The sequence below is a fragment of the Larus michahellis genome, chromosome W, assembly GCF_964199755.1.
Source record: "Larus michahellis chromosome W, bLarMic1.1, whole genome shotgun sequence".
Lineage (NCBI taxonomy): Eukaryota > Metazoa > Chordata > Aves > Charadriiformes > Laridae > Larus > Larus michahellis.
The window spans coordinates 23,669,215-23,957,572 of record NC_133929.1 but is presented as its reverse complement, the minus strand read 5'-3'; the positions used below and the strand labels follow the sequence as shown (position 1 = coordinate 23,957,572).

Here is a 288,358-nt window from a genome sequence, read left to right as displayed (position 1 = left end):
TATCCTTGAAGAGGAACTGAAAGGCTAATAACGAACAACTAAAGACTGATAAAAAAAGAACATCCTACCCCAGGAGGCGCTGAAAGCCGAAAAATTGCAAAAAAAAAAAAAGCATGAAGGCAGCAAAAGTCAGTTGTAACTAAGGAAAAGGTAAAGGCAGCAGAGAGAGATCGCGATCGCCGACTCCATTAGAAACCGAGCAGGCTTACCCCCTCCCTTGGAGCATGCGCACATCAATTAAGGGGCACTGCAACTTTAAATGAAAGCGAGGAATAATACAACCAATAGAAATTGTTAAGATAAGGTACTAACCAATAATCATAACTAAAGGCGTGTACTTCTGTGTTTTGAATCATATGAATGTACCGAAGATTTTGTGAACTGCTGTGCTAGCTTTGTGAATTACCACCTAGCACCCATCTCTGTGCAGAAATTATTTAAATAAATACCTTTGTTCTGTGTGTACATTGGCATCTTGCATACTGGGTAAACGACCCCGCTTTTGTGACAACAATAGGTTATTGTGCCCAAGTCATGTTTGCAGCCACAGTTCCCCCACAGTGAAGATCTTCCATTGCATCTCTAGCCAGTCTGTGAAAATCCAGTTCCTGGCACCAACCTGTTAATTAGTTTCATAGAATCTGATGCGGGAACTGGATGCCACAAAGCAACCCCATCCAGTCTATACATGATTCATGCATGCAACATTTAATGTTAATTTGAAGTAAGAAATCTCTGCCATACATAGGCTGGAACAATTTTAATTTCAGAGAGTAATTATTCAGCCAGCATAAAAATGCATGAGTCAGATGTAGAAAGAGACGGCTCAAGTAAGCAGGCCCAGCAGGGCAGCAGCACTCTGCACTGCCACCTGAAACAGCTGAGTGCTGGTGGGAGCACCCTCAAAACAGGCAGGTGCTGATTATGACATGCACGACAGAGGTGGAAGATGCATTTTTACAATAGTAATAGCAGTCATGCATTGGTATCTTTGAAATGCTTTTTGAACATTAAAGATTAATTCAGGCCTTTCTGCTCCCTTCCTCTGTGACCTCTGAAAATGGGCAAAGCAAAATGCAAATAGGGCAACAAAATCAAAGCATGAGGCAGAGACAGGGAGTTACTGCAGTGTAACCCTCCTCATCACCACAGAAAGTGCCTCTGGGGTTACCTTTGTGCATTCAGGGACAGCAGGATATATAGAGGTCTTTTGAGCAAAGGGAGCAGTCACATACATAACTTTGGCATACTTCCTTGTAGCCCTGGAGAGGTCTATGGTTCCAGCAGCATTTCCTCTCACCCTAGGGGGACAGGAAACCTATTTACTGGCTTCAGAATTAAATGCTAAAAAACTATAAATGGTACATCCATGGGAATCAGCCTCACCTCAAGCACTCAATTGTTTTGCATCCCACAGAACTCTAGCTGGGAGATCCTAGTGATCTCCTATAGTCTAAATTGCACACAAAGCCCGATACAACTCTGCTGGTGTCTCTAAAATTCTGCAAGGTGCAGAGCAAGAGTTTTTTTAGGGCAAGTGGAAATACAAGACAATGGTGGACTGACACGACCACCTCCACTTGGAGCCAGCAGAGTAATTGCTGTGGCAAAGGGTAGGGATGTCCATAGGAAAAAAGTGCTGTAAGGGTGATATCCAAACTATCCTTTAGGAATCATTATCAGCTGGGTGGAGCTGTCCCTCATTCAGGCCCAGAAACAAGAAGTCCCAGAAGCAGAGTAAAAGCGGCCCCCATCTATGTGGTTCAGTGGAAGGTTAGACAGCAGGGAGGTGGTAATGTTAATGGTTGGAAATGTGGGGAGCAGCAATGGCTTGGGAACAAAGATAAAGAGGTTTGGGTGAGAGCATATGAACATTTAATTTCATAAAAGAGCAAGGAGAGAAATGAGCGGATGAAAGGAGGGTGGATCAGGACTCAGGTTGGTTTGTGACCTATCAATACAAAGATAGAATCCAAAGATATACCATCATCTGAGATCACCAAAAAGTGAAGTGGTGGAGATAAGAGCATCCTGTTAATTAAGAGTTTAGAATATTGCAAACATAAAGCACCAAGTTCATCTAGAGTCTAGCTCATTTCCAACCTCTATTGATTTTAGTGGGATTACAGTATATATTCTGCCCTGAGAGATGTTTAATCAGCTCTTATGTTCAAATAATGATTTAAGCACTGTTCTGTCCCTACTCGTCAACCTCTACACAGGATTGATCCTGTAGGCTGCTTCACATGGATGAGAATCTTGGGGATGGAAACTACATGGACAATCATCTTGGGGGTCTGGCTTTCTTATTAGAGAATATGAACATCAAAACTAAAATCCATGGTGGACCTGGTATGAATCTGTAGTTATTCCTGCGCAGCTCTATGCCTAGCTTTTCAGTTATATGTCTGACATCCTAGAAAGATCCTTCCCCTAGACTTTGTGCAGGAAAATGGAATTAATATTTTGCATAGAGATCAATGTTACAGTAACATCATCCCTGTGGACAAAGGCAAACCAGTTTTTGCACACCGGGTGAGCTGCAGGAAACAACTGTTTGAGTGCTCTGGGTGCACAGCAATTGTAAGCCTAACTTTCCCTGCAGGCTGAGCTTATACAGGCGTTATTATTACCGTAAAATCCAGTTAAAGGGAAACCCTCTAAGACTTGTTTTGAGTTTTAGAAGGTAGGCATTCTTTATTGCAGTGCTGGATGCATGGGGGATCGTTCCTCCTAGTGTGCATACCCTATGTCAAACAAAACACAGTTTTTATTAGGCTATCACATACATATGCATTTTGATTTCCCGGAATGGTTACACATATTCACTTAAATTCTCAGAACTCATTTACATAGCCCCCTCCTATAAAATGCATGCATGGTCAAGTCATGGTGGTCCCTCTGGTGGTCCTAGACCCCAAAACTTGCAGTGACCACTTGGTGAACTCAGTAGATCTAGCCATATATGGTTCTTCTTTGGCTTGCAATATGTTTCGGTGGTCAGTTTCTTCAGCCTGTTCCCGTTCCTAGGTACCTGCCTTATTCTTAACCAACCAGCTGTGAAACTCATAACTTCTCCTATTATTCATGCTGTCTTATACTGATGGCACTACTGATTTATAAGTTATAAGAACTTTGCTGAACTACCAGGTTACCTTTATTCATTGGCTTTAGTCTGATATCAATATAAAGCTCATATATTGGAAATGCAAGGTTTATGAGGTTCACAAATAACACAACCTGAACTATCATAAAAGAGGACTGCAAAACCCCTGCTACTACAAAGACATACCCATAGAGCCAAAGGTCTCTCATCACATTACACAACAGAATAGTGTCTCCTTGAAGTGACTAAGAGAAGATTCTGCCTCTTGCAATCCTGATTCAATACAACAGAGAATAAGGTGTTTGGCAGCAGTTAGAAATGGCAAAGATGAAATTTATTTTACAGAAATCAGCAAAATCCAGAATAACTACAGCTTCTCTGTATAGGTCACTGTACACTGTTTCTTCTAAAACAAAGCCTTTTTAGGGGATCAAGAATTGCATTATTGATTTCACAATAGACACTACAAAAAGCACTTTTGCTTTGCAGTCTAAAAAAAGCATGTAAAACCCCTTAGATATACAATGTGCTCTTTCTCCATATTTCTTTCCAACTCCTCATAACCTTCCCAGGTAAAATACACCAAAGATAAGTCTGTGGAAGTAGGAGGAATACTATAGAGAGGCTGGTTCCCAATGGGCAGGGACAGCTATTTGTGAAATGTTTGAGCGCAATGTTGTCTAACACAATGTGTTCCAGATTAATAACTGGGAGTTTTAGCTTCTCCACTAGGGATAACAACTACCTGAAAGGAGACTGTAGAGAGGTGGGGGTTGGTCTTTTCTCCCAAGTAACAGGTGATAGGACAAAAGAAAACGGCCTCAAGTTGCACCAGGGGAGGTTTAGACTGGATATTAGGAGAAATTTTTACACTGAAAGGGTTATTAAGCATTGGAACAGGCTGCCCAGGGAAGTGGTTGAGTCACCATCCCTGGAGGTTTTTAAAAGACAGGTAGACATAGTGTTTAGAGATATAGTTTAGTGATGGTTCTTGTCAGAGTTAGGTTGACGGCTGGACTAGATGAACTGAAAGGTCCCTTCCAACCTAGGCGATTCTATGATTCTATGATAAATAATGGTCATGCAAAATACCCAGAAAAAAGATGTGTGTACAAGTTACAGTACAATCGAAAAGCCATTTGTACTGCCTAGTCAGATTGAGCCTACATGTGTGCTTTAGATCAGACAAAAATGATTCATACATGTCATGTCTCATTCCTTCTGCTGTTGTATCATTCTGTTCTAACTCAACTCCGGGAACTTTAGCCCCACAGAGTAAAGGCTGCTTTTTGCTGATCCTTTTCCCAGTATGTCTTGTATTGCATAGGAGATGGTCCACTGTGGTTGGGGTCCTCTTTATTTCTGGGAGGAAGCTCAGAGCACTGAGCATGCATGGTTCATACACAGTAAGGAGGAGAAATGGGTAAACATCACTCCCAGTGTGTGCCACTCACTGCATCAGTGGTGTCTTTTGTGGAAAAGCCTAAATGGTTCTTTCCTTGTGCATCTGCTGAAAAAAATAGATGCACTTCCATGGTGCCAAAATGTGGTAGTTAGACTGAATGTCAGTAGATAAAGCTCTCCTTACCCAAATCCAATGCAAGCACCACACAAAAAACAAGAGCACAGGAAAATCAGCAATGCAGATCTACTTGTTTTATTGGTCTTTCCAGTCAAAAGGTCCTGCCACTTATCACAGATCACTATAACTACGGTCCCTCTGCACACAGGCAAGACTAATCTCATGCTGTGGTAAATTCTGGGACACTTGGGCTGAAACAAGATACAGGGTAATGTGTTCATTCTACAGGGGTCAGGAGGCCAGCTGGCATTAGGAGCTTTTTAGGAACTGCTGTGTCTCAGGCTAGAGTTGCATCAGGCTCCATTGCTCTGCAGTTAGTGAAGCTTTGAGCGTTCAGCAAGCTCATTAAAAATAAGGAAATGTGGGGGGAGGAGAGAGGAGAGACAAGAGGGCAAGTGAGAAGAACATAGCCAATTGTGGTACAATGGAAATTTCCTGCTGGCTTTAAGCTTAATGGCAGCCATGGTCCTAGTGTTCAGGAGAGGAAACAGTGGACAGAGGTAGCAGGAGACAAATTAAGAAAAAGGAATGGCTGCCACTGAAAGAATTGTTTATTTTGGTCTACTTTTTGCAGTTATTACTTCAAATAAATCATCTTTATTTGCACTTTTTGTGTAATGATGTTACTCAGTTGTTGGGCTTTTTCAAGTAAGATTTTAAATGCCTCCTGCTTGTAAGGTGCTGTACGGTCAAGGACAGATCTTCAGATTTGGTCCAAATTAATCCAACAATCTTAAAATAGTCTTCCAAAAAGCTTAGCTTTATGGCAAATACTAGGATTTTTTTTTTCCCAGTTACATCTGATGCAACACTGCTGGGTTCCTCTGCCTACCTCAGATATACTCTGGAACTACATCTATCAGTATAACAGAAACAGGTAGAAAGCAATTACTTTGCAAGACTGAAGCAATTACAAAGAATGTAAGCAAACTTGCCTTTCTCTCTCCCAAAAATGTATGGCAACTTGATGGCTATTTCCATTATCTTCAGAGTTTCAACCTTTAAAGACATCACTGGAAGTACTCTAGAAAGCACAATGACCTCTACTGACTTTGCATGTTACAGTCCCTGAGGCTGTGCACTGCAAAGGGGAGCTGTGAGCCAGCCAGAAGCCCTGAACTGGTGCTCATGTTCTCTGCCAGTGCTTGGAAGCATTTGGTTCCTCCACCTACCATGAGGCTCCCCAACACCAACCTCACTGCAAAGATTTCTGGTGACTGAACTGGTGTCTAAAGTGACCCAAGAGGAGGGCAAATCCCAAAAATATCACTTAGATCCACTCTTCTCCAGCCTCCCAATCTGATCACAGGCACAAGCATCCTGTGAGCTCCACTCTGTTTTCTTTAATTTAAAAGTCAAAATGGAAATATCTTTTCATAGATGCCAATGAAAGAGAAAAATCACTTAAAAAGCCTCAAAATAATGCTTTTTGTTACAGCACACTTTACCACATTTTAAAGAAATGAGAAATAATCCAATGAGATTTCTGCTAGATGACACATTCATTTTCATTTCATATTTAGGAAAAACAAACTAGCTTGCTGAGTTCTGTACACAATATCTGAAGTATGCACAGAACGATAGTGGCATCTTTTTGATCAGAGATAAGATCAATGTCAGCTTTGTTTGGCTGCTTTGATGGCTTCACTTTCATTCCCAGGTGGAATTTTTTTGGAATGAAGGCAATGTTTTCTTTAAGACATGAGAAGTATTTTAAACTACCAATTCATACCACTAGAGGGCAATGTAATAAGGTTTTTTACAAGGTACGTTATGAAGAAACAGTGGGTTCTAAATTAAACTCTCTTGCATATTAAAAACCCTTTTACAAAACTCAATATATATTATCTCATTTATTCAACATTTTTCTCATTCTAATTTTCATAGAAAATAAGAAACTATATTACACATCAATATACCAAAGAAAAAAAACCAAGGAGTGACCAGAATACACAAAAGAAGGCATTCTGGAGAATATGACAAAAAAAAAGACAGAGCATCAGTGACAATTCCTGTTGTTCCGATTCACTGAATTTGTGCTCTGAGGTGGTGTGGGATGCTGGGGGTCTAGAAAGAACTATGATTTTTCAGTACATTTTGAGGCAAAGTGTTTAACTAACTGTAACTAAGGGCAAACCTCAGTTATCTTTGAACATCTGTTGTTCTGCAACAATCAGGTATAACAGCACATGATGCTTTTACAACCACTGGCAAGAAACTTAAATACAGAATCTCTTCCAATTGTGTATAGCCAAATGCTGCCTTGCAGAACAAACCTGAAACTGTGTTTATTATAGAGCTGACTACTCAGTTAAACCTAAGGAAGCTGACGTGTACCTGATCAAATTAATGATCGAAATGGGGGAGGGAGAACTACAGGGAAAAAGATAGCTAAAAAAGAGTAGAGAATTTGGAGGATGTTGTTTATTTTTACAAATTGAGACTAGACTCTTCATTTCATGTCATTTGCTTGTAGAGTAATTGACTTTCTGTGGTGGGTTGACCCTGGCTGGACATCAGGTGCCCACCAAAATTGCTCTGTCACTCCCCCTCCTCAACTGGACAGGGGAGAGAAAAATATAACAAAAGGCTCATGGGTTGAGATAAGGACAGGGAGATCATTCACCAATTACCATCACGGGCAAAACAGACTCAACTTTGGGAAATTAGTTCAATTTATTACCAATCAGATCAGAGTAGGGTAATGAGAAATAAAAATTAAACCTTCCCCCCACCTCTCCCCTTTTCCCAGTCTTAACTTTACTCTCAAATTCTCTACCTCCTCCCACTGAGCAGCACAGGGGGGACAGGGAACAGGGGCTGTGGTCAGTTCATCACACGTTGGTTTTGCCACTCCTTCCTCCTCAGGGGGAGGACTCCTCACACTCTTCCCCTGCTCCAGGGTGGGGTCCCTCCCATGGGAGACAGTCCTCCACGAACTTCTCCAACCTGGGTCCTTCCCACAGGCTGCAGTTCTTCACAAACTGCTCCAGTGTGGATCCTTTCCAAGGGGTGCAGTCCTTCAGGAACAGACTGCTCCACTGTGGGTCCCCCACAGGGTCACAAGTCCTGCCAGCAAACCTGCTCCAGCATGGGCTCCTCTCTCCATGGGGCCATAGGTCCTGCCAGGAGTCTGCTCTAGCACAGGCTTCCCATGGGGTCACAGCCTCCTTTGGGCACATCAACCTGCTGTGGTGTAGGGTCCCCCATGGGCTGCAGGTTGATATCTGCTCCACTGTTAACCTCCATGGTCTGCAGGGGAACAGCCTGCCTCACCCTGGTCTTCACCATGGGCTGCAGGGAAGTCTCTGCTCTGGCACCTGGAGCACCTCATCCTCCTCCTCCTTCTTCACTGACCTTGGTGTCTTCGGAGTTGTTTCTCTCACATATTCTCACTCCTCTCTTCTGGCTGCCCTTGCACAGCAGGTTTTCCCCCCCGCTTCTTAAAAATGTTATTACAGAGGCACTACCACCATCACTGATTGGCTCAGCCTTGGCCAGCAGTGAATCCGTCTTGGAGTCGTCTGGCATTGGCTCTATCGGACACAGGGGAAGCTTCTGGCAGCTTCTCACAGAAGCCACCCCTGTATCCCTCCCACTACCAAAATCTTGCCATGCAAACCCGATACACTTTCCAATTTTGGTTTTAAATAAAACTCAGACTTGAGTTACAAAGAAATGCCATTTGGAGGCATGCTTGTATGAGGAGAAATAACTGGACTCCAGACGATCCAATGTGAATCAACAGAAGCCGTTTATTAAGCACAGATCATCATCTTTTATACCCTGTGTTGTAGCCGTACACGCGACTCGCTTATTTCTGATTAGCTAGTTACACTGTCCACACACTGTCCATGCAGTTCATTCACACATCAGATTGGTTACAAGAATTCACATAGTAAATTGCTTAGTCATTAGCACAACATGTTTTCTGCCTTCTCAGTTCCCGTTTTTCCCATGTACTAATTCCGTCTCCTACCACCTGTTTTGCCCTTAATCTAATCTCTCATAGTAGGGAGGCTGGCTCACATGGCCATTTTCTCTCAGACACATTCCTACAATACCCCCTTTTTCTTCTTGAGCCAGCCAGACCTTATGCATGGCATTTTCTATCATGTCAGTCACTTTGTGGAGAACACACGAGGCTACCATAATCAATAATAATATAACCAACAATAGCATGAGCCCTTGCTTTAGTAAATCTGATAACCATCCCGTTATACCCCATGAGCTTAACCAATCATTGAAACCGTTTTTGACCACTTTTAATTTGGACATGTTATCCTTCAGATCCCGTAACTGCTTATGAATGGATGATGAGTGGTCAGAAAGGTTCATACAACACATACCTTCAAAATCTTCACATCCATGACCCTGAGCTAACAGCAAAAAATCAATAGCCGCTCGATTTTGCAACGTAGCATGCCGAATGCTATCAGCATCAGTAAGCAAGCTAGATATGATTTCAGTTGTAAGGTTTATCTGTTTACTTGCCCAACACCCTATCTTATTCAACATATTTAATGCCGTTGCTGTTCCTAGCGAAGGAAGAATACTTAGCCCTATTCTTTGTCCGAGATTCGAAAACGTTATATTCTACAACTCTCTATTCCCATAAGTGGAACTAAGCCAATTTACACTAATTGAGGATTTGTTCTGATATGTCTGTTATAAAGCTAGCAAAGAAAAAATGAAGTTTTGATTAGCTAGATCCAGATTATCTTCCCTGATCACTATGGAAGAAAAGAGTATACGTTTCTGTTGTCTTTGTAACTGCATTGTCAAACAATCTGTAGAAGATGCTAATGATGCCATAATCCTTGCATTTTGGTAAAATAACCTCACTCTAGCTACGATGAAAGAGACAACACTGGTAGGAAAACCTAGCAATAAATTGTTGTCTCCAGTCAAGTTTGAGAGTGTTTAGTTTGCACTGCGGCACAATGTGGCAAGGGTGTGTATTATTAGAAATTGCTCATGTGGTCTGTATTCCCACCTGTGAACATCTGGTGGGACTTCTTAGATTGTCTTAGTTTAGGATGAGGTCTTCAGCACCAACAATTCAGTGTTGTTTTCAGTAAATAATCATCAGAACCTAAGCTTCCTCCTACTCTTTGCATCTTTCTGTTTTCCCTAAGGGTGTAAGATCTCTAATGCACCAGACATCTCCACTCCTAGTACTGAAACAAGCTTGTAATACTAGCAGGCATGGCAGCTTCTCAGTTCATTGTTGATGAGGTTGTTATCCTAAGTGTTGGGAATGAGTCACTTCACAATTAAATAAAATGTTTACATATCTCTTTAACCATATTGTTTTCATTTATGTTATACCTGCTGCTTTGTTTTGGTCCTTGTAGCTCTATTCTATAGAAGTAAAAACCACCAAAAAGACACTCTCCTCAGACCTCAACTCAGAAATTAAAAACACATGGTAGAAGCAGACGAATCAATTTATTTTCTACTACAGGTCAAGGTAATTTATTTGCATTCATTTTTTCAGTATTACTAAAGCTTTGCCCACTTCTCTTTTCAGAGCTTTCTTTGTTTCCTTTGAAATTCAGTGACTGCTCTCATATTGCTTCAATGCTTGGAAAAATCTCCCTTCCCACGTGGAAGGCTTCTCCCCATCTCAAAATACACCTTAAATCTTACCTCTTTTCCCTGGAGTGATAGGAAAAAGAGCCAATAATATTCTGGTTTGCAAAAAGCAACTAGCTTTTAGGAGAGAAGAGACTGACATTTACACACAAACCTTACTCCTCAGAATTGTATTGTTCTTAGTTTCACACCTTGCAGTTGGAAGGAGTCAGTCATAGTAAGGATGTTGTCCCAAAGCAGGGTCATTTACCCAGTGTGCAAGACGCCAATGTACAGACAAAGCAGAGGTATTTATTCAAATTACACACCCTTAATTATAATTATTGGTTAGTACCTTATCTTAACAATTGCTATTGGTTGGTACAGTCTCTTGCTTTCATTTAAAGTTACAGTGTCCTTTAACTGATATGCGCATGCTCCAATACAGGGGGGGTAGGGGGGAGGTCTCTTCAGTCTCTAATTGAGTGGGCAGTCCCAATCTCACACTGCTGCCTTTACCTTTTCCGCAGTTACTGCAGATCTTTGTTGACTTTATGCTTCTTTTTAGCAGTTTTCTGGTTTTCGTCTGGTTTTGGCGCCTCCTGTGGAGGGATGTTCCCTTTTTGTCAGCCTTCTGTTCCTCTTCAAGGGTATTCATTAACAAGGCATGATTTTACACAAAGTTTGATGTTTATACAAAGTGTCCTGTTTTGAAATATCTTTTTAACCATTTTATAGCTCTTTTGTTCTTGCTCAGTGAAAGATTCCAATTTCTAAGGTACATCAAGGATATTAGTATTGGTTAAGGTATTTCTTTTCTGCCCTATATATTTCTCAATAATGTGTAAGACTTTCGCTGCACAGCCTGTGTAAATGCAGGGTAGCTGCAATCATAAAGATAAATATACACACTGTGATGCCTTTTTGAAGCTCTGCAGTTTCTGTCATTATTGTTGTTCTCTTCATCCAGGTTTGTTCCAAGTCTGCAAGAAACATAACACAACCTTGTAGAAGGATTCTGTATTACATGTGTTTCAAAGTGGAAGGCTATAGTGGCTCTTAAGTTTCAGGTCCCACAGACAGTTTCCCTCTGGCAGGCTGACAGCATTCTTTCCATCTGAAAGCTTCAGAGCTTAATAATTTCTAAATCTCACATTCAATTCCAATATGTCTATCCATATCCCAATATATTTTTGCTTTTACTCCTTCTGTTTACAATAAAAATGCACATAAAGCTTCAGTAAATATATTAACAACATGGTATGTGGAGCACATCGTACAATAAAATCACAGCAATCAGATCAGAAAATAAAGTAAGGAGTAGAGAGTAGAAGAAAAGAGGAAAAGGAGGAGAAAATGCTTCAGTTATGAATGCAAGACAAAAGCAGTAACATCTATAATTAAATTATTCTTCCATTAACTTGTCATCTATACAGTGTTTTCTCATACAATGTAGTTTCACTTAATGTTGTGATCTCTTCTTCAAGGCTTTTTTCTGATTTCACAGAATCACAGAATGGTAGGGGTTGGAAGGGACCTTCAGAGATCAGCTAGTCCAACCCCCTTGACAGAGCAGGGTCACCTAGAACAGACTGGACAGGAATGTATCCAGGCGGGTTTTGAATGTCTCCAGAGAAGGAGACTCCACAACCTCTCTGGGCAGCCTGTTCTAGTGCTCTGTCACCCTCAAAGGAAAGAAGGTCCTCCTCATGTTCAGATGGAACTTCCTGTGTTCCAGCTTGTGTCCGTTGCCCCTTGTCCTGTCACCGGGCACCACTGAAAAGAGCCCGACCCCATCCGCTTGACACCCGCCCTTTCATCAGCATTGATGAGATCCCCTCTCAGTCTTCTCTTCTCCAGGCTAAACAGACCCAGGTCTCTCAGCCTTTCCTCATGAGAGAGGTGCTCCATTCCCTTGATCATCTTTGTAGCCCTCTGCTGGACTCTCTCCAGTAGCTCCCTGTTGTTCTTAAACTGGGAGGCCCAGAACTGGACATAGTACTCCAGATGCGGCCTCACCAGGGCAGAGTAGAGGGGGAGGATAACCTCCCTCGACCTGCTGGCCACACATTTTTTTTAATGCACCCCAGGATGCCATTGGCCTTCTTGGCCACAAGGGCACATTGCTGGCTCATGGTCAACTTGTTGTCCACCAGGACTCCCAGGTCTCTTTCCACAGAGCTGCTCTCCAGCAGGTCAGCACCCAACCTGTACTGGTGCATGGGGTTATTCCTCCCCAGGTGCAGCACCCTACACTTGCCCTTGTTGAACTTCATTAGGTTCCTCACCCCCCAGCTCTCTAGCCTGTCCAGGTCTCGCTGAATGGCAGCACAGCCTTCCAGTGTGTCAGCCACCCCCCCCCAGCTTTGTATCATCAGCAAACTTGCTGAGGGTACACTCTGTCCCCTCATCCAGGTCGTTGATGAATATATTGAACAAGACTGGACCCAGTACTGACCCCTGGGGAACACCGCTAGCTACAGGCCTCCAAAATGGACTCTGAGCTGCTGATCACAACATTCTGAGCTCTGCCATTCAGCCAGTTCTCAATCCACCTCACTGTCCACTCATCTGATCCACACTTCCTAAGCTTACCTATGAGGATGCTATGGGAGACAGTGTCAAAAGCCTTGCTGAAGTCAAGGTAGACAACATCCACTGCTCTCCCCTTACCCATCCAGCCAGTCATGCCACCGTAGAAGGCTATCAGATTGGTCAAGCATGATTTCCCCATGGTGAATCCATGCTGACTACTCCCAATGACCTTCTTTTCTTCTAGATGCTTGGAGATGACATCCAGGATGAGCTATTCCATCACCTTTCCAGGGATGGAGGTGAGGCTGACTGGTCCGCAGTTTCCCGGGTCCTCCTTCTTGCCCTTTGTCCTGGTTTGAGGTAAAACAGAACCAATTTTCTGATTTGTAATTTTACTTTTTAGCTGGGCCTCTTCTAACTGACTAAACTCTGAAATTAACAGCATATTGTTCAGAAACTGTTCACTCTCAGAGTGATAAGACCTGATTATACCAAGGAATGGTATGCACAGAGGCTCTTGCTTAGACTTATTGCTATAACAACCAAGGTCAGCTCACTTCGCTATTTGCCCCGTTAGAGGGTCGGAAGCGGAGAAGCGTAGAGGGGTCCCACCCGCAGGGAGGAGCAGACGGGACAGGTGACCCAAAACTGACCAACAGGCTATTCCATCCCATATGCATCACGCTCAGTATAAAAGCTGAGGGATCAAAGGGGCAAGGGGGCTCTGGCTCGTTTTTTCTTCGATGGCCGACGTCTGAGGAGGACCCTGTCTGTTCGTCTGCCTTTGATCCCGATCCGAGCACTCCTGACTCTAGTTCCAGAATTCAGCTCCTGTCCGTTGCTGACTCCAGTCTGGGCCTTTCCCTGTGTCTGCTGGTGACGCGATCGTCATCCTGGGAGCTGGGTACGGTTTTGTATATATTGTATACTTTTTTTTTCCTTTAATTTTTATTATTCTATTATTATTTACTCTTTTCTTATTTATTATTATTTTCATTAAAGTAGTTTAGTTCTTTTTCTAAACTCGTAAATCTTATGGGAGGGAAGGGCCATCTGTTGTTCTGCTTGGCCAATCCGGCCAAAACCACGACACCCTTTTTGAAGACTAGAGTGCCATTAGCTTTCCTCCAGTCCTCAGGCATCTCTCCTGTTCTCCATGACTTTTCAAAGATGATGGAGAGCGGCTTTGCAATAACAGCTGCCAGTTCCCTCAGCACTCATGGGTGCATCCCATCAGGGCCCATGGATTTGTGGATGTCAAGTTTGCTTAAATGATCTCTAACCCGATCCTCCTCAATTGAGGGAGAATCTTCCTTACTCCAGGCTCTCTCTCCTACCTCCAGAGTCTGGGATTCCTGAGGGCCGGCCTTAGCAGTAAAGGCTGAAACAAAGAAGGCATTCAGTAACTCCACCTTCTCTGCATCCTCCATCACCAGGGCACCTACCTCATTCAGCAGCAGGACCACATTTTCCTTAGTCTTCCTTTTGCTACTGATGTACTTGAAGAAGCCCTTCTTATTTTCCTTTATATCCCTTGACAGGTTAAATTCCAAGCGGGCCTTAGCCTTCCTCGTTGCATCCCTGCATACTCTGACAGCGTTCCTGTATTCCTCCCAAGCGGCCAGTCCCTTTTTCCACATTCTATAGAATCATAGAATCTTCATGGTTGGAAAGGACCTTTGAGATCATCGAGTCCAACCATACACACACACAAAAAAAACCCCAAAAAACCAAAAACAAACAACAAAAAAACCAACAATCTACAATCTCTGCCCTTCAGAGCATGCCCTGAAGTGCCACATCTAGACGTTTCTTAAATACCTCTAGGGATGGTGACTCAACCACCTCCCTGGGCAGGCTGTTCCAGTGCCTGACCACTCTTTCAGTAAAGTAATTCCTCCTAATATCTAATCTAAACCTCCCCTGCTGCAACTTCAGACCATTTCCTCTGGTCCTGTCATCATTCACCTGGGAGAAGAGGCCAACGCCCACCTCTCTCCAACCTCCTTTCAGGTAGTTGTAGAGGGCAATGAGGTCTCCCCTCAGCCTCCTCTTCTCCAAGCTAAACATGCCCAGCTTCCTCAGCCTCTCCTCATATGACTTGGTCTCCAGACCCCTCACCAGCCTGGTAGCTCTCCTCTGGACACGCTCCAGCACTTCTATGTCCCTTTTGTACAGAGGGGCCTAGAACTGAACACAGTACTCGAGGTGAGGCCTCACCAGTGCCGAGTACAGAGGCACGATCACTTCCCTACTCCTGCTGGCCACACTATTCCTGATACAAGCCAGAATGCTGTTGGCCTTCTTGGCCACCTGGGCACACTGCTGGCTCATGTTAAGCTGGCCATCCACCAGCACCCCCAGGTCCTTTTCTGCTGGGCAGCTTTCCAGCCACTCTTCCCCAAGCCTGTAGCATTGCTTGGGGTTGTTGTGACCGAAATGCAGGACCCGGCACTTGGCCTTATTAAACCTCATACAGTTGGCCTTGGCCCATCGATCCAGCCTGTCCAGGTCCCTCTGTAGAGCCTTCCTACCCTCAAGCAGATCAACTCTCCCTCCTAGCTTGGTGTCCTCTGCAAACTTACTGAGGGTGCACTCAATCCCCTCATCCAGATCATCGATAGAGATGTTAAACAAAACTGGCCCCAAAACTGAGCCCTGAGGGACACCACTGGTGACCGGCTGCCAAGAGGATTTCACCCCATTAATCACAACTCTCTGGGCACGGCCATCCAGCCAGTTTTTAACCCAGCAAAAAGTACACTTGTCTATGCCATGATTCGCCAGCTTAAACGTCCTTCTTCCATCTGAGTTTATCCAGAAGCTCCCTGTTCATCCATGCAGGTTTCCTGCCTCCTTTGCCTAATTTCTTGCTCCTAGGGATATATTGATCTTGAGCTTGGAGGAAGTGGTGCTAGTGGAAACTAGTCGTGAAGGTATGCCATGTAGATGCCCATGTACCCATGAGTTGGGCCACTGAGGAACATCAAAACAATCAGCAAGTGGATCAGGCTGCTAAGATTTTCCAGACGGATTTGGACTGGGAACATAAAGGTGAAGTATTCTTAGCTCGGTGGGCCCATGACACTTCAGGTCATCAAGGAAGGGATGCAACATATAAATGGGCTCGTGACCGAGGGGTGGATTTAACCATGGATGCTATTGTGCAGGTTATCCACAACTGTGAAACATGTGCCAAAATCAAACAAGCTAGAAGTTTAAAATCTTTGTGGTATGGGGGACGATGGCTGAAATATAAGTATGGAGAGTGAAGTAGGGTTTGATATATTAAAGCTGTACACTAATTGAAGTAGGGGTTTAATATATTAGAACTGTAAATTAGAGTAGGAGCTTAATTTAGGAGACTAGGCGCCTTAAGGCTGTACAAAGAGCAGATGCAACAGCTGTAGTACTAAATGTCAGAACTTATCTCCTATTTTTTAAGACAGAATGCTGTAGGACAATATAACCTTGTAGTAGAAGGTTATCTCTCAAAACAAGGGGCCCAGGATTACTGAGGAATGCAGAGACAAGTCAAAGGTAACACTTTTGATGCGCCAGCAAGAATAAAGAAGTAGAGTAGAGGCCTGCAGTTCACCAGAAGGTCACAACGATGAAGAGGAGTGGAGGAAGTAAACGACCACCGAGAGACTCTAGTGCGCATGCGGGAGTGGGCAGTAACCTGTATTATTATGAGTTAATGAATAGGTAATCATTTCTTGGAAAACTAGTGAATATGCATACATAGTATGTATTTAAACTGTACATCTGAATCAGTCGGCGCGCACATTAGGTGGACCAATCCCCTGTGCGCCTGGCGCTGCAATAAAGAATACCTGCTTAATAGTCACTGAGACTATTGAGTCTTAACTTCGGCATTTCACTGCATCATAGGTGTCCCTGCCCATGGCAGGGGGGTTGGTACCAGATGATCTTTAAGGTCCCTTCCAACCCAAACCATTCTACAATTCTATGAATTCATGAAAATATTACTTTATAGCCAGCTATGGTATGTGGGATTCAAGGTCTCAGTGTTTTTGAGCCTTGCCAGGTGCAGGGATGAGGAGGAGCGAGACCTGGGCACTTGACCCAAGCTGGCCAACAGGATTATTTCATACCATGAACTTCACATTCAATATAAATTAGAAAGTTTGCTGTGTAGTGCTCTCTCTCCCTTGATGGCGGCGGTCCAGAGAACTTCTTGCCCCGGTGCCAGACCCCTGAGGCCTTCCCTTCTCAAAGCTGTAGCGCTTGCAGTGTCCAACATTTGCTGTCCACTGCTGGGAGTGCACAGCTTCCTACTGATAGAATTGTCTGAGTATAATCCTTGTATATTTTATATTGGTATCGGGATCAATACTGATTCTTTAGTATTATTAATGTTAATTATTTAGTCTTATCCTATTAAATCTATTTATATTTCAACCCTTGTGTTTCCTTGTTTTTCCCTGGTTCCCCTTTCTGGATGGGGAGGAGTCACTGGGTGATAGAATAATTGTCTAAATGACAATATTTTTTTGTGGGTTTCTCAAACCATAACAGTATGACAGAACAGTAAGAAGTTGTCTTTGATCTAGGGTCAAAGAAATGTGAAACAAAACAAAAATGTTTTAGTCATATAATTTTCTGATGCTCTGCATTAAACAAGTATGATGACTCTCTTTCAAGGTTCAGTGTACTACTTGTAATTTCTAGGCAGAGGAAAAATATCGGTGCGGGTTACAATAGTACTAAACCAAAATGGCAGAAGAGTAACCTGGTATCAGTCTTAGCCATGAAAAGGATACTGTAACTTCTCAATATTGGTTATTCTCTTGAAACAGAATTGGGATGATGAAGTATTGTGGGTTTGGGAGGGAACATTGTTCTTTGGGGGATCAGCTGAAACTTTTTGTTGTAGAGGAGAGACACCAGTTCATTTAATCTGAGCAGTTTCACAAATTGGTAGGCAAGCTGTATGAGAAAATGAAAACATACTTTATGTTTCTTTGCTAAAGAACGATACATTTACCATAGTAGCTTTTGTATTTAATAAGTAAGTTGATTCACCATGTAGAAGCAGATACAACATAAAATCTGCTAAGTGCCATTTTTTAAACTGAAGCAGCAGAAATACAGGGAACTTCTGTGTGTGTTTACAACACAAATCTTACAGATAGATATGCAGTCAAGCAAAAGGAGACCCCAAATTAATCAGATATACTTTTCTGTTACTGCTACCCAACATGCCTTATTTATGCAAGCATATTTGCAAAGTGAATATAATTTATTTATTTATTTAAAATTTATTCTGGCCACAGAACAACATCCTTTCTGTATTCTTCTCTTCATTATAATCACATCATTACCTATTATAGTCCCAAGCTAAATCCTACTAATTTGAACAACAGCAGACTACTTTTTTAAGCTCTCTTCTGTGGGTGCAGAACACCTATTCTCCTTTCCACTCCTCCTGAGACATCAGCTCTTTCATCTTCATTCATAAAGAGGCAAATATTGGACATTTCATAAACAGCAGAAAGCCTATACCAGCAGTGTGAAATAGGTTGCAACAATTAGATGTGATGAAAATTATGCTGATCTCATTCTCCCCTGACTCTGAAAAAAATTCACCTTGAGCTTCATTGCATAATTTTGATGGCCTACAGTTGGAATGATAATCAACTTCTGTGGTAATATATTTCTGTGGTAATATACTTCTGTGGTTTGCTTGCTTAGATTTGTTTGTTTATTTGTTTCTGCAGGATCTGCTGGGCTATATGACAGGTTATACTTAAGAGTGAGACCATTTGACACTTTGAAGAGAGGCAGACTGTTAAACTCAAGAGCCTTTGAGAGGTTCAATTTGCTTATTTTAATCACATTAGGGTAACTGGGCTGTGTATCCTAAAGTGTGATACTTATATGGAATGATGTTAGTGATTTACACCACATAAGGGAATGTTAGTTTAGTTTACATTTGTGTTTGAGGTCTATATGTGATAAAGAGGTGTTAATTACTAGGATTATAACAATAAACTGTGAGAATAAGATTTGCATTTTGCATCTCTTCCTGAGAATTACATCAAATATCTGACTATTGTACATCTTGGTGTGGCTTATAGCTATTATAGTGAATCATCCTTTCATTTGGGAGAAACAAAATTAAAATGGAAAGTCTGTAATTAACAGTCACCTCCCATTTTTAAAATATTTACCATTTGTATTTGCTGTTTGTCAGATACAACCCTTTGGAGCAGCAGTTGTTGCACAGAAATCAATACAGGCCTTTTATTCCATAGCTACTGAAAAGTTCCAAATAAACTTGTTTCCTCCAAAACAGCAAAGCAAAATGTTTGAGGGGACCACAAACTGCTGCTGAAGAACCCTCTCTGCATGTAGAGTATTTTGAAACTGTCGTTTTGGGTTTTCTGTCCATAACTCTTCTCATCCCCAGTTCTTACATGGTATTATATTAGCTTTTTCTTTTCTCTGCTCTGTTTTTCCCCTCTCCCGTAGCTACTACTGCAGACAGTGTTTGCATGTGTCATTCACTGGTGTGTGATTATGTCTCAGCTGAGCAGGGTTGAGAATTGATACATGTCTGTCCCATGTCAGCAATCGGGATGTGGCTGTGTAAAGCCAGTGTGTGTGTAATTGTGTTTTCAGAGAGGTGAATCAGAGCTTGTGGTTTGCACTGGAAAGGTGATAGATGTATTCTGGTATGATGCCCCCTCCCTGGAAGTGTTCAAGGCCAGGTTGGATGGGGCTTTGAGCAGGGGCATTGGAACTAGATGATCTTTAAGGTCCCTTCTAACCCAAACCATTCTATGATGAAATATGGTTACATATGAGAACAGTGCTTGTCAAGCTTCTAGAGCCTGGACCATTTACTTTGAAGATTCAAGATACAGTTCTCATAAACTATTATTAATTGCTATTCAATCTACATGTACATACACACATAAAGCATCCAACATATGTGTACACATGCATTCAGTCTTGTGAGAACTAATGCTAGGGTTTTGCCAGATCTCTTTTTACATCTGCAAAATCTCTTGCGTGATATCTCTAAGCCAGTTTGTAAGAAAATTACTGACTTGCATGAGGAGGTATTAATCTTTTGTAGGAACCTCTTATAATCTCTTTTGTTGTGATTGAAAATAAATATTTTGGGTGTTCTAAGAGAAAAAATATTCTAGTTGGAAACTGAGGTTTTGCTTAGCGTAAATAGCTAGATTGGTGAAGATCGGTGAAGCCTTAGGTCACAAGTTGTAACCTAGCAACATAGGGAACTTAGGCTGCACTCCTCCTTAGTCCAAGAATGGCTAGTAGTTTTGTATGACTTTGATACATTGTAACTTAACTAACATAATGAAATTGTACAAGTAATACTAATGAAGATTGTATGCTTAAGCAATATGAATTAGAGCGACCGTTATGATCAAAGGAAAGGGAACTAGAATTCTTGGAAATGAAGGAAGGGACCATTCTACCCGGAGTCAGCAGAAGACGGATGAGATCCAGGTGCAAATGGGACAAAGAGATTATGAAACTGTGTAAGAAGGTAAAGGCACCTGCACCAAAACTCCAGTCATTGAAGAAGACATGTAACCGTTGAACAATTTGATTGGACAAAAGACACATGCTTGTCACATGAACAAATGCATGAATAGCTTATGTAATAGATTGTGAGACTTTAAAAAGCACAGGAAAATAACTGAGGGGGTCCCTATTTGGAGGCACCCAGCTCAAGCTGTATTAAACCAACTCTGTGACAGAACCCAGGGTCTGAACTTTTTTTCTACAGTCAGAGGCGAAGATTGGATCCAGCTGCACCTAGACTCCTCTCTGAGAAGGAGTTTAGAAAGCAAGGGGGTCCAGTCTCAACCTCGCAACTCGGTGGGAAGGTATTCCCGAACTCTTCTTCAATGATTCTTTAGTAACATTTTCAAGCTATGGGTATAAACATTAACCTCAGAAAATAATATTTAATAATATTTGTAGGACATGCTCAATTCCAAAGATCAAGGGAAAATGTGTCTAAATGCACTCAGTGATATTTGGGATGACATGGGACATCCTCGCCTACTCATTTGAAAAACAGAGGGCCTGTGCAATAAAATTTATGGGAGCCTCTGAGCAGAGCATCTAAATTGAAGGTGTTTGTACATTCTTCAGCTACTAATTTCTAAATCAGTTCCCTCTCAGATTTCTCACAGCACTTCTTTAATTCTTCTAAAAAGGTTTCCAGGAAAAAAATACCTGGTATGTAACATTGAGTAAAAAACCTGTAATAAACTTTAATTATTATAAAATTGATGTGTAGGTGATAAAGTTGTGAGGAAGATCCACCTTCCTGTATCTTGAAAAGAGCTTTGCATTCGTTAAAAGTACTTTATCTTCCACCATTCTAAAAAATGACTAATATTTCCTTCTTATGTTTCTGTGCATGGTGTTTTTAAATGCAGTCAGTCAGTTTGATTTGGCTCTGTAGTTTAACTGCACTTTGCTGTTTATTGCTCTATAGTACTCACATATTTCAGACTTCAGGAATTTGTTCAACATCACTTCTGTTTTTATGAAGTCTGTTGATCCTTGTAGATTTCTTGTCATCAGACAAGGCGGCACATCTTGTCATCAGAGGCAGCAAATACTCTAAACTTGATAGATATCTTACATGTTTTTAAGACATTTAAAAAATTATAGCAAATATTTCCAGAATTAATTACCTGGACAAAGGCACTTTTTTTTCACAAAGAAGATAAATAAAATGGGATAGCTTTAGTAATTCTAGATGACTTGCTGAAGTAAGGCTTTAGGAGAAGTGAAAAACCTTTCACTTTTTACATTTTTCTTTTTGTCAAATCCCTGATCAATTCATCTCATATGATATGCTCATCTTCAGCATATCATGTTGCTCAGAAATGAGAAGATGTCAGCAGTGACTTTGAAATACAATATAAAGTTAACGCTAAAATAACTACACTACCACCATGGTATATGGGGACTAAAGAATATTGTTTGGGGCTGTCATGGTTTTGGCCAAATTGGCCAATAGCCAGTGACAGATGCTCCCCCCCAGCCTCTTGTGCACAGAGAGGAGGGGGAGAGATTTACGAGTTCAGAAGAAACTAAACTACTTTAATGAAATATTAATAATAAAATAAAAAGGAAAATAATGAAATAGATAAAGTATATACAAAACCATATTAAGCTCCCAGAATGATGTCACCGGCAGGCACTGGGGAAGTCCCAGGCTGGACTCAGTGATGGGTGGGAACTGGATTCCACAGATGGAGTCAGGAACCCACGGATTGGGATCAAAGGCAGATGAACAGACAGGGTCCTCCTTGGAAATCGGCCATTGAAGAAAGAGAACTGACCCTTTGATCCCTCAGCTTTTATACTGAGCATGGGGCAGATGGAATGGAATACCCCTGTTGGTCAGTTTTGGGTCACCTGTCTTGTCTGCTCCTCCCCACAGGTGGGACCCCTCTACACTTTTCCGCTTCCAACCCGCCAACAGGGCAAATAACAAATTTAGCTGACCTTGGTTGTTATAGCAATAAGTATAAGCAAGAGCCTCTCTGCGTACCATTCCTTGGCACAAACTGTCTTATCACTCTGAATGAACTGCTTTAGACACAACATGCTGTTAATTTCAGAGAGTTAGAAGAGGCCTAGCTAAGAAATAAAATTACTGAACAGAAAGTTGGTTCTGTTTTACCTCAAACCAGGGCAACCACAAGACTTGCTTTTCAAGGCCCAGGATGGTATTCTGGGCAGTGGCATGGGGTACAGCATAGGTTTCCAACCATCCGGTGCTTGCTTCCACCATTGTAAGCACGTAACGCTTACCCTGGCATGTTTGAGGGAGTGTGATGCAGTCAATTTGCCAGGCCTCCCCATACTTATATTTCAGCCATCGTCCCCCATACCACAAAGATTTTAACCTTCTAGCTTGTTTGATTTTGGCACATGTTTCACAGTTGTGGATAACCTGCACAATAGCATCCATGGTTAAATCCACCCCTCGGTCACGAGCCCATTTATATGTTGCATCCCTTCCTTGATGACCTGAAGTGTCATGGGCCCACCGAGCTAAGAATACTTCACCTTTATGTTCCCAGTCCAAATCCGTCTGGAAAATCTTAGCAGCCTGATCCACTTGCTGATTGTTTTGATGTTCCTCAGTGGCCCAACTCATGGGTACATGGGCATCTACATGGCATACCTTCACGACTAGTTTCCCTAGCAGGTCAGCAATATCTTGCCACAATTCAGCAGCCCAGATGGGTTTACCTTTGCCTTGCCAGTTGCTCTGCTTCCACTGCTTTAACCATCCCCACAGAGCATTGGCCACCATCCATGAGTCGGTATAGAGATACAGTATTGGCCACTTTTCTCATTCAGCAATGTCTAGGGCCAGCTGGATTGCTTTTACCTCTGCAAATTGACTCAATTCACCTTGTCCTTCAGTTGCTTCTGCAACTCGTCATATAGGACTCCATACAGCAGCTTTCCACTTTCTATGTTTCCCTACAATACGACAAGATCCATCAGTGAACAGAGCATACTGTTTCTCATTATCTGAGAGTTCATTATATGGTGAGGCCTCCTCAGCACGTGTTACCACCTCCTCAGGTGGCATTGTGAAGTCTTTGCCTTCGGGCCAGTTTGTGATCACTTCTACGATTCCTGGACGATTTGGGTTTCCTATTCGAGCTCGCTGAGTGATTAAGGCAACCCACTTCCTCCAGGTAGCATCGGTGGCATGATGAGTAGAAGGAACTTTACCCTTGAACATCCAGCCCAGCACTGATAATGGGGGCACCAGGAGGAGCTGTGCTTCAGTACCATTTACCTCTGAAGCAGCTCTGACTCCTTCATATGCTGCCAATATTTCTTTCTCAGTTGGAGTACAGTTGGCTTCAGATCCTCTGTATCCCTGACTCCAAAATCCCAGGGGTCGACCTCGAGTCTCCCCTGGTGCTTTCTGCCAGAGGCTCCAGGTAGGGTCATTGTCCCCAGCTGCAATGTAGAGCACATTTTTAATGTCCCATCCTGTTCAGACTGGTCCAAGTGCTACTGCATGCACAATCTCTTCTTTAATTTGCTCAAAGGCCTGTCGTTGCTCAGGACCCCACGTAAAATCATTTTTCTTTCGAGTCACTTCATAGAGAGGTTTCACAATCTGACTGTAACCTGGAATGTGCATTCTCCAGAAACCCACAGCACCTAAGAAGGCCTAACCTTTTTGTTAGTAGGTGGGGACATAGATGTTATTTTGTTAATCACACCCATTGGGATCTGGCGACGCCTGCCCATCTTGCCATTTAATTCCTAAGAACTGGATGTCTCGTGCAGGTCCCTTGACCTTACCTCTTTTTATGGCAAAACCTGCTTTCAGAAGAATCTTGATTATTGTCTTACCTTTCTTGAAAACTTCTGCTGCTGTATTACCCCACACAATGATGTCATCAATGTACTGCAGGTGTTCTGGAGCTCCACCCTTCTCCAGTGCAGCCTGGATCAGTCCATGGCAAATAGTAGGGCTGTGTTTCCACCCCTGGGGCAGTCGATTCCAGGTGTACTGGACACCCCTCCAGGTGAAAGCAAACTGTGGCCTGCACTCTGCTGCTAAAGGAATAGAGAAGAATGCATTAGCAATGTCAATTGTAGCACACCACTTGGCTGCCTTGGACTCCAGTTCATACTGCAGTTCTAGCATGTCTGGCACAGCAGCACTCAGTGGTGGTGTGACTTCATTCAGGCCACAATAGTCTACAGTTAGCTGCCAGTCTCCATCAGACTCACACTGGCCATATAGGGCTGTTAAAGGGCGAGCGAGTCTTGCTGATCACTCCTTGGGTCTCCAGCCAACGAATCAGGTTCTGGATGGGAATCAGGGAGTCTCGGTTCGGGCGATACTGTCGTCGATGCTCCGTGGCAGCAGCAATTGGCACCTGCTTTTCCCTCAGCAGTCCCACCACAGAAGGGTCATCTGAAAGGCCAGGTAAGGTAGACAGCTGTGTAATGTCCTCAGTCTCTACAGCTGCTATACCAAAAGCCCACTGATACCCTTTCAGGTTTTTGAAATATCGTCTTTTGAGGAAGTCTATGCCAAGGATGCACGGAGCATCTGGGCCAGTGATAATGGGGTGCTTCTCCCATTTATTCCCAGTTAGGCTCACTTCAGCCTCCAGTACAGTCAGTTCTTCAGACCCTCCTGTCACTCCAGAAATAGTGACAGATTCTGCCCCTTTATGATTCGATGGCAATAGGGTGCACTGTGCACCAGTGTCCACAAGGGCTTTATACTTTTGTGGCTCTAATGTGCCAGGCCATCGAATCCACACAGTCCAATAAACTCGGTTATCCCTCTCCTCCTGGCTGAAGGCAGGGCACCTATGTCTATAATTAGTAGATGAGTTTCTACCTGGAGTGGAGAACCACCCCCTGCGGACTGGAGCAGCAGTCCTCCCGGAATAATTTGTTCTTCGATCTGTGTTACCTTGCAACTCACTCACTCGTGCCTGTAGGGCTGAGGTAGGTTTTTTTATCCCACTTACTCATGTCCTCTCCATAGTCACAGAGGCAAAACCACAGGATATTTCGTAGTGTGTTCTGTTTCCTCTGAGTCGGTCTCGTAGGAGGGGGTCTTCTCCTAATGGCTGCAACACGGGTCCACGCAGGGGAAGAATAGGATCTCTCCTCCATCCTAGATAGTTTATCAAACAGTTTCTCATTTTTCTCAATCATTTTCTCGGTTTTATCAGTTAATCTTTCCACAGCTGCTACAGTGAAGGGACGAGAAAGACTGTCTTCATACTGTCACATTCTGCTAGCCACTTCATTTACAGATGGTGAATCATCATAAACTCCCCCCCCAGATCAGTACTGACAAGGTATGGGAATACACTGGTGGTGCACTCTGTACAAACTTTCGCAACATAGGTCGTCTACATGGCATTTCATCAGGATCTACGTTCACTTCCCAGTCACCATAAATCACCTCTTACACAGCCATTTCTCTCAGGTACCTAATACCTTTCTCTATGCTGGTCCATTTAATCGGGTGGCATTCCATATCATCCTTAAAAGGATATCTGCCTTTTACGGCTGATATGATTTTGAACTCCACCATTTCATGATCGCTGCAGCTGAGGCTACCCTTGAGCTTGACATTCCCCACCAGTCCCTCCTCCTTGGTAAGGCCAAGGTCCAGCATGGCTCCTCTCCTCATTGGCTCCTCTACCATTTGAAGAAGAAAGTTGTCATTGACACATTCCAAGAACTTCCTGGATTTCTGGTGCCCTGCTGTGTTGTCCCTCCAACAGATATTAGGGTTGTTGTACTCTCCCATGAGGACCAGGGTCTGTGAACGCGATGTTGCTCCTATCTGTCTTTCAGACACTAGAGTCTTCTAAAAGTGCAGTTTTCCCAAGCATTAGGAGAGAAATTAGTCTTGGGTTGCTCAAACCAGGACATACTTCCTGTAAGTTTCATGATTATTAGTTTTCTTATTCAGGAATAATTTTTGCTTTTCTCAGCCCCTAACTGAAAGTGTTTCTCACGTGCATTATTCTTAATTACCTGTCTCCTTAGTTACCCTGCTGTAACTGCTGTAAGAATGGGGATCATTGTTTTGTTATGGTTGTATACAGCATTTCCTAGTGTGGGAGTGTAGGAAGGAATGGGACTGACCTGCAGCAAAACCAGTAAGCAGTAACTCTGCAGGAAACTTCAAACTGTTATGTTTAGGTGAAGTCTTGTAGGTAATGTTACTCCACCATTACTTTTGGGACTTTTCACAAATAAGTTATTAACAGAAGAAAGGGATTCTGCTTTTAGCTTATATTTGAAAAATCATACTTTATTGAATAAAATGTTGTTGTCTTTAAGAATAAAAAAGCCATTTATCTTTTCAGAAGGTGGACCTGAAGAAATTCATTTCTCAGAAAATCATGGTAGAAAACAATTAATCCTTTCAAACAACAAAGTTATTTCAAAATTCCTTTGCAGTAATCTCCTTATAAATTATAATAACTACAGTAAAATTGAATTATTGATAAAGAAAAACACACAAGAAAATGGAAATATCAGAGCTTCATTAGCCAAGGCATTTGCATCAGACATTATCAGTGCTGGTAGTGGTTGTCCAATAAAAAAAAATCTGATTCTTTGAACAGATAATGTAATCTTTCCATGTGTCCAAGCAGTGAATTTCACTTTGTAATATAATATAGTCTTCACCCACTCCTTGCTGTTTTGTAATATTCATAATATGTATAATATTATGAAACAATAAGGAAAGGCCAAAGACAAATAGACAGCTCTAAAGTGAGATCCAAAGATTTAGTTTCCTGGGGGATAAAGCACTGTCACTAGTGACACCTCCTCTTGACACCTTAACTAAAACACAGGAGATACTGAAATGTGTTATTTGAAATAGAATCCACCCAACTGTCACATCCCACTCTCAGTAAAGAAGGGGGGTAAGTGACTTCAGATTCGTAAATCCCCAACGGCGCGGACTAAGGTGAGATAAATCTCAAGGTCCGTATACAAACATTTATTAGCTTCCCAAAATTATTAGTATAGGTCTTAACAAGTCCATGATAATCGGTTAGGCATATAACAAATTATTGCAAATGGTGAGGTATGCATTGTGTTACTTAACAACAGGTATAGGACAACTTATGGCAAATGGTACTTAAGGTCATACTTAAGGTCATTACTTAACAACTCTAAGAGAAAAGAGAAACCGAGGTATAGAGAAAGGAAAAGACAGAGATAAAGAGATCACCGGTCCTGGTTCCAGCGTCTTTTTCAGGGAATCTTCCCAGGCATAATCTTCTTCTTTCTTGGGAAAAAATCTTCCCAGGCATGATGATCTTTTGTTTCTTCTTTGTTCCCCTCTCTAGGGGCACTAATTTTCCCCTTTTATGTTTGCTGAATTAGCATGGTCCACCCCCCTTGCCAAGGACAGCCTCATCTCAGGTTTCTCCCTTCTCCCAGGTGATGTGTAGCATGATTTGGGTGGAGAGATGAGTGCCATAGTCATATATGTTTAGCATGATCTCTATAATCTTCATTAGCATATGCAGGGGTGTGCGCTTTCATATGCATTTCGCGGATAATGAAGTAAAGGTCACTCATCGAACACAATGGCCTCAAGAACTGAGAACTAGCAAGCTCACCACACGAGTGGCAGAACTACCTTGTCTTCACAAAGCAGTTCTCCCACACTTTCAGGCGCGCCAGAAGTGTGAGCCTTATCAGTTCTTTGAAAGCCAGGCCTGCATTATTTATTTCCTCATGAGTGTTTGAGGCATTCCATTGAAGGCTTGGAGGGCCTTCTGCCCCCCTCATCAGGGAATTTACAGTCCATCTCTTACACCAACACACGCAAGAAAAGAAAGCAGACTAACAAGTGGGAGCTACTTCCAATGCTTACACAGGAAAGTCATCATCACCACAACTGGATTTAAAATCTACAACCCATGATTACCTTGGACAATTCCAGGTTTGCTTACATCCTTAAACCATCACAGATACCACACCACTCTTATAACATCTGAAATGTAGCTCATTAATGATAAAGTAAATATAATAATAAAGAAGAAAGTATCAAAAGCAAATCAATAAATCAAAGGCAATTTTTATAGTAAACTCCTTACTGTTTTCAACTTGAGAAGGACTTGTATCATCTGTGAGTTGCTGTAGTCTGCGGAAAAAAAGTTAAGAGGCAATAAAATTTATTATTCACTGATGTGCATAGTGTTAATGGCCAAAGAGCTTCTTGACTGCAGATACATACTTTAAATTTCATTTAATATAGTTTGATATTTTAAATGCAGTACCACAGTCAAGACCAGTCTCAAGACAGATGCTGCAGTGGCCAGGGAATCAGATTTACAAGTGATGCTCTGCAGCTGTTACCTAATGCAGATTCATTAGAAAGAAATAATTTCAAGATAGGTATAATCTGAAGGGTTTAAAATCAAAAGACTACATCAAATCAGTCCTCCTTGAGAAAGAATTCTGGCTTTACCTTCCTTATATGACTGTGGATCTACAGGTTACTTGGAGGAAATACATTCATATAGGCCACAAAAAGCATGTTCATCATCAATGTCTCATTAGGGAGATGAAATTTGTTTATATTCTTTCTTGCAAACTTACAATCCGGCTGGAACCTAAAAATGCAGGTCTTCTGCTTTTAAAATCACAATGCAAATCTTTATCTGCATTAATAGAGGACAATCATTCAGATAGAAACTATGTTTATTTACCTTGCCACTATTCTGTACCTTCTTCTCACAGCTGACTTCATCGTGTAAAGCAGATATAAAATCTAAGAATCATAAAGAACTGAAAGGAAACTCATTTAGTCCTCTCTAGCCCAAAGAGAAGATCTAAACTAGTCACAGCACCTGTCCTTAAACCTTCAGTGACAGAGATTCTACAATCTGACCAGGCCATCTACTCCAATATTTAACTACCTCAGTGTGAAAATGTTGGATTTTTTTCTCTAATGCTTAATTTAAGTCTTCCTTCCAGCAAACTGAGCTGTTATTTCTTGTCCCATCCAGAGTAAACATTGGTGTTCCCCTTGCCATTTTCAGATACACTTTGCATATTTGAACACAGTTCTGAAAGCTTCCTGAAGCCATCTTTCTTTTGGCTGAACAGCCTGAATTCAAAGTTGTTAGGTGGGACGTGTTTTCCAGCAGATTATTCTCATTGATCCTTTGTAGGTTTTCTCCAGTTGTCCACAACTTTCCTGAAATACAGTGATCAAAACTGAACAAAATAATCTAGTTTAGGCTTTATCAATTTCAAATACAGTGGACATATTACTTCATATATCTTACTGAGGATATTTTTATTTAAGCATCTAAATATTGTGCTTGGTTATTGGCCAGTAGCATGACAGTGCTGACATATTCAGGATAGCTACTAGTACTCCCTGATCTTTCTTTACAGACTTGTCATTCTCCACCCTGCATTTTGCATCTGATTATTCCGACCTCCTTCATTTTGCAATATTCCTCATTTATGCCCTTAATAATTTTTTTCTAAGTTTCTGCTGGCATTCCCGAGCTCTTTTTTTCCATTAGAATCATTTCCTATGGGATATTGTTTACTAATGGCATTTTTTTCTCTTCCTAGGAATCATGAATTGTAGAATTTCATGACCACAACCACCAATGTTGCTTTTAATGTTGCTTTAAGGCTATAATCAAGATATTAAAGAGAAAATAAATCCTCTTTTTTTCTATTAGAGAATTTACGTAGCAAGAGAGAAGCAAATATATTTAGCAAGCTATTATTTTGATTTTGGAGGACTATAATCTATTGATGTTAGTACCCCAGATGATTAGTACCACAGACAAATCTTATTTCATAGAATCATAGAATGGTTCGGGTTGGAAGGGACCTATTTGATTTTAACTATATATTCTAATTACATGTCTGACTGATGCATTCAACTATCTAAGTACATATTCTCCTGTTCAGACTTCAACTGAATCATGAAATCTTTATTATGCTACTAAAGAATCACAGAATCAGAAATGGTTCAGGTTGGAAGGGACCTTAAAGATCATCTAGTTCCAACACCCCCTGCCATGGGCAGGGACACCTCCCACTAGACCAGGCTGCTCAAAGCCTCATCCAGCCTGGCCTTGAACACTTCCAGGGATGAGGCATCCACAACCTCCCTGGGCAACCTGTTCCACCACTTCACCACCCTCACAGTAAAGAATTCCTTCCTAATATCCAATCTAAATCTACCCTCTTTCAGTTTGAAACTGTTACCCCGTGTCCTATCATTACACTCCCTGATAAAGAGTCCCTCCCCATCCTTCCTGTAGGCCCCCTTTAGGTACTGGAAGGCTGCTATAAGGTCTCCCCTGAGCCTTCTCTTCTCCAGGCTGAACAACCCCAACTCTCTCAGCCTGTCCTCATAGGAGAGGTGCTCCAGCCCTCTGATCATCTTCATGGCCCTCCTCTGGACCCGCTCCAACAGGTCCATGTCCTTCTTGTGCTGAGGGCTCCAGAGCTGGACACAGTACTCCAGGTGGGGTCTCACCAGAGCAGAGTAGAGGGGGAGAATCACCTCTCTCAATCTGCTGGCCACGGTTCTTTTGATGCAGCCCAGGATGTGATTGGCCTTCTGGGTTGCATGTGCACATTGTTGGCTCATGTCCAGCTTTTCATCCACCAGTACCCCCAAGTCCTTTTCCGCAGGGCTGCTCTCTATCACATCATGCCCCAGCCTGTATTGATAATGAGGATTGTCCCAACCCAAGTGCAGGACCTTGCACTTGGCCTGGTTGAACTTCATGAGGTTTGCTCGGGCCCACCTCTCCAGCTCGTCCAGGTCCCTCTGGATGACATCCCGTCCCTCTGGCCTGTCAACCGCACCACTCAGCTTGGTGTCATTTGCAAACTTGCTGAGGGTGCACTTGATCCCACTGTCTAAATCATTGATGAAGATGTTGAACAGCACTCGTCCCAGTACGGATCCCTGAGGGACACCACTTGTCACCCCTTTCTGTCTGGACATCGAGCCACTGACCACCACCCTCTGGATGCAACTGACCATCCAGCCAGTTCCTTATCCAACAAACAGTCCACCCATCACATCCCTAGCTCTCCAACTTAGAGAGAAGGATGTTGTGAGGGACAGTGTCAAAGGACTTGCAGAAGTCCAGGTAGATGATATCCGTTGCTCTTCCCTTGTTCACTGATGCAGTCACTCCATTGTATAAAGCCACCAGGTTGGTCAGGCAGGACTTGCCCCTGGTGAAGCCATGCTGGCTGTCTTGAAACACCTCCCTGTCCTCCATGTGCCTTAGCATAGCTTCTAGGAGGATCTCTTCCATGATCTTCCCAGGCACAGAGGTGAGGCTGACAGGGCGGTAGTTCCCGGGGTCCTCCTTTCTACCCTTTTTAAAAATGGGTGCAATGTGTCCCTTTTTCCAGTCACCAGGGACTTCACCTGACTGCCATGACTTTTCAAATATCATGGAGAGTGGCTTGGCAACTACATCAGCCAAGTCCCTCAGGACCCTGGGGTGCATCTCATCAGGTCCCATAGACTTGTATATGTTCAGGTTCCTCAGGTGGTCACAAACCTTGTCTTCACTTATAGTGGGAGGGACTTTGTCCTGCAGGTCCCAGTCTTGCAGTCCTTCAAACCGGGAGGCATGAGGAGAGAGGTTAGTAGTGAAGACCGAGGCAAAAAAATTGTTCAGAACCTCAGCCTTCTCCTCATCTGTTGTTACCCGTTTGCCATTCTTCGTCATCAGGGAGGGTACGCTTTCTTTAACCTTCCTTTTTTGGTTGACATACCTGTAGAAGCCCTACTTGTTATTCTTAGCATCCCTTGCCAAGTTCAGCTCCAGCCGTGCCTTGGCCTTCCTAACCTCATCCCTACATAACAGGGCAGCATCATAGAATCATAGAATCATAGAATCATAGGGTTGGAAGGGACCTCTGGAGATCATCTAGTCCAACCCCCCTGCCAGAGCAGGGTCACCTAGAGCAGGTTACACAGGAACATGTCCAGGCGGGTTTTGAATGTCTCCAGAGTTGGAGACTCCACCACCTCTCTGGGCAGCCTGTTCCAGTGCTCTGTCACCCTCAGGGTAAAGAAGTTCCTCCTCATGTTTAGGTGGAACTTCCTATGTTCAAGTTTGTGCCCATTGCCTCTTGTCCTGTCCCCGGGCACCACTGAGAAGAGCCTGGCCCCATCCTCCTGACACCCACCCTTTAAGTATTTATAAGCGTTGATAAGGTCACCCCTCAGCCGTCTTTTTTCCAGACTGAAGAGACCCAAATCCCTCAGCCTTTCCTCATAAGAGAGGTGTTCCAGTCCCCCAATCATCTTGGTAGCCCTCTGCTGCACCCTTTCCAGCAGTTCCCTGTCCCTCTTGAACCGGGGAGCCCAGAACTGGACACAGTACTCCAGGTGCAGCCTCACCAAGGCAGAGTAGAGGGGGAGGATGACCTCCCTCGACCTGCTGGCCACGCTCTTCTTGATGCATCCCAGGATGCCATTGGCCTTCTTGGCCACAAGGGCACATTGCTGACTCATGGTCATCCTGTTGTCCACCAGGACTCCCAGGTCTCTTTCCACAGAGCTGCTCTCCAGCAGGTCAGCACCCAACCTGTACTGGTGCATGGGGTTGTTCCTTCCCAGGTGCAGCACCCTACACTTGCCCTTGTTGAACTTCATAAGGTTCCTCTCTGCCCAACTCTCCAACCTGTCCAGGTCTCTCTGTATGGCGGCACAGCCTTCCGGTGTGTCAGCCACCCCACCCAGCTTGGTGTCATCAGCAAACTTGCTGAGGGCGCACTCTATCCCCTCATCCAGGTCATTGATGAATATGTTGAAGAGGACTGGACCCAGTACTGACCCCTGGGGAACACCACTCGTCACTGGTCTCCAACTAGACTCTGTGCCCCTAATCACAACCCTCTGAGCTCTATCTTTCAACCAGTTTTCTATCCACCCCACTGTCCATTCATCTAACCCACACTTCCTAAGCTTCCCTATGAGGATGCTGTGGGAGACCGTGTCAAACGCCTTGCTTAAGTCAAGGTAGGCCACATCTACCACCCTCCCCTCATCTATCCATCCAGTCACGCCATCATAGAAGGCTATCAGATTAGTCAGACATGATTTCCCCTTGGTGAATCCATGCTGAGTACTTCTGATAGCTTTCCTTTCCTCCACGTGCCTTGAGATGACACCCAGAACGAGCTGTTCCATCATCTTTCCAGGGATGGAGGTGAGGCTGACCGGCCTGTAGTTCCCCGGCTCCTCCTTCTTGCCTTTCTTGAAGACTGGAGTGACATTGGCTTTCCTCCAGTCCCCAGGCACCTCGCCTGTTCTCCAGGACTTTTCAAAGATGATGGAGAGCGGCCCAGCAATGACTTCTGCCAGCTCCCTCAGCACTCTCGGGTGCATCCCATCAGGGCCCATGGACTTGTGAATATCTAGATGATCTAATTGGTCCCTCACTCGTTCCTCCTCAACCCAAGGGAAGTCTTCTTCTTTCCCTGTTACTTTATTCAATGCCTGGGACTCCTGAGGGCTGGGCCGAGCAGAAAAGACCGAAGCAAAGAAGGCATTCAGTAACTCTGCCTTCTCCACATCCTCCGTCACCATGACTCCTGCCTCATTCAGCAGTGGGCCTACAACTTCTCTGGTCTTCCTTTTGCTTCCAATATACTTGTAGAAGCTCTTTTTGTTGTGCTTGATGTCCCTAGCCAGGTCTAATTCCAAGGCGGCCTTGGCTTTCCTTGTTTCATCCCTGCACGCTCTGGCGGCATTCTTGTAATCCTCCCAAGGGGTCAGTCCCTTCTTCCACTTATTATAAACTTCCTTCTTCCACTTGAGCTTTTTCTGAAGCTCCCTGCTCAACCATGCAGGTCTCCTGCATCCCTTGGCCGATTTCTTTCTCTTAGGGATGCACCGATCCTGAGCTTGGAGGAAGTGGTCTTTGAATATCAACCAGCTTTCTTGAGCCCCTTTGCCTTCCAGAGCCCTAGCCCACGGGATCTCTCCAAGCAGTTTCTTGAAGAGGTCGAAGTTAGCCCTCCTGAAATCCAAGGTTGTAATTTTACTTCTTGTTGTTGTTTTGTGCGTAGTACCCATGATCCTGAACTCAATCATTTCATGATCACTACAACCTAGGGTGCCCCCAACCTTAATGTCCTCCACCAATCCCTCTGTGTTTGTCAGTACCAGGTCCAGGAGTGCTCCTCTCCTTGTTGGCTCCTGTACCACCTGTGTCAAAAAGTTGTCATCAATGCACTGGAGGAGCCTCCTGGACTGTGCATGCCTGGCTGTGTGGTCTTCCCAGCAGATATCGGGGTGATTGAAGTCCCCCATGAGAACCAGGGCCTGCGCTTGCGAGGCTACCTTCAGTTGTCTGTAGAAAGCCTCATCAGTCTCCCCATCCTGATCAGGTGGCCTGTAATAAACACCCACAACAGTGTCCCTCATATTTGCCTGTCCCTTAATCCTCACCCATAAGCTCTCAACCCTCTCTTCATCCACCCCTAGCGAGAGCTCGATGCATTCCAAATGCTCTCTCACATAGAGTGCAATTCCACCACCACGCCTTGCTGGTCTGTCTTTCCTGAAAAGGACATAGCCATCCATGACAGCATTCCAGTCATGCGAGTTGTCCCACCACGTCTCAGTAATTGCAATGAGATCATGGCCCCGCAACCGCACACAGACCTCCAGCTCTTCCTGCTTATTCCCCATGCTGCGTGCATTGGTGTATAAGCATTTCAGAGAGGGAGTTGTGTGTGTAGTTTTGACCCTTGAGATGTGGTGTGCCTTCTGGCTTTCAGAAATACTGGCACACTGGCCCACGAGCGCTGAGCAACTACACACTGGCACCTCACCAGCAAGCCCAGTACCATCCCCACCCCCCTTCAGATCTAGTTTAAAGCCCTCTCAATGAGCCCCGATAACTCTTGTCCTAGAACCCTTTTTCCCCTGGAGGTCAAGGTATTCCTGCCTGTTACCAGCAGGCCAGGAGTTTTGTAGATCAGGCCATGATCAAAGAACCCAAAGTCCTGCCGGCAGCACCAAGCTCGAAGCCAGGCATTGATCTGCTGGGTCCTTCTATTTAGCCCCTCATCATACCCCGCAACTGGGGGAATAGACGAGAACACAACTTGTGCTCCCGATCCCTTGACCAGCCGTCCCAGGGTCTTGAAATCTTTCTTCATTGCCCTTGGACTTCTTCTTGTTACCTCGTCGCTGCCTACCTGAAAGAGCAAAAGTGGATAGTAGTCTGAGGGCCGTACCAGGGAAGGAAGCATCCTCTTCACATCCTTGACCCGGGCCCCAGGGAGGCAGCAGACCTCCCTATGTACCGGGTCCGGCCTGCATATTGGGCCTTCTGTTCCTTTCAGTAATGAGTCACCTATGACAAGGACCCGTCTTTTCTTCTTTACCGCAGAGGTTTTGATGCAGGGGGAGGTCTGACTAGACCTTGCTGGCGGCTCCAGGGTAGGAGAAATAGGAGAAATATCGTGCTCGTCATCATCCAGGTTCCTCTGTAGAGCACTGTACCTGTTAAGTAATGGCACCTGGGAAGATGGGGTAGTCATCGGGCAGTCTCGAGTGCAGCGCCTGTTGCGCCGCGCAGGAACTTCCTGCCATTGCCCCCTGTCCTCCAGGTTACCGCCTTCAGTTGAGGTGAGAGAGGACAGGGAGTTCTCTGTTGCAGGGGTTTTATCTGCCTGCTGGGTTTCAGTCATGGGATGCAGGATTCTGCTCCAGGAATCTATCTCCCTCTCGCATTCCCTGATGCTCCTCAACCTACTTACCTCCTCCCTGAGCTCCATGACTAATTGGAGAAGATCCTCTACCTGAGCACATCTCCTACAGGTATGCCCATCATTGCCATCCGACACTGGCGTAAGAGCAGGGCATACCCTACAGCCCGATGTCTGTGTGGTAGCATGTTCCCACAAGAGCTCCGTCTGAGAGGCGGCATCAGACCTGGTGGTTGTGGAGCTCATGGACGCCACAGTCATCTTGCGAGTAGTTACCATCACTACCTAGCCGGGTTAGCAGTCTTTCAGCTCTGTCCTGCACGAACTGCTGTGCAGACCGCTGTGATTGGACTGGTGTGTCACACCCTCCTTGGCCACCCCCTTCTCCAGCCCAGGAAGTACACTCTCGTTGTGGTGCACCTGGGTGATACCTCGGGTCACACCCAGGGAACGCCCACTTGCAGCTCGCTTGCTCAGTGTGCAGCGACCAGGTCGCTGCGCTCCCAAAGGGTTTCTTTTATGAGGGGGGAGAGTGGTCGCACCCTCTGCTCGTTAACGCCTGCCGCCGGGGGTGGTGACTCCTCCCTCGGCTCCTCAGCTGTCCCCGCCCCCCAGAAGGGCCGGGTACCGGCTCGGGCTGGCCCCTCTTCCTGGCTTTAAAAGCCTCAAAAACGAGCCCCTGGCCGTTTCTTTGCCGCGATTTCCTTCCCCAGCACAGACTTACCTGCACTGGAGCTGATCTCCTCGGCAAATCCCTACACTCTTCCCAGGACACCTGATGCTGCTTGAACTGCCTGCACAGTTCCTTCTTGCCTTTTAGTTTGACCAGCAGGTCCCAGCTCAGCCATGCTGGTCTCTTCCCTTTCTTGCTTGATTTCTTACACCTGGGGATCGAGAGCTCTTGTGCTCTATGGAAAGCATCCTTGAAGATCTGCCAGCTGTGTTCTGCCCCCTTGTCCCTGAGGACCCTTTCCCAGGGGGTCCTATTGACTAACTCCTTGAAGAGCCAGAGGTTTGCTTTTCTAAAATTCAGGGTCCTGACTACGCTCCTTGTCTGGCACGTATCCCTCAGGACTGTGAACTCCACCAGTGCGTGATTGATGAAGCTCAGGCTGCCTCCAATCTTGACATCCCCAATGAGCTCCAGTATGGCATCCCCTCAGGTAGGGCTGTCTATTTCCTGTCTTAGAAAGTTATCGTCGAGACACTCCAGGAGTCTCCTGCATTGCCTACAGCTCACCGTGTTACTTTACCAGCAGATGTCAGGGTGGTTGAAATCCCCCAGCAGGATGAAAGCCTTCGAGCGCAATGCCTCCTGTAGCTGGAAGAAGTGAGTGAAGCTTTGAATTGTTACCAGTTACTTTCCATATGTACCATTACTTTCCCACAGCTCTGTAACATCCAGTTGCCTAATGTTTATACTATGTGCCTTTTGTTATAAATACCTGTCTTTCTAAATATATTCATAGCTCCAGTTTCTGCTGCTGTCTTTACATAGCTAAGTCCCTGTATGACAAGCAGTTCCACACACTGCTCTCTCTGATATAACTAAGGCCCTTCGACGCAATCATTCATGCCACATGGATTGATAGATTGCTATATGCTGAATTAAGCCATTCTTTTTTAGTTAGGCAAAAGATTATGACTTATGTCATTTAGAATGTCAAATCTCTAAAATATATCTTCCTCCAAAGTCTCATAATAAGTTTTGCACATTTGTATTATCACCACACATATTTATACATTATTTTATTAGACTCAAATACCTCCTCTCTCTTGAGTAAGTTCATTCTTCTTTATAATCTTATCATAGACTGCACTTTCTACAAAACAGGAAAGAGTTTTGTTTGAACGTACTTTTAATTGTTCACTTACATCTAAGAGACTATGCGTGAGTGAGAATGTATTGCTTTTGCTAGCCCACAGGAGATTAACTTGCTGTCCTCCAAATAGGGAAACCGGAGCTTTTCCTCTATCACCATCTAGTGGGGAAGAAACAGGAAGTGTTGGAAGACTGTGCAGTGGCCGTGGACTGGCAGTCAGAGTGATTACTTTCTTTCGACTCTGCTCCTGTGAACAGTGCTTGGGAATACGCTCAGGACATGCACATAACGTATCTGAACTTCATGAGTATGAAAGCAGGTTCTTGACTCAATGCCCTAACTGATGGATTTCACATTACTTGCTTTATCCGAATCTTTATATCCTGACATCAGATAACTCTCAGATAGGAGACTGAGCTGAACATTAGAGCAGAGATGTTAAAAAAACCCCAGCCCAACGGCTCTGGGTACATCACCTTTTTTAACCTTTTACCATTTTGGACAGAAACAATCAGAGTATTTTTGAATGCCATAAATGCATGGAGGTTAAAAATTAGAAACTGTTCCCTAGCTATTATTGGGAGTAAACATTTGCTACAAATAACGTGTTTCTCATAAATTAACAATCCACAAAACTGGCACGATTAATTTAGGGAAATAAAACAACTGGACATACTTTGCTCAATCCCTAAAACAAGGGCAAAACACTATGGAAAAACATGTCTTTGGGGTAAAAATTCAAAGAATAGAGAAAGACTTGTAACAATTATTTCCGTTTTTGCAACTTTAAAGCAATGACTCTAACATAACAAAGTGGTAAAGGAAAAATGGATTTCAGGACAAATTTTATATCAAATAGGGCTAAAATTTAAAAGATTCATTGATATTTTCAGAGACATTAGAGGGACATGGTAATTATTCAGAAAATTTTACTGAGGCTAGAGTATTTTAGTGTACAGGTTTCCAAACTAGTTTTAAACTATTAAAGGGTGCAATTTCTCTCTTCACATGCCTATATAGAGTTTAAAGTTCTTTTTCTGACATAACTATGCATTTCCATACCTAAATTTCTTGTGAATATAACCCTAATAGTAAATTTCTTGATGTGAGAACTAGACAGAAGCTAACAGATGCCATGAGGGACATTCAGTTTAAAGCACTGCAAAAAAGCATTGATATGGACAATCTTAAATATCAGCTAAGGCACCTTTTACAAGGAAAGGTTTATAGGTGTTCTGAAAGACCGAACCCAGAGTAGAAACAAAGATTTTATATTATCTCCTTGTTTATTTCTGAAGGAATAAAAACAAGCTGTGAATTTTAACCACCCCCAAAGGATCATAGCAACCTGCAAGGCTGTAGCGTGAGTCTCGTGGTTTGGGACGGATTGACTAATGACAAGACAACAGATGCTCTCCCCCACCTCTCACTCCAAGAAGAGGAAGAAGAAAGATAAAGAGAGTTATGAGCTTAAAAAAAACTAAAATACTTTAATGAAATATTAATAATAAAATAGATACAATATATACAAAACCATATCAAGATCCCAGGGAGATGTCACCAGCAGGCACTAGGGAAGTTCCAAACTAGACTCAGTGATGAATGGGAACTGGATTCCAGAACACATGGAGAGGGATCAAAGGTAGACAAACTGACAGGGTCCTCCCTCAGATATCAGTCATTAATGAAAGAGAAGCACTGAAAACACAGCCAAACCACAAAGAAGAGTCCAGACCCTTTGCTCCCTCAGCTTTTATACTGAGCATGGCAGATGGGATGGAATACCCCATTGGTCAGTTTTGGGTCACCTGACCTGTCCACTCCTCCCCACAGGTTCAACCCCTCCACAGGGTAAACAACCAAGTCAGCTGACCCTGGTTGCCACAGCAACAAGTAAGAGCAAGAGCCTCTCTTACTGAGCAGAAAGTTGGTTCTGCTCCACCCTAAATCAGGACAGAGAGAAAAGAAGTCCTTTCTGGAGTCTAACTGGAGAAGAGATTGGGAGGTCAACAGAATCAACCAGAACTTCAAAAGTTCCCAGTGCTCCCAATGCTTCCTTGTATGAAAAAGAAAGCTCTACGCTTGACTGAAGAGAACCAAACAACAAAATTCACTGAGTGAATACAGTAATACAGTACCTGTGTTTACCTTTTTTTTAAACTTGCACAAGTTCTCTTAGAAAAAGCAGACATTTCTTATATGCATTGTATTAAAATCTTGCAACTTATTGTTATTTTGCAAAATGGTTTCCTTCTCTTTTTACTTTTAAGGGTTGTGGTTGCAGTTGTACACCATGTGTGCTTTCTAGATTAGAAACCTAGGCCTAATGTTGAAATATAAACCAAATGTGCAAAACACTTTTCAGATAAGAAGTTATACAGCTGTATCATAGAATCATAGAATCATAGGGTTGGAAGGGACCTCTGGAGATCATCTAGTCCAACCCCCCTGCCAGAGCAGGGTCACCTAGAGCAGGTTACACAGGAACATGTCCAGGCGGGTTTTGAATGTCTCCAGAGTTGGAGACTCCACCACCTCTCTGGGCAGCCTGTTCCAGTGCTCTGTCACCCTCAGGGTAAAGAAGTTCCTCCTCATGTTTAGGTGGAACTTCCTATGTTCAAGTTTGTGCCCATTGCCTCTTGTCCTGTCCCCGGGCACCACTGAGAAGAGCCTGGCCCCATCCTCCTGACACCCACCCTTTAAGTATTTATAAGCGTTGATAAGGTCACCCCTCAGCCGTCTTTTTTCCAGACTGAAGAGACCCAAATCCCTCAGCCTTTCCTCATAAGAGAGGTGTTCCAGTCCCCCAATCATCTTGGTAGCCCTCTGCTGCACCCTTTCCAGCAGTTCCCTGTCCCTCTTGAACCGGGGAGCCCAGAACTGGACACAGTACTCCAGGTGCAGCCTCACCAAGGCAGAGTAGAGGGGGAGGATGACCTCCCTCGACCTGCTGGCCACGCTCTTCTTGATGCATCCCAGGATGCCATTGGCCTTCTTGGCCACAAGGGCACATTGCTGACTCATGGTCATCCTGTTGTCCACCAGGACTCCCAGGTCTCTTTCCACAGAGCTGCTCTCCAGCAGGTCAGCACCCAACCTGTACTGGTGCATGGGGTTGTTCCTTCCCAGGTGCAGCACCCTACACTTGCCCTTGTTGAACTTCATAAGGTTCCTCTCTGCCCAACTCTCCAACCTGTCCAGGTCTCTCTGGATGGTGGCACAGCCTTCTGGTGTGTCAGCCACCCCACCCAGCTTGGTGTCATCAGCAAACTTGCTGAGGGTGCACTCTATCCCCTCATCCAGGTCATTGATGAATATGTTGAACAGGACTGGACCCAGTACTGACCCCTGGGGAACACCACTCGTCACTGGTCTCCAACTAGACTCTGTGCCCCTAATCACAACCCTCTGAGCTCTATCTTTCAACCAGTTTTCTATCCACCCCACTGTCCATTCATCTAACCCACACTTCCTAAGCTTCCCTATGAGGATGCTGTGGGAGACAGTGTCAAATGCCTTGCTGAAGTCAAGGTAGACCACATCTACCGCCCTCCCCTCATCTATCCATCCAGTCATGCCATCGTAGAAGGCTATCAGATTAGTCAGACATGATTTCCCCTTGGTGAATCCATGCTGAGTACTTCTGACAGCTTTCCTTTCCTCCACGTGCCTTGAGATGACACCCAGAACGAGCTGTTCCATCATCTTTCCAGGGATGGAGGTGAGGCTGACCGGCCTGTAGTTCCCCGGCTCCTCCTTCTTGCCCTTTTTGAAGACTGGAGCGACATTGGCTTTCCCCCAGTCCTCAGGCACCTCGCCTGTTCTCCAGGACTTTTCAAAGATGATGGAGAGCGGCCCAGCAATGACTTCTGCCAGCTCCCTCAGCACTCTCGGGTGCATCCCATCAGGGCCCATGGACTTGTGAATATCTAGATGATCTAATTGGTCCCTCACTCGTTCCTCCTCAACCCAAGGGAAGTCGTCTTCTTTCCCTGTTACTTTATTCAATGCCTGGGACTCCTGAGGGCTGGGCCGAGCAGAAAAGACCGAAGCAAAGAAGGCATTCAGTAACTCTGCCTTCTCCACATCCTCCGTCACCATGACTCCTGCCTCATTCAGCAGTGGGCCTACAACTTCTCTGGTCTTCCTTTTGCTTCCAATATACTTGTAGAAGCTCTTTTTGTTGTGCTTGATGTCCCTAGCCAGGTCTAATTCCAAGGCGGCCTTGGCTTTCCTTGTTTCATCCCTGCACGCTCTGGCGGCATTCTTGTAATCCTCCCAAGGGGTCAGTCCCTTCTTCCACTTATTATAAACTTCCTTCTTCCACTTGAGCTTTTTCTGAAGCTCCCTGCTCAACCATGCAGGTCTCCTGCATCCCTTGGCCGATTTCTTTCTCTTAGGGATGCACCGATCCTGAGCTTGGAGGAAGTGGTCTTTGAATATCAACCAGCTTTCTTGAGCCCCTTTGCCTTCCAGAGCCCTAGCCCACGGGATCTCTCCAAGCAGTTTCTTGAAGAGGTCGAAGTTAGCCCTCCTGAAATCCAAGGTTGTAATTTTACTTCTTGTTGTTGTTTTGTGCGTAGTACCCATGATCCTGAACTCAATCATTTCATGATCACTACAACCTAGGGTGCCCCCAACCTTAATGTCCTCCACCAATCCCTCTGTGTTTGTCAGTACCAGGTCCAGGAGTGCTCCTCTCCTTGTTGGCTCCTGTACCACCTGTGTCAAAAAGTTATCATCAATGCACTGGAGGAGCCTCCTGGACTGTGCATGCCTGGCTGTGTGGTCTTCCCAGCAGATATCGGGGTGATTGAAGTCCCCCATGAGAACCAGGGCCTGCGCTTGCGAGGCTACCTTCAGTTGTCTGTAGAAAGCCTCATCAGTCTCCCCATCCTGATCAGGTGGCCTGTAATAAACACCCACAACAGTGTCCCTCATATTTGCCTGTCCCTTAATCCTCACCCATAAGCTCTCGACCCGCTCTTCATCCACCCCTAGCGAGAGCTCGATGCATTCCAAATGCTCTCTCACATAGAGTGCAATTCCACCACCACGCCTTGCTGGTCTGTCTTTCCTGAAAAGGACATAGCCATCCATGACAGCATTCCAGTCATGCGAGTTGTCCCACCACATCTCAGTAATTGCAATGAGATCATGGCCCCGCAACCGCACACAGACCTCCAGCTCTTCCTGCTTATTCCCCATGCTGCGTGCATTGGTGTATAAGCATTTCAGAGAGGGAGTTGTGTGTGTAGTTTTGACCCTTGAGATGTGGTGTGCCTTCTGGCTTTCAGAAATACTGGCACACTGGCCCACGAGCGCTGAGCAACTACACCCTGGCACCTCACCAGCAAGCCCAGTACCATCCCCACCCCCCTTCAGATCTAGTTTAAAGCCCTCTCAATGAGCCCCGATAACTCTTGTCCTAGAACCCTTTTTCCCCTGGAGGTCAAGGTATTCCTGCCTGTTACCAGCAGGCCAGGCGTTTTGTAGATCAGGCCATGGTCAAAGAACCCAAAGTCCTGCCGGCAGCACCAAGCTCGAAGCCAGGCATTGATCTGCTGGCTCCTCCTATTTACCCCCTCGTCATTCCCTGCAACTGGGGGGATAGACAAGAACACAACTTGTGCTCCCGATCCCTTGACCAGCCGTCCCAGGGTCTTGAAATCTTTCTTCATTGCCCTTGGACTTCTTCTTGTTACCTCATCGCTGCCTACCTGAAAGAGCAAAAGTGGATAGTAGTCTGAGGGCCGTACCAGGGAAGGAAGCATCCTCTTCACGTCCTTGACCCGGGCCCCAGGGAGGCAGCAGACCTCCCTATGTACCGGGTCCGGCCTGCATATTGGGCCTTCTGTTCCCTTCAGTAATGAGTCACCTATGACAAGGACCCGTCTTTTCTTCTTTACCGCAGAGGTTTTGATGCAGGGGGAGGTCTGACTAGACCTTGCTGACGGCTCCAGGGTAGGAGAAATAGGAGAAATATTGTGCTCGTCATCATCCAGGTTCCTCTGTAGAGCACTGTACCTGTTAAGTAATGGCACCTGGGAAGATGGGGTAGTCATCGGGCAGTCTCGAGTGCAGCGCCTGTTGCGCCGCGCAGGAACTTCCTGCCATTGCCCCCTGTCCTCCAGGTTACCGCCTTCAGTTGAGGTGAGAGAGGATATGGAGCTCCCTGTTGCAGGGGTTTTATCTGCCTGCTGGGTTTCTGTCATGGGATGCAGGATTCTGCTCCAGGAATCTATCTCCCTCTCGCATTCCCTGATGCTCCTCAACCTACTTACCTCCTCCCTGAGCTCCATGACTAATTGGAGAAGATCCTCTACCTGAGCACATCTCCTACAGGTATGCCCATCATTGCCATCCGACACTGGCGTAAGAGTAGGGCATACCCTACAGCCCGATGTCTGTGTGGTAGCATGTTCCCACAAGAGCTCCGTCTGAGAGGCGGCATCAGACCTGGTGGTTGTGGAGCTCATGGACGCCACAGTCATCTTGCGAGTAGTTACCATCACTACCTAGCCGGGTTAGCAGTCTTTCAGCTCTGTCCTGCACGAACTGCTGTGCAGACCGCTGTGATTGGACTGGTGTGTCACACCCTGCTTGGCCACCCCCTTCTCCAGCCCAGGAAGTACACTCTCGTTGTGGTGCACCTGGGTGATACCTCGGGTCACACCCAGGGAACGCCCACTTGCAGCTCGCTTGCTCAGTGTTTGCTCAGTGCACAGCAACCAGGTCGCTGTGCTCCCAAAGGGTTTCTTTTATGAGGGGGGAGAGTGGTCGCACCCTCTGCTCGTTAACACCTGCCGCCGGGGGTGGTGGCTCCGCCCTCGGCTCCTCAGCTGTCCCCGCCCCCAGAAGGGCCGGGTACCGGCTCGGGCTGGCCCCTTTTCCTGGCTTTAAAAGCCTCAAAAACGAGCCCCTGGCCGTTTCTTTGCCGTGATTTCCTTCCCCAGCACAGACTTACCTGCACTGGAGCTGATCTCCTCGGCAAATAATAAATTTAAATAAATAATAACTTTAAATATTCTAATGCCTAGTTTGTTATAGGAAATATAATACCAGTATTCATGAATTGTCAGACACCAGTACAAGTAACTCACCTTGCGTGGCCTTAAGCAGTCTAGGAGCTGCAATTCAGGCATTCATTCATAGAACTTATGAGGCTTCTGGAAAAAGCTCTCCTGCACCAGTGCAGATGACATAAACTTCTTGCAGAAATTCTTCTACCAGAACTCTTTCCACATGTTCCCTGTTACTAAGACATGCTTAATAACTTGTAGTAAAAGTAACAATTTTCTTCTGCGTTTACTTTAAGCTATATGCCTCCCTTTCTTGCATTTAATTGTAGCCATTAAGGTCAGGGAAAATTCCAGAGAGATCCAGTGCTGTGAATCCAGGAGACAACCTGAAGAAGGGAAATGGGGTTTCTAGAGTTCAGCACAGCCAAGAGACTGAAGAGGCTGAGAACTGAGAAGTCGATAGTTTTTTTAATATGCTTTATTTAGGATAATTGAAGCTTTTTGAGGGATTGAATTGCCGCTTGAAGTTGAGGGGAAGCAGGAATAGAGAAATGGAGGAATAGTTGAAGAAACAGAAATTTTATCTAAATGACCTCTCAACATTACATTATTTTAAAAAGTATGTACATTTACTACAATTTTCTTTAATTCCTCTGCAATTCTAATTGGGAAAGACTATATATCAAAATCTGTAACATCTTACCATACACTTAAGTGCTTAAATTAAGAAATGCAGGTTAGGACCTCCATGTCCCCGGTTATTGCTCAAGAGAAAAAAAGTTGTTTCTGAAAGGTAACTTAACCCACCTGAGAGGAGCAACCACTCTCTACTGACTGAGGGCAAAGTATGTCCTCAAGGGATGAGGAGATTGCTGACCTGGGGCATCGGGTATGCCCCAGGGTGTACAAAGTTTTCCACTGCAAAGCTTAAAAAAAGAAAGAAAAAAAAAATCAGTTTACCCAATCCATACTTAAGCATTGATGCATATCTCCACAACACTTAGTAAGAAGAAAACATGATGGATGACTTTACCTGATGGCATTTAAGTCCGTCTTGAGAGTCGGTAGTCGTTTCCCCCATTTCACACTGCCTATGTGAGACAGTTCTTACAACTCGACCTGTGGTGTTTAAGTGTGACAGAGCTTGAGGCATGATCCAAGTCCCTGAAAGAAATAACCTTCTACAGGGGGAGGCTGTGATTTGGCAGAAAAGGAGTTAAAAGTTGAGTGTTGGCGCCGAGGAACCCAGCGGACTATTCCATTACCCGGGGAGGGGGAAATCTACTTCCACACTATTAATTATTTGCTATAAAGCTAATGACAAAAATTCAAAAGGAGAGCGATAAACAGTCATTATAAAGCACGAGGAGGAGATCTATGAATTAAAAGAGGTAAATCTGAGGTAAAATCCTGAGGGCTCCTTTCTCCTGCATGGGTAAGTTCCACTCAGCAGCCGGGTTGGTGTCGAAGCCTCATTTGAGGGAGGAGGCCTCGGGGAGGCAACACTCCGGTAGTGTATTTGGAGCTGGCTGGGCGTTTTAGGAGCTTTTAGATCCACTTTTATTTTTCCGTCCAGCATCACCAGAGTTTCCCTCCTCACTGGTGCTGTGGCTACTCATAACAGGCCTCATTTACCTGAACGGGACTGGGAGGAAAGAAGAAAGGGAGGGCATGGGAGCAGTGATGGAAGATAGGGTTTGGAGTAACAAAAGCGCGGGCAGTGGCCACCGCGGGGGCAGCCCGGGGTGCCGCTCAAGTCAGGAGTCCCGCGGCTTTCTTTAATGCAAATAATAATATAATCTGACGTACTGAGCCAAAATTCGCTCAGTAGAAGAGGCGTAACAAATAGGCTTGGCTAACAGGAGTCCTGAGCATAAATGCAAGTAACTTGACCAGATTTCATACAAAGTGTTTAAGAACTGGGGGCTGAGTGGCTGAGACCCACCACGGGCAGTTCTCAGGAACACGTCCGGGTATTGAGTGCTTCTCCAGACATCTGACTATGTTACCTGAGATAAAAGCTCTCGAAACCAAAAGTAGTTTAGAGAGGAGATATTGCTTTATTCGACATCGGGTGCTAGGGGGGAAACCCACAAATCTAGCACACCTTACCGGGAATATTCACCCATTATTTATACACAAAATATTCTCATAATTCTGCCTACCTAATACATAACTCCACCTAGACTCGCATATTCATTAGGATGACCAAATAGCCTTTTTGCACATGCATATCAAATTTTGCTGCATCAGCAAAACACTTCTGCGCAGGCGTGAGCGTCTCAGTAGTCATTTGGGTAAGGAGACCCTTCCTCACATTATCCTTTTAAGGTATTGAGTCATCTCAGGACAGTATAAGTTTACTGTAAGTTTGCCAACTTCTTGAGGATGATAAGGATGTTCCTTGAAGTAGCCACAGCTCTATCCTAATTGGTATAGGAGTACATACTTGATGCATAGAAGAACCTTGAAGTGATTTACTACTTCTTGTTATCCCATCCTCGGTGATTAGCTACTTCTGGCTGTCTCCTCATTATCACTATCTGTAAGATCACCTCAGTGACTATTTTCTCACACAGTAAGAAGGTCAGTAGGAAACAAACAACATTTTAGTTAGCATATGGTTATAAACAAAGCAGAGGCCTGTCTTTGGTAACAATTACACTATTGTTTTGGAGTATTTCAGATATATTGATTGTGTTCTTTAAGATTGATTTAAATTATCAGTGTATACAAAAAATACTTTTTGCTATTAAGTGATTGTACTGTGGTGTCTTTGATTTAGAGGCCCATAATAAAAATTTATCGAAGTGAGGAACTGAGTTCTTTGATCTGCACCTAGACGGAAGAAAACTGAGGACACTTAAAATGTTCATGAAGTAGCTGGTGTAAGAGCAGCTATTATTGATAAACATGAGAGCTTTCCATCATACTAAAAATATTTCTGTAGAATCATAAGCATGTGCAGTGCTTCCCAGGCAACTATAAAATGCCAAGCCCACTTCTTCTGAGAAACTCTGAAACTTAAAAGCAAATCAAAACCACACAGAATAAACAAATTAGGAGCATAAAATGAGGTGAATAGGAGTGGTATCATCTTTGGGAAGCCAAATTAATTTTTTTAATGTGATATTTTCTTCTGTATGATTAATAAGAACATTTCTTGTCTGCCCAATTACTCCTAAGTACCAGCTGAGTAGTATAAGCAGTAATAATACTGTGATAACATGATATATATGGAGAATTCACATACTAAAGAGAAAGAAGTAAGAGATTGAACTACATTATAACAATGGTGGTCCCTCTGGGGCACACCAGTGAAACAGCACCAGGAAGTTTGCATTAATAATTGTTCCTGCACTATTTTGGGGGGGTGTGTGAATAAATAAGAACTTCAGTGCACTAAGCTAGCAATCCAGAACCTTTCTTGAGCTCTACATTAACACAACCAAAAATAGCATTTAATTAAGAAAAAGTTGCAGTATGTTTTTGCAGTCAAAGGGAAGTGTGTATGCTGGAGGAAACCTATTAGATTAATAGTACTGTAACTTTTTGCTTGGCACATACACAGTTGTAAGAATTTGTCCTTTAAATTTTTGCAGATTAAAAGAAAACATTCCTAAAGGCAATAATTAGCTATTATTCTACAGCTACCGAAACATGTAGTTGTATTTCTATAGCCTGATTATTACTGTTCTATAACTTACCTGAAATTACATGTGAAATTTTCTATTTATTTAGGCATTTTGGCATCAGTATATAGCATTTTGAATTAAAGTTTGGGGAACTGGACAAATTTTATTTATTACACGTGAAGAGCACCAGCCATAAAGAAGTCTCATATAGACATCTCTGAACTGCTTTTATAAGAGGGTAAAGCTGTTACGAGGCCTGGTATGAAAAACCTTCATTTGAATATACGCATTTGTTTTTATTGTTGGGAGGGAAGATTATTAAAGGAGTGAGAAGGAGAAAAAAAAATGTAAGTAACTGCTAAGGATAATCAGTTTGATAGATTGTGAATGTTCAATAGTTATGCAGTTTTATACTAACTTCATAACACTATGAAGGTCATCAGAGTACAATGTTCATGATAATGAAACAAAGCCTCACAGGCTATATGTATGTGACAGTCCTTCCCTCATAGGCCATGTTATATATTTGAGTTAATCATCAACAATATAGGAATATTAAGCATTTTCCTCTTTTCAAGCTCTAGCTGGTATTAACGAGAAGATTTAGAAAATAAGGGGACCATAAGAATATCACGTGACTAACTAAAATAAAACCTGATGCTTTGCGTTCAAAATTCAAGAAAAAGCTGCATTTACCTTTATTAATCTAGATTCTAAAAAACAAACAAAATCCCCAAACTTGTATTAGTACTTGTTTAGATGATCAATTTTTCATGAAACTACATTCTTAAGGAAAACTCAGATGAGGTTAACATCAAAACACATACCCTGTACAACTCTACTTGCCCTAGACTACATGCCCCTTGACTGGACAATCAGCTTCAGTACTTCTGAAGATTACGTGGAAACATCCAAGTTTTCATAGTATAAGTAATATGCTAAGCTCTTCACAGATAATCATAAACACAGCACATTTGCATTTTAAATAAAAAAGAAATAAAACATTTGCGCTCTATAGTCTAGGTGTGAAAAAAAATGAAAATGTACAGATCATATTTTCAAGTCTGCACATATATATATTTTTCTGAAACAGTATTTTCATATAAGTACTTTTAATGCTATACTATACTTTAAATATAAATTTTATAGCATGGGTTTTACAATTAATCTCTTTACCAACAGATTATCCCTTATTTAACTGACTTTTTTATCCAAATGTTACTCAACACAAATACCTTTTCTATAGTATTGAAATGGCATACCCACCAAACCAAATTCTACATTCACCTTCTACTCAAAGACATAGTAAATTCTTCTTTTGCCTCTATGGGCATTTGACTAGTCTGTAAACACGATTATGAGAAAAAATAAAACCAGTAAGATCATTGCTTATAGAGAGATCCTCTTTTAAGCCAGTGGATATTTAAGAGAAACAGGTAGAGATTCACATTTTGGATTATTTTTGCCAATGAAGAAGAGTCAAAATAGGAAAAGAAAGCAAGTAAGGACTTCTATATGCTGTCTCTATCTTTGGGAGCAAGCGAGAAGGAAACAATCCAAAACATTAGGGAAAACACGGTCTAATGGCAGAGGAAAGATAAATATTGCCCAAGGAAATGCAGGAGAAACAAGCACTTTGACCAAAAGAGAATGATCACTAGTGTAGCCTGGAGTAAACACAAGACTGACTTAACTCTGGAAAATGAGGGGAAACAGCAATGGAACCATGGAAGGTATGAAAGTAATGAGTAACTTTAGGAAAATATCTAGTGGATGAAAGTTTTTTATGGGGCATGCATCTATATTTTCCCATCAGGAAAATTCATATTTTGAATGCTGCCAGGTTACTGTAATTTATGGATCTATTTAGAAGGCAAATGTTTTTACAATTGGAAATGTATTTTTACCTGCTTTGACTTGAATGGTGTCATGGTTTAGCCTCAGATGGCAACAAAGAACCATGTGCCGCTCACTCGGGCCTTCCCAATACGGGAAGAATCAGAAGAAAAAGGCACAACTCTTGGGTTGGGCATGGCTCACGTGGCATGGAATACCTGTGTCCTGGGGAGAATTAACCCTATCCCCACCGGAACCAGGACATTATCCATCCCTTATTCCATATATATATATACACATATATATTCATGCAGATATAATGCCCTTAGTTTATGGGCCATCCCATAAAGTGTCCGTTGAATTCATTTAATCCATGGCTTTGGGCTCCATCTGTTAGAACAGTCTCTCAGGGCAGGTGAGATGCTGTGTGGTGCTTGCTGGCCTGCTGCATGCTGTATTTTTCAGAGCTTGTGACTGGTGTACCCGGTGTGGCTCATGCCCACAGTCCATGGGCTGAATATGTAGATCTCGAGGAAGTTGCTGGGCACCAGCTGCTGAGGTCAGTTCTGATCCCACCACCACTGTGCTTTACTCAATTTTTTCATCAAAGTCCTTAATTTGGGTGATTCTTACTGTAGTACACCTGATAGCAATTATAGTAACGAGGACATACAGTGACAGGGTTACTTAGCAATTAACATCATACCATTTGATTCATTGGCTATTCTCACCCAAAATCAGATCCCCATGAGGTACACATCGGACCTCCCCATCCTTCTGCGTCACCCACCAAGTGCACCCAGGTCCTTGGGCAAAAGCATTCCCACGGATGGGTTGGCCTTTGCCTGAGGCAGGACTAACCCAGACTGTCTTCCCTAACATATTCTTCATGTGCACTAGGGGGACTTTATCCCCTCCTATGGTATGTGGAAGTTTTGATTGGGCAGGGCCAGCCCGATTGGTAGATCCCCTGGTGTTAACTAGCCAGGTAGCCTTTGCTAAATGTGCATCCCAATGTTTTAAAGTCCCACCACCCATTGCTCTCAGTGTAGTTTTTAACAGTCCATTGTATCGTTCTGTCTTCCCAGAGGTTGGTGCATGATAGGGGATGTGATATACCCACTCAATGCCATGCTCTTTGGCCCAGGTGTCTATGAGGCTGTTTTCGGAAATGAGTCCCGTTGTCCGACTCAATTCTCTCTGGGGTACCATGTCGCCACAGGACTTGCTTTTCAAGGCCCAGGATAGTGTTCCGGTTTAAATTCTAGTGTTCTAGGTTTAAATTCTGAGTGATGCCCAATTCAGCACTATCAGTCCAATCGCGTTTAATATGTATTAAACTATTACGATTTGGATACACTAATAGTGGACTGCACCTTCAGTCTAGTCGAGCTCCTGAACTAGCACGGCCTCTCTCAAGTTTTGGTCGCGTTCAGTGAGAAAGCTAAATGACTAGCTACTTAAACAGTGCAGTTTATTTAAACAACAGATATACAGGTTCTTTAGGATTGCCGGTGATAAATACACTGTCTGCAAAGCACGTGCAAATAAAGATATTGTTAAGTATACAAACGTGCGACAAAATTATAAATGATACAGCCTGGCTATAAATGTAGGGTAGAGATTCTCTAGAGAAATTTCTAAGTCCCCGAGGAAGCACTCGGTGTAATCGAAGTCTTACCCAAAGGCATCCCTATGGAGGGGGGAAGAAAGGCTCAGCCCATCGACTGATCCCGGAAATCAGCGGTGGAATTCTTCGCGATGGTGTCTTCCCTGACATCCCCTCTCTCTTGGGCTATTTTTATATTATTTTTTTATCTTCAAAGTGGAGTTTGAGTGACTTTAGTCATACGTACTTTTATTATGATTAATGTATTCAAGGAGGAGTGTTCACACCTCGGGGGCGGATAGCCTCCGGGATGGAGGTGTGTTTTGGTACATTGTGGTGAGCAAAGTTCGCACAAAGGACAGCATTTCATCAACATTTGACGAAATGTTGGCTCGGGTAGTGTGTAGGCCGCTTATCAGTTCGTAGTACCATCTCGTCCCCATATCTGCTATTCGTCACAAGGGAAGGCCACGGAACAAGCGCGTTCCGTTCCATCCCTCGTGTAGTTTCGCAAACAACCTTGTACAGGGAATCACAGATGTTGCATTCTTCGTGTGCTAGCTGCGCCTGTATTCTACCTCAGAAGCCTCTTGATTTTATGACTTTCCTTAATGTGTGAACAATGCTGTATTTTTGTATTCTTGGCCAATTTAGTAATTATTCCACATGGGTTTGTGGCAGTGTGATACAATCAATCTGCCAGGCCTCCCCATATTTATATTTCAGCCATCGTCCTCCATACCAAAGAGGCTTCTAACGCTTGGCTTGCTTGATTGCAGCGCATGTCTTGCATTCATGGATGACCTGTGCAATAGTGTCCATGGTCAAGTCCACCCCTCGGTCACGAGCCCATCTATATGTTGCATCTCTCCCTTGATGGCCTGAGGTGTCATGGGCCCACCGAGCTATGAATAGTTCACCCCTATGTTGCCAGTCCAGATCCACCTGAGCCACTTCAATCCTAGCAGCCCAATCCACCTGCTGGTTGTTCTGATGTTCCTCTGTGGCCGGATTCTTCAGTACATGGGCATCTACATGATGTACTTGGACAACCAGATTCTCTATCCGGGCAGCAATATCTTGCCACAGTTCAGCAGCCCAGATGGGTTTGCCTCTGCGCTGCCAGTTGCCCTGCTTCCATTCCTGTAACCACCCCCACAGAGCATTTGCCACCATCCATGAGTCAGTGTAGAGATAAAGTACTGGCCATTTTTCTCGCTCGGCAACATCCAAAGCCAGCTGAATGGCTTTCACCTCTGCAAACTGGCTCGATTCACCTTGTCCTTCACTGGCTTCTGCAACTTGTCGTGTAGGACTCCACACAGCAGCCTTCCACTTTCGATGCTTTCCCACAATCCAGCAGGACCCATCAGTGAACAGGGCATATTTCTTCTCATTTTCTGGCAGTTTATTATACAGTGGGGCCTCTTCCGCACGCGTCACCTCCTCCTCTGGTGACATTCCGAAATCCTTGCCTTCTGGCCAGTCCATGATCACTTCCAGAATTCCTGGGCGACTGGGGTTTCCCATTCGAGTTCGCTGTGTGATCAGTGCAATCCACTTATTCCATGTAGCATCAGTTGCATGATGTGTGGTGGGGACCCTTTCTTTGAACATCCAGCCCAGCACCAGCAGTCGAGGTGCTAAGAGGAGCTGTGCTCCTGTACCAACCACTTCCGAAGCAGCTCGAACCCCTTCATATGCTGCCAATATCTCTTTTTCTGTTGGAGTGTAGCGGGCTTTGGATCCTCTGTATCCCCGACTCCAAAACCCTAGGGGTTGACCTCGAGTCTCCCCTGGTGCTTTCTGCCAGAGGCTCCAGGTAGGGCCGTTCTCCCCGGCTGCGGTGTAGAGCACATTTTTAACATCTTGTCCTGCCCGGACTGGCCCCAGGGCGACTGCATGGACTATTTCCTGTTTAATTTGTTCAAAAGCTTGTTGTTGCTCAGGACCCCATTTAAAATCATTCTTCTTCCGGGTTACTTGATACAGAGGGCTTACAATTTGACTGTAATCTGGGATATGCATTCTCCAAAAACCCCACAATGCCCAAGAAAGCCTGTGTTTCCTTTTTACTAGTTGGTGGAGACATAGCTGCTATTTTGTTGATCACATCCATTGGAATCTGACGGCGTCCATCTTGCCATTTTATTCCTAAAAACTGGATCTCCTGCGCAGGTCCCTTGACCTTACTTCGCTTTATAGCAAAACCAGCTTTCAGAAAGATTTGGACTATTTTACTCCCTTTCTCAAAAACTTCTTCTGCTGTGTTTCCCCATACGATGATGTCATCAATGTACTGCAGATGTTCTGGAGCTTCACCCTGTTCCGGTGCGGTCTGGATCAGTCCATGGCCAATGGTGGGGCTGTGTTTCCACCCCTGGGGCAGTCGATTCCAGGTAGTACTGGATGACCCTCCAAGTGAAAGCAAACTGTGGCCTGCACTCTGTCGCCAAAGGGATTGAGAAGAAAGCATTCGCTATATCAATCGTGGCATACCACTTGGCTGCCTTGGACTCCAGTTCGTACTGGAGTTCTAGCATGTCCGGCACGGCAGCACTCAGCGGTGGCGTGACTTCATTCAGACCACGATAGTCTACAGTTAGCCTCCACTCTCCATTAGATTTTTGCACCACCCATATGGGACAGTTAAAGGGTGAGTGAGTCTTGCTGATCACTCCTTGAACCTCTAGTTGACGAATCAGGTTCTGGATGGGAATCAGAGAGTCTCGGTTCGTGCGATATTGCCACCAATGCACAATTGTGGTAGCAATCGGCACCTGTTGTTCTTCGACCTTCAACAACCCCACAACAGAAGAGTCCTCTGAGAGACCAGGCAAGGGAGACAACTGTTTAACTTCCTCCGTCTCCAAGGCAGCTATGCCAAAGGCCCAGCGGTACCCTTTTGGGTCCTTAAAATACCCTCTCCTGAGGTAATCTATACCAAGGATGCATGGAGCCTCTGGGCCAGTCACAATGGGATGCTTTTGCCACTCATTCCCAGTTAGGCTCACTTCTGCCTCCAGTACAGTCAACTCTTGGGGTCCCCCTGTCACCCCAGAAATACAAATGGGTTCTGCCCCTCTATAGCTTGATGGTATTAGGGTGCACTGTGCACCCGTGTCCACTAGAGCCTTATACTCCTGTGGGTCTGATGTGCCAGGCCATCAAATCCACACTGCCCAAGAAACCCAGTTGTCCCTTTCCTCCACCTGGCTAGAGGCAGGGCCCCTCTAATCCTGATCATAGTATCCGTTACTCACTTCTTGCAGAAATGACTTGGAAGTTCCTTCAAGAGGATCAGAAGCAAGATCAGGCCTTCTGCTTTGTCTGGGGAACGGCCCACTGGAAACTGGGGCGGCACTTTTCCTGGAGGGATCCCCTTTTGTGGTTGTCCTTCCTTGCAACTCCTGTACCCGTGTCCGCAGGATCCAAGTAGGTTGTCCATCCCACTTCCTCATGTCCTCCCCGTGGTCACGCAGGTAGAACCACAGGGTGCCTCGTGGTGTGTACCCTCTGTACTCTCTCTCTTGAGTGGGGAAATGCCTGCTTCTAATAGCTGAGATGCTGGCCCATACACGTGGGGAGTAGGACATATTCTCTTCAAGTTGCTGGACCTTCTGGGACAGTTTCTCCACAGCTGAGACAAGGGGGGAAGAGAGACTTTCTTTGTATCGTGGGAGCCGGCCAGCCACCTCATCCACCGTTGGTCCCTCTTCACCTTTCCATTCCATTACTGCCAGTGAGTTGGCATATGATGATGGTGCGCTCCGTACAAACTTCCGCCACATGGGCCTTGTGCATTGGACCTCATCAGGGTCTGTGGGTAAGTCTGCATTGTCCAAGTCATAATAAATCATCTCCCGCACGGCTAATTCCCTCAGGTACTGGATACCTCTTTCCATGGTAGTCCACTTGCTTGGCTGACATACAACATCCTCACTGAAGGGGTACCTCTCCCTCATGCCTGACAGGAGTCGCCTCCAGAGGCTGAGGGCTTGGGTCTTCTTCCCAATTGCCTTGTCAATGTCGCCTTCCCTCGACAGGGATCCCAGCTGCCTGGCTTCCCTACCCTCTAATTCCAGGCTACTGGCCCCATTATCCCAGCACCGGAGCAGCCAGGTGACAATGTGCTCGCCTGAAAGTCAGCTAAAATCTATTCGCATATCCCGCAGCTCACTCAGGGATAGGGATCAGGTGATTATCTCTGGTTCTGCCTCTTCCTCCTGCTCTCGTGATGACCCTGGTTCATCATCATCCCTTACTAAGTGAACTGATTTCTTCGTGTACTTCTTCTGTACAGGGGCAACTGATACTGGCACGGGTTGGTTCCCTGGTTCAGCGGCAGTGGCTGCCACCGGGGCTGGAGTAGCTGCAGTGTGTGTTGCAGGGGTTGCAGTAGCCAGAATGTCTGTCACAGGGGTTGGAGTAGCCGCAGTGCCTGTCGCAGGGGTTGCAGTAGCCGCAGTGTCTGCAGGTCTAGTCTCCATCTCTTCCCCTTGAGGGTGCTGCGTAATACTGAGCAGTGCCTGGTAGATACTGGCCAGGGCCCAGCACAGTGCAGTGAGTTGTGCCTCTCTGGAATAGCCACAGCATTTTCCCTTCAAATATTCTACCACTTTATCAGGGTCCTGTAATTGTTCAGGGGTGAAGTCCCAGACCACTGGAGGTGAGAAGTTCTCTAGGTACCTGCCCATGTTCTCCCACATGCCATGCCACCCCTGACTATCCAGCCTCGGGGCAGATCTCTGGGTGGTAGTCTTAAATAGTCGTTTAACCCTAAACAGGACCTGGAACACATTCAGGAGACATAACAATAGGACCAGGCTGGTTTGAGCATCCCAAGGATATTCAAAATTCTCAAAAGCTGTCATACCTGGCCCGAAGGAGAAAAGGGAGGTGAAAGAGCTGGGGAAAGTGTCCCTCCCTGTTTCCCCCACAGACTGGGTGTAATTATTAATAAATTCTGAGAGACGGTGCCCAATGTATGGACAGGACAGCAATACTACATAAAAACCTCAAAATAGCTGTCTAACAAGTGATGTTATCATATCATAAGTCAATATCGCACAGGACAGCAGAATGATAATCCTGATCCCTTTTCCAGAGATGATAAACAGCATTGCAGGAAGTACATAAACCATATAGGAATTTACATAACACAGCCATGAGAACAAACTAAGCAACACGGTGATCAGTGACTATTTACCTAATACAATAAATGCATACAAGAAATTCATTTTTACAAGCTCTAGTTGTGATTCTGTCGTTATCTCGACCCTTTGAGCCCCACGTGTGGTGCCAAAAAGGACTGTCGTGGTTTAGCCTCAGATGGCAACAAAGAACCACGTGCCGCTCGCTTGGGCCTTCCCAATACAGGAAGAATCAGAAGAAAAAGGCAAAACTCTTGGGTTGAGACAAAGGCAGTTTAACAGAACAGCAAAGGGAAGAAGAAAAAACAACAACAGTGACATGGACAGAGGAATATACAAAGACGATTACGCCGCTCACAGACCGGGACCGGACACCCCAGCCTGCTCCAAGCACGACTTCCTGCCCCCTCCCCCGGCAGCTCAGGGTGGGCATGGCTCCCATGGCATGGAATACCTGTGTCCTGGGGAGAATTAACCCTATCCCTGCTGGAACCAGGACAAATGGCTAGTGGATTGTCTCTGTCAGAAAAAATATATGATGGCGTCAGATATTTTGATGCACTCTATTTATAAAGATTGAGCATATGTTCTTTTCCTCTGAAACCATGGGAAAATTTCACTCAAAGTCTCAAGTCCTCCATTTTTCTTAGAGCTATGTCCCAGTGATTGCTCAGGACTGTGTATGGGTTTCTGTGTCTTCTCTGTATCTGTTTCTATGGCATTTTATATCTTTTTTCTCACACATGCCTATCCTCAAAATATCCAAGAAAACGTGCTGCCCACATGTGCATTTTTTTTGTCATAGAATCATCTAGGTTGGAAGGGACCTTTGAGATCATCGAGTCCAACCATTGACCTAACACTGCCAAAACCACCACTAAACCATGTCCCTAAGCACCACATCTACCCATCTTTTAAATACCTCCAGGGATGGCGATTCCATCACTTCCCTGGGCAGCCTGTTCCAATGTGAAGAATTTTTTTCCAATACCCAGACTAAACTTCCCCTGGTGCAACTTGAGGCCATTTCCTCTTGTCCTATCGCTTGTTACTAGGGAGAGGAGACTGACCCCCACCTTGCTACAACCTCCTTCCAGGTAGTTGTAGAGAGCGATAGTCTCCCCTCAGCCTCCTTTTCTCCAACCCCGGTTTCCTCAGCTGCTCCCTAGTCCTACTCACCACACTGTTCCTGATACAGGCCAGGATGCTGTAGGCCGCCTTGGCCACCTGGGCACACTGCTGGCTCATATTCAGCCAGCTGTTGACCAACGCCCCCAAGTCCTTTTCTGCCAGGCAGCTTTCCAGCCACTTCTCCCCAATCCTGTAGCGCTGCATGGGGTTGTTGTGACCCAATTGCAGGACCCAGCACTTGGCCTTGTTGAACCTCATACCATTGGCCTCAGCCCATCAATCCAGCCTGTCCAGATCCCTCTGTAGAGCCTTTCTACCTTGTTATGGTTTGAGAAAACCCATAACAATTTATTGTCATTTAGACAATTATTCTATCACCCGATGACCCCTCCCCATCCAGAAAAGGGAATTGGGGAAAGCAAGGAAACACAAGGGTTGAAATATAAATAGATTTAATAGGATAAGACTAAATAATAAACATTAATAATACTAAAGAACCAGTATTAATCCCGATACTAATATACAAGAATTATACTCAGCCAATTCTATCAGTAGGAAGCTCTGCACTCCCAGCAGTGGACAATAAATGTCGGACACTGCAAGCACAATGGCTTCGGGAGGAAGGGAAGGCCTCAGGAGTCTGGCACCAGGGCAAGAAGTTTCTCTGGACTGCCACCATCAAGGGAGAGAGAAACTATGCAGCAAACTTTCTCATTTATATAGAATGTGACGTTTATGGTATGAAATAATCCTGTTGGCCAGCTTGGGTCAAGTGCCCAGGTCTCGCTCCTCCTCATCCCTGCACCTGGCAAGGCTTGAAAACACCGAGACCTTGAATCCCACATAGCCTAGCTGGCTATAAAGTAAATATTGTCAGGAATTCAGACACTAGAGTCTTCCAAAAGTGGAGTTTTCCCCAGCATTAGAAGATAAATTAGTCCTGTGTCGCTCAACCCAGGACATACCCTCAGGCAGGTCGACACTCCCACCTAACCTGGTGTCGTCTGCAAACTTATTGAGGGTGCACTCAATGCCCTCATCCAGGTCATTGATAAAGATAGTAAACAGAACCAGCTCCAGTACTGAGCCCTGGGGAACACCAGTTGTGACTGGCCACCAAATGCATTTAGCTCCATTCACCACCACTCTCTGGGCCCAGCTGGCCAACCAGTTTTTTACCCAGCAAAGCGTACGCCCATCCAAGCCATGAGTAGCCAGTTTTTCTGGGAGAATACTGTGGGAAACCATGTCAAAGGCCTTACTAAAGTCCAGGTACACAACATCCACAGCCTTTCCCTCATCCACCAAGCGGGTCACCTTGTCATAGAAGGAGATCAGGTTAGTCAGTCAGGACCTGCCTTTCATGAACCCATGCTGACTGGGCCTGATCGCCTGGCTGTTCTTCACGTGCCGCATAATGGCACTCAGGATGATCTGTTCCATAACCTTCCCAGGCACCGAGGTCAGACTGACAGGCCTGTAGTTCCCCAGATCCTCCTTCCGGTCCTTCTTGTGGATGGGCATCACATTTGCTAACCTCCAGTCAACGGGGACCTCCCTGGTTTGCCAGGACTGATGGTAAATGATGGAAAGTGGCTTGGTGAGCACTTCCGCCAGCTCCCTCAGTACCCTTGGGTGGATCCCATCCGGACCCATAGACTTGTGTATGTCTAGGTGCTGTAGCAGGTCCCTCACCATTTCCCCTTGGATTACGGGGGCTTCATTCTGCTCCCCATCCCTGTCTTCTAGCTCAGGGGGCTGGATACTCAGGGAACAACTGGTCCTTCTACTAAAGACTGAGGCAAAGAAGGCATTAAGTACCTCATCCTTTTCCTCATCCCTTGTCACCATGTGACCGTCCCCATCTAATAAAGGATGGAGATTCTCCTTAGTCCTCCTTTTATTACTAATGTATCTATAGAAACTTTTTTTATTGTCCTTAACATTGGAAGTCAGGTTAAGTTCTAGTTGGGCTTTGGCCTTTCTAATTTTCTCCCTACATAGCTGTCGTGCTTTTGGGTGGATTGGCCAATCAGAATGACAGGTGGCCCTCCCCCACCTCTCTCCAAAGAGAGGAAAGGAAGAGATAAGGAGATTTACAAGTTTAGAAAAAGAACTAAACTACTTTAATGAAAATAATAATAAATAATGAAATAATAAATAATAATAAAAAATAATATTAAAAATGTATACAATATATACAAAACCGTATCCAGCTCCCAGGATGACGATCACATCACTGGCAGGCACAGGGAAAGTCCCAGACTGGAGTCAGCGACAGACAGGAGCAGGATTCCGGATCTGGAGTCAGGAATGCTCGGATCAGGATCAAAAGCAGGTGAACAGACAGGGTCCTCCTCAGACGTCAGCCATCGAAGAAAGAGAGTTGACCTTTTGATCCCTTAGCTTTTATACTGAGCGTGATGCATATGGGATGGAATAGCCTGTTGGTCAGTTTTGGGTCACCTGTCCCGTCCGCTCCTCCCTGCAGATGGGACCCCTCTACGCTTCTCCGCTTCCGACCCTCTAACGGGGCAAATAGCGAAGTGAGCTGACCTTGGTTGTTATAGCAATAAGTCTAAGCAAGAGCCTCTGTGCATATCATTCCTTGGTATAATCAGGTCTTATCACTCTGAGAGTGAACAGTTTCTGAACAATATGCTGTTAATTTCAGACTTTAGTCAGTTAGAAGAGGCCCAGCTAAAAAGTAAAATTACAAATCAGAAAATTGGTTCTGTTTTACCTCAAACCAGGACAATAGCCTCACAACATCTTTGTAGTCTTCATGAATGGACTTCCCCTTCTTCCAAAGGCCATAAACTCTCCTTTTTTCCCCGAATTGCAACCATATCTCTCTGTTCAGCCAGGCCAGCCTTTTTCCCCAACGGCTCGTTTTTTGGCACATGGGGATGGCCTGCTCCTGCACCTTTAAGACTTCCTTCTTGAAAAACATTCCTGGATTCCTTTACCCTTCAGGACTGCCTCCCAAGTGACTCTGTCAAGCAGGCTCCTGAAAAAACAAAAGTCCACCCTCCAGAAGTCCATGGTGGCAGTTCTGCTGACCCCCCTCCTTGCTTCTCTGAGAATAGAAAACTCTATCATTTCATGATCACTATGCCCAAGACGGCCTCCAATTGTCACATCCCCAAGTCTTTCTCTGGTTACAAACAACAGGTCCAGCAGGGCTCCTTCCCTAGTTGGTTCCCTCACCAGCTGTGTCAGGAAGTTATCCCCAACACACTCCAGGAACCTCCTAGACTGTTCCCTCTCAGCTGCATTTTATTTCCAGCAGCTATCTGGTAAGTTGAAGTCCCCCACCAGGACAAGGGCTAGCGATCGTGAGACTTCCCCCAGCTGCTTGTAGAATATTTAATCCGTCTCTCCATCCTGGTTGGGCGGTCTATAACAGACTCCCACCATGATATCTGCCTTGTTGGCCTTTCCTCTGATTCTTACCCATAAACACTCAACTCTATTGTCACCATCATTAAGTTCTTGACATTCAGAACACTCCCTAACATACAGGGCCACACCACCTCCTCTCCTTCCTTGCCTGTCCCTTCTGAAGAGTTTATAGCCATCCAATGCAGCACTCCAGTTGTGCGAGCCATCCCACCACGTTTCCATGATGGCGACTACATCATAGTTTTCCTGCTGCACAATGGCTTCCAGCTCCTCCTGTTTGATGCCCATGCTGCCTGCATTAGTGTAGAAGCACTTCAGTTGGGTTATTGATCCCATCACCTTTTTGCTGGGAGAAGCCCTAATTCCTACCTGACCATTCCCAGGCACGGCTGTAGTTTCTAACCCATCAATGTCCCTCACATCTCTGCTGCTGCATGAATCTCCATCCCCTGCCTTCACTGAGTCAGCAGACCAAGGGACCTCACTAGCACCCTGTCCCACAGACATTGGCACACCACCCCCAGGCTTACCTCTGAAGACCCTGGTTTCATCCCCTTCCCCCTTCAAATCTAGTTTAAAGCCCTTTTAAATGTAATTTAAAGCCGTTTTGATGAGCCCTGTCAACTCCTGTGCCAATAACATGTACGCATGTTCTCATGGAGGCTGTTCTTGTTCCAGAAAGTTTAACTACTTACAGTGATTTTAAAGAGCACTGTCTATGATAACTAGCTATAATATGTTCTATCTAACAACCATATTATGGATAAGAGGCCATCTTAATAGAATCATAGAATCATAGAGTGGTTCGTGTTGGAAGGGACCTTAAAGATCATCTAGTTGGTTACCATGGGTTGAACTCTGCATGAATGAATGAATACATTGAACTCTGCATGGAAAACATACTAGCAAAAGCATGGGTATACATATTACATCCCCTTTAGGAGAGTCACTATATCATCTTTCATGAGAGTACTTGCACTGTCAAGATTTTCTATGCTGTTCTCTTCAAAGATGAATTACGTTTAGGGAACCTGAGGGAAGTCATGTAGGTATTTTAAAACAGTGGGAGAACAAATAGAGAAATTTAAACATCAAAAACTAGAATTTAAATACATCATGATACAGAAAATGACATTTTTCATAAATAGATCATTTTTACTTGATTTTTAAGTTATGGTGTTACGAGCGAAAAGTAGGTGCACATTCTCCAAGGATGAGGCACCACATTCAGCTACTGAAAGCTTTGGCTTTAATGAAAGCATAGCATTACCACAGTGGGAGCCCCGGGACACTGTCGCTAATCAAATAGGGACCTGACACACTGGAGTCCTACTAGGAAGTGAAGCTTAAAGGAAAGCACTGCAGGGGTGGATAATAAAACTTATGCTGATTAACATATCGTACATATGCAGTGCCTTTTATTTTGCTCATTATCGAACTAGCTGATGATGATGGTGATGCAGGTGGTGATTGAATTCCGAGATCTGCAGCTGGCCACCCTCGTTGGCACCTGTGCAGATGTGGAGGGGTGGAAAGTGAACGATCCTGGGTTACCATGACAACAAGATAAGATGTGCTTGGGACTCTACATAATCAGATGGGGGAGATGAACTATCCTGGGTTACCGTAACAAAATCTTCTTGTGCCCTGCATATGGCTATTTGAAAATTCCATGCTAACCATTCCTAAAAGGTATATTCTTATCTCAGTCTTTTTTTTTTTTCTACTGTAACTGAGTTGCACCACCTAGGCTGTCCTGGTTTGACGACATAGGCGGAGACATTTATCTGTATTTAATTGCATTGATTGCATTGTAAAAGCCAAGGCAGCTTCTCCAAGTCAACAATTCAATTTTATGGACCACTTATTGTCCCCATCAAAAGTTAAAATAATAAAAAAAAGCTTTGTGCATCAGAATGCATGGTATTGCAAGTCTGTGAGAAATTAAATCTGTGACAAGTTAATACTGGTTTCTGGCTCACTAATGGAGTACCCACACATCTTCTGAAGTGCTGACAAAGCAGATGGACTGATGTTTGTCCCTATGACCACACTGAGAAGCAAGTTGCCAATATGTGTCCAGCTACAAAATGGAAATTTTTTTTAAAAGAAGTTATAAGAGGAATACTCAGCATTCAGAAAATACCCAATGATGGTTTATTTATCCTTATTCCTTTTCCATTTTTATCTTAAAATCAATACATTACATTTTAGAAGTTATTTTCATTACAAATTGATGTTAACAGACATAATTTAAAGGAGTGCAAAAGTTACTTGTGTTTATTTCATTTTATTGCACAATGTGTGTTTTCTGTTCCTGTTCTCACTGTAACATCCTTTCATAAGGGCCACAGGATGTCTAAAAAAAAAGAGGGGCATCTGCTGCAGGTTAGAAGGCTGTTTTAGCCACCATATAGGACTTTCTAAAATGTCTTCACATGAACAAATATCTAACTTGATAGACAAATTCCAATCAACTTTCTTTTGTCAGATTTCTGGATTAAAAAAAAAAAAGGTGATTAATTGCTTCAATAAAGAATTAATTGGAAGTATGAACATGATTTATCTCTTGGTGGGGGACCACATTTCCCTCTTACTTTCCTTCCTTTTGGCTCCAATGAGACTGCATTAGGTATTTCCATAAAATACAATGTAAATGAAACCACCACAAAACATTCAGAGGCACTGGAAATAATTTGTCTAAAAATTGTGTATTAAATGTTTGAACAGACCTTGGCACCGGCTAAAAGCATGCCAGCTAGTACTTTCCCAAACAATTCCTGGGCACAGTTTGGGAGTTAGTGTGAGTCAGGAACCATTCTCAATGGGCAGTAGATGTATGTGCCTATCCTGTCATTGTATGGCTACCAGCCTCAATGCCAGAGAACAGTCCCAGGCATGTTTAACCTATTAGTTTATATGTAGCCATTTGTGACAGTGTGCTCCCCCACTCCCCCAACCTGACCTTTATCTCCCATAACCCTGCCCAAGCGATAACCACCTGTGGTGGTCATAATGGGTGGTTTTGGGGAGACAGATAACACCACAATAGCCAAGGACTAACTTGAGCAATGCACCCACTTAACCACAATACTGGTACTGTGGTCAATATGCAAATATGACTGTAAGTCAATCATCTTACCCCTATAAATAGTGAACAGCCCAAGAGCCTTTGGAGCTCTCCTGAATGGCAACAGGCTGCACGCCAGGATCTCCCCTTGAGTAGGGACACCTCTCAAGATTAATCCTCAAGGTTGAGAGATTCCTTGCCACAACAGATTCTCGGTAAGTGGTTTATAGCATGCTAAACTTTGAAATTCTTAGCTAAGTGATATAAAGGATTGATTGCACATATATAATCCTTTAGACATAAACTGTTGACCAAGTCTGGGACTAGGGTTGGATCCAGCCGCACCTAGACTCCTCTCTGAGGAGTTTAGAAAGCACGGGGGCCCTTTCTGAGCCTCGTGACTCAAGGGGAGGGTCTCCCTGACAGCTCTGTCTGACCCCGTCCTCTATGCAGTAAATAACCAAGTGTGCCTTGCCATCGAATCTTGTTAAATCACTGTCGCATTTACTATCAAACTTTGTCAAATCGTTGGTTTGTATCAATAAATATATTGCTGCTTCTCTCTTACGACTGAAGTGCATCACTCCTTCCGCGACAAATTCAGCATAGTCGGCAGGATGGCAAGTAGTATCACCGATTATTTATGGAGGCATGGAGTGAACCCAAAACATGGAGTCCCAAATTCTCAGAGAAATGGACTCATGACAATTGGCACAATTGGGAAGTCATTGAAGTGCACTTAAAAGCAATTAGGCCACACAAAGGATGGAAAAAGGAAAGGAGTTATCTGCAAGATGCTAGGTACCTGTTTAGAAGCTGTGTATCAAGAAAGAGAGAACAGAAATAGGAAGGAGCAGGACCTAGAGAAGAAAATAGAGTAGGAAGGCAACTGAGTTACTGCTGTCTTTAAAAATTGAACAGCTACCAAAAAAAATTACAGGAAGAAAAGGAAAAAAGACAAAAGTTGGGAGAAAAGGTCGAAATGATGCTTATACAGGCTCCCCGCCCCCCTGACATTGTACAGATCAGGAAACGTAATTGTATGCTCTGAAGACTGGGACGGAGACATTTGGGGTGATCCCAATGATAGCGAAACAGAAGATGATGATCCTTTGTTCCCCACAAATCCTCCTGAATGTGAAGCCAGACCTATTGTTAGAACAGAAATAACTGCGGGACCTCAGGGTGGTAATCCACAGCACACTACGCGAACTAGCCCCTGGGATCCGTTGCAACTGACAAATTTGCAAGAGAGATATAGCAGAAACCCTGGTGAAACTGAAACTGAATACTTGTGGCGAGTATGCTTAAATGGCGGCAACCGAATAATGTTAAGTCAGGATGAAGCCAGTGGCTATTGGGGTCCGGGAGTTTTCTTAAATTTAGGACCCAACCCAACAGATACACCCCATTCTATCACCATCTTATTGGGCTGGAGGAATTGACACCATGGAGCGGGGTTAGCCCTCCATAATCCCCATTAAATCTCTAAGTGAGTTACCTACAGCTGTCACATAGCTGCTTGCATACAAGCCATGCATGAATGAGGACACCACGACGTCCCACTATCTGCTACAGCAGATTTCTCAATGTTAAAACCATTGATTAGAGGAGCCATGGCAATTCTTAAATCCCATCTAGTTGCAAAATGGGATGAGATTAAAAGAGATACTGAATATAATAAAAACCAGGGCAATGATGCTCCCAAGCAACTCCCTACATGGGCAGAATTAATGCACAGCATTGTTAACTACAGCCGTGAAATGGGCTGGGATGATGCATGAGCTGAAAAACAAAACCAGAAATCCTGGGGAGGAGATCACAAAGTAAGACTCATGAAACAGGGAACAGAAATTAAATCAAAGGGAAACAAATTTAAAAACTTGCAAATAGAGTCTCGAGAACGGAGGAGTGAATTATGGAGGAATGCATTAGCCCTAGAACTGTGATTCAAGGTCAGCCTACTGGCATTATCTTGAGTCTGATTGAAGCATTCCAGAAACAAGATAACAGTGAAAGCAATGAGCATATTTCAACTTCTTCAGAGGGAGATAATCCCTTTCTCCCACTTAGGGAGGAATTGCAGGACAACGAAGTCAAAAAACGAGTGATGTCCAGAAGGGAATTGGGCCTGCCTGTCTGGAAAATGGAGGCTTATCAGTGGATAAGTGATAATGGCCCATACATCTTAATTCCAGTTGGTCCTGGAGGACACTTGGTGAAGTTTTTAATAAATACGGGAGCACAAATTTCAATACTAACACAAAAAGATGCTGAGAAACTGGGTGTGCGGTCCGGATGGCAAAGAGTTAAAATTACTGGTGTGAACGGAGAGACTATTGTGTGCCAAACTGCAAAGGTCATTTTATGGCTCCCCAGCAAGAAGTGCATGTCAACTACTCACTTTGCAATTAAAGATCATCATGAAAATATTTTAGGTTTTGATGTTTTAAACAGACGAACCTGGTGCCTGCCGAATGGCAGCGTGTGGTCCTTTGGCTCAAACACTGACTCCAACCCTGGCAGAAATTGTGGGGCCACAGTGCATGTGCTTCGTGCAGTCCCTGCACTCCCTGATTCAAAGATCACTAATGTACCGCAATATCTGATTTCTGCTGAGGCACGAAAGGGCGTTTATGAAGTCATAGCTGTTTTGTAGAAATGACAAATTATCTCCAGAACCCACTCCCCGTATAACTCGCCTGTCTGGCCGGTTCAGAATTCACCCCCATTAATAGCTGCTGTACCAAACATTGCAAACTTAACAGCTACTTTGCAAGCAGCTGCACACCCATGGATGGCGGCACTAGATATGTTCTTTATGGTTCCCTTGAAGGAGGAGGATAAAGAGAAGTTTGCTTTCACTTGGGAGGGAATACAATATACCTTTAACAGACTCCCACAGGGGTATAAACATTCACCCACAATCGCTCATGCCGCTCTTGCTGAACTTTTACAGTCAGTCTCGCTCCCCCGAGGTGTGAAACTGTACCAATATATAGATGATATTCTGATTAGAGGAACTTCCCCTGAGACAGTGGGGAAAGCGTCAGCAGCAGTATGGCAAGCACTAAATAAAGCAGAAATTGAGATTCCACATGGAAAATGGGACCAAGTAAAGAAGTAAAATTTTTAGGTACTTATTGGACAGAGGGCAGTGCTGTGATTCCTCCAGATACCTTAAGGAAAATCGAAGAGCTGCAAATGCCCCAATCAAGGAAGGCATTACAACAATTAATGGGAACTTCAGGATATTGGAGGAAGCATGTGCCTGGATTTTTTATCATTTCCCATCCATTATAATCTTACGGAAAGGCAAATCCTGGGAGTGGAAATTAGAACATAACAAGACGGTAAAAACTCTAATCGAAGAATTAAAAACATACCAGTCGCTGGGACCAGTACACACCTGCGACCCTATTATAGCTGAATGGGGTTTCTCGCTGAACATGCTACGGTCAGTCTCACCTCTGTGCCCGGCAAGATCATGGAGTAGATCCTCCTGGAATCTCTGCTAAGGCACATGGAAAATAAGGAGGTGATCAGTGACAGACAACATGGCTTCACCGAGGGCAAGTCATGCCTGACAAATTTGGTGGCCTTCTACGATGAGGTTACAGTGTTGGTGGATAAGGGGAGAGCAAACAACATCATCTACCTGGATTTGTACAAAGCATTTGACATCGTCCCACATGACATCTTTGTCTCTAAATTGGAGAGATATGGATTTGATGGATGGACCACTTGGTGGATAAGGAACTGGCTAGATGGCCACACTCAAAGGGTTGCAGTCAATGACTTGATGTCCAGGTGGTCAGCAGTGACGAGTGGTGTTCCTCAGGGTCAGTACTGGGGCCAGTGCTATTTAACATCTTTGTTGGTGACATGGACAGTGGGACTGAGTGCACCCTCAGCAAGTTTGCCAACGACAGCAAGCTGTGTGGCGCGGTCAACACGCTGGAGGGAAGGGATGCCATCCAGAGGGACCTGGACAGGCTTGAGAAGTGGGCCTGTGGGAACCTCATGAAGTTCAACCAGGCCAAGTGCAAGGTCCTGCACCTGGGTCAGGGCAATCCCAGGCACAAATACAGGTTGGGCAGAGAATGGCTTGAGAGCAGCCCTGAGGAGAAGGACTTGGTGGTGCTGGTGGACGAGAGAAGCTCAACATGAGCAGGCAATGTGCACTTGCAGCCCAGAAGGCCAACTGCATCCTGGGCTGCATCAAAAGAAGTGTGGCCAGCAGGTCGAGGGAGGTGATTCTGCCCCTCTACTCTGCTCTGGTGAGACCCCACCTGGAATACTGCATCCAGCTTTGGGGCCCCCAACATAAGAATGACATGGACCTGTTGGAGTTGGTCCAGAGGAGGGCCACGAAGATGATCAGAGGATTGGAGCACCTATGCTATGAGGACAGGCTGAGAGAGTTGGGGTTGTTCAGCCTGGAGAAGAGAAGGCTCTGGGGAGACCTTACAGCAGCCTTCCAATGCTTAAAGGGCCTACAGGAAAGATGGAGAGGGACTTTTTACAAGGGCATGTAGTGATAGGATGAGGGGTAATGGCTTCAAACTGGAAGAGTGTAGATTTAGATTGTATATTAGGAAGAAATTTTTCACTATGAGGGTGGTAAGTTACTGGAACAGGTTTCCCAGAGAGGTGGTGAAGGCCCCATCCCTGGAAGTGTTCAAGGCTAGGCTGGATGGGGCTTTGAGCAGCCTGGTCTAGTGGGACGTGTCCCTGCCCATGGCAGGGGGGTTGGTTCTAGATGATCTTTAAGGTCCCTTCCAACCTAAACCATTCTATGATTCTGCTGTAACCTGATCCAAACTGGCCTCAAGGAGCCAAAAAGACCTTTACTGTTTAGTTCAACTGCATTTAAAGAAACAGAACAACGGTACTCTGAATGGGAAAAGGGACTTTTGTCTTTAGTCCGAGCAGTTAAACAAGTTGAGAAAATACATCAGGGACAACCTGTGCAAACTAGAGGACAGGACCATTTAATTTACTAGAAACAATCCTAAAGGGGACTGCTCCCCCAGAAGGAGTTGCACAGAAACCCACTATCAGAAAATGGTATACCTACCTAACAGGAAATGCAGAAAATATGCAATTAACTGAAGGATACACTAAGGTCTACGAATTACAGATGCCCATAAATGCAGACCCTTTAGCGTTACAACAACCTTTTAAACCTTCACCCATTCTGGATGCACCACCCCTCACTGAGGGTACACCAACAGAAAACATTTGGTTTACGGATGCTTCAGCAAAAATCGTTTAAATTTAAAATAGACATCACTGAGCCTAATAAAGCAACATCTGCACTGTTTGTAAAGAATAAGAAAACTCTATCCCCACAAATTTCTGAAATTGGACCATATGTGATCAAAAATACAGGCCAACGAGTGTTATTTAATCCATCATGGTCTCTTAAAGAAGTAGAACTATTGATGCAAATTAATATCTCTACCATCAAACCAACCTGTTCATCATTCCTGAGTACATCCTATGCAGAATGGTTACCATGGTTACATGGGCGAACCCTCACTTCTCCATGACGAACAAGGAGGAATGCGACTGGTATCATAGGGACAGGACTGGGAGTCTTAAATAGTACGTACGCTGAGGTACTTGCAAATAAACTGAGCACAACAATAAGTGATTTAAACAAATTGGAACACCCATTGCTATCTTCTTCATTAGCACTGGGAACTAACCAATGGCTCTTATCTGGTATATTGCCTCAGTGGGAAAGAATAAGAGGGATCACCTGAGGGATCACTTGGTGCAGCCCAAACCAATGTTTCTCTAGCTCTTAGTTGTATCCAAGCTCAGCTGTGGATGCAATCTACGGTAGCAGCAATTATACGAGAAGGTGAAGAGGGCTCCTTACCCACTGAAATTTGAAAAGTAATCTGGGATAATGCAACTGAATTTGAAAGGGAATTCCAATCCTGGTGATATTTAGTCAATTTTACTTATGACCTCATAAACAACAAGGCCACAGCTTTTGTCCTAACAATATGCAATGCTTTGGTATACACCATATACCCAATCATTGCACTAGGATTAAATCACAATGGAACTATACTCTATCCATTAGAACACAGAGCGTGGGCCCAATGGAATGGGAACAAATGGCAGACTGTTGATGTTAATGCATGCATTATATGGTAACAACAAGGATTGATTTGTGAGAGTAACACCATCAAAGCCCAAGACATTTGTCTTGACACTGAACAAAATGTTTGTCATTTTGAAATACACCCCAATGAAAATCCTGAAACTGCACTTGTATATATTGGAAAAGGCTGTGTTTGTATGAAAACCCTTTTTGATTTTATATTAGTAGATAACGTTACTGTAGATACAAGTAATCACTCAAATATTTGTGTTTGTAACTTTACTAAAGTTATGGGAAGTGACTTTAATTATTCAGCTCCTTTTACATCTTATTAATTGTTACAATCTAATTATACATTGAGTCAAGATTTATTGCCTACCCCCATTTGAATGAATCTTACATTGGTGAAGAAACTACTATGATATGATGACCTGTGTCAGCTGCTAGAATGCATATGAAACAATGGACACAAAACTCTAATCACTGTTCAGCATGATACAGAACAGATACACTGTGTCTTGGAAAGAGTGAAAAAGGATGGAGAACACCATTGGTAGGAAACTCTTCTTGGATGGTCACCAACAGCAATGGGAGTTTTTATTTGCATGCTTCACCCAGTTGTGATTTTACTAACCCTAACATTAACGTGTCTATTGCTTATAATCTTATTGTATATAAAGGTTTGGTACATGATAAAACAAATAACCCAACTGTCCTGGTTTGAGGTAAAACAGAACCAATTTTCTGATTTGTAATTTTACTTTTTAGCTGGGCCTCTTCTAACTGACTAAACTCTGAAATTAACAGCATATTGTTCGGAAACTGTTCACTCTCAGAGTGATAAAACCTGATTATACCAAGGAATGGTATGCACAGAGGCTCTTGCTTAGACTTATTGCTATAACAACCAAGGTCAGCTCACTTCGCTATTTGCCCCGTTAGAGGGTCGGAAGCGCAGAAGCATAGAGGGGTCCCACCCGCAGGGAGGAGCAGACGGGACAGGTGACCCAAAACTGACCAACAGGCTATTCCATCCCATATGCATCACGCTCAGTATAAAAGCTGAGGGATCAAAGGGGCAAGGGGGCTCTGGCTCGTTTTTTCTTCGATGGCTGACGTCTGAGGAGGACCCTGTCTGTTCACCTGCTTTTGATCCCGATCCGAGCATTTCTGACTCTAGTTCCAGAATTCAGCTCCTGTCTGTCACTGACTCCAGTCTGGGACTTTCCCTGTGTCTGCTGGTGACGCGACTGTCATCCTGGGAGCTGGATACGGTTTTGTATATATTGTATACATTTTTAATATTATTTTTATTATTATTTATAATTATATATAATAATATTATATATTATAATATATTATATATTGTAATGTATATAATATTTATTATTTATTATTATTTTCATTAGTTTAGTTCTTTTTCTAAACTCGTAAATTTCCTTATCTCTTCCTCTCCTCTCTGAGGGGGGGGGGGGGGGAGGGCCATCTGTCGTTCTGATTGGCCAATCCGGCCAAAACCACGACACCAACTCCAACCACCCAAAACATACAAGCTAATACATAGCCAATAGCAATACTTCATTATCTGTGCATAAATTATCAATATACTATTTATGGCACAGAGGCAAGAGGTGACCATACCACCACTCTGTGAGAAAAAGATGAATTGACTATAGTCACAGTGTGGAGTGTGATGGTGTGCTTCCCCCCAACCCCCAACCTGACCTTTATCTCCCATAACCCTGCCCAAGCGATAACCACCTGTGGTGGTCATAACGGGTGCATCTAGTCATGATGGCTGCATTTGGCTCAAAGGTGGTTTCGGGGGACAGATAACACAATAGCCAAGGGCTATTGCATTAAATAAAGAAGTGTACCAAGTGTATGGGAGGGTCTCCCTGACAATTCTGTCTGATCCTGTCCTCTGTGCAGTAAATAACCAAGTATACCTTGCCACTGAATCTTGTTAAAACACTGTCACATTTACTATCAAACTTTGTTAAATCGTTGGTTAGTATCAATAAATATATTGCTGCTTCTCTTTTATGAGTGAAGTGCATCGGCTCCTTCCACGATACCATTGAATCTTTTGGCTGAGATGGTTAACGCTTCAGTATCTGAAGAACGGAAAAGTTCTGCTTTCTTTCAAAGAAGCAGTTTTTAAAGGCGTAAGCCCAAGAAGCTCTTTTGGCATACCTGACTTAGATAACCATCTCTCTGTCTTAAATCTTCTTTTTACTGGCAAGTTCAATAAAAAGGGAGTGGCAAGGAATTTTAAGCATGATACGATGTTCTCAGATTTCTTTAAATCATACAAGTGTGGCTTTCAGCTTGTGCTGAATACAACAGTCCATTAGGCCAATGCCGAGGTTTAGCCTCAGACAGCAACAAAGAACCACGTGCCGCTCGCTCGGGCCTTCCCAATACAGGAAGAATCAGAAGAAAAAGGCAAAACTCTTGGGTTGAGACAAAGGCAGTTTAACAGAACAGCAAAGGGAACAAGAAAACAACAACAATAACACGGATAGAGGAATATACAAACACGATTACGCCGCTCACCGACCGGATCCGGGACGCCCCAGCCTGCTCCAAGCGGCGACTTCCTGCCCCCTCCCCCGGCAGCTCAGGGTGGGCATGGCTCCCATGGCATGAAATACCTGTGTCCTGGGGAGAATTAACCCTATCCCCGCCGGAACCAGAACAGCCAATTTTTAAATTCTGTCCTTTGACAGAAGTTGAATGTCCACATTAACTTGCTGGCCCATGAAGCTGTATCGATTTACCTTTACAACTTAAAAAGTGGAAAAAAAAATAATTGCCCAAATATTTTTATCTTAATCTCTCAAAATAATCCATAGTGTCCCTTACAGCTCTTGTATGAAATTGCACAGGATTTATTATGTAACTGACATGCAGTTGTATATCTCTATTAGAAAACATGACAGTAAGTTGCTTTCCCAGTGCCTGTCCAAAACAAGACTTTTGAGAGGATAAAGACATATGAGGCTCAGATTAAAGAAAAAAAAATAAATTGTGGAAAGTTCAGGAAGTTATAGCAGCAGTGGTATCTGCTTCCTTTCTGAAGTTCACCAAGAGTGAATCTGCATAAAAGAGCCTAAAGAGCATCTTTAGGCCAGATTTCAGATTTCTTTCAATGATAATGTATAACTGATCATTTATCTTCCCTACAAAACAACTGTTATTAGGTCTGTTCTTACAGCCCTAATTTAACAATACTGGGACAGTTTACTTGTCCATCAGAGTAATCTATCACTGACTTCTTTTTCTGTTATATAATGTGTTTTATTGTTATATATATTTTATAGTCTAAATTACATATTTTACATGATCTATATTTTAACTTTATTCAGAATCCCTTTTGCCTTGCTGAAACTTGCATATTCAAAAACTGACTATAACAGTCAAATGAAAATACTAGAGCTTTTTCTTCTATAATTTTTTCTCCGTAGAGAGCTGTTTTTTACAAGTATACATTTTAAAAGATATATCTGCCATAGAATTCATATCCCTTCATCATACAAACAGAAACTCATTCTTAACATGGTAGAGATAGTGCAAGTTTGTCACTTAGAAAAAAATAAAAAATTAAATAGTATTATTTCATTCCATATGTTGGTAAATTATGCTAAATAATTAGAATAAGGAAAAAAACCCCAAACCTCCATCTGGCTTACCAAAGAAAAAAAAAATCAGTAGTCACTATCAAGTTGTAAACTTAGAGCAAGTACCTATTTTACTCCTCAATCCACAGGTTTCCTCAACTTTCTATTTTACCTGTACCACTGAAGGCCTCATCTGATATTTTGGTTGCTTGCTTCTCATGATAAATATTCCCCAGTGAATTAATTACATGATGCTATTATTTGCTCCTTCGAACTAAAGTCAATGAAAAGAACATAACTTTATCTTACTTGTCATACAGCATTCATCATTACATTCTTCCTATTCGCTGTTGTAGTCCAGCCTTAACACCAGATTCCTAACCATTTGAATACTTAAATTTAGGATGATAACTATATGACTGCATTACTATATTACAGTCAGATAATGAGCTGAGTTCCTTTCAGTTATTTTAAAAAAATATGTATATATACCATCATAATGTTAATTTTTTATATATTTTACTGACATCACATTTATTTAAAAATTCTTCTCAGAAATACATACTACCTATAAATTACTAACAGGTAAATATAACAATGTTTGTGCATCCCATTAACAACTTAAAATGACATGTACCTGTATGTTATACCAGCCTTTAAAGAAACAAAAATGGAAAAGCACAATACATTTTTCATTCATTCTATAGAAAAAATCAAATGACAACAAGCAACCTCTAAGAAAACATTGGTGTCAGGTGTGTTTTTACTATACTATTACATGCTGTCCATAATTTATGAAGCTGAATAACAACATGTAGCTGTCAGGGAAGTTAACATCAGAATGAAAAGGGCAAAGAGGTCTCTTCACTATTTCCAACAGCGTACACATGCATACTGTCTTTATAACTAGAGAGCTTTTTATCTCAGTACAGAGTTGTAAACAGCAGCAAGAGAGGTACCTACAACTTAACATTTTTTTTTTGTGAAAATTGCTTGAGAAATATATTTTAAAAACAGTAGTCTGCATGAAGATCATTAATTCCTGCCTTTTAAAGTTACACTAAAAATACTGAATTATTGGTTCTCTTTGAAGAACAATAAATTAGTCTCAGAATAACTGACTACAAATATGTGAACCCAGTCATTCGTTTAGAGCAAAAGACACATTCTCCCTTGACATCTAAGGGAGCAGGATTAGGTTCTAAATCTTTACCCTGAAACTTGCAGTTTATTTTCAGGACTATATAGGTGTGGATTTGTCAGGGGAATTCAGAGAGCCTTGCCTTCCTTTGCACTACCACCAGTTTTGTTTAGTGCAGTGTAAACTGTGCCACAGTCATGGTTGTATGACTGCATAGCTCCTCCCATACAGATTAGGACCACCTCCACCCCATGACTAAGGTCTGGAACAGAAATAAGGTTTAAAGTATCTTTTGATATGCTTTCCAGAAATATTCTGAAATACTTGTTTTCATCCCTTTTTCTGGGCATTTCAGGCATAATGAGATGAACCCCATGCCTACTAAAATATTTTTTAGGAACATAGTGAGCCTTCATTCTGCAATAAATTGTTGTGAGTGGACCTTTGAAGACAAAAGGAATACAAGGAACCACTTGTCTGAATGCAATTGAAGAATTTGCACTTTCCTTTTAAAAAGTGGATTACAGTAATATCTAATGGAATAAAACATATTTAAGTATTTAATTTTCCTTAATGAAAAAAATTATCCCGATTTGCTCATGTGTGTTACAACATCACCTTCTAAAACAACTAATGACTTAAATTAGTTGTTTTCTTGTGCAGGTAATAACATCATAGTTCTCAGTCAAAATAGCCATTTCTACAAATTCTTTTAGTTGAATGGGATTTTAAAAGCATAAAATGGTCCAGTGACATTCTCAATGAAAAATTCCAACAGAAACAAAGTAGTAAAATAGGTGTTGTGTTTTACTATGATGTTTGTACTGGCTAAACCATATTTGATACGGAAGACACCTGGCATTTGAAAAGCAAAATTTCAGTATTTACATTTTATTTACACACTAAATCACCAATTAAGAAAAAAAATCGTTACATAAATAAGTTACTAAAATCACATAAAGACTCCATCAACATGAATTGGTAACAATCAGTTAGAAGTAGATTGAAGTAGAATTCCTGGTCCAACTTTGTCATTTTAGAATCACATTTTTCTTTGAATTCATAGGTGTATATGTCCACATACATATGTATATGTGAACTCTAAATAGGTAGTTTATTAAACTTTAGTTTGTTACCAAAAGAGGAGGATAAATATTTTCCCCCTTGACTTACAGAGTTGCACTGTATTAAATTAAGCACAAAGACTTATGAACATACTTCATTTACTACACCAATTATTTATCTTTATTTCAAATGGATAACTTGAAGTTGTGAATGAATAAACAATTATAGGATTGGAACAAAGGTATATAATACATTTCTTTCAGAGCCCAGTTTACCTCCATTAAACTTACATGAGCATGTACCCATTATATATCAATATTTCCAGTACTGAATCACCTTATCTTAATTTCTGTACTTTCAAACAAAAACACATAGACTTGTAAAACAAACTTTGATTCATACAATACAACATTACAAATGTAATAGTTCTTTAGAAGCTAATCTATTAGTTCTGTAATAGCTTGAGAGAGGTATTTTAAATCTGTATTAAAGTCAGAGCATTATTCAGGAAATCCTAAGACTTGGAAAGATTCAAGTGCATTGGTGTAAGATATTATCCCTTTGTATCCATTTTGTATATCCATCCAGAGCTGAAAGGGTGTATTTTTATGTCACAGGGTATTTAAAGCTAGCTGTGTCCAACTGTATGGTTGAATCCTGAAGTCCACAGACAAGGAAGGCTTCCTCTAAAAATCAAAGGATTTTTGACCAAGTACTGAGGAGCAAAATGAAATGAGTAGGAAAAGACATAGTTGATTCTTCAGATATAAATGCTATTATCCTGTTCTATGATTATTCATTTTTTTACCTGTACAGAGGAAAACCAGAAAATCAGACTAGTGCATTCTCTTTCACCAAACACTCCTTCACAACCCACAATTAAAATATTTCCAGTAAATCTGGTGGTGGTGGTGAGCATCAGCCTCCAGCAAAGGGCCCTTCACCTGAACATCAGCATTTTCCCTGGGCTGGTCCAAAAAGGTTGTTTTTAAAAGCCACTCCAGTTCAGTACGTCCACCTGAAAATTCCTCGCTCCGGCAATGCTTTCAGCATCAGGTGTTTCAGTTCCTGCAATGCAACCTATTTACACCCACAGCGACGGACATGAACAATAACAGTAACTCCAGCAAGTGTCCCAGGTCTGACACATCTCATTCGCTGGGGCAAGGGGGGAGACAGGACTGCCACCTTTGTGGGTTCATTTTAAGATGCCTTTTTAAGTCTGCCTCCTGCGAGGTGGCATTTTGCAGTCCTCCTCCCCACCATCCTTAAGGAAGGCAAAAATAAAAACCCAAAACGTGTGGTTTTTTTTCAATGGTCACTTCATCACAAATCGTCTGCCTTCCTCTCAGCGCAGGCCTAAGCGTGAACTCCGGTCTTGTTCCGCACACCAGAAGGGGAGAGAAAAGAAAGAGAAATTCAGACAGCAGCTGAAGGGGTGGAGAAGGGGAGAGACTCAGTTGTACCCGCCGCTGCCAGGCGAGGCAAGTCGAAGGGAGCCACTCCAGCTGCAGTGGAGCTGGGAGGAGATCGGCATGGAACAGCGCAGTAGCGGTGGCGGAAGCGACGCTGGTTGAGTGAGTGAGAAGGCGGCTGCAGAGGGAAGGAGAGGCTGTTGGTGTTTGGCGCCGGTGGAGGGAGTCATTCCTACAGCTGCACTTCCGGTCGGCATTTTGTTCTGAGGGAGCGAGAGACACACACAGGATCCGATCTTTTCCTTTCTTTTCCTTTCTTCTCCTCCTCCTCCCCCTCTTCTTTCCCCCTTACCCCCCGCTCGGTACCGATTCACTGTGCCCAGGCTGCCACCTCCTCCACTCGCATATGCGGAGGGAGCGGCAGCACCCCTTGCGGTTCGGCGTGTGTCTCAGAACCGGCTCGGCTCGGCTCGGCTCGGCTCGGCTCGGCTCGATGCTGTGAAGCAGGCTCAGGGGGAAGGGATTTGTCTCGGCCGCTCACCCCCCGGCTCTACATGTTCGCTGCATTGAGGAGGAGACGGAAGAGGAGTCAGCCCCCCTCCCGGCCCGGATTATTGTTGTTATATTATTTCCCCTCCTGCTCCGCGGCGGCGGCGGCCTAGCAGCGGCGGCAGCAGCTCCTCTGAGGAGGGAGGGGGCGGATTTCTCTCCCCCTCTCTCGGATTCTCGTTGGATTCAGACGCCGATTTGCTCAGGTAATCCCCCCCCCTCCTTGTCTCCCCTTCCCTTCCCCTCCCTGCCCTCTCCAGCATTGGGCCGAGCCTCCCAGTCCAGGCGGCCTAGCGCTGCTTGGAGCAGAGGGGATTAGCTGTTATCCGGGGTAGAGGGGAATAAGTGGCAACCAGAAGCGTTTATTTCGCAGCCCTCCTTCCTGCTCGCTTGGGTTTGGCGAAGGAGATTGGTTCCTCCCAGAACGCCGGGAGGCCTAGGCCTGGTGGAGAGCAGAGGCCCGCCGGCCAGCGCCTTTACTCTAGCTCGGGGATTAGAAAGGCGAAACGGCTTCTCAGTGACAGGCCTCAACTCGGAGAGGAGCAGGAGGAGAAAATAATACAATTAGCCGCAGATGTGCACTGATCCTTTGCCATATTTACAACTTCACCAGGGCAAGGAAGGAAGGAAGGAAGGTCCCAGCACAGACAGCCCTCTGAAGTCGGGAAGGAATAAGTGGGGAATAGGGGAAAAGAGACAATGTAAATACCCAGAAACAAAAATACCATCCTCTCTTCGCTATTACCTTCTCCTTCTAACCAACTCTGTTCCGAACATTCAAAAGTTCGAATTCACGTGGTTTTATAATGTGTAGAGGTTTAATCTCTAAATAATATAGCATTATATTAGTGTGTTAATCACTTATTTATAGCATAAAACTAGTGCTTGTGGGATGATTGACACAACACGGACACCTGCAAACCCAGGAAATACAGATAGACAAGCATATTGTTTCAGGTACTCCACATAATCTCAATGTTCATGTGTTGTGTATGTTACAGGAACATGTACTAAATTCAGATGGAATACTATTTTATTCTCTTAACAAACAGAAAACGGGGGAGAGGTCGTGCATAAAGTGCTACGTTTATGACATTTCAGGGGCCAAGGTGAACATGAGATCTTACCCTAAGTACTTGAGAATCAAGAGTAAATTTAATTAAGTGAAAAGTGAGGAACGCTTAAAAAGTGTCATCCTTTCTTGTCGGGCCATATAATTTTAAGATCCTGAGGTTGTTATCGGCTGTTTGTGTCCATGATGTTTGAATATGTAATTAGGTGTCATTTTAACAGGTCAAATGTGCTTTGTAAATGACAGTTAAGTGTCAGGTCTTTATTTATAAATGGTAGCTAATTACAGTAAAGTAAATCTTGGATTCATTGTGTGGTAGAGTTGAGAGTGTTATTAAAAACTGAGATAGATTTAAAACAAACACCCTGTCAACTAATAAAAATACTATAGAAATTACATAATTGAGGGAAATTTTAAGATGCCAATTTTCATCTTTCATATAGAAAGGAAATTTGTAAATGGCAAACAAGTATCAGCATTACATAATTTGTCTTTTTCAGTAGGTTTTTTAGTAGTTCAGGCAGATCTGTTGTAATAATAAGGGGTTAATGTATCTAATAAAGTAACTTTCTGGTATATTGTGTTTAGAGTCTTACAAACTGTGCTATCATGTCTCTGAGTGCCTGATACATGTTTAAAAGGGTGAAGTTAATATAGCTGTCGTGTAGAAGGTGTGTTTTTAATGCTGTAAATCCGTGTAGTAGTCAGTAGTGTGTCCGTGATTTGTATTGGTCAGGGAGCAGTTTGAATTTTAAAAAGCCTGAAGATCCTGCTGAGCCCCAATCCCAGCCTCCCTCCCTCCCACTAATCTCTCATTCCTGTCTTTGTGCTGCCTGGTCCTGTTAGACGCTGTTTGCAACAGGGCCTCAGGCCTACGTACGTGGAGAAGAATCATTTACACTTCGAAAAAGCAACTTTTTATTTTTAAACGCTGTGAATTGCAGAGGGAGCCACTAGTTGTCTCTAACTCTCCCCGTCTCTATGTGTAGCTGAATTGCTGTTTTCCTTTGGTCCGTAGCATGCATAGAGGCCGAGTGTAACTCTGCTTTACAAGAAAGAAAGGACCGTGCAGAAGTAGTTGTAGCTCTTAGGTAGTTTTCATCGTCAGGAAGCGACGTGAGCTCGAGCGTTTCTCTTGTCGGCCGTTTCAAACGGCTCTTATTTTAACAAAAATGAGTTTGTTAAGCTAATAGTAGTGAACTTCTCTGACTTATTTTTTTACTTCAGGAGATTTACTTTAAATATATCAGAAAAGAGCAGGAAATGAGCTACTGTGGTTATGTAGTTGTTAAACTTGCCAGTATTGTGTTTTTACGGCACCTTTTTTTTTCCCCCCTCTTTTTTTCTTTAATCAGAAAGCATGCACTTTTCTGGCCTGAAAAATAGAAGTATTTATAGAGGGAAACTTAAGATGCTGCCTATTTGTAGCTTGTAATGAGGGTTTTTTTTTGGTTTTGTTCTTCTGAGGCATATGTGGTTAATCCTGAATTCGTTGTATTATCACAGTTTATGTAGTTGTAAATTTCTTTATCTCAGAAAAATATATTTAGCATATAGAAATATTTAATGTGGAAATGTTTATAAGATGACGTATTTCTGATTTAGATTGTATTTTTAGCACATCTAAGAGAGTGTGTGTGTGTGAAGCAGGACTGTCACTTTCATACTCCTTTTTCCCTAGTGTTAGGAGATTATACTGGTCCGCTGTTTATCACAAGAGCTAGCTGCTTAAGGAGGATGTAGTTATTTTATTCATGTTATAGAAATACAAAATTAATTACTCTTGAGGTGTTGTAACAATTATTTTAACTGAAAGAAGAAAATATTTTCTTCTTATTATCTTTTATTTTGTGCTTTTGACTACCTTGTACATTTTGAATGTTTCCTGTGTACAGGTTTTATTTCTTCCTTTTTTTTTTTTTTTAGCCTTTGCTATCTTTTTAAAGCTGTTTTGTCCTTTGTCCTTTTTTTTTTTTTTAAACATTTTTTTTATACTTTGATTTAGGAGAAACAGCACGGGATCAGAGAAGCAAAATTATACCACTAAAACCATTTGCAGATTCCTGTTCTACATAAGAGTACATGTACCCTGGTGCAACCTCATTGCATGTTTGAGACTCCATGTAGATGAATGTTCATGACTCTTCTTGTAGAATCAAGGCAATAGATGGTTCTAACCCAAGGAAATGACTGTGTTTTTTGTTGTGTTTATATGATGATTAAGGTAATACAGCCTTAATCCTAAATGTTTCATGTATATATTCTTCTGTAATATAAATAAATTATATTTTGAAGGATACTAGATGGAAAAATAGTCAAGGTGTGAATTGATTTGAGACAGGATTTGGTATAACAAGTTTCCTATGGAAATTTTCTGTGTGTTCAGTGGCAAGTGTGGTACTTTTTATGCATGTATTATATTACAAAGTGTTAAGGTCATGATATTAAATTTATATTAACATTTACTTCATAACTATTGCACAAGAAATGCAAAGTTAGTGGACAATTGCTAGTAACTAGAAGGAAAGAATATACTTCTATTCTGAATAGACGTAGGAAAGAAATTAAGTCTTCAAATTCAGAAATTTATGCTTTCTAGAAATTATTCTAGAGGAGTATATAATATTCATCAATGTGTAGACATTTTGACAGCAATTATGGGCATACTTAATTGGAAAAATATGAGTCATGATAACTTTAGAGTTTGGTACGTGTGTGGTGGATCATCCAGTGTTAGAACAGCTATTTAGTGTTGCAAAATATATCACTAGAAATATTTAACACTTGAGAAAACCGTCCATTTCAATGTGATACTGCTTATTTTCAACCTTGCCTTTCATATGCCTTTATTAGAAGTAGTACAGGTTGGGTTAGCTTCTGATTTTGAATTATCAGCATTAATGAGCACTCAGTTGCACAGAGATACCTACAAGGAAACGCTTGAAATTGGTGATATGTGTGTATTATTGCTAATAACTGTGTACAATAATGATCCTTTTTAATAATCAAAAAAAGTCTTTTTGAAATGACAGTTGTTAAAGGCTTGTGTTCTAATAATCTTTAATGTAATTCATCTATATTTGTGTTTTTATTTTATTAGTGTTACATGCATACTTCTTCGTAGCTGATCCTGACCTCCAAAGTATGTGGGAGAGAAGTGCTTTATATTGATATCTGCTGTGCCTCAGGAGTGAGGAAATTGTGTTTGAGGAGATTGTGCGGGACTTATGTGTCTCACTTCCTGTACCTGCTTTTCACTGTGGAAAATCTCACTAGCAAAAGGCAGGGAATAAAGGATTTTGTCCTAACTGTATGTAGAAACTAAAAGAAATTCCAGTCAAATTGAACACAGTTGATACTGTACTTGAAGGTGACTACTTGATCCACGCAAATGACTAAAAAAAATAAACATTAAAGAACATTTTTCATGTTAAATTCTTTAAGTCAGGAAAAAATTCTAGGAAAGTTTATTTTTGTTGCTTTTAGTATGTGTGTCAGTTCATTCTAAGTGGTTTTCCAATCAGAGATCTCAAAATTCTTTATATGGGTAGTTATTCCCATTTTTCAGATTATTTCTGTGGCTTGATTTGAAGCACTTTGTTTCTTGCAGGAGTGTGTATGTGTAGACATGCAATGCATTTTACAGGAACAGTGTTAAAAAACACTAGGCTGCAAGGTCAGGGACTCAGATAAGGAAACAGCAGACTAAGATTGCAGAAACAAATGTAATCCAGCCCCCTTCTCCATGTGTTGGACCTTTAACTACATTACTGTATTTCTCCCTTACCCTTGTGGTCCCAATTCAATGCCTCATACAGTGCATGGGAAATCGTAGCTGACTGGTATGCTGTTATAACCTAGTTAATATATTTGTTTTTCCTTGTCATTTAGTGTGCAGCCTGTTTTATTACCTGCTGTATACCATCCAAATAATTTATGAATGCTGAAGTGTTTTCATCTATTAATTTGTAAGGATTATCTCAAAATACATATTTGCAAAATGTTAATTTCCATTCAGACTGAAACTGAGTAAAATAGTGAGTTTGAAAATTGCTTATAAGTCTTGTGTAATTTGACATGCTTTATTCTTGATATTTTTAGAGTTACTTTACAGCACTTGGGAAGTTCATAACATTGTTTTCATTGACTTTATTTGTGGTTGTGAGTGCCCTGCATTTCAACATATCAGGATCATTGTTTCTCATGGTGGATTCCTAAGAAGTATAGAATGGGTTTTTGCTGATGGCCTTAAACATCTATTCAGTTTCAGCTGTCTTGATAATGCCAGCTGGACAAGAATAGATTCATTTCCTGTCCTGAAAAATTAAAAAGAATCATCCTCCATATTGTGAAGAAACAAAAATCTCTTAAAGTTTATCAGGAAGAACAGAGACAACAACTAGATAACAACCCAAATCCCACAAGTAATTAAATGGCTTGCCTGCAAGTTTGGAGACAGAGATTCAAAATATTACTCTGTTAACTTCCATCAGGAACTAGCAACGCTGGAGAATATCCTAAGCATTGGTTATTGGCTGTTAGGAATGAAACTGCCTCTTAAACTGATAATTGTTGCAGTTGATGTAAACTGGTTGAATGGAAACCTCTGCAGCCTAGTGGTCAGACCATTTCATTGTGATGTCAGTCTGTTGTCCAGCTGCTGTACAGCTCGGTTAGGAAAGCAAGATTGTTCAGGAGTGTAGTAAGCTTGTTCCTAGCCAGAACATTGCTTTTGGGAAATAGGAAGTCCAGGTTCAAATGCCTGATACAGATCAGGCAGAGAAGTCCTTGAGCTTTTCTTCCCCCATATAGCTTTTTATGTTCTAATCATATGCTCTAGGCATGACCCAGAGGCTGTAGGTATATTATGGAACAGGTAGACTATATTATTTTCTTTTTAAGAGTTGTTTTTTACAAACTGGAAGTTTCCAGCAAAAGATCTCTTGGATGGGAAACTTTTTTTAATTGATTGAATTTATTAACTACATTTTATTCAAATTCCTTAGTAAAAAAAAGTGTAAAGTTCCGAAGAAGGCATCTCCTTTTACTGTGTAACTTTGATTTGTTTCATGACATGTATGTCATGTGCCATATATGAGGCAGGGATCCTGTGAATAACAAAAACAATATATGATCATTTAATTAACGACTATTATGATTTATAAGGGACCGAATTGTAGGTGTAAGCAACCATAATTCTGACACTTCTTAATACTTTAATGCTTGGTTTTATAGTTCTAACCTTTTTTCTCTCTCTTTTTTTTTTTAATAATGTAATTTATCAAGTTCCTTGAATGTAAACATGTGTCTGTGATAGTGCAACCCCTGTCTCTCATGTTTGAACTAACAGTCTCTCTTCTGTGTTGACCAGGCACTCGGAAAGGATGAGGTTACAAATACTTTGTCTCTGAAACTTTGTTTTCAGGTCTTAAGTTTTAATACAGACTGTCACACTGTCTTGTATGTTATTTTCCATTCAGATATGTTGCTGCTTCTTCAGATATGCTTTCTGGATATTAATGATGGGGGGAAAATTTAGAGCGCCCTCATCGGACGCTGCATACAGCAACTACCTTATCATCTGTAGAGAAAATAAGCTGGAACATGTTTTCTGCCGTTTAAAAACTGGGAAAATTTTGATAAGACTCTTAAGACTGGTGAGAACTCATGGGCAGTGCTTTGTGGGGATCTAAAATCAGTTTAACTTCGGTTTCATTTTCTGAAGGGAAAACTGAAAATCTGCCTGATAGTTTGTCTGTTAAATTCCTAGTTCAAACTAAGGAGAAATGATTGCTTTTTATTACAGTGGATGCTAGTTTTTGGTTGTTTTTTTTTTTTAATAATGGGAAATGAATTTTCTTCTACTAGTATTATCAGTGATGATTGGTTCTTCCTGGCAGGTTCCTATGCCTCTTGTTGAGGCATAACCTGTAACACAGAAAAACTTTAGTGTATCCTATTAAAATTTGGTGGTTATAAGCAATTGAAACATTGCTTAACAGAGTTGCTAGTCAACTTCAAGAATGCATGTTTCTCCCTGCTTGTTTTGTATAGGTGAGACTGGTAGCGACTCCTCTCAGTTTCTTGACGCTTACTATTTAAAGGCACTGATTTTACTTCTGACTTTGCTAAACTTCAGTCAGTTGGGCTGAAATCTTCCATGCTGGGTGACTGCCCTTTATTGACTGACTCTTTAAAAGCTTAAAGCCAAAATGGTTCACTGGCTCCTAGAGGTCATGCTAGAGAAAAAGAAAATGTTTAAAAAAATAATTTCTGACCTTTTCTTCAAGTCATTTGAACACCCCCATTCTTTGGGAGAGGAACTTAAAATTTGAGTGAGGTGACTTTTTGCATTAGGGGTGTGCGTTTTGTTGCCATTCAAAAATCTGTCCAAAAATTGGGCAAGTTATTAGTGTCTGAAAAATTACCTGACTTCTCTAATTGTAGGCATTAAAGTTGAAAAACTCTGTATGTGCAACAGGACTTTCCTAATAAGTATGGCTCTAAGCAGTGAGATGTGGTACAGACTCTTAGTTTTCTGGTGTCCGTTCCCTGCTTATCCACAGTGCTGATTTGTTTGAATGCGGAAAAGACGAGAACTGAGGTTTCAGGTGGCTGGAAGGGTGAACTCATAGAGAAGAGTGGTGGACTGGAACCAGACTTACACAGATGGGGAGAGAATGTGTGTGGCCAGCAGGTCGAGGGAGGTCATTCTCCTCCCCCTCTACTCTGCCTTGGTGAGGCCACATCTGGAGTGCTGTGTCCCGTTCTGGGCTCCCTGGTTCAAGAAGGACAGGGAACTGCTGGAGAGGGTACAGCAAAGGGCTACCAAGATGATTAGGGGACTAGAACATCTCTTATGAGGAAAGGCTGGAGGACTTGGGTCTTTTTAGTCTGGAAAAAAGACGACTGAGGGGGGATCTTATCAATGCTTATAAATAAAGAGTGGGTGTCAGGAGGATGGGGCCAGTCTTTCAGTGGTGCCCAGTGACAGGACAAGAGGTAATGGGCACAAACCTGAGCATAGGAAGTTCCACCTAAACATGAGGAGGACCTTCTTTCCTTTGAGGGTGGCAGAGCACTGGAACAGGCTGCCCAGAGAGGTGGTGGAGTCTCCATCTCTGGAGACATTCAAAACTCACCTGGATGTGTTCCTGTGCAACCTGCTCTAGGTGACCCTGCTCTGGCAGGGGGGTTGGACTAGATGATCTCCAGAGGTCCCTTCCAACCCCTATCATTCTGTGATTCTGTGAATGGGAGTTTGAAGGGCAGGAATTGGGAGGAGAGCAGGAGCTTGGAGTTCCTAAGGAAGTAATGACTGAACTGAGAGGGCTGGATAAAAGAGCTGGTGGTGCAGATACAAGCGTCCTCAGTGAAGATACAGGAAGAGCTGTGAAACAGCCTTAGTAAGAAACTGAGGCAGAAGGGTACTCTGGAATCAGGTGTACAGTCAAGGGAAACAGTTTAGGGATGGTAATGGGTGGGAAGTATGTACTGAGAGAGACCAGAGAGGGGAAGAAGAACAAATTGCCTGAGAAGCCAGAAGAACAAAATGAGGATTGGCTGGGCAAAGAAGCATTATTTCACACACAGGAATTTGTTGTTTGATTATTTTTGTTTTGTTTTGCTTTTTCTGAGGAAGTCGTGTAGTAAAAAAAAAAAAAGCTCAGAAATGTGGAATAGCTCTTGTAAGAGCAAATGATAGGGAATTCTGTAGTTCAGATTACCTGTGTGGTCTGCATTTGACATCTGTGTGAATGCATTGTGGTAGTCTTTAAGTCTGTCATCACTTTTTTTTTTTTTCCCCCTACAATACTGACTGTGTGGAATGAATGTAGTCTCCTTAAAAAAACAAAACCAAACACCACCCCCACCCCAATAAAAAAAACCAACCCAGGTTATGTTAATGTCTCTTAGAATGGGCTTTAGATATTGTTGATCCTGCCTTGGGGAAAGGGATAGACTTTTGAGATTGCTTCCAGTCCTGTCTTCTATGATTAAATATTTTGATTTCTCTTTGGTATTCGGTGTGTACCGTAATCACTTCACATCATTAAACCCTGTTCCAGAGACAGAATTCTTAATTTCCTCACAGGCTTTTCTGTGAGGTGTATTGTAATACTGGAATGCTTCACAAATACTTATTTGCTCAATATTTTTGAGGACAGTATGTAATCATACAGGTTGGGAACTGAGATGCAGAAGTTGGTCTTTATAACTTTGGAAGTCCAACTGGAGCAACTGTAGGACCTGAATTTTAAATTAACTTGACTTTTTTTGTACCATAATGTGTGTGATAATATTAGAACAGGTTTTGTTAATTTTGGTTATAAATATGGCTTCAGAGCATGCAGGAAGAAAGGAATGCAGAAATATTTATCGTTACTAAAAGAAATAGAATCAGATTCCCAAGAGCAGAATTTTTTCTGTTTCCTGCTATCTGATCTGCAGCCTCTTTCACTTCATACTTCTCTCTCATTTTTACTCAAAGTTGGAGAGTCATGTATACAACAGACTTTACAGCCTTATGAATAGCCTCTCATTCATTTCCAGAGCAGATCCTTCCTGTAAAATGAATGAAGATTGGGCTCCGGGGGTGGGAGGGGAATGTTACGCAATTATATAATCCAAAGACTGTGTCAGTTGTTGAATGCAAGGAGCTTTTAACTTTTGATTGACTTTGCAAATGTGATCTTTCAGCTGAGGGGCGTGGGATTTCCTGGTAGAAGTCTAGAAAGCTTTGAGTTGATACACAGAAATAGTAATGTTTGAGTATTTGTTGATATAAACTTTTCTGTGTTGAATGTTCTGTTTTTAAAAAGTCGGATCTTCAACATAATTTTTAATTATATGAATTTTAATATATGGAAATGCATTTAATATATCTTTTTAAGCATTGCCTTGTAAACCAGCTGTCATAGTGCAGTAAGTAAAAATTGTAATCTTGATTTCTGTATCATAAAAAGGAATTGGAGTGAGATCAAAAAGGGACTTCATTGTTGTGATACTGCTGTTGAACAGGTCAGCTCCTGAATGTCAGTCACAAGTTTAAGATGTGTGAGTATGCAAAATGGAATTCACAACTCCTGTGGTGCTGAACAAAGGATCCATATTGGTTAGTCAATAGAAAACATTGAAGATAATTTTACCTCCTGAAAGAGAGTTTAAAGCAATTTAATTGATAATCATATTCTCTTTTTCAGGCTTTTCCCCTATTCTAATTAATTATCTTTGTACTGTGATGTAGTACTCCTTCAACAAGAGGAGAAGGGAATGCTTGCTACCCTATAAAATCTTAGAGCCAATCAAAGACTCTAATGGATAGTAACAAATGCATGTTTGAACCTCCTGCTACTGAGGAGGATGTTAGAATGTGGGTGTCTGATATCCTGAATAAGTGCCCTTCTTCTGTCCTGCCAAGATTTTGAGTGAAGGGATGGAGGCGGTGGCTAGTATGCAGTGAAAAGTACTGAGTTTTGTGTGTTAGGCATGCTCAAAGCATGTGTGTATGACTGGACTTTCCTACTCTGAGGGTCTTGCCCAGGTTTAGGTGTAAAACAGATGTTGAGCTGCTTGGTTCTGCAAAAATAGTGGCAGTTCTGGCATACACTGAAGCAAAGCTGTAAGTGAACTTTCCTGGTGATAATTTAGGCGACTAATGGCTTAGAGAGTTGTAGGAACGCACTGTGCACTCTGAGGTCACTATTATAAAATATTATTTAGAGTTATGGCTCTGCATATTTACTCACTGTAGTAATTCCCTCTGGTTCTATCTAGCATGATGTAAAATTTAGTCATGTTATTTACAGAAATAGATCAATTATTTTTACTGTGGAAAATATAATTAAAATATTTTAGGAATTGCAATAAAAATGGTATAGTTTAAAAGACTGTTTTGTCTGTAATTCTCTAAATATCATTACATGAAGAAGCCATCATAGTGCTGCAAGGTAAACATTCTCAGTTTTCATTTCACACTCTAATCTTAGCCTGCAACCTGGAGGAAGAATAATGAAAGCTACTTATTTAATTTAGTGACATGTTAAATAATTATATTGAATTAGTAGACTTCAGAATAGGAATTCTCTCTTTTTTTTCTGTAAATGTTTGTGTGAGCCTAGAAAAATCCTTTTTCTAGGCTCAAAGTAGACATATGATGTCATGGGATTAAGCAAATTCTTAGTCCCATCTTGATAAATAATTAGCCAATGAAGTCTTATAAAAAGTTCTGTAGATGGACTTCTGAAGATTCAACATAACTTGTTAAGTCCTGGCAATTTGAAGTTATCGCATGCTCAGCTACAGTGAATGTTCAGTTGTATATATTTAGCCTGTGGCAATTGCACATAACTTGATTTAATTTAACCCTGTTTCATTGCTGGCTAAGGAAGGTTGAATTAGTTTGCATTTTTCATGGACTAAGTGTATATGTGAAATTACTGAAACTCAGATGATGCACAGTAACTTGAGAATCTGGGCTAATCAACCTGCCTAAATGTGGCTGGGACTCTGTGTAACCCTATGTGAATTTTGGGACAGACTGATATTTGTCTGAATCAAAAAAAAGCTGTTGAAGGTATCTTACCTGCATCTAATTACTGATATAGGTGTAAATTTGAACAAATGTTTTGGGAAGGACAGTAAAAATGGACGAAATATCTCATTGTAAAATACACTAATTTTGAAATGCTGTTAGAAGATATCATAAAGTTTGTTAGAGAGATATGCGGAGAAATATTTTAAGCAAAACCAAAAAAACCCCTCATCTGTTTTATGATCATGAAGTTTATATGCTTATGTTATTTTGTAATGAAAACCAAAGAAAAATTAGAAGATAGATGTAACTTGGCTTTCAAAGTGACCCTATAGAAATAGCATCAGTTATCAGACATTAAATTTGCTGTAAAGAATTTAGAGGTTTTATTAGTAAAATGACATTCACCTTGATAGAAAGAATTCAGTTTAGTTTCACATGCATGGTTATGACAAATAAATATTCTGTAAATCAAGTTGCATACAGCTTCATTAGTGGAGTTGTGCGTCAAATAATGCTTTGAAATTATACTTCTGTAAATGCACTGCCTTCAGTGGGTTTACATAGGTATAATTACTTGAAACTAATATATATCAACATATTTGCTTCCTGAAATGTTAAAATTTAAGTTGGACTTTAAATAGGCTAATCCTTAAATCTTAGGGTATTCAAATATAGTAAAATGTTTATTCACTGAACTCCATGATTATAAATTGGTGCACACAAGACTATTTAATTTTGTAGATTAGATTTACCCCATTAAGACCAACAGTAGCTTTATAATGATTCTGTCTTAGCATTGTTCTTCTGGTTGATTATGACAAACCCCAAATTATTGTTAAGCATTTTATGAATCTTTGTGTGTGTCCTGGTTTGAGGTAAAACAGAACCAATTTTCTTTTTAGTAATTTTACTTTTCAGCTAAGCCTCTTCTAACTAACTGCACTCTCTCAAATTAACAGTATAGTTTGCAGACAGTGGCTGCTTCTAGCAGATAAGGTCTGATGTTTATAGTTAATACCAAGGAATGGTATGCAGAGAGGCTCCTGCTTATACTTATTGCTATAACAACCAAGGTCAGCTAACTTTATGTGCCATGTTGGAGGGTCGGAAGTGGAAAAGCATAAAGGGGTCGGGTCGCACCTGTGGGGAGGAGCAGACAGGACAGGTAACCCAAAACTGACCAACAGGGTATTCCATCCCATCTGCATCATGCTCAGTATAAAAGCTGAGGGATCAAAGGGGTCAGCTCTCTTTCTTCAGTGGCCGACGTCTGAGGAGGACTCTGTTTGTCTGCCTTTGATCCCAGTCTGTGCGTTCCTGAATCCATTTCCTGAGTTCAGCTCCCGTCCGTCACTGAGTCCAGTCTGGGACTTTCCCAGTGCCTGTTGGTGATGTGATTGTCATCCTGGGAGCTTGATACTGGTTTTGTATATATTGTATATATTTCATTATTTTCTTATTAATAATATTTTTTATTTTTATTATTTTATTATTAATATTTCATTAAAGTAGTTTGGTTTCTTTTTCGACCCAGAAGTTCTCTCTTCCTCTCATTCTCTCTCCTCTCCTCTGAAGGGAGATGCTCTTCTTTCTCTGAAGGGGAGAGAGGTTAAAGAGAGCATCTGTTGTTCATTTTAGTGGCCAGCCCAGCCCAAATGACTACAGTGAGTTAAAGATGTTTGTATTTTCTGGGGTGGGGTGGGTTGTGGCCTGGAGTGCTAATTGTTAAGACGTAGTGGTAGGCTCCCACTTGTGATTTCTTTGCAATAACTTTCTGAATTCTGAACATAGTTTAATAAATTCAGTGCTGTATGTTAATGTGAATGTTAATTAGCTTCAGATAACTTGAGAGAATTTTTATAATCACCTGTGTAAAAGGCTTATATATATGATTGGGTAATAACCCAGATACTTTTCCACTGAAAAGGACAGTCATGTTTGAAAACTTGCCTTAAAATCTTTTAGAAATAAGAAACACCTACTTGACAGCCAATGTCTTAGAAGATCTAGAAAAGGATGTTTGCTATGAGTAAACATTTGTAATAATTAACTGTGGGGGGAGCTCAAGTTCTTTGTAATACGAACATGGAAAACAAATATAAATGAATATTAGATAATGTGAAATAGCAGTTTAGTACTATATAGAATACTACTGTCAGTATAAATTTGTGTCTCGGATATAAATATTATCATGTGTGCCAAAGCATGCAGACATTCATGTCAAATGTGTGGACTGGGAAGGCCACTTGTGGTTCTACAAGCTTTAATTTATGGTCTCCCATGGCAACTGTTAAAGAGAGGAAAAAAGGATTATGAATTGAGACTTGTCCCTGGATCGTCCTGTGAGTTTAATGTGAAGAATTTTAAATTTTTTTTTTTTTTTTTTTTGAGGAGGTAAACAGCCTTTTGTCACAGGAACAGATCTTTTCCTTGTTGCTGCTTCTTATCTGCTCTCTTTTCAGTTGTATGTTTTGTCACAGAGGTTGGTGGTAAGTTAGATATTACGCTACTGGAAAACGAGAAAGGAACTCAGTAGTTTGAAACCTTGGGTGAATAGCTAGTAAAAGATAGTATCCCTACCCATATAGGTGCCTCTGTGTCACTTGAGTGTATATGTTAATTTTGATCATAGAATACAAGTGATACAAGTTTAAGGTAGTTGAAGCCTGATCTATTTCAGTTGCTTCTGGTCTCTGTTTAAATGGCATGTGAATGAAACTAGAAGGGTATCATGCTTCATTTTTAATGCTTTTGTATTGCTAGAATATTCCCATAAAGATGTGTATGTAGTCTCTGGGTCTCCTTTGTGCTAAAGTAATTTCCAATCTGGAAAAAAAGCAAATTTATTCTATTCCTTCTACAATAGCAAAGCTGTAGAGAAACTCTCCAAAATGAGCCTGTGACTTGTGAAATAATGTTAATGTTTCACGCTAAAAAGATTGAGCTACCTCTCTAAAAGGTGGGTGTATATCACCTGCATCCCAGGGAAGACTGCAAAGATCAGCTTTAGTTTTCCCTCGCAGGTACTGCCATACATACATACGTATATATATATATCAGTGCTGTGCTTCACATCTTACTTTGTACATACTTGTTTTCATTTGTCAGTGAATGATGGTAGGCAAACAGCTATAACTGTATTTTTCTCATAGCAGGATGACCTGAAATATATAACACTTATTTTAGGATATTTTTAAATGTTTAATTTCTTTAAGTAATTAAAAGATATAGTGATGATAATCCCATTTCAGTGGGATTTCTGTTTGTTTGGGTTGTTTTTTCAACATATGTAAAACTCTCTATGACACTTCAAATATAACTTATCTGCATTTTAGAATCTATCCCCTTGCTAGAAAAAAGGGATACTTCATTGCAAATTGTTGCAGGTGAACAAAATATGAAAATAAAGTACTCAGCATGTAATTGTGTAAATTCTATTAAAACTAAAAAATTAAACATGACTGAGTAATCTAGTCTTGCAGTTTATTGATTTGATTTATCTGCATGGGGGCCATACACAGACACACACATGTTCGGCCACTAGACCAGGCTGCTCAAAGCCTCATCCAGCCTGGCCTTGAACACTTACAGGGAGGGGGCATCAACAACCTCCCTGGGCAACCTGTTCCAGTGCCTCACCACCCTTACAGTAAAGAATTTCTTCCTGATATCTAATCTAAATCTACCCTCTTTCAGTTTGAGGCCATTACCCCGTGTCCTATCATTACACTCCCTGATAAAGAGTCCCTCCCCATCCTTCCTGTAGGCCCCCTTTAGGTACTGGAAGGCTGCTATAAGGTCTCCCTGGAGCCTCCTCTTCTCCAGGCTGAACAACCCCAACTCTCTCACCTTTGCCTTAGCAACAGCCTACAGATCAGACTGATCTACCTTCATGGAGCAGTTCTTGGGCCTTCTACATATGTCCATACCATAGTCAGCTTGGCAGTTCAGTCAGTAACTTGGAACTGTGTTCCTGGTCTAAGGCTGACTTCTGTTTTATTTTAGCGTATCAATTTAGAATTTAGAGATGTATTTATAGGATGTGTGTGGATTTTTATTTAATCAATAAAATGATATCTGCAACTCATACAAAAAAAATATCACAAATGGGAAAATGCATTTTTTGCTGTTTCAGTCATTAGTTGATGACCACCTTTCTCATATTGGAAGGTGTGACTTACTCTTATAAATCATGAAAAAATATTTGTAATATATTAATGAATAGCGAAGTAGTAGCAGTGCATTTATCCTTTCTGAGATTTTTACCAGTCACTTCTTTGAAGAAGTAATTTTAAGAGCACTTTTTTCTCTTACTATGTAGTTTTTTGCCATAATTTTTATTTGTCAACCTTGTTATCTCCTTGCTTTTGTAAGTGAGAGCTTGTATATGTGATATAATTTGAATATGCTTTCTGGAAAGGCCATATGAATACTTCAGTAACTGAAATTGGAAACAGATTTAACTAAACCAAAATAAGCCACTCTTACACTGAGACTTAGATTTATGCATTTCTTTGTTATTTTTAATATTCTACTTAGGATAAAAACTTTTTTTTTCATTACTAAACGCTTACTCATCTCTCCCCCTTCCCACCCAATTTTGAAATTGTATGTTTAATCACTAGCTCTCATAAGGCAGTGAAGAAGCCACATCATGAAAGACCTCTCTGGGGGGTGGAAATTCTTGTCCTGTCTTACTTTGGAGCATTGACAGAAAAGGTTGTTTGGGTGGAGCACAAATGAAGCTGCCTTTCTCTGGTTTGTGTGTTATAACAGATTAGCAAAGGAGAGCTTTGCAAGTGTGTGAGGTGAACAAGATGGAAAGACTTTAGTCTCTTTTTCACCTTGCAAAATATGAACAGACATTTCAGCTTGAGTGAGTTGAGTAAGTTTGTGGGAGTGTCGTGGTGGGAGAAAACTTGATTTCTGAGGAGGTGTGTTTGCTGATTTGCAATATTTTCATTGTTTATTTTACAGTATTGCAGTGTTTGATTAAAAATATTTATAAATGACTTAGGAATACTGACTTTCAAAGTGTGTTACTAAAATAGGTCCTGGGAAATGTTTTGGCTGATTGGAAGATGTTAACAGCTTACAAATTTTGGTATAATAAAACAGATAGCTCTGCATGGATCTTCTTGTTTCAATACACCTCTTATTTCCTTGGTTTTTGGGGAAGTATGGATTAGCATATGTGAATATGTTATCTTGTTCGTTTACTTGTATTTAGTTTTAGCAATAATGTGAACTAGTGAGAACCTTCTCTCTGTACGGTATGTTGTACAGTTTTCAATTATATTCTACTCCAAAGCAAAATAAAAACAATGTATAGCATCTCTGATCAAATTTCTAGAAAAGTTATATCAGTAAAAATATTTAGATGGACATTTGAAAACAACGTAGTAATATTTGTGGAAGAAAATCAAATCAAAGTATGCTAGACCTTAAATTAGAATGTAACTGAAGTGTTTTGTTTTAGAAATATTTTAATGGTATAAAGCTGAAATACTGTAGTTCTGTTATTTTTAAAATAGTCTGTTTAAATGGAAGCATTTTCTCAACTATGTCCACTTTGACAAATGACACTTTTCAGTTGAACTTTCTAATTCAAAAAATTCTCATTCAGTTTAACGGACAGCTATCTGGCAGCAAGGATTCACGTAAGTCCTTTCTCTCTAGTCATTAACGGTGAGGGAAGTGGGATTTTCACCAGTATCCTCTCCCCTATACTTTATTTATAGGGGCCTTATATGCTGTAATGTAATCTGAATAATGTTCTTAAACTTCTGGCTATCAAATAATTTTTCTTTTGTACATGTATAAGATAGTAGCTGTTAGATCTCTTACAGATCTTGCATGTGCTTCTTGCTTTTCCTGTTATTTTCTAGATCTTATCACAGTCCACTTCAGAGAGCCTTAGACAGGTTTGATCTTGTGCACCCCCAACCTACTTGCTGGTGGGGCGGTGTGAGGAGCAGAAAAGGCCTTGACTCTGTGTAAGCACTGCTCAGCAGTAACTAAAACATCCCTGTGTTATCAACACTATCTTCAGCACAAATCCAAAACATAGCCCCATACAAGCTACTATGAAAAAATTTAACTCTATCCTAGCCAAAACCAGTATAACGTAAAATTAAGTTAGTATCTGTTTTCAGAGTATAGGGGTTTATTAGGAGTGACCATGCTTAGTCCACACCCTACCCTAAATTATTGAATAGTTACTTTGTTTAGTCAGTTTGTTTATGTGAACAGTAATGCTTTCTCCACGATAGGTAGAGCAGGAGTTTTGAAAGTTATTAAAATTGTATAAATCTAGTTTATTCAAAACTGTTGAATTGTAGTAAGAAATGGTTGATATACAGGGCCGTGATTTTCTGACTCTCTAGAACTGGAAAAGTAAGGAAAAATGCTTTTATTTAAAAATGATTAATAAAACCTCTCTGTTGAGTTTTATTTATTTTTTGTGGCAAGAACTCTCCTTAACACTGCAGTTTAATTTATATCTGTGAAAAGGACAGTCTTTAAAAAGTAGATTAAAAATCTGTGATAGTGCTGCTGCATGCAATTGTTACATATTGACTGAAGCGTCCATTCTGGATTATATATTTCTCCCTTCCCTTATTTTGTGTTTGAGGTGGAAAATGTAGGGTTTTATTTTGTTTGTGTTTGTTTGTTTGTTTTTAAGTCGTGTTACCAAATAGGTTGTCATATGCAAGAGTATAACTGAGAAAAACACTTATGGAATCTGAAATCCTCTAATGATTTTCTAGTTTTAAAATGTTTCTTCTCTTAAACCTCATTTTGATACTGCTCTTCCAGCCACACCTGTAATTTACAGCTTTAATTCGCCTAAACTAAAATAGTTAATTTAGCTGTTGTTACCTGGGAGGTGTTACTGGCCAGAGATTTTCTTGATGGACTTGATAGCATTAATCCTGCTTGTGTTATCTGAGCGTGTGTCTATATGTATAATACAAAAAGAACTGGCAACTGTATAATTTGAAAAACAATTTGAGTATCAGGCAGAAAAAAAAAAAAGAACTGGCAGACTGTGAGCTGTGACTCTAACAAAAAATGTCCCTTCTGATTCCTAAAAAATAGTCTTTCAAAATATTTTATTATTTTTAGTATGATGTCAGTCTGTTTTCTAAAACTATGGAGCACGTCTCGATGTGTTGAAAATTACTTTTTTCCCCCTCATAAAGATTTGTCTGTTTGACTGAATGTATTAAACCACTGAGATAGATAGTACAAGACCAAACCTTAATATTAACAGTAATCACATAACTCTTCTCTGTACTTCAAGTTACCTGTGCAGTATAATTTCTTAGTTTTTCAAGTTCCTAGCCTGAAGAGCAAGTGGCTAAAATGTGGTAAGATGATGTAGAAGATGGTGGTATTATAAAAGAAAAAACCCAAAGCCTTGCAACTTTAAAAGTTTCCAGTACCTTATCATCGGAGAGCATTTCTGCACCCTTTGTCAGGTATCATACACAGCTTGTGCCTTATGATTCTTGAAATTGGATGACTGATATTAAATTGTAAAGAAATGCCTTTTTCCCACCTACTGGTCAAGAGATCTCAGTCATGTTGTGTCAGAAATCCTGACAATTGGATAGCAATTTAAAGAACCCCCCAAAACCCTAGTGAATTGCAATACACTGTTTTGGGGGAAACAGCATACAAACTGATAAGCTTTGCCTTAATTTTGGATTTAACTTTGAATTTGTCATTTGCTTAGTAGGTCTCATTGAATTCCCGTGTAAGGTTATACCTTAGACAAGTTATACCTTGATTTTGGCAATTTCAAAGATTCTCTCAGTTTCTACAACCAAAGACTGACTGATAATGCTTGCTTGTAATTTCTCAGAAGCACCAGGTGCTGGAGCATGCAGGCTGAAACTGGTAAAAGTGAGGGAAATCTTAATCTTTCTTAGCTGGCCTAGGCAATGAAAGTGCTTTTCAGAGGGATTAAAACCACAAACAAGTATTATAAGAATTAACTGGGGGGGGGGGAGAGAAAAAAGAAAAGCTTTTGGATAAGAGCATTTTCCTTTGTATTGTGCATTACATAACATATAGGATCTATTCTTAATTGAACTCTGTTGCTAGTGGGGCTGTATCTCATTGTGAGTAGTATAAAAACTGACACAGCCTATGATTAAATTATTTGAAGACTAATGCAGTTTTTTAAAGCAGTCATCATTCTGAAACTAAGTGCCATATGCGCCTGGATAGGTTTGGGGTATCTTTGGTCCTACTCAAGGAAAAGCCTCCGTTTCTTATTACTGCTCATGCAGACTGAAAGATAATTATTGTTTTGAATATATCATGCTACAAACAGCAATGCAGAAAATATAAACAATTGCATGTATTAATCTTTCTTTTAATAAGTTACTTAACAGGCAGGTCCTTTAAGTAATCGAGTTTTGCTCTGTTATGTTCATGACTTCTATTTTTAAGTATTTGATACAGTTGTTTTTCCTTACATGACCTATGTTAAATAAATGTAAGAAGATGAGAATTATGCATTTTATAAATGTGCTTGTCAGTCTTGTGCTGAAGTGCTTTTGCTATTCAGAATGGGAACCTATTTTGAGCGGTGACTGATAGTGATGTTTAATTATATGGTAATTTTTAGTTTAGTGGTGTGGACAGGCTGCTATCTTTCAAGTTAGGGTGCGATCACTCAATTTGGATTGCTCTATCATTTGTTAAAAGTGGGATCACTTAACTATTTAGGTGGAGTGGCAAACCTAGGAATAAATTATTTACTTGGAACAGGTTATTCTTACCTCTGACACTAGTGTGGCTTACAGCTTTGGCAATTTTAGACTGAGAATATGAGGAAAATTCTGTTAAGAAAAAAAAAGTACAAACGTAAACAGATAACCAACCCCAAACCTTGATACACTAAATTTTCTTTTATGAATGTATCTCTATGAATGTATTATATGCAATTCTTTGGCATATTTCCCTGGCTTTTCCTGTTATTGTTATGTTTAAATTTGCGTATATTTTTTTCCCCTCTCTTACTATCCTGATTGAGATGGTGATGTCATTTCTTCTAAGGTTTCCCCTTATTGGCTTGGGAGAACCTTGCTGTAAGAATTGCTTCCAGTATTTTGCTGTTACTGAATGCACTTTGAATTTTAACACCATGACATTTTCATGTGCAATATTTTTTTCTCTACTATTTTTTCTTTCCCGAACGGTAAGATTCAGAGAAGGCTTTTTTTCATATTTTAATATTACAACTTTCAGATTGCATATGTTGTGTTCAAAATTATCCCTTTGTAATCGAGGGGAAGAAAAGCAACAAAATGAAACCATATTAGAAGTTATGGAATTTGAAAATGCTTGTTCTTAGTAAATTTGATCATATGTTTAATTTTGTGTTGGTAATTTCCAAAAAGATGGAAAGGAGAGAGGTTTAAGGATGCTGTCATTGTATGAGCCTTATTCCTTGTTCACAGAATTCAAGCATAAGAATTTTTTGCTAAAAGCTGGAAAGAACTACCTGTGGTTTAATGGACAAGTGTCTCTCCCTGTCTACCACATCTTATATTGATCAAGCATCTTTGCCTACTACCTTCTAAAAGCCAGACAACTTTCTGCTCCTTGGCAGGCCAGTGAACAAGTCTGCAAGATCCATAAATATTTCTGAGAAATACTGCTACTCAAGCCCGGGCCTCTTCATAAAAGTGCTACTTATTTTCTAGTATTTACTAGTGCTGTTATTTGTGAATCATAAATCATCTTGGGTCCTTAAGCTTTTTGAAGAGGATTACCTGACAGTGTTGGAGGCATTGTCAAAGTATTCCTGAAGTTTCACTCAGAAGCTGTTACTGCTTTGAAGGCATGTATGCATAATTTGGAGTTGGAGGTCAGGCTGTCCACTGAATAGAATTCAAGTTATAGAACAGCTTACCCTTAATATCTGAAATAGGAACCTGTACAAAATGAGCCATTTTCAGTGGAACAGTGAGGATTAAATTTGAAGTATGCTATATGTTCATGAGTGCTCTCTGTACAGTGTTACATAATGGGTTAACTACATATATACAGATGTTTTAAAAGTCAGCTGTGAGTTGTTTTCAGTCAGTCTTTTCAGTAGACCAAAGCTTCCAATTAACTGCTATGGGTTTGTTGCCAAATGAAACATCAGCTGGAGTTTGAGTTTGTTAGTTTGGTTCTCCAGAGACTACCAGGGGTAATTCTTGTACAGTATAAAAATAGTAGTAACTTGGTTAAGTCTTAGATGTGTTTTCTCTACGGTAGTACCAGTGAAAATGGCCAGAGCTTGCCAGTGTTATGCTGCTGTATTGCAGAAGGTGTAAGGTAAGATTTCATGGTTTCTGTAGAAAAGCATGTTAGAAATGCTTCAATGACCTAAGTCAATTTGAATAGTGGATCTTATAGTGATTGTATGTCTTTATTTTGATGTGGATATAGTATATGGTGTTATTTTAAATCCAGCTTATTTTACATCATTCTTCCACATGATTTTTGATATATTGATGCTTGTTGTTATATAATTATCCTGTTAGAGGTACAGGTAATCCTAGGATTGGGCTAGAATAGCTGAAGGCTTTTGTCTGGTACGTGGGACCAGTAGGGTGTTTAACACTGGACCGAACATTTGGATGTGAGTGTTTGAAGTGACCAGTTTCCCCGTGTAGACCAACTCTTGATAAGATGGTAGCAACAGGTGAAACAAAAAAAATCTACTTTAGGTCACCAGATAGTCTCTGTAGTACTGGGAGATAAGAGATCTTTCATTAGAGAGTCATTTTCATCACTGATGATCAAGTTCTCATGACCTTTCTCCGTTCTCTTCCCCCCCCCCCCCTTTTTTTTTTTCTTTGTAGTTTTTTGCCCATATATATCTGGGGTCAGGTACACATCTCAAGTTCAAATTATTACTGTATAATATTAAAGAATTTGGAAATATTGTCAGACTGAACAGAAGAATTCAGCACATCTGTACTCTCAAAGATTACATTACTTTCTCACCACTGTTTCTACTGATACTTCCATTGAGTACACTACAGTGTTGCCCTCCTGTCCTGAGGGAGCAAAGAGAGCAGGATTAATCCTAGTTTTTCCTTGGTGTTTCAGTAATAATAGTTTTTCTTGATCTTTGCATGAAGCAGTGGGGACAGCGTGGAAGGAAACCTGGCTAATGAATAGAACTGGGAGAAAAGGAAAGCAGTAAGACATAGAATACTTGAATTTGAAGAAAGATTTTTGCGAAATAGTATTTTCAAAGAGTTGCCAGTAGCAACAGTAGTAGGAAAAGGGGGCATGTTTGTTTTTGCTTTAGCGGTTGAAAATGCACAGAAGGAGACAAAGGGAGATAAACGATAAGTGCTTTTCTCCTGTTTCTCAGTCCAACTCTTGATTGCATTAGAAATTTAAAATATAGATTTCTTCTTGGGTACCCTTCAGGATAAGATTACCTTACCTTTCAGGATAAGATTAGGTCATCTCGTTCTTGCTCTCCTATTTGTTTACTATATTGTCCTTTCTCATTGAAATAAATAACGAATCAGAGGGTGTGCTGTGAGAGCAATAGCTTTCAGTGACAGTAGGCCACTGAGACAGTTCAGCTGTTACATGGAACTTTATCCTGTGCTTTATGTCAGTGCCTTTAGTGCTGTTACTTTCACTCAGCATCTCTGATTCTCAGGTTGTCCTGCATTTGTTTCTTATATCAATTTCTGTTTACTCTTCCTGTTTCCTGATGCGTTAATTTAGAGAAAGTCATGGGACTAACTTTTGTCAACTGATCATGTAAATTTTTGCTCCAGTTTTTGTGTTCATGTATACAATATGTTAAGCAATTTCAATTAATTTATATTGTGAATGGTCTAAATTAAAAACAGTGGGGTGATTCAGATTCCTGTGTCTCTTCTTTAAACCAGACTTATAATATGAAATACATATTTTAGAGACAGTGCTTTGTAATGTTTTTATAAATGATCTGGATGCAGGAGTCGAATGTACATTAAGTAAGTTTGCCAACGATACTAAATTAGGAGGAGCTATGGACTCCCTCAAGGGTAGAGAGGCCTTACAAAGAGATCTGGATAGACTAGATTGCTGGGCAATCACCAACCATATGAAATTTAACAAGAGCAAGTGCCAGATTCTCCACCTGGGACAGGGTAATCCTGGTTATATGTACAAATTGGGGGACAAGAGGCTGGGCAGCAGCTGTGCGGAAAGAGATCTGGGGGTTTGGGTTGATGGCAAGTTGAATATGAGGCAACAGTGTGCCCTGGCAGCCAAAAGGGCCAACCGTGCTCTGGGGTGCATTGAGCACAGCATAGCTAGCTGGTCGAGGGAGGTGATTGTCCCACTCTACACTGCAGTGGTGTGGCCCCACCTCAAGTACTGTGTGTAGTTTTGGATGCCTCAATATAAGAAGGACAACAAACTACTAGAGTGTGTCCAGAGGAGGGCGACTAAGATGGTGAAAGGTCTTGAGGGCAAGATTTACGAGGTGTGTCTGAGGTTACTTGGTTTGTTCAACTTAGAGAAGGCTGAGGGGTGACCTCATTGCAGTCTACAACTTCCTCAAGGCGGGCAGCAGAGGGGGAGGTGCTGATCTCCTCTCTCTGGTGTCCTAATGGAATGAAGCTGTGTCAGAGAAAGTTCAGATTGGACATTAGGAAAAGGTTCTTCACTGAGAGGGTGGTCAGTCACTGGAACAGGCTCCCCAAGGAAGTGGTCACGGCACCAAGCCTGTCAGAGTTCAAAGAGTGTCTGGATGATGCTCTTATCATATGATGTAGTTCTAGGTAGTTGTTACAGTTTGAAAAACCCATGACAATTTGTTGTCATTTAGACAATTATTCTATCAGCTGATGACCTCTCCCCACCCGGGAAGGGGAATTGGGGGGAAGAAAACAAGGAAACCCGAGAGTTGAAATATAAACAGAATAATTAATAATAATAATTAATAGAATAATACTAAATAATTAACATTAATAACACTAAAGAACCAATATTGATCCTGATATCAGTATAAGCTATATGAGGATTATGCTCAGCCAATTCTATCAGTAGGAAGCTGTGTGCTCCTAGCAGTGGACAGCAAGTGTCAGACACTGTAAGCGCTACAGCTTGGGGAGGAAGGGAAGGCCTCAGGGGTCTGGCGCTGGGGCAAGAAGTTCTCAGGATCGCAGCCATCATAGAAGAGAAAAAACTCCTCGTCAAACTTTCTAATTTAAATTGACTGTGATGTTCATGGTATGAAATAATCCTGTTGGCCAGCTTGGGTCAAGTGCCTGGGTCTCATTCCTCCTCATCCCCGTACCTGGCTAGCTTGAAAATACTGAGACCTTGAAACTTGCATACCATAGCTGGGCTATAAAGTAAATATTTTCATGAATTCAGACACTAGAGTCTTCTAAAAGTGCAGTTTTCCCTAGCATTAGAAGAGACCTTACTGAAAAGTAAAATTACTGAAAGATAAATTAATCTTGTGCTGTTCAAACCAGGACGGTAGTCCTGTGAGGAGCAGGATTTGGACTTTGATGATCCTTATGGGTCCCTTCCAACTTGAGATATTCTATGATATTTTGATAAATTTACCATACTAATGCAAAAGTAAATGAAACTAAAAGCTTCCTGATGTATAAAGCAGATGTTTTCCAGGGCTAAACTTCCATTGTCAAAGTATGATAGCATAATGTTTTTGTATATTGACAGAGGCATGTTTGCACTTTTACTGTATATCATAGAATTGTCTAGGTTGGAAGGGACCTTTCAGATCATCTAGTCCAACCATCAACCTAATACTGACAAAACCATCACTAAAACATGTCACTAAGCACCACGTCTACCTGTCTTTTAAATATCTCCAGGGATGGTGATTCCACCACTCCCCTGGGCAGCCTGTTCCAATGTTTGATAACCCTTTTGGTGTAGAAATTTTTCCTGATATCCAATCTAAGCCTTCCCCAAGGTTGCAAAGCTGCAGGAAGTCACATGTGGTTACCATAGCTCAGCTGATGCACAGTAGCCTGAAGAGCAGTCCTAGGCCAGAATACTAACAATATATGGATAGAGAAAATCTTGATGATCACAGTTTTTGTACTGAACTAAATTAAAACTCATCAAGAAATTCACAAGGAAAATAATCAGTTTTCAGAAATGGTGAGAGAGTAGCTCATTACTCAGTTGTGTAACTGCCTTCTAAACTAAAAGTTACACTAACCTTTTCTCCTGGTTCCGGTGGGGATAGGGTTAATTTTCACAGGGAGCTGGGGGGAGGCTGACCCAAACTAGCCAATCAGGTGTCCTATACATTGTGACACCATGCCCAGTATATAGCCGGGGAGCTGTCTGGGGGAGGGGTCAGGAAACCAGAGCGGGCTGGGCTTCTGGTTCCGGGTTGGTGAGCAGTGGTACATTAATCATGTTTTGTATATTCCACTATCAGTATTATTGCTGTTGTTTTTCCTTACCTTCGCTGTTCTATTTAACTACCTTTATCTCAACCCATGAGTTTTGCCTTTTTCTTCTGATTCTACCACTATCCCGTTGCAGGGGTGGGAGTGAGTGAAAAGACCAGGTGGTTCTTTGTTGCTGGTTGGGGATAAACCATGACTGACCTTTTCGGCACCCAACGTGGGGCATGAAGGGTTGAGATAACGACAGATTCGACAAGAGTGTGTTAAAGCGAATTTGTTAGATGCATTTATTATATTAGTTAAATAGTCGCTGGTCATCATGTTGCTTGGTTTGTTCGCATGGCTGTGTTATATAAATTCTTATATGCTCTATGTACTCTCCATGATGCTGTTTATCACTGCTGGGTGAAGGATCAGGATTATCATTTTGCTGTGCTGTGTAATATCAATTTATGATATGATAACATCGCTGCTCAGGTGGTTATGTTGGGGTGTTTATGCAGCATTCCTGTCCTGCTTGTACCTTGGGTGCCGTATCTTGGAATTTATTAATAATCACACCCAATCTATGGGGGGAAACAGGGGGGAGATACATTCCCTCCCTTTTCTCCTTTGGGCCAGGTATGACAGCTTTTGAGAATTTTGAATATCCTTGGGATGCTCAAACCAGCCTGGCCATATTGTTGTGTCTCCTGAATGTGTTCCAGGTCCTGTTTAGGGTTAAGTGACTATTTAAGACTACCACCCAGAGATCTGCTCTGAGGCTGGATAGTCATGGGTAGCATGGCATATGGGCAGGTATCTAGAGAACTTCTCACCTCCAGTGGTCTGGGACTTCACCCCTGAACAATTACAGGACCCTGATAGAGTGGTAGAATATTTGAAGGGAAAATGCTGTGGCTATTCCAGAGAGGCACAACTCACTGCACTGTGCTGGGCCCTGGCCAGTATCTACCAGGCACTGCTCAGTATTATGCAGCACCCTCAGGGGGAAAGAGAGGAAAACCAGACCAACAGGTACTGAAGCTACTCCAACCCCTGCAGCAGGCACTGTGGCTACTCAAACTGCGGTAGCAGGCACTGCAGCTGAACAAGTAAACAACCCATGCTGGTATCAGTTGCCCCTATACAGAAGAAGTACACCAAGAAATCAGTTCACTTAGTAAGGGATGAGGATGAACCAGGGCCATCACAAGAACAGGAGGAAGAGGCAGAACCAGAGATAATCACCCGATCCCTATCCTTGAGTGAGCTGCGGGATATGCAGAAAGATTTCAGCCGACTTCTGGGTGAGCACATTGTCACCTGGTTGCTCTGATGCTGGGATAACCAGGGCCAGTAGCTTGGAATTAGAGGGTAGGGAAGCCAGGCAGCTGGGATCCCTGTCTAGGGAAGGGGGCATTGGCAAGGCGATTGGAAGGAGGGCACAAGCCCTCAGCCTCTGGAGGCGACGCCTATCAGGCATGAGAGAAAGGTATCCCTTCAGTGAAGATGTTGTATGTCATCCAGGCAAGTGGACCACCATGGAAAGCGGTATCCAGTACCTGAGGAGATTAGCTATGCGGGAGATGATTTATTAAGAACTGGACGATGCACAGTTACCCACAGATCCAGATGAGTTCAAATGCAGATGGCCCATGCGACAGAAGTTTGTACGAAGTGCACCATTGTCATATGCCAGCTCATTGGCAGTGATGGACTGCAAAGGCAGAGAGGGACCAATGGTGGATGAGGTGGTTGGCAGACTATGGCGATATGAAGAAAGTCTCTCTTCCTCCCTCGTTTTGGCTGTGGAGAAACTGTCCTAGAAGGTCCAGCAACTTGAAGAGAATATGTCCTACTCCCCACCTGTATGGGCCAGCATCTCAGCTAATAGGAGTAGGCGTTTCTGTACGAGAGAGGGAGAATATAGAGGGTACACACCATGAGGCACCCTGTGGTTCAACCTGCGTGACCACGGGGAGGACAGGAGGAAGTGGGATGGACAACCTACTTCGATCCTGCGGGCATGGGTATAGGAGTTGCAAGGAAGGACAACCGCTAAAGGGGATCCCTCCAGGAAAATTGCTGTCCCGGTTTCCAGCGGGCAGTTCCCCAGACAAAGCAGAAGGCCTGATCTTGCTTCTGATCCTCTTGAAGGGACTTCCAAGTCATTTCTGCAAGAAGTGAGTAATGGGTACTATGACTAGGATTAGAGGGGCCCTGCCTCCGGCCAGGTGGAAGAAAGGGACGACCAGGTTTATTGGACTGTATGGATTCAATGGCCTGGCACATGAGACCTACAGGTGCATAAGGTTCTAGTGGACTCCGGTGCACAGTGTATCCTGATACCATCAAGCTATGGGCATTTGTATTTCTGGAGTGACAGGGGGATCCCAAGAGTTACCTATATTGGAAGCTGAAGTGAGCCTAACTGGGAATGAGTGGCAAAAGCGCACCCCATTGTGTCTGGCCCAGAGGAGCCTTCTGTTGTGGGGTTGTTGAGGGTCGAAGAACAACAGGTGCCAATCGCTACCACAACAATGCATCAGCAGCAATATTGCGCCAACCGAGACTCTCTGATTCCCATCCATAAGCTGATCCATCAACTAGAGGTTCAAGGAGTGATCAGCAAGACTCGCTCACCCTTTAACAGTCCCATATGGCCAGTGCAAAAAATCTAATGGAGAGTGGAGGCTAACAGCGAACTGTTGTAGCCTGAATGAAGTCACACCACCACTGAGTGCTGCCGTGCAGGACATGCTAGAACTTCAATACAAACTGGAGTCCAAGGCAGCCAAGTGGCACGCAACAATTGATATCACTAACACATTCTTCTCATTCCCTTTGGCAGCAGAGTGCAGGCCACAGGTTGCTTTCACTGGGAGGAGTATCCAGTATACCAACAATCAATTGCCACTGGGGTGGAAACGTGGCCCTACTTAGGTGTTGTGGGTTTTTGGTAGGATGCATGTTCCAAATTACAGTCTGATTGTAAGCCTTCTCTATCAAGTGACCTGGAAGAAGAATGATTTTAAATGGGGCCCTGAGTAACAACAAGCCTTTGACCAAATTAAACAGGAAAATACTTCATGCGGTAGCCCTTGGTCCAGTCTGGGCAGGGCAAGATATTAAAAATGTGCTCTACACCGCAGCCGGGGAGAACGGCCCTACCTGGAGCCTCTGGCAGAAAGCACCAGGGGAGACTCGAGGTCGACCCCTGGGGTTTTGGAGTTGGGGATACAGAGGATCCGAAGCCCGCTACACTCCAACAGAAAAAGAGATATTGGCAGCATATGAAGGGGTTCGAGCTGCTTTGGAAAGTGGTTGGTACAGGAGCACAGCTCCTCTTAGCACCTCGACTGCCGGTGCTGGGCTGGATGGTCAGAAAAAGGGTCCCTACCACACATCATGCAACCGATGCTACATGGAGTAAGTGGGTCACACTGATTGCACAGTGGGCTCGAATGGGAAACCCCAGTCGCCCAGGAATTCTTGAAGTGGTCATGGGCTGGCCAGAAGGCAAACATATTGGAGTATCTCCAGAGGAGGAGGTGATGCGTGCAGAAGAGGCCCCACCATATAATAAACTGCCAGAAAATGAGAAGAAATATGCCCTCTTCACTGATGGGTCCTGCCGTATTGTGGGAAAGCATCGAAAGTGGAAGGCTGCTGTGTGGAGTCCTACACGACAAGTTGCAGAAGCCAGTGAGGGACAGGGTGAATCGAGCCAGTTTGCAGAGGTGAAAGCCATTCAGCTGGCTTTGGATGTTGCCGAGCGAGAAAAATGGCCAGTCCTTTATCTCTACACTGACTCATGGATGGTGGCAAATGCTCTCTGGGGGTGGTTACAGCAGTGGAAGCAGGGCAACTGGCAGCACAGGGGCAAACCCATCTGGGCTGTCCCATTGTGACAAGATATTGCTGCCCGGATAGAGAATCTGGTTGTGAAAGTGTATCATGTAGATGCCCATGTACCCAAGAATCGGGCCACGGAGGAACATCAGAACAACCAGCAGGTGGATTGGGCTGCTAGGATTGAAGTGGCTCAGGTGGATCTGGACTGGCAACGTAAAGGTGAACTATTCATAGCTCGATGGACCCATGACACCTCAGGCCATCAAGGGAGAGATGCGACATATAGATGGGCTCGTGACCGAGGGGTGGACTTGGCCATGGACGCTATTGCACAGGTCATCCATGAATGTGAGACATGTGCTGCAATCAAGCAAGCCAAGCGTTTGAAGCCTCTTTGGTATGGAGGACGATGGCTGAAATACAAATATGGGGAGGCCTGGCAGATTGATTGTATCACACTGCCACAAACCCGTCAAGGCAAGCGCCATGTGCTCACAATGGTGGAAGCAACCACTGGATGGCTGGATAGCTCTTCTCTAAGAGCGCTGCCCTTGCTGCTACTTTGCTGCTGAATTGTGTGTTACACAGGTATGAAAGGTCCTGGCTGGTGGTTAGTGGTTCCAGTAGCTATACCAAAACTGTTTTGTGGACCAGTAAATCTGTTCCTATTGTAGCTGATTGTTCAAGAGATGTTTTCTTTACTAATTTTCAGGGGGGTTGAAGTTTCTATTTTGGGTGTGGAATATTTCAGTATGTATTTGTCCTTCAAGTTTTAAAAATCTATTGCGGTACATTGCTGTACCCTAGCAATCATTTAATAATGAATTTATGATCTGGTAATTCTTGAAATTGAATTATGTGAAATAACACTAAAAAAATCACAGATTTAAATGCTAACTATATGACATTTTCATTCTTAGCTCCTTTACTTCAGTGATGTGTAACATTTGCTTTTCTAGCTTAATAATGAATTAAAGCAGCGCTATTAGCTTTTAACTCTTTTAATTAGTCATCTTTCTTGTCATGGAATAAGTATATTGCAATTCCCAGCTGCATTTCACTTTTTACTCAAGTAGTTATTTCTAGAAAGGCTTATCTAGAGACACACTCTGTATATACTACGTAATCTTCTCCTCATGGTTATAACTTTGTTTATTTTGGCCTTTTTCTTTCTTTGCTTTGTAAAATTAGATTTCAGAATGGAAAGCAGTATTCCAGATAAGGAGACAATATTAATTTGTCATGTGGAGTATGTACTAAAACTTTTGCAGACATTTGTTATGAATTTATATATGTGATGTTTTCTTGGTCCTAGTAAAGGTGCAGATTTTGCTGATGGGTAATTTCTGTCAGTGAATTGATATAAAATATATAAAAAATGTGCTCTTAACAGAAGTCGTTGAACTAGGGAATTGTGCATTTATAGATAAAAGCTTAAATGCTGACTGAAGCAGTAATCAGGGAAACTGATTAATTTCTGACTGCCTACTTTTTTTGAGCATTTTGTAATGATGTATCTCTTACCTAGTTTGTATTTATTTGTACTAGTTAAAGACAGACTGGGAAGTTCTGCGCTCTTCGGTAGTGGACTGTGAAAGAGGGAAATATCAGTGAAGGATAGGCCATTTCCTCCTCACTTTAACCCCCTAATCATTAGTTTATAGAAATAACTTAGAGTCCTTCTGGTTATTATTATTGTTCTTTTGTATTGATCTCCATTTCTCATTCTGCTAGTTTTCTAGTTTTGGAAAGACATTTAATATTGAATGATGTAGTTAAAGTAAGATAAGGAAGCAATGTGTGGCAGATCTTGATGATGCCTTTAAAAGTATTGCTGACTTCCTGATAAGTGTCTGTGCTAAGCTCTGATCATTTACTCTTAATCAGTTTTTAAATTTATTTGTCTCCCTCTGCTTGGTCACCAGTTTCTATTACAAAGTCTCTTACAGGTTGTTCTAGAAACCATTTGAAATCAGTTGTATGTAAATTATATATTCACAAGCACCATCTGTAGTCATACTTCTCATGCTTATATAATTCTTGCAGTTAAAATGCTATGACTTGGAATCTTCATGAGTTGTGGAGTTTGGTTTCTTAGTATCATAGTTGCATGTTTATTAGTTTTATGTTTTAATGGACATTTAAACTACTTTTTCAGATACTGAAAGTAGGACTTGGTAGTGTAAAAATCAGGTTATTTAAGTGCCTTTTTGAAAGAGTTATGCAGTTTTGACCACTACACGTCCCTTGAGAGACCTGTTCTTGATCATTTGCATTTTTCAGTTTGTTCTTTGATCTTCAGTCCTTTCAAAACTGTCAGATGAATGCCACCAAATCCTTGTCATTAATCACACTGCTTGAAGCAGCTCCTGTATTTTACAATAAAATGTTTTGAAGAAGTGGGAAACTGTTTTACAGTTCTTGTCGACTCTAATGATGGTGTGAAATTCAGATAGTAATCTAAATTCTTCTGTGCCTGGAGCTGGTTTTGATTTCCTGATATTTCTGTACAGGACTCATCAGTGCTGCTGTTATCTAAAGGCTATAAACGTACTTAGATGTTCATAGAATAGAGGATTTAATTTAATTGCCTCCCTCTTCTTCATCACCAGTTTCTATTATAAAGTCTCTTACAGGTCATTCTAGATACAATTTGAAATCTGTTGTATGTAAGTTATACACTCAAAAGCATAATCTGTAGTAATACTTTTCATATTTACATAATTCTTGTATTTAAAAAGTCAGAAAGACGTACTAGTTGAGGCCTTCTTTAGACAACTAGAAGAATCCTCACATTCCCAGGCCCTGGTCCTCATGGAGGACTTTACCACCCTGGTGTCTGCTGAAGGGACACCATAGTAGGGCACAAGTAATTCAGGAGGTTTCTAGAGTTTATTGACAACTTCCTGACACAGATGACTGGCTGATGAGTGAGATGCTGTGCTGAACCTTGTCCTTACAAACAAGGAAGAACTGGTTGGGGATATAGGTTAGGGCAGCCTTGGCTGCAGCAATATGAGATGGTGGAGTTCAGGATCCTGAGAGGAGGGAGCAAGGCAAATAGCAGGATCATAACCATGGACTTAAGGAGAGCAGGCTTTGGCATATTCAGGGGTCTGCTTGGAAGAATCTCTTGAGATGCAGCCTTGGAGAGAAGAGAGATCCAGGAAAGGTGGTGGATTTTTCAAGGATCACCTTCTCCCAGCTCAAAAATGGTCCCCCTGACATGCAAGAAGTCAAGGAAAGGTAGCAGGAGGTCTGCATGGAGACCTGACAAAACTCAAATGTAAAAAGGAAATATAGAAGTGAAAGCAGGATTGGGTGACCCAAGAGCATGCAGGGATGAGGTTAGAGAAGCCACATTCTATCTGGAGCTGTGTTGTGAAAATGTGAAGTGCAACAAGAAAGAAGGGTTTCTACAGGTACATCAGCAGCAAAAGGAAGACTAAGGAAAATAAGGACCCACTGCTGATAGGGACCTGGTGACAGAGGGCGTGAAAAAGGATGTAGTACTCAATGTTTTGTTCACCTTGGTCTTAACTGGTAAGGCTGGCCTGCAGGAATCCCAGGTGCTGAGGCCAGTGGGAAAGTCTGAAGCAATGAAGACTTACCCTTGGTGGAGGAGGATCATGCTAGGGTACATTTAAACAAACTGGATGTGCACAAGTCCGTGGGACCTGGTGAGATGCATCTGTGAGTGCTGAGGGAGCTGGCCAATGTCATTGTGAGACTACTCTCAATAATCTTTGAAAGATCAAGGTGATTGGGGGAGGCACCAGAGAACTGAAAGAAAGCAAATGTCAACCATGTTTCAAGAAGGGCAAGAGGGAGGATCTGGAAAATTAAAGGCCAGTCAACCTCACCTCGATCCCTGGGAAGTTGATGCAACAACTATTTCTGCAAACTACTTCCAAACACACAAAGCACAGGAAGGTGATCGGGAGTAGTCAGTATAGATTTATGGAGGGGAGATCACGCTTAATAAGCCTGATATAGAATAAGCCTGATATAGAAGAATAAGCTTCTACGACTAGCAGCGTGGGTGAGGGCGTGTTCATTTTTTACTTTAATAAGGCTTTCAACACTATGTTCCATAACATCCTCATAGACAAATCAATGAAGTACAGACTAGATAAGTGGACAATGAGGTGGATCAAAAACTGGCTGAACTGCTGGGCTTGAAGCATTGTGAACAGTGGCATAAAGTGCAGCTGGAAGCCAGTCATCAGTGGTGTACCTCAGCCAGTACTGTTTAGCATCTTCGTTAATGACCTGGATGATGGGACAAAGTGCGCTCTCAGCAAGTTTGCAGACAAAATGGGGAGGAGTGGTTGATAGACCAAACAGTGATTTGGTTGATACACTAAAACAGTGTACTGCTATTCAGAGGGTCCTCAACATGTTGTGATTAATGGGGTGAAATCCTCTTGGCGGCCGGTCACCAGTGGTGTCCCTCAGGGCTCGGTGCTGGGGCCAGTTTTGTTTAACATCTCTATCGATGATCTGGATGAGGGGATTGAGTGCACCCTCAGTAAGTTTGCAGAGGACACCAAACTAGGTGGGAGAGTTGATCTGCTTGAGGGTAGGGAGGCTCTACAGAGGGACCTGGACAGGCTGGATCGATGGGCCAAGGCCAACTGTATGAGGTTTAATAAGGCCAAGCGCCAGGTCCTGCATTTTGGTCATAACAACCCCAAGCAACGCTACAGGCTTGGGGAAGAGTGGCTGGAAAGCTGCCCAGCAGAAAAGGACCTGGGGGTGCTGGTGGATGGCCAGCTTAACATGAGCCAGCAGTGTGCCCAGGTGGCCAAGAAGGCCAACAGCATTCTGGCTTGTATCAGGAATAGTGTGGCCAGCAGGAGTAGGGAAGTGATTGTGCCTCTGTACTCGGCACTGGTGAGGCCTCACCTCGAGTACTGTGTCCAGTTCTGGGCCCCTCTGTACAAAAGGGACATGGAAGGGCTGGAGCGTGTCCAGAGGAGAGCTACCAGGCTGGTGAGGGGTCTGGAGACCAGGTCATATGAGGAGAGGCTGAGGGAGCTGGGCATGTTTAGCTTGGAGAAGAGGAGGCTGAGGGGAGACCTCATTGCCCTCTACAACTACCTGAAAGGAGGTTGGAGAGAGGTGGGTGTTGGCCTCTTCTCCCAGGTGAATAATGACAGGACCAGAGGAAATGGTCTGAAGTTGCAGCAGGGGAGGTTTAGATTGGATATTAGGAGGAATTCCTTTACTGAAAGAGTGGTCAGGCCCTGGAACAGCCTGCCCAGGGAGGTGGTTGAGTCACCATCCCTAGAGGTGTTTAAGAAACGTCTAGATGTGGCACTTCAGGGCATGCTCTAGTGGCAGAGACTGTAGGGGTGTGGTTTTGTTTTGGTGTTTTTTGGTTGGTTTTTTCTGTGTGTATGGTTGGACTCGATGATCTCAAAGGTCCTTTCCAACCATGAAGATTCTATGCTGGAGAACTGGGCAGACTGAAACATCAGAGGAAGATGCCAGGTTCTGCATCTGGGGGGTAGATAACCCCATGCAACAGTACAGGCTGGGGGACAACCAGCTGAGAAGCAGGTTGGCAGAAAAGGACCTGGGGGTCCTGGTGGATACAGGGTTGAACATGAGCCAGCAATGTTCCCTGTGGTAAAGAAGGGCAAACAGCATTCTGTGCTTCATTAAAAGTGTTGCCAGGAGGTCAAGGGAGGTGATTCTTCCGCTCATGAGTGGCGAGGCACATCTGGAGTGCTGGGTTCAGTTCTGGGCTCCCCAGCACAAGACAAACATGGACATACTGAAGTGAGTCCAGCAAAGGGCCATGAAGATTGTTAAGGGATTGGAGCATCTGGTATTTGAGGAGAGGCTGAGAGAGCTGGGACTGTTCAGCCTGGGACAGAGAGGGTTCAGGGGGATGTTATCAATGTGTTGATAAGATACCTGATGGGAAAGCAGTAAAGAAGATGGAGCCGGACTCTTCTTGATGGTGTCCAGTGGCAGGGCAAGAGACACTAGGCACAAACTGAAATACAAGAAATTCCATTTAGATGAGAAACTGTTTGGCTCTAAGGGTGGTCAAACACTTGGAATATGGGGGGTTGCGGAGTCTCCATCCTTGGAGTTATTGAAAATCTGACAGGACACAGCCCTGCTGTAGCTGACCCTGCTCTGAGTGGGGGGATTGGACTAGACGGCCTCCAGAGGTCCCTTCCAACCTTATCCATTCTATGATTTTATTATTTTTTTTTCCTGTACACGACTCCCTTAAGACAGAAAAACATACTCATGTTGTGCATATCGTCACAGCTGGTAAGTGCCAGCTATCTATTACAGAATTCTTTTATAGCATTACTTACTGATTTCAGTAACTTGTCTTTCATATATATTTTACTGCCAGGAAATGCAAAATCTGCTTCTTGTCCCACATATATTTCAGAAATGGCAACTTATTGCCTAGATACTTTATCACCCCTTTACTTTTAAGGTTCTTGCATTAACGTATATAGGAAACTTTATGGGATGTGGTGTTTTTTAAAAATGTCCTTTCACATGTGCTAATTTTACTAATTAAAAATATGTTTTTCACTCCTCTTATTTTTCCTTGGAAAGCCATTATTAAGAATTCAATAAGTTACTGAGAGCTTGGTTTTGTCTGTGTTTCTGCTTTAGAGCTGCTTGTGCAGTGTGAGCATATAAACCACTTTATTACAAAGAATATTCTTACCTTCATAACTAAATTGCTGCTGACCATCTATTTCTATTGGATCCTTCTGAGTCAATAGCATCTATCACAAGTTTCTTTAATGGGATTTTGATTTAAAGCATCAGCTTTAAAGTTTTTAGGTGTGTTAGTGGAAATTGTGATGACTGCTTTCTGCCACAGAGGAAAACCAGTGCTTTGAGCCCCTTAAGGGCCACATCCTACCATCCTTACATATGCAGTCTGCATTGATACTTCATTATAAGTAATAAACGTGATAGCAAGAAACTGGATTTTGATTTATGTCTGATTTCACTGTAGCAGAAGATGTATTAATTCTAAAAGGAAAACACACAGTTATAAAAGATGGTACTGATAATTCATGAAAACTGAGAAAAGTTGCAAAGTGTATCATGAACAATGCTGGAAAAAAAAACCATTGCTATTGACCTGTTGAAACTTATCTTGGATTTTATTATATTTCATTGGAGCTTAACATTTGATGAAAATTCTGCTTTATAAGTGGCTATACTTTCTAATTTTTGTACTTACTGATATAGTAAGTATAGTCATTCTTGATTTGTGGAAAAAATAAGATAAGCTAGGTCTCCTAAATGCTTTTCAAAGTAGAGCTGTGCCCTAAACGACTATAGAGGGAATTGTTGCTTTGGAGACTCATAGTGTGAACCTTTCCAGTTTCCTCAAATCTCAAATTGATTTCTAGCTAGAGTTTATTCTTGTATGATATGCAATGGAATTCAACTTTCCTTTAATATTAGAAACCCTTTTTGTCCATTAGGTATTAATAAGCGGTGAGGTCTTTCTTACTAAATTTACTTCAAAAGAAGTAGAAAAAACATAATGGAAACTTTATGGGAGTGATTGACTGCTTACAGCTTTCCAAGATTGCCTGTCTCACATAATATCCTGGACCCTGAAATAGCACTTGTATAAGAGGTTTTCCATGCTTTGTGAAGGCTAGATACCAAAATTGCCTTCTGAACTAAGAACTTGAAATCAGCTCAAGAGCTATAGCAAGTCCCAGTCCTTTTTTCCATCAAAATCTGTGATGAGGAGTAATTCTAAAGGACTTTCTTCCAAGAGGAACTGAGGTCTAGTAAAGGCATTTCTAAGAACCAATATCTTAAGAAGTTGTTTTTGTGTATGTGGGGTTTTTTTTATTGTTTGTTGTTTGTTTTATTTTTTTAAACCTAGGATACATTTTTCATCATCATTCAAGCTTTGGATGATGTACTGTCAAGTTTTGCGTGACAGATAACATTAATTTCCCTTGGGAGAAGGTACACACTCACATAGTCCTGCTGGAAGACTGAATTGAGTTGAGGGGAGTCAGTAAAAGGAAGTCAGATGATCATTACAAGCAGCCATATAAATTTCTAAAATGGTTGCAAAAGCTGTGACCATTGCTTTGAAGCCAGCAAAGAAGTTTCAGGTATATCACATGCAGTAAAAGGTACTTTGGAAGAACTGAGTAATTGGCCTAAACATTTTGTTCCTTCAAGGCTTGGGAATTTGTATGCTGAATGTTAATAATGGTTACTTCAGTAGTTCAAAGGCATTGTATTTTATGATCTTAGAGAAGGTTTACCAGAAGAGGAGAAATATTAGGAACAGGTAGATTTTCATCTTTATCCAGCAGTGCACCTTATTGGAAATGGTTCGGTCTTATTGGAGATCTTAATTTCTCTTACCATTCATAACAGAGTTGCAGGCATTGTAGTTAAGACTTTACCCTTTTTATTATAATTTCATGTTTGCAAACTGTACTGCATATTCTCCAAAAGAAGAAAAACAGGAGGAAAGTACAACAGATATAGCAGATGAAGTAGTTAGCTTTGATTAGATAGTGATTGATAACATCTTGTAATGGTAATGTCATGTTATGTTTAAGTTTAAGGCTCAACTTTGTCGTACTATTCAGGGTAGTTTATCATCAGTAAAACTCTGCAGGTATATTAAATGAAAGTTTAATGAAATAGAAGTTTTATATTTAAACTGTTGTAATGCAGACTGACAACTTAGTATAGTACACAACTATTTTACTACTCTCTTTTTCTCCAGTTAGAAAGGGCATGGCTTTGCTGGTTGGAGATGTATTCTTTGGGAGTTAACATACCTGTTTTTCATCCCGATTGAATAACTGTAGTAGTTGTTCTAAACTATAGCTACAGTCTAATTGGGGAAGTAGAAAAGTTGGATCATTGGATCCAGTGTTTCCAGTTCATCTACTTCATCTGTGTCCTGGTTTGAGGTAAGACAGAACCAATTTTCTGATTTGTAATTTTACTTTTTAGCTGGGCCTCTTCTAACTGACTAAACTCTGAAATTAACAGCATATTGTTCAGAAACTGTTCACTCTCAGAGTGATAAGACCTGATTATACCAAGGAATGGTATGCACAGAGGCTCTTGCTTAGACTTATTGCTATAACAACCAAGGTCAGCTCACTTCGCTATTTGCCCCGTTAGAGGGTCGGAAGCGGAGAAGCATAGAGGGGTCCCACCCGCAGGGAGGAGCAGACGGGACAGGTGACCCAAAACTGACCAACAGGCTATTCCATCCCATATGCATCATGCTCAGTATAAAAGCTGAGGGATCAAAGGGGCAAGGGGGCTCTGGCTCATTTTTTCTTCGATGGCTGACGTCTGAGGAGGACCCTGTCTGTTCGTCTGCCTTTGATCCCGATCCGAGCATTCCTGACTCTAGTTCCAGAATTCAGCTCCTGTCCGTTGCTGACTCCAGTCTGGGCCTTTCCCTGTGTCTGCTGGTGACGCGATCGTCATCCTGGGAGCTGGGTACGGTTTTGTATATATTGTATACTTTTTTTCCTTTAATTTTTATTATTCTATTATTATTTACTCTTTTCTTATTTATTATTATTTTCATTAAAGTAGTTTAGTTCTTTTTTCTAAACTCGTAAATCTCCTTATCTCTTCCTCTCTTCTCTGAGGAGAGAGGGAGGGAAGGGCCATCTGTTGTTCTGATTGGCCAGTCCGGCCAAAACCACGACAATCTGGTTGCAGAGAGCTTATTTAACCAAAGGTCTGTATATTTGTCAAAGCAAGAATAGGAAGCCCATGGCTCATATTGAGTACTGGCACTTAAAGCTGGAAGCTGAATCTTTTCCAGTTCCGTGAATCTGTGAATAGAATATTGATGACTTTGTTTCTTCCACTGGCCACATAGGAAGAAATATCTCTGTCATTATGGATACTTCTAATTTTATTTAAAAAGACCATTCCAGTTGGAGATGTTGAGTTATCCATTTCTTTTTGCAAGATGAATTTTAAAAGCCTCTAGTGGTTTGTGTTGTTTTTTGTTTGTTTTTGTTATTGTTCTTTCTTACAGTAAAGGGATTTTTTTTTTTTTTTTTTTTTTGAAATACAACTATTCTGTGTATGTCAACTCTCTTCAAGCAAGTAACTTTGATGGAAGGCAGAAACTAATATAGGAATAGGAATAAAAGCCAAAAGTAAAAACTACAACATGGAATAGCTTTGAGAAATGGGTAAACTTAAGTGTACGTTTAATTCTTTGTAGAATTTAGTACAATTTCTGGATTACTGTTGCTCTTTTACTTTGTGATGACTTTTATAGCTGTATGTACTCTTGGCATGTTGTTATGTGTTAATTGTAACTTACTCAGTCTAAAGAGGTTAGTGTGGTGAACTTCAGGGCAAGTTTTTGCTTTGTCACTGTCAAGCTTAAAAATGTTCGATGCAGCTTTCCTTGGGGCCTTTGTAATCTAAAAATCTCACTATTTTTCTTTAAAACTAAAATGGAGAAAATGCCTACTTTCAGAGGAGGAGTCAAAAAGTATTCTGCAATTTTTGAAAATATTAATTTTGTTAATATAATGTTGCTCAGTGGTTTGTTTACGCTTTTATCTGTGGAATAGGGAGCCTCAGATTTTGGGAAATACTTTCTTCCTCAGTTTCATAAAATATGTTGTCTAAATGGCTGAATTGTCTTTGTATTAATTTTGTTATAGAGCAAGTCAGGTAGTTTTATGGGATTAATACATAAATCATGGACATGAGGAAAATGATAAGTAGTTGAGCAGGAGAAAGGCAGGTCAGGAAAAAGTAAGATTGTGTGTTGTGCCTTCAGTCACCTAAAAGCTGTGTTTGTAAAAGTTTTGGGAAGTGTAACTGTCTTCCTTTTTACTCATTTGTCTTTGTGCTGTCCACTGAGTCAGCAGAAGCACTCTTCCGTAAGAGGATAGGAATCCCAGTTGTAGTTACTGATTGTGTGTATTTAAACTCATTCTTCCATCTTCTTCCCCAGTCTCTATACATGTACATGCATGTATGCATGCATACCTGTCTAAGGAACTGAGCTGCTGCTTTCTGACTCTGTGATTCAGCCTCATAATTGGGAGTTGTGAAAGATAGCTGGCAAAACATAGACCTAAAGGAGCAGAACAAAACCAGACTAGAATAAAAAGACATGAAATTAAAAAAAAATAATCTTGGATGGGAAAAAGGGCGGTGAAGGATAACTTGTTTGGTTGGTAATCACAGTAAGTTTTGTAGACTGTTCTGTAATCTCTTTGGCCTTCCTTGTCTCCTCTAGCCTTGTGTCTTCTGGAATTGCCGTGAAAGGAGGAGGTAGGCATTATAGAAGTGCTGTGTTCTGTGTTTTTCAAAATAGTCTGCAGATAAAGTGAAAACTTTTAGCACAGTTTCTCAGTGGGAAAGTTTCTCAGCTTTTTGTCATGGATTATGGTCTTGCTTTATTTACTCTTTCAGTGAAAATAAAATCCGGTATTGATCGCCCACAGTCTAATATCTTTATGTGACCTGCAGTGTTTTTACTTGGTCTCCAGTGATATGCCTTGGTTTTGACATTGTTCTCCTTATAGATTGGCAATGGATCAGTCTTGAAATGTCATAACGAATCTTCTGTTTTCTTTTATTTGTTCTACCCACTTTTATTCTGATTGATAAGTTATACCAGAAGTTATGATAGAAACTTCCAATGTGATATTTTGAATTTTCCCTATTTCTTGGAAAACCAAAATTGAAGATAGATCGCAGACATATTATTTGTGTTCAGCTGAACTATTTCAAGATGTGTGACTGATTTTTGTCCAAGTAATTAGAAATAAAGGGATTACTCAGTCCTTGTCTACATAAAGGCACTTAAGGCTTTTAATGTAAATTAACAGGAGAAATTAAAGTGGTTTAGTTGAGCTACATTAAACATTTGAGTTGATATTCTCGTTCAGAATTAGTAACTTGAATTCAGTTAGTTTTATTTTACTGTAAAATTAAGTTGTGTTGAATGAACTCTCTTTAATTTGAAGAAAATTTCCACATGGTTTGAAGTGGTTAAATCTGTTAAAGAAAAAAAATCAGATTAGCGTTTTTGGGAATTTCTATGCATAAGGATATTTTCTTCATTGTACTTGCTTTCCACTAACTGGTTTTGTGGTAGTCCTTTCTGCACAAATATTTAGCTGTTGTTTTGCTCCAAATTATTACTTCTACAAGAATGCTTTCACTGTTAACAGCTATTCCATATTCCTTTGTATTGCTGCTGGGCTTGATGCCTTATAGAATTATTCCTGCAGTACCTGGTGGAGGTGAGCTGAGAGTGTTTAACATGGACAGGTCAAACATTAAAAATCCCCAAGCCTTTTTGTGCATGGTCATCATAATTTTGAGATTCCACCTGATTGTTATTGATGGAACATTTGTTTATGCTATGACATTGGTAATTTTGGAAAACTTGAAAATTGGGAAGTTTAAGCTTGACTGAAGTGATCACAGCCTGTGAGCAGCTTTGCAAACCAATTCCTGCAATTACCAGGTAGCTTTGGTTTAGATTTGTGATATCTGCAGCTTATCAAGAGTAGGATATGGAATATGATCAGTAAGGTGAAACAGACGCTGCTTTAGAGAAATGTTTTTCTTGGAACTGCATCCCTATTTTCAGCATTGTTTGTGAGCTTAAGAAACTTTTATTGTGTTTGTGCTGCAGACATAGGAGAACCAGCAATAGCAGCAGCAGTTCAGGATGACATAGGACACTTTCCTAGGTAACTGTATGAATACTTCCCCAGACCTACAAAGGCCATACCCCAATATAATAATTTTCCTAGCTATTGAGAGATACCTGATTGTTACAATCTAGTCCCAGTTGCTCATGGTGAGCTGGTCATCATTTGAAATTAGTTGATTAACAGTAATTCCAGCACAGTACCTCTAGATATTGTGTGCTGTATGCTTCAGGTCTTATTAATAACTTTGAATATGTGTGCTTTCCCAGCTGTAGTCTCCATTTGTTTCCTACGCTATGTCTTTGAGTTCATTGTGCTCCAAAAGTTTAGCTGACTATAATAATGTTCATATGAAGAAAAGCCTTTAGTCACCAGACTGTGTGTGCAGTTGGGAAAAAGGAATATCTTGGTTGACTAGTGATATTGTTTTACATACTTGTTGATAATCTTGTTACTTATAATGTTAGTAGGAATGACTACCTGGAAGATGATTTTACTTTATGGAATTATTTTTTTTTAGAGTCAGGGACTCCTGACACTAATACTTTTGTAGTCACAAAATCATGGATTTTGTGATCCATGTGGATCTGTGCTCTCCATTTGACAGAGCTGACCTACCTTTTACTTGCTCTTACTCTTCTATACATTTCTTGGCTATTTTCTTTCAATAAAATGAACTGTATCTATTATCAGCTGCTGCTTGTGTGCCTGAGCAAGCAAAAGGGCTGTGCTCACCAAAAAGAGCACAATTGCAGATGTACTTTCTTTGTTGCAATAGAAGTTGCATGTTGAATATGTAGTGCAGATGGGAAATAAATCTATGAACTACTGAAGTAGCTTGGGGTTTTCCCTTTATGTTTGAATTTCTCAGCTATGCTCAATATCATGACTGCTTCCAAGCAAAGTTAGGTTTTTACAGTTTAATTCTGTGTTTGCTTCTGCAGAACAAAAAGAATTCAGTAGTGTCAGAATCTTTGACGTGGAGAGACTTATAAAGAGGATATTTATTGTTTAAAAAGATGTAAAAGGAGCAGTAATAATTTCACTGAATAACTGGATTCTCCCTGACAGAAGTTTTAGCTGCTTTATTTTATAGAACTGATGAACATAACTACGCTACCAAGGTATTTCATGTCTAATAGCTATTAATGTTATTGTGCCTGAAAAAATAATGTGTATAACTTTTTGAAACATACGAGTTCTTTGGTTTAGGTTTTGCTACCTCATCAGTAGGTATCTTGTGTCACTTTTCTAATGAGAAGGAGCCAGTAGTATCTTATTTTGGAACCAGGTGCAAGATTTCTGTTCCATTCACTTAAATTTAATCCCCATGTTTTAAGAAGACAACTGAGCTGCCTAACAGTAAGACTCTTTAAACAGATTCTGTTTTGCATTACTTCTCTAATGAAATAGCAGGAAATACACTTTCCTGTGGAACAATATTCTTGGTTATTTGCATAGCTCCATCGATGCATTGGTCATTTTCTTTGAAAATCAAGAATTATGAGATTTGCATTTTCCTCTTTGGCTGAAATAATCTACACTTGTTGATGATCACAACACTTTGCAAATATAATTTGGTTTTCTGCAAATTTTTGGGACAGGTTGTGTTGCCCTAATGAATAGGCTTTTACTTGATGCTTAAATATCTTATGTGTGCATGAAGGATTTGATATGGGCTCATTTTAAAGAGTTCTTAGTGCACCTGAATTAAATATTTGAGATGTTATTTTTAAGTGGAGAACACTGTTTATAAGTGCTTTTTATTTTTTATATACAATAAAATGAATAAAAAGGAAAAGCTTCCTATGCTTATGAGAAGGAAATGGCTTTAACAGAAAAATATACTAATGCTGTTGGGAACCTATTCCTTCCTTTCAGGAAACTGTGTTCTAATGAATTTTCACCCTTTGCAATTGCAAGGTAGCAAGAAAGGCAAACATTTCCCGCTAGACTGTAGATCAGTAGTGTAGATCACGGAAGCTGCATACTACCCATAGGTATCTGCTCTCTGCACATGGCTTAGTCTGTGTTTTGGGTGGGTTTTTTGGGGGGGGTGGTGGTGTGGTGTGTGTTTGTTTTATGTTTTGTGTTTGTGGTTGCTTTTTGGGTGTGGGGTTGGTTTTGGGTTGTGTGTGTGGGTTTTTTTTGTGTGGGTTTGGTTTTTGTTTGTTTGTGTGTTTTTTTTTTTTTTTTTTTTTTTTTTTGTGATGGTCTGATTGTGTCAATTCCTCTCCTCCCCAGGAGGAGATTTTATAGGTGCAGAGCACAATTATGCTTTGTGTTAGTTTACCCTGGTAGAAACTGTGCATGTGCCTCTACATTACGGGTCATCTTTCCTTGAATCCACAGACCTCTCATGCTATGTATGCTTCTGTCACCTTTACTGGGGTTTCTCTTACCGTTTACCGTGGTGTCACTGCCACTACTGGCACATGGGCAGCAGAATCATCAGTGTTGTTATCGAGTAGCAGAGACCAAAGGAATGTGGCAGTAGTCACAGAGGAAAAAGCTGGTTGCTCTAAATTTTTTTTCTAAAGGTTGCTTTATATTCAGAAGCAACTTATACTTGGCCCAGTACAATGCTTTTCACTAAGATTTCTTTTCTTGCAGTAGTTGTAGTTTGTAGTGATTTGAGCAGCTACTATTGGAATAGTTTTAGGAAAACACATTATGCTAATACTGATTTAAAAATTGTACTAAATAATTTTTATTTCAAACTTTTTAATTTTTCACTTGCTTTGTCAGTATCAATCAGATTCTGCTGGCTCATAAAGAGCTAGAATCATAAAGATTCACTTTATGAACCAAACATGGATTTCACTAGTATACTGAATTTTATCTGGCTTTGCGCTCCTGGGACTTTCCCTGTGTCTGCTGGTGACGTGATCGTCATCCTGGGAGCTGGATATGGTTTTGTATATATTGTAGACTTTTTTCTTTAATTTTTATTATTCTATTATTATTTACTCTTTTCTTACTTATTATTATTTTCATTAAAGTAGATTAGTTCTTTTTCTAAACTTGTAAATCTCCTTATCTCTTCCTCTCCTCTCTGAGGAGAGAGGGAGGGAAGGGCCATCTGTTGTTCTGCTTGGCCAATCCAGCCAAAACCATGGCATGCGTATACTTCTTTTTTCCATGTAACTTAAGTGTCACACTATGTTTTGGCAACCATATCTCCTTCCTTAGTATTTTTTAAAGTATTTTTAGAAGCATTTCGTTCTGGAAACTTGTAACGGAAGTCCTGTCATTGTATCAAACTGTAGCTTTGGTATGGAAACCAGAAATCTGCCCTCTTGTGGGTAAATCTGTATGATATACTCAGTCACGGGATCTTATTTGAATATTTGAATGAGAACTAGAGGATATTAATTCATTCTCTTTCTGCCTCTCTCCCTTATTCTTTAAGTGACTTCTATTTTATTTTATATATATTTTTAGGACAGTTTATGGACTGATAATTAGCAGAGCTTCATGTAGTGTCCAACAAGAAAAGTAGTTTATTGCAAAATGTGGAAGCTTAAAACTGGCTATGAGGCAAGGCTTCTTAGATTTATAATAGCGTGTTTGCTGTTTTAAAAGAGAAGTCCACTGCTCATCTAAATTATAAAGTAGCTAATAAATGAGTTGTACTGGTTTACTTTGTGCAGCTGCAGAAATCAACTTTGATCATGGTGCTGTGGTTACATTGATACAATGCTACTCAACATATAAGAAATGAAAACCGCTTTAAAAAGTATTTTCATTCTAACTAAAGATTTCATAATCTAAACTAAATAAAACATAACTGTATTGAAAGTATTCTATTTAATAGAATGCTTTTAAAAAAGAAAACTATAGAGACTTAATACCCTAGCCCTTCTTTAAAATTGTAATCCACCTAATTTTATCTCTGATCATCTTCTCAGAAATATATTGGGTTAGTCGTATATAAGTTATTCTTTAAATCTAAAGATATAATAAGTTAAAGAATACCCTGGAGTATGGGGAATGAAGCACTTCAACATACATACTAAATTTCTGAATCCTGAGGCGTGTTACATATCTTTGCATTACTACTGAGTCTGTGCATTACTGCAGATAAACAGTTTTTTCGCTTTATTTTGTTTTCCACCATTCTCATGCATGTACATAGCTAAGCCATGGAAGAACTGGTATTTTTGTTGAGGAAATAAGAATGTATTTCAACCAAGAGGAATGTTTTATAAATGCAGAGCTTGAATCTTCATATGGTAACTAGTAGTCAGAGTCCTCTGGTCATTTCATTGGTAGTCAGATGCTGCAATATCTGGAAAAAAAAAAAAAATATTGAAGTTTGTTTCTTTTTTTCTTGGCTTTTTTGTGGATTTTTTTTGTTTGGTTTTTTTTGTTTGTTTGTTTGGTGTGGGGTGGTTTTGGTTGTGTGTTGGCATGTGTGGTGTGGGATTTTGTTTTTTCTTTTTTTTTTTTTTGTTTGTTTTTTTTTTGTTGTTGTTGTTGGGTTTTTTTGTTTGTTTGCTTGTTTTTCTTCCCTGGTTGTAGTCTGTCTTTTCACTGAGCGATCACTAATTCTTTACCTAAATTGTTCACAACTTTCATCCTCTCTTCCTTCCTTAATTTTACCCATGCCTGTCCATTCTCTCTAAAGAGATTTTCTTTTTCTTGTTAGTTTCTACTCTGCTGTTAACCCAGTACTATGGTGAGAAATACAGTATATAGAGAGAGATGAGGTGTTGAGAAGATCCGCATGACACGGCCCAAACCTTGCACTGCTGAAGGCAGTCAGTATTTTCTACATCCATGTTATGGACTGTTTTACCAACCACATATTTACTTTCTACTTCAAAAAACCAGCAAACAAAATAAAACAAACAAAAAAAACCCCTAACAAATCCCCCCCACAAAACAACCCACAACATTTTAAATTTAACGTTTTGATAGGAATTTTCTTTGGAATGTTAATTTGCGGTAAAGGAGAATATACATAATTGATTAAAAAAAAAAAGGGAAGAACATAACATACAGAAATAGCACTTTAAATGTGTAGTTATTATCCATAGCATATTTTTTTTTAATATTACTTTCCTTGCTCTCTTGGCTTGGCTTCACTTTTTTATTGTGTATTATGATGCTAGTTTTTCATATATTATTCTCAATATATGCTACCCTATCACTTTTTTCCTTTCACTAAGGGATTCTTTGTATCACTTCCTTTGTATGCTTGTAGTTTCTTCCTCCCTGGAATGTCTTTTACAATATTCATTGTTTCTTATAAAGCAGCAAGAGTATAAATATGTATATGCTGAATATGCAAGACCTACTTTACGTATATGTAAATTAGGTTTCTACTTCTCTGAACTGCTACACTCCGATGCTTTGTTTAAAAGCTTTCCAATGCAGTAGTTCTTTGATTTCTTTAATTCAGTTAATATTTAACTAACAGTTTCAATTTTTTTCAATCTAGGGGTAGAAATGCTATACTACTGGTAATAGCTATTATACACAGCTGATAATGTAAAATTTTCTAAATACTGATAAATGTTGATTCTTCTTGACTAATTGTGAGCTGCTACAACGTGTTACTTTAAACTCTTGTTACAGCTGGGGAGTGAAAAAACAGTCAGTCAAGCCATTAATTGTTGCATGCTGTTCTGATATTTTGTATGAAAGAACATGTCTTGAGCTGTCACTTTTTTTTTTCCCTAAATGAGTGGGTTTAGTGATGTTCTCAGCGACGTCAAATTTGAGTTCTAGTTTCACTGGACCTCAGTCTCTAGTTCTGGAATTGAATCCCACCTTGTTTGCCAGTTTTGCAGATGCAGTTTTGCTCTCAACACAACAGATGTAACGTTTGGACCCAGATATTATTATGTGTTTTCTTCATATTGTGTTTGTTGTATAAACTAATCCCATCACTTAATCCCATTAGTCTCTCTTTTGTTTACTCTCATCTGTTTACCCACATCATCATACTTACAAAACCTTTGTAGTGTTTTAAGAGACAGACTTCTTGAATCACAGTGCTTAGTTCCCAGGTGGTGCAGGCAACCACATCCTGCCCCTTCTGTAACATCTGTATGATCCATCTTTAAAGTAATGGTGTTGCTTATCTATGCTACTACTCCTAATGGAAGGCTGTTCCAGAAAGTGGCAGCTCTGATGTCAAGAAGCTCTGTTCTGATTTTCTTCTTGCTTGCATTCATGGCCCCCACTTATTGTTGTGTTAGCATTGCCCTGTAGTATTCTTCCTTTGTAACCTTCTTTGACTGCCTTAGAGAGAGCAACCACATCCCCTCTTGACCCTTGTTTTGTTAGCTAAACAAACCAACCCCTTCTACTCTCCTCTTAGAAAGCTTACTCTTCCCCTGACCATCCTAGCTCTCTGTTCAACTCTCAGCTCTGGATCTTGCCAGTTTGCATCTCTAATTATGTATCTGTGGAGAAGGTTTCTAATTTAAGCATCTAGTTTTGGAGGATTTTTTTCCCATTGAATATCTGTGTAATTTAATTATTGTGGCAGTAATACCAGGAAAGAACTTGCATTTGTAGTGACTGCTGCTGATGTTTACAGCTTTCCTAGGCAATCAGGAAGGGAAAGTGAACTGATTCACACACACACCCCCCACCCCCCTTCCCCCTTGTTTCGGGGTTGCATACAGATTTCCAATAATACTGACTAGTGACATGGCCTTAGTCAGTTTTGATGCAGTTTCCGTCAGGAGAGGAGAGATCATCAGACTATGACCTTTTCCTTGTATATACAACTTATGCGTGAAAGGTGTTCTTTAAGTACTTATCTTTCAATGAAAACTTAAATTCTAAAAGAGGTGTTAGCTCTTGTGGGTTTGCTGTTGCAGACTCATTGTGGGAAAAGTTAGATCCTTTTTTTTTTCCTCCTTTTTAAATTTTTTTTCTTTAAGAATTGCTTGTTTATGGAACTAAGAAACCACTGAAATTGTGTGTATATTGGTATTCATTTTGGGTAAAGAAACTCCAGTATCGAGTAGTATTTGAGACTGCTCTGCGTGTCTGAAGGCTGTTTTCTCCTGGATTAAAAAAAGCCAAACACAGCAACCCACACAGCACATCTATCAGCAGCAGCTTTCTTAACTAGATTTCTGCACCTGTAATGTACTATAATTTTAATAAACAAATGTAATTTAGTGGTGGGAATGAGCCTGTGGCAGATGCAGCAGAGGAAGTCAACTTCTTGTCAGTTCTGTTTAACCTCAGCGTTGGGTGTTTTTTTTTTTCTCTGTGTTGGTTGTGTCACCCCATCACCCTGTCACCCCCTACCCCTGCGAAGAATGAAGAATTCAATTGTGTGTAGATAGGGAAACTTTGAAAAGTTAACTTCAGTAGTTCAGGAAAACTTTGAGTAAGAAAAAGACACAACATTCAGTTTCCTTGTCTTGCTTGGAATCTGTACATATGTAATGGCAGGGGTGTCCTATAATATTGTCATTGGTGTGGCATAAGAAAGAATGAGATAAAAATTACTAAGGAAAATTACTAAGGAAATAACAGTGATCTTTTGATTTATATGTATTGTATATGTAATTTGCGAAAATGTTGGCTTGTAAAGTAAGTGTAAGCAAATCACGATTTCAGGATCTTCAGTAGACAACATAAATGCTGACAGAAGTCTTTTTACTATTTCACAAGCTGTTAACACAGGAGCCCATCTATAATAGGTAAATGTGTATATATATCAAGTTCCTTTCCTTTATTTTGTTTGTCTTCAGAAAATATCATGCTCAATTTTTGTCATTTTGTTAGTATAATAATAGTGGATTGTAATGTGTGATCTTTGTAAATTGCTGTTTTGGAACTGCAGTTGAAATCATTGCGATGATCTTTTTTGGGGGAGGAGGTTGGTGTGTGCAGTTGGTTGATTGGTTTGTTTTAATATAGTGGACTTCCTTACAATTGGGATCTTTATAGTTAGTGAAAACTGGATGAACAAATTCCTTTTCAGTAGTTGAATATAAACTATGCTGTTTTACAGGAAATAAGCGAGCTAGTTCAGTGGTGACTAAACCTTTTCTTTCTGTGGAGTGGGTGAAACAGTTCCTGTTAGTACTTTGATCAGAGAATATTTAACGTTGAAGAGACATTTTCAGATTAATGTTGAAATAGCTACTACTTTTAAAATATACTAAGATTTTGTATTTGTCACTTTATTTACTACTTGACTTTTGCATCTGTAAATTATTCCTTTTGTTTTTGATAGCTTCTTATATGAAAATATCTCCTTTTCCAAAACTGGGAAGTGAATGTAGCAACTAATTACTTAAACTGGATTGTGTTGACCACTGCAATATGAACCAACAGAAGTTTTGTTACTAATTTTTGAGTTGGTATTGTATAACCTGAGCAAATTTTCTTTTGATTGCCTTATCTTGCATCTTTTTTGGTGAAGGGCTCTGCTTCTGAGACCAAAAGCTTGCCTTTTGATTGCTTAATTCCATTTGATATTCCATTTGATTATTTAAATTCTACATTGTTCTACCCACTGTTGACAAAATTTACTTAGTATGCAGCTGAGGTTATGGTCTGCGTTTGGTTTATGTTATTGAATTTAAAATTCTTTTAAGTAAACCAAGAATTTTAATTTGGGTTTGTGTTTTGTTTTTTCTTTTTTTGTGTGTGTTTTGTTTCGTTTTGTTTTTTTTTGTTGTTGTTTTTTTTAGTGCTTGGGAGATGGGAAGTAATGATAGCTGGCACCTGAACTAAAATATCTGTGTAGGCGCTACCATCCCAGAACTTCAGGATGAATGGGGATATGCCTCATGTTCCCATCACTACTCTTGCAGGGATTGCTAGTCTTACAGACCGTAAGTACTCTTCTTGTTTTTTTGTCTTTGCTATGTTCTCTTCTACCTCTTCAGTAAATACATGCATTTTCAAAATACTAAAAATAGTTTTATTTTTAAAGTTCTTAAAAGTAAAACTGTTCAAAATCAGATTTGGTATTAAAAATGTTAATTTTGTCATTGCTTGAATTTAAAAAAAAAATATTCAAACAAAAAATGCTAATTTAAACATGAAATCAAATGTAGATTAAAAAAAAAAATCCCACCCTTAAGTAAACCCAAAACATAAAATATAGGAATTAATTGTTTGTTTGGAATATCATTCAGTAACATATCTGGGTACCCCCCAAATAAAGAAAAACACATAAATGATAAAATACTTCTCTAAAACATACATCTCATCATCTTCACTGAAGAGAGACAGAGAGAAGATTAGACTGATCTTCAGCTAGAGAGAGTTGTGGAATATGCTGAATATACTTGAAACCTAGTTCCTTAGTTTTTCACAAAGTACAAAAAAATTGCTCTAATTAACTGGTACAAAGAATGGATGCTAGAATGGAAACAATCAGCTGAACTTATGAGGCTTCTTTCTTGGCTGTTCTGCCTACAAAAGAAGCAGATGAGGTGTGTGTGCTGTCTTTAAATACGTCAGGAAGACAAAATGTGAGGAAAGGAAAAGAACTATTTCCATTAAAAGCTGATACTGGTGCCAAACCAAATAGTTATAATCTGACCAAACATAAATTTCTAGTGGAAAGTAAGACAATATTTATGATTACTGTAATGAGGTCCTAGAACAACCATTTCAATACGACAAGTCGTGACAAAGATGCATCTTGTTTATAAAGTGTAAGCAAAAGTTTATAACTCTGTTGTCTGTCTGAGGATAATAGGACTCAGTGATTCCAGTGCTGCTTCTGAGCTCTTGTTTTTATTATTATACTGTTGAAATTTGGAGACTTTCCAGGAGATACTGAAAGTATATACCTAGCAATTGAATTTAATTGTCTACAGTAAAAAAAGCAGATATATATGAGGTGAAAAAACCCACTTCTTGATGTCTTTCTGATATTCTGAAATATCAAATTGGAAGATGCTGCTTATGTATTTATATGTGTGTATATATATCGTTATGTGTATCTAATAATGGGCCATCAGGATGCAAATCATAAGTTTCTGGGCTATGGGCAGTTTTCCAGCACTAAGTATTTGCAGGTAAGGTTCTGAAGAAGTCAAAATATGTAACTGGTAGAAGTCACTGGTCAGACTCCTGGTGCAAGAGTTTCTTGAAACACTGAACAACCTTTGGTGGGATTAGCCCTTGTGTTAGGTGCTCCTTTATCCATCGTATTTATCTGATGTTTAGAAACTCAAGAGTAGGTAAAAGTGAAAGGCTCGTCACTGCTTCACCTTATTTCTCTCTATGTGAAAAGAAGGTACTGGAATGGACAAGTCCTGTTGCCCTAAAAACATGGAGGACATGATGACTAGAGGCAGTAGAGTAGGCTCAGTTAACTAGCTGAATTTATACTGTTTCAATATGTTTTGCTGATCTTGCTAATTTTTCCAAGTTTGAAGGTACATTCAAGGTAATCTAATGCAAGTAATAAAAGCTAGCTATTTTAATATATTATACATTTTTTTTGAATTGCAGTTTATTTCTAAATACAGTAATGATATACATTGGGGGAAAAAAAAATATTCTGCCCCCCCACGTTTGTGGTTGGTTGTTTGTTGGGTTTTTTTTTGTTTTTTTGGTTTGGTTTTGTTTTTTTTTTTTTAAGAATTTCAAAATATAAAAGAGCCAAAAGAATAATATTTTATAGTTATTTTTTTCTGAAGCTATTTCAGAAAAGCCTGGGAACTTGAAGTCAGAGTCAGCTTGTTTTCATGGACTTTCCTATCAAAAAAAAGGAAAGTGACTTTCCTATGTAGTAGGCTTTTTGGCCTCTTCTAGTTTACTATTGTCTCTGTAGCCCTGCTAAATCATCTAGTCAAGGCTTCTTATTTGGTCCACTTCCTTTTTACCAAGATTTGGTATATTGACTGAATTGACATTTTAGTGATCATTCCAACCAACAATACTAGCCTTTTCTTGAGAAGATTACTTACATAAAAATGAATACAACAGAAGAATAAACTGAGAATTTAATTAGTGGCTTAAATTGGTTGTTGGGTTGTTTAGATTTGGTGGTAGGTTTTTTTTGATTGTGGTTTTTAGTGTTGTGTTTTTTTTTTTTTTTAAATCTACCCTGACCATACAAAGTAGGAACACTAATTAAATATAAACGTCAGAGTAGAAAACTTAAAGTATATGATCAATGCGCTTATAGTACTGCATGCAGCTACAATGATTTTGCATTTCCTTCCTTCCCTTTTATCCATGCTTTCAGCTCCAAGAGAAAACTGCCATAACATTAAATAACTTAATATTCTGGAATGTTTAAAAGTATATTTTTATTCATAATACTTGCCTTAGCACAGTTAAATATTCACAATAATATAGTAATATAACTTATGGACTTGACTGCATTACTTTGTTTAAAACAGAGTCCAGCCTTTGTGCGTGTGTGTGTGTGTGTGTGTGTGTTCATGATTAAAAGAAATCCAGAAGTCTTCCCTGTATTTCAAATGTAGTTTTCAGGTTTTCTTTCTTAATCACATGAGGGAGTAATAAGGTGTCCATCTTTGTATGCTCATGTTTCATGAAATGATTCTGAACTCCTGTTTTCTGATAACAGTTTTGAACCAGCTGCCTCTTCCATCACCTTTACCTGCTACAACAACAAAAAGCTTGCTTTTCAATGGACGGATAGCTGAAGAGGTGAACTGCCTTCTGGCCTGCAGGGATGAAAATCTTGTTTCACAGCTTGTCCATAGTCTCAATCAGGTGTCAACAGATCACATGTATGTATTTTGGACTTCAACTATATCGGATCACCATCCTTATTCCTTGAAATTAAAATGAACTGAATTGAGAAGGGTGTTTGTGAGAATCTGAAAATTGGAACATGCAGGTTTTTTTTGTTAGGCTAATTTAGCAGATTACATCTGTATGAGTCAATTGTTTCAGTCAATCAGAACATTAGTACTTGTCCAACAGCCCTTGGCAGAAGTGATCGATTTTATTTTTTTTTTTTTTTTTTATAGATCTGCTGCTTGTTTCGTTCTTGCTAGTTAGGAGTGCAAACTTTGTGATATTGATTGTGCAATAGTCATTTGTGTTCCACTTTGGTTAATAATGCACATAGACAAATTATATACCCAGTATTATACAAAAAGATACTTTTTTGAGACGCCCATGTAAGACCTGTGTCAGTTCTGATTAGATATTGAACTTAAATATTTTAAGAATTGAACCAGCAAGTATGCTAACATATTCCCTTTTTGTTAATTTTTTTTTTTATTTTTCCCTCATGTCCTTTGAATTGTCTTATGTTGATAGCCCTGTCTTTTTCCTACATGTTTCAATCAATTGTTTTGATCAAATGGAAGTAGCTTTTAAAAGTTCTCAAAGCAAACAATAAGTGAAAGCAAGGATGCATTTATAGAAAATCCATTACATTTTTGATGGTTCAAAGGGAATCCTGTGATGTGAAAGATATGCCAATTTTCCTTTTTAAAAGAAAAGATTCTCAAAGTGTTGGGCTGCAACCTGAATGTTATACACTCACACATATCTTATTTTCACTCCTACAATAATATTTAATGTTATGCCAAAGCGTTTTTTTATGGAGATGATCATGATACAAAAGTGGGCATAAGAAACTTTTATAATAGTCTGAAACTGACAGCCACGTATATATAAGTGCTTATTAACAGAAAATAATTTTGAAGGATAGTAGGAATACCTCTTCTTCCATTCCTTAAACAAGAGAGGGGAAAAAAAAACATAGAGGCAGGGAACAGTGCTTTGCAGACTTGGTTTTTTTTCCTATAATTTAACAGTAAATTGTCGTCTTTTGTTTTGGTTGGAGGGGGTGGGGTTTTTTTTTTGGTTGTGGGTTTTGTTTGTTTTGTTTGTGTGGTGTTTTTTTTTACTTATGTTTTTTTATAATTTGAAAATGCATTTGCCTCTATTTGCTTACTTCCACAATTCCAGAGAATTGAAAGATAACCTTGGCAGTGATGATCCAGAGGGAGATATACCAGTCTTGCTGCAGGCTATCCTGGCAAGGAATCCTAATGTTTTCAGGGAGAAAAGCATGCAAAACAGATACGGGGTACAAAGTGGTAAGGATTTTTTATTATTAATGATTGTATTTTATGTTGTTCTGTAAGTTTAGGGGTCTGATACTAACCACAAATATATATGGAGCACAACTGTGATATTTATGCCTTACCTTGTATTTGATGCTGATAGAAGATGTCAAGATACATAGCTTTATAAGAGCAATTGTATTAGAGTAAGCAAGGAAATAAACTCTATCGGGTATTTTTGTAAAAACTAATGTTTAATTTCACTACAAAGTTTAATTTCTAGGATGAGTGATTGGATTTTATTTTAAAGTAATTTCATTTTAATTTCTTTATGGCTAGGTTCATATATTTGTCTTAGTAAATAATTGAAGTTGAGAAAATATGCCTTGATCTTAGTGAAAAACTATACGATTATAGCGTATCATTGTAGTGGTAGTTCTTAATAGTTCTGGGGTAAGGAATAATGTTGAATGAATCATACTTAACAGGTCCTCCCCGCCATTCTTGTTCTCAGCAATTTATGATGCCCTACAGATTTTACTGTTTTGGCAGCTAATTCTTTTCTGAGGTTTAGTGAAATATACTGCTGGATAGCAAAGATGGAAAAGGGGAGAGACCAAGCAAAGGATTAATCAGACAGATTCTACTTGTAGATCTGGAGACTTCTTCATTTGCACCTGAAATCTTTTCTTTAAACTATGAAATAAGTAGGAGAATTTCCAGAGTTTTCACAGCGTGAGGATAAAGCTTTGCTAGCATTGTAGAGATATAAATAGAAGTGTTACTGGAGTCCACAGAGGAGAAAGTGTAGGGTGTTTTTTGGAGGGTAAAAATAATAAAATGAGACTATTATGTTCGATCACCTAGGCTAGGGATTAAAAAGCCATACAATATTTGAAAAGAACTTGCTAAAGACAGAACATGTACTGTTCCTTGAAAGAATGCAGAAATCTCCTGGAATGAAAACGTGAAAGGCAGTGCTAAATATTTAGTAGCTCATTGATACATATATCCTGAAATTTAAGCTCTGAAAACAGTCTCCAGGTTCTGGGTTCGGTGGTAGTCGTGGCAGAGTATGATTTTTTCCAGTTGTGGGAAGAGTTGTGACTGTCCTGCTAGTTTTTGTGGTGTGGTTCCACAAAGAATACACACTTGAATCAGAATTTTCCACCAGTTTTGTAGAGTAGAATAATTTTTTGCCAGGGAGACATTGTTTTTTAAATTACTTATTCCATCAGGGGCTTTTGAAAGAAAGAAGATAAAGAGAATTAATTTCTTCTTAATTTTTGCTAATTCTGTGCTTCAGAGGGGGGAAACACTTTTGCAGCTTAATTCAAGAGGATAAGAATAATCCTTAATGAAATAAAAGTACCTCTATCTTTAGTAAATGTGCTTTGGCCTATGCTTGAAGGAAGGTACAGAATTAAAAACAATTCAACATGAGACTGAAAAGAATAGTTGATGTTATTTTAATAAAGTTAAAGTAGTTTCAGAGAACTAGAAGAAACCAGACTTTCAAACTTCCTTGAATGTTTATTTTACATAGTTCTGAATACTTGTACTATTGCAAACATTGCAATGTTAAGTGTGAAATCAGAAAAATTGAAAGAAAGGCGGAAGAGGGGAAAAGCATAGCTGTAGACTAAGTATTTTGAGAGGAAGAAGGCCCTGGAATGAACGTTTGGAAAAGCTAGGCAAAGGGAATTTATTTTCTATGGAACAAGGACACACTCTTACCTGGAAATAGGAGGATCTTTAAGCTAGATGCTGGCAAATTGTGATAGCCTTATTAGCTGTTAATACATCCCATTCAGATCTCCAAGGCCAAAGGAGGATATACTGATGTGTTCTGGCTGCAAAGGTTGGGTTTTCTTCTGCTTTCTGAACAGATTTTGTAATCTCTGTAGGGTCATGATTTGTAGAACAATTGGGGGTTTGGTAGAGATCTTATGCAATGCATTTTGCCAGCTGGAAGAATGAAATTTAGGCTCATTTCTAGTATTTCAAATTCATCTCTTCTGCTTTCCTTACTGTCTTCCTTCTGAATATCGTCCTTCTGCCTTCTGTTGAGTCCAGCATGCTGTGAAGTCAGCACTGAGACAGTATTTGTAATGCCAAGAATTGAGAAGGAACGAAGGCAATGGGACCCCCTGTCTATTTACTCAGCCTGGGGTGGGCCTCTGCACCGTGATCCCTTGAGTGTCAGTTCCAGTGTTAATATGGACAAACTGAACTCAAATTAATTTCTCCCAGCCTTATTTTCTAACACAAGAACAGAAAGACCACCTGGCTAAAGAATTACATTAAACGTGGAATAAAATTATTAGTTCAGTACAATTTGTCAGGAAATAAAGGCATCTTCAGAAAGCTAAATATTATGTTTTGTGTACTTGTGAATATAAGGTAAAGCACAAGCAGAATTCTGTGCTGATGTTTTTTTTTCCAAGGTCATATTGATTTGTAGCTCAACACTAAGTTTAGAGTGAGGATTTTTTTTAGTTATGATGAACAAATAGTGCAAGAAAGATGTATTATGTGGACACTTCTTTTGCTTTGTGTCCTGGGTGCACACCCCCTCTCTCCCCCGCCACCTCCACCCCCCAAAATTGCTGACATATTTCATTTTAGGTAATGTAGCAGCAGTGTTCAAACTCTTTTTTGATGTTTTTTGATAATAGTCTCATTGTTTGAAACAGTCTTCATGCAGATTAGATTTTTAGTTAGATTTTTCAGATTGTTTTCTATTACTAGGTTGTCTGAACAGACTGAGTCGCACCATGTGGCATCAGGCCTGACTTTGTACAAGGGCAGCATGTTAATTTTATTTTAGATCTTTTTCATCAGATGACAGAGAACGTTCTGGGTGGCATCTTTCAACTACATCTGTCTTGTATCTTATAGTGTATGAGTGAAGTGGATTTCTTTATTTAAAATTAAGAAATTATTTAGTATCAGTTTTCATAATAATTTTTTCTCTTTTCCCTCTCAACACTTTGGCTTTGTCTTTCAGCAGATATGTGTTGAAAGACAGCTAAAATAATGTATTGCAATAGGTTAGTATTCATAGCATAGCTTAGGGTGCAAAAAGGACTTAAAATTCACTTTAAACTATTTACCACAACTTGTGCATTTTTGAGGATTAAAATCTTATGTATCATTCCATAAATGTCAGTTACTTAGATAATTTGTTTTTCATTTATACAAGAATTCAAGTGCATGTGTACCTGTAAAAGGGAAAAACTTTGTAGACCTATATTTTCAATAAAAGTGTATATTTAACTGAAAAATCACCTGTTGGTGAGCAGCCCTAGCTTAAGCATGCATGATGTTGTAATACGGTTTAATCATACAAGACTTTTTTTCTGTGATCTTGAGCTGTGTTTTTAGGTAGTGTGTTCTTTGGCATTTAGTAGGAATGCTAAAATGGATTTATGCGTATCACTTTTCTCCAAGCAAAAAAATTTATAGTCTAGACTGGGAGTATGTGTTCAGGAAACTCATTCTAGGAATATTATTACTAGGATGATGTTTTCTCAAAACTGAATGTTACCAACAACCAAAATTAAATTTGCATTTAAAAGAAATTCTTAAGTATTTTAAGGTATGGAAATGCACAGTGGAGCCATAAATCTGCTGCTTAGTGATATGACAACAACGTAAAAAATGTACAAGAAGATATTTTAGTGTTAATGGCCATAGGCTAGTTTCAACTCATTTTTAGACTAAATGTTTGGGACTTATTTTTACTCCTTCCTCATTACATCATTACTAGGCAAACTTGTTAACTGTCTGGAAACTTTGGAGACACTGTTATGGTGGGGGTTTTTTGTTTTGGTGTGGTTTTTTTGTTGTTGGGTGGGGTTTTTGTTTGTGGTTTGTTTTGGGTTTTTTTTTACAGTTATCTAGATTGTGTCCCCCGTGTTTCCCCCCCCCCCCCCCCCCAACAGAGAGAGGTGAGAACTGTTTGTCACAGAATAAGTTTTAAGGTTTTTTAAATGGCATTAAAAATTGATTCATTTGTATATTTTCCGTCATTCTTTTAAACCAAAACCTACTACATCTGTGGTTCAAAATGTGTTTTAAATTTAGAGAAAACAAATAGATATGTTTTTAAAGTATTTTAAAAGTGCAGTCTTTGCTTTAAGCATAAAGCGAAGCAGAATGGGCATGTTCTGTCAGCTTTCTGTACGTGAATGTTAAGGGTTAGTAGTTTGACTACTACCTAGCTGTGGTGAGAGTGGCAGTGAGGTGTGTGGGCAGTGGGCATGCTGGGTGCTGCCTCCAACACAAAATCCCTGGAGTTTCTTCCTCACTTGCCTCTGTGTGAGGCAACCAGTGTCCATTTAAACAAATTTTGCAGGAGTTGAGGAGTCCCCTTCTGTTACTCGGGATAATGAAATGTCCTCTGTACTTGAAGTATGGAGGTCTCTGATTTTTTTTTTTTTTTTTTTTTTTTTTCCCCCCCCCCTTCCCCCCCAGCACAACATGGGACTTTCACTCCTGCTCTGGGCTAGTTTGCCTGTGCTAATGTACTTGGAATGCAGCACTTCATACCTACTGGGAGGCTGCATTCCTGGGTGATCTCTTCTCTGCTGGGGAGAGGGGAAGAGAAAAGAGGATGACAGGGAGGATATCTGAAACTAGCTTTGCTTGTGTGAATATTGCAGTGATTGAAATAAGTAATTGTAATTCAAGGATTGATGGCTCCCAAACACTCTGGATTGAGGACTACTGTCAGCCTTCTATCTAACCTTTGGTTTAAAATATTTGTGTTACTGATGTGCTTTTACCCACGGCTGTGGATCACTTGCTGTGGCTTCCCAAGCTGCAGTGTGCACATGAATTCTGATGCTGTTTTAGCTGCAAGACATTAAATTCTGTCATTAAAATCACCTGGCTAAAAAAAAAAAAAAAATCATATAAGTGTTTGTGTACCTGCACCACTTCAAATTCCAGTGTCACGTGGTGGTTAGGAAATTCTTTATACCTGTATCAAAGAGAGGAAAAAAAAAAAATAATTCCTTTAAATTCTCCCTAATAAAGATGCGAGTTAGTTTCAAGCCCATCGGTACTTCTTGTGGCTTGCCATCTAGTAGAACTCCTGAATTTCCAAAGCATGACTCTGGGAATCTACAGGCTGTGGAATTCTACAGGTGGGATATTGGTGGTTCTTTGCAATTGAAAATATTTCAGCACCTTCTTTGATAACATTCCTTATAAGAATGGTGGAGGTGGAAGAGAAAGCTTTTGTCCCTGGGTAGAAAGGAACCACTAAGGTACATTGGGAGCAGGGAGAATATCTTGCACTGCTCAGCCTGAGATGATTGTTTGCTATACTTGTTCTAAAACTGGGAGATAAGTTTTCTGTGTTCTTCTGACTTGTGAAGTTTCCAAATCTTTTACTTATTGGCACAATGAGTACTGTACACACCAGTCTGAGGTGTGAAGTATAGGTCTTGTTATAAAATGTTTCTATTTACTAGCAGGTTTTTGGCTAAGGAACAGAAGAAGGAACTACCATTGATATTTACAATTGAATTAATACCGCTTTAGGGAACACTCTTCTTATGTCATAGCGTAAAATGGACATTTTACATGGAATCAATCTTTTTTTAATGTTTTCTAACAGTTGTAGGTAGAAGATGTTAATGTCTGTAAAGTTTATAATCTCTTTGTATATAATAATTTCTGAAATGAGAGACTTAATTGATTAAAAAGGAAATGCACGTAAAGTAACGCTGCTATCTTCTTCTTAATAGGGATGATGATGTCGCAGTTTAATATTTCTCAGAATTCCATGCGAGGTAGTCCTGCATCTTCCAATTATCAACAAACCACTATCTCACATAGCCCTTCCAGGTAACGCTTTCTTTTAAAGGGGGTGGGATGGGCAGCAAACTGCAAATTCTTCCTACAGTGACATTCAATTCTTGTTGTAAGCATGTGAATGGAAGATGATCAGTGTCAAGACAAATTTTGCATTTGTCTGACAGCAGGGTGAGTTTCTTCAGCTGGCAAAGAAACATCTTTTTGTTAGTGAGTTAATCTTTGTATTCTGACTGCTCGTGATTTCCTGCTTTCTCCCCCTCCCTATAATTTTGGCAAACTTTCTTTCCTGCTTAAGAAATCCCCCTGCTCCTGCCACCCCTCCAGCTGTTCTCTACCTGTGGCAGAGGCTGGAGACTGGTGGCAGGAGGATAGGAGAGAAGAGGTTATGTGTTCCAGCATGTATAACAGTACCAATGTGACAGGAGGGTGGGAAAGAAGGCTTGTAAAAAGCATGGAATACTGCAGTAATAGTTATACAAAAGGCCACTCAGAGGAGATAGGCTCAATAGTTTTGCTAGTCTTCCAGCAGCTTCCTCATCAGCTTTCTGGTTCTCTTTCAAACTTTGAGTGTTGGCAAGTAGCATGTACCTATAATCCAGGCCTTTGTTTGTATAATAAAGTACTCTGGACTAGAGGAAAGAGTTCTGCATGTAGTTTCAACCCAGTTACTGAGCTTTAACAGATTTCATCTCCAGTTATTAGACATCGGTATTAAAATAAACTTATTTTACTTCAAGTTAGTTTAATTGTTTTGGCAAATGAAATGCTTTGTATCTGCAGAAAAAAACAGTATGCTTTTTTACTTTTATATCTAAAAGTGATATTGAAGAAAGTTTTTTGAATTGTGAATATTACAGTGTGCTAAGTCTTCTCGAAATCCTTGCAAAATCCTTGTGTTATATACTTTGCTATTTCTTTCTATGGAAGCTTACCTTCATAGAGTTCCTATCTAGAACCGAGGGTTGTGAAAGCATGTATTGTACTTTCTGAAGTATTTATTTGGTTTATTTTTATTTTGAAAAGCTCATATAAGAATGTAAGTTATAATGTACATGTCTTATTGTCGCAAGCCTATTTTCTTTTTGTGGATTGCTATCTTTAGGATGGGTCTAAGATAAAGCCAGTGAAAGAATAAGTTGTATTCAGTGGACTTTGGGTCAGGTCCTACCTAACTGCCGATCACATTCCTATATCTTGTCAGTATAGTTCTGTTAGATGAAGTTCTTGGAAATCTTGCTGGAAAAATCATATTTAGAGTAGATGGCTTCTGTTAATCCTAGCGAGCTAGTTGTTATATGCTATTAAACCTTAGCTGTCACTTTCATTCAAACTTCTAGGAGTAACTTCTGGAAATTGCGTATCTTGTTTTAGTAATCTGCAGATCTTATTTTAATAAATATTTGTGTCATGATTTCTTTTCCCTAGGTGGAGGTCTTATGAATGCTTTTTATCCTGTTCTTTACTTCTACTAATGCAGTGCCCTAGCTGTGGCTCTTAGAATCATAGAATGGTTTGGGTTGGAAGGGACCTTAAGGATCATCTAGTTGCAACCCCCCTGCCATGGGCGGGGACACCTCCCACTAGACCAGGCTGCTCAAAGCCCCATCCAACCTGGCCTTGAACACTTCCAGGGATGGGGCCTCCACAATTTCTCTGGGCAACCTGTTCCAGTGTCTCACCACCCTCATTGTAAAGAACTTCTTCCTAATATCCAATCTAAACCTACACTTTCCAGTTTAAAACCATTACCCCTTGTCCTATCGCTACACTCCCTCATAAAGAGTCCCTCCCCATCTTTCCTGTAGGCCCCCTTTAGGTACTGGAAGGCTGCTACAAGGTCTCCTCAGAGCCATCTCTTCTCCAGGCTGAACAACCCCCAACTCTCTCAGCCTGTCCTCGTAGGAGAGGTGCTCCAGCCCTCTGATCATCTTTGTGGCCCTCCTCTGGACCCATTGCAACAGGTCCATGTCCTTCTTATGTTGGGGACTCCAGAGCTGGACACAGTACTCCAGGTGGGGTCTCACCAGAGCAGAGTAGAGGGGCAGAATCACCTCCCTCGACCTGCTGGCCATGCTGCTTCTGATGCAGCCCAGGACGCGGTTGGCCTTCTGGGCTGCAAGTGCGCATTGCCTGCTCATGTTGAGCTTCTCGTCCACCAGCACCACCAAGTCCTTCTCAGGGCTGCTCTCAAGCCATTCTGCTACCAGCCTGTATTTCTGCTTGGGATTGCCCTGACCCAGGTGCAGGACCTTGCACTTGGCCTGGTTGAACTTCATGAGGTTTGCACAGGCCTACCTCTCAAGCCTGTCCAGGTCCCTCTGGATGGCATCCCTTCCCTCCAGCGTGTTGACCGTGACACACAGCCTGGTGTCGTCAGCAAACTCTCTGAGGGTGCACTCAATCCCGCTGTCCATGTCTCTGACAAAGATGTTAAATAACACTGGTTCCAGTACAGACCCCTGAGGAACGCCACTCGTCACTGGTCTCCACTTGGACATCGAGCCATTGACTGCAGCCATTTGAGTGCAGCCATCTAGCCAGTTCCTTATCCACCAAGTGGTCCATCCCTCAAATCCACGCCTTTCCAATTTAGAGACCAGGATGTCATACGGGACAGTGTCAAATGCTTTGCACAAGTCCAGGTAGATGATGTTGTTTGCTCTCCCCTTATCTACCAAAGCTGTAACACCATCGTAGAAGGCCACCAGATTTGTCAGGCATGACTTGCCCTTTGGTGAAGCCATGCTAGCTGTCACCAATCCCCTCCTTATTTTGCACGTGCCTTAGCAGAGATTCCAGGAGGATCTGCTCCATGATCTTGCCAGGCACAGAGGTGAGAATGACCGGCCTGTAATTCCCTGGGTCTTCCTTTTTTCCCTTTTTGAAAATGGGCTTATGTTTCCCCTTTTCCAATCAGCGGGAACTTCACCAGACTGCCACGACTTCTCAAATATAATGGAAAGCGCCTTGACGACTTCATCTGCCAGCTCCCTCAGAACCCGTGGATGGATTTCATCAAGTCCCGTGGACTTGTGTACCTTCAGGTTCCTCAGATGGTCCCGAACCTGATCTTCTCCTACAGTGGGTGGTTCTTCATTCTCATAGCCCCTTTTTTGCCTTCTGCAACTTGGGTGGTGTGGTTAGAGCCCTTGCCAGTGAAGACCGAGGTGAAAAAGTCATTCAGCACCTCAGCCTTCTCCATATCCTGGGCGACCAGGTCTCCTTTTTCCTTACGGAGATGGCCCACATCTTCCCTAGACTTCTCTTTATCTCTGACATGCTTATAGAGGTTTCTCTTGTTCTCCCTGATGCCCCTAGCCAGATTTAATTCTATCTGGGCTTTAGGTTGCCTAATCTGGTTCCTGGTCATTTGGACAGTTTCTCTGTATTCCACCCAGTCAACCCGTCCCTGCTTCCACCCTCTGTAGGCCTCCTTTTTGCTTTTGAGCATGTCCAGGAGCTCCTTATTCATCCATGCAGGCCTCCTGGCATTTTTTGCCTGACTTCCTCTTTCTTGGGATGCACCACTTCTGAGTTTGGAGCAGGTGATCCTTGAATACTAACCAGCTCTCTTGGGCCCCTCTTCCCTCCAGTACTTTTTCCCATGTTACCCTGCCAAGCAGGTCCCCCAGGAGGCCAACATCTGTTCTCCTGAAGTCCAGGGTAGTGAGCTTGCTGCGTGCCCTCCTTGCTGCCCGAAGGATCTTGAATTCCAACATTTCATGGTAGCAGCCAAGGCTGCCCTTGAGCTTGACATTCCCCACCAGCCCCTCCTTGTTGGTAATGACAAGGTCCAGCGTGGCTCCTCTACCATTTGAAGAAGAAAGTTCTTGTCAACACATTCCAAGAACTTCCTGGATTTCTTGTGCCCCGCTGTGTTGTCCTTCCAATAGATATCGGGGTGGCTGAAGTCCCCCATGAGGACCAGGGTCTGTGAACGCGATGCTGCTCCTGTCTATGGAGGGCCTCATCCGCTCTGTCGTCCTGGTGAGGTGGCCTGTAGCAGACGCCTACTGTAATGTCACCTGCCCCTGTGTTCCCTTTAGTCTTGACCCATAAGCTCTCCGTTGGGTCTTCATCCATCCCCAGGTGGAGCTCCATGGACTCCAGCTGTTCATTGACATAGAGGGCAACGCCCCCTCCTCATCTTCCCATCCTGTCCTTCCTGAAGAGTCTGTATTCCTCTATTCCAACACTCCAATCATAGGGGTTGTCCCACCACATCTCTGTGATGCCAATAAGATGCACATCTCTAACTCCTCTTGTTTGTTTTCCATGCTACCTGTGTTTGCATAGAGACACTTCAGCTGGGCGCCTGGTGAGGCTGACTTACAAGCTGGAATGGCTGCATTTCCTTTGTGCTGTTCTTCAGCACATAAAACATCTTTTGAGATGTTTTATCTGTGACTCCCCGGTTCCCATTGCCTCGAGCCCCTGGCTCATCTTCATAAGACTTTGAGTGTGCTGCAGCATACCCAGCACATCTTGGAGCAACAAGTTGAGGGCCTTCGCTGGTGACCCACCCCTCAGACCTTGGAGCATCATCCCTTGGCTTGTCATGAGGAAGTCTGATAACATCCCCCTCCTCCAACAAGTCTAGTTTAAAGCTCAGTCAGTAAGCCCCGCTAGCTCATGAGCAAACACCCTCTTCCCCCTTGCAGAAAGATGAACCCCATCCGATGCCAGCAAGCCTGATGCCGTGTAGGCCATCCCATTGTCAAAAAACCCAAAGTTTTTGTGGTGACACCATCCATAGAGACATGTGTTGACAGACTGAGCACGTCTGTTTCTTTCAGAGTCCCTGCCTGTAACTGGGAGAACAGAAGAAAAGATAACCTGCACCCCAGACTCCCTTATTAATCTTCCCAAGGCCCTGAAATCTCTTTTGATTGTTCTTGGGCTATGTGTTGCCACCTCATCACCAGCTACATGGAAGAGCAACAGTGGGTAGTAGTCTGAGGGCTGAACCAGGCTGGGAAGTTTCTTGGCAATGTCCCTGACCTAGGCCCCAGGGAGGCAGCAGACTTCCCTAAGAGGGTCTCTCCAGCATATTGGGCCCTCTGTTCCCCTCAGAATGGAGTAGCCTACTACTATAACCCTCCTCTTTTTCCTTGTAGAGGTGGATTTTAAACAGGGGGTAGGCCTTACGGGTCCTGGCAACTCTTATGGTATGGACGGACTGTTTTCTATGGGCTGGCCTACCTCCTCGAGAGCCTCATACCTGTTGTACAGAGGCACCTGGTTAGGGGAGGTGGGCAAGGAGGGGGTTCACTTGCCACCCCTAGAAAGGACTTGCCTCCGTTCACAGCTCTCGTTATGTCCACTGTCTTCAGTCTGGCAGGGGGAGGGTACCGAATCTCCTTTAGCTTGGGGTTTTTTTGATGGCTGTTCTGATTTCTCTTTCAGGGAGGTCAAAGTATGATTCCACCAATCTATTTCTTTCTCACACTCCCTGATGCTCCATAGTTAGATGCTCTTAAGTAATAATTGAAATTGGGAAGGTATCAATAGCTTAAAATACTGCTTTTGAAGGGGTTTCCTGATTGCATTGGAATTTTGTCTCTTACAGAAGGTATAATGTTCCAAAGGTATATTATTCCAAAAGAAATAATAAATTTGTCTAAATTTCCTTTTCCAAGGTTTTAAAACTTTATTTTCTTTTATTTTTAGCCGATTTGTGCCACCACAGACAAGCTCTGGTAACAGATTTTTGGCACAACAGAACAGTCCAGTGCCTAGTCCATATGCTCCTCAAAGTCCTGCAGGATACATGCCATATTCACATCCTCCAAGTTATACACCACATCCTCAGATGCAGCAAGGTAAGTCTGTGATGTTTCTTTTATTCTCCCGTCTCATGTCAGCTTTACTTTGATGTGCATGTTTCATGGTGCTCCAATTTCTTTGAAGGAGTCACATGCTTAATGTAAATCTTTGAGTTGATTGGGATTTTTTTTTTTCTATGTTTAAGCTTTGCTTTCCTGACTGTACAGAGTGGTAGTATATACTTTATTTAAAAGAAAAAAAAAAAAGGAAGAAGAAGAAATAGTAAAACACATGTTCATGTTACACTGCTCCTCCCCTATGTACACCCATTTTGCATAGCAGTCATGTATACATGACAATAGAAAAATTGAAACAAAACAAAAACTTTTATTTGTTAGCTATGGTAATTGTTTATCCACACTGACGAAAACCTAATTTTTGCCAGTGTAACATAAGTTTTGCTGACAGCTTATTTAGCCTTACCAAACCTTTGTAGTGTAAACTAGACCAAGTTGGCTAGAATTATGCTCAAGGTATGCAGTAAATGGCAAAGGTGACTTTCAGAATGAATGGATTTCTTTGTTCTTCCCTCTTCTAAAAACAGTCTTGAAAAACATGAACACTGTTAAGTATCTAGGCATTTTGTTGTTTTGTAAGTAGAATTCTCATTGGATTCTTTTAAATCCTCTCTTTTTAAAGTTTAGCAACGTGCTTAGAATTTATATAGCTGTTCTGTATGTTATGTGTCTCATGAATACTTTGGAAGTTACTAAAGGTAGTGAATACAAATTATATAGAGGAAAATAAAGTTTTCTATAACCTATAAGAATGTGATACTGACTGTAATTAGGATAGATGTGGAGAGAAGCTTGGCTAATCTGTACGTGGAATTTAGGTTTTAAATCCTCTTGAAAATTGGAATCTTAGATATCTAATTTTATTCAAGGTATTTGTGGCAAAAGGATTCAATCCAGAAAGCTGAATTCTTGTTCAGATTCCAGACCTCTTGCATCCAACTGATTAATATCCACTATTATGGTGTTTTCTGTGAAATTTTTTGGAGTTAACGACTGTGTGAACATATCAGTATAGTTATTTATATTTTTTTTGTATTTCAGCTTCAGTATCCAGTCCCATTGTCACAGCTGGGATGAGGAATCTCCATGAAAATAAAGTTTCAAGTCAATTGTCTGGAAGTTCAGCTAATCATCACACTGATAATTCTAGACATAGCTCAAATGAAGACTACCTACAGATGGTGCACAGGCTAAGTAGTGATGTATGTTACCTAGATCAGTGTATTATAATAAAGCAAGTATGTGTTTAGCTGCCTTAGAAGTCAGATATTTTTACTATGTTGTTATTGATGAATAAAACCACTGAAAATATATTTCAGTTTCAGATGTGTACGCTCAACCATGCAAATTTAATGTGTGAGTTTTAATTTTTTTTCTAGATCTCTCTTTCCTTTGGAACAGTTTGTAACATTGATTCTGATGAAATTATGATAAGTAAAAAAATCTTACTCGTGAATTTATTTAAAAAAAATGGTAGAATGTATCTGCAATTATTGTAGCAATACGTTAATGCAAACAATACTAGATTCTAAATAGGTGTATAGTTAACTTGTCTTTCTGAAGATTCCCATAATTGTCAATTAGACTTGACATATTTGAATAACCTATTGGGTAATATAGTAGTGTTGTCAAAGGCAAAAATTCCTTTTGACACTTTTTCTTACTGGTCTGTTATGCCCTTTTATGGCCTGATTTCTTTATAAGACATTTTTCCATAGTGACTTTAGTTCATGTAGGAGAAAATCTTGCTGAAATCTTGAATCTAAAGGAAAAAACCCCAGCAACTTTCTACCACAGTATTTTGAACTTCTTAATTTTCTTTTTAATGAGCATCTCATCCTGTGGATGAAGCATGTTGGGATTCTTCTTTACAAATTTGGCACGCAGTCAGTCTCTTAACAGCTCTTAAGGGGGAGAGCACTTAAGTTTCATTTTTATTTGTTGACTTTAGCTCTTTGAACAGTGTGGGCAAAAACTGTGGGCAACTCTAGTCTTCCTAAATTAGCTTGTGGAAGCAAAAAAAGTGTTGTATTCAACAAGTGTTCTATTAACATTAGGCTCCCTAAATCCCTTACCAGGATTAATACACTAGAACTCCAAGAGAGTTCTAGTGAAGAGTCCATCATTTATCAACAATCTTGGTCAACAGGGGAGGTACCAGATGACTGGGGGATGCCCATCTACAAGAAGGGTCGGAAGGGGGATCCGGGGAACTCCAGGCCTGTCAGCCTGACCTCGGTACCAGGAAAGATCATGGAGAGGATCATCTTGAGTGAGCTCTCAGGGCAAGTGCAGGGCAGCCAAGGGATCAGGGCCAGCCAGCATGGGTTTAGGAAAGGGAGGTCCTGCTTAACCAACCTGATCTCTTTCTATGACCATGTGACCCGCCTTCTGGATGCGGGGAAGGCGGTGGACGTTGTCTATCTGGACTTTGGTAAGGCCTTTGACACCATCCCCCACAGCATTCTCCTGGAGAAGCTGGAGAATCACAGCATAGACAAGTGTACTCTTCGCTGGGTTAAAAACTGGCTGGATGGCCGTGCCCAGAGAGTTGTGATTAATGGGGTGAAATCCTCTTGGCGGCTGGTCACCAGTGGTGTCCCTCAGGGCTCAGTTTTGGGGCCAGTTTTGTTTAATATCTTTATCGATGATCTGGATGAGGGGATTGAGTGCACCCTCAGTAAGTTTGCAGAGGACACCAAGCTAGGAGGGAGAGTTGATCTGCTTGAGGGTAGGAAGGCTCTACAGAGGGACCTGGACAGGCTGGATCGATGGGCCAAGGCCAACTGTATGAGGCTTAATAAGGCCAAGTGCCGGGTCCTGCACTTGGGCCACAACAACCCCAAGCAACGCTACAGGCTTGGGGAAGAGTGGCTGGAAAGCTGCCCAGCAGAAAAGGACCTGGGGGTGCTGGTGGATGGCCAGCTTAACATGAGCCAGCAGTGTGCCCAGGTGGCCAAGAAGGCCAACAGCATTCTGGCTTGTATCAGGAATAGTGTGGCCAGCAGGAGTAGGGAAGTGATCGTGCCTCTGTACTCGGCACTGGTGAGGCCTCACCTCGAGTACTGTGTCCAGTTCTGGGCCCCTCTGTACAAAAGGGACATGGAAGGGCTGGAGCGTGTCCAGAGGAGAGCTACCAGGCTGGTGAGGGGTCTGGAGACCAGGTCATATGAGGAGAGGCTGAGGGAGCTGGGCATGTTTAGCTTGGAGAAGAGGAGGCTGAGGGGAGACCTCATTGCCCTCTACAACTACCTGAAAGGAGGTTGGAGAGAGGTGGGTGTTGGCCTCTTCTCCCAGGTGAATGATGACAGGACCAGAGGAAATGGTCTGAAGTTGCAGCAGGGGAGGTTTAGATTGGATATTAGGAGGAATTCCTTTACTGAAAGAGTGGTCAGGCCCTGGAACAGCCTGCCCAGGGAGGTGGTTGAGTCACCATCCCTAGAGGTATTTAAGAAACGTCTAGATGTGGCGCTTCAGGGCATGCTCTAGTGGCAGAGATTGTAGGTTGTTTTTTGTGTGTGTGTGTGGTTGGACTTGATGATCTCAAAGGTCCTTTCCAACCATGAACGTTCTATGATTCTATGATTAGTTTTATTAATCTTATGTTTTTTTAAATGCTATAATTATGCTGATTAAAAATGTTAGCTAAGAAGTAGTATCGTAAACAGGAGAGTTTTGTAATGAAGGAATCTATCATAATACACAATCATCGGATGTTTTTCTCAGTCTCTGCTTCAGCAATGCAAATTCTTCAAAATAAGAAGCTGTTCTTGGCATTAAGTGTGTGTATGTCCCCCAACTATGTTAAAGGTACACTTTCAAGAGAATCTTGGTTTTGTTAAGAACGGATTTTTGGAAAACTTTAATGTTACGATAATTTATTTACAATGTTTAAAGAGGAAGTATTTAAAAATATTTACCCCTAATTTTGTGATCTAAGTAATGCCATCACATCCTAGTTCATGAGAACATAGAAATGAAACTCATTCAAAACTGACATACTATGAAAACATAAAACATACCATCATTGTTCGGTTTAATTGGAGAAATACTAAAGGTGAAAAGTAATTATACCTTTAAAAGCTGATTTTAGTAGCTGTCATGCAGAAAACAGTTTAAGTTTTGCATCTATGAATGAATAATAAGCTTAATCATAATGTTGCAGCCTCTTCAGAAGCAGTGTGTGACCGTTTGTACAGATAGTTATGAATGAGGATTATTAAATCATAAAACTTAAAAACTTTAGTTATTGTTAAGTCTTTTTCTTAGTTTTAGGATTTTGTTGCTTTAAAAATGATGAATAGTTACAAGATATTGTGTATTTGCAATATATGATTTTATAAAATCAGCAAGTATACCCTTGAAGCCTCATTGCACATATACACAATTTAAGGACCATTTTTTTTATAAACTTGAGAACATTCCTAGAATATAAGTTCGTGCTTACATTTCACCATTTGATGAAGTTCTGAACTAGGAAACAGTAAATGAGCACTTCTGAAAACTTGTCAGGTATGGTAGGAATGGCATGTGTACCTGAAAAGTCATCTACCTAGTTAGTCTGTTTAGTTAATTTAATAAAAGGCACCTTTGCCTGTGTCCTTGGCAATCACGGGTAGAGAACCTCTCCTGTCCCAGTAAAACATATATGTTAAAAAGTTACTAAGCTTTTTTTTTTTTTCTTCCCCCAATATTTGGGTTTTTTTGAGATTTATTACAATTCAAAGATAAGTCAGGTTTGAAAAAAATCAGCTCCATAATTTTGATGTATTAAATAAATGAGTAACTCATACATCAGGAAACTTGTTCATTTTAACTTGCAATAAAACACATGTAATTTTAAGGTATAGTTCTTTTTATTGCATTGAATCTGAATATTAGATTGTTTTGCACATGAGGCTTTCATCACGTGAGGCAACAAGTCTTTTTGCAAGCACTGTTGCAAAAATAAGTGTAATTATGCTGGGGGGGGGGAATTCTAATAGAATTGTTTTGTAAGTGCCCATAGATGGTGAAACTGATGAAATCTTGTTTCTTATGGATTTATATTCTTTGCCTTGTATGCACCTTCAGTCTATAAATATCAAACTTTTTTCCCTAAGCAGTGTGAACTACACCTTCACAAGGTGTAACACATACAGTGGCTAGTTACTGCTATGCATGTGGAAATTGGCTGTTTGGCCATTGTCAGAGGGAGTGTGTATCTATCTCAGCTGCTGTAATGGGAGTGCTACAGATTTTGTTCAGTCCTGATGTGTGTATGCTGGAGCGTATAAATATAAAGCGTTAGTTTGCCTAACTGTAAAAGTAAGATGGCATTCTAATAAACTTTAAGGGTAGGTTAAGTGAAAAAATGGTGAGTTTGTTTTAAAAAAAAAAAATAAATCTACTTTTTATACTCAGTTTCTTTAGGTCGGTATTGTATAGAGTTCATCTTTCTGCTTTTTGGCTCTTTACTATGAGTGCATGTAACAAAAAACTTCGAAGTGGAATCTTAATGGCAACCAAAAGTGCTTATTTAGCTAGAAGACAGATTTATTTTTGTGTGCATGTTCTAGTTCTAGGTTCTAAAGGCTGACTGCTCTGGAATGTTGCCTATATAGTAATCTAAATTACAAAAAAATTTATATAAATAAATATTTTTCTAATATTTGTTGTATGCCTTTTTTATCCAATACATTTTATCAGTATATGTAATAATTTCAGTCTTTATCTTATCAAGTGTTCATGTTCATAATGTTAATTTTTTATCATTGTTACTTTAGGATGGTGATCCTTCAATAAGGAATGCTGCATCTTTTTCCTTGAGGTCACCCCAGTCAGTCTGCTCTCCAGCTGGAAGTGATGGAACCCTTAAAGGTAGTCTAGCAGTCATATATATCAATATATTTTTTCCTAATTTAAAAAAACAGAGAGTTTAAAAGAGGTATTTAGTTAGATCTCCCGACTTCTGTATTCCAGTAGTACTAAAGAGTATGTCATTAAGTTTTGGATACAAAATTATTTTGAGCCCTGATCCAGAAGAAATTTCTGAAGGTCCAAAAATTGACTAATCATCCTTCAAAACAAAGCTCAAATTCATAGAGGACAGAAGAATTTTAAATCCTTTCCAATATGAGGATTAAATTCTGTATAAAAATGGTTTCAGTTGCTCTATATTTGAAATGGTTTAAAGGCAGCATTATGAGTATTGAACTCTTAACCAGCTCAAAAGTGTTTTAACATGCAATGCTTGTCTTGATTGCAATCATCAAATTTTAAGAACATGAAATTAGAAGTAGTTCAATGAACACAATATATTTAGCATAAAACAATATGCATAGCATAAACGAAGCCTGAAAAACCTTAGCTGTAGAGAAGGAATAGGGTGAACTCTGTCAGCTGAGAAAATAATTCTTTATGCTAAAACCTGCAATGCATACTGCTGTTTTTAATATTATCCCTAAGAAGCAATGACTGAGATATATGAGACTTAGCAAGGTAGGGGTTTGGGCATATTCTTGCTAATTTAGGGTTTCAGTGCTTATATATTTACATGGCAATAGTAAAAAGATGCAACAGTGCTTTCTTCTTTTTAGCCCTGAAACAAAATTAAGTCTCTCTGGATGGTCAGGTTAGGTGGAGAAGGGAGAACAGATGGGGAGATTCTAGAGAAGCTGAGGGAATTGGGCTTGTGCAGCCTGGATAAGAAAAGTCTTTGTGGGGGTACAGATAGGGGGACAAACGGGATGACACACAATGGATGGATGTGACCTTAGAGCAGTCTTCTCATACCTATGAGGAGATTATCAGGAAAACTTGAGTTGGGCTTTTCACAGTGTCGTGGAGGAAGGATGAGAGATAATGGACTTAAATTGAAATGGGAGGTTCTGATTAGGTATAAGGAAAAACTTTTTCACTGTCAGGACAGTCAAGCATTGGAAAAGCCCAGAGAACCTGTGCATTTTCCATCCTTGGAGATTTTCAAGACCAGGCTGGATAAAGCCCTACATAATGTGACCTCACTCACCCTGCTTTGAGCACGAGGATGGACTAAAGACCTCCTGAGGTCCCTTCTTAACTGAATTATCTTATGATCCTGTGACTGCTAAATTATCTCTGTGGTTCATCTTCTGTAGGCATGTACTGTGTTAAACAGTGATAGAAGAAATGTGTCTCAAATGCAAGTGAGAAGTACTTGTATAGCACGCCAGCAGCATCAGTATTTTAGGAGGCCTTGTGCTAAAGGACTTGTTTTAAGACTTGTGTAAGTGGCAAAGACTAAATGTGGTTGTTTTTCTTTAACTCAGTACACAAAATCCATGTTTGTTGAGCTTATCAGTTTAACAACATTGTGAATCTAAGCTACTTCCACTCAAATAGAGGATTACCACTCAGCCAGAAGAATATTGGAATTATTTCTTTAGTTAAAGTTGCTGCTGTTTCAGTTGGTTGTCTCAGAACCTGTTTTGAAGGGATACTTTTTCAGATTATTTCTGAAAACAATATAATTGTACAATTCAGATTGTAATGTTTCAGCATTAGAGGGGCTGAAAAAGTGCAAGGGGAGCTTTTTGATTTATTTACCTGTATGTTAGCTTAACTTCTTGTTGATAAAGCACACAACTGAAATACTGTTACTAATGGTGCTAGCATTTTGCTGCCTTAAAGAGATTCATGAACCTGAGAGAACCAGTTCTTGATGCTGCAAGAATCTTGCCAGACATTTACTTCCTCTAATCTTGCATTTTAGAAATGTATTGAAGAGGTGTGGGTACTTACAGTGTTACTTCGAATATGTGATCCCTGACAGTGAGTTTTTGGCTTATGATTTGTAGTGAAAGTGATTGGTTATGCTGATAAATTTTCCAGTGATGAACAAACAGCAAGTATCTACGCTGAGCTTTTTGTTACTACTCTCATTAGTCCTTGAAAGTTTGATTGACTTCACAAACTTTGATAAAGAAAATTAGCAAAATATTTAATTGCTTGTTTGGGAAGACTAAAAGAATGGCACTAGACATCATCAGTCCAGAGAAAGATCACAGGAAGGATGTTATAATATCTAAGCTTTCTTATATAGCCTAGAAATGTGAGGCAATTACCAAAGGTATGGGTACAGACTGCATTTCTGTACTTCTGACATGGAAGTAGCAAGGACTTCTGGAGACTTGGAGAATGTGATTGTACAGCCTTGAATTACTTTAAGACTGAACAATAGCTGTCTGATTGACAGAATCTGAACGAGGAAGAAGTTTTGTTTGCAAATCAGGAAAATATTTGAGAGATGGCAGAAGTTACATTTGTTCTTTTGGTTGGTTATTCACTTACTCAGTGGAGTAAAATTTCTCTCTTACAGAAATTTTTGCCTCACTTCTGCTCCAGTAAAGGTACCAGAGCAGCTGAAGTTTTATCCAGAAGTTCTAGGGCAGTCTTTATCCTTTCTTTTTTATGTAAATTTTATATCTTTAGCTATGCAAACAGAATAGTGGCTCTCCTTTCATAGAAAATTCATTTCTGTGAATTCATCTATAAAGAATTAACATGAAATATTTTCCTTCTGTTGAGCTCATAAAATATTACGTGGCATCCATTACTCATCAAAATCCTTTATCCATTTGTTCTCCTTTCGCACTACTCTGGAATCTCAGGAAAGATTTTTATTTTTTTTTAATTATTTTTTTTTTTTATTTTACTTAAGACAACTTCTAAAGATCTGTATAAAGGAAAGCCTTACACAATGTTTTCAGTCCATTGCTTTCTAAAGAGAAGAGTTCATATATTTACAGTCCTGTTTCCATACAGCTTCCTAAACTCCTGGGAAAACACCTCTAAGGAATAGTAACAACCCTTATGAAACTGTATAATTTTGCAGTGTCTTTTTTGGTGCTCAAAGTAAGGCACGAAGGGTTAAGATATAATGACAGATCTGACCAAAAGATGCATTGTTAGATGCATTTATTATATTAGTTAAATAGTGGCTGGTCACAATGTTGCTTGGTTTGTTCGCATGGCTGTGTTATGTAAATTCTTATATGCTCTATGTACTCCCCATGATGCTGTTTATCACTGCTGGGTGAAGGATCAGGATTATCATTTTGCTGTGCTGTGTAATATCAACTTAGGGTAACGTTACTGTTCATGCGGTTATGTTGGTGCGGTTATGTTGGTATGTTTATGCAGAATTGCTTTCCTGACCATACATGCTGTCTATCGGAATTTATTAATAATCACACCCAATCTATGGGGGGAAACAGGGGGGGATACTTTCCCCAGCTCTTTTGCATCCCTTTTGTCTTCCAGGCCAGGTATGATAGCCTTTAAGAATTTTGAATATCCTTGGGATGCTCAAACCAGCCTGGTCCTATTGCTGTGTCTCCTGAATGTGTTCCAGGTCCTGTTTAGGGTTAAACAACTACCACCCATAGATCTGCTTTAAGGCTGGATAGTCAGGGGTGGCATCCATCTCTCAGGTGGGAGAATATGGGCAGGTATCTAGAGAACTTCTCACCTCCAGTGGTCTGGGACTTCACCCCTGAACAATTACAGGACCCTGATAGAGTGGTAGAATATTTGAAGGGAAAATGCTGTGGCTATTCCAGAGAGGCACAACTCACTGCACTGTGCTGGGCCCTGGCCAGTATCTACCAGGCACTGCTCAGTATTATGCAGCACCCTCAGGGGGAAAGAGAGGAAAACCAGACCAACAGGTACTGAAGCTACTCCAACCCCTGCAGCAGGCACTGTGGCTACTCAAACTGCGGTAGCAGGCACTGCAGCTGAACAAGTAAACAACCCATGCTGGTATCAGTTGCCCCTATACAGAAGAAGTACACCAAGAAATCAGTTCACTTAGTAAGGGATGAGGATGAACCAGGGCCATCACAAGAACAGGAGGAAGAGGCAGAACCAGAGATAATCACCCGATCCCTATCCTTGAGTGAGCTGCGGGATATGCAGAAAGATTTCAGCCGACTTCTGGGTGAGCACATTGTCACCTGGTTGCTCTGATGCTGGGATAACCAGGGCCAGTAGCTTGGAATTAGAGGGTAGGGAAGCCAGGCAGCTGGGATCCCTGTCTAGGGAAGGGGGCATTGGCAAGGCGATTGGAAGGAGGGCACAAGCCCTCAGCCTCTGGAGGCGACGCCTATCAGGCATGAGAGAAAGGTATCCCTTCAGTGAAGATGTTGTATGTCATCCAGGCAAGTGGACCACCATGGAAAGCGGTATCCAGTACCTGAGGAGATTAGCTATGCGGGAGATGATTTATTAAGAACTGGACGATGCACAGTTACCCACAGATCCAGATGAGTTCAAATGCAGATGGCCCATGCGACAGAAGTTTGTACGAAGTGCACCATTGTCATATGCCAGCTCATTGGCAGCGATGGACTGCAAAGGCAGAGAGGGACCAATGGTGGATGAGGTGGTTGGCAGACTATGGCGATATGAAGAAAGTCTCTCTTCCTCCCTCGTTTTGGCTGTGGAGAAACTGTCCTAGAAGGTCCAGCAACTTGAAGAGAATATGTCCTACTCCCCACCTGTATGGGCCAGCATCTCAGCTAATAGGAGTAGGCGTTTCTGTACGAGAGAGGGAGAATATAGAGGGTACACACCATGAGGCACCCTGTGGTTCAACCTGCGTGACCACGGGGAGGACAGGAGGAAGTGGGATGGACAACCTACTTCGATCCTGCGGGCATGGGTATAGGAGTTGCAAGGAAGGACAACCGCTAAAGGGGATCCCTCCAGGAAAATTGCTGTCCCGGTTTCCAGCGGGCAGTTCCCCAGACAAAGCAGAAGGCCTGATCTTGCTTCTGATCCTCTTGAAGGGACTTCCAAGTCATTTCTGCAAGAAGTGAGTAATGGGTACTATGACTAGGATTAGAGGGGCCCTGCCTCCGGCCAGGTGGAAGAAAGGGACGACCAGGTTTATTGGACTGTATGGATTCAATGGCCTGGCACATGAGACCTACAGGTGCATAAGGTTCTAGTGGACTCCGGTGCACAGTGTATCCTGATACCATCAAGCTATGGGCATTTGTATTTCTGGAGTGACAGGGGGATCCCAAGAGTTACCTATATTGGAAGCTGAAGTGAGCCTAACTGGGAATGAGTGGCAAAAGCGCACCCCATTGTGTCTGGCCCAGAGGAGCCTTCTGTTGTGGGGTTGTTGAGGGTCGAAGAACAACAGGTGCCAATCGCTACCACAACAATGCATCAGCAGCAATATTGCGCCAACCGAGACTCTCTGATTCCCATCCATAAGCTGATCCATCAACTAGAGGTTCAAGGAGTGATCAGCAAGACTCGCTCACCCTTTAACAGTCCCATATGGCCAGTGCAAAAAATCTAATGGAGAGTGGAGGCTAACAGCGAACTGTTGTAGCCTGAATGAAGTCACACCACCACTGAGTGCTGCCGTGCAGGACATGCTAGAACTTCAATACAAACTGGAGTCCAAGGCAGCCAAGTGGCACGCAACAATTGATATCACTAACACATTCTTCTCATTCCCTTTGGCAGCAGAGTGCAGGCCACAGGTTGCTTTCACTGGGAGGAGTATCCAGTATACCAACAATCAATTGCCACTGGGGTGGAAACGTGGCCCTACTTAGGTGTTGTGGGTTTTTGGTAGGATGCATGTTCCAAATTACAGTCTGATTGTAAGCCTTCTCTATCAAGTGACCTGGAAGAAGAATGATTTTAAATGGGGCCCTGAGTAACAACAAGCCTTTGACCAAATTAAACAGGAAAATACTTCATGCGGTAGCCCTTGGTCCAGTCTGGGCAGGGCAAGATATTAAAAATGTGCTCTACACCGCAGCCGGGGAGAACGGCCCTACCTGGAGCCTCTGGCAGAAAGCACCAGGGGAGACTCGAGGTCGACCCCTGGGGTTTTGGAGTTGGGGATACAGAGGATCCGAAGCCCGCTACACTCCAACAGAAAAAGAGATATTGGCAGCATATGAAGGGGTTCGAGCTGCTTTGGAAAGTGGTTGGTACAGGAGCACAGCTCCTCTTAGCACCTCGACTGCCGGTGCTGGGCTGGATGGTCAGAAAAAGGGTCCCTACCACACATCATGCAACCGATGCTACATGGAGTAAGTGGGTCACACTGATTGCACAGTGGGCTCGAATGGGAAACCCCAGTCGCCCAGGAATTCTTGAAGTGGTCATGGGCTGGCCAGAAGGCAAACATATTGGAGTATCTCCAGAGGAGGAGGTGATGCGTGCGGAAGAGGCCCCACCATATAATAAACTGCCAGGAAATGAGAAGAAATATGCCCTCTTCACTGATGGGTCCTGCCGGATTGTGGGAAAGCATCGAAAGTGGAAGGCTGCTGTGTGGAGTCCTACACGACAAGTTGCAGAAGCCAGTGAAGGACAAGGTGAATCGAGCCAGTTTGCAGAGGTGAAAGCCATTCAGCTGGCTTTGGATGTTGCCGAGCGAGAAAAATGGCCAGTACTTTATCTCTACACTGACTCATGGATGGTGGCAAATGCTCTGTGGGGGTGGTTACAGCAGTGGAAGCAGGGCAACTGGCAGCACAGGGGCAAACCCATCTGGGCTGTCCCATTGTGACAAGATATTGCTGCCCGGATAGAGAATCTGGTTGTGAAAGTGTATCATGTAGATGCCCATGTACCCAAGAATCGGGCCACGGAGGAACATCAGAACAACCAGCAGGTGGATTGGGCTGCTAGGATTGAAGTGGCTCAGGTGGATCTGGACTGGCAACGTAAAGGTGAACTATTCATAGCTCGATGGACCCATGACACCTCAGGCCATCAAGGAAGAGATGCGACATATAGATGGGCTCGTGACCGAGGGGTGGACTTGGCCATGGACGCTATTGCACAGGTCATCCATGAATGTGAGACATGTGCTGCAATCAAGCAAGCCAAGCGTTTGAAGCCTCTTTGGTATGGAGGACAATGGCTGAAATATAAATATGGGGAGGCCTGGCAGATTGATTGTATCACACTGCCACAAACCCGTCAAGGCAAGCACCATGTGCTCATGATGGTGGAAGCAACCACTGGATGGCTGGAAACATACCCTGTGCCCCATGCCACTGCCAGGAACACTATCCTGGGCCTTGAAAACCAAGTCCTGTGGCGACATGGTACCCCAGAGAGAATTGAGTCGGACAACGGGACTCATTTCCAAAACAGCCTCATAGACACCTGGGCCAAAGAGCATGGCATTGAGTGGGTATATCACATCCCCTATCACGCACCAGCCTCTGGGAAGATAGAACGATACAATGGACTGTTAAAAACTACACTGAGAGCAATGGGTGGTGGGACTTTAAAACATTGGGATGCACATTTAGCAAAGGCTACCTGGCTAGTTAACACCAGGGGATCTACCAATCGAGCTGGCCCTGCCCAATCAAAACTTCCACATACCATAGGAGGGGATAAAGTCCCCCTAGTGCACATGAAGAATATGTTAGGGAAGACAGTCTGGGTTAGTCCTGCCTCAGGCAAAGGCCAACCCATCCGTGGGAATGCTTTTGCCCAAGGACCTGGGTGCACTTGGTGGGTGATGTGGAAGGATGGGGAGGTCCAATGTGTACCTCATGGGAACCTGATTTTGGGTGAGAATAGCCCATGAATCAAACTATGACATTAATTGCTAAATAACCCTGCCACTGTATGTCATTATTACTATAATTGCTATATGCCATATCACTGGTATTGTGGTAAGAATCACCGAAAATAATGAAGGATGAACTTTGAAACAGAGTGAAGTGGAGTGGTGATGGGATCAGAACTGACCTCATCAGCTGGCACCCAGTAACTTATTCGAGATCGACATATTCAACCTGCAGACCGTGGCCTTCAGCCACACCAGATACACCAGCCCGAGCTCTCTATAAAGTGTTGCCTGGCAAGGTCATGGAGCAGATCCTCCTGGAATCTCTGCTAAGGCACGTGCAAAATAAGGAGGGGATTGGTGACAGCTAGCATGGCTTCACCAAAGGGCAAGTCATGCCTGACAAATCTGGTGGCCTTCTACGATGGTGTTACAGCTTTGGTAGATAAGGGGAGAGCAAACAACATCATCTACCTGGACTTGTGCAAAGCATTTGACACTGTCCCGTATGACATCCTGGTCTCTAAATTGGAAAGGCGTGGATTTGAGGGATGGACCACTTGGTGGATAAGGAACTGGCTAGATGGCTGCACTCAAATGGCTGCAGTCAATGGCTCGATGTCCAAGTGGAGACCAGTGACGAGTGGCGTTCCTCAGGGGTCTGTACTGGAACCAGTGTTATTTAACATCTTTGTCAGAGACATGGACAGCGGGATTGAGTGCACCCTCAGAGAGTTTGCTGACGACACCAGGCTGTGTGTCACGGTCAACACGCTGGAGGGAAGGGATGCCATCCAGAGGGACCTGGACAGGCTTGAGAGGTAGACCTGTGCAAACCTCATGAAGTTCAACCAGGCCAAGTGCAAGGTCCTGCACCTGGGTCAGGGCAATCCCAAGCAGAAATACAGGCTGGTAGCAGAATGGCTTGAGAGCAGCCCTGAGAAGGACTTGGTGGTGCTGGTGGACGAGAAGCTCAACATGAGCAGGCAATGCGCACTTGCAGCCCAGAAGGCCAACCGCGTCCTGGGCTGCATCAGAAGCAGCATGGCCAGCAGGTCGAGGGAGGTGATTCTGCCCCTCTACTCTGCTCTGGTGAGACCCCACCTGGAGTACTGTGTCCAGCTCTGGAGTCCCCAACATAAGAAGGACATGGACCTGTTGCAATGGGTCCAGAGGAGGGCCACAAAGATGATCAGAGGGCTGGAGCACCTCTCCTACGAGGACAGGCTGAGAGAGTTGGGGGTTGTTCAGCCTGGAGAAGAGATGGCTCTGAGGAGACCTTGTAGCAGCCTTCCAGTACCTAAAGGGGGCCTACAGGAAAGATGGGGAGGGACTCTTTATGAGGGAGTGTAGCGATAGGACAAGGGGTAATGGTTTTAAACTGGAAAGTGTAGGTTTAGATTGGATATTAGGAAGAAGTTCTTTACAATGAGGGTGGTGAGACACTGGAACAGGTTGCCCAGAGAAATTGTGGAGGCCCCATCCCTGGAAGTGTTCAAGGCCAGGTTGGATGGGGCTTTGAGCAGCCTGGTCTAGTGGGAGGTGTCCCCGCCCATGGCAGGGGGGTTGCAACTAGATGATCCTTAAGGTCCCTTCCAACCCAAACCATTCTATGATTCTATGCAACAGGCCAGCACCCTATGCCATCTTTCCTGCCCTGAAAGACTGTTGTAACAGGTGGAGCTGAAAAGTCATGGATTAAATTAACTCAATGGACATTTTAGAGGGATGGCCCATAGACTAATGGAATGATATGTTTGTGTATATACATATATATCTCGTAGGCAGGGATAAGTGGTGGTGTTTAATTGGAAAGTGTAAGATCTGGGCATGGCATAGATGGTATAGAATAAGGGGTGGATAATGTCCTGGTTCTGGTGGGGATAGGGTTAATTTTCACAAGGAGATAGGATGGGACACAGATGACCCAAAGTAGCCAAAGGGTTATTTGATACCATGTGACATCCTGCCCAATGTATGTAGCTGGGGGAGGGGCAGGAATTGCTGCTCTGGAGCAGGCTGAGCTTTCTGGCTTCTGATTGGTGAGCGGATATACCTTAATGGTGTTTTTTATATTACTTTATCAGTATTATTGTTGTTGTTTTTCCCTTTCCTTTGCTGTTCTGTTAAACTGTCTTTATCTCAACCCATGAGTTTTGCGTTTTTTCTTTTGATTCTCCCCCTGTCCTGCCACGGGGGCGGGGGGGTGAGAAGTGAGCGTAGGATTGCGTGGTTCTTTGTTGTCAGCTGGGAGTAAACCAGGACACCATAACTTGCTGTTGTTTCTTCTCAACACTAGTCTTGATGCATGTCTTGTTGCAAGGGATCTGTTGTTCTGACCTTGACAAGAGTACTTGCATAGGTTCCTCCTTTTCTATCTCTTTATGTGCTTCATCTACCATACCTTGGGCCTCATACCTATTTTGTAAGTGTATCTGAGAGGGTAAGGAGGGGTTTCTCTTTCAGCTCCATACAGAGTATTGTGGCATAATTAGAAAGTGTGCAGATAGAAACTGTAAGATTTAGATGTCAGTGATGTGTGCAGTCTTCTGGACAGAAGCTTATTTATTTGCTACCCAAGTTACAGATCTACAATGAGCAAGTGAAGCTATTCCATGGTAAAGAAACAAGAAGTGTTTTTGAAACTTTGTTTTTAAGAAGGCTAAGTTACTTTCAGTACAATGCATGTTATAGTTGCCTGCATTATAAAGGATACGATAAGAAATCAGTCAAGAGTCACAGAAAAAAAAAGTCTACAAATTTTTACAGCAGTTGATAAAACTTCTTCCGTACTCAGTGCCATCTATCACTGTAGGGAAACTAAGTTCCAGGATTATCATGGGTGGTCAGGATGACTGTTACTGAAAGATTACGGAGACGATGTTGATGGCTGTATTTGCTCTTTGTAGAGGCCTTATTTCCTTTGATGTTATCTGATTTATCTGGATGAACGTCAATATTTCCTGTTCAATAATGATACAGTAACCTTCCCAAATCAGTGGAGATTCTCTTTTTATCTCACAGGTTTTACATATTCCTGCCATACAAAAAGAATCAACTATAGGAAGTCAGTTATTTTTTCCTGAATTACTGCACAGCCCTAGATTTAGACTCAAAATTTGCCTATGTATTTCTCTGTTTTAAAAGAATGTTCTGAAATTCAGTTCATTCCCAAAGATAATTTCTGAAGGTTATTGTATGATTTACTACATTGACAGCATTTTGTAGAATAGACCTTCTCAACCTTCTTGACTGGTTCAGTAAGCAGATCATACCTTTCTGTCTTTGTATTCTTTCCATAAAAACATTTCTTCTGTTACGAGCAAGTCTTTTAAGAGTTTTATTCTCATATGTATAATGGCTCAAGCCTTCTTTGATAGGAAATATTCCAGACTGACTTCAACAGTAATAGGCACAACTCTCTGTATAACGGGTGAAGTTTTGTCTGAAGTCTAAGTATCCAACACAATGTGGTACGTGTTCAATGTGTGATACCTGTTCAAAACTGTTAATGACTGTGGTAGAATGAAACTGTTGCAGAATGCTTCATCTTTTTCAATTTCTTTTTACCTCAGTACGTAGGTATTGTAGCTTCTAAGCCCCTTTGTTGCTAGAGGCTTAGCCATTATTAGACATTTCGGAAATACGTGAAATTATTGCCAGAACATGTACTCTTAAAATGCAACTCCTAGGCCTTACTGTCAACACCTTTTGGGAATTTCCTTCAGGAGGAAGATACTTTCAAATAGCTCTTTATAGTGCTGCCTAGGAGAGGGAAAAACTTTACTTTTGATTTTTCATTTACTGGATTCTAAGTACATTGAATGTAATGCGCTGAAATCCTTCTGACTTCCTCAAGTCTACCCAAAGATAAAAAGAACCACCTTATGTGTTGCTGCAGTGTTATTTTTCAGCATGAGAAATACTGAATTAATACAAATCAGAATAATCTTGTCAAATTTACTTAAAAGTTTAGGACAAGGGAGAATCAAATCTCTGTCCTCTATTTGAAGTGTAACTGAAAAAACGGTAAATGTTCCATTGTTGCAACTTCAGAAGTATTCATTTAAGAGATAATTCAAGAGTAAGATGTCTGTAAGATCTTTTGGAAAAGTTTTGAGCTGCCTCTAACATTTGTAGAAATAAAAATGCAGCCTGTATTTCCAGTGAGTGGTAGTCATTGCCTTAAAAGAAATCAGTATCTAACAGTTTCTGCTATACATTACACTGAGACAGTCTTGTAAATTATTGTCTGAAGAGACAGTAATTGGGAGAAGCATGTGTGTGTGGAGGGGGCATCACAAGAATAGGAATCTCTGGTGGAAGGCAAGTGAGAGATCTTCGTAGGGTCTAAGCCAGGTCTTTAGTACAAGTGATTGAGTGTGGTGTCTAATTTGAGGAGGGGAAATGAAGTAGTGAAAAGATCTTGAGAATCAGGATGAGTCAAAACAGGGCTTCCCAATATTGTGGATTTTATTGGCAGAATATGGAGTTGTTGCTGGTGGTCAAGAAAGGGTAAGATAAATCCATTTTATACCCTGCTCTACATACAGAGGTTATAGGACTTTGCACAGAATGTACTAGGGAGAGAAAAGAAGTATAGTAGTCTGTGCAAAGAAGTCATCAGTAAAGGCACACCTTTCATTTGAATTGAAGCTTTGCTAGAGGTATCAGTTCTTTTTTTTTTTTTTTTTTTTCATCTACAGTTCAGTACATTGCTTAAAGATTCTTATTGTTCCTTAAAATATCTGATAGCTATTTAAGCTTCAGAATAAAGCTGCTTTCTTGTTTAGTGGTGTATTTTGAATGAAGCACATGGGGACTTGTATTCCACTTAGTATTTGAGTGCTGTTAGAAGTATTGACCTATGATGACCTAAACCAGAATGACTAATAATAATCTCAGTCACTGCTTTCTGAAGATCAGTATTCCTCAGTGGATGAATGGGATCAGATAAATTATTGCTTTGTTTAACAAGAGGAGGCTGGCCCTATTGGTCCAGCCAATAGGCTTTTTTTTTTTGTTTGGTTGGTTTTGTTTTTCACACTAGTATTCCTTTTTAAGCCAAAAATTATAGCTCAAAATTATAATTGGGACAGGTTGAAAAGCTTCTCTGTTTTTCAAAGCTTTTTCTGCGCTAACAGTTATGGGGAGCTAGTTTAATTTGAGGAACAAAAAATTTCATGTGATTAATTGGAGAATGTTTTTAATAAAAAACGTCCTCTTAAAAAATTTCTCTAGGTATACTCAAAACCTGAAATGGGTGCATGTAGGAGTAAAAATTCATACATTTAAAAAAAAAAAAAAAGAGGGGAGATGAGGCAGGGAATGATAAAAAAAATGCTCTGAGAGACACTTAGTGGTTTTTAGATAGTGATGAGTGGGAGAGGTTGGAATGAGTTTACCTAAAATAAAATAAAAAGTTGAAAATTAACTGTGAGAATTAAAGTTAAAGAGGTTGTGTATGTTTTGATTTTTTTAATATATATATATTTAATTAAAAACGTGTGGCTGAAATGGCTAATGCCTCTACACTTATTAAGTCTTCATCACTGGACCTTATTAAGAATCTTTTTGATATTTCCTTTTTCTGTAGTCAACTTGCTTTCATTGACTATTTTCTAATAGTTGATATTCTGAACTTTCAGGTACTATTTATATTTATTCTTTTTTGGTGGTGGGTTTTTTTGTTCCATCTTCTCTGAAATGATCCCTTCTTTACCTGCAGTGGACAGCTAAAATTCCTAGGAAATACACTGTGACTATCTGGATTACAACTTAATGTAGGAACGATGTGCTTCCTATCAATCTCACAGACCTTTTGTGAAGACTGATATATGTACAAATACATATTAAAATTATGTAGGTTATATTTAGTGTATTTTTATATAAACATGGAACAACATAACTGTTCAGTTTTTCTGAATTATTATTCTAGGATCAAGACAACCTTTAATCCAACAATCTCAGCCTCCACCTTATTCATCACCTAGAGATGTTCCCCCAGACATATTGTTAGATTCTCCAGAAAGAAAGCAAAAGAAACAAAAGAAAATGAAGTTAGGCAAGGATGAAAAAGACCAGACTGAAAAAGCTGCAATGTATGATATCATTAGTTCTCCTTCCAAGGACTCTACTAAGCTTACATTAAGACTCTCTCGTGTAAGATCTTCGGATATGGACCAGCAGGATGATATGCTTTCTGGTTTGGAAAACAGCAGTGTGTCAGAGGGTGATATTCCTTTTAATGTGCAGTACCCAGGACAGACTTCTAAAACACCCGTTACTCCACAGGATGTTAACCGCCCACTAAACGCTGCTCAGTGTTTGCCGCAGCACGAACAGACAGCTTTCCTTCAGGCACAACAAGTGACTGTTTTACAACAGAACACTTCAGTTGCTGCAAAACAACCTCAAACTCCTGTGGTACAGACACAGCAACAGGTTTCGCAACAAGGAACTATAACGTCATATGATGAAGTAGAATTGGATGCATTGGCTGAAATTGAGCGGATAGAACGTGAATCAGCTATTGAAAGGGAGCGATTTTCAAAAGAAGTGCAAGATAAAGGTAAAAGGATTGTGTGTGTGTATACACTATATATATTATATAAATATATATGCGTATAAATCTCATATATATATATATATATATATATATAAAAACCTTACTGTCATTGTCACATAGTTCGATTCTGTTTACTCAGTGTAGGTGGTTCTATGACATTCATCTCCATTCCCCTCCAACAATGAGCTCTCATATATGCATATTTTTAATATCTGGTATTCTTTATTTGGAATCTTAATGGATGGAAAGTGAAGTTCTTATGTTTCAAAATTCTTTTTAAGCTACTCTTATTTTGAACCATGAGACTGAATGAAATACAATTGATGTTTATAGTTTCTTAAAATCCCAGAAGTATCATAAGTAAAAATTTGTAATAAGTTTTGGTAGCTGAATTATAAATTAACTATGCATGTTGCCTAATTTAAGAAAATACAGGAAAACTCTTTTATGCCATTTCTATTCATATCCCAATTTGAACCTAACGTGAAGGAGGTGTTAGACTAAAATCACATCTGTCCTTTTAAAGGCACTGTAATGATTTGGTAATATATACTACTATATTGTCTTCAGTGTTTTGTTCAACTGGATGTTCATTATTATGTAGGCATTACAAGTTTTGGAGAGCTACCATATATCTGTATGGACTCTAGCACACAACCAGATGAGCCTCTGAAATGTTTGCTCTTCATTTCAGTAGCTATACTGGTTGTCTTAACTGATTTCCTCTTTGATTTTTTTTTTTTTTTCCTTTTCCTCTCCTTTTTCTCCCCTTCTTTATTTTTCTGTTGTTAAATGGTTTGAAGGTCTTAGGCTTCAGAAATATTAGAAGTGAATACAAAACCCACATATAAATCTTGAAGATAAGATGCGGTTTATAAAGTAGACAGTGCTGGGTTAACATAAGTATTTTTCAGAAGCTTCCTCTGTGCTGTGTTTAACTTCTGAGGAAAAAAAATCTTTTATAGTATAATGCTAATTTATTAGATACTCCCAAGAAAAATCTTGCAGAGTAGAAAATGGTGGAGATTCTGATTTTGGAAGTCCATAGGTTAAAATGGTTAATTTTGGACATACTTGCATGGAGGCAACTGAATTTACATATGGTTTTGGTCTTTAACAAGCAGAGAGCGCACAAGTTTTCTCCCTATTCAAAGATTTATTTCTTTTTTTTTTTTTTCTGTTTTTAAAGATGCCTGGAGAGAGAGAGGACGTGTGTGAGTTTGTTGTGTTTCTGTGTGTGTAAACATTCTTGTTGCAATTACTAAAAGGATTAACTTTTTAGGTATTTCTTATTTGGTAACTAAATCAAGTCTTGTTAGAAAACATTGTTTGTGAATATACGGAGAAAATGGGTGCTCACCTCAAGAGATCTCTACTGCTTTTAATTGTGATTTAAGGAAATGGTGGAATTTGTTACTTTGCTTACATCTCTTTACTAATTTTAAATTTATTTATGGAGAGCTTGTGGTTTGTCTCCTACTACTTAAAAAGCTACTTTTATATCCCCGCACTTCAAGTAGATTTTCCAGCACGTTTTATCTGAGAAGCATCTCAAAAAATGCAGTGTATTTTTGATGGTGCACAGCAGCCTTCAAGCACTTAGAGCAAGACTAAAACACTCTTCTTCTTTTGTTCTAGCTTTCAGGAGATGTTGAAGATTAGTTGTGAAGTTTGTTTACCGTGATTACATAGCCATGGGTAGACTCTGATGTGTTTCTTTTGGGGAAAGCAGTGATTTTTTTTTTTTTTTGATAGAATGTGTTTTCTCCCTTTCACCACTGCTCAATAACCATCTTACCAAGTAAGGATTCCAACCTTATGCTTCCCTTCTACCTGCATCCTCTGCGAGGTCTCAGTTCTTCCTAAATTCCTGCAATTGCTATGGATCAGGTGTAAGAGTTGCTGCATTATACTGGGACAAATGATCACCATCTATTCACTGGTGGCAAATTGCCCCTATGCTAGACGGTGGCTCTTTTCACTTTAGCTGTTGAGGTTTCAGCCATGAAAGAACAGTATTGAGTAGAAGGATTTTTAGCAGACTTGGGACAGATTTCCTGGAAAGCTGTGACGTTGGGAGAAACATGTTTCTTATTTTTTGGTAATGCCTTTGCCATTGCTTGTAAATTTGTACTACATCTACAAGTTGATACGCTCTGGGATTGTTCTAGTTACAGCCATTTGGTTTGGTGTGACTGCAGGAGGAAGCTTCCTCTATTGTTCCTATGGGAATATGTCTGTTAGAAATATATCCAGTAATTCCTAAATATGTCATTCATTTTTGTGAAGTTGCTTACTATATTTATGCAAAAGCCTGGCATTTGTGCATTTTAGTACATATACTGTAACTTCAGATCACATTATGTCAAGAAAATAGTGTGATTGTAGCGTGTACTTGATCTAATTAGAATAGGAATGTATAGTGCTAGCTGATGCTGTACATAGCAACCATCCCTCTAGAGATCTTACTCTAGATGCTAGCACATGCTAAAATCTGCATGAAAGCATCTTTGCTGCTTTTGAAATTGAGGCGTGGGAATACATGCTACACTTTCTGTGTAGGCATGCATTGCTGTCTTCCAGAAATTACTTTGAGTAAAACTGTACTTGCAAATTTTCATAGAAGATCATTGATCTCTTCTGTCCTTTTTTGAGATGTGAAATCTCTATAGAACTATACTTCATCAGAGGTTTTCAGATGCTTCTTTTTTAACAGTAAGGCTTTGGATGGATATGACATGCCATGGCCAAGAAGGCCAATGGCATCCTGGAGTGCATCAAGAAGAGTGTGGCCAGCAGGTCGAGGGAGGTCATCCTCCCCCTCTACTCTGCCCTGGTGAGGCCGCACCTGGAGTACTGTGTCCAGTTCTGGGCTCCCCGGTTCAAGAGGGACAGGGAATTGCTGGAGAGGGTGCAGCAAAGGGCTACCAAGATGATTAGGGGATTGGAACATCTCTCTTCTGAAGAAAGGCTGAGGGATTTGGGTTGTCTTAGTCTGTAAAAAAGACGGCTGAGGGGGGATCTTATCAACACTTATAAATACTTAAAGGGTGGGTGTCAGGAGGATGGGGCCAGGCTCTTTTCAGTGGTGCCCGGGGACAGGACAAGAGGTAATGGGCACAAACTTGAGCATAGGAAGTTCCACCGAAACATGAGGAGGAACTTCTTTCCTTTGAGGGTGGCAGAGCACTGGAACAGGCTGCCCAGAGAGGTGGTGGAGTCTCCAACTCTGCAGACATTCAAAACACACCTGGACGCATTCCTGTGCAATCTGCTCTAGGTGACCCTGCTCTGGCAGGGGGGTTGGACTAGATGATCTCCAGAGGTCCCTTCCAACCCTGACCATTCTGGGATTCTGTGACATGTTCTTTCTGAAGTTGGGAAAGTGGAACTGTTTATTCCAGAGGAGAGGTGGAGTTGTTTTTTTGGGAGGTTCTTTCTAAAAATTATATAACTACTACACTTGCCTAAGGCAATGCTAAGGGGTTTTTTTTGGGTTTTGGTTGTTTTTTTTTTTAATGCTGAGGTCCTTTTATAATGTTTGGTACAGGTGGTAAATGGAGATTGAAGTCCTTTGGAAATTATAGTACTTTCTGTAATAATTTCTTAATCCTAATAAAATTATTAAAATATTTATCTTCCACCAAACAAAATCTCTCAAAGTAGGAGGCAGTCTCCATTCCAGAGGTGGAACTAACACAGGGTTTTGCAGAACTGCTGCCTTCTTTGAAAAACAGTGTATCTTTCTGGAACCAGATTGTCATGCTTTTGCTTTCTGAAAAAGGAATTCTTAGTGCAAAAATCACTAATGCAAAATCTGGCAGATTTGACCTAATGTCTATCAGATATGCATAAGGAGAAATTTTATAATATAGACCTTTTGCCTCCATATCTGAGTGCTTTTCAGAGCTCTGTCTCTGATGGGCTGAGAGAGTTGGGGTTGTTCAGCCTGGAGAAGAGAAGGCTCCGAGGAGACCTTATAGCGGCCTTCCAGTACCTGAAGGGGGCCTACAAGAAAGCCAGAGAGAGACTTTTTACAAGGGCATGTAGTGATAGGACAAGGAGTAATGGCTTCAAACTGGAAGAGAGGGTAGGTTTAGATTAGATATCAGGAAGAAAACTCACTATGAGGGTGGTGAGGCGGTGGAACAGGTTGCCCAGGGAAGCTGTGGATGCCCCATCCCTGGAAGTGTTCAAGGCCAGGCTGGATGAGGCTTTGAGCAGCCTGGTCTAGTGGGAGGTGTCCCTGCCCATGGCAGGGGGTGTTGGAACTAGATGATCTTTAAGGTCCCTTCCAACCCGAACCATTCTGTGATTCTGTAGTTCTGTCCTTTTGGTCTATTTGGATCTTGAATTAAATGGAATATATGCTCTTTTCATCATGATAGAAAGGTGCAAAATTTGAAAAAGTTGTGTTTGTCCTTGTCCTCTGTGTGGAAGGACAAGAGTCCATCTCCTCTTCCTACTTTTTCCATCAAGGAAGTCTCTCTGTATTGATTAATTTTGTAAGTAATTTGTCTGTATCTATTAATGAAAGGAATAATTGGAGATTTTGGAGATCAAGGCACTCAGCACCGAAAATTACATTCTAAAACATCTATTATGTTTAATAGCCTCAGAACAAAAAAATAAGTCCATGGAACATGAAAAGCATCAGGTTTTCAGTTCTTATTGCCTCCCTCACAATGTCATCTGTACCCTCATCATATACAAGTTGTCAATCAATACTAGATCATATCTTCTCTTTTGAAAGGATGTGTAATATCACAGATAGGTCCAGCTATTGTTTATCAAGGCTCAGATTATTTGAGTTGTAAAAAAAGTGATTCAGAAGGGTTAATACAGAAAGGGATTATCTTTTTCCACAACAGTCGACAAAAAGTGAACCATCCTCTGCTAAGGTAGATCAGGATACCTTTCTAAAGAAATTAGAAATAATGAAACTTCACGCACGCTTTCTTCTAATCACTGTCAGTAGTCACATATCCTGTACTACTTGGTGCTCTTGAATGCTTTCAAAACAAGCAGAGATCCATATTCTGAACCTGTTTTGTTCACTTAACTGGAGCTGTGCTTAGTTCACAATCTGAAGTTGAGTACCCTAAAAAAGTACAGGAAATCCTGTGGGGTTTTAGAAAATTATGTCCCAGGAATTTCTGTTCTCCTCAGGAATCTTTTTTCCTTGGGGGATGGGGTGGGGAGAAAGAAATGTTGAGGGAGAAATTTCATTTTGGTAGCATCAGTTCTTTTCATTAACTTGTGCTTTGCTACTGTTCCGGATACAAGTGGGTTAATTTTGTTTGTGGTCAAGTAGTTCAAAGCTAGTCAGTCATTTTCAGTCTAAACTTTTCCCAGAACACTACATTAAGTTCTTGTTCATCAAGATTTAGACCTGCTACTGAATTAATTTTCAAGGTTTCTACCTCAAGATCTTTCATGCTTTTCTAAAAACCCCAAATACTGTGAATCAGAAATATTTAAAATGTTAATGTTAAAAGGATCTCTGAGTCTTCTAGGAAGGGGAAAAAGGGAAGATAACCTTGAAAATTATTTGAAAGAAACAACCCATCTTTTTTCAGAGACTTATTTTCAAATTGCTTTAGTTTGTTTTTTTTTTATTTTATACAGATTTGCTAAATTTTAATTTGAGCTCTTCCATACATAGTATTGTGTGTTCACTGTTAAATTTTAGGCTATTTCAAAGACACTTTTATATAATGCAGCTGTCTTAACAGATTAAGGAGTTCTACTTTTACTTGTAAAAGGCACTGTTCTCTGGAGTTTGAGAAGAGTCATGAAATCATTAATCACTAACCGTTTCATTGGGAGGCTAATATTTTATTTTTTTTTTAACTTAAAAGCATTAGAAGCATTTTTTAAATGAGACAAACCTACTTGTTTCTGTGTTTTTTTTGTTTGGTGGTTTGGGTTTTTTTCTATATATTTTACCTCTGATGATCCATTTTACCCACTTTGGAATCTTACTGTAGATTCTTTGAATTAGGAAAAACTGAAGCTGTAATAACTTTATTTCCAGTAATTGGATAAGTTAGGGGGCATTTGGATGCATGCTGTGGGCCCTTCTTTTTTTAGTTCATTCCAAGCCCATAGCAGCAGACACACACATCCCAAGAGTGTGAATCTGCCGGAGCAAAACTCAAAACTACAGTTATAGGTAAGTAAACTTTTTCTCTTACCTTTTAAGTTCTTATCCAGCTCCTCTCCCTTTCTCCCCATTACCCATCTCCCCCCAGAAGTCCCCCAAAGAGGAGACTAACAGAACACTATTAAGAATTAATACTTTGTTTACATCTAATTTTATGTAGCCAATGAATGAAATGACAGAATGTGTAATTATAACCAGTATATTACCATTCATTTCCAAAAATATGCTATAGGGGTTTTATTTACTTAAAAATGGAGATACAAGCGTAATCACTTGTATACTAATCTTGCAGAAGATTACAGTCGCTAATACTAGAAGATTAAATGAGACAGTGTAAAACATAAATGATTGTGTGTCTATGTAGTAGGACAGTGTGAGAATCAGGTATCATGTATTTTGTGTATACAAACTTTCATTAGGTCTGTGTTTTGTAGTGTTACATAATAGGTGTAACTGGCACCTCATGTAGCTTTCCCAAGACAAAGCAGGTTTGCAAAGTCCAGTTCCTATAGATGAGAGACTTTTTTTGTTTTGTGTTCAGATGGGCTTTAAGAAAAGTAAGGGGAAGAAATTCCTCTTCTGTCTAGAGAAATTGCAATGAAGTGTTGCAATGTTTCCATCTATCTAGGAAAAATTACTTTCTTTTATGTTTTTTTTAAAGAATGAAATACTGATTGAGCAAAAAACACTTTTTTTTTTTTTTTTTAAAAAGTAGAGGCATATTTTTTTAATGGTGTTTACTTTCTTTTGCTGCTCTTGTGTAACATGAAATCAAATTCCCACATTTATCCCAGGTTGCTCTTTACGTAGGGTAGCACAGAAACCTGCTCTTGTAAGCAGGTATAGAAAATAACTAAAACCCAGAAGTTTGGTAAGAAGTGTATTTTATTTTTATCTGTAGCATAAACTAAGATTAAAAAATTAAATATAATTTGCATGTAGCATATGACCTTGATTGTACCTGTTAAATGGATGGGAGGATTTATAATATTACTTACCCAGTGATGACTTTATTTTGTTCTGGGACAGTCACTTCTCTATAATGGATTTAAATATTGATAAAGAAACAGCATGTATAATTAAAAAAGCTTATTAACAGTTTAAGCCCAGCATTTCTATAGTTCATAGTCACTGAGTTCACTCCAACATCAACCTAAAATGACATAGACTTTTTTCATTATCATCCCATATAAATGTTACTGTATCTAGTTAATTGAAGATTACCTCAAACCAGGACAAAGATGTTTTTGAATGCAAGGTATGATGTCAGAATGAAATCAACATCTGTAGGGGAGATTAAAAGTCTTCACCAATAAATTTCAAAGTCATTTGCTTATTTCTAAAGTTTGTTGTTTCTACAAAGGAATTTGAAACTAATTGAATATGTTAATCTCTAAGCGATACATAAAATAAGTAGTTTTCATAAAGTCTACTGTTAGCGTGTTGCATTTTTCTTGTGAAATTAGGTGCTGCATTGTGTATTTCAAAAGTAATTGCACTTCAGGTTTTGCTCAGATTTTTTAACAATTGAGTTTACAAAACTATAATTCTTCACAAAGTAATCACATGGATAAAACCCAGAATTTGTGTCAGAAAAATCTAACTCATAAATAAAATGAAATCATATTGTTTGTAAAAGCAATATTAAATTCAGGAAGGTTAAATTACAGCTTCCAGTCTCTAAACAAGTGGAGATGCTTGATTTATAATTTGCTGTAGTTCAATTCTTGTTATTTTCTAGTGTAATATTTCTTTTGTATTGCTATAGTCGTCAGGGAATAATGATTACCAAACATCCTTAAGTAGAAAAATTTGTAAGATCATATTTCATTCTCTAGTTATGCTGATTACATTATTGTCATATTTAAGAAAACAAGCAGAACTTTACCAAAATGAAGATTCTGAGTTCTGCTACATCCTAAGGCATGTCAGAGACTCCTGTAGTCTTTTTGGGTTTGGTGGGTTTTTTGGGGTTTCTTTTGGGTTGGGTTTTTTTTTTTTTCTGAATGAGTTTGGACATCCCTCCTGATGGGCTTTCTTTTTTGCATAGTGACCAGAAGTTTGATGAAGTCTCTTGACAGATTGCTAAAAATTAGCAGCTGTTTCTGTTCAGATTCTCAGAAATACCTTCCTCTGAACTGCAGCAGCTGTAAGCCCTCTGGTCTCTACTTTGGAGCCTATGGAATTATGTTCTGTTCTATAAAGCTTCCTTTACCAGGATCATGACTGTACTTTCTTAGTTTGGTCTGTAAGGGGCAAACTAAGGCAGTGAGACTAAAATTTTTGACTTATGTTTGCTGAGTCTCTCCTTCAAGGGGAGGAGCTAGTGCTGTGGGAATCCCTTCTACTGATGGGAAGGGGTCTCTTTGGTTGTTTAATTCTTTGTTTATTGGAATATGGTTTTGGGGGGAGGTCAGGTGAGAGCAAACTCTCATGGCCAGTAATACTGAACATTCATGAAAGAGTAGAAAGATAAGAATGGATATTTGCCCTCACTCCATTGATAGGTCATCCATCAGTACCATTAAAGTAATTTTAAATCTTCATTATATCCAGATTATATCGATTTGGTTTAGATTCTTGTGGTCTACACAACGCTGTTAGTTGGGGGGACAGGGCGCTTGGACAGCTTTGAAGAGATCTGTGAAAAATAACTAGGAAAACAAAATGGTTGTCAGTAAACATAGATTTGTTATTTAGGTGTATGGTTACATGTTATTTGTCAAAAATTCCTAGTCTTGACTGTTAGCTTAAATAAGATAAGTTTGTAATTGGCCTCTGGCTGACTTGTCTTTGATGTTCAAAAATGGAAGGTTTGACAATAAGTAATAACTGCTTAGGACTGGTATATTTGGTATAAATTTATTCATTACTGGTTTAAATAATGCAAATAAGTGGTATTTCAAATGAGTGGAGGCCTATCCCAATAATCTCTGAAGAGTGTTTGAGCTTTTAAAATATTAAACTCTTAACTTTTTTTAAAAGCAAAACAATTTGTACTGGAGTCATCAAAACGATGACAATCAGCGTTATCCAGAATTCAGCGTTACAGGATCGATCTTCTTTGTGGTTCTGAAGAGGAGTAAATTTACATTTAACCATCTTGGATATGAAGTCTCCAATTGAATCCCTTACAAGGTTTAAATGGGGAAGTGGTAATTTATCTGTTGTGTCTTCAAGATCATTCAGAAATCTCTGGATTTTAAAGTCTACCAAACAGCATTAATAGAACGGACTGTTACCATTCTGCTAAAACAAAGCTCAGCAACCATGCATGTGGTTCTTATTTAGACTTGTTACCTTTTCACAGGTATTTACAAAAGGCCCATTTCAGTTTGCTAGGACAAGCAGTTCTAGAAGTTTTTAGGTTATCGTTCTGTTCTGAAAGAGTTTAATCTGGGACTTAAGACAATCATCGGGTTTGCAAGAAAGCAGTAACATCGGAGACTTCAGGACTAGTGGTGTTCTGGCTGCCGCTCTGGAAAGATTTCAGATTAAATGGAAGAATGGAGATACTTCTTTAATACAGCTCCCCTCATCCGGCTGCTGTCCCTAATACTTACTCAGCTTCCAAGTATATCTGTTTTCAGGATGGATATTCTTCAAATCACGATTGACTTGCAGTTTCAGCAGAAATGTATTTGAAGGTATCTGTGGTTATTCCAGTGCAATGTGTTGTTGCACAAAGGTTCTGCAGTAATTGATTAATTTCTAAATCTGAAAGTACTCATTGTTTTGACACACAGATATTTCCAAAGATGAAGGCCACAACCTGTCTCCAGGAATACTGTTCATAACAGGAGAGGTGAGACATAACTGCTTGGAAATCCAGCTAACCTTTTTTTTTTCCACTTCAAACTTGTGGTTCCTGTAATATTTTGTTTCTTGCACCACGGTGATCCATTTAATTTGACAGAACATCTCTGCTATTTTTTTAGAATAAGGTAGCTTATGATCTTCCTTTGAGTACCAAGGTGTAATACCTTTTGGTGAGCATGTTGCAATGTAAAGAGAACATCCATGCAGATTTGCCAAGCCAAAAGAATGCATACATAGGAGAATAACTGGGATCAGACTACTCTGAGCTGTCATAAATTTGTTCAAGGAACTGAACAAAATGTTGATATATTTTGGATGTATCTACATTCGTGGGGAGGAATGAATGAATGATGTTTATAAAAAGAAAAGAATCTGAAAACAACAAACTTGGATACCTGATCTCTAATATAGTCAGAAAGTTCTTCTGTGGCTTACTACGTATTCCTTTTATTACAAAAACTGTTACAAAGAGTGAAGCAAAAATATCCTGATCACACTTTATTGGTCTCAAGAGCTTGTGAGCCTATCTGTTCAAAACCGTGGCAAGCTTTGAACCTAGGTCTGCAGGATTTGAAAGGAAAATATTAGTCTGATATTTTGGCGAAGTCCTAGATCCTGATAATAAAAAGAAATTCTACTATCTATGGAATGAAGTGAACAAAGCTTGGATACTGATGCCTTGAAGGATATGAAGCATATTTGAATGGATATTGTAAAAGTTCCTAAGTTCATCTGTTCGTTAAGACCCTAAGGGGTTTTGGGACTCATGCCTTAACAAGGCATATTTATGCAAACCTGTGTATATTTGATTGTAAAAGAGAAGACCTGAAGACATCTGTTTTCAGAGATTAATTACTCTCTCCTCACTTATCTGATACTCTATTGATTATTCTCATATAGTTCGAAGTGAGTTCAAGATTTGATAAAGCACTCAAAGCCCAATGGTGTTTTTCACCTTTCATATTTCTGCAGCTATGACGGCAACCTAAAACCTTTTTGTGCTCATTCAGTGGAGTTTTTTTCCATTATGCTCGATGAAGATAGTGGTACTATGTACTCATCCTATCTTTAATGCCCTAGTTCAACCTGATATTTTCATAAACTTGGGCCAGCTTTTTTGTCCTAGATCCAGAAATCTCATAGAGGCAAAACAGTAATGATCAAGTCTAGTTCTGAGGATCACCATCAAGATGCACTGGAAATATGAAGAAATCTGGGAGTAATCTGTAGCTCTGTCTGCAGTCACCTTGCTGTTTAGGAAAAGAAAACTTTGAAGGCATCCCTTTCTTCTCAGATAAGATGTCAACAGGTTGTGGTTATAACTTACTAAAACATCAGTACTAAGTTATCAAAAGACATGAAGAAGGTGTATCAAGAGAGTTCTGTATTTAGAAGGAATATGCCAAGTTGTGATGTGATCATCTATTTATATGTTCTCAACTTAAAATTTGACATTTTAGATGATGATGAAGAGCAATGTTTTGAGCCTGGTCGGTTATGGAAGATCATAGAATGGTTTAGGTTGGAAGGGGCCTTAAAGATCATCTAGTTCAACCCCCCTGCAGTGGGCAGGGACACCTCCCACTAGACCAGGTTGTTCAAAGCCCCATCTGACCTGGCCTTGAACACCTCCAGGGATGGGGTATCCACAATTTCTCTGGGCAACCTGTTCCAGTGTCTCACCACCCTCATTGTAAAGAATTTCTTCCTGATATCTAATCTAAAGCTACCCTCTTTCAGTTACCCTTCATCCTATCATTACACTCCCTGATAAAGAGTCCCTCCCCATCTTTCCTCTAGACCCCTTTCACGTACTGGAAGGCCACAACAAGGTCTCCCCAGAGCCTTCTCTTCTTCAGGCTGAACAATCCCAGCTCTCTCAGCCTTTCTTCATAGGAGAGGTGCTCCAGCCCTCTGGTCATCTTCACAGCCCTCCTCTGGACCCATTCCAACAGGTCCGTGTCCTTCTTATGTTGGGGGCCCCAGAGCTGGATGCAGTTCAAGAGAGAAAATTACCCCTACCTGAATTGTTTTGGTTGTTTAATCTTGGAGCCCTCAGCATGAGGGCTCTGAAAGGTGAGTGTTGTTTGATCCAGCTACAGCAGTTTAAGGCATCACAGCTCCTGGCCATTTGCCTTGCTCCTATAGTGGGGGTAGCAGAAGAAAACATTTGCTTGGCTCTTAGCTGACTTGTTCAGTCTGGGAGGTTAATGCAAACCGCCTTCGCTAGTGCCTTAAGCTGATGCACTGGACAATGAAACACACTTGTGGAAATGTGAATGTGTATTCCCTTCTGCTACAGGTGGTAACCTCAGTTAAAGGAACAGGGCAGATAACTGGTAACAGTAATGTCTTAAAGACTACTGTTAGATCCACCATCAGAGCTTTACAGGACTTTTTCAGCGTGGCTGACACTTCTGGGTTAAAATGAAAAAGCTGACTGACGTTTACCTAAGAACACAAGTTTCTCAATTTGTGTTTCAAAATTTAAAGAGTTTTAATTAATAAATAAGGTAGTGAGAGGTGTGTGTGTGTATGTATGTATATTAATGTATATATTAAAAAAAAAAAAATCAAATTTGAAATCTATCAGTCTGGAAGCTTGTACTTCATAGCCATTCCGAAGACCTGCCGTGAAGCTCAGTGAGGTCAAAGCCCTCTTAGTCACAGGGAGAAAAAGAATTTTTGTCACTGCATGAAGGTTTCAAAAAAATACATTTGTTTTAATATATTGTGTAGGGAAGTGAATCTATATAAGCTCTTATATGAATCCAGCAGTTGTACAGAAAAAGAAAAAATTGCCATGCTAAAAAGCTGCACCTTCAGTTTGGCAAATTAATTTTGCTTCACGTGTCTACCATATAAAGTTGTTAGGTGTTACTACATTTTTTTTCAAAGTTCCTTATTTGCAGTTGACCAGTTTCTGCATGGAGTTTATTGTATCTGTCTTTACTGTCCTCCAGCCATTAAGTGTTGTACATGATTTTGGGAGTTTTAGGAAGTTAGAGATATACAAATAGATATGAGAATGAAAATGATGGGGAAAAAAACCAACACACAAACCTGTTCACATCACTGGAATTGACCGTGTTACTACTTGTTACTGTGTTCTAATGTTAATTTTGGATATGATCCGTCAAATTTTAAATTCTGAATAAGAATCTTCTACAAATATAGAAGAAATTAGAAATCATATATTATAATTCTGATTTACAACTTGAGAGGTTGGGGGTATTTTTCCTTAGAGTTTAATTCCCTCTTCCTTGATTGCATCATCCTTACCCTTCCCCTGCTCACAAAAAGAGAGCTGTCTCATTGCATCTGGTGATAAGGCACCACAAATCTAGGCACAAAATAAGTTATTTTTCTTATATTGCATTTGTGGTCTGGACGTTCTGACAGTAGATCTACAACAGAATTTCCAACCTGTGTTTGGTCATTACTTAGACTTAAAATCATATTCCCTGATTACAGAGAAAATAATTGCTTTTTTTGAGAAATGAGAATATAAGCTGTAGTGCAGGTAGGGCTTTTGAGTTTCATGGCAGAAATTAATTTTAGTTTAGAGTACCATGTTGGTAATATAAATAGGTTGTATTTTAAATGAATAGGGCATACTCATTTTGATATTTCCATTTGCTTCTCATTTCTATGAATTCTACCAAATTACAGGGTGTGTGCTTGGCTCACTTTTTATTTTTATGTATTCTACTCTTAATGATTTCTATTATTTTTTTATTTTTTTTTAGTGCAAACTGAAAGGATTGTTGCAGTGTCAAGCTCTTGACGCTGCATAAAATTAGAACTGATCTCTTTATTTCATCCATGAAAGCATTATGATTGCAAAGGGAAAATACTCAAGCTTTTAATTATGTAGTGCCCCCTCATCTAATGCATATCTGTTCTGGTATAGACTCCAACTCTTGATATATTCCTTGTTTCAAAGAGAAGCATGGATTGTTGGAGTTATTTTAATCATTTTTGTTCATTGTTTGTGTGTTCCCTGGCTATGATATGTGTGAAGTCCAACTGATGCACTGAACCAAGTAGGGAGAACCTCTGTCCTAATCATTGCAGATCCTTGCTTAGTTCATGTATAATAAAGCTGGCTGAATCTGCAGAAGAGAATCTTTTATAGTAGCATTTCTCAAAACTTGCTTCAAGTGTAAATTGATTAATTTTTTTTGGTCGTTATGTATTGCAGCTGCTTTATTAGATGGTTCTCTTGGGAATTTTACAGGGACTGATTTCATATGTTTTGAAGGTGTTAATTAATGATTAATTGGCACATGTGGTAGACTGACAACGAATGATAGTCTGAATACGTTAAAAAGTATTAGTTAGAGAAGTTCTATTCTTGCTTTTAAATTCAGTGGGTTTTGTTGTGTGTGCACATATGTGCTAAGGAGGATTAATTGGTGGGGGTGGAGGGGAATGGACATTTCTGCTTGGACATTTACCTGTTTTTAGGTATAGCATTTGTGATTTTTCTCTTTTAATTTGCAGATAAGCCACTGAAGAAGCGAAAACAAGAAAACAAACCACAGGAGGCTGGAGGAGGAAATAGAGCAGCTTCTCAGGAGACAGGTTCTGCAGGAAATGGGGCAAGGCCAGCGTTGATGGTTAGTATTGATCTGCAGCAAGCAGGAAGAGTGGACTCTCAGGCAACAGTAACTCAGGATTTGGACACCATCAAAAAACCTGAAGAAATTAAGCAGTATAACGACGGGTTTGTGTGTGTTCCCCAAGAAGACACTGTTGGAGTTCTTAAATTTAAACCTGAAAACCATCCCGAGATTTTTAGGAAGACATCAGACTTTGAGGGTCAAAAGACAGATATCCAGCAAAATGAAAACAGACAAATGGAATTTCAGCAAAATGTGAGCAGGCGGTTGGAAAATAAACACAATGAGAACAAACAGGTAGAAGCTAAACATGAAAGCAAGAATGAAAGCAGACAAATGGAAGTGAAACACAATGAGAACAGACAGACAGAATCAAAACAAAATGAGAGCAGGCAAATGGAGATGAAACAAAATGAGGGAAAACAAAATAATGGCAAACAGGAAATAAGGCAGAGGCCTGAAACACCAAAACAGAAGAGTGAAGGCAGGCCCGAAACACCAAAACAGAAGAGTGAAGGCAGGCCCGAAACACCAAAACATAGACACGATAACAGGAGGGACTCCAGTAAACCATTTTCAGATAAGAAAATTGAAATATCTAGGCATAAACTAGATGTGAAATCTGATCCTTCAAGGATAAAATCTGAAAGTAGATCTGATCCAACAAAACAAAGGCCTGATGGGCGTTCAGTTTCTGATACACTGAGGCGTGACCATGATAGCCTTAAACAAAGATCTGAGGACAGGGAGGAGTCAGAGAGATACAGAGGAGACCCATCCAAGATTAGAAGGCCTGAATATTTGAGATCCTCAAACAAAAATGAACATGATTTTAAGCATGGTATTAAATCTGATGGTTCAAAAATTGAGAAATTTGAAAGGAAACATAGACATGAGTCTGGTGAATCAAGGGAAAGGTTTTCTTCTGGGGATCAGAAATCAAGACCTGACAGCCCTCGCATTAAACAGGAAGGTAAAGGAGATTCTAGTAAATCAAGACCTGATAAACCTGGTTTTAAGTCACCCAACAGCAAGGAGGAACGAAGGACAGATGGTAATAAGAGTAAAGTAGATAGTAATAAAGCACATACTGACAATAAAGCAGAGTTTCCCAGTTATTTGTTGGGGGCAAGATCTGGTGCTTTGAAACACTTTGTCATTCCAAAAATCAAGCGTGATAAAGATGGCAATGTCACTCATGAGTCAAGGAAAACTGAATTTAAAGGTGAACAGAAGGACAAAGTAGAGAAGATTGGGCTAGTTGAAGATCTAAATAAAGGAGCTAAGCCTGTAGTTGTCCTTCAAAAGCTTTCATTGGATGATGTGCAGAAATTTATTAAGGATAGAGAAGATAAATCAAGGGGCTCTTGTTTTAAACCTAACAAGAACAAGTCATCCAAATCTAATAAAGGTAAGATTTTTTTTTTTAATGTTAATTGCATTATATCTTGTACACTTTGTTCTTTTAGATTTGCTACTTCTGTGGTTACAAATTAAACGCAAACGTTTGTTAGTTTATATTCTTGCTTGTATGGTGATTTTGGGGAACAAAGTGAAACTTGTCTATGAGATTGTAGCAAGATTTCCAATAATGACAGTGTAACTGAAATGATTTGTTTACTCTAATGCAAGTTCCTAAAGTGGGAACACTTAAATAGTCTTAAACTGTACTTCAGATACATTAGTTTAATCTGGTAATTTATCTAGTTAAACATAACTGCTATATGAATGATTTAAACTGGTTTAAGTGTGTCTGTATAAGGGACTAGTACTACTGTAACTAAATCAGTGTAGCTGGAGTGGTGGGTAATACTATGTATACAAGCCCTAAGATTCTTTTATATTTTTAACTGGAAATTAAATGTGATTTTTCCAAGGGATGTTTTGACATGATGAAATAAGAAGGCAGTTACAAAGTCCCACCTGCATCTTTTACACTATAAGTACAACTCTGCTGGGAAGCCTCCACACTTTAGGCTTTGTGACAATAAGCTTACAAAAAGGTTCTGTCTTTAGTAGAATTCAGATATTGTTGTCTCTATGGTCCAGTGTATGCAGAAAGAGGAAAGGAACTGGTAAACAATGGGCTGGCATTTATTTTTCAAATTATTAATATAGAAATTATTCAGAATAGTTTGTAGATTTGATATTTGATTGATTGATTGTCTCTTCTGCAGATTTAACACTACTTTTTTTTTAAGTACGATTGCTTTTCTTCTTGGTGCCATAATTTTGGCTTCTGTTTCAGACTGAAGTAGATAATTTCACAGTGTGAAATCAATGTTACTAACTGGCCAGGGTTCCTTTTTTTTTAATGTTTAGCATTTAAAGTATTTGAATTTCTTACATAGTTATGTTTATAGAGCTGTCATGTCTCAAAGATAGACAAATAAAGTGGCAGGGGAGAGGATTTCAGCTGTATACAGGATTATTCATGAATGGAGTTCCAAGTATATCATTGCTCATGAATTCGAGATTAAAATGTTTCTTACAAAGTCGATCTGATAAATGATACAGAAATCATCTTTGTGAATGTATAACTATGTTTATGTGCATGTGTACAGAGTTGATATCTGTATAATGAATTTATTGTGCTGTGTCTGTTCTCTGTCTACTAACCTGATTGTATTGACTCTTAAAGACTTAATAATTCAGGATGAATATTACTTATTTGTAAAATATTAGCCACCTTGTTAAATATTTTCTCTTTATCCTAGAAATATGAACATTTCATCTCTCCCTTTTTGAGGTTCAGAACAGGCAAAATTTCCATCTCTAACAATAATAGGTATCTAGAGTCAGACATAAAATTATGACATCTTTGCTGTCAGCTTAGTCTAAAGATTTCAGATGAAACTTTTTTCCCTTTATAGGGAATACTGTATACTTTCTGATGGAATTCAGCTCTTGTCTCCAAAAGATAGACTGAATTCACACAATTCTATGTACAGAAAATCAGTATTTTTTAGAGCCCTCAGAGCTATATACAGTGAATGTACGCTTTCTAAAATGTTTCTGAAGTAGACTTTTTTGTAGTCTGTATTGTATGTGGTTATTTATATAGTATATTTTAGTAATGTGTAAAGGTTTTAATGACTCTTATCCGATTGGCATGACTGGTAGCTGTGTCACACGAGCAATGCATTCATTTTAAAGTCAGGTTTATAGCTTTTCTGCAATGTTTTTGTGTATTTTGTGTTTTCTGAACTTATATATTTCTTACATATTCTGAAATAAATTGGGACATATTTTCCAGGGGAAAAAATGTTTGAATCTGATATCAATCTCTTTGCTATTGTATCTAGAATAAGATTCTTACAACGATACTAGAAATAAGTTTCATGTAAAGAATAATGTTGTAGCTATGTTTCTCTTACAAATCAAGTTTTGAGTGTTCATCCAGGCAGGTTTCGGAGAAAGTGTCTTTGAACTTCAGATTTTTTCATGTGTAATCTTAGTTTTACGGTTTTTTACCCAACTTCCTGGTAACCTACTTCCTAGGATATATTATGCTAAATAATTAGGTGAAGTACTGTGTTTTAAAAGGTTCGTAATTCAGAAAGATATATCTTCATAAGCCAAAGTCTATTTGTCAGCGACTGACTGATATAGAAAATATTCATGTCGTTTCCACAGTGTCCTCACTCCAAATGAGATAAATAGCAGTCACTGTTTTACTCCATGCCATTTTTAGTTATAAACATTTTAATACACTACAAGATGTAACTTTCATAAAGATTCTTTCTTTGTTTCATCATATATTTCTTAATAGACTGTAGCAAATCTTTTCTAGTGTTGCCTTTTAGCATCATTATTCCACTTCTCACATCTCTCTTATTCCATGTAGCTTAGTATATTTTGCTTTATCTTTCCTTCTTTTACCTGCTTGTATTTCTTGTCCTTTGTCTTTCCTTTCTCATCCATCCCTCCCCCAAGAAAATGTCTTCTCCTGGCTTTGTCACGTATAACATCATAGCTGTGATTAGTTCAGCAAGCTCAAAACACCATTTAGAAAGTCATTATGACTTAAGGGAGTAATGCCCATTCATTATAAAACTCAGTAAAATTGACTTGTTTTAAGCTAAAATTAATGCTATGTATACTGAAAGTCTGTACAACTTTTTACATTGTTTCAGTAAACTTTACATTTTAAAATCATACCTTTATTGTGCACATGGATAAGCCTTGCATTGTACCGTAAAAAACCAAAGTAACATTTTAATCAAATTTTATAGACAGGTTTGAAATTTTGTTAAGTTATTATATGAATGGGATAGACTTAGTACTGTTCCTTGAGTATGAAACAGATATGAGTAATGAGAGAAACTGTAACTATCTGTGTTAAGATGTCTGAGTTGGTTTATAATATATTTGAAGGATTGGCTTTCGAAAATAAACACCACATACATAATGCAAGTTTTAGTTCTAGGACAAATGAGTGCATGTTTTTTGACTTGTGCAGAAACACCTTTTGGGTCTTCAAATATCACCTAAAAAGATTTTGGTTTAAAAAAAAAAAAAAAAAAAGTGATAATTTCACCGCAGAATCTAATGCCAAATGCTACTCCTTCATTGCGTAGATTGTTATTATAGGATTTCATTATCTGTACAACACAGAACTTTAAACACAGGTTTTCGTTGCTCACTACAAGCCTTCCTAAATATACTGTGTTCTCTGCTGCTATGATCTGAAATTTGAGTGAAGACTTGCCGTTTCTTCAAAGGTCCTCTTCATATTTTTACAGGTGTAACTAAAAAATCCACTGCTGCTTAATCATCTTTATGTCATAGAGTTAAAGCAATGCTTCTAGATTTTTCTGTGTTCTATGCTTGTGTGTTTGGGTTTTTTTAATTCCAGATGACTTTTTCAGAGCCTATAAGTATAATTTGTAGTCAGTGGTAGGTTGTAGCAGCGTAAAATTCCATGGCATTTGTGTAACATGATGATGGTCCATCTTTGAGTTCTAGCGCTGCTGGAAACAGTCTCACTTGTGAAGCAGAGTAATCAATTAGGTGCTCATCTTCTAGGTAAGAGTGACAAGAAAGGGAGTGTTCCAGGATAAAAAGCTGTATCCAGATTGTGTTGTCTCTGTGAGCCGACTTCTGATGCTTCTCACAGTCTTTTGGGCAGCACAGCAGAGCTACTTACCAATACTTTTTGGTACAGCTGAAAACTGTAGACAAAAAGGGAGCATCAATTTTAAGCATTTGTTTAAATCCTTCATGCATAGGACTTATACAAAGACAAAATTGGCAAACCTTTGAGAAAAATAGCTTATGGATATTAATTCATCAAGAAAACTTTCGAGTTCAACTCAAATTTATTTCCAAAATAAGTCTCTTGATGCTGAAACAGACATACTGTTGTACTCACTGAAATCAGTGGGGCAAGCAACTGTGCTGCAAGGAAATGACGAGTAAAAGCATATTTCCTTTGGAAAGGAAAAGATTGCAACTCAGCTTGCTTACTACAGATTGTGTTTTTGTAAAGATAACCATTGTGAAAGTCTGTAATTCCACAAATCTCAAATTTGAAATCACTGTCTTAAAGATCCTGGTAACAACTGAATTTGCATATGGGAAGGTCAGAGTAATAACCCACTAAGCATCTTGCATGTGCGTGTACTGCCAGATGGATCAAGCATGTCATAACTTTCTCTGAAGTTCTCTAGTAAATTATGCCACATTTCAGAGAAGTAAAGGATATATTTCCTGGTTTACAGCAAGGAGTTTATCATGATTCTTCTCAGCTGAAGTCTTTAAAGCTTCTCTTAAACTCTAAATTTAACTGAATTTGTTGAAAAAACATCACTTTCATAAGCATTCTACGATCTTCACGTTTTTCCTCTTTCCTGAGATATTAGTGACTACCTCTTTTCAACTTAACTAGTCTAGAAGAGGAGCTGGCTGTCCCTCATGGCATTAGAAGTATTTAAAGATATGTTGGGTTTGCAGAGGATCTGTTTTAATATACACTTTATCCATTTAGCCCTAATTCATTTTTTTTTCTCCTTTCTGGACTGAACAGGTTCATAGTTTGAAAAATATTCCAGGCATTGTTTAGTCAAAAGCCAAAATCAAACTATATATAACCAGGTAAATACAATAGTCTATGAAGGTCTCAGTTCTCTAGCATTGGTTGTTCCTACTTGCAGGGATATTTTTTTTTTTTTTAATTTTTTTTTTAGGCATGGTGTGTCTGTCCTATCCCAAAAAGTATGTTGGGATGTGTGTGGACATTGTACATACTCTCTGGGGTCTTCATTTTTAGTGTTAGTTTTTCAGAAGTAGATGTTGGATAAACTGCTATTGGTAGACAGCAGGAATTCAGCATTTGCACACTGGAGTCCTTTCTTATGTGGATCTGTTACCAGTACAATAGGAGACATTTTCAGCACGTTGTTTTGCCTGGAGACTGCTTGAGTTATTTCCTATTTTTGTCTTTCCCACTAAGGTAAATATTTTGATTCTTGCTCTCACAGTTGTTCTTAATTCTTCTCAGGATAGTAAGAGTGAACTTTACATGTTGCACATTGAGTTCTTAGCAGCAGCAATAAACTTGACCAAATCTACTAGTTTCATTGTACTTTGGTTCATCCGAAATATGATGCTTTGTCTGTTTGAAGATTTAGGAGTGCATTGTTTAGTTAGTTCACTTTTGAAAAATTACTTTGGTACATGTAAATGATAGAAATTTATTACCTAATTTGTCAGAGCAATTTGTTGAAAGTCTGAAACTGCCTTTGGTTCATGGGCTTGGATGCTTGATCAGATTCTTCTTATTTCTGGAAAAAGCTACAGCTATTTTGCATAAATGATTTCTGCAGCAATGCATTGCAATGTGTAAAAAAACATGGGCCAGCAATTTGTCTGACACTACAATATGCAATGCAGACCTGTTCACGTGTCTAATTATCTAAATATGGATGTTATTTCTTGGCTTATGCGCAGGGATATGTGATCAAAATTTTTGGTTTGAATTTTCTTCTAGACAAAGGGTAAATTTGGCAAAATACAAATAGGGGAAAGCCTCACATTTGCTTCTGGTAAATGAACTTTTCTGTTGCTTGACATTTTCAACCGTTTTATGTGACTGTTTTTGTGTAAGAAAATTTAAACTATTTACTTGAAATTTGCAATTGATTTTTGCTCCGTGGGAATGTTAACAATGAACATAAAAGAAGAGGTTGAGACCTTTTTTGTTCTTCAAATTACTGAACTGTTGTTTGCATCAAATAAAGGTTTCTTAAATATGCTTACTGTTTAATTAGCTTCTGAGCTACTTTCCTGTAGTGTTTTATATTAAAAGCTAAAATATCAGCAATTTTTTGTTCTTGTTGTTCATGCAATTACGTTACTTTAAAGAAGCAAAACAAGAGTAGCTTCATGTGATGTTTTCAGTGATAAAGGCTAAGAATCTTTCCATGATAGAGCAAGGTGAAAGCAGATCTTGATGTGCCTATAGTCACAAATTGGATATAAATCATGGTGTTTGTTTTACTTGTTCTCTGCGAAGATCTTGGTTGTATTATATTGATTATATAGGAGTTTTTCTTTTATGAGAAGAAAAAATTGAGGTTTAATTTGATTATATTTAATGAAGGTCTTTTTTCTTAGGTGAGGCCCCATGGCTCAGTTTTTAAACTAATCATAATACATGTCTGGGAAAATGCATCAATCATAAATTTCAGATTCCAAACATTAATAGTAACGTAAAATTATATGCTGTGTTTTGCAACTGTGCAAAACACCTTAACTTTAAAAATACAATACATTGAGTTGGCTTAAATTTCAATGCATATGTTCAAAAGCAATGACAGTGAAATCCAAAAGCAGTCCCCTGACACTCTGATTCATAAAAGTGAGGTTCTTTGTGCAGCGCTGCATTTATTTCACTTGCTGATTTTGCTCCATTTTACTCTGAGTACAGCTATATTTTTTGTGAAGTATCTTGCAAAACTAGACTTCTCTAGCCTTCTTTTATTGATTTTTATAAAGATGAGAAGTTAGTAAATAGCAATAAGGAATAAAATAACTTGTGGCTATAGTTGCTGCAGCAATTGGATAGCTTGAGGAAATCATTGATACACATGTAATGTGAGTTCTCATGCTTCTTGGCATCTTTGGAGAGTGCGTGTTGGGTATATTCCTTGCTCTCTGGATCCTTCAGGGAAGTCTCTTGGAAATCTCTTCACTCTGTCAAAAAATGTTTCTTCCTTCTAAGAGTATTTTGTGCTATTGTAAAATCTTTTTTGAATCTGTGCTGCTTAGCCATGGGCAATGATGACCTCTACTACATCATGGAATTATTCTGTTGCTGTGTCCAGATTCTTCTCTGACCCACCAACCTGGCTGGGTCCCATTTCTCAAGGCCAGAGCTAAGGACTGGAATATAACCAGGGAGCCTCAACCTCTCCTTTTGTTTAGCTCAAGGCTGAGAGCCATCCCTTTGTGCCAGTATTGGGGTATATGAGGAAAAATGATTTTGAAAGATGTGTTCAAGCAGGTTCTATGGAATGATATAGGACATACTTCTTCCTAACAGTACTTCTCTCCCTCCCGCCAAATCCATTGCAGCAGAGAATCCTGTGGGTGTGGTCCCTTGGGCAGTGGTGAGGGGATCTCAGTCTCCTGCCCTCTTTCAGGTGTGTGTGTGAGCTGAGCTCAGGAGTTATCCCTTCATGGATGTAGTCAAAAAGTGAGGGTAGCTGTATACCCTTCCACAAACTTTAGCGCAGAGAATGCCCGAGGAAAGCCACTGAAGTAAATGGATGACTACTCAGATTATTTTCATCAGTATTCATCTTGATTGTGTGTTTTTCAGCTGATGATATGGTATTGAGATAAAAGCGGAACTTTGGTCTTATGAGCAGATGTACTTTCCTCATACCTTAAGTTCCCATTTGAGAAAAGGATTGTGATTTCCCTGTGTTTCCCCTTCTGTTCTTAAAACTCTCCAGGACACAGAATTATTTGGAGGAGTGTGATGCTGGTGGGCAAGGTACTCTGATCACCAAGGACTCAAATATAAAGAACATACTGGAGCATTTTAAGGGAGAGCACAGTGGAAAGGATATAATTAAATTTGCACACTAAGGGATAGCTGAAAATTTTCAGCTTTAACCAGTAAGCTGTTCATCAATCACAGGTAGTCATGTGGTTCTCTGCACTCTAGTGCCTGAGTGCTATACGGTAAAAGTACTTAACTATTTTAGAAGGGTATTTATTTTCCATGCATCTTTATAAAGTAGAGAAGTAGTTTTATCCCCTTTTTTTTTAGTTCTTAATCTAAAATAGAACCTTATCTGCATGAGTGGTTGTAGTAGAATTAAGCTGTGAGTCTGCTGTTGTAGTTGCAATGACATGGCTATCTAACAACGAGAAAGAAGGCACTCTTGTTACGGAGTAAGAGTGTATTGTGTTTGATTTGGCATAGAGTTTGAAGGTTGTTTGAGTTATTCCAGAAAGAAACTGCTTTTCTTCCTGTATATATGTCTGACGGAGGAGGTTTTATCAGTGTAGTTGTAGCGGTGACCCAAAATTTTGTTTTCAATGTCAAAATGAAGATGTGTGGCAATTCATTAGTGTAGAAGTTCCAGAATGCGGGGAGTATCTAAACTTAAATTTCTAAACACTAAGAAATGCAAAGTTAAGATTCATATCCCCACTCCAAACAAGTGACATTGTTCCCTCTTAGACCATTGTGTGTTCTTTTCTATAATGTCTTGATATTTGGAAAAAGTTGCATTTTTAAATACAAGGTATATATAGAGATTACAAATATGAAATTGCAATAACTGCAGTTTTGCTTATTATAAAGTATTATCACACAGAAATGGAAAAGACAATATTTACGGGAGGCTAATTTATGCAGAAGACTTCATTAACATAAACCTTACTTTTGAACTGAACTTCAGGAGTAGTTTTTCTTCAAGCACTTGTTCATTTGTTGCAATAGATGTATGTGCAAACAGGCCATTTTGATGTCATGAGTATTTTAAAGTAACAATATAAGCAAACTGATGTGGATTGTTTCTACTGTATTAACTGTCTCTTAAAGTTATAGAAGTAGCAAACCAGAGTTTAGGTTTCTAAATGTTTTTGAATCTTGATGGCTTGTTTGTTAATATGAAATTACACCAAAATGTAAACCATACATCTGTTTTCCGTAGTTTGGAAAGCAAAGATAAGTCATTACTGAGAAGATGACAGAGTTTATTAGCGTTGGTTTTGATTTTATGGCAGGAACAGCCTCTCTGATCCTGGAAAGCTGACCTAAGCATCAGCAAGTATCATCTCCTTTTCCATAGCTGCTTGTTTGAAGTTACCATATCAAGCCAGGTGAAACTAATCTGAACACACTGATTGTTGTGTCAAAATATAGTTGTGCTGTCCATATTGAATGGATCTAATCAAAGTCCATAATGATGTTACATTTTTTGGTGGCCTTTTTTTATGTTCAACCTTTCTTGAAGGCATTCTGGTGATGGATGCATCTGCCTGAATCAGGGGAGATATATTTGACTTGCAAATTTAAGGCAAAGTGATTTTTGGATCCTTCTAAAGATTAGATTTGCATAAATATTAGCTAAAGTTAAAGGCTGTTCTACAAACTTGAAACCACCCATCAAGTTATGAATAAAAAACAATGCTGAACTTTGAATCAGATCTGTGCCTTGCCATTCTTTTTTTAATCCATGTATGGATTAGGGAAATACTATATCTGCTAGACATTTGTATAACTCTTTCTACTATACATGGCAAAACCCTTTGAAAAGCTTCACAGATTAAAATAGAACATGGGAGGAGGTTTACCGACTAATTCATTTTTAGCTAAGATTCTCTGGCTGGTTTTTAACTGTATTATATTTTGTCAAGAATTGTTTGGTGAGAAACAAGTATCTTGATGGTCAGTGGGATATTCAGTAACAGCTGAAGATTCTCTAATAACTTCTCTAAGAAACCTTTCGATAATGTCAATCAAAAACAAGCATATGTTCTTCCTCCAGCAAGCAACTAGTAAGTCATGAACAGCATTGCATAACTTCAGAAAAGCACTGAAGAAGTGGTGGTTCATGTATGTTCTTCAAGATAAATTGTTGATGAATTGTTCTTGCAGCTAGTCTGTGACTCGCTCTTCGGTTTCACTAATGTGGATCAGAATTGTGATTCCTTACAGTGGAACAAAGATTTGGTTACCATAGCACTTTTCTTGTGGGTTCTTTTTGTTTGTTTTAATAATTTTGAGAGTATGTGTAAGTGATGTCTGAAGAACACTGATGCCTATAGTCCATTTCAGGTATACTGTATATGCTGATCACATGCATTGCAAAAAATTGAATTATTTTGTTGACAAGGACAGTTTTTCAGAAAGCTTGGTTTACTGGGGCAATCTTATTAACATGCGGAGTAACTTTTTAGCAAAGTTACTTTCTCCTTTGCTATTTAAAAAGCCATGCAAATTAAAGTAGAATGTAACTGATTCAAGTGGAAGCAGGAAAGTAGGTATCGGGTCTTAGCAAACTTACCAAACAAATTGAAAAACTGAAGGTGATCATACATGCTTTTGTAGATGCTTTCAAATGGTTTTGTGTTCTATATTCTTTTAAACATTTTTGAAAAGTATCCTGTAAACTAAAAAGGTATTAGTATGGGTTTTATAACCTAATGTTTGTTGCCCCGTGACTGTATTCTTATGGTGAACTGGATTCTCTTAAGTATTTCTTTACTACCCTGAACAAATAAATAGTACATTTGTTATAAAATATGGAGCTATTAAAAAAGGAATTTAGTAAGATGTGAAGATTGGGTTGCCCTGACTCAATATAAGTAATAAAGTAAAATAAATATTAACAAGCTTTTGACTGGAGTCCCACAGTATATAATATCTCTGAATTTCTTCAGAAAGGACAGGGAGTCCTTTTCCATATATGTCAAAATTGTTCATACATGTGCAGTCATGCTTAACTCCTTTGGTACTGCATGAGTAAAACTTTTTAGATTTGGTTATTTACAATCTTCAGCAGCTAAGGAAACTGGGCATGCAGCAGACTTGTTCCAGGGAACATTGTGACAGAAACAAAAACTTCATAGATGGCTTATTAGAGCACTTTACAATAATTCTATTTGTTCTCTTTTCTGATATTCCTCTCTTGAATAAAGCAAGCTTTTCATATTCCCTAATAAAAGAAAAATTTCATCTGAAATATCTGTAACAGGAGAGAGTGCAGTTTAAGCATTAGTTGAAGTTATCATTGGAGAACAGAAAACCTGGAACTTCTAAGAAGGAAATAAAGTTATTTTTCCAAATACTTAAAGTACTTGCATTTTTCTTTTTTTGTTGATGTCTAATTAACACTGTGGTAATTGACGTATTTTTACGAATTAGCGTTCTACCCCAGGAACAAAATCAGTAAGGAAAGCAAGAATAGATATTCCTAGGAGGTAGGAGAGTAGTAGCCTGTGGTTTTTGTTCCGGTCTTGTTCTGGGTTTTTTTTTTGTCTTTTTTTAAGGGTTTTCTTACTTAAAATATATCACCCTTCATCTTACTGAGATGTTCTTTGTGCACAGTATAAGGAAAATAAAGAACAAATTCTGTTCTAACAGTTCCTCAAAGCAATGATTACACAATCTTAAAATTACATCATGAAACATTCAGACATAGTTTTAAAATTGAGTTTGAAATTGAATTGAATTAGGATTTGGTCATGGAACCCTTGCCAAACTAGGTATACAATCCATTACTGATTTGTTTCCTTTTCTGATTTCCTCTCCTTACTGCCTTACTAGTTATTCTGTTTTTGAATTTACTTCTCATTGTAGACTAGGAGAGGCTCAAAGCTATATTTGTAGAAAATACTCCTGTTAGTGTAAGCACATCTAGCCCATCTAGCTTTTAAGCATCTGTATGAATCTTAATGCAACTTTTGTTCCTTTACTTGCAGCTGTTTTTTGCAATGTCTTTGGGCGGATTTTCTGTAGGCTTTATGTTCTGTGTGTTGTCCCACTGATTTCAATGAAATTACCAACAGTGCATGAAATTGAGAATATGTGTTAAAAAATGGTATCTGAGGCCCTCTAGCGATTTCACCTGTGGAAATTGTTTTAAAACAATGTGCAAATTTTCCTCTAGTCTGGGGATGAATGTAAGCTAACTCTCTTCAGACACATAGGCGTACAAAGAGACATGGAGTATTAGTGTGGGGACACCACTGCTTAGACATGGCTATGCAGCATCCAGATTGGACCTGGCAGGCATCTAGTCAGCTGGTGGTACACACAGAGGAACTGATCTGTCTGTGCTGTCATACTTCTGCCTATTTTCAATCAAGTGCCCAGACTGCAAAGAATAATCATTTCACAGCACTATGGTAAACCACACTGAAATGTTTTCTAGCATTTTTGAAAGCAACATTGAGAATTTAGGTAACTTTGGCAGGTGGTGATTATCAAAGGATGGCAGCTTAAAGCAAACAAATAAGAGTGACCACAGCATGGGGGAAGCAGGGATAACTTTTGCTATCAGTTTTACTTTATAGATATTTCCCTACCTCAGTTTGAAAACCCCAATATTTTAATTTAAAACTTTTTTTAAAATGCACTTAAATGGGATGACTTGCTGAACATACCTGAGATTTATAGAAAAATAACTTTCTGATCAGAACTTTCATTGCTTATAGGCAGTTTTTATGGATGTAGAGATATATGATGTATGTGAGACTTTTTTTTTTTTTTTAAATTTTGTTGCTGGAAACTATTTTCTCATATTAAGACTCTGTAATTCCAGTTAAAGTTGTTTGGGGGGGGAAGACTAAGCTTGGATTAGAAGATAGAATATTAGTGTAAAAATTGAAATAAATTTTAGAAAGTTATGTTAATGATGTAGCGATTGCAATTAAAAAGTGAATTATCATCCAGAAGATGATTTCTTGGAGGATTTTTTTTGTGTGTATATATGTGTGTCCCTCTATCTAAATAACATAATATGCCTTGGGAAGGAGAGAGGGGCACTTATGACAAAGGCATTTGTTCTGTTGTTAGAAAAAGGTTAACAGTTTTTTCCAATAATCTTAAAATCTGTGCAATAGGTTCTTTGATAAATAAAGATAAGACATCAAATAAACAAACCCCCAATAAATACTTTTGAATTAATTTGGTTTCCTTGTGTCACTTGTAAAATATTTTGATATTTTGACTGTAAATCTCCTTCATACTTGACAGCACATTGTAGTTTCAAAATGTGATGAGAATTGTGTGATGATGTCTAACTATTTACCTCTGTGGAAAAGAAACCTGATGTGGTCCAGCTTGCTGTTTGTCTATATTAAATAAAAATCTTTCAACTATGCTTTGTAACAAAATCAAGCAAAAAAATTGGGTTGCATTATAAAACTACTAGTAGGAGGTAAGAAAAAAAATCTGAGGCAGAGGTTGGGATGTCAATTATTTGGTCTGTATTTAGGGATAAGACCCCAGAGATTCTGCCACAGATTGTCTCTACCTACTGGAAAAGGGAAGATTACTGTCTTGTGTACACTAAATAACGTGAATGAGAATAAACAGAACTGTTAATGAGGCATAATGAATCCTTAATTTACCTACACTGTTAGAACACCTGTTGAATTCGGAGGATGAACCGAAATAAGACTAAATTTTGTGGAAGTAGAGCAAGGATGTCTTTTTACAAAGGAAAATCACCGATTTGAATTTGTTTATATGCCTGAAAAAATATTTTATTGAAGGAGATGTGTATGCAATTTATTATGTTAATTTCTAATTACAGTGTGAACAGTAAATGCAACTTTAGAAAGGGCTGTCAAATACATACAAGTATATCTAACTGTGGTATTATTTATTAGTGAATATGCTGTAAGCAATTCCTGAGAAAGGACTGTAGTGTTGGGCCTTTATTATTATCTTCAGGTTCGCATTTACTCTTCTTGCTCTCCATTAATAGGTAGCATAGATCAGTCGGTGTTAAAGGAGTTGCCTCCTGAGCTCCTGGCAGAAATTGAATCCACCATGCCACTTTGTGAACGTGTGAAAATGAACAAGCGCAAACGTAGCACAGTTAATGAGAAACCAAAATATGCTGAAATCAGTTCTGATGAAGACAATGACAGTGAAGAAGCTTTTGAATGTAAGTAGTACGTTGTTTTGTTCCTACTCCTAAAGAAGGCGTTTACAAAAAGATATACTTTTTTTCTTGTTGTTTGCTACTGTAAAACATATGAAAAGAAATTTACTCTCCAGACAACTACTTAGCCAAGAACCATTTTTTTCTTTTAAAAGAAAAATTACTTGATTTGAGTTTGTCCCTCAAGATGAAAAGCAGCTAGTTGTTAAATTTTTTCCCCTAATTACCTTATGGGAAGCCACTGCCTAGATTTTATTTTTTTTTTTTTTTTTTTTAGTTGTGCAATGAAACATTTCTAGCCAATCAGATTAAAGAAAATATCCTGTAAAGCAGCTCAGAAAACTTGCACACAAAGCTATGCATAGAAACATTTCAGTAAATACATTTTAAATTATTTTGAGTTTCATTGATAAGAAAAGCAAAGGATCCCCTCTTGAATTTTTCTGACATGATAAATTAAGAATGTTAGTACCCAGAAGTTTCTTAAAATATTTCTTCTTATATTATTTCCATGGTATATTGCTTGAAAAACTGGAATTATTGCTGATGGTTTCTCAAAATAGCATTGATGATACTATTTTTGAATTAAGTGGATTTCAAAGGAAGAGAGAAAGCTTGTAGTTAGACTTTTGCTGTGCAATCAGGTAAAGTTCATAAGTGTCAAAAAATTGTTATATGCCTCTAAATTAGGAAAGGAATTCCTACTTGCAAATAAGAGTGTAGTTAGTTTGTCTCTATGGTAGTTTAGTTAGCCAATACTGAAAAGAAACTTCATTAAAATGGAGTGAATCAGTTCAGTCTGAGTAACATCTTAGCTATGTTACCTATGCAGGGCTACAGGAGAATTGACTGTTGCTGTTAACCTGAGAAGGCATCTTGATTATAATGATTTTTTTCCAATTTAGACTCTTTCCACCTTTGCTTATCTAAACATCTTACTGAACTTTTGTAAAACATAACCTTTTGCTGCTTAGTCTCTCTTAGGATCCAAAAGAGAAAGATTAGTTTGTCTTGCTTTTTTAATATGTTTCAAGTTCTCGTCCAACAGATATGCAATGCGTATACACACATACATGTAAAAATTATAATAGCGATACCTCTGATCTTTATCAAAGCAGAAAAGAATGTCCTTTTGTTTGCTTGTTTTTCATTTAAAATATAACTGAATAATGCTGCTTTGACCATGAGTATGGGAACTTGAGGTAACTTGTAATTAGATGATTTGTTTCATTCAGGATTCTATATTCTCTGTTTACCGTATCATTTCACCTGTTTATGATGTTAATAATCTGGAACAGTGAATTAAAAAAAAGAATAAGTAAAGCAAAATTATTTAAGTTGTTTGGGAATGGAGAGGATTGTCAAGAATTTCAGAGATATCTTAATCTACCTATTAGCCACAGTGGCTGTTGAAATTCTTAAATGCAAAGTAAAGCAAATTAAGGAAAACTTTCACAGTAATTACATGCTTTAAGGGATTCTACGTTCACTATATCCACTCAAGAGATCTGACCATCATTCTAAACCATTCATTAAGGACATCTGCTTTAAAAATAAATTATAATCTTTGTCAAAGGATACTGTAGAACTGAACTGATTTAAAACGAGATAAAATGATCAAGAGAATGAAAGATTTGTGACAAGTACACTGAATAGATTTGTACTGTTACAAATATGTGTTTCAGAATTCTTTTGGTTGTCTAAAACTTAAAAAATATGAAATAATGATTTTTATAGAAGAGAGATTTCTTTGAGTATCTCATGAAGAAGGGGCATTCTGTTAAATTGAGAAATTTAAAATTGATTAAATCATTCTCATACAGTAAGTGCTAAATGTGTTATTGCATAAATGTTTGGCAGAATTCAGAAGGAAATTGGGCGTTTATATTCCAGATAGTCTTTATTTATGTATGAAATTAATAATAACTCTTGAAATATTATTAATACTTACATTTTTAGTCAATTTTATCTGTTTCAAAATAAACTTTGTAGAGCAGTGACTGATTGTGAATAGCTGTTCCCATGTTCATCTTATTTGCCTTGCAGAGCCAGCACAACTGTAACACATTCTGTTTTGTCATGCAGCATTGATTAACTGGTCAATTTAAATTTCTACTGGAAAGCAATATTGGAAGTTATTTTTCTCATAGAGATGTTGCTGGAGTCAGAATTCGTCCTACAGAGCTTAAATTGATACTGATGATTTGTAAACTGTGGAGACAGGTTTCATCTACCTCCACAAAATACTCTCATGGGGGGGGGGAAAGAATCAGTTGTGTAAAGTCTTTTCCCATAACCCCCCTACTTTCTTCTCCAATATGCTCACTTCAGGTATCCCAGACAGGTCTCCATTTCTTCAATCGCAGTTAACTCTCAACCATTTTAGAACTGACAGTGTTAGTAGCTCAGGCCTCGTGAACATGACTGTACTGCCTCCAGAAGCAAGTCTGATCCATAAGCAGAACAGCTGAAAGCATGAACTAAGTTATTACCTTAAACACTTGGACCACCTCTGTGCAGGAGTTTTGTACTATGTTTTCAGAAGTAGGAGCCCTCTAGGGTGCAGTGCAGAACACTTGTATCACCACAGGTTCAATGTTATTGTTTTTATTAGTTCTGAGCCTGGGCTGGCTATTGACTATATCCAAGTACTATACCAGCTGTGACTATATCCTGGTATGTTTCCTATACTTCTCAATAAACTGGGGTTCTGGAAAGAACTTGTTCTGTTCCAGTTCTGTCTGAATGCTTGGAGACATTTTGCTTAGAAACAACCCTATATACAGTCATACCTCTCTAAATTTCAGGAGACTTTGGTAGAGACACACAGATGTCAGGGCTGTTATATGCAAGTTCACAGGAATGATAAACTCTGCTAGTCTAGAATGTAATGTTTTGGAGCCATTTTGATCTCCACAGCACAGTCTGTGTTAGACGTATCTGTGCTAGCCCAGTTATCCTGTTACCTTAGATAATGGAGACTTGGCTGATTTCATGGATGAAATTACCTCCTCCTCCATATCTTTTTTCTATTACATCTTAGCACCCTTTCCCCTTCAAAATTGTCTTTGAAAACAACAGAGAACTCTCCATCCCTCCCATCCCCACCCCCTTTATTTCCACCAAGTTTCTGTTTCTGTATAGAGCATTTATCTCATTTTTTTTCAACATTCAGTTCTGCGAGACTTTTTGGTCCTGACTGAAAACTGGTTATAATAACCTTCTGTGATGTATACTTGCTGTTTGGCCCAGAATTGTGACTCCAGCTTTCTCCTTTACGCTGAATTTCCTGCAATATATATAAAAACAAAATTTTAGTTGTCTTGGCAAAACAGAAGCAAACCCTTTAAGCACCTAGGTTGCAAAGTTTCATTGGAATTTGCTGTGTTAGAAGGGCAAAGCAGTTACTGAATTGGAACATGGACACCCAGTAATAGTCACAATTTAAATAACTCAAGAAATTATCTCAATGTTCTCTTATGAAAGGATGAAACTTATTTTGATTTGTTCTACTTTCCTGACTTTGTTTAAAAGGACAAATGCCCTGTAATTTTGTATTTTTAAATGTTTGCTGGTGTCTTTGCCAGCTTCAGGCACAGTTTTCATGTAATTAAAAAGAAATTGTTAGAATAATGCCATAACAGAATTTTATAGTTTTAGAGCATTCACTTGTTTTACAGAACATCTATATGATAGCATTTAACTTGCAAATGTATAATTTTGAGCTATTAAAAGTAGAATTTTTTTACTTATAATGAAAATGCATTTCATTTCTAGCTTCTCGTAAAAGACATAAAAAGGATAAAGATGAAGCTTGGGAGTATGAAGAACATGACAGAAGAAGTTCTGGTGACCATAGGAGAAGTGGTTATTACCATGAAGGAAGGAGGACTTCTGGTAGTGGCCGTTACCGTAATCGCAGTCCTGATGACTCTGATATGGATGATTATTCTCCTCTTCCTAGCCTCAGTGAGGGTAACTGATTGTTTTAAAAATTTTATTCTCTTCCATAATACTAGTGCATTTTTAAAAGGATATGTTAAACATTTTAAAATAAACATCTTTACATGCAATATTGAATATAAGCATAAGAAATGTAAACAGTCCTTTATTCTCTTAATTAGTGGCTAGAAAAATGAAGAAAAAAGAAAAACAAAAGAAGAGGAAAGCTTATGAACCTAAACTAACACCTGAAGGTAATTTTAGAAGATTTATTTTCTACAGTTTGTATTTTCTGTTTTGTATATAAAATAATTATATATACATTTCTTTTTTTCACCAGAAATGATGGATTCTTCAACTTTCAAAAGATTTACTGCTTCAATAGAGAATATTTTGGAAAATTTAGAAGACATGGATTTTACAGCTTTTGGTAATATGTCATAATTTTTCAAAATGTTTCACCCAATTAGAAACGCAAGAAACAAAAAAAAAAAAATTTGCATCTCAGTATTTTTCAAACTTCCTTCTTTGTGATTTAATTGCCTGTGATACATGCTACGGTAGAAGCCATATAAATGCAGTATACCTTGAGTGGAGGCCTTTACCTTTCCAATTTCACTAAGGAGGAAGATCCTCCATCTTCCTCCCTGCAGAATCCAAAAGGGACGTAAATCGCAATGAGACAAATAATAGTCCCCTGGAAGTGGAAAGGATACCTCTTTGGGATGTCATTAGGGTGTTATCTTCTGTCGAACATATCTTTGTAAACAACACTAACGTAAGATAGTTCTCTTGCCAGTAATGTCCGAGGCACATAATTTTGCATCTGTTATGGCCTTTGTCCCAACAGAGCTTGATTATTCAATTCAGCAGCAGAGCGCTTATGCACTTATGGGTGAGGCACTGAATCACTGTATGCTCCTTATCCACTTCAGTGGAAAATAAGCCAACTTAGCATGTGTCTGATGAAGTAGTTCAGGTTGACCAAGATGACTTTCTATTGAAATGGATAATGGAGCATTTGTTAATTTTTTTCCTACCATCTTTGTCACAAGATTAGGACAAGAGGCATAGTAAACAAATCCCTACAGCAATGGTGTCTACAACCTTGGATTAAAAAGTCAAGTAATTGGTTCTTTCTATATGTCTTGTAACATCATGGGTTATTTTTTTAAGAGTAAATGTGATTAAGATGCAGCGTATCCTAAGGTACTTAATTTCCTATGTGTTTTTTATCTATTGCCCTTTCCCAGATTTGAACTTTAGAATTAGAACTACAATCATTTAAGATTTGTTTTACTGAAATGAGGGTGATCACACAAGAGCTGCAGTAAATGGATTTTGCTATATTAAAAATGTTTTTAATTTATGGCTTTCAGTCATATGTAACAAGTAGTTGTTTCAACACAACCAAAAGTTGTTATCATCGTCAGTCTTCATTAGATGGAACTATTAGATGCTAGCTATTTGGAAAATCAGTTCTTTTTCTTCAGTTGGCTTTTTCATATTGGCTGTAAAATACTGGTTTCCTTGAAGTCTTATTAGAAATATGATTGTTAATTTTTAAATTTTTTTTTGAAGGTGATGATGATGAGATTCCACAGGAATTGCTACTGGGAAAGCATCAGCTTAGTGAGTTGGGTAGTGAATCTGCAAAAATCAAGGCAATGGGCATTATGGACAAGGTACATCTTCATAGTATTTAACTCTTTTTGAACGTTTAATTTTGTTAAACATACAAAAACTTGTGTCCCCTCTAATATTCCACCCTCTTCAGGTGTGCATGTGACAGATACTGTGAACAGTTGTGCTTCTGCTGACTTAGCTGAAGTGTTAAAAAAGTTACCACATCTTAACTGTTACTGTCTCTGAAGCTGAGACATTTTTGTTGAATGGTCCTTCTCTGTGTTAGCACTGATTCAGAGCACTATATGCCAATAGGTAACGCATGCTTGAGCAGTAAAATCTAAAATAATTAATCTACTTTCACAAAAACACATCAACCTATAGGATTTGCTCCTTATAGCTAGTGTTGAGCAATCACAGTAAAACAGAACCTGCTGGCAAAGTAAAAAAAAAAAAAAATAAAAAAATCCGCCCTTTCTGATATATGCCGTTAGTGCAATGTAAATGTATGATTTCCATCCAGTATCACACTGAATTGTCTGCTTCCTTCCTCTCTCCAAAGAGTCTGTTCAAACTTAGAAGATTTAATGCCCCAGATGATAATAAGATTAATTTTCTGTAGACTGCATGTTGTGGTTTCTTTGCCATACTCTTCCCAACTTCAGTTCAAGGGAACTTTCTGTTGGCACAAACTGTTGTTATGGCACCTCTAGAAACAATGTTCTTGCTTTCCTTATCTTCCTAGAACTCTTGGCTTTGGGCAGTCTTGTGTTAAATTTTTACTCTGCCTGCTCATGACCACTTATTATGTTTATGAAGTGTCTGTGAAGCCACTTATTATACAAGTCACTCTGAAGGGTTTTCTTTAGTCCAAGATTTAGATATTCTTCATGGCCTTTTCTTCGATCTCCCTACCTTCCTTTGTAGCATGTTATCAGCCTGAGTGTTTCTCTTTCCTGATAGTTCTCACCCTTAACTTCTGTTCCCTGTTTTTTTCACATACATACATACACGTATACATAAAATCATAATTTTGTTGCTTCTAAAGGTGAGCACCAATAGTATCTGGGTGAATGAAACTGACTCTTCTGGAGTTTAGCATATTCTACAGATTATTTATTCATAATTTTGTAGAACATCAGTAAGTGGGTTTGAGTTACTTTTTTTTCAACATACTATGTTTTCAAAATTAACACAGTTATTAAGAATATGTTTCCTTTTTATTAGCACTCAAGTATCAGGGAATTTTATTTCTGTTTGTCCATAGAATTTGGATTGTCTCTTAATAAAGCTCTATATGGTCAGTTAGAATTTGTGATTGATATTTGGATTCGGTAAATTTCTCTTTCTAGAAGCAAAAGTGTATAACTATACATTATTACAGATATGCAGTTTTAAATACATTTCTATGGATTTTGCTGGTTGAAAATGTAGTTTGATTGCAGTCTTAGAACATATTTCACTAGTTTAATTCTATTATCAGCATTCTCAATCATGTTGTCTCAGAAACCAGACAAGTCAAGATCCAATCCTTATCTCCGATTACTTACAATTCACAGAATCACAGAAACTTCAGAGTTGGAAGGGACCTCTAGAGATCATCTAGTCCAACTCCCCTGCTGAAGCAGGATTGCCTAGAGCACATTACTCAGGACTGCATCCAGGCGAGCCTTGAAAATCTCCAGAGAAGGGGACTCCACAACCTCCCTGGGCAGCCTGTTCCAGTGCTCTGTCACCCTCACTGGAAAGAAGTTTTTCCGTGTATTTGAACGGAACTTCCTATGTTCCAACTTGTGCCCATTGCCCCTTGTCCTGTCACTGGGAACCAATGAAAAGAGTCTGGCACCATCCTCCTTCAACCCACCCTTTAGATACTTGTATGCCATAATAAGGTCTCCCCTCAGCCTTCTCTTCTCCAGGCTAAAGAGTCCCAGCTCTCTCAGCCTTTCCTCATAAGGGAGATGCTCCAGTCCCATAATCATCTTGGTTGCCCTTCGCTGGACCCGCTCCAGCAGTTCCCTGTCCCTCTTGAACTGGGGAGCCCAAAACTGGACACAGTATTCCAGTTGTGGCCTCACCAGTGCGGAGTAGAGGGGGAGAATGACCTCCTTCGACCTACTGGCCACACTCTTCCCTATGCAGCCCAGGATTCCATTGGCCTTCTTGGCAACAAGGGCACATTGTTGGCTCATGGATAATTTACTGTCTACCAGGACCCCCAGATCCTTCTCCTCAGAACTACTTCCCAGCAGGTCCACCCCTAACCTATACTGGTGCTTAGCATTCTTCCTCCCCAGGTGCAGGACCTTGCACTTGCTTTGGTTGAACCTCATTAGGCTCTTCTCTGCCCAGCTCTCCAGCCTGTCCAGGTCATGCTGGATGGCAGCACGGCCCTCTGGAGTATCAGCCACCCCTCCCAGTTTGGTATCATCAGCGAACTTGCTGAGGATACACTCTGTCCCATCATCCAGGTCATTAATGAATATACTGAACAAAATTGGACCGAGTATTGACCCCTGGGGGACACCACTGGTTACAGGCCTCCAACTAGACTCTGTGCCGCTGATCACAACCCTCTGAGTTCTGTCACACAGCCAGCTCTCGATCCACCTCACCGTCACCTCATCTAGCCCATACTTCCTCAGCTTCCTAATGAGGATGTTATGGGAGACAGTGTCAAAAGCCTTGCTAAAGTCAAGGTAGATGACATCTATGGCTCTCCCCTCATCCAGCCAACCCGTTATAACATCATAGAAAGCTATCAGATTGGTCAAGCATGATTTACCCTTGGTAAATCCATGTTGACCACTTCCAATGACTTCCTGTTCCTCAACGTGTTTGGAGACGACATCCAGAATGAGTCGCTCCATTACCTTCCCAGGGACAGAGGTGAGACTAACCGGTCTGTAGTTCCCTGGGTCCTCCTTCTTGCCTTTTTTGAAGATTGGAGTGATGTCAGCCTTCCTCCAGTCCTCAGGCACCTCTCCTGTTCCCCATGACCTTGCAAAGACAATGGAGAGTGGTCTAGCAATAACATCTGCCAGCTCTCTCAGCACTCGCGGGTGCATCCCCTCAGGGCCCATGGACTTATGAATGTCCAGCTTGGCCAAGTGGTCTCTGACCCGGTCCTCCTCAACTGAGGGAAAATCTTCCTCTCTCCAGACCTTCCCCCTTGCCTCCAGGGTCTGGGATTCGTGAGAGGCAGCTTTAGCAGTGAAGACCGAAGAAAAGAAGGCATTCAGTAACTCTGCCTTCTCTGTGTCTTCCACTACTAGGGCACCCGTCTCATTCGTCAGTGGGCCTACATTTTCCCTAGTCTTCCTTTTTCTATTGATATACTGAAAGAATCTCTTCTTATTGTCTTTAACTGCAGTGGCCAAGCTGAGTTCTGATTGAGCTTTGGCCCTTCTAATTTTCCCCCTACATAGCTTCGTTATATCTTGATAATCCTCATAAGTTGCCAACCCCCTTTTGCAGAGAATGTAAGCTTTCCTTTTTTTCCTGAGGTCCAGCCAAAGCTCTCTCTACTTAGCCAGGCTGGTCTTCTTCCCTGTCGGCTCGTTTTTTGAGACATGGGGATGGCCTTCTCCTGTGCATCTAAGAGCACCTGCTTGAAGTATGACCAGCCTTCCTGGGCACCTTTGCTCTTCAACACTGCCTCCCAGGGGACACTCTCAACCATGCTCCTAAACAGGCTAAAGTCTGCCCTTTGGAAATCCAAGGTGGCAGTTCTGCTGGCTCCCCGCAAATTAAAGTTTGTCAGATTACATAACATGTTCTATCCTTCATCCATGGACAGTTTTTTTCAGCAATTTGGAAGCTTTATGACCATACAGTTGTGTTTTGTTTCTTGTTTTAGCTCTCAACAGATAAAACAGTAAAAGTCCTGAATATTTTGGAGAAGAATATTCAAGATGGATCAAAGCTTTCTACATTACTTAACCATGTGAGTTTCAAATTACATCATTTCATACCATTGTGTAGAATAGGGGTTTCTTCACTTGAGTCCCATATAGTGATAGTTTCAAATACTCTGTGTGTGTGTGTGAAAGGAATTTCTAATTTAATATGCATGTGATTGAGAGATTGCCAAATTTTAGGATTTGAAGTAAAATTCAATATTCTTTCAGTACTAAACGTGTTTTACTATAGTACTGATAACTAACAGATGTATTTGGAGCAACTGAGTTGCCTTTTGACTTAGTTTTAAATATTATAGTTTCATCCTGAAACATTCGTGGTAACTGGTGTAACTTGCACCGTTGGACATTTCTTTGCTACTTTTCTGCATGTCCATAAAACATCCCTTACACAATGGAAGAAGTATTACAGCTTTCACGTAGAGCATATTCTTCTCCTGAGCATTAAGAACTGAGAAAGTGTTTTATTTAGGTCTGCTCTTATACTGCAAAGTTAGTTATCAACATAATCAAAATTAACAGGAAATTTAAGATTTTAGGTTTGTTTTTTTTTTTTCTGATATGCCTAAAACTACATGGGGATTTGGAGTTTTTTAAGAGGCTGAAATGTGATATTACACCTTTTATTTATTTGTTTATTTATTTCTACACTTTCTAGTCAAAACAATATTCTAGCAAGAATAGAGTTCTTGAATTTTATGGAAAAAAAACTTGATCTGCAGAAATAAAGAGTAATTATATATATATTGGAAAAGATAGAATTTGAACTTTAAAATGAAAACCAGAGACACATTATTTGTACCTAAATATTTTCATCTAAATAGTTTGTTGGGTTTTCAAAGTTGTGGTATATGGTTCTAAATGTCTTCTAGCAGTATGTTGTGGTTTTTGGCCAGATTGGCCAATCAAAATGATAGATGGCCCTCCCCCCTCCTCTCTCCAAAGAGAGGAGGGGAAGAGATAAGGAGATTTACAAGTTTAGAAAAAAGAACTAAACTACTTTAATGAAAATAATAATAAATAAGAAAAGAGTAAATAGTAATAGAATAATAAAAATTAAAAATAAAAAAAGTCTACAATATATATACAAAACCGTATCCAGCTCCCAGGATGACGATCGCGTCACCAGCAGACACAGGGAAAGTCCCAGACTGGAGTCAGCAACGGACAGGAGCTGAATTCTGGAACTAGAGTCAGGAATGCTTGGATCAGGATCAAAGGCAGACGAACAGACAGGGTCCTCCTCAGACATCGGCCACTGGAGAGTGTTGTCCTTTTGATCCCTCAGTTTTTATACTGAGCGTGATGCATATGGGATGGAATAGCCTGTTGGTCAGTTTTGGGTCACCTGTCCCGTCTGCTCCTCCCTGCAGGTGGGACCCCTCTATGCTTCTGCGCTTCCGACCCTCTAACGGGGCAAATAGCGAAGTGAGCTGACCTTGGTTGTTATAGCAATAAGTCTAAGCAAGAGCCTCTGTGCATACCATTCCTTGGTATAATCAGGTCTTATCACTCTGAGAGTGAACAGTTTCTGAACAATATGCTGTTAATTTCAGAGTTTAGTCAGTTAGAAGAGGCCCAGCTAAAAAGTAAAATTACAAATCAGAAAGTTGGTTCTGTTTTACCTCAAACCAGGACATAGTATGAAAAATAAGTGAAAAGAAGGTGCTGGTTTACCTGCTCTAATTCAATATGATTGAGTCTTTATGTCAATGCCTTTAAAGTGATATTTTTCTTTTTGCTTTTTTAGTAAAACTCAAGATTATTAAACAGTTAATGAAATTGTTCAATGATTGCAATTCAGAGACAAAGCTTCAATTAAAAAAGAAGCACTCTTCAGCCAAACAAGTTTTAGATTTTTCTTAAAACCCACTAAACATGATTCAGGTCATTATGGCAAAGAAAGCCTCTGCTAAGGAGTAAGCTTACTTCTTTTACAGTGAGGTGAAAATATCCTACTTCCACATCAGGATATTTTTCAGAGGCAGATTGCACTTGCAGATTCTTTTTATTTCCAAAATTAATGAGGGGGGGGGAAAATTAGAATGGTGTTTTGTTTTGCTTGTTTTGTGTGTTTGGTTTTTTGTTGTTTTGTTGTGCTTTGGTTTTTTTTTTTAAGCCTCCTTTGTGTAAGGAACAAATGATTTTAAGCCATTCTATACAAGAAATTTACAGGGATCTCCTGATTTGCTGATTTTTCAAATATATATATATATTTATCTCATATATATAATGCACTGTGATATTTTTAGATTCTCTTACCCCAAAGGGAAAAAGTTGATATGGTTTCACCAACCTCTCATTTTTACAAGGAAAACCAATAGTGTTGAACTGTACGGGCAGGAAAGATTCTTTTTCTCTGTACCAGAGAAGTTATTAAAAATTCCACCTGCTTTTGCTATTAATAATGTTACTACAGTATTTCAGTAGTGGTGGTCATAGTTAACCTCGTGTATGTTTGTTTTTATAATTTATACACAGAAATACTGCGATTATGTACTCTGTGCTAAATCTAAATGGTCATATTTGATAAGATGTATTTTAAACCCATTGATAATAGATGAGTCAGTCTGTGAATTGGAAAAAGTTGTATTCTCGTGAGTTTTGTGTGAATTAAGAGTCTTTTGGTGTAAGAATTCCCTCTCGTGGCAAAAATTAGACTGATTAAAGCAGCAACTGGTGTGCATAGGCCACTGAAGAAAACACTAGATGAATGAGTTTAGATTTTGATTAAGGGACATCATTCTTAAGTAGAGAATGTGGCAGTCTTCCTTCATAGTGCTTTCTGATGATACACAGAAAGCTTCTTTGTGTTTTACCATAAGAATACAGTGAGATATTGAAGACTTGTAACTTAGGGTTATAAACCTGTTGCTAGTAAAACAAACATTAGTTGATTTCTAAAACAAGCTATTTTTGTATCATAAAGAAAATAAAACATTTTGTGTGTGTGTGTATGTAAGTATATTAAAATGTTATCTTTTACTTGGTAAGGATAAAAATTTGACTTCTTGTTCATGCTATCTTGTTTTTTCTTGCCTGTTACAGAACAATGACACCGAAGATGAGGAGAGATTATGGAGAGATCTTATTATGGAGAGAGTGACAAAATCTGCTGATGCTTGTCTTACTGCTATCAATATTATGACATCACCAAATATGCCTAAAGCTGTATATATTGAGGATGTAATAGAAAGAGTTATTCAATACACAAAATTTCATTTGCAGAACACTCTCTATCCTCAATATGATCCTGTGTATAGAGTGGATCCTCATGGTGGTTAGTATGCTATAAATGTTTTGCATTTAGCATTTTATTGTCATATACATACCTTCAGATGTGGGTGTCCAACTTCAAGAATGGTTTTAAAAATCTTGGATCCAGAATTCAGAGCAATTATGAAAATATGAAATTTTTGCTTTACAGCTGATTCTACTAAATAGTGTTTCTTACGTAAGCATTTACATTTACAAAACTGTAGTCATGGAGTTGTTTTGGAGACATTTTTTGAGGAAGGTGATAGTATTTCTAATATTTGATGTAAGTAAAATAAAAATATTTTAATATCTTTATTATTGGAACAGGCTGCCCAGGGAAGTGGTTGAGTCACCATCCCTGGAGGTATTTAAGAGACAGGTAGACATAGTGCTTAGAGATATGGTTTAGTGATGGGTTTTGTCAGAGTTAGGTTGATGGTTGGACTAGATGAACTGAAAGGTCCCTTCCAACCTAGGCAATTCTATGATCTTATAGTATAATAAAGATTTTAATAAAAGTAACTTTTATTTTCTAGGTGGTGTTTTAAGTTCAAAAGCAAAACGTGCCAAGTGTTCTACCCACAAGCAAAGAGTTATAGTGATGCTGTATAACAAAGTTTGTGACGTTGTCAGCAGCTTGTCAGAGTTGCTAGAGATACAGCTTCTTACTGATACAACTATTCTTCAGGTAAGCTTTATCAGAGGTATTTCTCTCTGAGAATGTTTGTTATTCTTTTCCCAGAAAGACTGTAAAGTGTGGTTGTCTCAATGACATGAAGTATGAAATCAGTACAAACGTTTGAATTATTAACATCAGTAACTAGTTTGTTGTGTAATATGTAACCTGCAGAAGAGCATTTGATGTTCAAATCTTTAATGGCTTTTATTGTACACTTAAGTAAAGTTTAACCTGATTGTATTCAAATATCCTTTAATAAATTTATTTGCAAATAATATGAAGTAATACATATTGTTGAATACTTTACCTGCTGAATGAATAACATACTTGTGAAACTGCATAAATATCAGTTCGTTAGTCAAATATACTTACAATAACTTCTTTCTGTTGATAGGTATCATCTATGGGAATAACACCTTTCTTTGTAGAAAATGTCAGTGAACTGCAGTTATGTGCCATCAAATTAGTGACTGCAGTAAGTGATTTTTCATTTGCAGTTTCATGTTCCTGTACTTCTGAGAGGTATTAAGGCATTTACATAGGCTGTGTTTTTGCTGGTAGAGAACTGGAGTTTAGAACTAATTTTTTCATTGCATGTTTTTACAGTTTGGTATCATAATCTAGGAACAGTATTAAATCTACCTGAGCTCCTCCTATTTGCAGAGTACTCTATAGGAAGAAATAGCCCACTTAAGCCAAGGAATTTACTTAACTTTGGTTATGTTGTTTAAAGTGTAAACACAAACCTCTTCCTTTTACCTGTCTTTTCTTGTCTTAAGAAATCTTAACAATGATGTTTTCCTTATTTCCTTTGTTAAGATTTGAATTTATGCAATGGAATAAGCTACAGAACTAGTAGGATACTTCTATATATTAGAATAAGTCCTTTTCACAGAATCACAGAATCTTCATGGTTGGAAAGGACCCTTAAGATCATCGAGGCCAACCAAACAACCTACAGTCTCTGCCACTAGAGCATGCCCTGAAGCGCCACATCTAGACGTTTCTTAAATACCTCTAGGGATGGTGACTCAACCACCTCCCTGGGCAGGCTGTTCCAGGGCCTGACCACTCTTTCAGTAAAGTAATTCCTCCTAATATCTAATCTAAACCTCCCCTGCTGCAACTTCAGACCATTTCCTCTGGTCCTGTCATCATTCACCTGGGAGAAGAGGCCAACACCCACCTCTCTCCAACCTCCTTTCAGGTAGTTGTAGAGGGCAATGAGGTCTCCCCTCAGCCTCCTCTTCTCCAAGCTAACCATGCCCAGCTTCCTCAGCCTCTCCTCATATGACTTGGTCTCCAGACCCCTCACCAGCCTGGTAGCTCTCCTCTGGACACGCTCCAGCACCTCAATGTCCCTTTTGTACAGAGGGGCCCAGAACTGGACACAGTACTCGAGGTGAGGCCTCACCAGTGCCGAGTACAGAGGCACGATCACTTCCCTACTCCTGCTGGCCACACTATTCCTGATACAAGCCAGAATGCTGTTGGCCTTCTTGGCCACCTGGGCACACTGCTGGCTCATGTTAAGCTGGCCATCCACCAGCACCCCCAGGTCCTTTTCTGCTGGGCAGCTTTCCAGCCACTCTTCCCCAAGCCTGTAGCGTTGCTTGGGGTTGTTGTGGCCCAAGTGCAGGACCCGGCACTTGGCCTTATTAAGCCTCATACAGTTGGCCTTGGCCCATTGATCCAGCCTGTCCAGGTCCCTCTGTAGAGCCTTCCTACCCTCAAGCAGATCAACTCTCCCTCCTAGCTTGGTGTCCTCTGCAAACTTACTGAGGGTGCACTCAATCCCCTCATCCAGATCATCGATAGAGATGTTAAACAAAACTGGCCCCAAAACTGAGCCCTGAGGGACACCACTGGTGACTGGCCGCCAAGAGGATTTCACCCCATTAATCACAACTCTCTGGGCACAGCCATCCAGCCAGTTTTTAACCCAGCGAAGAGTACACTTGTCTATGCTGTGATTCTCCAGCTTCTCCAGGAGAATGCTGTGGGGGATGGTGTCAAAGGCCTTACCAAAGTCCAGACAGACAACGTCCACCGCCTTCCCCGCATCCAGAAGGCGGGTCACATGGTCATAGAAAGAGATCAGGTTGGTCAGGCAGGACCTCCCTTTCCTAAACCCATGCTGGCTGGCCCTGATCCCTTGGCTGCCCTGCACTTGCCCTGAGAGCTCACTCAAGATGATCCTCTCCATGATCTTTCCTGGTACCGAGGTCAGGCTGACAGGCCTGTAGTTCCCCAGATCCCCCTTCCGACCCTTCTTGTAGATGGGTGTCACAGTAGCCACCCTCCAGTCATCTGGTACCTCCCCTGTTGACCAGGATTGTTGATCAATGATGGAGAGAGGCTTGGTGAGCTCTCCCGCCAGCTCCCTGAGTACTCTTGGGTGAATCCCATCCGGCCCCATAGACTTATGTGCATCTAGGTGCAGAAGCAGATCGTTGACTACTTCTTCCTGGATTATGGGTGGGTTGTTCTGCTCTCCATCCTTATCTTCCAGCTCAGGAGGCTGTACACCCTGGGGATAGCTGGTGTGACTATTGAAGACGGAGGCAAAGAAGGCATTAAGTATCTCAGCCTTCTCCTTGTCCTTGGTTGCAACTTTTCCCCCCACCCCGCATCCAGTAGGGGATGGAGATTCTCCCTTGCTCTCTTTTTGTTGATGTATTTATAAAAGCTTTTTTTGTTGTCCTTAATGTTAGTGGCCAAGTTGAGCTCCAGCTGGGCTTTTGCCTCCCTAATTTTCTCTCTGTATAACCTAATGAGATCTCTGTACTCCTCCTGAGTTGCCTGTCCCTTCTTCCAAAGGTGGTAAACCCTCCTTTTATTCTTAAGTGTCCCATGCAAAGTTCCTTATTCATCCAGACTGGCCATTTTCCCCGCCCTTTAATCTTGTGACACTTGGGGACAGCCTGCTCCTGGGCCTTTAAGATTTCCTTCTTGAAGAGCGTCCAGCCTTCCTGGACCCCTTTTGCCCTTCAGGACTGTCTCCCAAGGGACTCTCTCAACCAGTGTCCTGAACAGGCCAAAGTCTGCCCTCCGGAAGTCCAAGGTGGAGGTTTTGCTAACCCCCCTCCTTACATCACTACCAGTTGAAAACTTGACCATTTCATGATCACTAAACCCAAGACAACCTCCAACCACCACATCTCCCACTAGTCCTTCTCTGTTTGTGAGCAGTAGGTCTAGCGAGGCATCTCCCCTGGTAGGCTCACTCACCTACCAGTTGTGTCAGGAAGTTATCTTCCATGCACTCGAGGAACCTCCTAGCCTGCCTGCTCTCTGCTGTGTTATATTTCCAGCAGATATCCAGCAGGTTGAAGTCCCCAACCAGAACAAGGGCTGGCGATTGCGAGACTTCAGCCAGCCGCTTACAGAATACTTCATCTGTCTCCCTCATCCTGGCCAGGTGGTCTGTAGCATACTCCCAGCACAACATCTCCCTTATTTGCCCTCCCCTTCATCCTTACCCATAAACACTCGACTTTATGATCACTGGAATCTAGCTCTATACAATCAAAACATTCCCTAATGTACAGAGCCACACCCCCACCTCTCCTTCCTTGCCTGTCCCTTCTGAAGAGCTTATAGCCATTCATCGCAGCATTCCAGTTGTGACAGTCATCCCACCACGTTTCCGTGATGGCAACTACATCATAGCTGTCCTGCTGCACAATGGCTTCCAGCTCATCCCGTTTGTTGCCCATGCTACGTGCATTCGTGTAGATGCACTTGAGCTGGGCTACCGATTTCACCCCCATCCTTGGCCCTTGATCCCTAGGCTCATTACTAGTGGACCTGGTTTTATCCCCTTCCCCCTTTGCTTCTAGTTTAAAGCCCTGTCCATGAGCCTTGCTAACTCTTGGCCTAGTACCCTTTTCCCCTTTTGGGATAGGGTTTTCCCATTCTTAGCAAGCAGGCCCAGTGTCCTGTAGAACAAACTGTGATCATAGAACCCAAAGCCCTGCTCATAGCACCAGTTTTGGAGCCAGGTGTTGATCTGTCCAATTTTCTTGTTTACCCATTTGTCAGTCCCCAAAGCTGGAAGGGCAGAGGAGAACACAATTTGTGCTCCCGAACCCTTGACAAGCCGTCCCAAGGCCCTGAAATCTTTCTTCATTGCCCTCAGACTTCTGCTCTCCAGCTCCTCACTGTCTGCCTGTAAGATCAAAAGAGGGTAATAGTCTGAGGACCGTATCAGGCCAGGAAGCTTCCTAGCTATATCCCTAACACAGGCCCCAGGGAGGCAGAAGGACCTCCCTGTGGGAAGGGTCTGGCCTGCATATGGGACCCTCAGCTCCCCTCAGAATGGACCCCCCTATGACTATTGCCCTCCTCCTGCTCTTCACAGGAGCAGTCTTAATGTGTGGAGCTGGCTGCTTTGACAACTCCCTGGATGGGGTTTTATCAGCATCCTTAGTTCCCTCCTCATCTACCTCCAAAGGCCCATATCTGTTCTGTATGGGCACCTGGGGGGGCATGGAGGGGGCTCTCCTGCTACCCCGAGCAGATACCTGCTTCCATCCCCCCCATCCTCTCCTAGTTCCCCTCCTTCTGCCTGGTGACAAGAGGGCTGGGGATCCTCTACCTCTCACGGAGCCTCCTCCTGCTGCTTTTTCCCTAAGGATGGCAGGGTGTGGCTCCACCAGTCAATCTCCCTTTCACACTCCCAAATGCTCCTCAGTCTTTCCACTTCCTCCTTAAGCTCAGCCACCAGGCTGAGCAGATCATTTACCTGGTCGCAGCGCACACAGGTACCGCCTTTGCTGTCCTCCTGCCAGAGTGACAGACATTCCATGCAGCCCATCGCCTGGACGGCTGCATGTCTCTTCGTCACGTCCGTTTGTGTCGCTTTATTCCTTCTGGCTTTGGCTACAGACCTGGTGGAGACCATGTCTGCCGCTGGTGTTGCCTCTCCGACGTACACCCTTCTCTGGTGCTCCCGGGTGGTTCCGCGAGTGACACCCAGGGAACGCCCACTCGATGCTTGTTTGCTCAGTGCACTCCCGAAGGGCTGCTTTTGTGAGGGGGGTGCTGGCTCCGCCCCACTCCTCCTCAGCTGCTACCACCCCCGGAAGCGCCGGGCACCGGCTTGAAAAGCCTCAAAAATGAGCCCCTTTGCCGGCCTTTTTTGCCGCGATTCCCTTCCCCAGTACAGACTTCCCTGCGCTGGAGCTGGTCTCCTCGGTGAGTGGAGGGAAGAGACCCCTCAGAAGAGGGGTCTGTGAAAAATTCATGGGGCAGATAAAATATTATTTCAGGAAAACTGCAGTGCAACACAGATGTGCTTGTTCCAGTGGAAGTTTTCCATCTTTGTAAGGATGATGTACTCCAGTATTTATAAAAGTAATTCTGCCTAAACAAGAAGAGAGGCAAACTCTACAATCCTGACCCCGTAAATTGAAAGAATATTTCATGTCAGGAAACATTAAAGCTTAGGATTTGAAGTAAAACTGGTTTCTCAAATGTGCTCTAAAACCATACATGTGTTCATGTTAATTTATGTTATCATAGAGTTTTGGTCTATACTGGAGTCTGAAAGTTTAGCATTACACTGTTTGACTTTCTTATACAGTGTATTGTACTGTTGGCAGAAATTTTTAAAACATATGGTATTTTTAAGAGCTTTTACACATTTATGCTATTTGAAGATTTTTTTAAAATATATTTGAAAAAGTTTTTATGTATTTTATAAATGTGTTTTATGTGTTTATAAAATGTTTTATGTATTTTATAAGTGCTTGCTTTGGAAAAAAGTAATGCATTAAAAACAAGGTATGCATTAAGTATAATTTATTTAAATATCATGTACAGTGTATGTTTCCATATATATTTTTTAACAATCAATCTATTTAACAAGCAATATTTTATGTAACAATAATTTTTTAACAATTCTGTAACTGTTAAATAGGTGTTCTCCAGGTATGAAAAACATAGACAGTTAATATTAGAAGAAATTTTCACTTCCCTTGCGAGACTACCAACTAGCAAGAGGAGTTTGAGAAACTTCAGGTAATTTCTGACATAGATTGATAATTTGTAGACAGTAGCATTTACAGTTTTGCAGATGTAGGATTTTAGGCTTCAATATTAACTTCTTTAAAAATATGTGACTCCACAAGCTGTGCTTTGGTTGATATGTCAAAACCTCTACGGTGAGAGCAGAATTGCCTGACAAATATATTTTGTAATAATCACTGTTTCTTATGCTATCATATTTATGTCTGCTTACAAAAATAATTGAAATATCTTATTATTTGTTTCACTAAGGATGTAAATGAGTGTAATGTTAGTGTGCATTCAAAGGTTTTTTGTTGGAAAATTCTTTGGTTCTGTTTATACGGTTTTTATATAATTTCTTCATTGCTAAAGCTTAACAGGAAAATTCTGGCTTAATTTCTTTGAGGACATTCAGAGCACTCTTCCCAGGAAATCAATCTAATACTCCTTTGAATGAGTTTCATTTAGGAACTAATCAGTTCACTTTAACTGTCTTTTAAGCACTTCAGCTGGATTTCAGTGCATCTTCTGAATAACAGTATAGATTCAGGTTCAATTTGAGAAAGGATCTGACCTGAACTGGATTTCAGTTAAAATTGAGGTTGGACACTTTAAATGATTTTAAAACATTTCTTGTTGGTATTGATCTTGTTCCTTGCTTGCATACATCTTTTCCCCAGAGTCAGACAAATTTTCAATGAAATAGATTGTCTGATCCGGGGTGGATGAACAGGAAATATCTGGGAAAAGAAATTCACTGAAACTTTGACATTGAATTCAGCAACCCTAATGTTAACATGAGTGCATGTTCCTAGTATTTCCTATTGTTTTGGTTATAGACATCGGAGAGATCTAGCAAATAAGAAGGTGGTAGGCATAGGAGCATAAAATGGTAGATACCCTCTTTGAATTAGGACCTTTACTAGAAGGAAATCACTATCTCAAGGCCACAATGACTGCGCTGTTTATCTCTAGAGTCCTACCTCTGATCTGTTGAAGGCCATTCCCTGTCTGTGGCTACAGTCATGAAGGGTACAGCTTACCTAAAATTTGATATGAAAAGATTTTCTCTGTACAAGTAGTCAGATAACTTCATAAAGATAATAATTTGGGGAGAATGATGTCAGAGATTATCACCTTTTCATATTGTTAAGGGTAGCATTATGTGGTGTTGATGTACGTATGGGTAGTAAACACTGTAACATTTGTCAGGTTAAATCACTTGGAAGGGGAGAAACGTGAGGTGGAGTGTATTCGTACTGGTCATACCAACTTAAAGACACTCTTGCATGCTGAAGTTTATAGTCTGTTACACTACCTGAGATTACCATAGGTGATCTTATAGAAGTCAGTCCAGGTCGTGGTCACTATTTTTTCTTGTTTAAAAGTCCTGCACATTTCACATATATTAAATAATACAGAAGTAATAAATTATTAGGACAGGTTTGGTGTATTTGTTTTTAATGTTGTATTGAAAATGGATGTGGCATTGTACATAATAAGCCTATTAGTAAGTGCCTTAGCATGTAGGTGTTTGATTTATTAAAGATTTTTTTAGATTTTTCAGTTTCTGAACTTCACAGATACTCTGATAAGCCCATCTGTGAGCTGTTTCAGTTAATCTCTTTGGCCTGAGAATGACTTTACTGTTTTTGTTAGACCAAATCTTTAACTGCATAAGAGAGAAGCAAATGACTAGATAAATGTCTAGAATGCAGATTTCTAGCTTTGGTAATAATTTTATAAAGATGTTATTTAGGACCAAAATTTTTTGTTTTGTGATTTTTGTTTAGTTTTGCTGTTAATGCTGTCTTTTCTTATTAACAGGTTAAACAGCAGTGACACCGATGGAGAGCCTATGTATATTCAGATGGTAACGGCACTAGTTTTGCAGCTTATTCAGTGTGTGGTACATTTGCCATCAACAGAAAAAGATTCCAATTCAGAGGAAGAATCAAACAAAAAAGTAAGATTTTTATTTTATTTTTTTTTAGAGCGCTTTTTTGTGTTCAGGAATCACAGAATGATAGGAGTTGGAAGGGACCTCTGGAGATCATCTAGTCCAACCCCCCTGCCAGAGCAGGGTCACCTAGAGCAGGTTGCACAGGAACGCGTTCAGGCGGGTTTTGAATGTCTGCAGAGTTGGAGACTCCACCACCTCTCTGGGCAGCCTGTTCCAGTGCTCTGCCACCCTCAAAGGAAAGAAGGTCCTCCTCATGTTTAGGTGGAACTTCCTATGCTCAAGTTTGTGCCCATTACCTCTTGTCCTGTCCCTGGGCACCACTGAAAAGAGCCTGGCCCCATCCTCCTGACACCCACCCTTTAAGTATTTATAAGTGTTGATAAGATCCCCCCTCAGCCGTCTTTTTTCCAGACTAAAAAGACCCAAATCCCTCAGCCTTTCTTCATTAAGAGAGGTGTTCCAGTCCCCTAATCATCTTGGTAGCCCTTTGCTGCACCCTCTCCAGCAGTTCCCTGTCCCTCTTGAACCGGGGAGCCCAGAACTGGACACAGTACTCCAGGTGCGGCCTCACCAAGGCAGAGTAGAGGGGGAGGATGACCTCCCTTGACCTGCTGGCCACACTCTTCTTGATGCACCCCAGGATAACATTGGCCTTCTTGGCCACAAGGGCACATTCTTGGCTCATGGTCATCCTGTTGTCCACCAGGACTCCCAGGTCTCTTTCATCTGAGCTGCTCTCCAGCATGGGGTTATTCCTCCCCAGGTGCAGCACCCTACACTTGCCCCTGTTGAATTTCATAAGGTTCTTCTCTGCCCAGATCTCCAACCTGTCCAGGTCTCTCTGGATGGCGGCACAGCCTTCTGGTGTGCCAGCCACCCCACCCAGCTTTGTGTCATCAGCAAACTTGCTGAGGGTGCACTCTATCCCCTCATCCAGGTCGTGGATGAATATATTGAAGAGGACTGGACCCAGTACTGACCCCTGGGGAACACCCCTTGTCACTGACCTCCAACTAGACTCTGTGCCCCTAATCACGACCCTCTGAGCTCTGTCTTTCAACCAGTTTTCAATCCACCTTACTGTCCATTCATCAAGCCCACTCTTCCTAAGCTTCCCTATGAGGATGCTGTGGGAGACCGTGTCGAAAGCCTTGCTTAAGTCAAGGTAGACCACATCTACCACCCTCCCCTCATCTATCCATCCAGTCATGACATCATAGAAGGCTATCAGATTAGTCAGACATGATTTCCCCTTGGTGAATCCATGTTGAGTACTTCCGATAGCTTTCTTTTCCTCCACATGCTTTGAGATGACACCCAGAACGAGCTGTTCCATCATCTTTCCAGGGATGGAGGTGAGGCTGACCGGCCTGTAGTTCCCCGGCTCCTCCTTCTTGCCTTTTTTGAAGACTGGAGCGACGTTGGCTTTCCCCCAGTCCTCAGGCACCTTGCCTGTTCTCCAGGACCTTTCAAAGATGATGGAGAGTGGCCCAGCAATGACTTCCCCCAGCTCCCTCAGCACTCTCGGGTGCATCCCATTGGGACCCATGGACTTGTGGATACCCAGTTTACTTAATTGATCTCTCACTTGATCCTCCTCAACCAAGGGGAAGTCTTCCTTTGTCCAGACTTTCCCTGTTACTTTCTCCAAAGTCTGGGACTCCTGAGGGCTGCCCTGAGCAGTAAAAACCAAAGCAAAGAAGGCATTCAGTAACTCTGCCTTCTCCGCTTCCTCTGTCACCATGGCTCCTGTCTCATTCAACAGGGGGCCCACATTTTCTCTAGTTTTCCTTTTGCCTCCAATATACTTGTAGAAGCCCTTCCTGTTGAGCTTGACATCCCTTGCCAGGTTTAATTCCAAGGAGGCCTTGGCTTTCCTCGTTTCATCCCTGCATACTCTGATGACATTCTTGTAATCTTCCCAAGGGGTCAGTCCCTTCTTCCACTTACTGTAAACTTCCTTCTTCCACTTGAGCTTTTTCAGAAGCTCCCTGCTCAACCATGCAGGTCTCCTGCATCCCTTGCCCAATTTCTTTCTCTTAGGGATGCACCAGTCCTGAGCTTGGAGGAAGTGGTCTTTGAATATCAACCAGCTCTCTTGAGCCCCCCTGCCTTCCAGAGCCCTAGCCCATGGGATCTCTCCAAGCAGTTTCTTGAAGAGGTCAAAGTTAGCCCTCCTGAAGTCCAAGGTTGTGATTTTACTCTTGTTGTTTTGTGCATACTACCCCTGATCCTGAACTCTATCATTTCATGATCACTACAGCTCAGGATGCCCCCAACCTTAATGTCCTCCACCAGTCCCTCTGTGTTTGTCAGTACTAGGTCCAGTAGTACACCTCTCCTTGTTGGCTCCTGTACCACCTGTGTCAAAAAGTTATCATCAATGCACTGGAGGAGCCTCCTGGACTGTGCATGCCTGGCTGTGTGGTCTTCCCAGCAGATATCAGGGTGATTGAAGTCCCCCATGAGAAGCAAGGCCTGTGATTGTGAGGCTACCTTCAGCTGTCTGTAGAAGGCCTCATCAGCTTCCCCATCCTGATCAGGTGGCCTGTAATAAACACCCACAACAGTGTCCCTCATATTTGCCTGCCCCTTAATCCTTACCCACAAGCTCTCAACTCTCTCTTCATCCCCCCCCAGGGAGAGCTCAATACATTCCAGATGCTCCCTCACATAAAGAGCAACTCCACCACCTTGCCTTGCTGGCCTGTCTTTCCTGAAAAGGACGTAGCCATCCATGACAGCATTCCAGTCATGTGAGCTGTCCCACCACATCTCAGTAATTGCAATGAGATCGTGGCCCTGCAACCGCACACAGATCTCCAGCTCTTCCTGCTTATTCCCCATGCTGCGTGCATTGGTGTATAAGCATTTCAGAGAGGGAGTTGTGTGTGTAGTTTTCACCCTTGAGATGTGGTGTGCCTTCTGGCTCTCAGAAATACTGGCACGGTCCCCCACAAGTGCTGAGCAACTACACCCAGGCACCTCACCAGAAGGCCCAGTACCATCCCCACCCCCCTTCAAATCTAGTTTAAAGCTCTCTCAATGAGCCCTGATAACTCTTGTCCTAGAACCCTTTTCTCCCTGTGAGATAAGCTATTCCCACCTGTTACCAGCAGGCCTGGCATTTTGTAGATCAGGCCATGATCAAAGAACCCAAAGTCCTGCCGGCAGCACCAAGCTCGAAGCCAGGCATTGATCTGCTGGCTCCTCCTATTTACCCCCTCGTCATTCCCCACAACTGGGGGGAAAGAGAAGAACACAACTTGTGCTCCCGATCCCTTGACCAGTTGTCCCAAGGTCCTGAAATCTCTCTTCATTGCCCTCGGACTTCTTCTCACTACCTCGTCGCTGCCTACCTGAAAGATCAAAAGGGGGTAATAATCTGAGGACCATACCAGGGAAGGAAGCTTCCTCTTCACGTCCTTGACCTGGGCCCCAGGGAGGCAGCAGACCTCCCTATGTACCAGGTCCGGCCTGCATATTGGGCCTTCCGCTCCCTTCAGTAGCGAGTCACCTATGACAATGACCTGTCTCTTCTTCTTTACCGCAGAGGTTTTGATGTGGGGGGTGGTCCGACTAGGCCTCGCTGACACCTCCAAGCAGGAAGAACTATCATGCTCATCATTGTCCAGGTTCCCTTGCAGAGCACTGTACCTGTTACATAATGGCATCTGGGAAGGTGGGGTAGTTGCTGGGCAGTTGCCAGGCAGGAACTTCTTGCCATTGCCCCCTGTCCTCCATGTCACCACCTTCAGTCCAGGGGAGAGAGGACAGGGAGTTCTCTGCTGCAGGGGTTCTGTCTGCCTGCTGGGTTTCTTTCATGGGAGGCAGGGTGTGACTCCAAGCATCTCTCTCTCTCTCTCATATTCCCTGATGGCCCTCAACCTGCTTACCTCCTCCCTGAGCTCCATGACTAAGCAGAAGAGCTCCTCTACCTGGGCACATCTCCCACAGGTGTGCCCACCACTACCATCTGACATCAGCATAAGAGCAGGGCACACCCTGCAGCCAAACATCTGGGTGGCAGCATGTTCCCACGAACAAATGACTTCATAGATATAATATTTTGTGATGGTGCTCTAGTAATTAAGAATTGTAATTTTATGTCTGCTGTAATTATTTGATGAATGAGAAATGCCGATCTGGAAATTATATTTCTGTGTATGCTAAAATATTAGACAAATCTTGTTATTTTTAGGTGGATCAAGATGTGCTTATTACTAACTCGTATGAAACAGCCATGAGAACAGCACAAAACTTCCTTTCTATTTTCCTTAAGAAGTAAGTACTGTTGCATTCTTTAGTATATTGATGAAACCAACTCCAAATAGAATCTGTCACACCTTAAGACAAACCAAACCACTTCGCAGTACTAAATGCCTACTAATAAAGTTACTTATAACAATATATTTTATAGATCCCTAAGAGAGCTATCTGTCTGGACAAAAATTTTTATGGAAAATAAATTCTGCAGAGTTCTTCACGCATTTAAGAATCTGTCTGATAGTTTACGTAGGATCCTTTTATCAGGGGTCTTTTACTCATCTGAATCATGGAAGAGAAGGCTGAGTAAAATATTTAAGTGATGAAACCAGATTCTTTGAGTCATCAGAATGACAAAGTTATAAAAAACTTAAATTACTTTCATTTAGATAAAGTTAGGAATGTCAGTAGCTCAACAGGGGAAAAAAAAATATACCCGAATAACCAAAGGATTTGTAACAAAAAGTCCTGAGGTTTTTATCGTGTTAATTTCTACTGTTAAGCCGAAAGGCTATTTATGAGCCATCTAGCCATCTCTCTGCATACTTCTGGTATCATTAAAGTTAGGGATACCACATATAAGTGAAATGCTATCAGGTATGTTATCTTTTGATATTTATTCTTTTTTATGTTCTGATTTTAACCTTTGTTGGAGCATAATACTGAGATGTCTTATTGCTGTGAGATAAGTCAGACCAGGTTTAAGGATACAACACCTCCTAAATACCCCACTCTAGCTTGAGCTTTAGAATTTTACCTACTTTGTCCATCCAAGTTAATGCAGATTTCAACTCAAAACAATAAATAAAAAAATCTTAGTAACAAAATTCTACTATCCTGGATTAGCTGCTTTACTTGCGGTGCAACTTGGAGTGATAACTGTTTAAACTTGTAAATGGATAAAACAAATTTTTCTGCTAATACTTCGGATTTTTTTTTTTTTTAGAGTTGCATAAAACTGGTTTTCTGGTTAAACATAGGATTACTTCTGTTTGCATCAGAAGAAAAGCTTAAATGTCTCTTAAATTCGCTTACAAAATGCATTTTCTTTTAAACAGGTGTGGCAGTAAGCAAGGGGAAGAAGATTACAGACCACTGTTCGAGAACTTCATTCAAGATCTTCTTTCCACAGTCAATAAACCAGAATGGCCAGCTGCAGAGTTGCTACTTAGCTTATTAGGAAGGCTATTGGTAAGGGATTCTTTTTTTTTTTTTTTTTAACTAGTATATTAATTTATTTCTTATTGCAATGAAACTTGTTTATTTCAGCTCAAACTGTTACAGGAATGCTTTCTGATTCTTGACACACATGCAGCATTTAAGGATTTTCTTACATGTATCGCTATTATGTAATACACAGAAAATAAAATTTAGGTCAGAAGATCATTGATATGGAACTTAGTAAAGGTCATATGTATACGGTTTCTCATGGAAGTCCACTTCTACTATTCCATGACATATTCCACATTAAAAAATGCCATTGTATAGCATCTAATAGAGTTGTTCTTCAGTATTTCAATGTAATTAACAAAGTAATTTGAGCTGTTCCTTGGAAAAATATTTTATGGTCCTGTTCCTGGTATAATGTAGCTTTCTTTATACTTGTGTGAATAATGAGGAAGTTGCATTATGGTGCTTAAGATCTATGCTATTGCAAAGGATATCTGCTCTACTAGATGTCCAGTTTATTTTATAAAAAATACGTATTTTAAAAAAACTCTAAAGGCATATTTGTAGAGAGACCCAATAAAGGGAAAAACATTAATGTAAAGTAAGGAGTGTATCTGTGATGTAATAGTAAATTATGTAATTTTACGTAGCGTGGAAGTTAGGTGGAATTTTTAATAAGGTCAAGCAATGTCTTGTGAGAAGAATTTTTTTATAACAGTTTATTCTGCTTTTCTTAGGTTCACCAGTTCAGTAACAAATCTACAGAAATGGCATTAAGAGTTGCATCACTTGACTACCTTGGAACTGTAGCTGCAAGACTCAGGAAAGATGCAGTCACTAGCAAAATGGATCAAGGATCTATAGCCAGAATCCTCAGACAGGTGTGTGAGTGATCCTGTGCCAGCTGGATTGAGATGTACCCATTTAAAAATTTGAACATTTTAAAGACGTGTGAAAAACTGGTGTTGTGGAGAATGAGTGTTGTGGTTTAACCCGGCGGGCAGCTAAACACCACACAGGTGTTGTGGGGATGGGGGAGAGAATCGGAAAAAAGATAAAAATCATGGGTTGAGATAAAGAAAGTTTAATAGGACAGAAAAGGAAGGGGAAAATAATAATAATGATGATAAAAGAATATACAAAATAAGCGATGAACAATGCAATTGCTCACCACCTGCTGACCGATGCCCAGACAGTCTCTGAGCAGCAGCTGCCTCCCCCCAGCCAACTCCCCTCAGTTTTATTGTTCAGCATGATGTCATATGGTATGGAATATTCCTTTGGCCAGTTTGGGTCAGCTGTCCTGGCTGTGCCCCCTCCCAGCTTCTTGTGCACCCCCAGCCTCCTTGCTGACAGGGCAGTATGAGAAGCTGAAAAGTCCTTGAGTTAGTGCAAGCACTGCTCAGCAACAACTAAAACCATCAGTGTGTTATCAACATTATTCTCATCCTAAATCCAAAGCACAGCACTATACCAGCTACTAGGAAGAAAATAAATTCTATCCCAGACGAAACCAGGACAATGAGTTTTCATTGTTGTTTGGATTTCTGAACAAAATATAGTCAATTTATAAGTATTGCATTTGTTCATTCATGTCTCTCTCACACCATCTCCCTAGTGATCATATTAAGTGGTTAATTACAATGGTAAACCCAGTTTTCTTGTGACAATATAGAGGAAATAATAGAATGATGGTTGGATTCTATCTTAAGAGGCCTTAAAAATATATGTGTGTATGTATGTATGTGCATTTTCTATTGCAAAGTGGTAATTGAGCTTAAGGCACTCATACATAGCCTTTAGAGAGTTAAACTGTTAGGCCTATAAGGTTAGTTTTTATGTGATGTAGCTGATATTGGTTGTTTGTTGTTTTTTACTGGACTTGCATATGTCTTTCATTAGAATCATAGAATGTGTTGGGTTGGAAGGGACCTTTAAAGGTCATGTAGTCCAACCCCCCTGCAGTAAGCAGGGACATCTTCAACTAGATCAGGTTGCCCAGAGCCTCATCAAGCCTGGCCTTGAATGTCTCCAGGGATGGGGCCTCCACCACCTCTCTGGGCAGCCTGTTCCAGTGTCTCACCCCCCTCATTGTGAAGAACTTCTTCCTAATGTCTAATCTGAACCTACCCTGCTCTAGTTTAAAACCATTGCCCCTCGTCCTATGGCTACATGCCCTTGCAAACAGCCCCTCCCCAGCTTTCTTGTAGGCCCCCTTCAGGTACTGGAAGGCCGCTATAAGGTCTCTCCTGAGCCTTCTCTTCTCCAGGCTGAACAACCCCAGCTCTCTCAGCCTGTCTTCATAGGAGAGGTGCTCCAGCCCTCTGATCATCTTTGTGGCCCTCCTCTGGACCCCCTCCAACAGGTCCATGTCCTTCTTGTGCTGAGGGTTCCAGAGCTGGACACAGTACTCCAGGTGGGGTCTCACGAGAGCAGAATAGAGGGGAAGAATCACCTCTCTGGATCTGCTGGCCATGCTTCTTTTGATGCAGCCCAGGATGTGATTTGCCTTCTGGGCTGCGAGTGCACATTGTTGGCTCATGTCCAGCTTTTCATCCTCTGGTACCCCCAAGTCCTTTTCTGCAGGGCTGCTCTCTATCACATCATGCCCCAGCCTGTATTGATAATGAGGACTGTCCCAACCCAAGTGTAGGACCTTGCACTTGGCCTTGTTGAACTTCATAAGGGTTGCTCGTCCCCACCTCTCCAGCTCGTCCAGGTCCCTCTGGATGACATCCCATCCCTCTGGCATGTCAACCGCACCGCTCAGCTTGGTGTCATTAGAGAATGCATATTTGCATTTCTGCTAATGCTGCTTATCAGAATGTCTCTAAATCTGCAAGGGTGGCAGCAATTAACAAAGCAATGTATGCATTTGGGCTCTCCATAGTATATAGGATGATGAGAAAATCTCAGGTCTCATGTGTCCTTTTAAAAATGTGTACTTGCACATTTCTTATGGATGCTATACATTTCTTTCTGAACTACTAATTGTTCTCAGCATGATTAGATCTAAAGTTGAGTAGTCATATTGAGTTCATTTCCCTTTCAGTTACCTGAAAAGACTGTATTATATGTATTTTATAATGACTGTTATAGATTTATGTTGAAAGAAAAACTTAATGTGCAATTTACAGGCATTCAAATAAAGAATCAAAAATCATCTTCTCCTTTATGATGTTGATACGTCCCATAACTTTTGTCAATTAGAATATTGTACTACATATACTGTCAAATCTTTATGTCCATGTCTTAATATACTTTATATTTCTATATGGTAAGGGATTATAGTTCTCCTCCGTTGGCAGTGATTTTGACAATTCTACATTAGACTTCGTAGGGAAATATTTTTGAAGAATCCTTTTCTCTTTCGTTATCTCCAGAAGTTATATAATAGTACTGAAAGATATTCTAAAAAGATACATACCTGAGTGGTGTCCTGAATTTTTCAATTTGTTTTGTGTTTTTTACAGATCAGGCAGTAACTAGGCATTAGCATCTGCTTAAAATAAAATTGCTGTGGACAATTGAGCGCTAAAAGCGTTTTTTCAGTTACTCGGGAAGCTTAAAATCAATGATGGTAGATAGTACCATCCATACATTGTGGAAGGTATATACTATATAGTACCATCAGTCAGGGTAGATAGTGTGTTGTTTATAAATGATTTATAACATAAGAACAAATAACTACTTGGAAATGTGTACGTGACAGCTAAGCTTCACTTTGTTGTTCAAATGTCAAGAAAATAAGATCCATTGGTAGACGTATTCAGCTTTAGTTATTAGAAAGATCTTAAATCATTGTTTTAATTCAGAAATTAACTTATACCTCTACAGATTTTTCTTGCCTGCTGAATTCTGAATTTAATACTTAGACTCTCTTGGATATTTCCTTCTACCCTCTGATATCATTACTAGAATATTCCCCAATGATTGATGAATGCTTATAACTCTGTCTACTGTGGTTTGGACTCATTAGATTTAGGAGAAAATTTATTTTGTTTTGACGTTTTTAAACAATAGATTTTTTTCATAGAAATCTGTCATAGATTGTCAAGTTGATTTGAACACTTGTGTATGCTTTTCATTAGTTTATCTCTTGATACGTTGATCTTCTGGACTTGTAACTGTACCTTTTTCCACTTGCTGATGTTTACAAGCTATGTTATGGGCTGCATTTGTGACAAGATTCTCAATCTATGCTGTTCATACAGAAGTTAAGATGGTTATAAGTTACAAGTTTTATTACCAAAGAAAAATGTTTTGTAGCTGAAGAAGTTTAAGCCAGAAATGATTCTTCTACTTTTATTATCAATATTGGTTATGATTTGTTGCAGGCTTCACAGTTTCTTTTTGTTTGTTCTGGATTTTTTACTTGTTTGAAAATAGTTAGGCAGTTAAGGTTCATCAAGCAAATTCTTTTTTTCAGCCACAGAATTTAATATTGGTTGAAGGCCAGACTTTCAAATCATAATTTGCACATATATTAGGGTGTCAAATAAATATTAATAAACCTATATTTGTATTACATGCACTGTAGACATGTTTTGAATTCTTGAACTCATTCATTTTGGAAAAAAAATCCTTTTTTTTCTGCTGTAGCATTAGCAATTGCAAGGATCTGTGTATTTCAGTATAATACTAAGGAAAAAAGGGTATTTATGTTTTTGGTTTTATGCTGTCTTGTAGGTGTTGAGAAAATTAGTTTCTGATTCATTAACAAGTTAATTGATACTGATTTATTCTCTATAACCCCTATATGGGGAGAAGTACATTGTCTGATGGTCATGTACAAAATCGTTCAATTTATGTAGGCTAGAACTATTTAAGAGATCAGGATATATATAAAATAGCCTCTTGGAAAAATACATTCTGTTTTTAACATTCATACAGTTTAAATATTTATGTATCTGATACATACAGTCTCCAGCACTAGTTCTCAGATTAATATTTCATATGTAATCCTTCTTATACATCTTAAAAGTGCTTCATAGAAAAATTAATATTACCCTACTCTGTAGATAGGCATTATGTACTAGGTGGCATTTTTATAAAATGTATGTTTGTTCTCAAGCTTTTTGACTGATAGAAACTTAGTTGAGTCTTAGAGCACGTGATTCTTTAGTGCTAGAGCTCAGGGGTGTTTGGGAACCTCCTCTGTAAGTTCTTTCCTAGATGGATTGAGCCTACTTGCTGCACTTTCTCTGTATGGATGCTTTATCCCTGAAAACAGTTATACCAAATATTTTCACAAAGGGATAAGTTATTTTTATTTCTTTGATGTTTCCCATATGTTTTTACTGTTGTCTGTGTTTCATATTTATTTTCATTTGACTTTTTTGCCTTTTATCCCTTGTTCACCTGAGAAGTCACTATTTCAGTATTTAATATTGGTGAGAGTGCCAATGATGACTTTTATAGGTTAAACCTTGTGTCAGTCTACTATTTGTGATTTCTGCCCTTCTTTTTTCCTTAGGGACAGAGGGTCTTCACACAAGATAATAGAATGAAAATTAATCAAATCAGTCAGTCTGTTTTAAAACCAGTCTTATTCTGCTGTTAATCTTTTTTAGACTTTGGAGAGACAGTCTAATTTGGTTTATTCTCTATAAAGTTTAGAAGTAATTGATTAAAAAATTGTTAGTTGCATTGATAATTGTAGAACATTAACTTCAGTGTATTTTATATGTGGACATGCAGATTTTCAGATGATAATTACCACTGTGCAATATTCTATTTTATAACTATCTTTCTGTTTCTGATAGGTTTCAGGAGGAGAAGATGAAATTCAACAGCTGCAAAAGGCTTTGCTAGATTATCTGGATGAGAACACAGAAACCGATGCATCATTAGTGGTAAATTTAAGCTTTCTGATGTCAAGTGTATATACATATAATTTCAGTAACGTACTGAATAAAATGATTTTCGGTCATGCATATTAGTGCTTCAAGTAAATTGTCACCTTAACATATACTGTTGATTGTGTTTTCCAAAATATGGTTGATGCATTAGACTCACTCAATCTCATTATAAATCTGTTAATTTCACTCTTCTATATCTGTTGGTTTTGTTTTCTGTGTATCCTGCTGTATTTCTCCAGTTTTCTCGGAAGTTTTATATAGCGCAGTGGTTCCGTGATACAACTATGGAGACAGAGAAAGCAATTAAATCTCAGAAGGATGAGGATTCATCTGAAGGAACTCATCATGCAAAAGATGTTGAGACCACAGGACAAATCATGCATAGAGCGGAAAGTCGCAAAACGTTTCTTCGCAGCATCATTAAAACTGCTCCATCTCAATTCAGTACATTAAAGTATGTTTCAGCACCATGGATTTCTTTATTAACCATGCATTGGGCATTTGTATTCATTTTTGATAAACATGTCCTAATTAAAACATTGGATTTGTTGCAGGCTGAATTCTGATACTGTGGACTATGAAGATGCATGTTTGATTGTTCGCTACTTGGCCTCTATGAGGCCATTTGCCCAGAGCTTCGATATTTATTTGACACAGGTGCGTGCTGGAAGTCTTAGTACAGTGAAACACAGTTGATTTCTGATTCCAAACACTTTTGCGGTAGTGTGCAATATCTGTTCATTGTTGAGCACAGGTGTTTAACAGGCCATGATAACACCAAGTGCTTTCATATTCTGTATTGGTGACATAAGTGCTTATATTTCGTTTTCTTGTACGCATTTCATATGTCATATTGTACATACATTATTTTATTTGTCCATGTATGTATATGACAAAATCATTATCTTAGATGTGCACAGTAAAAGGATAATTACAAAATGTTGACTTTTTTTTTACAGTTTCTCTAAGATGCATGCTCATTTGTTAATATTAACTCATTAAATTGATCTTAATTTGATTTGAAAATAGAAGCCAACTTGATTGGTTGCTTGCAGTGCATGTTACTGTCACTGGAAGCTGTTGTTTGACCAGTGTGGTTTCTTTCCTTTTTCTGGGAGAAGAGCACTAACATGTTGTCATGGTGACATGTTTGAACTACAGTACTGGTTTAGTTGTTTAGTTTAGGCTGTGTTACTTATATTGATCTGCATACAGAGCCATTCATAAAACTATAGTGCCCAAATCCAACTCTCCTGTTGAAAGAACCATGGTGAAAGCCACAATTGAATGGCAAAAGTAGAGTTTAAAATGAAGTGACTTAAAGTGAGCATATGGACCCTGTGTAAATCCTGTTTGGACCAGTCTTAGAGATGTAGCAAATCCTAGTAAATATCCCATGCTCAGTTATCAGTGCCATGGAACATTACTTGCATGCACCTTTTTACTGTCTGAAAAGATATATACTATTTTTACTAGACAGATATTCTTATTTTAGTTAAATCATTTGTGCATTATTCTGCTGCATTTTTGCCTGTTAAACATTGTTTTCTACCTTCCCAAAGCAATTGAATCTTTGTTTTTGTTCTCTTATTAGATTCTGCGTGTACTTGGTGAAAATGCAATTGCTGTTCGAACAAAAGCCATGAAGTGTTTGTCTGAGGTTGTTGCTGTAGACCCCAGTATTCTAGCCAGGGTAAAAAAAAAAAAAAATGAAATATCCATCATGCACATGCGTTCTTCTGTCACACTTTAAAGAAATCTTTATTTCTTATTTTGGATCTGTGTTCTATTTGTTCTTTTTAGCTGGATATGCAACGAGGTGTTCATGGACGGTTAATGGATAACTCCACTAGTGTACGAGAAGCAGCTGTGGAGCTGCTTGGCCGATTTGTGCTCTGTCGTCCTCAACTTGCTGAGCAGTATTATGACATGCTGATTGAAAGAATATTGGTACAGTGACTTGTGATATTTATGATAAAATAAGTGTCATTGGAAAAATTGTTTTCAACTGAGTTTATATGTTTAATAATATGGAATGATGATCCCAAGAGTAAATTATATCTTATCATTTTAATGGGGAGCATTGTGCTTGTAAAATGCATCACTTGTTTCCAGTGAGGCTTTGTTACATCAAAAGGTAAACATACATAGAAAGCTGTACTGTATCAGAACCAGGATTATATTCCTTTTGATTGCTTTATTAAGGCACAAATTAGGTGAAATGAGGAAATTTGCCACATCTCTGAAATCTGAGATATGGGTCATTGAGGGCAGTTCAGTAGTGTGGGTGGTGAAGAAAGATCTACAACACAGTAATCCAAAGTTGCCATTTGTAATCCAAAAGAAAAAAAGATAAAACTATTTTGTTTTTTCTATGCTATGTTTTAGTGTTTTAAAAGGCTTCTTATTAGAGTTTTTGTATAAAAACTGTTTTTTAACTGTATGTTCAGATAAAGTACAATGTTAATTTAACTATGAGATAACACTAGCTTTTAGCATCCATGTCAGGTTTTTAGTCAAATACTACTCATTTGCTATGGTTACATGATGAAACATGTTCGTGAAGGGTTTTGAAGATGTGCATATGAGCGTGCATTAAGTCGCTTATCCTGACATTCAGATTAAACAGGTTTTGAATAAGGTAATATGAAATGAAGCTGCTCCTCCTTCTCCTTAGACGAAGCCTAGGAAAATGGGAAAGATTTGCTGCACGTATCTTATCCATAAGCTTTATCCAAAGGCTTTTGAAGTATTACAGTCCAGATCTACAAAGGTCTTGTGTGTTCCAACAAAGTAGCTAAAGCATCATCACATCTATTTTGTAAGCTCTTGAATTAAGAAGTGGAATTATACATTTGCAACATCATGAGCTCTTAAATGGGAGGTTATAAATGGAGAAAGTGTTTCAGCGTTCTGGGGACTCAGCCGGAACCTTTAGACTTGTTGCAAATAAAGTGGTACAAGTTATGCTGACCTTTTGTATAAATGCACTCCAGAATATTTTAGCTGCCTTTTCTAAATACGATTTGCAGGTCCGATTGGGGGTGATCTTCAAATATTAATTCATATAATACATTAATTAATATGTCTGATTTGTTTTCAAGAGCATAATGCTTTTCTCCTCACAGGATACTGGTATCAGTGTCAGAAAGAGAGTCATAAAGATACTTAGGGATATTTGCATTGAACAACCAACATTTCCCAAAATTACAGAGATGTGTGTGAAAATGATTCGAAGAGTCAATGATGAAGAAGGCATTAAGGTAGAATGAAACATATAATTCAGGATTTTAATTATGATAATGTGCTTCTATATTTTGACCAAAAAAAAAAAATCAAAAAAGTATTTCATTGCTCCTTTGTAATTTTTATGATTTTTATTCACTTCTAAGTTTTGAGAGCAAATATTGTAGCTTTCTACATTGCTATCTGACTTGGTTTTCTTTTCTTTCTTGTATTTTCTTCAAGTTCTTGCTGACAATCAAAAGATTTTAAAAAGTTATTGTCTAGAGGGTTGTGTTTTTTTTCTTCTTGCAAGTTGTCTCTGGTCCTTTTTTTCTCTTTTATAAGAAGTAAAATTGGCATATAAAATTCCTTCCTGCAAACATAATAAACTTTAAGTCAAAATTAAGTACTTGATGTTAGTATATGCCAGGTTTGTAAGCTCTGCATATAAAAATTATAAAGTATTCATCAGTGCTAATTTTGCATTAATGTTTAATGAATCAGTTATTACCCCTAAAATGTTACTTATGTGATCATATTCTACTCTTTGTACAACGTATATGCAGAAGGGCATAAAACTAAGATTGTGTTGAATCATAAACCTGACACTGATGGTTTTTGTTTGATTTGGCAAAAATAATTTTAATATTGATGGCTAATTAACAATACACCTGTAAAAAAATTTTTACATCACACTTTCAGTGGCATTTGAAATCTGCAACTTTAAAGCTGCAGTATATATTTTTACCACTTAAGATGCGTTAATGCCAAGTGGCTTTCAGAGAAGACTGTTAATCAAGAAGTAGATGAACAGCTGGATCCAAGGTGCTGCTAGGAAAGGAGGATGACCTTGTTTTCTCTCCTCCTTTCCCATGCCTTTCCAACAACCTCAGAAAGATGAGGCAGTATCTGCAATGTATTTTTTTGTCTCCATGGATGAGAAACACTTCTTACAACCATATGCTTTATAAGTAATTCGGGAATAATTAGTTCACTTTCATTCTATTCCATCTTTTCTTCCATCCAAAAACATTGGAAGGGAACAGACTTCCTATGTTTGAGTAGGGAGACTTCTGTCTTCCCCACCTTGTCACAGCCATTCTGAAAATGCTGAAGTAATCTACAGTTGCTGCTAATTCTGCTGCAGCAATTGTAATCTTGTGTTTGGTTGTCAGCTTCTCAGGGTACTATGTTTTCCTGAGGAATGCAAATTAGTGCAAGAAAGTGGTAACTTCATTTTCTGTATCATCAGTTCCCAGTGATCATTTCAGTGAAGCTTGCTTAGAGGCCAGTATAACTGCTGTAATAGTAGATCTGTGTCTGTCTCATATAACATTCTCTACAACAGTCTCACTTAGGTTGAATAGTTCCTTACGAAATGGCACGTATCGTCAACGAATCTATTGTATGAATGTATTAGAAATAATTCCGATGTGCCAAGACAAACTTGCTTATTTCTGCTAATTTTTTTTTTCCTTCAGAAATTAGTAAATGAGACATTCCAGAAGCTCTGGTTTACTCCAACTCCACACCATGACAAAGAAGCAATGACCAGGAAAATACTAAACATCACTGATGTGGTATGTTAAACAAATTTGAATTAAGTTATGTGCAAAATTTTATTATGTTTTTAGTATCTTTGAAATATTGTCTGTAGTATTTTAGAATACAAAAAATATGCAAGTAATTTAATTATCAGATGGTTTTCTCTATATATCTCCTGACATTGAATATATATCTCCTGACACTGAATATATGCTAGAATTATTATCTGATGGAACAGGCTGTAGGAAACTTTAAATGCTCACTAATCTGCTGCACATTATATTCAGGTTGTGTAAAATACTTGTTCAGTGAAAACACAACAAATTTCTCTTATATTTAACACTTTCCAGGAAATGCAAGTAGCAGCATATAGTTAAGCCTAACTAAGAAGCTGTCTCTTAAAAGAAACATTTCCTCAATTGATAAAATTTATTTTGAAAGGTTAATAAGCTGTTTTAACAAATACATGGTCATGTTCTCACCCAGCGTAAGCTAGTATCTGCATAATTTTATCTACTTTTTAGGAGCAGCAAATTAAATAGCGTGTCTCAAAAAAAAAATCTATTTCAAATAAAATGATTATACATTTGTAGTGAAAACGTGTTGTGTAAAACCATTGTGCTGAGAAGGTATTTTAATACCAATTATACCAAGATGTAAATATCAAATAAAAATACTCGCTTCACTACTTAAAATTATGGGTTTAAACTCCATCCTGCTTTTCAATATTTTTACTAAATGGTAGTGTAGTGCATGCATTTTTCCAGATTGAGAAGTCAGTTGAATTGACTTCAGCTTAATTCTCAGTTCTCCTGCCAATTCTATTTTGGAGCACCTGTGAGCTGTTCCTGACATATGATACCCGTGAAGGCTTTGTTTGTTTATATAAAAATATGTACATGCATATATATATATATGCACACACACATGTTCATTTTTAATATGTCAGGCTTGTATTTGTGTTTAAATCTGTACAAAATGTTGTTCTACAAAACCAAAATTTGGTTTACGTTAGAGCCAGGAATCTCCAGTAAAATGTGTAGGCCTTGTGTTGTATGGGATACAAATTCTGGGATTACTTAAATGGTAAGAACTAATTTTCAAATGCAGAAAGTTTCTGATCTCCAAAGTTATTGTATTGAATGTATACGAAAATATATCTATGCATGTTTACTGATCTTTTAAGATGACATCTGTATTGAAGTAATTTTTCTTCAGTTGCCTTTTTAAACCAGTTTATTCTCAAAACTACTTTTAGGTTGCAGCTTGTAGAGATACGGGGTATGATTGGTTTGAACAGCTTCTGCAAAATGTAAGTAATGAATTTTGAATGTATGGCACAATCATTGTAAGAATTTTAATATTTCTTTTGGTACTAAAACACATTAAAGGGAGACTACAAGAGCAGTCCTTTCCAGTAGTCAAATTCAATTCATGCCCTCTAAACATCTGACCTTTTTTGAAATCTTCATTGGTGTAATTTTCTTTGTCTCCAACATTAGTTTTTCTTTCCATGTGATCTGTTTTAAAAATACTTCACTTTGGGGGGAGGGGGGAGGGGTTTTGTTTGGTTTTGATTTCGTGGTCTCTTCAATAATGAGTGACATAACATGAAGTCCACAGTTAAGATACTTAATTCTGAAATGAGGCCTCTAGTGTAATGTAGGTTTCTTTTAAATGGTAGATAAGCGTATTTTCACATCCAATATATTTGTTACACAGTTTATAGAAGCAGTGAATCTTCAGAGTATAGCTTACTCTTATGCATTATATTTTACTCTGATTTTTCTAAGAAATTATCTTGCTTTGATTATATCTCTTAGCCTGTGTTATCTTTCTCTTCTACAACTTGTATGCACTCGTTAATTTTCAAACATTAACAAAAGCATGCATGGGGGAATTAGAGGTCTCCAAAGATTTTACTTTAGCCTAGAGTGCCATGAAAATAGGTAGCCGAGTAAACCAAAGTGCCTCTTAATGCCTGCACTGAAGAAAAAGCTATAGTACAGGCTCAATTAAATTAACTGATTAAAATGTTCATAGAACTATCATAGTATCATAGAATCACAGGGTTGGAAGGGACCTCTGGAGATCATCTAGTCCAACCCCCCTGCCAGAGCAGGGTCACCCAGAGCAGGTTGCACAGGAACGCGTCCAGGTGGGTTTTGAATGTCCCCAGAGATGGAGACTCCACCACCTCTCTGGGCAGCCTGTGCCAGGGCTCTGCCACCCTCAGGGTAAAGCCAGCACAAAACCTTACAATCACTAGTCATCATATGATGATAAAAGCAAATAAAAGTCACCTTATTTCTGCTACACCAGATGACAGAATCTCTACTGAATGTAATGTAACATATTACTTAAAAGGCAATACCTATGTGGTCATCAAAAGGAAAATCAAACTCTGCCAAAAAGCAGAGCTAATTGCTTCTCATGCTCCTACTGTATGATGAGCTGCTTTAGTGACACAACTATCGAAGCAGTGTGCCTGTGGGCCGATACAGGGAAAAATAATGGAAACAGAATATCCTTAAAGCTCATGCTGAGAGCTATTCCCAGACCTCACACTACTCCAACAGCTACCCCTACTGCCTACCCATATACTACCCACCCTGTCACCCACACAACCAACCAAACTACATAACCACTGATTTCTAAAACTGGACTCTATGCCATCACTGACACAGGTTGCCCAGAGAAGCTGTGGCTGCCCCATCCCTGGAGGTGAAACTATGTTTCATCTTAGTTTGCTATTTTTGCTTAGTGTCAAAAACAACGTTCCTTTTGAATTTTATTTTTTTTTTCTAAGTGTTTTAAAAAGCCTTCTAACTCCTATTAGTTGCTGCTGGCGAGTATGACTACATTATTGTTTTCTGCATTATTTCATTAAGCACAAAGTTAGCTTTCATCCCAACGCAAAAATCAGTAGAACTGTTCTTTTTGTCGCAGTTAATTTTTCTTTACCTCTCTTGCATTTTGCTTTGATTTTTTTTTACTTCCCTTAATTTTTTTCTTCACCATGTAACTTTTATGGAGAAGTTAAATGCTTTTGTAGTGCAAAATCCTTATGTATCTGTAGCGATTGTTATAAAGCCAGCATGTATCCAATGTAAATGAATGCACCCTTAATACTAAGTCATTTTCTGTTTCATCTGCTACAGCTGTTGAAGTCAGAAGAGGATGCCTCATATAAACCTGTGAAGAAAGCCTGTACTCAACTTGTCGACAATTTGGTTGAGCACATACTTAAATATGAGGAATCCTTATCGGGTAATATTGTTTACAACCCAGTAGCTCCTTTGAATTTTACATGATACTGTAACAGTGGTTGTTCAAATTACTATTGCAAAAAGTTACTGTTACAGAATTCCTATTATGCAACTGATGGTAATGAATTATTGCATTTAAGTTCATTATGAACTTTTGAGCACTGTATAATAATAAAGCTTCTCTAATTTTCTCTAGCTAACCACAATAACAGAACTATTTTTGAAATAACTTGTTCAAACTTTTAGATCACTAAAAACAAAACAAATGTGGCAAGCTTTATTTGCATTAATATGTCCTACAGTTGTAATAGGAGTCATTGGCTGGGACAGTGTTCTGTGTACAGTAAGTAGTTTAAAAACTAGTGATGTCTTTGAAGCATCTTTGCTTCTTATTTCACATATTTTGTGATCATATACAAGTTAACACATTATGTTCTTATCTCTAATCCAATAAGAATATCCTGTGTTGATCTTGAAAGATATCATATGAATATCTCTTTTGTAACATGTTTTGGCTATGTATTTTTCATTGCTCAAACATTACTTTGTGTATTTTCTAATTTTTTTTTCAGATTCTGACAACAAAGGTGTGAATTCTGGTCGCTTGGTTGCTTGCATAACCACTTTGTTCTTATTCAGCAAAATCAGGCCCCAGCTAATGGTCAAACATGCCATGACCATGCAGCCATACCTGACCACTAAATGCAGTGTAAGTAGAGAAAATTAGAAAATCAGTCTTTCCCCCCCACACACAGATAATTAAGCATGGAAATTAACGTCTGTCTTGTATGCTTGATGAAATTGAAGGTAGGAAAAGAGAAATAAAAATTGTGTTTCTGTTGCATGAGCATCATATCTTCTGAAGATATTATGTCCTTTTGATGATCTCTGTTTCTTCTAAGTTGCTATTCCTCACCCTCTACCTCCACGTTTTACAGCCAAATGAAACTGAAACCTGTGCCACCTATTTCCCTTGAGGACTAAAACCCAGTTTTTCACCTGTTAAGAAATAATTTCTTAAAATCGTTTTGTTTTATAGTCAATCTTAAAAGTAGTTAAGATTTAACATGAATCTTAAGACTAAAGGTATGGTTCCATAAGATAGAGTGAATCTAACATATAGCAAATATATCAGAAGGAAAATGTCCTGCTCTATCCTCTTCAGCACTTCACTTCTCCCTTTTCTAGCTCTGGTGTTTTTGTATTTCCCTGTAAGACAGTTTAGGTCACAAAAATGGTAGAGAACTATAATGCTGAACCCCCCACTCCAGTAAAATGGCCCCCCTCCTCTGAAACATTGCATTGCTTTCTGCTATTTTGATTAGCACAGTTGGCTAGTGAAGGTTGTGATGAACCCCTGATCTGGCAGAGGCAGGGCAGGATCATGCAGCCGTGGCTCAAGGAAGAGCTTGTCTGGGTGGGTAGCAGCAATCCATTACATTAGGTCAGCTGCTCAGGGAAGGGCAGGCTTGAGAATACTTGTTATTGGCTTAGCTTGCAGGTATAGCCTAGCATTTTATGGGTTCAGCCCTGGAGCATTCTCTACACGCATCTACAACAGACTTTGAGCGGCTTCTGATCAAACAGCATAGGAAAGGTTTATCTGATTATTTACTTGCTGCAACATCTCTTTAGCGTGTTACATAAGTTTTGTACTTACACAGGTTGAGATGAATTGTAGAATTACCCCTGTGAGCTTGAATATGTTAAATAGCTTGATAGTAGCTTTTGAGAATTATCCTATCATGACTACTGAGCTTGATTTGTCAAAAAAGTCAATTTCTAGCAGGATGTACATTTAATATATAATATAGATTCCTCACAATATATATACAGTCATGGTAATGTAAACCAGTAATCATTTTAATTTTAATTTCTATATTTGTGCATATTATTATCTATTTTCTTTAAGCCATATTTAGCTATAGCACAGCTTCATTTGTTGCCGATACCTGTTGCCAGGTGTTGTGTGTTCTCTAGTGTGCACGTGTCAGGAGGAGTTCCTAGATTTGTTGTAGGACTCCAAAAAATTATTGGGACCAAAAGTTTTCAGGTCTGTCACAGCCTTGATGAGAGGTGAAGGTCTGTTTCTACAGATTTATTTTTTTTTCCCCCAGAAATTCTGTAGAAAACAAGAACTTGCTTTCAAAATAATATGTAATTTAAAAACAGATGTAAAATATATAAATCTTTACCAAATATCTTACATAAGATACATAATAGTATTGTACTATTATGTAAATGTATTGTATTAATATGTACTTGTATGTAATTGTATCATATTAATATGTATTGTACAATATTAATACATATGTATTACATAATAAATATTAATAATACTTAGCTTATAGGTACCACAACCAGAAATGTTAAATGCTATAAATACTGTTGTTTCAGACCCAGAATGATTTCATGGTGATCTGCAATGTTGCAAAAATCTTAGAACTTGTAGTGCCGCTAATGGAGCACCCAAGTGAGACCTTTCTTGCCACTATTGAGGAAGACCTCATGAAACTCATCATCAAATATGGCATGACAGTAAGCTTTTAATTGATGCTATTCAGTTGATTCTATTTCACATTGTGAAATACATGGTTTTGATTTAAAGAAAATCTGTCTTCATTATGAAGATAACTTTTGAGCCATGAAAAAATCAGTGTTCTTGGTTTACTGGTGTTTGTATGTGTTGTTGCTATATTTTAACAATTATAAGTTTGGGCAGGTTTTCAGAGCAGTCTAGGAGATGGACATTACATCTGTTAGATCATTAATTTTAGTTCTACATAGCTTTTTCCTACATAACTTCACAAAAATCTCAGTTTTAACTTCTAAATATAACTCATTTGTTCTTTCTTGATCCTAGGTTGTTCAGCATTGTGTGAGCTGTCTTGGGGCTGTTGTGAACAAGGTCACCCAGAACTATAAATTTGTGTGGGCCTGTTTTAATAGATATTATGGTAAGTAAAATCACAACATGTAATTGTCACTCTTCAGTTTTGTCTTAGGGATACACCATGATTAAATACTGTGCTCAAAACATTTATCTTACTGTAGGTGCACTTTCGAAATTAAAAAGTCAACACCAAGAAGACCCTAACAGTACAATACTTACTGCCAATAAACCAGCACTCCTTCGATCACTTTTCACTGTTGGAGCATTGTGTCGGCATTTTGATTTTGATCAGGAAGATTTTAAGGGCAACAGTAAGGTAAAATAACTTGTATTTAATCTCCACGTCTTATGTATATTGAATGCTCCACTTCAACTTGAAAGTACAGTATTCCTAGTCCCTCGAAGCTATGTATTTTTTCATAATGCATATAATATAGCTTTTTGGTTTGTAAATACATGGTTTTGCAAAGGCCATGCAGTAAGACCATGTTTCTCCTTTTTGATATTTATGTTTTTTATAAGAGATTAAAAGCATCTATTTCATCATCAAATAGCTATTATTTTTGTTTTCATTTTCTCAGGTTAACATTAAGGATAAAGTACTTGAACTGCTGATGTATTTTACAAAGCATTCAGATGAAGAAGTACAGACAAAAGCCATTATTGGCCTTGGTAAGAAATATTAATAGTTTTTATTATTCTGCTGTAGTAAAAATCCATGCATTTCAGCAAGAATTCATTTATTTGTGTAGTGGCAGGGGAGTTTGTTTAAAATCAAAGTTCACTGCATGTTTTATTTGAGAACTGGCTATAGAAATGTAGTCAAAGGGATATTTTGAAGTTGCATACTTCTGCAGCAGAGTGGATGCTTTTGACAGTGAATGCCTTTTTGTTGTGTGACTAAGTCTTAAAAAGCATCAGGTTTCCAAAGTAATGGAGATGTTATTTTTTTTTTCCCCACATGCAAGTATGTTGTAACTCCAGATCTTGTTTTTCAGTCCACAGGGTATGGTTAAAGAATAACTAGAAAAAATGCTGGAAAAACTTTGAGAATTTTAAGTGTGGGGCAGATATTCTGCAGGAGTCAAGGGAACTCTGGCAGTTTATACCAACTGGAGAATGCTCTGTGAGATTTCACAAGGCATTGAGATGATGTCATAGTCTAAATATTACAGTTTGGTTTGGGATTTTGGCAGTATTTCAATTTTAAATAGATTCTTTATCTGAAGGCATTAGTATGGTATCTCAGTCACTTGCAGTGGTGATTTGTATCACGTTCCTCCTCTGCTCAAGGACCGAAACTGTACATATGAGAGAATCTTGTTTGGGCAGATAGGCCTTGGTTTCTGGAAGAGTTCAGTTCATGGTTATGGCTTAGTCTAAAGAAAGTTGTCTCCCATTCATGTGAGCTTGCATTGTATGGTTTAACTGTGGACAAGAATTTGCCTCCTTATGCTGCTGTTTAGGTGGCTTTTTAAATATCCTGCTTCAGTTCAGGCTAGGGAGAACTCTGAGGACAAGGACTGAGACTGAATCTCAATTTGATATTCTGTGAGGAAACCATTTCAGACAGCTGAGTGGGATTAATAGCTTTAGAGTTGCCTCTGTTGCAGGAGCCAATGCTACAGTGTTCTGGACTAGATGAAGGTTTTTCTAGGCATTGTATCAAGATGCACAACACTTACTGTAGTCCATTATAATTGTCCTCTACAGAATATTGCACGTGGGATAGGGGCTGTCTTCCTAATCACAGACATGATTGCTTTACTCATGGATGCTGAGAATGTTGCATTCATCAAAAATGTTTCTAAATTACAGATGAACTGATCAGTTTGGGGGAAGAGGAGAAAACAAGGGTGGCTATCAGTAGGCATTCTTCAGATATTTTTTTTCTCTGCCCATAAGCATGTCAATCTTTATTTTAATTAAACCTCAGACAACTGTTTTCAGTGATATATTAATCTCATCTAAGAACTGTTTCCATTTTGAGGGTAGCTGCTGGATGTACAGAAATGTGGTAGGCAGTCAAAGTTCTATCTTACAGACTGGCAATTGATCCAAGTTGTCAAATCCATTCAACATTTGTGTGCAGCAATAAGGTGAAAATGACTAACAAGCTAATTCAACATTTATATACAGTGAAGGCATCATGTGAAGAGTGTGTGCTTTCCTACTGGTAATTATTAATGTGTTCTTTCAGTAAGGACATTCAGCAGTTTTAGCCTTTGCTTTGGGATGTGTCACTGCTGTTGAGGGATTAAGTTTAACCATAAGATTAATGGTTACGCTTCTCTTCCAGTTGTGTACTTTCAAGGCAGATTGAGGATACAAAATTTTGTTAGTAAATTTAGCTAAACCTGTAAGTATCTAACAGGTAATGTCTTACTCAGACAAGTTCTTAACAGAGTGAAAACAAAGGTATGAAGATGGTCGCATCCAGAGGGTAGTGGTCAATGGCTCGATGTCCAGATGGAGATCGGTGACAAGTGGTGTCCCTCAGGGCTCTGTATTGGGAGTAGTACTGTTCAATATCTTAATCAATGACAGACAGTGGTATTGAGTGCACCCTCAGCAAGTTTGCAGATGACACCAAGCTGAGTGGTGTGGTTGACAGGCCAGAGGGATGGGATGTCATCCAGAGGGACCTGGACAAGCTCAAGAAGTGGCCCCATGTGAACCTCATGAGGTTCAACAAGGCCAAGTGCAAGGTCCTACACTTGGGTTGGGACAATCCTCATTATCAATACAGGCTGGGGCATGATGAGATTGAGAGTAGCCCTGCAGAGAAGGACTTGGGGGTACTGGTGAATGAAAAGCTGAACGTGAGCCAGCAATGTGCACTCACAGCCCAGAAGGCCAACCGTATCCTGGGCTGTATGACAAGAAGCATGGCCAGCAGATCGAGAGAGGTGATTCTTCCCCTCTGCTCTGCTCTGGTGAGACCCCACCTGGAGTACTGTGTCCAGCTCTGGAGCCCTCAGCACAGGAAAGGCATGGACCCGTTGTAGCAGGTCCAGAGGAGGGCCACAAAAATGATCAGAGGGCTGGAGCACCTCTCCTATGAGGACAGGCTGAGAGAGTTGGGGTTGTTCAGCCTGGAGAAGAGAAGGCTCTGGGGAGACCTCATTGCGGCCTTTCAGTACTTAAAGGGGGCTTATAAGAAAGATGGGGACCGACTTTTTAGCAGGGCCTGTAGTGGTAGAACAAGGGGTAATGGTTTTAAAGTAAAAGAGGGTAGATTTAGACTAGCTATAAGGAAGAAATTTTTTATGCTGAGGGTGGTGAAACATTGGAAGAGGTTGCCCAGAGAGGTGGTAGATGCCCCATCCCTGGAAACATTCAAGGTCAGGTTGGATGGGGCTCTGAGCAACCTGATCTAGTTGAAGATGTCCCTGCTTAGTGCAGGGGGGTTGGACTAGATGACCTTTAAAGGTCCCTTCCAACCCAGACTATTCTATGATTCTACGAGAAGTCATGAGAGGGTAGCCCTGAGATGTGAAGTCAGTCCTTAAAAGAACACAGCAGATACCTTTTTTTTTTCATCTCCTGTGACAAATTCTTATGCAAGTAAGATTTCTCCCCCACTTACAGGGGATGGAAAAATAAGAATTTCACAGATAATACTGCTGGTTTTAGACTCTTAAGTAAGTGAATGAAAGAAAGAAAGAGTTATGGATTGTTACACATACATGCAAGTGCTTTTCATTTTTAAAATTAACTTGTAAGAAGTGGGTTGGACTTTCTCATAGGTGGCCAAGTTATAAACATCAATATACACCTCTATAGAGTGCACAATTATACTACGTACTCCAGAGAGGAGAATCATTCCTTTTTCTTTCACCTCTTTCTCCTCCATCTCCCTTGCCTTCTCTCTTCTTCCTGTTTTGAGACTGAAATGAGATCTTAAACACACTGAGGTCTTGCCTTTAGCTACACTATCTTTTTTGTGTGCACAGAGCCAGTTTTAAAAACCTGACTCAGTATTCCCTTTGTTACAGACACTTTTATACATCACTTTAGCATAATTTTATTTGCTTTCATTTTTTCCCCTGTTCTTTTTTTAATGTTTATATGTTTTCTGTGTGTTCATTCAGAATCTTGGTTTCCTGTGGTCGTGAAAGATGCACTTTAATGTCTGCTTTTCTCACAGTCTTAAAAAAAAAAAAATCAAGTAGTTAAACATAGTTTGAATTGTGAAGTTATGTTCCCTTTACTGTTGTGTTGTTTTGTTTTTTTTATGATACTCTGTAAGAATTTGTCAGCAGCACTTCTAAATCTACGTACATGATCTAAACCGATATATACTGTCACTAATTTAGGTCAAAGTTTTTATGAAATAAAGATTTCCCTGACTAAGAATAACCAGTTCTTTGTCAAGGATAAGGCTGCAGCTAAAAGCGGTTCTGCAGTGTGTATCTCAATGATAGTGAGAGGTATAAATTTTATTTTACTGTGTTCACTATGGTTTTTTTCTTTTAAAATGTATTTTTTAAACACTCATGACACTTATCATTTTTTCCACGTTTGTTCTGCCTCCATATGAATAACACTTCACCGTTTCAGCAGAATGTTTTTCTCCAAATGTATTAGAAAAACAGTGGGTAATTTTTAGCAATGTTCCTCCCTTGGGAGACCTCCCTAGTCATTGAGATGCAGACATGCTTCCAGACCTGTATAATTCTTCTTAGTGCAACTGCCTTGGGTCGGCACCCCATCTTTATCTGTCAGACAGAGTCATGGCTAATAGAACTGTCATGGCTAATAGAACTGCTTATAAGCTTAGAATGGTGTCCATATGAAAAAGCAATACTGTTTGTACTGGAAAAAGCTATGCTGTTGGGAGGAGATAAATTTCATACCTCTATTTTGAAGAAAGACTTTAAAAAGCAGAAATAAAATTTTCAGATAATAACGTGGAATATTTCCTCTTTTCTTCCACCCTTAGGATTTGCATTTATACAACACCCAAGTTTAATGTTCGAACAGGAAGTGAAGACTCTGTACAACAGCATTCTTTCAGATAAGAACTCTTCAGTAAACTTAAAAATCCAGGTGTTAAAAAACCTCCAGACCTACTTGCAGGAGGAGGATACACGTATGCAGCAGGCAGACAGAGACTGTAAGTGTTGAGGAGCTCTGTGTTAATGAGGCATACAAAACCTAACTTTCTTGCATACAATTACTATATATGTGAACTGAGTCACTTAAGATTGTTATCTAATCAATAATATTGTACACAAAGTATCTTAGAATAATTTTCAAAAATTCATTATGTGCATAGGTATATTGAGAAGTGTAGCTTATTATTTACTTTCAAGATGTATAAATCCTGAAAGCAGTCCAGAATGCATAATTGCTGTAATGATGGTAGTAATACTTTTTATCAAAATCTTTTCTAAGGTTAATTTGCAGATACAAAATAATAAATTTTAAAAATTAAAACCTTTATTGAAGAATAAGACTTTAAAATATCTCCTTAGTTTTTTGAAGTATATTTGTGTCGTGGTTTAAACCCAAGCAGCAACCAGGACCACTCAGCCTTTCACTCCCCCCCACCCCCCAAGTGGGATAGAGGAGGAGAATCGTGAAAAAAGGAAACCTCGTGGGTTGAGATTGTAGGTGAACCTGCTTTGGCAGGGGGGTTGGACTAGATGATCTCCAGAGGTCCCTTCCAACCCCTACCATTCTGTGAGATAAAGACAGTTTAATAGAAGAGTAATGGAAGAGAAGATAATAATAACAATAATGATAAAAGAATATACAAAATGAGTGATGCAATACAATTGGTCACCACCTGATGATTAATTGCCCGTCCCGAGCAGTAATCATGGATTCCTGCCCCCAAGCCAACCCCCATTTATATAATGAGCATTATGTCTATGGTATGGAATATTTCTTTGGCCAGCTTATTCTATCTATGCTCCCTCTCAGCTTCTATGGGAAGCTGAAAAAGTCCTTGACTGCAACAACTTAAAGCAATATGTGTTATCAACATTCTTCTCATACTAAATCCAAAACACAGCAGATGCTTGGAAAATTAACTCTATCCCAGCTGAAACCAGGACAATTTGCCATCAGACTGTTCTGTTTCATGAGATCATAAACCCATTCTAAGACAGCTGAAATGTGTATGTATTGTAAAGCTTAAAGATCAGTATGCATCAAGTAATGGCAAAGTAAATTATTATACTGTGGTGAGCGTGCTATTGCTTTTGTCCTTTTTACAGGGAAAAAAGTAGCGAAGCAGGAAGACCTGAAAGAAATGGGTGATATTTCCTCGGGGATGAGCAGTTCCATCATGCAGCTATATCTCAAACAGGTCCTTGAGGCTTTCTTTCATACCCAGTCCAGTGTACGCCACTTTGCTCTAAATGTCATTGCACTGACGTTAAACCAAGGTCTTATCCATCCTGTTCAGGTATGGTAGGCTTTTATGGTGGTTTTGGGTTGGTTTTTTTTTTATTCAGGTTTTCAGAGGTTTTTACGCTTGCTGGATACATTTCTAGTTTTTCTCTTCCAGCTATGTTACAGTAATTTCTTATTGTAGCAAGGGGCCTTTACAGAAAGCATATTTCGAAATCTGTTTTATGTTGTTTAGACAGTGAGATTCCAAATGCTGTATTTTCTTGTCTTTAGATCAAGATGCACTGGCCCAACCAGCCGGTGCCTAAAGAGCACTTACAAATGTACATTGGAGCATATTTCTGTTATACTTATAAATTTCAGGTTTATGCCAAGCTGTTTTCTTTATTTGATTCTTTATCCTGAAAACTGCGTCAACTTGCTTCTACCTCAATCCCCATGTCCTCCAAACACTATGTAATTCCAGAGTCAATGTCAGAACTTCAGTTATCATCTCCACTATTATTTGCTTACATAATATCTTTGTAATTATTTGTTATACCACAGCCATTGTGCATGTTCAGTCATAAGTGGTGGTTGCTTTTTTTACAATGGCATTTTTTTGTAGTGTAAATTGACTTTAGAGTTTGAGAGAAATGGAAATGCTACCTGAAACCTCACACAACTTCTGTTGTTTATAATGCTGGTGTCTTCTGTATTTTGTACTATTTGTTTGCAAAAAGTAGTCAGGTAGTAAGTTGCATAGAGCTTCCTATTCTAGTTTCTGCAGTAGTCAGAATATAACAAGAACAACAGTGTAATAGAAGAACAAAGAGTGAGAAAGAAGAGGTACAATGACTCTGAATAATCATTTCATTTGTTTTTCAAGTGTGTGCCATACTTAATTGCTATGGGCACTGATCCAGAGCCCTCTATGCGAAACAAAGCTGACCAGCAGTTGGTGGAAATAGACAAAAAATATGCTGGGTTCATTCACGTAAGTAATTTTTCATTTTAGAAAATACTGGTACGTTCTCTGGTGACTTAACACTTGAATAGGCCTCGGCTGCAGAAAAAGACTATAAAGTAACAAATAAACAATAACTGTAAGCAGTTGTAAAGATCTTTCCCCTGTTTGGAGATTTCTGTTCTTAGAAATAGAAAGGATATAATAATTTGAAGCATCTCTTCCAGTCTAAAATTCCTTTAATTTATAATTCACAGTAGTGTTTTCCTCACTGAATAGTACATAAGAGCATTTCTGTGATAAGAGGTAAGGACAGCTGTTTCATAATGTTTAGCAATGATTTCCCTCTATCAGTAGTCTAGGGAAGAGAACATCTTGTAAAAGTAGAGGTTCTTAGTGTATATGTATTAGATAGTTTAGGCATCAAAGCTTTATAAATTGTAATCTAAGCAGAAGGAGCATAGGAAGATGTTAAGAACAGGGATCTTGCTGAAAGGAAAATCTGAGGGCTAAGTGAGGACTTGTGGAGTTGTGGCATAGTGACATTAGTTCTGCTTAAAATCTGAAATTGAGCTGCTCCTTATTTCAGAAGGCCCCAGTCTTAGTTCAGTGTGTGTACTACATTGCGGGACTTCCCAAATCTGATTGTATTCCACTGAAATTGGAGCATTGCACTGTTCATGCCATCCAAACAGATAACTAATCCAGTAGTTGAAGGCTAGCAGATGAAATTTGCTATGTAGGCAGCTGGGATTTAAGACAATGTATAGATGAAGAGACAACTACGCTGAACAGAAGCAGAGGTGGTATGAGGAGAGTTGGGTATGCAGCCTAGCTAGAGATTGTTTGTTCTGAAACTAGAGCAGGAGCCTAGAAGTAAGTAAAATCAGCTGGAAATTACAGAATATATGCAAAAAACCCCTCATTTTCTCTTTGTCAGTCCTATTGTACTAATATGGACTCCATTGTTGGTTTCATTATAAGTGACATCAAGCATACACATTTGGTAAAATGTTCTGTTCATGTATGAAAACATTTCAGTATTCTTGAAAATTGTTTAAATTGGAATATCTGGCTGCAGTGGGTAAGCAGATTAGCTGTATGTTTCTACCATAGAATTTACAGAGAAAGCGGTTCACTAGGCATTTTGATCTCTGCCACAAATTCTGTTTTAATCTCTTTGCCAACTCAAAAGGTAGTAGTGCACCTCACTGAATGTTTGAAAGTTAAACTTCCGGTGAGCATCCACTTAAAAGGAAATAAGCTAAAAAATGAGCTAGCAGATTCTGTTGACAGGCATTTGTTTTATTTTCCACTTTCAGCTTTACTGCTTGAAAGCAATGGTTTAAATAAAAATAAATACTTTTCCATTTCAGATGAAAGCAGTGGCTGGTATGAAGATGTCTTACCAGGTACAACAGGCAATCAATACCTGCCCAAAGGATCCTGTAAGAGGTTTTAGACACGATGAATCATCCAATGCATTGTGTTCACACCTATACTCCATGATCCGAGGGAACCGTCAACACAGACGAGCGTTTCTAATTTCTTTACTCAACCTCTTTGATGATACTGCAGTAAGCATCACATTTTCTTCACTTAAAAAGAAAATAAAATATAGCATTACAAGCTTAAATTCTCCTTTTACAATGTGTTTTTATGACGTAATTAGTGATAACTTTATTTCCCTAAGGTACTTTGGTTTTGCTTTGTAATATAAGGTATTTACCTATATAATAGAATGCATTTGTTACTTTTGCATCGTTTTGTACCTTTCTGTATTCAGTTTGGATTGATCAGAAATAATGTATCTTCAAGTATGACTAAATTTTGCATATATACATGTTGTTTAGAGTGGGTTTGAGAGTATGTAGAATAAAACTTGTGATCATGTTTTTGCTCTAGACTGTTAGAAACACAGGATAAGTGAATAAATCTAAGATATTTGTATGTATGTTTATATGTACTTTTTTTTTAACTTCCAGAAAACAGAGGTGAATATGCTCTTGTACATAGCAGACAATCTAGCCTGTTTTCCTTATCAAACACAGGAAGAGCCACTGTTTATAATGCATCATATAGACATCACACTATCAGTTTCTGGTAGCAACCTACTACAGTCATTTAAAGAGGTATGTGCATTTATATTTTAGTATATTTATTATGGTGGCAACATAAGCTTCTCTATAATTTGGTCAATTTTTCAGTGAATACAGTACCATTACTATGATATGGACCAGTAGCATTACTTTGTAACCGGTAGTTACAAACGACCCTTTCTGTTCTGGCCTATATCTGGTAGACACTAGTTAAAAACTTTCCTTACATTGCTGCTTATGTTGGTAAAAAAGAATCACAAATTTTGAGATCTTAATATTAAATCTCTATCATTCCCTAATATTGCTGTATTAATTAGAATTAATATTAATTGCATGCATCTGGGAAGTACATGAATCCAGAATCATCATGAAATATTGGTTTATTGTGGTTGTTTGTATAATTTTAATAGTAAAATCCAGTTTGCTGTTTCTTTTGTTGTCAAGTAGCTGATGGCAGTTGCATGTGTGTCGCCTGGGAGACTTTAAATACAGTGTTTATTGCAAGAAAAGAGTGCACAATATGCCTTTTCTTAAGGTAGCATATAAGAACCCCAATAATGGTATAGTATCTGTTGTTATGGTAATACACAACCCTGTAAGAAAAAGGCTTCTGTTTCTTAAAGACTTCAGTGTCTTCGTTTCCTGAACAACTTTAACAGTAGAAGGTCCAAACTGTCAGGAAACAAACCCGTTTCTAGGATTTCCAATGCAAATGGTAAGTACAAGTCAGAGTTGATACCTCGAGAGTATGCTGCTTTGAATTCTCACCCTACCAAATTCGATTTTTAATCTGCTAGAAAGAGACAGTACATTCTTTAGATGGGGGACCAATGTGTAGCACCAGCACATAAGAGGATGAGATCCTACTTGGGACATCTTAAATTCTGTGTTACGAAAAAATCATACTGTATGTAGTAATGACGCCAGTGTGAAATTCTGTAGCTCTACAAGTAGTAGAACTGATTATTAGTAATACTGTATATGATGACTTGGGGGTTTCTCTAGTTAGCAGCATAATTAGCGTCATAGAATTTTAACAGAGACAAGGATTAAAACCAGCTTGGACTAGTCTGTACCGAAGTACATATGGAAATATATACAACATATTTTTGCAAAAATTATATTCAGGTGAACCAAAATGGAATTTTCTTCCTGATTTATTGTATTTGGCCTTCTACTGCATTTTACTAACTCCGCTAACAAACTTTAGCAGTCTTGTTAAGAATAACATGCCAGTGGAGTACTTATTGCTTCAGTTCCTTCTGTAACCACCTTGCAAAAAAATGTGGACTTTGGATCCATTTTTCAGGGGCCTTGGGTTATGATTCAGCATCTTTTTGACGTAAATAATTTTAGTCTTTGAATATCAAGTTATGAATTAATAGCATTTTTCAGGGAATTCTTCCTAATTTAAGCCAATAATGATTTTGGAAACGTACATGATGCTACTTACCCTAATTTTGGAATGTGTGTTAACTTTTCTGTCTCACAGTCTATGGTGAAAGACAAAAAAAAGGAAAGAAAGCCTTCATCAGACGAGGAGACTGAGAGTGAGAGTAACAGTGGTAGTGAGAGCGAAAGTGAGGAGGAAGCTTCTAAGCCTCGGAGGTTACGGAAACGAGTAGACTCTGATTCAGATTCTGATGAAGAAAATGATATAAATGCTGTGATGAAATGTTTACCAGAAAATTCAGCTCCTTTAATTGAATTTGCAAACGTCTCCCAAGGCATATTATTACTTTTGATGCTAAAACAGCATTTAAAGAACCTGTGTGGATTCTCTGATAGGTAAGGATATTTAGATAATAGGCTATCTTGTTATCTAGCGAGTTCTTTGTAAGGATTAAGTTTGGAAGTTGTTGGGTTTTTTTAAAGTTCATTGTTAATAATTGTTTAAGCAATAGATTTGTATAAGAGAAAAAACATAAATGTAATAGTTTGAATGTAATGAAACTTTGGCTTAGAAAAAGCAACAATTTCATTTCTTACCAGGATGTCTATTACATATGGAATGATTAAAATATAAATACTTATATTGAATGTTTTAAAATCTTTTCCTTGAAATTGCTTTGGACTTTCCTTAAATGCTCTTTCCTTTTGTTTTCTTTAAAAAGTAAAATTCAGAAATATTCTCCATCTGAATCTGCAAAAGTTTATGATAAAGCGATAAACAGGAAGACAGGAGTGCATTTCCATCCAAAACAAACTCTGGATTTTCTGCGGACTGATATGGCTAATTCCAAGATCACTGAAGAAGTGAAGAGGAGTATCGTAAAACAGTACTTAGATGTAAGTAAAGTTGCTTTGCAGAAAATCTGAAAGCCTTTCAAACTAGGTAACACGGTATAAACTTGAAAGTAGATGCTGATGTCTTGGATGAACATTTCAAAATGTTAAGTTCCTGGTAATCTTATGCGATATACTGATAACTCACCATTTCCTTTCAGGATGTTTAGCAGGTTTATCTTTCAGTCTTCTAATAAATTTAAACACAATAAAAATGAATTTCAACTAAGGATATTCATCTTTACAGAGTATTTTCTAGTTTCTGGTAGCCATCTTGGTATACCTCTACCATATAACTTGTTCACTTTATCCCTGACTCTTTCCATCATAGGAATAGAGACTAGATCTAGTGTATTTACCTCCCCCCCCTTTAAAATATTAACTAGAGAAAACTTGCATTTTTGGGAACACAGGAAGAAAGCTTTTACATATCTACTAGAAAATGAAAGTAAAAAGTTTGTAGAACAAAACACAAGCTCTTGAAGTTTGAAGTTGTCTGCCATTTGTTTTACCCCGTTTCTTTATCTTTTCATTTGTTTTTTATTTAATGTAGTGTGATATGAATGTCCATTTTTAAAGTTAGAATATGGACTGATTTGTTTTGTTTGGGTTTTTTTAATAGTTCAAGCTCCTTATGGAACATTTGGATCCTGATGAAGAGGAAGAAGATGGAGAGGTGTCAGCTAGCACAAATGCTCGGAACAAAGCAATTACCTCGCTACTTGGAGGCAGCAGCCCTAAAAACAATGCAGCTGAGACAGAGGATGATGAAAGTGATGGGGAGGATAGAGGAGGAGGCACTTCAGGGGTGAGGCGGAGGAGGAGTCAACGTATTTCGCAGCGTATTACGTAAAATTATTTTTATGTGCTTATAAATGTCAGTCTATTATATTAAATGTACACCAAGTAATGTAATCCACATGAAAGAAAGCATTTTGTAGGTAGAGATTCTCTACTTAACCATTTATACAACTTTTGTAGAAAGTTTAACAGAAAAAGACAATAAAAAAAAAAAAAACTAGAAAATGAGATTTATCCCGTATAAAAAATTTATTAATTTTCCTTTGGAATGTACTGTGTGTTATCCTTTTTATTGTTGCCAAGTTTTTATGTAGCTTTATGATTTGTGTGTATATATAATTTTATATATCAATAAGAGATAAAGACACGGGTACAAATTAAGAGTATGTGGTTTTACAAGGATATGTTAACCCCTTGGCGCTGGCGGTGCGTCTCATTGCCGGCAATGGAATGTGTGCCGGGAAATCCCAACTCCCGGCGTCAAGGGATTAAAAGCAATAAAAGCAATAATTTCACTAAAGTTCTTTTGTGTAACACTTGGTCTTTTTTCCCCCCCAATGTTTTAGTCATTGAGAAGGTCAAAACGAAATTCAGACTCTACGGAGTTGGCAGCACAGATGAATGAAAGTGTTGATGTCATGGATGTCATCGCTATTTGCTGTCCAAAGTACAAAGACCGACCACAAATTGCAAGAGTAGTACAGAAAACCAGCAATGGCTTCAGTGTTCAGTGGATGGCAGGCTCCTACAGTGGCTCCTGGACTGAGGCTAAGCGCCGTGATGGCCGCAAACTGGTGCCTTGGGTAGACACTATTAAAGAGTCAGACATTATTTACAAAAAAATTGCTCTAACGAGTGCTAATAAGCTGACTAATAAAGTTGTGCAGACTTTACGATCGCTGTATGCTGCCAAGGATGGAACTTCCAGCTAATGAATTTGTACATACAGCCAAATTTACAGGAATTGAAATAACAGAAAAACTTGAAATATCATCTTTCTGGCAAAAAAAAGTATCAGTTAAATGAAGAGTAAGAATGGAACCTGGAACGCAGGAAAAAAGGAGGAAATGTTTGGTAAACATTTTTGTGGGAGCTTCCTTCGCTGTTGTGCAGCAGAAACTTCTCAGTTCATTTTTACTCCCACTGTATTATAGTTTAACAAAAAAATGTTTATATCTTGAAAAAAAACTTTCTGTTTAAAAAATAAACAAGTGAATGTTGGAAATTAGTCTGTTAATGTTCTTAATAAAGTGTTCTTGGAGTTTAACCTAGCGGCGGATGGCTTTCTTTAGCTTAGCCCAGTTTCCAGGGAAGCTTTGTTTTTCCAGGCTGTAAAATGGCAGAATCTCCTGGATATATAATTTATTCTGTTGAAGGAAAAAAAAAAAAAAAAAGCATGCAGTATCTATGACCTATCTGCAGAAGGAGTTTTTGTAAATGTAGATTTTGATGTATTAGGTCACCCTGAAATAATACAAGAAAAGGGGATCCCCAGCAAATCTGGTGGAACAAATACTGCAATAAATTTTTTTACTTCTCTTTGTTATTTGTCTGTTTCCATTTGAATTTCTTATTGTAAAGATATGTTTAAATCCATTTATATTATTTTGCAGTCTTTTATGTAAAATTTACTATATTAGTGGTTTTCAAAACAAGGCGTAAAAATATTGTTTTATACAGTTTGTATAGGCTGACTTCTGAATAATTGGTATCTTTTTATTTTTATCCCTTAAAGGGTGTAAACACAAGTTAACTCCAGGGTTTTATTGTATCCTGCAATATATTTAGTATTAACTATATGATTTAGCACTGTGCCAAACACATTTTCAAGAGTACATTTTGATATAAAAAGAAACTATAGTTTATCCCTTGTATGCTTCAGTTTCTTTCTAATGCTGTCCAAATGGTAATTTATGATAGTTTAAATCTGGGGAAAGCTGAATGACTATTCTGCTTGGGCTGACTGGCCACGTCTGCATTTCTCTGCGTTAATACAGAGAGGTTTGTGTCATGAGGAGGCAGCTGCCAGTATCTGAGGAGTGAATGGGTATGGATCTGGGTAATTACGTTACATTCCTTCACAAATTAATTTAAAAAAAAAAAAAGTTTGCATATTAGCCTATTCTTTTTTTACTAATTGAAAGATGTGTTTACATTTTGTAAATTGAAAAAATGGTACTGAAAGCTTTCAGAAGCATTTGTTTTGTCTATGTTGCCACAAGCCTTTCATAAGCAGTTTGCCTTTCTAGGGAAGTAAGAAAAGCAGCAGATTTGCAAACAGAAAAAAATCTAAAACAACTAAACTTTTTAGGAGAGTATTAAATCCTGCTGTGTTTTCAAATGTGTTTATCTAAAACAGGTATTCCTCAATAAGTAAATCTTTCTCTTATGTTTATTTTCTTTTACAAATTTAATTTATGGTAGGAGGTTGTTTTTATGAAACTAGCTTGCAGAATTTTAATGAGTTATTCGATTTGTGAGGAATAGTAATTAAAATTCTAAAATATTCTCGTGTACAGAAAAAAATATTTAACTGAATTGATTAATAACTCCTCAGAATCTAGTTAGTAATTGTTCCCATGGGAAATGCCTTTTTGCTGTTTCACTGCTGGAATTTTTCTAAACAGAAATATTTTCTCACCTTTTTGTTTTCACTGTTCATGGTGTTTTCTTCACTGTACAAAAAGCCACATCTTGTGCTAAGATAGGTATTGTTGAAGTAGGGAGAAGTAGAAAAAGCAGAAGTTACCCCTGCAGCTCTGTCAGTGGGACATTTTTGTAGCAAATGATGAAATACTGTATTTCTCAGGGCCAGGAGCAGCTTTTATAGTGGGAATTTAATACTTTGAGAATAGAGGGGTTGTATGACATGTCACATGTTACTAATAGAAAGAGTTGAAAATACTTCACAAGGAAACTCCTGAATGGTAAAAAGAAGAATATCATACAGATGCAGTCTAAAATGAAGTTGTCATTAGTATGTTAGCCATTTCTGATGCTATTTATACTAAAAAAAATCTTATTTTTAATAGGTAATACAAATGTTTCCTTGTTCATCAATAAATTGTTTCCTGGTCGTGTGGCTTTCCCAATAGCTAAAGAGGTTTCTTTGATTCTAATAAATACCAAACAAATTGAAATAAATTATCAGAAAGAAATTATAATTAAACAATAGAAACCTAAAGTCTAAAGTTGTCTTAGTTGAGAGGATTTGGACCATTACTATAGTGTGTGATATGCCAAAGGGCATACATGCTCCTTGATGGATCTGTTGGCTATAATATATAATATAGACTTATAAAATTAATTATAGATTATTGAATAAATTAAATAAAATTCTCACTAGTTAAGAGTTGAATTTTCCCTTTCTGTACTGCACAGAGTAATATCTAGTTTTGTTTTATCTATCACAAACATTCAGATTACTTGCTGTGAAAGAAAAAAGTTCATTTTTGGGAAACAAATTCCTGTTAGCTGCTTATAACATGATTTTCAGAGATATGAAATAGAAAATGCAAGGCTGCAACTGTAATCTGTGCAGTGCTTGGCCTCTAAGTAGCAGTCGCGGGTTTACCAACATGAAACACATTATTGGCAACAGCATGTACCAAGATAAGGGAGGGTTTTTTACATTAAAAAAAAGTTACTTAAAAAGTGCTGCAGTGCAGTAATTGATACAGTAACAGAATTTTACTCCTTTGTGTTGACATAGCTTTGTAGTATTTTTTTCACTGTATGGCTATAGATTTTTACATACACAACTAAAGATTATTGAATTTTTTTTTTATTCTTACTGCTTTCTCCCTTTGAGTACAAGTTCTGTACATGGAAACTTGTTGCAGTAGCTTACCTAACAAAAGGGATATTGTCAAGCTTTTAGAATTAACACTAACCTTGTACTCTTTAAGAATACACATACACTTCCACAATCTAAATAAATAAGAACTAAATTATTATTTTTAAATCTTCCATTTCAGTACTGTAAAATTGCAGAATAGTTCTTGAGTATTTTCATTACCTGCAGCTATAAAAGATCACAATAGTTTTTGACAAAAACTTTAATGACAAATAAGTATTTTTTTAAATGATTCAGTAATGCCCTTTCATAATTTTTTTGAAGTTCTCTATTGCTTATATTAACGACTCTAACATGTATAAAGGTAGGCATGGGCGTAAGTATTTTAGTGAGGTGTGGCCATTAAAAAGGTATTTAAAATTTAAGTCAAACTTTAGCCTTTGTTTTGCTGTCGTGGTGTCACTAGTGAGAATATTGTTACTGTGAAATAATTGGATTGTGTTCAACATTAGCTCTAACATGAAATACCTTGTAGCACTGAAATAATTCTTAAATGTATTTGTGGCTCATGACAAAAAAAAAATTTTCTAATCGAGTCTAACTTATCTGGTGCTAGTTAAACAGCAGGATGTTCTGCCTAAACGCTTGTGTTAATAATGTTCCAAGGTAATGAATGGATCAGTTCAATTGATCCTTACTGTAAAGATAATACTTCTAATTCTGAGCCTCAGACAGATAGTAATGGAGTTGTACTCCAACAAACACCTAATGCTTTTGTTATGTGCCCTACACTCTGAAGTCTCCTACACTAGAAATGGTGAGAGCCCAAGGCACAAGTTTGCTTCCAGTCACTGAAGAGCCACACCATAATCATACAAGTGTTTCCATATCCCTCAGAGTATTTGTCATCTTATCATTAAAGTACTGAGTTGTAATGGGTGAGTTCTTAATGTAAGTAGTGAGTTTTTAGACTTCATGATTCCTTGACTAAATATTAAAGTGTTATTGTTATATACAAATAAATTCATAGTATTTTCATATTCATAGTTCATTTATTTAAAATAAATATTGTAAGAGTTCAGTTTGGACCCTTCCAAAATGAAACTTGCAAGTTTTTATCCTAGAATGCACATACACTTTGTTGATCCCTTTCTCATTGTGCTCACAATGCTCAAATTATGCCTGGGAATCCATTTTTTAATTATTCTGAGAGAATTCTTGCCAGTCTGTGTTCAACCCATCAGACATAACTAGTTTCTAGTTTCTACATGATTCAAATGCAGTTTTCCACCTAATTTTGGACTTCTCTGTATTAGGAAGGAATAATTTTCATTGGTATACATGCAACTGCATACACTGCTTGCAGCTACCATGTTAAATGTCTCTTCCAAACATCCTCTTCAAAAAAAATCCTCTTCAAAAACCTGAGGGTTGGTTTGGGGGGAAGTGAGGGGGTGGGAGGGGCAAGTTTATCCTGTGCAGAATAGCAATAGCTCAGGTAACCAGTGTAGTGGTTGTACAAGTGTGTGGCATGCATTTTAGCAATCGTTTGTCCAGGCAAGGGAGTCTACAACACTGGAGTTGTGAAAGTACATTATGAAATAACTGACTTGTCCCAGTTGCAGTTTGTGACACAGAGTGGAAAGTATTTCTCAGCATTTCAGTGACTATTTAATTTTGGTTTTGTTTTTACTTCAAAAGAGCTTTTTTCCATAACTGTACTTAGTGAAGCTGTGTTGAAAGGATCATATTTTTGTTTTGAAAACAAAAATCCTAGTTCCTAAAAGCTAGAATGGTGATTTAGCTGATTTCCACCTCCCCAGGGGATTGACTATTAAATGGGAATGCTACTTCTGTGTTTGTAATAAAGCCTCTGTCTTTTGGAAACTGTAGTTATGAGCACTAAACCATGTCACATGGGGCACCTCTTCAACTGCTAGGTTTCGTTGTAACACCCCCCCCCCTTTTTTTGTCAATCATCTCATTTTCAAAGCACTTCCTCCTTCCCCTTCCCCCAAAATAACTTTTGAATTTATTTTACCTATCCCTTATTTGCAATACTCTTCCCAATTATAGAGGACTACAAAATTTGTTGGAAACAACCCAAGTCTGCCACTACAGTTAATTTAGTTTTGAGAAACCATACAGGGAATCATCTGTTTCTCTCTCATTTTGACTTCACAAGCACAGACTTGAAGACTTACGCTTTCTTTGGACAACGGCCTTCTATCTCCTTTATTTGTTCAGTTATCTTGTTAGGGTTTATGCTTGTGCAGAAATAATACAGAACCTGAACCGCACTTAAATTGCTATAAGATAGAAATACACATGTAGAGGAGAAATTCAATGGACTTGTGCTTCCCACTTAGACTAAATGTGGTCTGTGAGCACAGGCAAACAGTATACTTTGATTATGAAGAGTTGTGTGGAGATGGATTTTCAAATTCAAGGACAGCCTTGAACATCTCCCGTTTGATGCATCCCTGCAGTTCTGAACAGTACCGCTTCATCTACATACAAATCTGCAGGTCAAATTCATATAATACTGAGTTCTCTGTGATTTGGATTGCCTCCTCATCAATTCTTTTTATTTGCTGTCCAAAAGTACTGTTTGGAAAAAAAATAATAATGGTATTTTCTAAAAATCTAATAGCTGTTACGCATTTTATAAAATTCTCAGTTCTGACAGCTCAGTAGCAGGTCAGAAAACTCAGAATTTTAACAAAAAAATTATTTTAGAACTCAGTTTGTCAACATCAGCATCTGTGATGATTAGATTAAATTTGTGCTCAGGTGTCAGAAATTTCTGGAAAGGCAGAAATGTATTCCTTAAATAATTTATTCCTCCAGTAATTTATTCCTCCAAAAGGTCTATCTGCTGTGTTCTCAAACTATCAGTGGTATTTTAAAACCAAAACACCACAAGGAACGGGGAAGATCACGTTCTGAACTAGAAAGCAAATTTCTTTTGAAGGTATTGCTCTACTTGAGAGAGAGGGAGAGAAGATTCCTTCCCTTCATATTGAAAACCATGTGAAATAACTGGGGGCAGAAGTCACTAAGTCTGTGTTCAGCCTTCAAATCATCCAGACCAACCATGTACAGTCTTCTACACACCTACTCTTTGGGCAACTCTGAATAGTACTGAATGCTCCATGGTTAGTGGGATTTTTTTCCTACCTTCAATTTTAAATGGTGTCTGAGAAACCCACTCAAACAGGCCACTTCCTTAAATGTCATGTTAAATACTTTTAGGAGGATGCACATAGCTGGTCATCACAAGGCGTGTATTTCTCTCAGAAAGTCCTTTTCAACTTTGTATTTTCTGAACTTACCTTCCTTCTATTTGTTGTGTCTTTCTACATCAGAAAAAGCCCTTCCATTGTTTTAGCTTATTTAAAAATATTACAATTGAGGATCAGAGTAGTCTGTTGATGCCTTGATGCCTTACATAAAGCTGTGCAATGTGATTTCAAAAGCAAGTTTCAGGGTTGTATTTATTCTATGGGTAGTAGCTATTACTGAATACTTGTTCCTTTTTCTTACAAAATTTTAAAATCGTAGTGCAGACGTCAGCACGTGTTCCAATGACAAGTACAGTTTCTTGAAGGCTGTGTAGGATCTTTAAGGTAGCTTGTTCCACAGCTAAACGCACTCTCTTCCATCTTCAGAAGGTATGAGCATGACTTTGAGGAGCTAGGAAGCACAAAATGCACCTACCTTTCCTTGTATATTCCCTGTGAATTATACCTATTTCTCTTTCTTTACTGAGGCAGTATTTTTGGAAATCAAACATCGATGCCAGCCCTGTGTATCTTAAACTGTCTTTTCACATAATTTGACATCTCTTTAGTAGTCCCTTAGTTTAAATATCTCGGACAGAGCTCTGACAATGAGACAGACTTCTGCTGTAAAAACAGCCAATGACTAGTAAGTACCACTTTCTTTATTACTCTCTGAGTCCCTTAATAATCAAGATATCATATTAAAGAATAAATATTGTCAAAGTAGTGTCTTCTTACTTTTGTAGCTTTGTCTTTTTCCTTTTCCTGTTTTAATTCTTTTGTTTCCTTGGGGTGTTTTTGTTGGTGGTGGGTGTTGTTTTCAGTGTCTCTCTTTGTTGTTGTTTTGTTGTTTGTTGTGGGGTTTTTTTTAACTTCCCGGAAGAAAGTTTTTTTCTGGAAGAAGTTCATTTTGGGTTTTTTTTTTTTAAGCTTTCTGAATGAAGCTAACAAAGAAACCAAAGACAAAAACATATATTAAAATGTAAAATCTGTGGTATTAAAATATAGAAAAAAATGTTCCAAACAGTCATTCTTATAAAAAGGATATCTAAATTCAATTTTCTAAATCTATGTATATGATTTAACCCAATAAAATAATCTTATGCTTAAAGCTGTGAAATTTCAGTATCTTGGAGTCAGATAGAAATGTCTCACTACTAGACTGCTAAAGGAAATTTAGGTTTCTTCAGGTGGGACTCCAAAAAAGTGTTATTGTGCTTTAGGAAAATAAAAATTGCTGTATCTTGTGCCAATTGAGCTGTTCTAAAAATTCTGTCCTTCTTTTTAAAATACTTTTTCTCTGTTTCTCTTTTTTCTGTTAGATTATTCTAACTAAGTATACATGAGACTATATGGATTCTATTTCCCACATTTTCCTCTGTATTTCCATATGTATTTTCTTAACTAATTGATACTTCCATCTTTCTACAAGTGCTCTGTTTCATAACAGACCTGGACAAGCTTGAGAGGTGGGCCTGTGCAAACCTCATGAAGTTCAACCAGGCCAAGTGCAAGGTCCTGCACCTGGGTCAGGGCAATCCCAGGCACAAATACAGGTTGGGCAGAGAATGGCTTGAGAGCAGCCCTGAGGAGAAGGACTTGGGGATGTTGGTGGATGAGAAGCTCAACATGAGCAGGCAATGCACACTTGCAGCCCAGAAGGCCAACTGCATCCTGGGCTGCATCAAAAGAAGTGTGGCCAGCAGGTCGAGGGAGGTGATTCTGCCCCTCTACTCTGCTCTGGTGAGACCCCACCTGGAGTACTGTGTCCAGCTCTGGAGCCCTCAGCACAAGAAGGACATGGACCTGTTGGAATGGGTCCAGAGGAGGGCCATGAAGATGATCAGAGGGCTGGAGCACCTCTCCTATGAGGACAGGCTGAGAGAGTTGGGGTTGTTCAGCCTAAAGAGGAGGCTCCGGGGAGACCTTATAGCAGCCTTCCAGTACCTAAAGGGGGCCTACAGGAAGGATGGGGAGGGACTCTATCAGGGAGTGTAATGATAGGACACGGGGTAATGGTTTCAAACTGAAAGAGGGTAGATTTAGATTGGATATTAGGAAGAAATTCTTTACTGTGAGGGTGGTGAGGCACAGGAACAGGTTGCCCGGAGAAGCTGTGGATGCCCCATCCCTGGAGGTGTTCAAGGCCAGGCTGGATGAGGCTTTGAGCAGCCTGGTCTAGCGGGAGGTGTCCCTGCCCATGGCAGGGGGTGTTGGAACTAGATGATCTTTAAGGTCCCTTCCAACCCGAACCATTCTATGATTAACATACTTTATTTGGCTTATGTGCAGAGCATTTGGTTAACAAGCAGACAGATAAATCAGAAGTTCTCTCATGAAGAGACTGTGTGCTAGTATTAATTTTTTTCCCTCTCTCCCTCTCCAGCAGACACTTGGAAAAAGAAAGAAGTGATCTCTTACCATGGATGCAACTCTCAAAGAGTACAGTAAAACTGAATTTGGAGTTAGACCTTCCAGTCCAAGGTTCAGCCAGCTGCAAGCTGCCATGTGGTGCTCTGCTCTTCTTTTCATAGATAGACAATGTCTCTGTTAATTTTTCTAGTTGGACCAATGGGATATTTGCTCTCACTGAGGGTTATGCTGTTGGTAGCTTTGCCAGAAGTGTTCCTATTTTGCTTTCATCTTGTAGCTAGAGCCAGTACACAACCTCTGCCAAGCCTTTTAGAGATCTTTCAAAACTTGCTAGTTTTCCTGTTATGAGTCAGAAGTGTTTACATTCATCTCAGCATCCTGCTATGTTCCTACTAAGTCTGGACCTCCCTTCACTCATGGGATAGCAGAGGGAAATCCGATTACATCAGCATTTCTCAAGGGAAAAAAAAATCACCTCACCTCAGAGTCTACCTGGTGAGTGGAAGTCTGGTCAAAGACTGTGGCATGTTACAGCACTATGTGTAGAGAAGTCTTTGTTCAAGGGTGGCTTTGTTTGAAACTGCTTTCAACTTAACTGGAAGATATTCCATTTGCAGCCTTTCAGTCTAACAAAGTAGTCTTGAAATTGTTGTGATCATCAGCTGTTACATTAGCAAAATTTTTTACTTTAGGTTGGAGCTGGATGAAAGGAAAGATGGATTTGTTACTTGGAAGGAACAGCTCTGCTTCCCTCCCTTTTGAAAACAAACAAACATCACTTTTATTTGGCGCAACATACAATGACATGATGATACAATTTCTAAAGTATTGCTTTCCTGATTATTTAACAACAAATTTTAACACAGGGCTCACCTGGGGTATACTGGGGATTTCTTTTGGATGAAGAGGGATGTGATTTTTTTGAAGATATTCCAATGCTATCTACCTGCTTATGAAAGGTAGATGTTAGTATAATGGATTAATTTGGGTTTCTTCCATCCACTTTGGTTTTGCAGTGCTTAGAAATTACGCGAGAGCGCACATGTGTCAGGCTGTGCTTCCCCCACTCCTGACTGGATTCACTGATGTTTATGTAAAGCTCATTAGATGTGGGTTATTAAATGCAATATTTCTGTGCAAGCATTTCCAAATGCAGGCACAATTGTTGCTGATCAAAGTAATGACATTGCTGATCAAGCGAAGGAAGGTGAGAAATATTTACTTTCTGCTTCCCAGGAGCACTAGTAAATGAGGAAATTGCTGTTTCAAGGAAACTTACTTTATATTTTGATTTTCTGCCTGTTCTTCCTGTGTCGAAGAGCATTTCTATATTTGATGTGCAACAGAGATATAACTGATAAACAAAAGTGTGAAATGGATTACTTCTATAAAATTTATAATAGAAGCATGTAGTGCTGTTACCACATTTCTGGTAAAAGTCTGGAAGGAGGGGAGGAAGACTATGACCATTACATGAATAAATACAATATGTAGTTGTTGTGGTTTGGCCTCAGATGGCAACAAAGAACCACATGCTGCTCTCTTGAACTCCACCACCACCACCACCATGGGGAAAAATCAGAAGAAAAAGGCAAAACTCGTGGGTTGAGACAAAGGCAGTTTAACAGAACAGCAAAGGGAACAGGAAAACAACAACAATAACACGGACAGAGGAATATACAAACGCGATTACGGAACCGCCGCTCCCCGACCGGATCCGGGACGCCCCAGCCTGCTCCCCAAGCGGTGACTTCCTGCCCCTTCCCCCAGCCAGCCCCCCCGGCTATAGACTGGGCGTGGCTCACCTGGGATGGAATACCTGTATCCCTGCCAGAGCCTGGGGACAATTAACCCTATCCCCGCCAGGACCAGGACAATGGTTTATTAGAAGTGCTTGTCATTTGCTCTTTTTTCCTCTGATATATTACATTTTACTGGATTTTGATCTCCTACTTTTGCTCTTTCTTATTTCCTGCCCTCAGAACTTAGTCTCGCTGGTATTATTATGGGTCTAGAGAATCACTGTCCCCAAAGAATCATCAGATTATTGGAAAACTACCAGGTGGAAGTCACATTTGCATGAGACTCTGATGAAGAAGGAAAACTGTTATTTTTCTTGGCTGGCAGAAGAAGGGAGAGGTGTTTAGTCAGGATATGCAATCATAGAATTTCTTAGAGGACAGTAGCAGAGGGGAGAATTATAGAGGAAAACTGAGGCTAAAGAAAGCCTGTCAAAGGAATATCTGTAACCAGTTCTTTTTTAAAGATTCCTATGTACAAACACACAAAGGAAAAAAAAAGGTTAACTCTGCTTTATTGTGAAGCCTTGCTACAGAGAAAAAAAAAAAGCAGTGAATTCAGCTTTATTGCAAAGCCTTACTAAGCAGTTCCCAAATGTCCCAAAAGTTACTTCAGAGAGTCTTACCAACCCCGTAGACCATAGTAGCACCACCAAGCAGAGGCTCTTGCTTATAGTTATTCCTATAACAACCAAGGTCAGCTAACTTTGTTATATGCCCTGTTGGAGGGTCGGAAGCGGAAAAGCATAGAGGGGTCACACCTGCAGGGAGGAGCGGACAGGACAGGTGACCCAAAACTGACCAACAGGGGAATTCCATCCCATCTGGCCCATGCTCAGTATAAAAGCTGAGGGATCAAAGGGTCAGCCCTCTTCCTTCGATGGCCATCATCTGAGGAGGACTCTGTCTGTTCATCTGCCTTTGATGCTGATCTATGCATTCCTGACTCCAGATCTGGAATCCAGTTCCTGTCCGTTGCTGAGTCCAGTCTGGAACTTTCCCTTTGCCTGACAGTGATGCGATCATCATCCTGGGAGCTTGATACTGGTTTTGTATATATTGTATCTATTTAATTATTTTCTTTTATATTATTTTATTAATATTTTCATTGAAGTAGTTTAGGAAAAGAAGAAAAGTATTAAAAACATTTATAGTTCAGAACACTTATACTAGGTTGTCTTAAATCAATCCAGAGAATTTTAGACATCTTGTCCTGGGGACAGGGTAAATTCTCCCCGGGCTCTGGCAGGGACACAGGTATTCCATGCCATGGGAGCCATGCCCAGTCTGAGCTGCAGTGGGAGGGGGCAGGAAGTCGCCGCTTGGAGCGGGATGGGGCGTCCGGGGTCTGATCAGTGAGCGGCAGGGAGTAGCGGTTTCGTAATCGTGTTTGTATATTCCTCTGTCCATGTTATTATTGTTGTTCTCTTGTTCCCTTTGCTGTTCTGTTAAACTGCCTTTGTCTCAACCCAAGAGTTTTGCCTTTTTCTTCTGATTCTTCCTGTATTGGGAAGGCCCGAGAGAGTGGCACGTGGTTCTTTGTTGCCGTCTGAGGCCAAACCACGACAGTCCTTTTTGGTGCCCAACGTGGGGCTCAAAGGGTTGAGATAACGACAGAATCCAACTAGAGCTTGTAAAAACGAATTTGTTGTATGCATTCATTGTATTAGGTACATGGTCACTGGTCACCGTGTTGCTTGGTTTGTTCTCATGGCTGTGTTATGTAAATTCCTATATGGCTTATGTACTCCCTGCGATGATATTTGTTACTTCTGGGAGAGGGATGAGGATTATCATTTTGCTGTCCTGTGCGATATCGACTTATGATATGATAACATCACTTGTTAGACAGTTACTTTGGGGCGTTTATGTGGTATTGCTGTCCTGTCCGTACCTTGGGCACCGTCTCTCAGAATTTATTAATAATTACACCCAGTCTGTGGGGGAAACAGGGAGGGACACTTTCCCCAGCTCTTTTGCCTCCCTTTTCTCCTTCGGGTCAGGTATGACAGCTTTTGAGAATTTTGAATATCCTTGGGATACTCAAACCAGCATGTTCCTAGTGTTATGTCTCCTGAATGTGTTCCAGGTCCTGTTTAGGGTTAAATGACTATTTAAGACTACCACCCAGAGATCTGCCCTGAGGCTGGATAGTCAGGGGTGGCATGGCATGTGGGAGAACATGGGCAGGTACCTAGAGAACTTCTCACCTCCAATGGTCTGGGACTTCACCCCTGAACAATTACAGGACCCTGATAAAGTGGTAGAATATTTGAAGGGAAAATGCTGTGGCTATTCCAGAGAGGCACAACTCACTGCACTGTGCTGGGCCCTGGCCAGTATCTACCAGGCACTGCTTAGTGTTACGCAGCACCCTCAGGGGGAAGAGATGGAGACCAGACCGACAGGCACTGCGGCTACTGCAACCCCTGCGATAGACACTGCGGCTATTCCAACCGCGGTGGCAGCCACTGCAGCTACTCCAGCCCCGGTGGCAGCCACTGCCGCTGAACCAGGGAACCAACCCGTGCCAGTATCAGTTGCCCCTGTACAGAAGAAGAAGTACACGAAGAAATCAGTTCACTTAGTAAGGGATGATGATGAACCAGGGTTATCACGAGAGCAGGAGGAAGAGGCAGAACCAGAGATAATCACCTGATCCCTATCCCTGAGTGAGCTGTGGGATATGCGAAAAGATTTTAGCTGACTTTCAGGTGAGTACATTGTCACCTGGCTGCTCCAGTGCTGGGATAAGGGGGACAGTAGCCTGGAATTAGAGGGTAGGGAAGCCAGACAGCTGGGATCCCTGTCTAGGGAAGGCGACATTGACAAGGCATTTGGGAAGAAGACCCAAGCCCTCAGCCTCTGGAGGCGACTCCTGTCAGGCGTGAGGGAGAGGTACCCCTTCAGTGAGGATGTTGTATGTCAACCAAGCAAGTGGACTACCATGGAAAGAGGTATCCAGTACCTGAGGGAATTAGCCGTGCGGGAGATGATTTATTATGACTTGGACAATGCAGACTTACCCACAGACCCTGATGAGGTGCGATGCACAAGGCCCATGTGGCGGAAGTTTGTACGGAGCGCACCATCGTCATATGCCAACTCCCTGGCAGTAATGGAATGGAAAGGTGAAGAGGGACCAACGGTGGATGAGGTGGCTGGCCGGCTACGGCGATATGAAGAAAGTCTCTCTTCCCCCCTTGTCTCAGCTGTGGAGAAACTGTCCCGGAAGGTCCAGCAACTTGAAGGGAATATCTCCTACTCCCCACCTGTACGGGCCAGCATCTCAGCTATTTGGAACAGGCATTTCCCCACTCAAGAGAGAGAGTACAGAGGGTACACACCACGAGGCACCCTGTGGTTCTACCTGCGTGACCACGGGGAGGACATGAGGAAGTGGGATGGACAACCTACTTGGATCCTGCGGACACGGGTACAGGAGTTGCAAGGAAGAATGACCACAAAAGGGGATCCCTCCAGGAAAAGTGCCGCCCCAGTTTCCAGCGGGCCGTTCCCCAGACAAAGCAGAAGGCCTGATCTTGCTTCTGATCCTCTTGAAGGAACTTCCAAGTCATTTCTGCAAGAAGTGAGTAATGGATACTATGATCAGGATTAGAGGGGCCCTGCCTCCAGCCAGGTGGAGGAAAGGGACAACTGGGTTTCTTGGGCAGTGTGGATTTGATGGCCTGGCACATCAGACCCACAGGAGTATAAGGCTCTAGTGGACACGGGTGCACAGTGCACTCTAATACCATCAAGCTATAGAGGGGCAGAACCCATTTGTATTTCTGGGGTGACAGGGGGATCCCAAGAGTTGACTGTACTGGAGGCAGAAGTGAGCCTAACTGGGAATGAGTGGCAAAAGCATCCCATTGTGACTGGCCCAGAGGCTCCATGCATCCTTGGTATAGATTACCTCAGGAGAGGGTATTTTAAGGACCCAAAAGGGTACCGCTGGGCCTTTGGCATAGCTGCCTTGGAGACGGAGGAAGTTAAACAGTTGTCTCCCTTGCCTGGTCTCTCAGAGGATTCTTCTGTTGTGGGGTTGTTGAGGGCCGAAGAACAGCAGGTGCCGATTGCTACCACAACGGTGTATTGGTGGCAATATCGCACTAACCGAGACTCTCTGATTCCTGTACATAAACTGATTCATCAACTAGAGGTTCAAGGAGTGATCAGCAAGACTCGCTCACCCTTTAACAGTCCCATATGGCTGGTGCGAAAATCTAATGGAGAGTGGAGGCTAACTGTAGACTATCGTGGCCTGAGTGAAGTCACGCCACCGCTGAGTGCTGCTGTGCCGGACATGCTAGAACTGCAGTATGAACTGGAATCCAAGGCAGCCAAGTGGTATGCCACGATTGATATAGCGAATGCTTTCTCCTCAATCCCTTTGGCAGCAGAGTGCAGGCCACAGTTTGCTTTCACTTGGAGGGGCATCCAGTACACCTGGAATCGACTGCCCCAGGGGTGGAAACACAGCCCCACCATTTGCCATGGACTGGTCCAGACTGCACTGGAACAGGGTGAAGCTCCAGAACATCTGCAATACATCGATGACATCATCATATGGGGAAACACAGCAGAAGAAGTTTTTGAGAAAGGGAATAAAATAGCCCGAATCCTTCTGAAAGCTGGTTTTGCCATAAAACGAAGTAAGGTCAAGGGACCTGCGCAGGAGATCCAGTTTTTAGGAATAAAATGGCAAGATGGACGCCATCAGATTCCAATGGATGTGATCAACAAAATAGCAGCTATGTCTCCACCAACTAGTAAAAAGGAAACACAAGCTTTCTTGGGCATTGTGGGTTTTTGGAGGATGCATATTCCAGATTACAGTCTAATTGTAAGCCCTCTGTATCAAGTAACCCAGAAGAAGAATGATTTTAAATGGGGTCCTGAGCAACGACAAGCCTTTGACCAATTTAAACAGGAAATAGTCCATGCAGTCGCCCTGGGGCCAGTCCGGGCAGGACAAGATGTTAAAAATGTGCTCTACACCGCAGCTGGGGAGAACGGCCCTACCTGGAGCCTCTGGCAGAAAGCACCAGGGGAGACTTGAGGTCGACCCCTAGGGTTTTGGAGTCAGGGATACAGAGGGTCCAAAGCCCGCTACACTCCAACAGAAAAAGAGATATTGGCAGCATATGAAGGGGTTCGAGCTGCTTCGGAAGTGGTTGGTATGGAAACACAGCTCCTCTTAGCACCTCGACTGCCGGTGCTGGGCTGGATGTTCAAAGGGAGGGTTCCCACCACACATCATGCAACTGATGCTACATGGAGTAAGTGGATTGCACTGATCACACAGCGAACTCGAATGGGAAACCCCAGTCGCCCAGGAATTCTGGAAGTGATCATGGACTGGCCAGAAGGCAAGGATTTTGGAATGTCACCAGAGGAGGAGGTGATGTATGTGGAAGAGGCCCCACCATACAATAAACTGCCAGAAAATGAGAAGAAATATGCCCTGTTCACTGATGGGTCCTGCCGTATTGTGGGAAAGCATCGAAAGTGGAAGGCCGCTGTGTGGAGTCCTACACGACAAGTTGCAGAAGCCAGTGAAGGACAAGGTGAATCGAGCCAGTTTGCAGAGGTGAAGGCCATTCATCTGGCTTTGGACATTGCTGAGCGAGAAAAATGGCCAGTACTTTATCTCTACACTGACTCATGGATGGTGGCAAATGCTCTGTGGGGGTGGAAACAGGGCAACTGGCAGCGCAGAGGCAAACCCATCTGGGCTGCTGACCTATGGAAAGATATTGCTGCCCGGATAGAGAATCTGGTTGTGAAAGTGTATCATGTAGATGCCCATGTACCCAAGAATCGGGCCACGGAGGAACATCAGAACAACCAGCAGGTGGATCGGGTTGCTAGGATTGAAGTGGCTCAGGTGGATCTGGACTGGCAACATAAGGGTGAACTCTTCATAGCTCGGTGGGCCCATGACTCCTCAGGCCATCAAGGGAGAGATGCGACATATAGATGGGCTCGTGACCGAGGGGTGGACTTGGCCATGGACACTATTGCACAGGTCATCCATGAATGCGAGACGTGCTGCAATCAAGCAAGCCAAGCATTTGAAGCCTCTTTGGTATGGAGGACGATGGCTGAAATATAAATATGGGGAGGCCTGGCAGATTGATTGTATCACACTGCCACAAACCCGTCAAGGCAAGTGCCATGTGCTCGCAATGGTGGAAGCAACCACTGGATGGCTGGAAACATACCCTGTGCCCCATGCCACTGCCCGGAACACTATCCTGGGCCTTGAAAAGCAAGTCCTGTGGCGACATGGTACCCCAGAGAGAATTGAGTCGGACAACGGGACTCATTTCCGAAACAGCCTCATAGACACCTGGGCCAAAGAGCATGGCATTGAGTGGGTATATCACATCCCCTATCATGCACAAGCCTCTGGGAAGACAGAACGATACAATGGACTGTTAAAAACTACACTGAGAGCAATGGGTGGTGGGACTTTAAAATATTGGGATGCACATTTAGCAAAGGCTACCTGGCTAGTTAACACCAGGGGATCTACCAATCAAGCTGGCCCTGCCCAATCAAAACTTCCACATACCATAGGAGGGGATAAAGTCCCCGTAGTGCACATGAAGAATATGTTAGGGAAGACAGTCTGGGTTAGTCCTGCCTCAGGCAAAGGCAAACCCATCCGTGGGATTGCTTTTGCCCAAGGACCTGGGTGCACTTGGTGGGTGACGCAGAAGGATGGGGAAATTCGATGTGTACCTCATGGGAACCTGATTTTGGGTGAGAATAGCCAATGAATCAAATGGTATGATGTTAATTGCTAAGTAACCCTGTCACTGTATGTCCTCATTACTATAATTGCTATCAGTTGTACTACAGCAAGAATCACCCAAATTAAGAACAGATGGACTTTGATGAAAAACTGAGTAAAGCACAGCGGTGATGGGATCAGAACTGACTTCAGCAGCTGGCGCCCAGCGACTTCCTCAAGATCTACATATTCAGCCCATGGACTGTGGGCATGAGCCACACCAGGTACACCAGTCACAAGCTCCAAAAATACAGTATGCAACAGTCCAGCACCACACAGCATCTCACCTGCCCTGAGAGACTATTTAACAGATGGAGCCCAAAGCCATGGATTAAATGAACTCGCCAGACACTTTATGGGATGGCCCATAAACTAAGGGCATTATATCTGCATGAATATATATGTGTGTGTATATATATATATACACATGACAGGGGAAAGTGGTGGCAATTCATTGGAACCTGTAAGATCTGGGCATGGCATAGATGGTATGGAATAAGGGGTGGATAATGTCCTGGTTCCGGCAGGGACAGGGTAAATTCTCTCCGGGCTCTGGCAGGGACACAGGTATTCCATCCCATGTGAGCCATGCCCACCGTGAGCTGCCAGGGGAGGGGGCAGGAAGTCAGGTCTTGGAGCGGGCTGGGGCTTCCCAGGTCCGGTTGGTGAGCGGCGGGGAGCGGCAGTTCTGTAACCGTGTTTTTATATTCCTCTGTCCGTGTTATTGTTGTTTTCTTGTTCCCTTTGCTGTTCTGTTAAACTGCCTTTGTCTCAACCCAAGCCTTTTTCTTCTGATTCTTCCCGTATTGGGAAAGCCCGAGCGAGCAGCACATGGTTCTTTGTTGCCGTCTGAGGCCAAACCACGACACATCTACATTTTTCTAAAGCATAATTAATTTGTAGGATCAATTTAATAAACACTGCATAATCTTCATTGGAGTGCATGTATCACATCTTTTTCCTTATGATTCCTAATGTACTGAATGAAAAACAGTAGTAAAGTCATAAGATCTATCTGATTTTTTTAGTCACAGGGGTATCTGAAACATCTTTGATAGATACAGGCAGAAACCAATGATTTGAGAGAAAGAGGGCCTGTTAGTCATAAAATCAAACAGGTGAAGGAAAATGGATAAGGACGTTATTAGCTGAAATAAGAGAGATGGCAGATTTGCTTTCACTTAAATAATTAAATGCACCTTTATCTATTTGGAATTAAAAATCAACAACAGAATTTCAGATCAGAAAACAATTAAAATTAAAATAACATGTACCACATGATACAATATTTCGATTTTCCAATTACTCACAGAAATAATTAGATCTCATAGTAGGTAAAGACTGTTAAGTAGATGAAGTACTTAAATGAAGAAGAGAGGGTTAGGATTTACATGAAGTTATAAAGAAACCGGAGGACTTTCTCTGTATCAACAGAAATTGACCCAAAAGACATTTCTCTATTTAAGAAAAATGCTGACATTGCTACAGGTACAGGCCGGCTTTGGAGGATTTTTCACTACCAAACAGGATGGCCTCCAAACATATTAAGAAATAAAACAGAAGTGTAAAGCAATGGCTAATGAGTAATATTGGAATGTTTTTGGATATTTAATAGGTGTGAGAGGCACAGGAAATCTTTTGGAAGACAATGAGAATGTGTAAGCATGGCATGAAACCCTAAAGTTGGAGAAAGGTTTTTTAAAAAAAGCCATCATGAAAAACTCAAGAAGGAAATGAGACTAGAGACACGTAAAAATGGAATCTGAAGGGATGTGTACTTCAGGTCTTTCTCTAAATTGAAAAACCCCTTATATTATAGAGGACTGTTCTAGAAGCAAAAACCTGAGACGAACTCTTGACCCCTTTTCCCAATTCCAACTTTCTCCCTGTTTATAGAAATATTAGGTATATGTTTATGTGTATCTATCAGTTACTGTAGGACATATACATTTTAATAATTTTATTAAAAATGAATATAACTTTAGAATGTTGTTTATGTAACAATATATCTTCTATAGTAATATTATATAGTTATAATTCTGTCTGGGACCAGAAAATAAGAGTATCACTTCTCTTTAAATCTGATAGCTCTGAGTTAACATGATTGGTTCATGTGATATTCTGGAAAACGTGCAAGAGTACATGATCCTCAAGTATTACAGTACAAAGAGGTTTTAGAAAAGGTTACCTAGTACTACAGTTTACAGATACAATATACTATACCTGCAAATATTTTGTACTCAAATCTACACATCATGTTACTTGAGACTGAAAATTTAGTAGGGGTAGTCCATTATTTATTGCATAAAACATTATAGGTTTATCTTACCTGTGAACTTTTGCATCTTGTTCTAAAGAGAACGAGTAAGAAATGGTGCTAGTAACAACCTCAGTCACAAGGAAAAAAAGTTAACTCAGCTTTATTGTGAAGCCTTGCTAAGCAGTTCCCAAATGTCCCAAAAGTTACTTCAGAGAGTCTTACCAACCCCGTAGACCATAGTAGCACCACCAAGCAGAGGCTCTTGCTTATAGTTATAGTGGACAGGACAGGTGACCCAAAACTGACCAACAGGGGAATTCCATCCCATCTGCCCCATGCTCAGTATAAAAGCTGAGGGATCAAAGGGTCAGTTCTCTTTTCTTCAGTGGCCGACATCCAAGGAGGACCCTGTCTGTTCATCTGCCTTTGATCCAGATCCATGTGTTCCTGACTCCAGATCTGGAATCCAGTTCCAATCCGTCACTGAGTCCAGTCTGGGACTTCCCCAGTGCCTGCTGGTGATGTCATCCTGGGAGCTTAATATGGTTTTGTATATACTGTATCTATGTCATTATTTCTTTTTCATTTTATTATTAATATTTCATTAAAGTAGTTTAGTTCCTTCTAAACTCGTAAATCTCTTTATCTCTCCTCCTCTCCATGTGCGAGAGGCTGGGGGAGAGCATCTGTTGCTGGCCATTGGCCAATTTGGCCAAAACCACGACATCTGGGTTCTCAGGAACAACCGACTCTACTACTAAAGACTGAGGCAAAGAAGGCATTAAGTACGTCAGCCTTCTCCTCATCCTTTGTCACTATGTTACCGCCATCATCTGATAAAGGATGGAGATTTTCCCTAGTCCTCCTTTTGTTATTAATATATTTATAGAAACTCTTTTTATTGTTCTTAACATCCAAAGCCAGGTTAAGTTCTAGTTGGGCTTTGGCCCTTCTAATTTTCTCCCTACATAGCCTCACAACATCTTTGTAGCCTTCCTGAGTGGCCTGCCCCTTCTTCTGAAGGCCATAATCTCCTTTTTTCCCTGAGTTGTAAGCATATCTCTCTGTTCAGCCAGGCTGTTTCCCCCGAAACATCATTTTTCAGCACATGGGGACAGCCTGCTCCTGCTCCATTAAGACTTCCTTCTTGAAAAATGTCCAGCCTTCCTGGACACCTTTGCCCTTCGGGACTGCCTCCCAAGGGACTCTGTCAAGCAGGTTCCTGAAAAGACCAAAGTCCACCCTCCAGAAGTCCATGGTGGCAGTTCTGCTGACCCCCCTCCTTGCTTCTCCAAGAGTCAAAAACTCTATCATTTCATGATCACTATGCCCAAGATGGCCTCCAACCATCACATCCCCCACAAGTCCTTCTCTGTTTACAAACAGCAGGTCCAGCAGGGCTCCTTCCCTAGTTGGTTCCCTCACCAGCTGTGTCAGGATGTTATCCCCAACACACTCCAGGAACCTCCTAGACTGTTCCCTCTCAGCTGTACTGTGTTCCCAGCTGATATCTGGTAGGTTGAAGTCTCCCACCAGGACAAGGGCTAGTGATCTTGATATTTCTCCCAGCTGCTTGTAGAATATTACATCTACCTACTATCCTACTAAAAGAATTATTACTCTATACATAAATATAATATAAATAAAATAAATATAGTTAAATAAGGAAACTATATAGATAAATAAGGAAACAAATCTGCAAATTATAAACATATCACTGCTATTTGAAAAGATAACAAAATTATTTTCAGGTTTATGCATCCTTAAAATAAGTTAGCAGGAGAGCTTCAATGACAGTTCTTCAAAGTACTAAGGCCATATTACTTACCATTGTGTGAATGACTGACCACTGTATATGCATCAGTGTACTTACTAAATTTACTTAGAAAAGTTAGGGAATTAGTATATTTTTTATATTTTTTGGCATAATTAAAGCCCTAGCATAAATACAGCAATAACTTTAGGATATTAGATATGTCTAACTAAGCAAATGCATTTTCCTTTCTTCCATCTCTAGATGATTTGTATTGTATTACCAACTCTTAAAAAACCTTAAACACTTATTCAAAAGTTTCAGTAAAACCTGAAAGGAATCAAGATAAGTTAAACTGAATAGCACACCTCTGTGCTACCAGTAAACAATCTCCTACTACTACAATCGCCTAATTTCAATATAATACCAATAAAATATTATTGGGAATGTGTTCTCTACATACCTGTCTTCACAGTTCCACATAAAAATGTCACTGTTGATGGTTAGCCAAGCTCTGCTCATTTTTGAAAATGCTCTCATCATACAATTGCACTGCATATCTGAAGCACTGCTGATGTAAGGATGTCCTGGAGCTCCAGAACACCTGCAATACATTGATGACATCATAGTATGGGGTAATACAGCAGAAGAAGTTTTAGAGAAGGGGGAGAAAGCAATTCAATTCTTCTGGAAGCCGGTTTTGCCATCAAACAAGGTAAGGTCAAGGGACCTGCACAGGAGATCCATTTTTTAGGAATTAAGTGGCAAGATGGGCGTCACCAGATCCCAATGGATGTGACAGCTATGTCCCCACCTATTAACAAAAAGGAGACACAAGCCTTCTTAGGCGTTGTGGGTTTCAGGAGAATGCATGTTCCTGGTTACAGTCAGATTGTGAGCCCTCTCAGATCAGAGCTCACTATACTACCCCTGAGAAAGAGATATTGGCAGCATACGAAGGAGTTCGAGCTGCTTCAGAGGTAATTGGTACTGAAGCACAGTATCTCCTGGCACCCCAGTTGTCAGTGTTGAACTGGTTGTTTAAAAGGAAGTTTCCTTCCACACATCACACAACCGATACCACATGGAGTAAGTGGGTAGCACTAATTACTCAGCGAGCTTGAATAGAGAACCCCAATCGTCCAGGAATTCTGGAGGTGATCATGGATTGGCTGCAAGGCACGGATTTTGGAGGGTCCCCAGAGGGGATCAATTATGGGAATTATCAATTATCAATTATTATCAATTATCCCCATCAATTATGGGAAAATGAGAGGCGATATGTGCTGTTCACTGATGGATCTCGTTGTATTGTAGGAAATCAGTGAAGGTAGAAAGCTGCTGTGTGGAGTCCTACTCGATGAGTCATGGAAGTGGGTGAGGGAGTGGGTGAGTCGAGTCAGTTTGCAGAAGTGAAAGCCATCCCACAAACCTTCCCACAGCCCTTCCACAAACCCACCAGGGAAAATGCTATGTGCTTACAATGGTGGAAGCAACCACCGGATGGCTGGAAACATATGCTGTGTCTCATGCCACTGCCCATAACACACTTTTAGGCCTTGAAAGACAAGTCTTGTGATGACATGGTACTCCAGAGAGAATTGAGTCAGACAATGGGATTTATGTCCGAAATAATCTTATAAATGCCTGGGTTAAAGAGCATGGTATCGAGTGGATATATCGCATCCCCTATCACGCACCAACTGCCAGGAAAGCTGAATGATGCAGTGGACTGATGAAGACTACTCTGAAAGTGATGAGTGTTAGAACATTTAAAAAGTGGGATGAGCATTTAGCAAAAGCCACCTGGCTAGTCAACACCAGGGGAACTGTCAGCCAAGCTGGTCCTGCTCAGTCAGAGCTTTTACCTACTGTAGAAGGGGATAATGTCCCTGTGGTGCATGTAACGAATATGTTGGGTAAAATGGTCTGGGTTACCCCGGCCTCAGGTAAAGGCAGACCCACTTGTGGGGTTGCTTTTGATGAAGGACCAGGGAATGCTTGGTGGGTGATGCAGGAGAATGGAGAGGTTCAATGTGTACATTTAGGAGGTCTGATTTTGGGTGAGAATCCTCAATTTAAAATGTATGGTGTTGATTGTTACATAATACTAACAGCATTCAATAAATGTTTTTCACGATAACATAGCAGTAATGAAACCAGAGCTCATCCTGTATTGAGGCCTGGTCCTGATCGGACAACTGAGTGAATACCACATCACTTGTTTCTACCCTAAAGGACTATTATGATAGATGGAACTCACAGCTTTGGACTAAAGAAATTCAATGGACCCTTTTAGAGGAATAGTTCATAGCTTTAGAGGATTATATCTGTGTGTGTGTATATATACATATATATACTAGAAGACAAATATAATAGTAATTTGAGTGTGACATATATATGGTATGAATTAAGGGGTGGAATGTCCTGGGTTGAGCGACACAGGACTAACTTCTCTTCTAATGCTTGGGAAAACTGCACTTTTAGAAGACTCTAGTGTCTGAATTCCTGACAATATTTACTTTATAGCTAGCTAGGCTATATGGGATTCAAGGTCTCAGTGTTTTTGAGCCTTGCCAGGTGCAGGGATGAGGAGGAGCGAGGCCTGGGCATTTGACCCAGGCTGGCCAACAGCATTATTTCATACCATGAACTTCACATTCAATATAAATTAGAAAGTTTGCTGCATAGTCTCTCTCTCCCTTGATGGTGGCAGTCCAGAGAACTTCTTGCCCCAGTGCCAGATCCCTGAGGCCTTCCCCTCCTCCTGAAGCCATAGTGCTCGCAGTGTCCGACATTTGCTGTCCACTGCTGGGAGTGCACAGCTTCCTACTGATAGAATTGTCTGAGTATAATCCTTGTATATTTTATACTAGTATTGGGATCAATATTGGTTCTTTAGTATTATTAATGTTAATTATTTAGTCTTATCCTATTAAATCTATTTATATTTCAACCCTCGTGTTTCCGTGTTTTCCCTGGTTCCCCTTTCTAGGTGGGGAGGGGTCATCGGGTGATAGAATGATTGTCTAAACAACAACAAATTGTTATGGGTTTTCTTAAACCATAACAAAGGACTAAATGCATTTCAGCTAGCAAAGGTAAAATCCCCTTTGGAGCAATTTAAAAAATAATATTACTTTATATATAGTAATACACAAACTATGTACCATAAACATTCAAAGTTCTTCATACAGAAACTAATTCCACTGGCAACTCTACACAAATAGACCTTGTTACCACTTGGAGCCTTATGAAGGGAATGTGAACAATATCAAAGTTAATTTCTGGGAGTGTGACAGAAAGATCAGGGGAAAAAAGATTATGAAAGAAAAAATTTCAATTCTAACATTATTACTTACACAACTTATCACATTATTTTTCATCAGGATACATCCAAACTAGCTCCACTAGCTCTGGGGGAAGTGGGACTCTGTGGACTGAGCTGATCTCTGGAAGATTAGTTATTGACAGCAAACCTGGTCCTTGCAAAGGATAATCCATATCTGACATACCAGAAACAGTAGGGCTACCTGCAATTAAGAACAACAAAAAAGATTAGACTTCCTATCAAGGACGAGAAATTTTAAAAAAATGTTTATATTCTCTTTCTCTATTTTTACCTGATTTTTTTCTAATCTGTGAAATCTAAAATAGACTAATCCACATTTCTCATTTTAATGAGGCCTTCAGACTATGCAGAAAAACATGTCTTGATGCTGCAAAGACTTTAAGCATATAAATACCACTACTCACAAAATATGTGTGAACAAAGGCTTCTGTAGGAGCAGGACCATGAACAATAAATATAAATCTCAAATCAGACACGAGCAAACAGATTTGCAAACAAACTCTTACAATAACTCATCTGGCCCCCAGCCTACTCTTTACACCATTTTTTCCATGATACTCCCCAGCCCTTTTTTCATCGTATGGCCAGACATTAAATATGCCACAAGAACAAGCCAGGAGCATATTCCTTCACCAAGAAAAGCTGTTCTGTACTCACAGTATCAAGTTAAAATACCCACATAACATATTATGTGTATCCATGATGCTCCTAGGGCAGCTACACTTTGGCCATGCACATTACATCATATCATAACAGAAAACAGATACTCTTTACTTGTATCCTGAAACCTACTGGATATACATTGATTTGGTCACCTACAGCTCTAGAGTGCCTCTTCACAGCCCACTTCACCAGACATTTGGCATCAATGAAGTAGGAAACACTGTCTTGATATTCCAAGGAGGACAAAACAAATGTTTGAGAAGAGCTATACCATACATAATAACTACACGTGACATACGGCTATAGACAAATAAAAGTCACTCAAAGTGCCAACCAAGGCTACCCTGCAGGGGGGTGTGGCGCGGCAAGCGCACTGGGGCACCTGAAGTGACGAGAGCCCTAGGCACCAGCACCGGCACTGCCAGGAGCTCGGACAGGTCCAGCTAGCAGCGATCATCCTGGATCTGGTGGTCAGTGATGCAGCCTGCGATCTCTAGCACCTTGTGCGCGGTGGGTGCTGCAGGGCTCATGGCAGCAGGCATGGCAGAGGGTGGGGTTGGGGAAGACTCTGAGCATGACCAGAAGGTGTGAGCTCGCTACCTGCTGCTCTGCACCCTGCCAAATCCCATCAGGCCTTGCACACATGACACAATTCGCTGTGCCGATCACCGCTTCTGCTGGCGGGAAGGAGAGAAGGGCAGGGTGGTGGAAAGTGCAGTGGGGGAGTGAGTGTCGCGGTAGCCCAGAGCGCTGGGCAGGAATTGCCTCCAGGCAGTACTTGGTTGGCCTGCATGGAAGAGGGGTTCCAGTAGGAGGCAACAGACAACACCTCTTGGGGCTGGAGGGGAGCTGATGAAGCCAGGCAGGCTGATGGCCGCATCAGGACCGCACTGCCTCACCGATGACTCCTGTGGTCTGGTGGGCTGCCATGCTATCACTGTGGGCCACCTGAGGGCCAGGCGCAGTCTATTGTAACGGGCCTGCAAAGGCACAGGACAGGCTCGAGGAGGGCAGTGGGAAGTGGTTCCTGTCTGTGTTGTGTGACCCTGGGCTGTTCCCTGCCTGTTTCTCTGCTAGGTGGTCACTGTGGCTCTTGGGGGCATGTGTGTGTCCCTGTGACATCTGTGTTACCAAAGCATATCCTTGAAATGGTTATCAGTGACTAGTGCTGAAAGGCCATATGTATATATTCATGGATAATGAGGATTCTGTCACTGAATCTGTCAAGGATGAGTTAATGAAAGAATTCCTAATCAAGGAAAGCAAGTATTGTGATCATTCTTGAGGAGGCACATCCTGGAACATACAAGCATACGGACCTTGAAGATGGTACTAATCTACATGTTTTGAGAAGTTTAGCCAACTTGGTAGAAAAGTGAAAATTCTTAGTGTCCTAAGCTGAACTACCTTCATTATAATACTAAAAATCACACCCATAGGTCAAGAAGACCCTCGCCCAGGTCAAGACCCTTCCCCTGAACATGCGTGGTAGCTATAACTTGATTGTGTAACCATATGTAAATTACTAACCAATCAAATATAGGTAGGAGGTACATATATGATAATGATGACGTAAAATGTGTATAAAAGGTAAAGCGCTTTAAATTAGGTTTGAAGGGGTACGGGGATGTAACCAGAGTGACTAAAGAGGTGCCTGGGAGCAGCATGCCAGTGCTGGTGGGTAAAAGCACTCGCAAGGTCTTGCAGCCTGTTGTTGCAGTGGAGGTGGGAGATGATGACCCATGTGCTAGCAAAGACATGAGGAATAGCGATGGGTTGGCAACTGCAGAAATGTATGAGCGCGGACAGGTGGGAATAAGGGCTTGTCCCTCCAATAAAGTGGCAAGGCAATTAGCCCAGCTGAAGTGCATCTACACTAATGCACGCAGCATGGGCAACAAACAGGAAGAGTTGGAGGCGATTGTACAGCAGGGAAACTATGATATAGTTGCCATCACAGAAACGTGGTGGGAAGACATGCACAACTGGAGCGTGGTGATTGACGGCTACCAACTCTTCAGAAGGGATAGGCAAGGAAGGAGAGGTGGTTGGGTGGCCCTCTACGTCAGGGGCAGTTTTGAATGCCAAGAACTTAACAATGTGCATGATGACATTGTTGAGTGTTTATGGATAAGAATCAAGGGGATGGCCAATAAGCCAGACATCGTGATGGGAGTTTGTTATAGACCCCCCCAACCAGGATGTAGAGGCCGATGAAATATTCTATAAGCAGCTGGCAGAGGTCTCGCAATTGCTTGCCTTGTTCTTGTGGGGGACTTCAACTTCCCAGATGTCTGCTGGAAATATAACACAGCAGAGAGGGAACAGTCCCGGAGGTTCCTGGAGTGTGTGGAAGACAACTTCCTAACGCAGCTGGTGAAGGAACCAACTAGGGAAAGTGCCCTACTGGACCTGCTGCTTGTTAACAGAGAAGGTCTTGTGGGGGATGTAAAGATTGGAGGTCATCTTGGGCAGAGTGACCATGAAATGATAGAATTTTCGATTCTTGGTGAAGCAAGGCGGGGAGCCAGCAGAACTGCCACCTTAGATTTCCGAAGGGCAGACTTTAGCCTGCTTAGGAGCATGGAGCATGGTTGAGAGTGTCCCTTGGGGGACAGTCCTGAAGGGCAAAGGTGCCCAGGAAGGCTGGTCTTACTTCAAGGAGGAACTCTTAAAAGCTCAGGAGAAGGCCATCCCCAAGTCCCAAAAAACGAGCTGACAGGGAAGAAGACCAGCCTGGCTAAATAGAGATCTTTGGCTGGACCTCAGGAAAAAAAGGAAAGTTTATGATCTTTGGAAAAGGGGGTTGGCTACTTATGAAAAATACCAAGATGTAGTGAAGCTATGCAGGGCAAAAATTAGAAGGGCCAAAGCTCAAGCAGAACTCATCTCACCACGGTTAAAGATAAAAAGAAGAGGTTCTTTTAGTATATCAACAGAAAAAGGAAGACTAGGGAAAATGTAGGCCCACTAATGAATGAGATGGGCGCCCTAGTGGTGTAAGATACAGCGAAGGCAGAGTTACTGAGTGCCGCCTTTGCTTCAGTCTTCACTGCTAAAGCTGTCCCTCATGAATCCCAGACCCTGGAGGCAAGGGGGAAGGTCTGGAGAGAGGAAGAGTTTTACCCAGGTTAGATCAGGTTAGAGACCACTTGGCCAAACTGGACATCCATAAGTCTATGGGCCCTGACGAGATGCACCCACGAGTGCTGAGAGAGCTGGCAGATGTTATTGCTTGGCCACTCTCCATCATCTTTGAAGGGTCATGGAGAACAGGCGAGGTGCCTGAGGACTGGAGGAAGGCCAATATCACTCTAGTCTTCAAAAAGGGCAGGAAGGAGGACCCAGGGAACTACAGACCGGATAGTCTCACCTCCGTCCCTGGGAAGGTAATGGAGCGACTCGTTCTGGATGTCATATCCAAGCACATTCAAGAGCAGGAAGTTATTGGAAGTGGTCAACATGGATTTACTAAGGGTAAATCATGCTTGACCAATCTCATAGCCTTCTATGATGTTATAACTGGCTGGCTAGATGAGGGCAGAGCAGCAGATGTCATCTACCTTGACTTTAGCAAGGCTTTTGACACTGTCTCTCATAACATCCTCCTTAGGAAACTGAGGAAGTGTGGACTAGACGAGGGGACAGTGAGGTGGATTGAGAGCTGGCTGTGTGACAGGACTCAGAGGGTTGTGATTAATGGAGCAGGATCGAGTTGGAGGCCTGTAACCAGTGGTGTCCCCCAGGGGTCAATACTTGGAGCAGTATTGTTTAACATATTTATCAATGACCTGGATGATGGGACAGAGTGTATCCTCAGCAAGTTCGCTGATGATACCAAACTGGGTGGGGTGGCTGACACCCCAGAGGGCCGTGCTGCCATCCAGTGTGACCTGGACAGGCTGGAGAGTTGGGCAGAGAAGAACCTAATGAGGTTCAACAAGGACAAGTGTAGGGTTCTGCACCTGGGGAGGAAGAATGCTAAGCACCAGTATAGGTTAGGGGTGGACCTGCTGGGAAGCAGTGTCGGAGGATGTCGGAGTGGGAGACGGACCCGGAGTAACGATGGAATCTCAATATGAGTATGATCGTTCTCCCTTTATTCAAGTTTTCACAGAGTATGTATAGACAGGCAATAAGAGCACGCGCTAGCGGCAGCTATATGATTGGCTTACAGTCTCTGTTCACGCGCTGTCCATGCAGTTCATTCACAGATCAGGTTGGTTACAAGAATTCACATAGTAAATTGCTTAGTCATTAGCACAACATGTTTTCTACCTTCTCAGTCCCCGTTTTTCCCATGTACTAATTCCATCTTCTACCACCTGTTTTGCTCTTAATCTAATCTCTCATAGTAGGGAGGCTGGCTCACGTGATCATTTTCTCTCAGACACATTCCTACAATCCCCCCTTTTTCTTCTTGAGCCAGCCAGACCTTATGCATGGCATTTTCTATCATGTCAGTCACTTTGCGGAGAACACACGAGGCTACCATAATCAATAATAATATAACCAACAGTAGCATGAGCCCTTGTTTTAGTAAATCTGAAAACCATCCCGTTATACCCCATGAGCTTAACCAATCGAAACCCTTTTTAACCGCTTTTAATTTGGACATGTTATCCTTGTTGTGACGCTCTTAGCAGGTTATATACTAAACACAATTAAAAACAGAATCAAAAAGAACCCTGCTAAGGCAATAAATACCCAGATTCCTAAATTTAGCCCAGAAAGCCAATTTCTTTGGATTTACCCACGAGAAATCCTTTTGTAATATTTCAAATACATTGCGGTTGCTGACAGCACGAGCGACCCTGGAAAAACAATCGTGGTAACATTTCGATCATCATAGTTACTGGTTTTGAAAAGGTATGTGGCAAAAATACCCACTCTAACGCAGTCAGGCTCTTTGCGAGTGCATCATCCCACTGTCCTATCAGGGCATAAAGTTGAAATTCTTGCAGGAAGGTGTTCAATGCGTCTTGCAGCAGTAGTAGACTATATCTTATCTTGCAACATACTGTAATGCCTTCAGAGCTGTTGGGGTTAATGAACATAGAACTCGGGGGGGGGGGGGGGCGGGGGCAGACACAGTGCTTCAGGGCATCCCCTGTACCTTCAAAGTGCGCTCATGTCTCTCTCCCCCTCTCTGACCTGAGACAGCCTCCTTATATCCTGCACTGGATTGACTGGAGAAGTACAGGCTAGAGTCACTGCATGCATGGCCAGCGCATGCAGCGAGTCCCACCAGACTCTCCTGCACTGGATCGAGTAGAAAAGTACAGGCTAGAGTTGCTGCACACGTGGCCAGTGTATGCAGCGAGTCTCACCAAACTCATGATCCAGCTTTGCTAACAGCAGCTGTCTGATACGTGTCTACATTGTTGTAATCCCTTCTTGTTATCTTCTTCTGTGAAGGTCGGGTTCTCATGGATACACACATAGTTTTTAGAGCAACATATTCTACAACTCGTACAAGGGTACGATGCAAAGCGGCATTTACAGCTGATCATATAATGCTTATTAAACACGGCAAACAGCATACTAAACATAACAGACAAATTCCTTCAACACAGGCGATGAGTATAATTTGCTTCAACCAACCCCATCCCCAAGTCCATCCAGCAAAGAGATTTCACCCAGTGGTCTCCACAAGTTGCTGGTTCGGTCGGTGCAGTTCCTGCAGTTGGGCATGGATGGATTTGGAGTGGTCACTTAGATTCACACAATACAGTCCTTTAGAATCTTGACAACCATGTCTGTGAGCTGAAAGCAAAAAATCAGTAGCAGTTCTGTTTTGCAACATCGCATATCGAATACTATCTACATCTAGCAATAACTCAGAAATAGCGGTACTAGTAGCATTGTTAAACTTATCCTTGGCAGCAAGAGAGTCCTTGTTATCACAAATCCTTGGCAGCAAAAGAGTCCTTGTTAGCAAGAGCGCATGCGGACTCCCTGTTCTTGCTGGTACTGTGCTTTGATCTTCTTCCACAACAGGCCAAGATTCTCAAGCAGCTGGATAAGGTGTCTGTGAGTCCATTACAGGCTTATGTCATCCAAATGTTTTTCTTGCCAGCACCCGAGACTGAATAACAATTGGTGTGATATCTGTGTTTTCCAGCACCCAGGTGCGAGTCCCTTGAGTATATTTACAGTCCTCCTCGCCGATTTTCCATTGCTTTCCCATATTCCACCCCCTTGCTCAAGAGACCGCTTCTGCTGGGGTTCATTTTAGTCTCGCAGGGTATAACACAGAGCAATCTACTAAGGCATGCAATAACATATACACATATAGGAAAAAACCAAAACCATATCTCTATGGTATTGCTTTGAATCAGGTGTCCTATTTCTCTTTTTCTGATGCTTTCTCGTAATGCTTATGGCATACTTTTGTGCTAACATGGCACATTTCCCATCTAATTGTTCCTGTTTGGTTTCTTTTTTTTTTTTTTTTTTTTTTTCTTTTTTTTTCTCTTTTTCATTTTTTTCTTTTTTTCTTTTTTTTTCTTTTTTTTTCTTTTTTTTCTTTTTTTTCTTTTTTTCTTTTTTTCTCTTTTTCATTTTTTTCTTTTTTCTTTTTTTTTCTTTTTTTTTCTTTTTTTTCTTTTTTCTTTTTTTCTTTTTTCTTTTTTTTTCTTTTTTTCTTTTTTTTTTTTTTTTTCCCCATCACTTACGACTGACATAAAAGTCTGCCTTTGCAACAAGAGCTCAGTTTCTCATTTTTCCTTAAGTTTCTCATTTTCATACAGAGCATCCTATAGATTTTGGCTCAACTCCTTTTCCCAATCAACCATGACCTTATAGACAAACAACAAACAACCAGCGATACGCGCTGCATGGACGAGCCGTTCCGGAGACCATAAACGTGTCGGCTCGTGAAAACTCCCCCAATATTTCAGGACTTCCATCGGTTCTACAGCCCATCCTGGTGTATCTACCTGGGGCGCGCTCGCCTTACGTCTAAACATTGTGTATATACAAACTTCTTCACTTGACGGAGTGTCAGCCCTAGTTGCATACGAGAACAGTACCACACCGGGCAGAACGCCTGCTCCAGTGGAGTCACCTAACGACACTGCACACAACAAAAAGCAAACAGTAGCACACATGCTGATCAGCAGGTATAAGCCGGCACCCACACACACTTACACAGCAGACATACAAAACCAGCACTTTTATCTCAGGGGGACGACTGGGGAGGGGAGGGGGTGAGGTGGGCAATGTCAGGAGCAAACAGCTCCGGCTCTGTCCTTCTCTGCTGACATTCTGCCTCCTCCATCGGCCTCAGGTGGAGCAGAGGGGATCAGCAGGGGATCGTCCCAGACCTTCGGACCTGGCCTGTTCGATCCCCCTCCCGTGGGTTGTAATGCTGCAAAAGCCCCGGCTGCTGTGGCTCGCTCCGCCTTCATATCTTGTAAGGTCGATAACACCAACCACCATGTCGTCGCTAACGGTGATGCCTCTTTGTCTCCTTTACTTATCACTTCCCACAGTTTATTCCCAACAGCCTCCCATATTTCTGGTTTAAAAGCTGTCTGGGGCTCTGGTGCAAATCCGTTCCCTCTGCACCAGGTTAACAACCTTCGGAGCATACGCTCATCATATTTCACCCCTCTCTTAGAGAGGATATGCAGGAGAAGTCTTAATATAGCCCCTTCTTCTTTTGTTACTTTTTGTCCCATCTCCTGCCCCGGCTTAATCAGTTTGAGCAACAGTTTCGCTGGTGTTTCAATCCCTCTCTTAGAGAGGATCCCAGCGAGTAGCGTGGCCGCAGCTTCTGTTTCCATAGCTGCGCCTGGGAGGTGAGGAGCGAGCTCACGCCGTTGTCTGCTCCCGCTGATGCGCCCAAGCAGCACGTCTCCCAGCCGAAGTTTCCCACTCCCCTCCTCTAGCTGCTTACCGCAGTCTCGGAGAACTCAGTCGCGCTGAACCATCCTCTGCTACCAGATGTCGGAGGATGTCGGAGTGGGAGACGGACCCGGAGTAACGATGGAATCTCAATATGAGTATGATCGTTCTCCCTTTATTCAAGTTTTCACAGAGTATGTATAGACAGGCAATAAGAGCACGCGCTAGCGGCAGCTATATGATTGGCTTACAGTCTCTGTTCACGCGCTGTCCATGCAGTTCATTCACAGATCAGGTTGGTTACAAGAATTCACATAGTAAATTGCTTAGTCATTAGCACAACATGTTTTCTACCTTCTCAGTCCCCGTTTTTCCCATGTACTAATTCCATCTTCTACCACCTGTTTTGCTCTTAATCTAATCTCTCATAGTAGGGAGGCTGGCTCACGTGATCATTTTCTCTCAGACACATTCCTACAAAGCAGCTCTGAAGAAAAGGATATGGGGGTCTTGGTAGACAGTAAATTATCCATGAGCAAGCAATGTGCCCTTGTTGCCAAGAAGGCCAGGAATCCTGGGCTGCATAGGGAAGAGTGTGGCCAGCAGGTCAAGGGAGGTCATTCTCCCCCTCTACTCTGCACTGGTGAGGCCACAACTGGAATACTGCATCCAGTTTTGGGCTCCCCAGTTCAAGAGGGACAGGGAACTACTGGAGAGAGTCCAGCGTAGGGCAACTAAGATGACTGAGGGACTGGAGCATCTCCCTTATGAGGAAAGGCTGAGAGAGCTGGGACTCTAGCCTGAAGAAGAGAAGGCTGAGGGGAGACCTTATTAATGTTTACAGGTATCTAAAGGGTGGGTTGAAGGAGGATGGTGACAGACTCTTTTCAGTGGTTCCCAGTAACAGAACGAGGGGTAATGGGCACGAGCGGGAACATAGGAAGTTCCGATCAAATATGAGAAAAACTTCTTTACGGCGAGGGTGACAGAGCACTGGAACAGGCTGCCCAGGGAGGTTGAGTCCCCTTCTCTGGGGACTTTCAAGACCCACCTGGATGCAGTCCTGAGTGATGTGCTTTAGGCAATCCTGCTTTAGCAGGGGAGTTGGACTAGATGATCTCTAGAGGTCCCTTCCAACTCTGAAAAATTCCATGATTCTGTGATTCCATAAAAATTGCGCAGAGTCTCCTGATAGGTGTGTTTGATTTGTGGGAAACCACTGAGCACCCAGCCTTGCGCAACTCCAAAATAAATAATCAATGTCTCATTCAGGCATGTGAGATTGGCTATTGCACACCGAGTAATGAATCCGACTTTTCAGATAACAGCTGTGTCAAAGATATTTTATACTGCTAGCTTGATGTGATATTCTGTCAAGACCATATACATCAGAGTTATTAAAACATACACAGATTTTGTTTGTAGAGATGTAAACCAAAAATAGTGAGAACTCCCTTTCAAAGGAACGCACAGAGCCTCTGTTTGGAGCTAAGTTGTGGAAGCAGAGTAAGTCAACTTTGCACCGCACTGACGTGGTGTGGCTGTTGCTTTTCCAATATCTGGGCTGACGCATCAACGTGACTGTAGCACGCACTGTTAACTTACCAGGCTTGGGCCTCTGTTAAGTGTTTTATCTGCTCTGGACAGCATAGGCATTCCCAAACCTTTGTAGGAAGTCTCAGGGCTGGGTGAAACCTGGATTTCAGGGAATGGGTCTGGTTTGTAGATCATGTTTAGCACCCAGGCTGCAATGATTCTCTGGTCCTGGATCAGTCCAGTGCCCATTCTAGAAAGCTTCATATATGAGAGAGGCACCTAGCATGAGAAAGGAAATCCCCCCCACTTTCCAAGTGGAGAACCTGAAGTTAAGCCCCAAATCCTGCAGGGTTTACATGGCAAAGCAGTAAATTCTCCCTGTATCTTCTTAAGACTTCGTTGAGGCCTTCCGAGCAGTGATGGGAGAACAGCACAAGGCCACAGCCAGCTTCTGGCAACTGACATGTGAAGCTGGGAGATGAAACATCCCGCAGGCTCTGGGCCCAGCGCTAGCGGCTGGACGTGGCGAGAGGCACCCAGGGATGTCTGTCTGCTTCCTGCGGGTGCCTGTTGTGGTTCCGGGGCAGTTGCAGCATGGAGCCAGCAGCAGAGAGCAGTGGGGTGGCATGAGCTGAGCCGAGCCCAGCGTCCCCATGGTTGTTTTTCCCCTTCCTTGCAGGCACTGAGATGCTGGTGGGACCTGACTTGGAGCTGGCAGCCACTGACCTGGAGCTGGCAGCCATCATGGGCCTTTTGGGCTTCGGTGCATTGCGATGTGGGCTGGGGGGCACCAGGCACCCAGCTGAGGGGTGCGGGGGGTAGTCGTTTGGGGCTGGCGGCCCTTGGTGGGGGGACCCAGGGGAGGATGGAGGTTGGAGGTGGAAATGAAGTGGTTGTGCCCATCATCTCCC

At 40.4% G+C, this 288,358-nt stretch overlaps 1 protein-coding gene and 1 pseudogene across 3 annotated transcripts; both read left to right on the top strand.

The window, feature by feature from the left end:
• The first annotated feature begins 70,040 nt into the window (after positions 1 to 70,040).
• LOC141735469 (uncharacterized) lies at positions 70,041 to 78,312 on the top strand (annotated as a pseudogene).
• LOC141735693 (nipped-B-like protein) lies at positions 78,289 to 253,242 on the top strand. Of its 3 annotated transcripts, none has more exons than XM_074568782.1 (47): positions 78,304 to 78,905; positions 129,954 to 130,097; positions 132,821 to 132,986; positions 134,182 to 134,312; positions 140,039 to 140,138; positions 145,779 to 145,930; positions 146,993 to 147,153; positions 151,717 to 151,810; positions 165,475 to 166,107; positions 180,596 to 182,125; positions 195,672 to 195,854; positions 199,629 to 199,826; positions 199,976 to 200,047; positions 200,134 to 200,223; positions 201,375 to 201,478; positions 205,279 to 205,365; positions 208,388 to 208,619; positions 209,134 to 209,285; positions 209,671 to 209,751; positions 215,200 to 215,300; positions 217,116 to 217,254; positions 221,453 to 221,535; positions 222,576 to 222,708; positions 223,425 to 223,568; positions 228,453 to 228,542; positions 228,788 to 229,002; positions 229,103 to 229,205; positions 230,143 to 230,241; positions 230,352 to 230,498; positions 231,677 to 231,811; positions 233,255 to 233,353; positions 234,577 to 234,630; positions 236,480 to 236,588; positions 237,160 to 237,296; positions 238,985 to 239,125; positions 239,451 to 239,544; positions 239,642 to 239,796; positions 240,062 to 240,152; positions 244,426 to 244,599; positions 245,708 to 245,898; positions 246,712 to 246,819; positions 248,166 to 248,366; positions 248,775 to 248,921; positions 250,381 to 250,676; positions 251,003 to 251,177; positions 251,797 to 251,982; positions 252,542 to 253,242. In XM_074568782.1, the coding sequence occupies exons 2-47, from the start codon at positions 130,034 to 130,036 to the stop codon at positions 252,905 to 252,907; spliced, it is 8,343 nt and encodes a 2,780-aa protein (XP_074424883.1). In that variant the 5' UTR covers positions 78,304 to 78,905; positions 129,954 to 130,033; the 3' UTR covers positions 252,908 to 253,242. The 3 variants fall into 3 exon arrangements, with proteins under 3 accessions (XP_074424885.1, XP_074424883.1, XP_074424884.1); XM_074568783.1 differs by having other exon boundaries at positions 251,797 to 252,023; XM_074568784.1 differs by lacking the exon at positions 165,475 to 166,107 and having other exon boundaries at positions 78,289 to 78,905.
• Positions 253,243 to 288,358: the final 35,116 nt, after the last annotated feature.

Coding starts and splice junctions, on each gene's coding strand:
- LOC141735693 (XM_074568782.1), top strand. CDS start 130,034: ATGAATGGGGATATGCCTCATGTTCCCATCACTACTCTTGCAGGGATT. Junction 230,499..231,676: donor TGCTGATTGAAAGAATATTG/GTACAGTGACTT, acceptor TTCTCCTCACAG/GATACTGGTATCAGTGTCAG. Junction 244,600..245,707: donor GCAGCAGGCAGACAGAGACT/GTAAGTGTTGAG, acceptor TCCTTTTTACAG/GGAAAAAAGTAGCGAAGCAG.